This window comes from Hemiscyllium ocellatum, chromosome 10 (assembly GCF_020745735.1).
Source record: "Hemiscyllium ocellatum isolate sHemOce1 chromosome 10, sHemOce1.pat.X.cur, whole genome shotgun sequence".
NCBI classification, from domain to species: domain Eukaryota; kingdom Metazoa; phylum Chordata; class Chondrichthyes; order Orectolobiformes; family Hemiscylliidae; genus Hemiscyllium; species Hemiscyllium ocellatum.
The window spans coordinates 18,857,887-19,146,244 of NC_083410.1; the positions used below are offsets into that span (position 1 = coordinate 18,857,887).

Sequence of the window (288,358 nt, forward strand, 5' to 3'; positions counted from 1 at the left end):
CAAAAAGAGGAAGAAGAACATCTCTACAATGTATTCGCCAAGAATGGATACCCCCGCAATTTCATCAACAGATGCCTAAGGGAAAGACAACGGAATGAGGACATGCCATAACCCAAAGGACTAGTCACGTTACCATACATCAAGAACATTTCTGAACTGACAGCCAGACTACTGCGACCACTAGGACTCATAACAGCACACAAACCAACAGCCACTCTCCGATAACAACTCACCAGACAAAGGACCCGATACCCAGCATGAGCAAAACTAACATAGTGTACAAAATCCCATGCAAGGACTGCACATAACACTACATAGGACAAACAGGAAGACAGCTAGCGATCTGTATCCATGAACACCAACTAGCCACGAAACGACACGACCAGCTATCCTTAGTAGCCACACACGCAGATGACAATCAACATGAGTTTGGCTGGGACAACACTACTATTATAGGACAAGCCAAACAGAGAACAGCCAGGGAATTCCTAAAGGCATGGCACTCATCCACAGATTCTATCAACAAACACAGACTTGGACCCAATATACCGGCCACTGCAGTGGACAGCTGGAACTGACAACCGGAAGTGGCAGAGACAAACCACTATAAATGTTGGAGGAAAGATCACAGAAGCGCTTCACAGGAGGTTTTCCAAGCACTGTGGATGTCACCTAAACAAGGGACGAAACGTCTGCAACACAAATTCCCAGCTCGGCGAACAGAACCACAACAACGCGCACCCGAGCTACAAATCTTCTCACAAACTTTATTCCCAATACCTTCAGCAACCCCAGGTCAGGAACAGAAGAACAATGTCTAAGCTGCAGACTTCGTCACAGGAGGAGACCGTTTAGTCCAACATTTCCATGCTGGGACTATCTACAACAATTAGAATAATCTGCTCTTTTAATATTTTGCTTCTTAAAGTGTTTATCTGGTGACTTTTTAAGTACATGGGTTCAAAGTACACTTTTGAAATTGACTCCAATCTCTCATAATTTCTCATTTTCCCACCTTCCCTCTAAACTTCCTGCATATTATCAGCATTCAATAATATTGATGCCCCATCCTTACTGATTTATTGCTCAGGACAAATAAAATTTTGTTTGTCCTTTCACAATCTTGAACTCTTCATTTCTACCTTCCTTACCTTGGTGTACGGTCCTTCATTTTCAACTCCATCCTCATTAGGCAAAGTCACAATTGTCCCAGAGGGATGTCTTCTCATTAGAAAGAGATCCAACTAGTCATGGTTTACGTTGAGGGTCCCCACACCTCAGGCAAAGGGAGAGATTGAGAAAGTAAGTTCTTCATGGTAAGCTCAGCTCGTGCTGGAATTGAATCTATGCTATTTGCATCACTTTGCATTGTAAGCCAGCTTGCTAGCCAACTGAATTGATCATATCGGTGATGTTATAGGATAGGCCATGTTGGCTGTAGGGAACAAATTTCTTTATGCTGTTCTTCAAAGCACAGCCCTTGCATCATCAAATATATTAAAGTCAGATGGAAGCTTTTTACCTGATTTATGTGCTTTTAGCTGCTGAGATAGCTCAGCATGGATTTACTTTGTTGAAGGGTCACTCGAACCGAAATGTTAACTCTGATTTCTCTTCACAGATGCTGAGTTTTTCCAGCAATTTTATTTTAGCTTTATTGAATATTTTTTAAATTGATTTGATTTGATTTATTATTGTCACACGTACCTAGGTACAATAAAAAGTTTTGTTTGTGTGCGGTTTAGGCAGCTCATACCATACAAAGTGCAACAGGGTAATAGAACAGAGTGAAGAATACAATATTACAGCTGGAGAGAAAGTGCCCAGGGAGCCACAATAAATATTGAATGTAACATTTGAGAAGTCCATTCAGAAGTCTAATAATGGGGGGGAGGAAAACTGTTCTTGAATTTGTTGGTACATCTAGAAAATGGAATATAGAACAATATGGCGGAGAATAGGTCCTTCGGTCCTCGATGTTGCACCGACCTGTGAACTATTCTCAGCTTGTCCCCCTACACTATCCCAAAATCATCCATGTGCTTATCTAACGATTGTTAAAATCTCCCTAATGTGGCTGAGTTGACTACATTAGCAGGGAGGGCATTCCACACCCTTACCACTCTCTGCGTAAAGAACTTGCATCTGACATCTGTCCTAAATCTATCACCCCTCAATTTGTAGCTATGCCCCCTTGTACAAGCTGACGTCATCATCCTAGGAAAAAGTCTTTCACTGTCTACCCTGTCTAATCCTCTGATCATCTTGCATGTCTCTATCAAATCCCCCCTTTGCCTTCTTCCTTCCAATGAGAACAGACCCAAGTCTCTCAGCCTTTCCTCATAAGACCTTCCCTCCAGACTAGGCGACGTCCTGGTAAATCTCCTCTGCACCTTTTCCAATGCTTCCACATCCTTTCTGTAAGGGGACAACCAGAACTGTACACAATATTCCAAGTGTGGCCACACCAGCAGTTTGTATTGTTGCAGCACGATATTGCGGTTCTGGAACTCAATCCCTCTACAAATGAAAGCTAACACACTGTATGCCTTCTTAACAGTTCTATCCATCTGGGTGGCAACTTTCAGGGAAATATGCATATGGACTCCAAGATCCCTCTGCACATCCACACTACCAAGAATCTTTCCATTGACCTAGGACTCTGCCTTCCTGTTATTCTTCCCAAAGTGCATCACCTCACATTTAGTTCAAGGTTCTGTACCTCTATTCGATGGAAAAAGATGGGAGAGAATGTAACTGGATTCTAATGTTGTTTCACAAAATGAGTTTTGAGTTCACTGAAATTGCTGATCCTTCAACTTCAATCTTCCTTATTTCTTCTTTTTCTAATCTTTTGTTTAAATTTACATCTTTCCTTTTCCAGAAGCCATGCCCCCCACTGGGGAAGAACCTTTCCTTTAAATTTTGAAAATGCACCATCAAATTTTAAAAAATCAAACACAGACAACCAGGTGTGTAGAACCCAGCTCTTTTTTATATTGTCTAGTCAACCAGTTCAGTGATGTTCTTACAAACCTGTGTGGGACGTGAACTTGGGTTGCAGAGATGCAGAGACACTACCACCGCAGAAACAAGATCCCTCGAAATCTTCTGCATCTCTATCGTTTTAATCAACTAATTCAGTGATATTATTACACACCTCTGGAGCAGATGGGAGTTGAAGCTGAGGGTCCTGGTCCAGGAGTAGGGATATTACCACAGCCTTTTCCGTATTTCAGCACCATTAGTAAACACTTCAGCTGTCTTTTTTTTATTGAAAGCCTAGGTAATTTAAGTACTGAATCTGAGGAATGTGAGTTATGATGAGATTTGTGGCGGATTTGGATGAGATGTCTGATGCGGTCTATCTTGATGTCTGGAGCATCTTGCTGCATTGTTTGCTGCGTAGTGAAAACGTTTCTCATTCGGCTGCAGTGAGTTGCCAATGAAGGGGGAATTATTGCTTGTTAAGCACTCTATGAAGGCCAAACCTCACCTTAATAATACTCAGCTCATGTCACCAAACTGAATGAGCTACATGTTGAGAACTCTCAACATGGAAATCAGAGCGGGCACCTGGCAAGTTCAGATCATCACTTGGACACTGGGCACCATCATCTTAAGGTATTCTGAATGGATACCAATCACACAAACCCATGTGCATGAACATTGGCATCCAACTTGTGCTAGCCTCTAGGAACCCTTATGGCACATCTCCGATCCACTTGAATACTTTTTCTTATACTCCAATGCTGCACCTTGGGTGTAATGCTGTAGCAAGGACATTGTGTGATCAGGGACATGCACCTAACTCAGGGACTTCTTTATCATAGCACTCACTCACTCACTCAGTACCCACTTGGATAATCACCGCATCCCTGCCCTTCCTGATTGCACTCTGCCCCCTCCCCCAGAGATACTAGACTTGCAATTCTTCTGTCTCCCTGCTCAGACCAGTTGACATAGTCTAGTGTCATAGTCTCCTCTGATGGTCCTGAGATGGTGAATGTCCTGTGGCAACAACACCCCATCCAGTAAGTCTTCCAGGTTCCTACCCTCATAGTGGAACAATTTCCCTGTGTTTCCTCAGTCTGGTGCAAATATCAGAAACCCTGCAGGGCAGCTTTTAAAAATGGCTTTCGCAAAAGTGATATCAGTCTTGCGATGGATATCCAAAAAGTGGCAAGTTCTGGGAACAACTTATGGTAAGATGGGACAAGAATTGATAGGAGGGACTCCATACGAGTGAGGCAGGCAGTTAATGTAGTGAATTTGGTACCAGGACTCACAGTGAGAATCCTTGCAAAAAAAAGTAACACAATTTTCACTTTGCCAAAAACTGCAAGATTCAACTTAATGTCTCTAACATTGCAAAATACAAGAAGCAGCACATTGGGGAAAACGTGCTTATATGACGTTTCATCCTGTGAAATTGTTTGAAGGTGCTTCACAGATATTCATTCTTTTGTTGAAGTGCAGATAACTATTGAATGAGAGGAACGGTCATTTAATAGAGATGAGATTGTTAAATAATTTGGAAACCAGTGAGTTGGACAGAATGCCAGGCCACTCAGGTACTACATTACAATTAGGGCTTCATCACCCAGACTTGCAACATTGACCTGTACTGACTGCATGATGGGGTGCAAAGCTGTTAACACCTCAAGGCAATTGGCATCTGTTAGTTGTGGCCTCTGGCTGTAGACAAAGGAGAGGGTAGCTCAGGAAAATAAGGCTGGAACAATTACAGTAGTTTCACTAGTTCCTTGCTGTCACATTGATGGATCATAAACAGATGGTGGGAGATCCTATTCTTACCAGCGGAAAGAGGGTTAAAGGGAGGTTAATGCCAGGAACCATGATCCTAGGGCACGTTTTGTTCTTTGATGGGATGTGTGCATCATTGGCTCGGCCAGCATTTATTGGCAATCCCAAGTTGCCATGGTGGTGGTAAACTGCCTTCTAGAACTGCTGCACTTAATTTGGTGTAGGTAGACCCACAATGCCTTTGGGTAGGGAGTTTCTGAACTTTGATCCAGCAACATTGAAGGAACAGTGATCTATTTCCAATTCAGGATAGTGTGTGGCTTGGAGGGGAACTTTCAGATAGTGGTGTTCCAATGCAGCTGCTGCCCTTGTCCTTCTCGATGAGTGATTCATAGTCATAGAGATGTACAGCATGGACGCTGATCCTTTGGTCCAACTCCTCCATGCCAACCAGATATCCCAACCCTATCTAGTCCCACCTGCTAGCACCCTCCAAACCTTCCTATTCATATACACATCCAGATGCCTTTTAAATGTTGCAATTGTATTAGCCTCCATCACTTCCTCTGACAGCCCATTCCACACACACCACCCTCTGCATGAAAAAGTGGCCCCTTAGGTCTCTTTTAAATCTTTCCCCTCTCACCCTAAACCTATGCCCACTAGTTCTGGAGTCCTCCATCCCTGGTAAAAGACCTAGTCTATTTACCCTTTCCATGCCCCTCATGACTTCATAAACGTCTATAAGGTCACCCCTCAGCCTCTGACACTCCAGGGAAAACATCCCCAGCCTTGTCAACCTCTCCCTATAGCTCAAATCCTCCAACCCTGACATCCTTGTAAATCTTTTCTGAACCCTTTCAAGTTTCACAACATCCTTCTGATAGGAAGACCAGAATCACACGCAATATTCCAAAAGTGGCCTGACCAATGTCCTGTACAGCCGCAACATGACCTCCCAACTCCTGTACTCAATATTCTGACCAATAAAGGAATGCATAACAAACACCTTCTTCACTATGCTATCTACCTGCTACTCCACTTTCAAGGAGCTACGAATCTGCACTCCAAGGTCTCTTTGTTCAGCAACACTCCCTAGAACCTAACCATTAAATGTTTAAGTCCTGCTAAGATTTGCTTTCCCAAAATACAGCACCTTAATTTAAACACCATCTGCTACTCCTGTGGGTTTTGAAGGTGTTGTCAAAGAAGCCTTGGTGGGTTGCTGCTGGAAGTGACACTCTCTTCTGTTCTGCCCATAGCTTCAGCCAAACTCCATGTCACTTGCCTACACTCAATGCACACTTCATTTCTTTGCCTTCCAAATTCATACACCTTTGGATTTCTGGGCCACTAATGTGTTTCTGGTTGAGGTGGGATTGTTGGGCAAGCAATCTTGCTGGGTCTTCACTGCCTATTCAACAGGCAGGCTCGAGAAAGCAACATACTGCGGATGGATATCTGAAAGAAAAACTGAAAATCATGGAAATGTTCAGCAGATCTGTCAGCATCTGCAGGAAGAGAAACAGAGTTAGGAGATAGTGAGGACTGCAGATGCTAGAGAGTTAGAATTGATAAAGTGTGATGCTGGAAAAAGCACAGCAGGTCAGGAAGCATCTGAGGAGCAGGAGAGTTAAGGGTCCTACCTGTAACGTCGACTCTCCTGCTCCTCGGATGCTGCCTGACCTGCTGTGGATTTTCCAGCACCACACTTTATCGAGAGAAACAACGTTAATATTTTCGGTCTGCGACATTAACTGTTTGCTGTGTTTCTTGTAGGAATGTCTACCTTGAAGGGTTTGCACTTCTTTTCTCTGATGGGATTTCATTTGGTCTTTTGCACATTACTCCCTCTCTCTTGTGTCTGATCAGATTTCCACCAAAAACTCTTTCGCTGTCATGTTAGCAACTACCTCCAGCTCCAACATATTCTCTGTGCATTCTGACTGAGATTAGAAGCCTCATGTCTTGGATCCACCCAACATTACAGAACAGGGTTTTAACTGAAGGTCATGGATCTGACCTATTGACTGTTCCTGTCTCCACAGACGTTTGGTGCTTCCAGTAATTTTAATTCAGGCAGAACAGATGTCCAGTAATGAAGGAAAAAAGTAAAAGATATTTTGCTCAGCTCCACAATCCCTTAAAGTATTATTGTCTGTCTGGTCCAATGTCAGATGAGCCCAATGCTATTTGATAAGTGCAACCTTTTGCTCAATGACCTGCATGTGCCTTGGAGGTGACCACTTTTAAATTTAGGCTGGGTCAGGATCACAACTACAAACAGGAGGAGTGGGTTTAACGATGTTTATTGTGCTGTCAAGAGCGAATTTACAAGAAAATGCCTTACATTTAAAAAAAAGTAAACAAGCCAACTGCGGAACTGCAGTGCACTCCAAGTGCCACATACGCATCTATTTGAGAAATATTTTGCATTATCTTACATTAGCACAACAGTAACCAAAGTACAAGAGTGAAATGGATACAGTACGTAGTGGACAGCAATCTTTCTTCCCCTCATATTTTTTTTAAAAAAGCATCTTACCCCATATGTCCTGCATTCTGTTAGTTCTTTTTTATGTCACCTCCAAAATTCAACCACAATCACAAAAATAAGAACAAGTCGTGAAATAATACCTGTTTAAAAAAAAAACTCAACATAGTTCTTTTGGTTGGGAAAAAAATAAACAATTGGTCTTGATCATACAGGAAGAATTCTATTCCCATATACAAGTGGGGAGAGTTAGGGATGGGATGGCAGGGGAGACTAAGTTGGGGTGGGGTGTAGAGACAGCAAAGAAAACAAGTTTCAAGAGATAACCATCACTGTGTGGGAACAATGAAACAGTCACGTAGACAGGAAAAAATCTCGACCCTTAATTAAACCAGATCACCTTTCTTTTTCCTTCCGTACAAATAGCGCAAAAAAAAACTGTACATCTTGCGATGTTCTAACTTTTCATTAATCTTCAGATTAATAAATTAGGTCAAACAATAAATTAGATTTTTTTTCAGCTTCAAGTTCAGCGAGCTCCAACCCCAAGTATCTACAACAATACTTGAGAATTCCACTACGAAACACAAGTACAAATGTTTTCACATTAAAGCAAACTGGGAAATGGTTTTCTCATGAAAGCACTTTATAAAGGTATTACACAAAAAAGGGCTAATTAGTACAAAAAGTGCCAAGACCTGTCTTTTGTTTTTAATACATTTAGTAAGTTATAACCATGAATAGGCATACTACAAAAAAAAAGTCCAGCTTATCAATACAAACATTCCAGTAGTTCTTTTGTTAGTAACTTTTCAGTACCAGGAACCATGTCAATTATTTTGTCTCTCTCTCTCTCCCCCTCAACATATGTTTGTGATGCCTTTCAATGCCATCTGGAGCTCTTCACAATTACCCATAATACATACTTCAATAGAGGAAATAAATCATGTTCGCCCAAAATGGACAGCCTCCATTTGCATAGCACCTTTAAGTTGGGGGTAAAATGAAAGTATCCCCATGGTGCCTCATAGGAAAGCAGTGGAACAATAATTGAAAGGAAGGGATATTGGAATGAGTGACTAAAAGGTTTGGCCAAAGAGGTAGGTTTCAAGAAGTGTATTATGGGGAGAAGAGAGAGGTGGTGTGGGTAATGTAGCTGAAGGCTATTCTGGGAACAAAGGATGAGGTGGGGGGCGGGGGGGAGTAACCATAATAGCCAGAGTTGGAGATATCCAACTTCTGATGAGACACGTTGAGGTTTGGGCTCCCTGGACCTATTGTTAATGTTTTCTTTGCACAATGGCCCTTTAATTAGTGTGCGCGGGAAGGGAGGGTGGTCTTTTCACTACCCCCATCTCCAGGAATGAAACTCCGCTGCATTGACCAACATCTCTGTCCACTGGCAATGCCAAGCAGAAGTGCTGAGTACTCATGGGTGCTGCAGGAAAGGCAGGAGGTGACAGTCAGCGATGGATCTGAATATTCCAGTGGCTCTAAGATCACTCTTGGGCCAGCAGGCTGACAGATCCCAGCAATGGATGGTGGGTAGTGTGTCTGACTGGCTAGTGCAGAAGAAGGAGCACTCTGGTAGACACAGGGCACTTTGACACAGGCTCCTCAATTCTATCAGCCAGCAGTGTGTGGGGTTTATCTCCCAGGCTCTGTGTTGGGTGCAGATCTCTCCTGCCACTCATTACATCAAGTGCTGGTGAGGAAGGTAGGGGAGGGTGAGGCCTTTAATGTGGCATTAAATGCCCACTTAAGGCCTTCGATTGGTACAGTCATGGGCTACACACTCAATCCCACCTCCATTCCTGCTCTTCCCTATAATCTTGCTCGGAGCAGGGTTGGATAGACAGACAGCAGGAAAATGCTGGCTCACCTTCTCCTGGCTCCACCTGTCCTACTATTCCATTGGTGAGTGGCCTGTAGCATTCAGCGCCATGGAGCCGGGACGGGGTGTGTGGGGATGGGTAGTGGTAGATGGAGGGTGACAACACATTCTGGGACCTCTCAGAGAAAAGGTAAGTTTGAGACGGGGAGATAGCTATTAAGGACAGTAGGGTAGGGGGGTAGTTCAAAGGTGTTCATGCTTTTCAGGGAAGTGACGTCCGAGGATGAGAGAGGGAACCACTTCCAACACAGGCTGTTGTGCATGTTAGGTAGAGAAGCTGTTTCACAGGAACTGGATCGACACAGTATGTGCTAGCTCTCAGGGTCAAGGTGAGGTCAGATATGGCTGAACAAGAACCAAAGAACAAAAGTGAAAGACATGAGTTCAGGACAAGGGCAGTGTGAAGTGAAGGGTTAACTATACCTTTATTCTAAGAACAACTCCTGGGCATGTTACACGGTAGCAATCACAAGGAACTGGGAGTTGGGTGTGCAGGGTTCCACAAGATGACCTGTTTTATCATCCCTTGTGTATCGAGTTATGTCTAACACCCGAGTCAGACTTCATCATCCTTCAGGTGACAGCGTTGTGGGGGGAGGGGTTCCCTCAGCTTGGTGGACAAGGGAAGGAGGACCACGTAGCAGACATAACTCAACAAAAGAGCTCCACTATACTGACACAGCCCATGAGCTCTTTTGTGCTTGTTAGAGGTGGGTTTGGAGTGGCTTAAGAAGTCAGTGGTTCATGGAGAAAATAATCCAGAGTTCCCTTTGGAGGAAAATATTTGTTTTCACTCAATTGTGGAGCTGTGATCAGTTTTGACAAAGAACAGGGTCGATTACATTTTGTGTAGTTCAGTCGGATCCAGTGATTAACAGCTTAAACCGCAATGAGGGGTTAATAGGTAGAAGTCTGTGCCTCTTGAATTTGAGGGAGTGATGACAGACACCATCCCAGGGAGGGAAAAGAGGGAGGATTTTACTCAGAGGGGAGGAGATGATTTAATAAACAGCTGTGAACGGAGGCCCCAAGGCTGAACTGTTGGGGCTGCAGGTTTACTGAGGTGGATGTAAAATGACACAGAGGTAGGAGAGGAATGTGATCGGTGGCGGGGAGCAATAGTAGAGATGACGGGCGGTGCGAGGGGGTGAACATTGAAATCACTGGTGAGAAATCCAATCTCTCTTGTCTAGGGAAGGACTTCTGAACCACATACCGATCAGGCAGTGGCAAGTCTACCTTACAGTCAAGTTTACCCTACACTCAAGTCCCGGGTTTGGAAGGTTTAAGGGTGGAAGGGTTTGAATATACTACCTGCCCAATTAAATACTATCCCCACCTCTCTCCCACATTTGCCAACTACATGGGGAGAAGACCCTGTGTACTAAGCACAGGTTCCCTTGTCTCTAGGAACACATAAAACGACAACAGGAGGATGTGGAATAATGCCCTTCATTGGTCACCAACTGCAGCTTGGCTTGGCTTGGCTGTCTGATACCTGTTCCTGCTCGCTGTAACGTGGGAGACAGGTCGGAATGAATGGGCAGGCCAGCTGTCCATTTTACAATCTCCCCTACATCAGCCCCCTGGGCCCTGCCTTCAAATATGGTAGGGAGGGCTACGGGAGGGGGCGCGAGGGGAGGAGTACAATTCACCCTTTTGTTTCTCTCCACGAACACCAGCATCATCCTGCAAAGTTTGTCTGCCGTCTTCTGTTCTTAGTTCAGATTTCCAGCTGCATCTGTGGTGTTCTGGTCTCCGATGAGACTGAGCCCAATCCTGTTCTCGCCGGTAGGTGTGCCGTGAGGGAGCAGGGACACTGGCCGAATCATTCCCTCCTGAAGCTGGGAGGCGTGAGGCCATTCACTGGCTCCCTTACTGATGCCCTAGCTGACAGGGGTTGCTTTCAGCATGGCCTGGGAATTGCGACTGGGACCTCCTTGTCCTGTGAGTTAAGCTCTGCACCGGGCGTTGAGTTTTATTCACTCTGCGACTGGGGACACTTCTGTTATTGTATTTTACAAATAGAGAGCCTGGTGCATTCAGGGAAGAGAAAAAAAACTGCCTGTCAAAACTTCTGCAAGGGGGAGAAAAAAGACAAAACAAGTACAAAGCACACTGTTTATAATAAGAACCAAAAAAGAAATGCTGCCCAGTGCATAATATCCTTATGGTTAAATTGCAACAGGAATCAAACAACAGACCAACACAATAAGCTGTACAAGTTAATCAACGACATAGTAGCTGGATAAAAGAAAGGCTAACTTTTAAGTGGGGGAGAAAAAAATTCTAGATCGGCAAGCATTGGTACTGTATTATGGATAACTGTGAGACCCATTTTGCGATCTTTAAAGCCCTTCAGAGGCTGAAATCAGAAGTAGCGAGAGCAGTGCTGAAGCCGTCAGCAAAAAGGCACAAAATCTTAGGTAAAATGAGATGCTCTTTCCTTTTGGGAGTCCTGTGAGCCATCAAGCACTAAAATGGAATGACTGTTAAGCTAATTTTTTTTTTAAACTGGATAAAATCTCTCTAGGATATAAATACATTAAACAGGAAAACATAGAAAATTATATATATGTACAAATACTTTTGTTTTAGCATAATATATATTAACATAAATATTCCTATAATGCTAATGTTTCACAAAGCATAATCTCCTTTTTCTGAGCTTCAAAAAAGGTGCTTGAGTAATATATAATTACGAAGCTTCCTACCACGGAAGCAGTCTCTAGTCTGTATACCAGTAAGTACAAAACCCAGTCTCTTTTTCTCATTCAATATCGAGCAGGAACTTTGTCCAACAAAGTTTCTTCTATTGTCCACCTTCCGAAACTCTTAGGAAGCCACCAGAGAGGCTGGTGGTTTTCAGGGAAAAGCCTGATGTGGTTGTCCTCATCTCTGGTAGTATCTTTACATGATCCAGTGCTAATATCATACAAAACAAAAAAAAAGGAAGTTTAGGCCGCAGCCTCGCGCTATCCTTGCCAACCAACTGGCCATTAAAAAGCAGCACACATATACTTTAAGATGGCCTCAGTCAACCCACCCTTAACATCTGCCATGCTCTTAAAAACAACAGCAACAAAAACCAAAAACAAAAATCCATATTATCTTTTTGAGTTTCTATGTGTACAGAAATCATTGTCTCTATGGTAGGCCTGGGACCATGCTGACACTCTTATGTAGTTTGTACTTGTGGCACACTCTAGGACGTTCATGCCAAGGGCTCTTTCTCTCTAGTTTTCGGTGGGTTAGGCTTTGTCATTAATGGGTACAGAGAGCGAGAAAACTTAAGGAGTCTACAAACTTGGAAAGTTGCTGTTTGGTAGTCAACCTGAAAGGATTCTTCTTCCACATAATGTCCTTCACCTCTCTACAGCTATATATTACATGCAGATAAACCCATAGTAACTTTAACTTTGGTGCTAAAGTGTTCTAGAAAACACTTGGTCAAATATCACAAGGAAAAGCGGGAATGATTCTTTTTCTCTCTCTGGCACACTGTAGGAGTGAAACGGAGCCCATCCTGATAAAGTCTCAGAGCTGTACATGAATTCACAAACCCAATACAGTCCATTAAGCAAGTGCACAATTGTAGCTGGTTATTTTTTTGTGATTTTTTTTGTTTTTTTTTGTAGCGGGTAAAGAAAAAGTCTTTCTGCATAGAGAGGTGTCTCACACCGTTTGATAGAAGCTGTCCACTTGTAAATTGTTTTGCTTTGTGTTTGGCATGCTGTAGAAGCCGCTGTGTCTGGAATCTGGGTCTGCCATTCTCAGCATCCTCTGGGAGCTGTCCACCTGAACCATAGTTCCTTTCTTACAGTCCACGTACACCAACTGGTTGTTCAGACACGAGGGCTGTTAGAGGGAGAAACAAGTCTTAGTTGGAGTCATTCTCAATTTCTCAAACGTAACACCAGGTGCACCAACTTGTTTAAGTGCTGACAATTTTCCATTTCTCTCTGGTTGCTGCTCACAAGCACATTCATCCAGTGACAATTCCTTACCATGATCCTCTCCTGAGAATGCTGGGGAATGGCTCTGCACACACTGAAAAAATATCCACTCACTTCTGTTCCCAAGCAGTGATGGCTGACGCTTGGGGGATAGAGTGGGAGTGGTCAAAGTCTTGAAAATCATAATCCTGCTTCTTACCCTGCCCATTCCACCTTTAACCGGGAGCTGGGAACATTGATGAAGAGCCAGCCCATTCTAAGGCACGGATTGGGATTCTGGGTTGGCTCCTTAAGTATTTAAGTGGTTGTGAGTTTTTTAAATGGTGGAGGGCCAGCTATGTATAGCTGAGGGATTCTATCTTCATGAGCTAAGAATGCCTGCTTGGATCAGCCCTGCTATTGGACACCCCATACCGACTTCAGACCAGCTCCCTATTGAGGTTCTGGTCCCTATCCTTTCCCAGGATCAGTGCTTGGCCTTTGGACTGTGGAACCAGTTGGTACAGCCACACATACCTCGACCTCTGATCCTTTCACACATTACCCACAATGCCTCTCCTCTGAGTGGTCTGATGAGTTTAAATTCTGTCCCCATAATGCATTCTACTGCTGGGGAGCCAGAGCCAAATTCGATGCCTGACACACACACACACACGCGAAGGAAGTGAGCCAGACTTCAACTGGCAGGCTCCATCTAAAGAGAAAGAGGTGACACAGCAGAGGAAGTGGATTGGCGTTTCATTGTCACAATCACACTGCCCAATTCTGTGAAAGGACTTATTGGCAACTTTGGAGCTTAGTTTGAGAATGGATCTGAGCTCCCGAGCCAAGAAGCAAAGCTGAAGTAAATCTGGAGACACAATTTGGTCTGGACTGAAACAGGGTGCTATCAGATTGGCTGCCTCTTACACTCAGTTTCACTGCAGTCAATTACCACAAGCGAGTGACTCATTAAAATGTTACATTTCAGGCTTCAGATTAATGACTTGCAGTGTTTATCTTTTCCTCACAGACCAGTTTGTAGCTGTAACAAATGCAACTAATATGACGTTTTGAAATATGATGCCTACATTATGGCATTGATCTCTTACATACATTTTCACAGTTAAAAATCACACAACACCAGGTTATAGTCCAACAGGTTTAATTGGAAGCACACTAGCTTTCGGAGCGATGCTCCTTCATCAGGTGATAGTGGAGGGCTCAATCCTAACAGAATTTACAGCAAGAATTTACAGTGTGATGTAACTGAAATTATACATTGAAAAATTGATTGCCTGTCAAGCCTTTCATCTGTTAGAATACAGTGATAGTTTCACTTCTTTCATGTCTAAATCACAAAAAATTTTTTTTTAAAAAGTTGCATTCTCGGGTTAGCTGTGAACAATGGTGATAGCTAGACAATACGTTGAAGGTGTTAGCTCCCCTGTGTTGTCTGTCTATGCCATGATGATACACTTTCATCACTTCTATTATTCTTTAAGAACCAACTTGGTCATATCAAAACCGGATCTTTCTGTTTCTCACTCTTTTTAATGTATTACTATCTTTTTGACATGTGATCCACGTTTTAGCGCACACTGTAGTGGTTCAGTACCACCTTCTTAAGGCCAATTAGGGATGGAACAATAAATGCAATTTTCTTTCCACAAAACATCATCATATGGAATGAATGAGCTCTTTGATGCGGTGGATCTCCTATTTTCTCATTCTTTTCCTCTTGTTGACTCAGATTTCTTTAAGTTGCACAGTTCTGTGCAGGTAAGTATGAAGTAGGTTTTTGTAGTGTGGATAATTTAGCAAATGCTGTAATTTAGTTCAATCCCTTTTTTTTTAATTCACTCATGAGACGCAGGCATCACTGGCTAGGCCAGTATTTACTGCCTATCCCTAACTGTCCAGAGGGCAGTTAAGGTCATATTGCTATGTGGGTCTGGAGTCACAGTTCGGCCAGACTGAGTAAGAATGTCAGATTTCCTTCCCTGAAGGACATTAGTTAACCAGATGGATTTTTATGACAATTGACAGTGGTTACAATGATCATGATTAGACCAGCTTTAAAATTAATCTAAATTTCACCATCTGCCATGGTGGGACATGAATCCATGTCCTCAGAATATTAACCTGGGTTAGTGGGTAGCAAGTTCGGCAAATTACCACTACACCACCACCTCTTTTGACAAGGAACCAACTTTTATTATCAACAATGTGCATTTCAACAGGACCTTGATGCAGTAAAAAGAAAATAATGCTTCATAGGGACAGAAAGGATTCTATCAGCTGCTGAAGAATTGGGAGGTTTAAAAAGTGAACCCAAGAGTAGGGCAAAGGGGGGAGGACCAAAGAATATTGGCGAGAACAGCAAGTCAGGGGATATTGGCTGGGACAGGGCCATTGATGGGCCTAACGTCAAAGCGCTAAAGGAGATAAAAGAATCTGTCTTCAACTTTGCCTTAAAGTGTGGTGGAAGCAGATTCAATCGTGACTTTCAAGAGTGAACTGGATACGTAATTATAAAAAAAAATGCAGGGCTGTGTGGGAGAGTGAATGAGGAGTCAGACCAATTTATGTAACTCCTTCAAAAAGTCATGCGAAGCACAAAGGAATTGATCTCCTGTTCTGCCATTATGATTCTCCAACCGGCAAACAGGAAAGTGCAGAGAGAGATGGGGAGGTGGGATTTCTGTTCCAGTGTACAGGGTGGGGGAATAAAGGGAGGAAACAGGATATTTCCCATATGGATGGTGTGTCTAGCCTCTCCACTCTTCACAGTCCAGGCTCACGGCCAGCTCCTGGAACCTCGAGTGGGTCAGGAACAAGGCAGCCTGTTAACTCACCGAGTAAAAAGTGAGGTCTGCAGATGCTGGAGATCAGAGCTGAAAATGTGTTGCTGGTTAAAGCACAGCAGGTCAGGCAGCATCCAAGGAACAGGAAATTCGACGTTTCGGGCCAGAGCCCTTCATCAGGAATGAGCTCATTCCTGATGAAGGGCTCTGGCCCGAAACGTCGAATTTCCTGTTCCTTGGATGCTGCCTGACCTGCTGTGCTTTAACCAGCAACACATTTTCAGCCTGTTAACTCAATCTAAGGATTAATTAAAACAGGTGACCTGAAGGTGACTGAGTGTCCTATTGAGCCCCTCAGCTTCAAGAGCATTAACTGGAGGAAAACTGTCTCCTGAGCCACTCGCTGGCCAGTCCTGGGAAGGCTGCTGCTGAGTGATGTTCCTGATGGTGAGACTTGTGATTGATCCTGACACTGGGCTCCTGAGCCCAAACAGAAAATGCTGCCCCCAGTGCAAGAAACTTGGCATTCTCGTCAGGTACTCGTCCTGAGGTTGGTGAGGAGAGTGCTGGAGAAGTTGATTCTTGCCGTGATGGAAGAGTGGATAAGGAGCTCAACTGTAATGGAAGGTAAGTGCGCAGCAGAGACAGCCACGGCTGTGCTGATGTGAAAAAGCAGTTTTTGTACTGGATATAAGAGGGGGTTGAAGCTCATCCCAGGACTGAATAGGATGCTGGAGTCATGTGCTAACAGACTGAACCTAAATTGGGAACTGGGAGGGAGGATGGATGCCTCAAGTACAGAAGGCTTGGTGGGAAAGAATTTATCTCCTTAATGAGCCTTCTAATTACACAGCAAATTACTTTTACTTTCAGAAATGCTCACAGGTACCATTCACTACAATTCTTGTTCATTATTAAAAGATTAACTATTCCCTCATTAAAGTCTCAGATTTTCTTAGAGTATATTCCAGTGAGTCCTAGGCCACAGTGCTAATAAATAGCCAACTTGCAAGAAGCCACGTACGGCCTCGCTGCCTGAGAACAGCTGACTCAATCCAGTCCAGGGTCCTAACCTGACAAATTCTTACTGGTAGATTTCAGTGACGTGCACCACGCTTACCAATGATAAGGCAGCAATTCAGACCGTTCAGAACTGTAAGGATTATCGGGGAGCCTGAGCCAAGGTGTATCTAGAGCTGCTTCTAATGTTTGCGGTAAACCATTGGATTTAAGGGGAATAAGGACTTCCAGTTATACAGCACTCTTCACCACTATCAGACATCTTGAGGCGCTTTGCAGTCATCTGGGTAGTCCTGAAGTGTAGTCACTATCATAGTTAAATGTGTACTCTGCAAACTCCCATAAACAGCTATCTGGTGGTGAGCCAGCAGTCTGTGTTTTGATAAATATTGGCCAGGATTCTGGGCATAACACTTCAAAAAAGAACAATGGGACTGTTGACATCATCCCAACATGGGGCCTTGGTTTAACATTTCATGTCAAAGGCAGCAGCTCCAATGCACTGGAGTGTCAGCTGGGATTTGTTTCTGTTCTAAACTACAATTACCACATCAGGTTTGAGATCCAGCACCCGTCTCCTTTTGTAACTAAGAAGCTGCACACATCCTTCCTCTTCTCCCAGCTACTTATTATGAGCTTTCCTTAAATAGTGAATTGCCAAGTGCATTCGAGTAATTGCCACTGAAAAGCAATGGAGCTGAATTAACAATAGGAAAGATGCAGTAATTAACCGAGAGTAATTCAGCAACCCCTTGAGTTAATTCAGTTCTCTCTCTCAATGCTTGGCTCAATAACACTTCCCAGTCAATTATTCCAAAGTCATCTGTGTGTTCTGTTCGCAGTATAAATATTCCATTAATAAAAAAATTAACAAGTGGGATGTTAAAGGGGAGGGAAATAAATGCAGATCTAACAGATCTTTTCAAATGGATGACCCATTAAATGCTGGGAGCTACACACAAGAACTTGAGGTGGTTCAAAGGGCTTTATCTTGTTTCAAAATCTTGAATGAGTACGTTTATAACAAGTTTACAAATTATACCACAGTGTATTACTAATTTAGTCCATTTTATTAATCTACACTGGAAGAGCTACTTTCTGAATAACCTGCTGACGACTGGCCCAGTTGGCTCGAAGACTGAATTTGGAATATACTGTCAGATCAGAGGCACATTTATTGAGATATTTCTCATTTGACAATTAATCTGTACTGGCTTCCTCCTTTTTTGAAAATGCAGTTTCCCCATTGGGGAAGGATTCCAAGAGCACCAGTTAAAACTTGCCCATTATTCACTCTCTATTACAGCTTCCTCTCCGGTCCTGTAGGAGCACTGTAGCTGACCCTGATTCCATGCTTACCTTCTGTGAACACATGCATACAATTCCTTTTTGCTCTTCGGATGTGAACTTCCTTGGCAAAGCCATTTATTTTCTATCCTTAATTAAAGTCACAGAGCTGTACAGCATGGAAACAGATCCTTTAGTCCAACTCATCCCTGCCAACCAGATATCCTATATTAATCTAGTCCCATTTACCAGCATTTAGCCCATATCTATCTAAACCCTTCCTATTCATATACCAATCCAGATGCCTTTTAAATGTTGTAATTGTACCAGCCTCCACAACTTCCTCTGGCAGCTCATTCCATACATGCACCATCCTCAACATGAAAACATTGTCCCTGAGGTTCCTTCCAAATCTTTCCGCTCTCACCTTACCCTTATGTCCTTGAGCTTTGGACTTCCCTATACTGGGGAAAAGACCTTGGCTGTCACCTTATCCATGCCCTTCATGATTTTTTAAACTTCTGAAAGGTCACCCTCAACTTCTGACTCTCCAGGGAAAATAGCCCTAACTTTTACAGGGCGGCATGGTGGCTCAGTGGTTAGCACTGCTGCCTCACAGCACCCAGGGTCCCAGGTTCAATTGCAGCCTGAGGAGACTGTCTGTGTGGAGTTTACACATTCTCCGGGTGCTCTGGTTTCCTCCCATGGTCCAAAGATGTGCAGGTCAGGTGAATTGGCCAGGCTAAATTGCCCATAGTGTTAGGTGTATTGGTCAGAAAGAAATGCATCTGGGTGGGTTACTCTTCGGAGGGTTGGTGTGGACCGGTTGGGCCGAAGGGCCTGTTTCCACACAGTAGGGAATCAAATCTAATCTAATCAGCTCTGCCTTTGTGTGCAGTAGTTTGATACAACTTAGTGATAGATTATGTGGGTAGTTACGAATCAACATGTAGGCTGGGCTCACTAAGGTTTTCTGAATGGTAATAGGGAATCCGATGCATTTTTATGACAATGTGGACATTTCATGATCATCAAACCCAAACCCCACACACTTTCCTTAACCAGTTATACAGGAGTATACTCAGAAAGAAGGACAACATACCTTTGTAGGAGCTCTGTAACAGGGCACTGGGATCCACTGTTTCTTCTGGTTGACGAGCAGCAGAGCTATGACTAGAATAAGAGCAATCATGATGGGCAGTGCTACCCAAGCCACTGAGTGTATGGCAGAGTCTTCATTGTACCGAGGATAGTCTCCACCTATTGCGTTTACATGGAGATTCGCTGTTGGAGATGAAGAAAAAAGACAAAGTCTAATGTTAGCAGAGCGGGGGTTACACTGAGGCAATGACCATTCAACGTGGTAACCTTTTGGGTGGGTGGGGGCACACATTTTCAGTACCACCAAGATATTTATTCTTTTCATGACAGTACTCTTTGCCCATCTCCAAGTATCCTTGCTAAGCCATTTAGAAGTCAGGCGTTTTGCTGTGTGGGTGTGGAGTCACACACAGATCAGCAGATTTCTTTCCCGCGAGGGCAAAGTGAGCCAGATGGGTTTTTAAACAACAATTCGCAGTGATTATGTGATCGCCATTAGGTTAGCCTTTGAATCCAGACTTTTATTGAATTCAAGTGTCACCATCTGCCATGGTGGGACTTGAAGCTACAACTCCAGGACATTTGCCTCGGGTTCTGGATTACCGGATCAGTGATGGAGCATCACAAACTGGAGCACCACAAACCCGCCCACTGCTGCTGAGCTGTTTTGCTGAGATAGAGCATTCAAATTTGTACACAGAAACTGAGATGAGAAGACGCCTGTTCAGGTATGGTTTCAGGATTGCAAAAAGCTATAGGTGTGGAGTCACTGCGTCGGTTCAGAAAAAGATGTAGAAGGCTGATTACAGAACAGGAAAAGCTTGCACAGGTGACAGCTCTTTTCTCTAGGATAGACATGGCTAAGAGTTGACATGTTATAGGTCTTTAAGATGACAAAGGGGTTCTATTGGTGAGATGTGGGGAAACTATTTCCATTTGTGGGGAGACCAGAACTAGGGGTGATAAATACAAGATAATCGCCAATAAATCCAATTGGGAGTTCAGGAGATATTTCTCTATCAACAGACTGTAGAAGGTGTTACCTCACGAGGAAGAAGTAGAAATAAAATTAAGGTAAATTAATATTTTTAAACACTCTTTCCTGGGATGTGGGCTTTTACTGACAAAGCCAACTTTTGCTGTCCAACTCATTGCCCTTGAACTGACTGGATTGCTCGGTCATTTCACAGGGTCTGGAGTCACATGGGGGCCAGACCAGGGAACAGCTTTCCTTCCCCTACAGGATATGAGTCAACTGGTTTGGGTTTTTACAACAGCTGAAAATGGAAAGCTGCATGGTCAGTATTACCAAAACCAGCTTTTATTTTCACATTCTTATTCAACTTAATTTAAACAACAGCAGTTCCCACAGTGGGTTTTGATCCAGTGCATAACCCATAGTGACATAACCACTATATCGCATCCTCCATCATATGACCAGGAGCAGGATGTTGACCCTCTATAGCCCACACAATCATTCAAGTTGATTATGGCTGAGCTGACTTCGCCTCAAATTTACATTTCACATACTTACGTGCACGAGAAGAAGTAAATAAGATTTGCTGACCGGGTGAATGAGGTAATATGACACATTTGAAAGCAGTGGGAAATCAGACAGGGTGTATACAATCTGCCGTCACCTTTTACACATTCCAGCCCAAACTGAACAGTCTGGAAGGTGTCGAGGGAACAACAGATTTAAGAAATGAATAAATCTTTTATCTGTTGAGCAACAGGAACTATAAAAGGTGGAGTTGCCGACTATCACAAGAATGCCTGCATTAATCTCAGTAAAGGCTGCTGACTCACAATTTACAAAGTTCATAGCAATACAATGCTTTGTGTCTTCCACAGGCCTATCTCCTGGGAACTGCTGACGAACAATCCTTGAATGATAAAGGGCATTGAATGACTAGTTTACTGAGCAGGCCACGATTCTAGCAGCCTCTCTGACGCTGGTGGGTATTACAGGCTACCTCACAAGACAAATAAATGCAGCACTGCTTTACAAATAATTACCCACATTAACATTATCTCATTGAGAGCTGAAGCAGATGCTTTCGGATGGAATGATTTTTCAAAATCTTTGAGATCACAGCACCTCAATAAACATGTTTCATGCTCAATGATTAACCCTCTCCTGCGACTGATCAGGTGTACCTGAGAAATCTGTGGGAAGCTATAGAAGTGATTGCTGGGCCTCTTGCTGAAATATTTGTATCATCGATAGTCACAGGTGAGGTGCCGGAAGACTGGAGGTTGGCTAACGTGGTGCCACTGTTTAAGAAGGATGGTAAGGACAAGCCAGGGAACTATAGACTGGTGAGCCTGACCTCTGTGGTGGGCAAGTTGTTGGAGGGAATCCTGAGGAACAGGATGTACATGTATTTAGAAAGGCAAGGACTGATTCAGGACAGTCAACATGGCTTTGTGTGTGGGAAATCATGTCTCACAAACCTGATAAGAGTTTTTTTGAAGAAGTAACAAAGAAGATTGATAAGGGCAGAGCAGTAGATGTGATCTATATGGACTTCAGTAAGGTGTTCGACAAGGTTCCCCATGGGAGACTGATTAGCAAGGTTAGATCTCATGGAATACAGGGAGAACTAGCCATTTGGATACAGAACTGGCTCAAAGGTAGAAGACAGAGGGTAGTGGTGGAGGGTTGTTTTTCAGACTGGAGGCTTGTGACCAGTGGTGCTTTTTGTCATTTACATAAATGATTTGGATGCGAGCATAAGAGGTACAGTTAGTAAGTTTGCAGATGACACCAAAATTGGAGGTGTAGTGAACAGCGAAGAGGGTTACCTCAGATTACAACAGGATCTTGACCAGATGGGCCAATGGGCTGAGAAGTGGCAGATGGAGTTTAATTCAGATCAATGTGAGGTGCTGCATTTTGGGAAAGCAAATCTTAACAGGACTTATACACTTAATGGTAAGGTCCTAGAGAGTGTTGCTGAACAAAGAGACCTTGGAGTGCAGGTTCATAGCTCCTTGAAAGTGGAGTCACAGGTAGATAGGATAGTGAAGAAGGAGTTTGGTATGTTTTCCTTTATTGGTCAGAGTATTGAGTACAGGAGTTGGGAGGTCATGTTGTGGCTGTACAGGACATTGGTTAGGCCACTGTTGAAATATTGCCTGCAATTCTGGTCTCCTTCCTATCGGAAAGATGTTGTGAAACCTGAAAGGGTTCAGAAAAGATTTACAAGGATGTTGCCAGGGTTGGAAGATCTGAGCTACAAGGAGAGGCTGAAGAGACCGGGGCAGTTTTCCCTGGAGCGTCGTATGCTGAGGGGTGACCTTATAGAGGTTTACAAAATTATGAGGGGCATGGAAAGGATAAATAGACAAAGTATTTTCCCTGGGGTCAGGGAGTCCAGAACTAGAGGGCATAGGTTAAGGGTGAGAGGGGAAAGATATAAAAGAGATCTATGGGGCAACTTTTTCACGCAGAGGGTGGTACATGTATGGAATGAGCTGCCAGAGGAAGTGGTGGAGGCTGGCACAATTGCAACATTTAAGAGGCATTTGGATGGGTATATGAATAGGAAGGGTTTGGAGGGATATGGGCCGGTTGCTGGCGAGTGGGACTAGATTGAGTTGGGATATCTGGCCGGCATGGACGGGTTGGACCGAAGGGTCTGTTTCCGTGCTGTACACCTCCTTGACTCTATGACTGCTGGAATGTCGATTTCCCCCTTGCTTTGCCGTCTCCTCCCAAGACGATCACATTTCAAGCAGGAATCACCAGCTGTGCTGAGGGGTGGCTTTCAGATTCAGAGGAAGAGAACTGTTGCTGTTCCTATCCAGCAGCCACCCTTGGCAGTGCAAGTGTGTTGGCAGAATGGTACATGGCAGGAATGCCTCCTACAGTCAATCATTCTGTGGGCCAGGACTGCATGCGATGACAATCCACCAATTGGCAGCAGGAAGCCCATCGAGGCTCATCAGCAACCAATCAGCTGCAATTTTCCAACATGACTACCAGACTTACGGCCGTGATGGGGAGCTGTGCACTGTGCCAACAGCTCAGCGGGTTACAGGTAGAGAGCGAGTGGCTGGAGGGCAAAATATTCAACATGGACATCGGGTTGGGGGGCTTGACAGGACAGATGGCGAAAGGGTGTTTCCCGTTGTGGGAGAGACTAAAATTGCGGAATGGAGTATAACACAGTGATGAGGGGGAGGTTTTTTTTCTCATTATTGTGAGTCTTTGGAATGCCTTTCCCTTAAGAGGGAGGGTCACTGATTGTTTTTAAGGCTGCAGTAGATACATTCTTCCATGAAGTAAAGTTGTCATATTGTGGGGCCACTTCCTCATTAGGTGATGGTTTAATCTGAGGGTCGCCAACCTCAGGTAAAGGGAGATGCTAAAAAGGAGAGTCCTTCATGGTAACCTCAGCATGAGTGCAGGAATTGAACTCACATGGTTGGCATCACTCTACATTGCAAGCCAGCCATCCAGCTAATTGAACTAACCAACTAAAACAGGAGTTAAAGATTATTGACAGAAGCCAAGAAGGTGGGGTTCTGGCTACTAGAAATTGGTCTACTCTACTCCCACTCCTATTTTGTGGGCTGGCATGAATTGACTGGCCTTAGGTCTTTGACAGGCAAAAACTTCATAGTTTCCCTCCAATGTCCTGGTGGATGGAATAGTGAGGAACACACATTCACTTACCATCGTCCCGAAGATGTGCAGGAATTTCGTTCCCACTAGGAGTTGGCCAGAACGGGGCTTCCACTTCAATCTGTCCTCTTTGGTCAAACTTCTCAATGGGTATGTTGGTGGGTTCCGGAATGTACAGGTCTAATGGGAGACAGGGATCAAGCAAAACAACATGAACGGCATCTGTGAATGGCCTCAGTCCTCCTGTAAGCAAACACTTTTACAGTCTGGAGAAAGTGAGGACTGCAGATGCTGGAGTACCAGAGTTGAAAAATGTGGTGCTGGAAAAACACAGCAGGCCAGGCAGCATGCGAGGAGGAGGAGAATTCTGCTGTGTTTTTCCAGCACCACATTTCTCAACACGTGTACAGTTTGGACATACGTTGCTGTCCTTGCCAGGAATGAACCCAGAAATACTGCCTGGGATGAATAGATCTCGATGCTCCCACATTGTGAAGCAAACACTGATGGAATCTGGAACCAAAACAAAACTATACCCAAACAAAACCATACCCAAACCATGCAAAGATTACACATGTTTTCCTCACTGGGATAGTGTTGGGGGTTCAGAAAGTTCTTACAACTAGATTGAAAGTACAAGTGCTTGCATTTACGTTGTTCCTCTAACACAGTGAAGCATTCCAAGCTGCTTCATGGTTGCATTCTCAAATAAAACTGAACTACATAAGGATCAGTGACTCTTAAAAGAAGGGGAAAGGTTTCAGAAGGAAGTTTCAGAGCTCGGGGCCTGGGTAGCAGAAGGTACAGTTGCCAGTGATGAACAAAAAAAAGCACCATGAAACTTTAATTCTTGGCACTTTTAATATGAGCTGATTGTGACCATTGAGGCAAGGTGACAAGTCCAGGGGTCACAAAAGATCCTTTGGAATTTGTCCTACTCTGTCTCTAACTCAGTCAGACAACATGTCAGGCAGAAAGGCAGGGCACTGAGTCACAGAGTCCAGACCGTGCTGCAGCGAGACTGACAGAGAGAAAGCTTCAAGGGACAGCCACAGTTTGAGAAATCTCTGTGCCTGCCTGAAGGTGTTGATATAAAGGATAGGTTGATGAAGAGGGAATGAACCGTGGCCAGAACTCCAAGTCATAAACTGATTTTACCAGTAACAATATTTTTATTTTGCTTTCAAAATTTTAGCATCTAACGTGCTTCATTAATAAGGTGAAACGTGTGGAGCAGTGTTAGTGATGAATGGATGTATAGCTGTTCTACCAATGAAGGAGTCAATCAGTTTTAAATAAACAACAACATATCCTGTGAGCCAGAAGTTTCCTATGGATACATTTTGGATTTGTTACTGATTGTGATAGCACTGAAGTCAGTTTACCATCGTTATGTGTAGGTACGGAAGTGTGGGGTGGGTGCTATGGAGCGTATGTGAGAATGAGGGAGTGGAGAGGGGTGTAATTCTTATTCAGAGGCCTGGGTGGGACAGCTGGGAATGCACTGTTGTCAAACTGAGGTCCAGCTAAGGAAGAGGCTACTGCTTGATGGGAGGGTAGGTCAGGAGGGTGAGTTAAAGGGTGAAGAGGAGGGCAAGTAAGGGTCACTCCTGGATTGGGGGGGAAATTAGTCCAGGATCAGAGCATTAATCAATGGGATGAGTGAACAGTATGTGTGTGTGCAACGGAGAGAGTGTGAGTATTGAGGCAAGGGTTGATTGTGGGATAAGTGTGTGGAACATTTGAGGGTTAAGTGTGGGTACAGTGTGTATTGTTGCGGGACGGATGTTGATGGGGTACAGTTTGTCTTTGGGGAGACTGAGCACTGACGTGGGTGGGAGGTACAGTGTATTCGGAGGAGGGGGGGTTATTGAGGGGAGGAGGTAAGGTGTGTTGGGGAGGGGTGCGATAGAGAAGCTGAGGGGGTGGGGGAGAGTGGTGTACAATGCAGGAAAAATGAGCCGCTAACTGGAGTCAGAGATTCAAGGAAAGTACGTCTTGTGGTTTGCTTCTGAGAATAGGCAGGCTCTGTGAGAAACAGATACTCTTCATTAACCGTAAGTAAAAGTCAATAAGGGGTGGAAAGTAAACAATGTGTGCACTGGGAGGTGGTGGTGCCACCTCTGTCAGTTCTGGGATCGATAAAGCCGGGGAAGGCCTCTAATTACCTGGGCACACAGGACAGCAGCTTCCATCCACGTAGACAGGTTCCAGGCAGGGGAGGGGAGGGCAGCTGACCGTGGAGCAGAGTGTCTGCCCTTGCAGGCAGTAACAGTGTGTACAGCTGTCGATGTCCCATCGCTCCTCATCCGCGTAGGTTTTCTCATTGAAGTGACACACGACTTTGCTTGGGATGCTCTCCTCTGTCGAAGGCAGGCAAATGGAGAAAATAAAAACGGAGTCGAGTTAGACCGTGGTCATTCAGCCATCCCCTGCAGTGAGGAAATCTTACAACTCAGTCAGTTTGAAAGTGATTCCTGGGTAGAGAAGCAACTAATCTGCATCAGGCTGACAATCTGGGTATCGCAGCATGGTTTCTATCTCTCAATCAAATTGGTGGGCAGCAAGGTGGCACAGTGGCTAGCACCGCTGCCTCACACCAGAGACCCGGGTTCAGTTCCCGCCTCAGGCGGCTGACTGTGTGGAGTTTGCACATTCTCCCCGTATCTGTGTGGGTTTGCTCCGGTTTCCTCCCACAGTCCAAAAATGTGCAGGTTAGATGAATTGGCCATGCTAAATTGCCTGTAGTGTTAGGTGCAGGGGTAAATGTAGGGGAATGGGTCTGGGTGGGTGCGCTTCGGTGGGTCGGTGTGGACTTGTTGGGCCGAAGGGCCTGTTTCCACATTGTAAGTAATCTAATCTAAAAAAAATAGAACCCAGGAGCAGCTAAGGCCATTCTGCCCTTTGAACCTGCTCCACCATTCAACATCTTCATGATCCTCTGTGGTATTTCAGCTTTCTTTCTACACCCCTTAATGCCTTTAAAATTTATAAACGTACCAATCTCTTAGTGAAGTGCTACTTCAAATGCTGCTTGTTTATTAAACAAACAGCTTTGAAGGGATTGAGGGCATTTTAATAAACTAAAAATGCACACCAATTCCTCACCAGCTTTAAGAGTACTTTAAGAGTCACTTAGTTCTGTCTCTGCTGACTCGTTATATCATCCCTCAGCTCACCAGGAGCACACAGTTTCACTCATCACTGCACAAGTAGCCTTGACAATTGAATTTATTTGAGCAGACTGGCTTAATCTATCAACAATAGGTCAAGTCTGGGGATGTGTGCACCACAGGTAAGGCTTTGGTATTGAATGCTCAATCTTGAATGCTCTGCTATGATAGTGGTGGGGCTTCTATTGAACAGCTGGTGGTGGGTTCGCTACAACTGAATGGCTTCCAGTTGGCAGTCACGGGTTAATCACCTTGCTATACCGACCAGACTGAGTAAGGCTGTTAGGCTTCCTTCCCTTAATGAATCAGATCAATCTTTATGATAAAGAACAGCTTTCATCATAAACTGCAATTGATCCTGAACACTGGAGTCCTGAACACTGTCTATGAATGTAAGATATTGTGAGAAATGCATTCAGACCATCCGGGTGGTTTCTGGCACCGATAGCACTCTCAAAGGAAAGCAGGTCAGTAAAGCTCACAAGCGTATTGGGAGTGTTTCTGACTGAGGTCAACCAGAGATAGGGTAAAAAGGGATAAAAATAATTCCCTGCAAGGCGAATCTGAAATCTGAAAAATTACTGTTTACTGAAATGAGAAATGTGCTGCCATGGTTTTTTCATCTTGCACTCATCAGGATAAATGCAAGAACGCAAAATTTCTAATGATAAAGTGTGGTGCTGGCAAAAAACACAGCAGGTCAGGCAAGCAGCAGTGTCGGCATTTTGGGCTTAACTGTTTCAAATGATCACAACACACAAAATTTGGCTTTCTTGCATTTGTCCTGACGAGTGGAGTAAAAAAAATCTTCAGCAGCCTCTCACTTTCTTTTCTGGAATTTTCAAGTTTGGTGCTATCAAAGTGACTGTTTATAATTTTGGTCCTCATGGCTACTAGGTTGTACCTGGGCTGTCACTAGAGGGAGCAAGAGGTCCACAGTGTGATGAGAGCTGCAACATCAGTGGAGAGTGTAAGAAGCTTGGAAAGGATAGAATTGTGAGTGAGGGTTACAAAAGTGTGCAGTGTGTGAGGACGAATTGTCTGTGTCCCAGACACTGGTCTTATTAAACTGAACATACAAGAATGGACTCAGGACCATTGTCACCTTCACTGAAATACCATGAAAATGAAACCAGTAAGGGTTTTTGAGGGGGTGTGGGCATTAATTCATGCTCCAATATAGTTATTCCAATATATAAATCAAACAATCAGCTTAATTTTATCTGTTGGACGAGCTTGCCGGTGGGGGGGGGGGGGAGGAGGATGAAATTTTCTACGCAGCCTGGTGACAAGATACTAATTTCCCACTGCTTTGTTGGAGCTATTATTGATAATTATCCTAATACACACTGTTGTCACAACAGTAATAATCAGTTTGTACTGACAGAAGCTGGTTTCAGTCAGCTTGGCTCTGGTGTCCAGGGAAGATGGCAGGTCACAGCTGAGATCCTGTGGTTGGGGGGAACAGGAAGGAGGGAGTGATACTCTCCCCAGCCACTGGCCAGCAATGCCATGCTGCATTAGAAGAAATGATTAATGCTGCCTCTCTGCTGCTTTCACAGCTTCAGTTGTGTTGGCAGGTTTATCGTTCGGGGGGGGGGAGGGGGGCAGCTTAGCTCTGAGGACCCAGCTAAGGGTTAACACCACACTATAACAGAGGTAGACATATGGGTTTAGCTCCCCCTCTTGTTCTCCACTGAGGATGTGTTAATTAATAAAGGAAGACAATTCCCTTTGTCCATAGGGCAGACACAGCCGTTAGAGGCTCTTAGGACCTCTCTGATAATGTTATCATTATCTGCCCTCATTAACTGTGTTAGCAGAGGTGCCTTGAGAGATTCAGGAGAATAGAGAAGGAATGACTTTGCTCAAGCCTTTCCTTTGTCTTTTTTCACAGAGGGTTTACCCAGCGTGTTCTTTGACTGATCAGGAATTAGCTGCAAAGGAGGGAGACTGCAAGAGCAAGGTTCCTAGGCTCAGGGTGTCAAAGTATTGATAACGAATACGATTAGAATCACTGTGAACTCGAGATGTACCAATTTGCCTGAGACAACAGGGAAATAAAAGCAACAAAAGCAGATGGCCTAGCTCCTGGATGCACAGTGAGAGAATGGCACACTGATTCCTCAGCACCATTACTCACCAATACAGTAAGGGCAGCACTGCCCTTTCCGCAGGACAGGCCGGGCACAGGTCACAGCTGGGCACGACTCCGAGTAGCAGCTGATGACACCCTCCATGCAAATGCAGCTGCTGCATACATTTGGCTTCCAGGATTCAGCTGCCAGGAAGATATCACCTTCATCATTCTTACAGTAACCAGGCATACTTCTGTTGCTTGGCGACATAGGCTGAAGAGGTTCATCTGGTGAAAGGAGGAGAAGACACCAATTTTGCAACAGGAGAACGTGAAGTCAGCCTCCCCACTCCCCTCAACCAATATCATCCACAAGTCGATGTGTTGCATTTAGTTAAGAAAAAGCTGGATAATGCTTAAACCAGCCGAGTTCTTTATCTACTTGCTGTTCAAAACTCATCACCACAAGGAACAGCTGAGGCAAGTAATACAGCACAGATTTGGGTCCTGAGAGCCAGAAACAAAGAACTAGCCTTTATGTAGCACTTTTGCCTGGGTTAGGACAACCCCAATAGCCAGCATGTACACAGCACGATCCCACAAACTGCAAAGCAATGATTACCAGATTTTTCTTTTGCAAAGTGATGTTGCTAAGGGTTTTGTAAATAGTAAAAAGATGCAGAAATGGGAGAGGCCATTCAGCCCAATCAATACTATCCAGAGAGCTTGGGTGTCAGTCATTGCTTTTCTGACCTGCACCAAAACAGGGAACCGTAGCTCCATGGTTGGTCAGTTTACGTTTCAGTAAAATCGGTATGTGATGTGCTAAATGGCAGCTTACTTCCACAAGTTAATCATTTGTAAATGTAAAATAAATTATTCATTAAGTTCTAAGGAGGTCACTTTAGTCCAATTCTGATGCATTAAAAACAGCATTGCAATCAAATAACTTAGCTAAAAAACAGACTATAAGATGCAATGTCAGTGAGGTTCTGGACTGAACTCCCAGCTGACATATATCTTTGGTATATTTGACATATTTCTTACAGCAGACTCTTACTCAATAAAAGGGCAAAGACCATGCAGCACACAAGCAGGCCATTCTGCTGTAGTGTTTAACGCCCCACATAAGCCTCCCACTACCTATTGTCTTTGCATCAGTATACGTTTCTATTCTTTATCCCTCTCATATACTCTGCTGTGACCGTCCCCTTTATTTAAACTTTGAACCAGGGTGTCAGGAGATCTTGTTGCCTTCTATGTGCTATGTAAATGCAAGCTGGTGTTGCAGTTTGTGAGCATACCTGGGCACTGCGGGCAGCATGAGTCTGGTGTCCTGATGGGGTTCTGGCAGAGGATGGGTGGGCAGACCTCGGTGTCACAGAGCACACGCCCGGTGTGGCACGTGCACTGGGTGCAGGAGTCAATGTTCCAAGTTTCTCCTTCAACAAAGTATTCGCCCCCAGGAGCATGGCAGATCGAGGTATCACTCAGCTCAGGCTTCCAAAGGCCAGAGTCCTCTGAGAACAAAGTGAGTTAACAATCTGGTTAGCAAAATGGGGAATGCCTCAGCACAAGCACATCACTAATGTCAATTGAAAAGTGGAACTATTCAAAGGTGAAGAACATTAAAAGAAGGGCGGAGAAATGCAATTTGAATAGATAGCTCCAATTGAAAAGCCAGCACAGACACTGGTACAGGACTGAAAGGCTTACTTTTGTACTGTAATTTCTTTCAGTTTATGAATTAACGGTTGTAATACATCAGAGGAAGAAGTGAATTTCTTTACAACATGAAATGAAGCTGTACTTTCACATTAATTGGTTACTCCTTTCATAAGTCTGAGGTGCCATCGATAGTATCGAGGGCTATTGCAGGCTGCAGCGCGACATAGACAGGATGCAGAGCTGGGCTGAGAAATGGCAGATGGAATTCAACCTGGATAAATGCAAAGTGATGCATTTTGGAAGGTCGAACTCGAATGCTGAATACAGGATTAAAGACGGGATTCTTGGCAGTGTGGAGGAACAGAGGGATCTGGGTGTTCAAGTGCATAGGTCCCTCAAAGTTGCCACCAAATGGATAGGGTTGTTAAGAAAGTATATGGTGTTTTGGCTTTCATTAACAGGAGGATCAGGTTTAAGAGCCGTGAGGTTTTGCTACAGCCCTACAAGTCCCTGCTGAGACCACACTTGGAATATTGTGTCCAGTTCTGGTCGCCCTACTATAGGAAAGATGCGGAGGCTTTGGAGAGGGTGCAATGAAGGTTTACCAGGATGCTGCCTGGACTGGAGGGCTTGCCTTATGAAGAGAGATTGACTAAGCTCGGACTTTTCTCTTTGGAGAGAAGGAAGAAGAGAGGTGACCTGATCGAGGTATACAAGGTAATGAGAGGCATGGATAGAGTCAGTAGCCAGAGACTTTTCACCAGGGCAGGATTGATTGGTACGAGGGGTCATAGTTTTAAGATATTAGGAGAAAGGTATAGAGGGGACATCAGAGGAAGGTTCTTTACGCAGAGAGTTGTGAATGCATGGAATGCGTTGCCAGTAGTGGTGGTGGTGGAAACAGAGTCATGAGGGACATTTAAGCGGCTGGACATGTATGTGCACAGCAATGAATTGAGGGGGGCGTAGGTTAGGTTATTACTTTAGATTAGGAATAATCCTCGGCACAACATTGTGGGCTAGAGGGCCTGTTCTTTGTACTTTTGCATGTTCTATGTTCTATATGCTTATTAATACTGCAATTTATGATCTATTATATCAGTGCAATATAAAGAGACAAAGTACCATTTACTCTCAATGCATTTTGTTTCCGAGCTCATTCCTCGGAAAAGGTCCTACACCGGTCCAGTTAAAGGCAGTGAATTCGTGGCAGAAACTGATAACAAGAGAAGGCTCACTGCAGATGTCGATGTCCATTTGTGAACCACAGAGAAGGAGCTAGCCCTCTGGTTCACTCGTGCCAGTCTCTTTGGTAGATCAATCCAATAAAAAACACACGGATGTGGAAAGCTTCAGGCTCTATTTCTAGTCTGTGTTAACTTTATTGTTCTCAGCCTAAGGTCAACAGCTCTCCGGGTCCCAGAGTTCCGGATAAAATAGTAAAAATGGCTTTTCCCTTTGACACGGTTGGGCCGATGTATGTTAGAGACTGATGTATGATTTTGTTAAGGGACACCGATGTCAGAGTCAGATGGGGATCTCGACCCTGCACTTGAACGACCATCTGGCAGTGGTTTTCCTGAAGATGGCTCTCTTAGGTGACGAGAGGGGTGTGCTCAGCCGAATTAACGACAGTGAGTTTGTTCTGGAAGCTGGAGGTCCAGTCAAGGTCTCCCCTACACCCCAACCCCTCCCCCCTTACTTGGAGGGACAGAGAGCTCTGCTGTCTTCAGACACCTCCTTGGCAATTTTTAAAAATCAAGCGATTAAAAAAACCTCCATGAGGAGGCAGCCAAGGCCAGGACGGGGTTGGGGTGGAGGGCAGGAGGAGGTGAGGACAGCCTCAAAGTTGGCCTGGAGTTGCTGGTCGTCCTGCCCTGCTATTGTGAAGTCACTTCCAGACGACCGACCGGTTCCTGGGCCTGAAGTGGGCAGCAGACGTGGTAGGAAAACCCAATCAGCCTCTGGAAACTGCTCACCGCCTGACCTGAACTGGTTACTCACTGTGTGTGAGGCAGGAATCCTCTGTTCTCGATGCCAGCCCCCAGAAATGGGCAAACCTGCCAACGTCATGAATGTTCACACCTACTGGTTCCATTTCTGCCCCTTCGGTAGGGAGCTGGAGAGGGGTGGGAATGGTGGTGGTGGTGATAACGTTTGCTCTGACCTTCTTATCCTAGACATAGTCTACCTCACAGGGCCGAATGTTTGCTGCTGGGTTAAGGCAGCCAGGTTTAACAGTGACAATGCCTAAAGCTGGTCTCCTGGAACACAGTCTAAAACTGTGTTCGTCAATCTGCAGCTTAACTATCATCACAGTGTGATGCACTTACCCACTCATCAGTTGGTACAATGTTTCACTATCAATTAATGGCAAACTACAGCTAATGTTTATCGGAATGAGCTTCAAATCCCAATAACATAACTGGAGATCCTTCAGTGATATCAGCACAGCAAAGGATCCTTGAGTATTAATGCATGAGTTTGGCATATTGGATTAACATTTATGTACAGCCAGTGCTCAGTGACCCTGACATTTTAGATTTAGCACACTCCTCTAATGATGAGACTCCTATTAATAATATTTATTACTCTGAATAAATTTCTTCAAACCCAGAGACTGGTCTGTCACTGCAGCTAAATCTGTAGCTCTTTCAGACAGCTAACCAAAGTGCAATGGGATGAATACTCTCTTAACAGTCAGATTTTTTAATAGCATAGCAAAGGCCCTTCATCCTATTATGTCCAAGCCAGCCATGAAATGTCCAGCTATTCTATTCCCATTTTCCAACACTTGCCCCACAGCCTTGGCATTTCAAGAGCTCACCATGTCGTCTTTCTGTGCAGCAAAGTGAAGGCAAGTCCCTAACAAGGGGCCAAAATTTCCAAAGAATCTAACCCCAGCACCATCTCAACTGCATACTCAGTTCGGGGGGGGGGAAGCAAAGAGGGCTGATTTAGGTGCTTCTTACCTGGGCATGATGGGCAGCATTGCCCGGGCCGGATGGTAGGATTTCCACAGTTGGGCACGGAACAGGTGATGAGTGCACACATCTCGCGTCCGCTGTAGCAGTAGCATTCACGGCAACCGTCATGCCAACTCTCACCGCTCTCGTGACGCCGCCCATCCATGGACAAACACGAGCCAGTTTTGACCGGTGGGATGGCGGTTGTGGGCACCTCTGGATATCAAGAATTGGAAGAAAAGAAAAGCAAGAGTTAGTCACGGCACAGGGCTGTCTGTCCCTCTTAATCACAAGGCTTTTCCTTTCAGCTGCTCAAATCCAGCGTACTATTGTACACAGGAGGATGGGTAGCCCCATTTAGCATCGAGACCCTGCTCCATCTTTCAATTCGATTACGGCAGCTATGTTTCCAACTCAAGAGGAGGTCAGTATAACTATGGAACCTTAATCTTGGTTTAAAAAAAGGAATGTAAATTGATATAATGCACTCTACAACCTGAGGATGTCCTAAAGCACTTTAAAGCAACTTAAATACAGGGCAAGAGCAGTCACCATCATAATACAGAAACATGGCAACCAATTCACTTATGGCTCACTCCCACAATCGCCACTGAGACAGGTGACCAAATCTTTTGCTTTTAGTGATAAGATCAAAATAATGCCATAGGATCTTAGTTTAATGTGTTTTTTTTTAATTCATTCACAGGATGAGGGTGTCACTGGCTAGGCCAACATTTATTGCCCAGAAGGGAGTTAAGAGTCAACTACATTCCTGTGGGACTGGAGTCACATGTAGGCCAGACCAGGTAAGGATGGCAGTGTCCTTCCTAAAGGGCATTAGTGAACCAGATGGATTTTCCCCAATAATTGGCAATGGAATTACGGTCATCATTAGATTCTTAGTTCCAGATACTTATTGAATTCAAATTCCACCATCTGTCGTGACAGAATTTGAACCTGGGTCCCCAGAATGTTATCTGGGTCTCTGGATTAACTGTCCAGCATTAATACCACTAGGCCATCACCTCCACTGAGAAGGAGTCATCTCCAGTGACACTGGGGTGCCAGTCTGGATTACAAGCTGAAGTCTCTGGAGAGGGGTTTGAAGCCCCGATATTCTGAGCGAGCAACGAAAGGGTTAACAACAAAGCCAACAAACCATCTTTAGGTCCCTGCTCAACAATATGCCTCAGCCTTTAATGACAATTCTCAAGACAATATGACATTTCTTTCATTCCCAATGTCGAGGCCTCTGAGTGAGATTATAAACAGGATCAATTTTGTGCAGCCAGACCATGTCCATTTGGAATAGGATTGAGATTGTACAACCTCATTTCACAACTAAACAGTGGCTGGTGGGTCGATAATCAGGAAGTAGAGGTTTTGGCTGATTGGCAAAACAGCCACACTTGAGGAAAATCCCTTTAGGTGATGAATGGTTAAGGTGTGGAATGCACACTCTGATTGGATGATGGGTTCAGGTTCAATTGCAACCTCCGCTGGCAAATTAAATAAACATTTGAAAGAGAAACAAAATCACAGGGAGATGGGTAAAGAGTAAAAGGTGTGGACCTAACTGGATTACCAATTCAAAGAGGCAGGATAAATTACTGAACTGTGCTATGACCCTACAAAATTCTTACAGCCAGAGAAGACTGTCCTGTCACCCTGGGCTGGATTTAGATCACAGATTAAAAGGCAGTGCCCTCTTAGGTTCTCTTCCCAAGGTAATGTGGCTTCCCTCTGCTACTTCAAAGTGACCATTATATACGTTGCCATGGTGCTGAATATCAGCGGGCTATCAGACCATAGACAGCCCACATCTGATCCCTCTTCCTACCTGATATACACTCAACTTGCGATGGCTGTCCTACTGTGATCAGGAATGGAAACACTGCCTGAGTGCCTGCGGTCAAACCTCACACAAAATTGGGAGATCCACCTACTGCTACCTCGGTTTGAACTTGGCTAATTCAAGAGCAACGTTTGAAACTAGGACCCACTGTGAATACTTGCTGGAGACTGAGGGTAATTTTATTTTATCCCTTCCTGTGGGGAAAGGCTTCTGTTTGACTTCTCCATGGAGACATAACCAAGAATATAGAGTCTCCATGAACAGAAGGGCATTAACCCGGTGTTAAACTGGAGAATCGATGTATTTGATGCCTCCCAGTCAATCAAGATCAGTGACACCCACACACTTGAAAAAAAAGTGGACATTGGGGGCTGGTAGTGTGGTGAGGCTGTGAAATGAGGAATTGGGGACAGGGCGAGATAACAATCTGGGAATCTGGAAGTACAGGTTTCTCCCATCGCCATGGAGACTTAACTGTGTTTGAGATTCTCTGATACCCCATCTGACACCCAGCTTGAGGGATAGACTTGGCTGCCTCTCAGTGGGCAAAGTGTTGGGTTTAAGGAGCAGCTCAGGTTTTGGAGAAGGAGGGATGCCATGGGTGAGATCACTGAGGCCTGGGGGAAGCGTCAGTTGAAGGTGACAGATTGCAGCAGCAAATGACGTGTCTGTGGAGTGATCAGGAGTGTAGCTATTGTGTAGGGATTTTAAAGACTTAACCTATTGGCGTCTGGATTCCTGCTCCTTCTGGCCCATAGCTTGTGCAATGATGTCACTTTATCTTAGCCCCCTTCCTACCTTCTTTTACAAGGCCCACAACCTTCTTAACAAGGTTTTCAATGATCAATCCCACATCCAGAAAGTGGATTAGTCCCTTGCCCCCTGCTCCACTTCTAATACAAGTGTACTCAGAAGAAAATTCTTCATGTTTTTGTTTCTCATGGAATCCTTATTGGCTCATCAGGTCTGCAGTGGCCTGCAGAAGAACACCCCACCCAAACCCAGCCTCCCACTTCCCACAGCTTATCCACCTAGCCTGCACACTATGGGAAAGTTAGCATGGCCAATCCACCTCACCTGCACATCTTTGGACTATGGAGGAAACTGGACCATCCAGAGGAAACCCATGCAGACATGGAGAGAATGTGAAAATTCCACACAGTCCACCCGAGGGTGGAACTGAACTTGTGTCCCTGGCTCCGTAAGGCAGCAATGCTAACCACTGTGCCACCCTCTGATCTGACCCAGACTCAACCATGTACTGGGGATAAAGCTTTTACCTATAACTCTGCCACATAACCTTACAAGAATTTGGATGGTTTCTAACTTGGCAATTCACCAACCCTGACACTGCTGAATATGAGATTAACTGAACCAGGAAACTCCAGGTCAGTTCTCCCGATCATTGTCATGAATAATAAATTGCTCACTTTAACTGCTCACTTTAAAAACTCAATCAAAACACCAAAATATTTAACTCTCTCTCTGTCCCTCTCTCTATCTCAATGATATCTGAAAGGTATAATCCATCACTTAAGACAGTCCTCCTCCCAATTCAAAAATGAAAAACTACAAACACTTCTTTATTCTTTGAAGAACATACCAACGCCCGTTGTGTACATGGGAGAAAAAAGACAATTAAATCAACAATAATATTTAAAATTCCATTCTGCACAATGATTCCTCACCCCACCCTTTACTGCCAAGGGGGGCTTCCTCCTGAGGATCATTTCTCTGTCTGGTCAAATTAGGACTGAGGTGATAGATATTTCTTCACCCAGAAGTTTTTGATTAATTACAGTGTGGAAACAGGCCCTTTGGGGCAACAAGTCCTCACCGACCCTCCGAACCTTCACCCCTTCACCTAACACTACGGGCAATTTAGCATGGCCAATTCACCTGATCTGCACATTTTTGGACTGTGGGAGGAAACCGGAGCACCCGGAGGGGTGCTCAAGCAGACACGGGGAGAACGTGCAAACTCCACACAGACAGTTACTTGAGGTGGGAATTGAACCCGGGTCTCTGACGCTGTGAGGCAGCAGTGCTAACCACTGTGCCACGTGCTGCCCTGGTTGTGGATACTTGGAACCTCCTACCCCAGAAAGTTTTGGATTCTTGGAAAACCCTATCCCACAGAGTTGTGGATGCTGAATTTAGAACATATATTGAAGACTCAGATTGACTGTTTCTCGTGAAATTAAAGGAGTTAAAGAGATAAGGGGAGAAAGGTAGGTGGGTGGAGAAGGTTGTCTAATAAATCCGAATGGACTAGACAGCATAAACACAACATGGTTGTTCCTGGAAGTCGAGAACCAGGGATCACAGTCTGAGGATATGAGTGAGCAGTAGGACTGAGATGAGGAGAAATTTCTTCATCCAGGCAGAGGTGAGCCTGTGGAATTCTCTGCCACAGAAATGGTTAAGGCGAAAACATTTAATGTTTTCAAGAATGAACTAGATTTAGTTCTTAGGCTAAAGAGATCAGAGAGTATGGGGAGACAGTGACAGCAGGGTCCTGAAGTGGATGATCAGCCATGATCACATTGACTGACAGAGTAGGCTCAAAGGGCCCAATGGCCTACTCCCTCTCCACCTTTTGTAAATTCAGCTGCAATCGTACTAAATGACAATCAAGTGCAAAGGACCTTGTGCCCTCCTCCTATTTCTTATTCTCTCAGGTCACAGGTGCTTCTTCCCTTGCTACCTGATCGTGTTAGATCAAACAGTTAACACTGGCAAAATTATTGAGTCATTGGGATATCACAACCGAGCCTAATCCAGTCTCCTGCAGGCCTCACTTGGGAGCAAAATACCTTCTGGAGGCTAATAGGGCAATTCAGTTAGTAGGAAGTGAGGAATGCAGATGCTGGAGATCGGAGCTGAAAATGTGTTGCTGGAAAAGCGCAGCAGGTCAGGCAGCATCCAAGGAACAGGAGATTTGACGTTTCGGGCATGATTCCTGAAGAAGGGCTTATGCCCGAAACGTCAAATCTCCTGCTCCTTGGATGCTGCCTGACCTGCTGCGCTTTTCCAGCAACACATTTTCAGCAATTCAGTTAGTAGCCATCTTTTAAAAAAAAAGCACAATATGGAATACTGAGGGACACTGGATCCAAAACAAATTCGTTAAAAAGAAAAAGAATGGGTTGAATATGCAACTGCTTTTACAGAGTCACTGATCAAACTGATGACCTAAATAAATTGCTGTTCATGACAACTCCAATGGTTCCAAATGGTTTGAGGTAAAGTGATTAACGTAACTGTGCTACCAGGCTCCTTGGAGAGAATCAAATTAGGTCAGAGATGCGTAGCATACTGTGACGAGTTTTTTATTGATATTTTTGCATCTTTTTCTTCAGCTGCTCACTTATCTCGTACCAGCACTTATTCTCATGTAATGTGTGTTCCTCTGCAAATGCCCTCCAGCGCCTGTCCCAGTTAAGGTTGCCTTTTAACACAAGGCAATATTGGTGCGTTCTGATCCTGTCCTTACCCATGTCCCTTGCACTTACAGCAGAGGTCAGAAGGTATCCATGGGAATCTTTACACCATTGGACTTATTTAATCATTCCACCATACCTCCTCAGAATTTTTCCCAGTCGTAATCCCTGCTTACCAACCTGTTTACCAGTGAAAATACTTTCTAATTTAAGTTTTACAATTGTCATCCTTGTTCTCAAATCCATCCATTAATCTCTCTACTCCCTGTGGAAACTGCTGAGATTTCTAAAGACCTCCAATACCCATCTCTTGAACAACCCTGATTTTAATCACTTCACCACTGACAGCCTTAGCTACCTGGCCCCTGAGCTCTGGAATTCTCTCCCTCAAATTCTCTTGCTTTCAGATGCTTCTTAAAATCTGCCCATCGGCCAAAACTTTGGGCACAACTTTCATTATCTCCTTGAATGACTCAGTGTCAGATTTTGTATGCGAATGCTCCTTGTGAAACATCTGAGGCTGTTTTATATGTTAGAAGGTGTTACACAAATGTAATTATTGCTGTTCTTTCCTGGCCTCTCCTAGTCCAACCTTCCCCTTAGTATTTGCTTAAAAGCTGTTCACCTCCACCATCTTCCCAGTTGTGATGAAAGGACATTGGCCTGGAACAACACTGTTTGCTTGTGTCTCTGCACAGATGTTGGCAGATCTGTAGTGCATTATTTCCAACATTTTCTCTTCTTTGTGTCAGAATGGATGCTTGGATTTTGGGACAGCTAATTCAGTACAGGCAGATGAATCAAAGCTGAACTCAGAATGTTGGAATACTACAGCCTTAACTTGCAGTGGAAACTGTGCTTCATTTTTAATTCAAACCTTTAATTAAAAAATGCTTTCCTTAAAAGAAATGTATATATTGTCTCAAAGTCTTTCTGCTTTCTCTTTGTAGAGACAAGCTATATCAACCTTTTTGAAGCAGTATTAGCAGACCCTATTGCTCAAGGGAAAGTCAGCAGACGACAGAGTTACAGCGTGATGTATTGTTCTGCTACTTAAGCAGGCTGCCCCCTTAAGGCTGAAAAATGTAACAGCTGCAAATGGGTTCATCCTGAGAACAATTAGAGATCAATTAGGAATCATTCACATGCTGAGGTTAATTCATGAGGGGTCACTTGCCTTCCTTCCTAGCTTTTTATGAGGATGCTGCAGAAATCACAGGCACAGCTTTAATAGAAAATAGAAAGGTCAATTTGTGCAAGGTCCCCATTACTCCCAACTTCCTGGGAGTGTACAGCGTTGAATGTCATTAGGAAAGGGAGTTGCCATCCTTACCTGGTCTGATCTACATGTGACTCCAGATCCACAGAAACGTGGTTGATGCTTAAATGCCCTCTGGGCATTAGGGCTGGGTAATAAATGCTGGCCAGCCAGCGACACCTCATCCCGTGAGTGAATAAAGAAAAACCCATCATGTCTCTAGAAAGACAACTCCAACTGGGTCTACTTGCACCATTCTTTCAGGCAGCACATTCCAGACTGTAATAAAGAGTTGCGTCAAATAAAAGCATCCTCACGTGCTCCTAGGATATTTGCTAATCTTACATCTGGGATTTCTGGCTACCAACCTTCCCAACAATGGATAACACTTATCCCTCTCATTTTCTCCAAGTTATTCAAGGGTGGTTGGCTTCTGCTAAGCAAGCACATCCCCAATCTGCTTCAGCCACAACGGAGTCTCCCAATCTATTCAACTTTTTTTTAGATTCCCTACAGTGTGGAAACAGGCCCTTCAGCCCAACAAGTCCACATCGACCCTCTAAAGAGCAACCCACCCAGACCCATTCCCCTACATTTACCCCTGCACCTAGCACTATGGGTAATTTGACTTGGCCAATTCACATGCACATGGCCTGCACATCTTTGGATTGTGGGAGGAAACTGGAGCTCCCGGAAGGAACCCACACAGACACAGGGAGAATCTGCAAACTCCACACAGACAGTCACCCAAGGCTGGAATTGAACCCAGGCCCCTGGCACTGTGAGGCAGCAGTGCTAACCACTGAGCCACCCTGCTGCCCCAGCCCATTGTCAATTTGAATATCGCTCCCGAACATTTACATCCTGCTTTAAAGTAGAAAGAAATATAAGCCCATTCCTTTCAAGTCAAACTGGGGCTGGGAATGGAAAGAGTTGCTCCTGCTCTAAAGCCAACCAGTAAAATTAAATTCAATTTGGCACTCTGGACCTTACTGAGTGACTGCCTCCCATTCCTTCAGTACATGAAGTCCCAGCTAATAAGTAACAACATAATAGCAAAATTCCTTTACTTTTGCAGTAGCAAAGAAATGGAATGCACCTACGCAAAGTGCAGAGTCCAGACGTTTCAGCAAACAAGTTAGGGATGATGTTAGGAGAGTTGGTAATGTGGCTGCTCCATTTGGCTACCTGATTTGCGGACAATCAGTGGAGGTTGAAGAGACAAAAAAGTGGGACCAAGTTCAACTTTAGTGACTGTCTCACGTTGCTGTGTTAACTGGCAGAACAGGCTTGATGGCTGAACGAGGTAAAAACAAGGACTGCAGATGCTGGAAACCAGAGTCTAGATTAGAGTGGTGCTGGAAAAGCACAGCAGGTCAGGCAGCACCCGAGGAGCAGGAAAATCGATGCTACGGGCAAAAGCCTGATGAAGGGCTTTCGCCCGAAACATCGATTTTCCTGATCCTCGGGTGCTGCCTGACCTGCTGTGCTTTTCCAGCACCACTCTAATCTTGATGGCTGAACTGCATACTCCTGTTCCAATGCTACCACCATCCAATGCATCCAGCCCTGAATATTTCATAATTGCTGCTCTCACGAGTGCTGAGCCACATGAAGGCTGCCTTGGGTTGCGCTACTGTCACTGAGCAGGCCTCAGATGCAGCAGAAGGTGAATTAGGATTTGTCTGAAAAAGCCTGCTATTTACTCAGCAAGCCCACAAACTCAAAATAAAACCTTTGAATCAGCAAATAACCAGTCAACAGAATTCTTATCCCTTCCACTTACCTGCGTGCCAAAGCACCTCGTCAGAGACTGTCTGCGAAACATAAAGGATAACTTTCCTGTACGAGTGATTAGTCAATTTGCTCCTCTTTGCTTAAGGGAGTTGAATAGGATCAAAGCCCTTTCAGGAAAGGTGCCTTTGCTAAAGATGACTATCTTAATTAACAGGAGAGCAGACACTACAATTTTCCCTGGGCCTCAGCAAAATGAGATTCACATTTGCTTGTGATAATTATTATCGTCTTCTTTAAGCTCAGCGCACCATCAGCTCAACATGCCAGGTAAAACCAATTAGCTTCCTTACCCTTGCACTTGCAGATAAGACAGCCATAAATGTCTTGCTCGAATCCCATTGGACAATACTTGTCACACGGACGCTCAGGGCACTTCTTGCAGCGACAGATATCGCAGCTATGTTTGTTCTTCCTGTTTTTAAAGGAGAAGGTATTGAATAAAGTCATTCCCAACACGCAAGGCTGCCCATTGCTACGATTTAAGCAATACGCCCATCTTACAAATCAGTCTGGTGACTTGCATTTTGGACTTATATTTCAAACGTTTTGCTCAGCGAGAAGCTCAGATACAAAGCTGTTTGCATTCCAGCTGCTGTTACTGGGATCCTGGCCAAGTAAAAGGTGGAAGGGGAAGATGTGTCCACTGGGAATGTGCTGACCTCATTCTGCCTGGAGGAATCCCGGGACACAATGAGGCAACAGGCAGCTTCCTGACCATGTGGTTGGTTTGTTCAATCTCAGCTGCAAGAGTCAATGGAGAGGTGGTGAATGAAGCCCCGCAACTAACTAAAAACAAAAGAGGAGGAAACAGAGAGTGTGAAAGCCCAGCAGGCCATTCGGTCTATCAATCGTGTTCATGCAGACTCTTTGACACAGTTATTGAGTAGTTGCGCTCCCTGACCCTTTCCTTCAGGGTTGCAGGTGTTTCCTTTTCATTTTCAAGCTTGTGTCCAATCCCCTTTCAGTAGTTGCTACTGAATCTGCTTACAATGTACTTCCAGCCAGTGTGTTCCAGTGCAACCACTCACTGGACAGTAAAAACTTCCTCATCTCCCATTTGCTGATTGTCCTGGATCTCTATCGAATGGTTCCCGAGTTGCCAAGCCTCTCCACCTCGCTATTGTGTTTTCCTCCTTTAAGTCGCTCCTTAAAATCGACCTCTTTGACCCAAGCTTTCAGTCAGCTGTCTCAATCTCTCCTCAGGTAGCTCATATTTTGTTGTCTATTGACCCAGCAAAGCACCTTGTGATGTTTCATGAAGTAAAAGGCACTCTCCAAACTCCAAAGTTGTTGTTGGTATAAAGCCTCACACAAGTGGTTAAGAACCGGAAATTGTAAGTAGTGGAGGAAATTTCATTTATTTAAAAATGGGAAATAAACAAAATATTAATTAATTTGAAGAAACAAGAGAGGAAAGTTTTAAAGGGGACCTGAGGGACAACCTTTTCACACAGAGGGTGGTGTGTGTATGGAATGAGTACTAGTTCAGTTTAAGATACCTGGTCGGCATGGATGAGTTGGACTATAAGGTCCGTTTCCGTGCTGTATGACTCTGTGATTTGCAACATCAGTACCCCTTAAAGTGCTTTTATTTAATCTGAAAGAATAGGATTGATTTTGGCAAGATTTTCCTTCCAGGTTTAATAAGACCAGTTGGAGGAGTTACTGATTGTATCAGCATAAACAAAATGGATTAATGTCAATAAAAAAGTTATAATTGCATTAATAATGTGAAAATACTTAAATGATTGTGTCATTTCAACTAGGGGATTGGATAACTCAAGGGTATAGGCTAGCTCAATTGGATGTAAAATCACACCGAATAGCATGGGTGTGATTTCTTTCCTGGTTGAAGGTCATGCCTTCCCAACTGTGTCCCTTGCCTGTGGTGTAGTGAACATTAGGTTTAAGCCACCACCATTGTCTCACTGCTGACAGAGTAGCCCTATGGTCTTCTGAGACTATGGTGACCTTGCGTTTCAACTGCATTTGCTGATCTGACTCTCACAGTCAGACTCAGAAACTTTTCAGAGCAGATCCTCTCTACTTCAGTCTAAATGGAGAATTTGGCCAAGGGTCTCACTCACAATTGGTGTGGCATGAGAATCACAGGCTACTGCCAGGAGAAAGTGAGGATTGCAGATGCTGGAGATCAGAGTCAAAATGTGTAGCACTGGAAAAGCACAGCAGGTCAGGCAGCATCTGAGGGACATTTCGGGCATAAGCCCTTCATCAGGAATCAGCATTTTACTTCCCTTGGGCAGGTGGTGCTGAGCTGTCTTGGTGAACAATTGCAGTCCATGTGGTGATGGGAACATTCACAGTGCTACCTTTGTGCTTCTGTGTATAGAAGCTTGGCTTGCTTGGCCATTTCAGAGAGTGTTTAAGAGTCAACCTCACTGCTGCAGTTCTGGGGTTATATGTTGGCCACGGCTGAAAATGTGTTGCTGGAAAAGCGCAGGAGGTCAGACAGCAGCCTTCTTCAGGAAGGGCTTATGCCCGAAATGTCGATTCTCCTGCTCCTTGGATGCTGCCTGACCTGCTGCGCTTTTCCAGCAACACATTTTTAGCTCTGATCTCCAGCATCTGCAGTCCTCACTTTCTCCTTATATGTTGGCCACACTGGTACAGGAGGGCAGATTAAGGGAAACCAGCTAATTTTTGCTTGGTTCCATGAACATTATTGGTTAGAAAGCAATTTATTCCAGATTTTTGAGTTATTGCCTTTATGATATCCCAGAAGCCTTGGTGGGATTTGAACTTGTGACTGAGTATTTGTTGGCCCTCAGGATTATTAACCCAGTAAACATGACCAATATACTACTGTCCTTCTGATCACATTCCAGTGAGCCCATGCAAAAGCAGAAGTGTGTATGCTGATATAGGAGAGAGCATGATTAGGCTTGATTGCAATGGCATCAACAGATGTGCAGCATGCCAACATACCATTCTTGGAAATGACTGGATTGCTGTAAACAGCATGCTTTTCTCAGAGAAGGCTGTATCGCACAACTGTCCCCTGTCTCAGGCTTCTACTCCTGTATCTGTGAATCTTAACTTCTCCCTGAATCACAGATGTTCACTTCAACATTCAGATATTATCAAACCACGGCTTGCGATCGCAGTGTTGATAGCAGTAATGTCTGCTAAAATGTTTTGCTTTCTTTTGCAGATCCAATGGAATCCAAAATATTCAACAAAAAAAAATCTTTCCACCTCATTGAGAAAAGAGAAATGTTCTTGTGATGGTTCAGTGAGTAAATGTACAACATGGTGTGGCACGGATCTTTCCAGACCAGGCAAGTCCGACGTTTCATCCCTGCTGTATGCTCAGTGAGCTGATTATATCTGGGACACCAATAACACACGGATTTGAAGATATTACAGAGCAATAATGAAGAGCCAGGAGCTTGTTACAGGTCAGTAACACTTAGCTTGGGGCATGTCGAAGGCAATACTTGCTGCACCATAATAACAGTGGATCATGCAGTAAGTGAGACATTTGATTCATATGACACTTTGGGAGAGTGCCACATACAGTCATAGAGATATACAGCATGGAAACAGACCCTTCAGCCCAACCTGTCCATGCAGACCAGATATCCTAAACTGATCTAGTACCATTTACCAACGCTTGGCCCATATCCCTCTTAACCATTCCTATTTACATACCAAGATGCCTTTTGGATGTTGTAATTGTACCAGCCTCCATCACTTCCTCTGGCAGCTCATTCCATTTGCGTACCACCCTCTGTGTGAAAGGTTGCTCCTCAGATCCCTCTGAAATCTTTCCTCTCTCACCTAAAACCTGAGCCCTTGAGATTTGGACTCCCCTACCCTGGAAAAAAGAACTTGTCTATTCACTCTATTTGTCATCTCATGAATTTATGAACCGCTATGAGGTCATCCCTCAGCCTTCACCTTAAAGTTAATTATGGATCTCCCAGAGCATGGCTGACAGTAATAATAACAACAACAATGTGTATTTATTTATGTGGCGTCTTTTAATGATGGAATTAATGAGGCGCTTCACAAGAGTGTTCTGAAATAAAGTACGGCACTGAGTGACTCACTGAAATGTTAGGCCAGATGACCAAACACTTGGTTAATGGGGAGAACATTGAGATGGAGAGTCAGAAAGGTTTATAGAGGGAATTCCATGTCTTAAGGTCTAGTCAACTGAAAGCACAGATGGAATGGTTAAAATTTGGAATGTTCAAGAGGCCAGAAGCAGAGGAGATTAGATTAGATTAAAGACTTTAGTAGAGGTAGCAAAGTCTTTCATCTGCAGATGAGTTTAGGTGGGGGTCAAGGCTACGCAGATTTATGGAGGTGGGAATACTCGACAACATTTAATGCAGGCTGGCAGTGGTCTCGGCTGACATTGGACAGCCAGTGCTTTGCTACTTTTCAGGAAGGCTTGGCATAGTAGGTGCCAGGTGGGCACTTAACAAGGCAGCAATGGGCCTGATCCTCAGAGTGACAGCTCCCCCACTCCCAGAGGAGAGGTCTGCCTGGCAAACTTCTGGCAGTTCTTCACTGGGTAGCAGCTGGTAATATACTCTCCCAATGCCCAAAATCACTGAGGAACTGGAGCCACAGATGATGGCATGGGGGAGGGAAGTGGAGCAGCAATGGTGAAAGACCCCCCTTCCCCTTCCCCCACCTCTGTCGCACCATTTCCAATGTCATCTCCCTCGGTCACGCCCCCACTGGCTACCCCGCTGGACAAGCCGGACAGAACTTGTTTCTCAGGTGTCCAGCATGGCAAATCCCTGGCCTGTTGCTGGGGGAACAATGGCAGTGAAGAGTGAGGCCCTGAGGCAGGTTATAGATGTCCCCAGAACAGCCTGAATGAAGAGACTAGGGGTGGGAAGTTCCCAGCCAATGAAATGCTTCCCTGGGATGCAAGCCTGCCTCCGGGGAGGGGCATTAAATTCCTCTCTCTCAGATAGCACACACAGTTTTACTACCATTACACTCTGGATTGTACAATGTCTTTCCTGCCAGCTCAGATGGAATTGTGTTTTTGTCACATTCACAAACTCCAAATACTCTAAATACAGTAGCTTGAGACAAATAGCAGAAGCAGGTTTAGGAGATGGAAGAGGTCAGAAAGAAATGACTACTTTTTTTAAAAAAGACGTAACGCTTACTTTCAACATATACACTCAACTTTAACTACAGTTCCATCTTCCTACGTCCAATTCATTACCGATTAGTGAAAATAAGCCGATTAACTCTGGGTGTGATCTTCAATTCCATGTGTGAGCTGACTTACAGAGGGCACCCAGCACTTACAGGGCTCTGTGGATCAGTAGATATAAAACAGAGCTAGCTTTGGACACTGGGGAAAGCTGAAGAAGGGGGAATCGTTAAGATGTGGGAGATACAAAACGTAATTGAAAACCAATGCAAATTTGTTTAAGAGACTCCAAATGGATCTCAGTTTTAGAAACTGAAACAGGCAAGTGTTCACCCTAATTTGTGGACCATTACAAATTGGGAAATTGTGTAGCAATGTCTGAAGGACAGATTGTACAACATGTGGCCAGTCTGAAGACACTGATGTCAATTAATTAATTAATTAATGCCATTAATGCCCAAGCTCTGTAATGATCGGTGCAGACAGGTTAAACATCACTCAGAAAGTAGCTGCACTTACATGTATCCGAAAGGACAGTATTTGTCACAAACCACGGGCTTGCATTTCTTTGGCCGTGTGCGGCACTGGCAGATCTCACAGGCGTGTACGTCAGTCTGCAGGCCAAACGGACAGTCCAGGCCACAGCCCGATATGAGCCCTGTGCACAGCTCTTCTCCTGGGGAAAGAAAAAAGACCAAAGTCATCTTAGATTCTGCACTATCGAGATGCAGCTGAAAGAAAGAGCAGAAAACAAATTTGTACGGTGCCTTTCACCACCTCAGGACTCTTGCAGTAGGATCTGTAGCCACCAGTGGGGGCAGCCACCATTCCACTAGTGCCATATTGGCACCATTCCACCTCAGGGCCCTTTAACTATTGGTGGAATGGGGTGTGGGCAGCAGGGCTACTGTACCTAAGCAACAGGGATTCAATTAAAATCCATAAAGGTCTGCTGTCTGCAGCCAAATGCATCCTGCTGCTTGGTCAGTGTTGGAAAGCCTCCTATTGGCCGTTCAACTTTGGGTAGATGTCCACTATCCCTGAATTGGATGGCGAGCCCTCCCTCCAGCCACCAACTGGTCCATTTCAGGGACAATCTGTTGTTATTATGGAACAATGTGTTCTGTCATTTGGCAGCGTATCCTTAGGAAACTAGATCTGGTGGGCCACTAAAAGCTCCAACTGGTGTCCACTTGTATTTTGAAAAAGGAAATGGAGCTGTTCTCTTGGTTTGGAATCCCACCTGCCCACATGGTCACTTGAGTGGGGGAGGGGCTGGTGCCTAGTCTTGTGAAGTTGTAATTCCAGAAAGTTGTACATGTCCCATAGCAGTAAATGAACTACTTTCAAAGGTTTTCCATCTTGTGTTGGGAATGATGGCCAGACTCTTTGAATCAGCAAAGTCCCACAGATAGCAACTGTTAATCTGTGCTGCTGGCCTTGGTCTAGGGACTAATGTTGGCTAAACATGGGGAGAACTGACTGCCCCTTTACAAATTGGGTATTTTGAGCTGATGGGTCTGCAGATGTTTTAAAACTGAGCTGATGGGTCTCCCATTTCATTTCTATGGCTGACCTACACAATGATCTTTCCCCTGATCATCCCTGCAAGGTTTCTTGCCAACCCTTCACTGAACAAACTACACCATTAATGTTAAACACTCATGATGTGGGAACACAGCAGAGCAGCCGCACTGTGTTCCACCTTGTCAGATAGCTGATGTACTGATCCATCGTGGAATATAGACCTGTCACCCCTTTCACTGAGAAGGAGAAGGTCAGGCTGGTGAGCAGGTGCAGCCTCCAAATCACACATCCTTCTGACTCGGACTGATTATGCCATTAATTTATCAGTTTATGGTCAAAGTCCTGGATCTTGCTCTCCCATACACCAGAGTACCTATACCACACAGACGCCAGTGATTCAAGAAGTCAGCTCACAATCACCTTTTTAAGGGCATGTAGGAATGAGCAATAAATGCCACCTTGCCAGTGACACACACATCTCATGTATGAATGATACAGCAATATGTGAATGCAATGCTTTGCTTTTTAGATTCCCTACAGTGTGGAAACAGGCCCTTCAGCCCAACCAGTCCACACTGACCCTCTAAACAGTAACCCACCCAGACCCATTTCCTTCTGACTAATGCACCTAACACTATGAGCAATTTAGCATGGCCAATTCACCTGACCTGCACATCCTTGGACTGTGGGAGGAAACTGGAGCACCCAGAGGAAACCCATGCAGACACGGGGACAATGTGCAAACTCCACACAGACAGTCGCCCGAGGCTGGAATTGAACCCGGGTCCCTGGTGGTATGAGGCAGCAGTGCTAACCACTGAATCACTGTGCCGAACAGAATAAAGCTATTTCCTAATTTGGCTGACATTTTGTTTGTAGAATGATACCACTGTAGTGTACAGTGTAGAGGATGCACAGCACCAACAATTACACATCTTTTACCATGGAGAATGACACCAGGAGCAACCCTGATATCATCAACACCAACAGGTTCCTCTTCCTGTGATGCAGCCTAGAATTCCCCGTCTAACACGATCACAGAAACAGCATCCTCCTATGTTCTGCAGCAGATCAATGGGAAATCTCACCAACACCCGATCAGGACTTGAGATAGCCAACACAAAATCCGGGAGTAGACCTTTTAAATAAAAAGAGTTCGTCCTTTCTGAAGGAGGGTCACTGGATTCGAAACGTTAGCTCTGCTTTCTCTCCACAGATGCTGCTAGACCTATTGAGTTTCTTCAGGAATTTCTGCTTTTGTTTTGGATTTCCAGCATCCGAAGTTCTTTGGCTTGTGTTTGATCCATCCTTTCTCTACCTTGTCTCTTTCACCAAATGCTGACATCCTGACTTACCGCGCTCATCTTTTTGAATCACCATCATACAAAGAGATGTCAGGAATTGGCTGCTTACTTTCAACAGCTTATTCACTTTAAGGATTAGAAAAAAAGACTCCTTTTGACTGTACAGTCTCAATGGTTGGGCAAATATGTTAAACACACTAAAGGATTTTTTAAGAAAAAAAAACGCACCTTTGATCATTTAGTTATAGCCCCGACCCAAATGTTTATAATGATTCTGCTTTTAACGACCTGCCAACAGGCCAATTAGCAGAATACACAGTGGGAAGACACATTTTCCATAACAATGTGGCAAATGGAATTTTTATTGGCTCTTTGAAGCTGGCTCATCGTACAAAAACATTCCAGCTTTGGGTAATGTGCAACCTGAAAAGCAGTTATTATCCTCTCTTTGCAGGAAGGAGAGGCAGGACTAAACACGACAAGAAAAAGAAAGCCTGAGGTGGGGGTGGGTTTTCAGGAAAAGTGCTCCTTTCTCTATAAATTAACAGTGGAAGAAAAGCCAACAGCTTCTCTTTAGCAAGTTTGTGAAATATTTAATCAGCTTCCATGTGCTCCTGGAACTACTGGAGCAGTTCTTGTGTGTGTTTACATTGTGGAGGTGAATGTTTCCTCTATATTTTTTCACACTTCCTCTCGCCTTGCCAAAGCTCTATGCAGGCACATTGACCAGCTTCCAATATCTGTCCCTGTGATCATGCATGCTGTGTCAACAAGGTATTTGACCACAAGGGCAGTGCCCTAGTTCAACTCAATGGCTTTCTTATCCAGCTGTGCTCTGGGTTGGTTTATTACCTTAAGCAGCAGCAACTTGGCACAACGGTCTCCTCCCTTGCAGAGAGAGCTAGGAAGCAACTGCAGCACCACTACTGGGGTCAACCCAGGTGATGCATTTCAATCAGAAGAACACAGAAAGACAACACAAAAGTAATGGGTGGTGTTGGAGCAGACAGATCTGGGTGAATATATGCAGAGATCACTGAAGGTAGCAGGACAGGTGGAGAGAGCAGTTAAGGAAGCATGCAGTATCCTCAGCTTTATTAGCAGGGGCATAGAGTACCAGAGCAAAGAGATGATGTTGAACTTGAATAAGACATTTGTTAGATGTCAGCTGGCATATGGTTATACAAATCCAGGAGCCACCTTATAGTAAGGATGTGAATGCATTGGAAGGAGTGCAGAAGCAATTTACAAGATAGGTTCCAGGACTGAGAAACTTCAGCTAGGTGGATAATTCGAAGAAATTGTTATTAGATTAGATTACTTACAGTGTGGAAACAGGCCCTTCGGCCCAACAAGTCCACACCGACCCGCCGAAGCGCAACCCACCCATACCCCTACATATACCCCTTACCTAACACTAGGGGCAATTTAGCATGGCCCATTGACCTGACCCGCACATCTTTGGACTGTGGGAGGAAACCGGAGCACCCGGAGGAAACCCACGCAGACACGGGGAGAACGTGCAAACTCCACACAGTCAGTCGCCTGAGGCGGGAATTGAACCCAGGTCCCTGGCGCTGTGAGGCAGCAGTGCTAACCACTGTGCCACCGTGCCGCCCTAAAGAGTTATCCTTAGAGAGAAGAAGGCTGAGAGGAGAGATCTGATAAAGGTTTTAAAAATCCTGAGGGGGCTTGATGGGGGAGATTAGGAGATACAGCCACACACTTACAAAGATCAAGACCCAGAAGGCACAGATTTGAAGTAATTTGCAAAAGAAGCAATTGTGAGGTTAGAAAATACTTTTTTCACAGGGAGTTGTTAAGGTGTGGAATGCACTGCCTGGACGTAAGGTGGAGGCAGGTTCAAGTGAGACATTCAAGATCACATTGGATGATCATCTGGAGAGGAACAATGTGTAAGGCCGGATGTAAGTTTGCTCAGTGAGTTACAAATCTTCTCAAAACTCGCTAATGTATAAAGCTATTGGGGAAAAAAAGCATGATGGTGGGACTAGCTAATGATACTCATTGGAGTCTGTGCAGACAGAATGGGCTAATGGTCTCCTTCAATATTGCAATACTTCTGTGCTTCTGAGTTAATGTAAAACGGGGGGTTGAGCTTGCGAGTGCCATCGTTTCACAGTTACTCATTGGGTACATCACTGAATCATTTCAGAATCCTGCTTTGCTCTTTCTTCTCACAATTCTTTTTATGCTTTGCTTCTCCTTAATTGTTAAAAGGGACAAGTTGGACTCTCATTGTGCAGGCACTACTATAGATCTTCAATTCTCCTAACAGCACAGACACCCAGAGTAACCCCTCCTCCCTGATAAGTTGATGCTCTGACCTAATCAGGAGAGCTCCCTAGAGAGGCTCCATTGTACAGTAGAAAGCTATGAAAATATTGACTATACTAAAAAAAAGTACTTCATTGGCTTTGCAGAGTCTGGAGTTTGTGGTAAGGTAATTACTTATAATCAATGAAGAGCTATATGAATCTCCTTCTAATCAGGCAGAAACAATTGCTTATGTACAGCCTGAGGAACACCACTTGCCAAGTATGAGGCAAGAGGCTATATAAATGCATGATCCTTCTGACCTTGAGAGTCACCATAGCCTCCTAGTATCAGACACCAGGAATGCAAACACAGGCACTCAGGGGCACATGGGATATTTCCTGTTGGTGCTGTCACCTGTGCAGCAGGGCAGAGAGACTCAACATTTACTTTTCGCTTTCAAAGCATAAATACACGGAATGACGCACACGGAAGAGCTGCAGTTCCTTTCAATCAGATTACATGAAGGAACACCAATGGAAAATGAGAAAAAGGAAGCATTTTCCTGGCTCTGGGCCAGGCAATTGTGTTTTCTTAAAAAAAAGTGTATTTCCCCCCTAGCCTGAATCCAGACGGCAAAACTGTTATAAATTGAAAATGTCATGGACAACACTGCAGTATGATAAATACTTCCACTTGTGTGGCTGCCATAACCTACTTGTGAATCATTTGCATCAACCTCACTTCTGGAGATATTTATCATATCACACAGCAGGAAGTCCTATTTATAAAGCTTTTCAGTAGTTTCAGGTGGTAGTGCTGACTAATCCAGGCCTTGTTGCTATGTATGGCACACGCAGACACACATGCAGCTAAGTGACTCAAACAGCAGACAGATGTTAAGCAGAATGACAAAAGCAGTACTCACTGGTTTTGCACTGACATGTGTGGCATCCACTGTGGTCCAGCTTGAAGCCATAGATACAATCTCTTTCAGTCAGGGTGCAGTTGATCAGCAGCTCGCATGTCGGGGGCCCAATGGTGATGTATGTTGGCTCTGCAGCAATGAAGGAAAGGCAGATTAGAGAGAGAGAGAGAGAGAGAGAGAGAGAGAAAGAGAGATGGCAGAGAGTGGGGGAAGGAGTGTTGGAAAATCTCAGGTAGATCACTCTTCTTCATAGCCAGCTTGAGTCATTTGGTAGAGCTCAAACTCTAGGATCAGAAAGTTCCAGGTTCAAACAGATAATTTAGGCTTTGCAGCATTAAAGCAAAGCTACATTGCTTGAGGCAATTTTTGGGATGAGATGTTAAAGAGATGAGATGAAGTGTTACTTGCTTGCACCAGTGGTTCTTAATGATTTCGAAGAGAGCAGGGATGTTCCTCAATATCAACAATGCAACCTAAACCACCAACATCCATGAGATAACCCAGTCATCTCACTGCCTGCTTATGGGCTATTTCTGGAGCAGAATGCTTTTGTATCTACCTGCAACAATCACTGCTCTTTGAAACTAATTAACTGCATAAAGTACTTTGAGACATTTCAAAGTGATACAACTATCATTGAAAGTTTTTTGAAAGTTTAATTGCATTTATACTCACTTAAGATAACAAGCCAATTTTCTGTAAAGATGCATAATTTATTCAGAAGCACTTCCTTTCATACTGTGTCTGAGTTATTTATGTTGAACATTTAATACTTTTTTTTACTACTTCCATTTCTGGAGCCCTATTCTTTGCTCATTTCTACAGCTGACTATGTACAGATTGTATAATTGGGCTCCAAGTGAGGAAGAGCAAAGATCTCCATTCAAATATTTTTCTTTTGGAAGTTTCCCTTCACTGTTCATACGTTTCCGGTAACCATTTGATTATCCTCTTGTTACAGTGCCTTCTGGAACTGCTGAACCTAATTTCAGGTTTGTTCAAGATCACTGAGTCTGTCTGTTATTGCATGATTCCTGATGCAATTAGAGTCATGGAGATGTACAGCGTGGAAACAGACCCTTCGGTCCAACCCGTCCATACCGACCAGATATCCCAACCCAATCTAACCCATTTGCCAGCACCCGGCCCATATCCCTCAAATCCCTTCCTATTCATATACCCATCCAGATGCCTTTTCAATGCTGTATTTGTACCAGTCTCCACTACTTCCTCTGGCAGCTCATTCCATACACGTACCACCCTCTGCGTGAAGAAGTTGCCCCTTACGTCCCTTTTATATCTTTCCCTTCTCACCCTAAACCTATGCCCTCTAGTTCTGGACTCGCTGACCCCAGGGAAAAGACTTTGTCTATTTACCCTATCCATGCCTCCCATGATTTTATAAACCTCTATAAGGTCACCCCTCAGCCTTCGATGCTCCAGGGAAAACAGCCCCAACCTGTTCAGCCTCTCCCTATAGCTCAAATCCTCCAACCCTGGCAACATCCTTGTAAATCTTTTCTGAACCCTTTCAAGTTTCATAACATCCTTCTGATAGGAAGGAGACCAGAATTGCACGCAATATTCCAACAGTGGCCTAACTAATGTCCTGTACAGCCGCAACATGACCACCCAACTCCTGTACTCAGTACTCTGACCAATAAAGGAAAGCATACCAAACACCTTCTTCACAATCCTTTCTACCTGCGACTCCACTTTCAAGGAGCTATGAACCTGCACTCCAAGGTCTCTTTGTTCAGCAACACTCTCTAGGACCTTACCATTAAGTGTATAAGTTCTGCTAAGATTTGCTTTCCCAAAATGCAGCACCTCACATTTATCTAAATTAAACTCCATCTGCCACTCCTCAGCCCACGGGCCCATCTGACCAAGATTCTGTTGCAATCTAAGGTAATCTTCGCTGTCCACTACACCTCTAATTTTGGTGTCATCTGCAAACTTGCTTAACTATACATCTTATGCTCACATCCAAACTATTTATATAAATGATGAGAAGTAGAGGACCCAGCACCGATCCTTGTGGCGCTCCACTGGTCACAGGCCTCCAGTCTGAAAAACAACCCTCCACCACCACCCTCTGTCTTCTACCTTTGAGCCAGTTCTGTATCCAAATGGCTAGTTCTCCCTGTACTTCATGAGATCTAACCTTGCTATTCAGTCTCCCATGGGGAACCTTGTCGAACGCCTTACTGATGTCCATATAGATCACGTCCACTGCTCTGCCCTCATCAATCCTCTTTGGTACTTCTTCAAAAAACTCCATCAAGTTTGTGAGACATGATTTCCCACGCACAAAGCCATGTTGACTATCCCTAATCAGTCCTTATTTTTCCAAATTTGTGTAAATCCTGTCCCTCAGGATTCCCTCCAACAACTTGCCCAACACCAATGTCAGGCTCACCTATCTATTGTTCCCTGGTTTGTCCTTACCACCTTCCTTAAACAGTCGCATCATGTTAGCCAATCTCCAGTCTTCTGGCACCTCACCTGTGACTATCGATGATACAAATATCTCAGCAAGGGGCCCAGCAATCACTTCCCTAGCTTCCCAGAGAATTCTAGGGTACACCTGATCAGGTCCTGGGGATTTATCCACTCTTATGTATTTGTCTGCACTAATTTTACAGATTGGGTTAATTTGTAACATTTCTGGTAGGCAAATAGCTTACTGTAAGTGACAAATGAAGCACAGTCATGTTCAGACGTTAAGGAAATTAATAAAAGCATGCATTGCCTTGCCTCTTGTTTCCCTAGCTTTTTGTGGGATGCTGACCACATGGATTGACTGTCACATTTGACAACACTTACTGCACTCTATAAGGAATTCATCATGTTAAGTGCTTTGAGCTATTTTCACATGAAATGATATTTTACTAATACGAGCTGGAACAATAATATTCATTTGCCAAGGGTGCAGGCGATTTGTCAAACCAACAAACAATGGGCTGAATTAAACTTAAGTTAATTGAAAGGAACTACCTATACATATGAAATGAAGCAGAAATGGTTTGTTATAACTATTTTTGGCAGAAATACAAAAGAAATAGAGTTCAGAAGATATTTTTACATAAACATTATTGGTTACATTGATGAAGCTAAAACAGATCAGCCATGATCTAACTGAATATTTAGATTACTAACAGTGTGGAAACAAGCCCTTCGGCCCAACAAGTCCACACTGGCCCGCCGAAGCGCAACCCACCCATACCCCTACATTTACCCCTTACCTAACACTACAGGCAATTTAGCATGGCCAATTCACCTGACCCGCACATCTTTGGACTGTGGGAGGAAACCGGAGCACCCGGAGGAAACCCACGCAGACTCGGGGAGAATGTGCAAACATTCCCGCCTGTTCATGGCTGAAATGTTCCACAATTCCATTCTCCTGCCTTCCACCCATAACTTTTGATTCCCTTACAAATGAAGAATCTATCTATCTCTGTCTTGAAGATACTCAATGACGTGACCTCCATAGCCTTCTGCAGCAATGTGTTCTGCAGATTCACCACCCTGCAACTGAAGAAATAATTCTTCTTCTTCATTCCCAGTCAGTTGCCTGAGGCGGGAATTGAACCCAGGTCTCTGGCGCTGTGAGGCAGCAGTGCTAACCACTGTGCCACCGTGCCGCCCTGTTAATGTTATACATTAACGATCTGGAACAAAGGAATTGAGGGCTTTGTTGCTAAGTTTGCAGATGACACAAAGATAGGTGGAGGGACATGTATTGTTGAGGGAGGCTGCAGAAAGATTTCGACAGGCGAGGAGAATTGGACAAAGTAGTGGTCAGATGAGTGAGTGTGTGAGATTACGCACTTCGGTCGGAAGAACAGAGGTGTCATCTATTTTCTAAATGCGGAAAGCCTATGAAAATCTGAAACACCAATGGATTTATAAATCCTAGTTCCTCTTAAGGTTATCATGCACGTTTAGTTGGCAGTTTGGAAGGCAAATCTAATTTTAGCAAAATTTCGAGAAGGCTAGAATACAAGAGTAGGGATGTACTGCTGAGGCTGCCTAAGGCTCTGGTCAGACTGCATTTGGAACACTGTGAACAGGTTTGGCCCTGTACCTAAGGAAGGATGTCTGGCTGTGAAGAGGATCCAGAGGGGGTTTATGAGAATGATCCCAGAGATGAAGAGCTTGTCATATGAGGAGCAGTTGAGGAATATTGTCTGTGCAAGATGGAGTTTAGAAGGATGGGGACGATCTAATTGAAACTCACAGAACACTGAGATGCCTGGATTGAGAGACTAGGACCTGAAGGCACAGTCACAGAGTGAAGGGACAACGGTTTAGAACTGAGATGAAGAAGAATTTCTTCAGTTGCAGGGTGGTGAATCTGCAGAACACATTGCTGCAGAAGGCTATGGAGGTCACGTCATTGAGTATCTTCAAGACAGAGATAGATAGATTCTTCATTTGTAAGGGAATCAAAAGTTATGGGTGGAAGGCAGGAGAATGGAATTGTGGAACATTTCAGCCATGATCAAGTGGTGTAGTGGACTTGATGGGTCGAATGGCCAAATTCTGTTTATATATCTTATTATCTTACAAATGTGGAACAGGGTCAAGGTGCTGTTGAACAGCCTCCCCTCTTGTCCCATCAGTGTATAGTGTCTGTGCTGCTTTCACCTCATGAACTGGTGTTAATAATGGCTCAGTTGATATCATCTTAACTTCTGGATATGCTCCATGTACTAATCCAAGACTTGACGCTGTTGTTCCCAAAGAAGCGCAGCACTGCTGAAGGTGTTGTCTTTTAGATTAAATATTAAAGCAAGACTCCATCTGCACACTAAGGTTCACGCAAGAAAATCCCATGGCACTATTCTGAAAAAGACATTTATGGTAAATCCCGATAACATGGCAAATATTTATCTCTTAATCAACATCACAAAATTGATGACTGTCTGTCATATTCACATTGATATTTGTGGAAGTTTGCTGCACTCCCAACAGTGCAACATTTCAAATTCTATTAGATCCTTTGGGATCTGTTGAGGTTATGATAGCTGCTATATAAATGTAGGTCTTTGCTTCTGAACTGTGCATTCCTTCTGCACTCAGAGACCTCGCTGATGAGAACTAAACTTCTCACTTGATGAGAAATTCATGAGTTTTGCTCAATTCCCAGAGGGATTATGAACATACAAACAAGCGTAGACTATTTGGGCCTTCAAATTTGTTCCATCTTTCATGAAAATCACGGATTGTAATCTCAACTGTACATTTCTGTGTATCCTGATAACCTCTCAGGCCCTTGGTGACCAAGAATCAATCCATCGCTGCCTTGAAAATATTTAACGATCCTGCATCCGCTGTCTTTTAAGGAAGGGAATTCCAAAGATTCAAAGGAAAAAAAATGTTTCCTCATCTCCGTTTTAAATGGGCAGCTCCTCATTTTTTAACTATGACCATTCACTCTAGATTCTTCCACAAGAGAAAACATCTTTCAAGATCCACCCAGTCAAGTGCCCCCATTGAAACATATAACATATGTAACATATGTTTCAATTAGGTCTTTTCTGAACTCCAGAGGATACAAGCCTTGCCTGTCTTGCCTTTCCTCATAAGGCAATCTGCTCATTCCAGGCACTGGTCTAGTAAAGCTTCTCTGAACCACTTTCAATGCATTAACATCCCTCTGTAAGTACAGTGAGCAGTACTATATAGAGTTCTCCAGTATGGCCTGTATAAATGAAGCATAACCTCAATACTCTTGAATTCAATTCCCCTCACAATAAAATCTGAATTCTGTTAGCTTTCCTGATTTCTTGCTGTACTTGCATACTAACCTTTTCGTTCAAGTATTCAACGCTACCCCATGTGAGGACGTCTTGTGGCGCAGTGTTGTGACACTGCTTCTGAGCGCAAAGCTTCGGGTGTGCATCTTATCCTAGAACTTAAACACATGCACCAACATGTTCAAGAATAGCTTCTTCCCTGCTGTTATTAGACTTCTGAATGGACCTCTCAAATTGTAAATCTAATGTTGATCTTGCTTTTCGGGTACTGTCTTTGCAGCCGTAACTTTGTATTCCTCGCTCTGTTCAATCAGCCTATGATCTTTGCAGGTTATAATCTGCCTGTATTGCTCGTAAAACAAAACCTTTCACTGTACTTAGGTACATGTTAAAATGATAAATCAAGGAAGGTGCATTCGTAATGTGGCCAAAAAGATTGCGTGTCAATCTCTCAAACCTTTCAAGGATGCCATGACGAAAGTGGAAGAGATTCTTGGTCAGTCACACGATGGAAAGAACATCATAGAGTCTCTAACATTGATACCTATAACTCCAAATTAGAACAGGCACATGAGAACAGCATGTTGCTACAGCAACTCAAACCTCCTGGGACAGTGAACAGTCAAACACCAGCAGCTACACCAGACTACCCCATGGCACTGCAGTGGTGTGAAGTTTAATAAAAGTACACTCAGAATATGCAGATGGGGCTGGGCTGCTGTGCAAATAAACAAAGGAAAAGAGAGGGAGTGGGGGAATGAAAAAAACCCACAAGTGGCTGAGACATTATGAGTCTTTTGGAATCGTGTCAAGCCCTGTGAGAGTGATGCGAATTCAAGTCAAATCTGATTTAAAAATTAACTGGACTTTATTCCACTTAGCCAAACAAATTGATTGAATTGTCCCGATCCTTTCTTTTTTATGACTGCACTGTGGGTAAACCTGCCAAAACCTCAGCGCAAAGAGCATATTTCACATTTCAAGCTGAACTGAATGGCCATTTACTGTGGAAGGAATGTCTCCTGGACAGAAACTCATGGGGGCCAAAGTGTCAAAGGTGACAGGCGCAGCCCATTCATCACTAACCAACTACGGTTAGGCAGGAGCATTGCGGTTTCAGCATGAGATTAACAAAGAATTTGACAAAACAAAGTGACTGCTGGTGCACCTGGTTACAGTCAAAAAATGCCATTTAGTTAGTCTGCAGCGGGTCAATGATGGATTGTTTGAAAATGCTGACTTTTATTCACACGCAAGGCTTCCATCGTGGTTGAAGATGGTAATTGACTGGTTTCAGTCACTATCCAGCAGACTCATCATTGTGAGAGAATGATACTGGGTTAAACTCTGAATCCCAAAGCTGCATTGGTTTTAAACAGACCCACCCTTGAGGTAAATTCCATTGTTATACTGAATGGGGCACTTGGCAGTTTTATGTAGGTGAGGTCTAATGAGGTTTCAGTCAGAGAATGTTACTTGTGATGCTGTTCAGCAGAGATTCATGAGACACAATGAAAGAACTGATTAATCCACCCACTTGGAATCACACAGAGGAGCAGGTGAGAGGAAGACAGAAGCTTCACATCAGAAACTACCACCGCTAATGTAATATGGGGAAAAGCAACAGTTAGTTTCTGTGCAGCAATGGAATAACCTGCTCTATTGATGTTTATTGAGGGATCAATTGTGGTCATGGTACTGGGAAGTATAAATAGAAGCAAATTACTGCAGACTGGAGTTTGGAAATTAAAAAAACAGCAAGTGCTGGAGAAACTCAGAAGGTATGGCAGCATCTGTGCAGAGAGAAACAGAGTTAATGTTTTGAGTCCAGTTATGACTGAGGAATTCCGATGAAGAGTCATAGCAGACACAAACCGTTAACTCTGTTTCTCTCTCCTTCCACAGACGCTGCCAGACCTGCTGCTGAATTCGAGGAGAAAGTGAGGTCTGCAGATGCTGGAGATCAGAGCTGAAAAATGTGTTGCTGGAAAAGTGCAGCAGGTCAAACCTGCTGCGCTTTCCAGCAACACATTTTCAGCTGCTGCTGAATTCCTCCGGTATTTTCTGTTTTAATCACTGGGAGAACTCCCTGGGTCATCTTTGAAAGGTGCCATTTAATATTTCCTCTCCACCTAAGAGGCTAAATACAACCTTGGTTTTAATATCTCACTCAAAAGACTGGATCCTGCCCAACTGAAAAAATAATCATTTTGTTTAAAGTTCATCAACATGATACATTAGTTCTGTTTCTCTCTGCACAGAAGCTGCCTGATCAGCTGAGAATGTCCAGTTTTTACTGCAGCATTTCAACATGTGCAGTACTGTGCTTTTGTGCTTGGGTGGGGCAGAACCGACGATGCAACAAGTGATGCACTGGCGTTTGCAGTGAATTGTCTGGTAGGATGGAACAGATGCTACTCACTTCCTGGCTCCTGCTGTTTCTATTTCTTAAAAATGGGTCAATGGGAGCAGTATGTACACTCCACTGTTATAAAAGTGAAATCTGATCAGTCAGCCACTGGGAAAGAGGCTATTCTGTAGGTCTTTGGGTGAATCCAGTCTCCCAATAGGTGGCACTGTTTCACACTTAGCACTAACCTCTTCACTCTCTGATAGGCCCAATTTTAACTTATAGACAGTTAAAATTAGACCCATGTTTAAATCCACTTTGAGTGGGGGCCAATTGATCCTGTTGTCAACTGACTTTTGAGGACTTTGCACGCGACCTTCAGAATTCTAAATAAAGGATTCTCTGGGTTCAATTAGGAATGTCCTTCAGAAGTCCTTATTATCTAAAATGGGCATTGTTGATAATGAATTAACTTAGCTTTTATTGTGACTGCAACCAGAGCTAAGATCACATTGAGCATGAGATCCTTCATTGGGGCTGTTAACTGGGGCCTATCAGGGAGCGCTGGCTGACAGATACAGACAGAAGATTCAGAAGGTCTCCTCAGTCTAGGGACCAGATCTGAGCTGCCTGGTCAGAGACCATGTAAATAAAGGGTGACTTGGTGACAGGATACCAAGTGCAGTTATTTCAGTTATACAGACCATTCTGCAAAAGCAGAAATGTCACTCAGACATGTGGCTTATTTACAATTTGATAATTCGTTTCCTCCCTTGGGCTAAGGCCAATAGCCAAGTTACTAATAATTGCTTTTACTGGGGGAGGAATGTCCGTGCTCCTACACACACATCAACTGGGCAGTATGTTTACGAAAAAATAAAAGGCATTAGAAATTTTACATTGACAACTTAAGAACAGCATTGAAAGAGACCAGAGAACTGAGTCTTAATAAGTCTCTTGGCTGTAGAATAGTGTAGAGCTTGTTCAGAGAAAGGGAGGGTTGTAAAATATAAATAAAACTGCAGGCAGGAGAGTGGAAAGAAACGCCATCTGAAACTCTTGCACAACTTTCCATTTCATCCCTGGAAAACATTCCATCAGCTTTCCTGCCTCTCATGTGTAACATTCTTTCCATTTCTTCAGATATCGGAGTATTTACCACACCACTCTAATCGGGCTGCAGTATCCCAGGTATCTGAAATTCTTTGGCAAGAGATTCTCTCATTGTGCAAAGGCCTCTCTCGGCCTTGATTGTTTTCAGTCAGCGGATGGTTCCAGTTCAAGGTCAAAGGCAGTCTGGGCTGCTCGCAGTTGCCATGGAAACTTAAAGCAGGTGTTGAGCTTGAAGCTTATACTGGGGTGAGGGGGGAGAGTGGGGTTTGATGTTGAGGCTAGAAAATGGAGAAGCAGTTGCTACCGACCAGCACCCCCACCCATCTAAAAAAAGCCATTGTTCTGCACTGTCCAAATAACTCCAGGCCAGAGCCTGGGTTTCACAGTGTCGAATAATCCTCTGCAGTGTATCTGCAACAGCTGTGAGTTGCGACGGGGACTCAGTCAGGGTTCTGCTTATTTCAGCCATTAATCATCCACCAGACACAGTCTATCGTAGCCAGAGGTGACACTGGGCATGTTTTATATCACTGAACTTTGAAAATGAGAAGTAATATGAGATACAGACCCTTGAAGCGTCAAGTTGGTAGGTGCAGCATGGGCGGGGGAAGAAACTGTGTGCCAAAGAGAGATTGAGTGGTTAAAAAGAGCAATAGTCAATATGTATTCACGCCGATATTCTTGAAGGGTTAATTCCTCATGTATTAATTTGACTCCTGTTCTTTGAGTTTTAAAAATGGCCCACCAGTCTATGTCCAGCTTGTGTGTTATCAACCGATAGCATCACACTTGATCAACCGCACACAATATAAGTCATTGGTTCCCCCCCAGCTCCCCTCTGAAATCACTGCACAGCGGCTAGTATCCAGTCACCAAGTCACCCTTTATTTATATGTGCACAGTTACTTGGTCTCTGACTAGCCAATTCAGAGCTAGTCCCTAGAATGAAGAGACTCTCTGAATCTCCTCTTTACATCTATCAGCCAGGGCTCCCTGATTGGCCTAGGTTAACCACCCTAACCAGGGATCTCATAGTCAATAAGGTCCACCTGGTTCCAATCGCCACACGCTCCATCCTGGATTAAAACTGATAAATCAGAAACTGCAATGTATGCAAACAGTCAGTCAAGAGAAATGAGGGAACAAATGGGAGAGAATCCAATCAGCAGCTACAACAAACCTAGTCTCCCACTGAGCTTCCATTTCACCCATGTTTCATCTGTGCTATGGCAAGACGGGAGGAGGACAGGAAAACTGTGACAGAGGGTGTGGAAAGGGAAAGAGGGATATTCAAAAAGTGCCCTAACAATTTGAATACCCTCAAGGGTTAACAAACAATACACTCAGATAAACAACAACCTTCACTCATTTTCATGCCACTGAAGGTATAAAGCCTTTAAATGGTGGCTCTCTTGCTACCATACTAGTGAGGAAAGTTGGTGCCCTGGAATGCGTCGATGTGAATATGGAGGCCAAATGACCCTGCCCATATGCACATGCGTGGTGCCTGCCTGTTCAATGATCTGCTTCACCACGTGTCCCAATCTCCAATGCTGCACTCTTTTTGCCACCCGCCACACCTCCCTCACCTCGGTTCCTTGTTCCCAGGGATAGTAAACAGTTAAGCAGCAACGTAAGGCACCCTCTGAGATACATATTAAGAGCAAATGCATAAATAAACATATGAACTAGGATAAATGAAGCTGGTGAACTATAACCACCAGTAGCATCATTGCATAATAGTGAAGATAACAGGGACACAGTGAATGTAAGGGAGCAAATGGGAACATAATAGCCCTGGCTATAATACATCAAGAAAGATAGACAGAGCGGTATATCAGTATTGATCTGAGATACTGTTGCAGTACTAGAAAAGAATGGTACACATAATTTCGTTAGAGCTGAGAAATGATACAGCAACTACTATGCCGTAAGTATATAACACAAACCACCAAATAATGGGAAGGAGCAAATTTCCAGAAAAATTTTGAAAAGATGCAAAAATTTAAGAGTTGCATGATAAAGGTAGACTTCAAATATCCTGGATGGACAGCAGTTCAAATGAACCGGGAGGAACTCCTATAATATTTAGAAGGAAACATTCCCAATCAATATGTTTCTTGCCCAGCGAGGAAGGAAGAATGCTGGGAATAGTTTTGGGGAATTAAGAGGGGTAAGTGAAGATTAAAGATTCTGGGTAATCCAAGATGGAGGATGGGAAAAATTTCTGGTTGTAACAGCTGCTCCTTTTTTTTTGAGGTATTTTAGGTGCTGGAGGTGATTTCCTTGAATTCCAGGAGCAGTAATTACTGTTTAATATGCTGTTGCATTGTTTTGGAACTTTCAGGAAAAAAAGTCAGAACAACAGCAGTTTTAAAAGTGAGAAGCACAGACAAAGGAAGCACATGGTGAAGTCCGTGCAGGAGAGAAAGAGACTGACACTGAAGTGAACCTGCACAGTTACTGCCTTTGCTGTTTGAATTCATGTATCGCTGGATATCGGAGTGTGCCTGAGAAAATTAACAAACAGTGAAATTCACAACTGAACTTGAAGGAACTGTTTGGGTGAAGTTCACAGCACAGAAGCAGATGAGTGTATTGTTGTTTTAAGTGTGACCTACAGAAAGTCTGCAGTAGTGAGTAGAGTGGGTCTTTCTTGATGATATGTTTTTGGAGATATGTCTCTTGATTAAACTTAAAATATAAGCCATAACTATTAATTTAACCTGGGGCAGTTATTAAAGAGAAATAAGATGGTGTTATTTTGTGGGTCTGTAGATTGTGAAGAAGCAAAATTAGCTTTTAGTAGAGTGAAATGTGCTTCTTGTCAGATGTGGGAATTTAAAGAGATTTTAAGGATTACTTTGGATTACATCTGCCGTAAATGCTGTTGGTCCTGAATCTTATCAGATCGAATGGATCGGTTGGAGAGACAGTTAGAAGCAATGAGGAATTTGCAACAGCAACTGTATGTGATGGATGGCAGTTATCGGAAGGGTGGGAAAGGTCTCAGATACAGTTGCATTGATGGGTTAACTCCAGGAAAGGCAAGAGAGATAGGAAGGTAGTGCAGGAGCCTTCTGTGGCTATACCCATTTCCAACAAGTATGTTCTTTTGGAAAATGTGTGGTTGGGGGTGGGGGGCGGGGGAGAATGGATTCTTAGGGGAACGTAGCACGAACAGCCAAGTTTCTGGTATTGAGACTGGCTCTAATGCAATGAGGAGTACATCAGCTTCCAGGAGATCAATTGTGTTAGGGGACTCTCTAGTCCGAGGTACAGACAGACGTTTCTGTGTCCAGCAGTGAAAAATCAGAATGGTGTGTTGCTTCCCTGGTGCCAGGATCAAGATGTCTCAGAAAGGGTGCAGAATGTTCTCAAGGAGGAGAGGGGCCACAAGATGTCATTGTCTACGTTGGAACCAATGACATAGGAAGGGAAAAGGATGAGACTGTAAGGGAGATTACAGAGTTAGGCAGGAATTTAAAAAGGAAGTCCTCGAGAGTAGTAATATCTGGATTACTCCCAGTGCTATGAGCTAGTGAGGGCAGGAATAGGAGGATAGAGCAGATGAATGCATGGCTGAGGAGTTGGTGTACGGGAGAAGGATTCACATTTTTGGATCACTGAAATCTCTTTCAGGGTAGAAGTGACCTGTGTAAGAAGGACAGATTGCACTTAATTTGGAAGTGGACTAACATACTGGCAGGGAAATTTGCTAGAGCTGCTCAGGAGGATTTAAAGTAGGAAGGTGGAGGGTGGGACCCAAGGAGATAGTGAGGAAAGAGGTCAATCTGAGACTGATACAGTTGAGAACAGAAGCGAGTCAAACAGTCAGGGCAGGAAGGGATAAGGTTGGACTAATAAATTAAACTGCATTTATTTCAATGCAAGGGGCCTAACAGGGAAGGCAGATGAACTCAGGGCATGGTTAGGAACATCGGACTGGGATATCACAGCAATTACAGAAATATGGCTCAGGGATGGGCAGGACTGGCAGCTTAATGTTCCAGGATACAAATGCTACAGGAAGGATAGAAAGGGAGGTAAGAGAGGAGGGGGAGTGGCATTTTTGATAAGGGATAGCATTTCAGCTGTGCTGAGGGAGGATATTCCTGGATACATCCAGGGAAGTTATTTGGGTGGAACTGAAAAATAAGAAAGAGATGATCACCTTATTGGGATTGCATTATAGACCCCCTAATAGTCAGAGGGTAATTGAGAAATAAATTTGTAAGGGGATTTTAGTTATCTGTAAGAATAATAGGGTGGTTGTGGTAGGGGATGTTAACTTGCCAAATATAGACTGGGACTGCCATAGTGTTAAGGGTTTAGATGGAGAGGAATTTGTTAAGTGTCTACAAGAAAATTTTCTAAGTCAGTATGGGAATGTACCTACCAGAGAAGGTGCAAAACTTGACCTACTCCTGGGAAATAAGGCAGGTGACTGAGGTGTCAGTGGGGGAGCACTTTGGGGCCAGCGACCATAATTCTATTAGATTTAAAATAGTGATGGAAAAGGATAGACCAGATCTAAAAATTGAAGTTCTAAATTGGAGAAAGGCAAATTGTGACGGTATTAGGCAAGAACTTTCAAAAGCTGATTGGGGGCAGATTTTCGCAGGTAAAGGTACGGCTGAAAATGGGGAAGCCTTCAAAAATTAGATAACGAGAATCCAGAGAAACTATATTCCTGTTAGGGTGAAAGGGAAGGCTGGTAGGTATAGGGAATCCTGGATGACTAAAGAAATTGAGGGTTTGGTTAAGAAAAAGAAGGAAGCATATGTCAGGTATAGACAGGATAGATCGAGTGAATCCTTAGAAGAGTATGAAGAAAGTAGGAGTATACTGAAGAGGGAAATCAGGAGGGCAAAATGGGGACATGAGATAGCTTTGGCAAATAGAATTAAGGAGAATCCAAAGGGTTTTTACAAATTTGTTAAGGACAAAGGGTAATTAGGGAGAAAATAGGGCCCCTCAAAGATAAGCAAGGCAGCCTTTGTGTGGAGTCGCAGAAAATGGGGGTGATACTAAACAAGTATTTTGCATCAATATTTACTGTGGAAAAGGATATGGAAGACATAGACTGTAGGGAAATAGATGGTGACATCTTGCAAAATGTCCAAATTACAGAGGAGGAAGTGCTGGATGTCTTGAAACTGTTAAAGGTGGATAAATCCCCAGGACCTGATCAGGTGTACCCGAGAACTCTGTGGGAAGCTCGAGAAGTGATTGCTGGGCCTCTTGCTGAGATATGTGTATCATCGATACTCACAGGTGAGGTGCTGGAAGACTGGAGGTTGGCAAATGAGATGCCACTGTTTAAGAAGGGTGGTAAAGACAAGCCAGGGAACTATAGATCAGTGAGCCTGATGTCGGTGGTGGCCAAGTTGTTGGAGGGAATCCTGAGGGACAGGATGTACGTGTATTTGGAAAGGCAAGGACTGATTAGGGATAGTCAACATGGCTTTGTGAGTGGGAAATCATGTCTCACAAACTTGATTTGAGTTTTTTGAGGAAGTAACAAAGAAGATTGATGAGGGCAGAGCAGTAGATGTGATCTATATGGACTTCAACAAAACATTCGACAAGGTTCCGCATGGGAGACTGATTAGCAAGTTTAGATCTCACGGAATACAGGGAGAACTAGCCATGTGGATACAGAACTGGCTTAAAGGTAGAAGACAGAGGGTGGTGGAGGAGGGTTGTTTTTCAGACTGGAGGCCTGTGACCAGTGGAGTGCCACATGGAATGGTGCTGGGTCCTCTACTTTTTGTCATTTACATAAATGATTTGGATGTGAGCATTAGAAGTACAGTTAGTAAGTTTGCAGATGACACCAAAATTGGAGGTGTAGTGGACAGCAAAAAAGGTTATCTCAGATTACAACAAGATCTTGACCAGATGGGCCAATGGGCAGAGAAGTGGCAGATGGAGTTTAATTCAGATAAATGCGAGGTGCTGCATTTTGGGAAAGCAAATCTTAGTAGGACATATACACTTAATGGTAAGGTCCTCGGGATTGTTGCTGAACAAAGAGAGCTTGGAGTGCAGGTTCATACCTCCTTGAAAGTGGATTTGCAGGTAGATAGGATAATGAAGAAGGCATTTAGTATGCTTTTGTTTATCAGAGTGTTGAGTACAGGAGTTGGGAGGTCATGTTGCAGCTGTACAGAACATTGGTTAGGCCACTGTTGGAATATTGTGTGCAATTCTAGTTTCATTCCTATTGGAAAGATGATGTGAAACTTGAAAGGGTTCAGAAAAGATTTACAAGGATGTTGCCAGGGTTGGAAGATTTGAGTTATAGGGAGAAGCTGGGGCTGTTTTCCCTGGAGTGTCAGAGGCTGAGGGGGTGACCTTACAGAGGTTTACAAAATCATGGGAGGCATGGATAGGGTAAATAGACAAAGTCTTTTCCCTGGGGTCAGGGAGACCAGAACTAGAGGGCATAGGTTTAGGGTGAGAGGGTAAAGGTATAAAAGAGACCTAAGGGGCAACTTTTTCACACAGAGGGTGGTACGTGTATGAAATGAACTGCCAGAGGATGTGGTGGAAGCTGGTACAATTACAACATTTAAGAGGCATTTGGATGGGTATATGAATAGGAAGGGTTTGGAGGGATATGGGCTGGGTGCTGGCAGGTGAGACTAGATTAGGTTGGGATATCTGGTCGGCATGGATGAATTGGACCGAAGGATCTGTTTCCATGCTGTACATCTCTATGACTCTAAGTGAAGATGTTTCAGTGGGAACCTTTGAGAAGCAGTGACCATACTATCCATTGGTTTACAGTAATTACGGAAAAGGATGAAGAAAGATTAAATGTGAAAATACTCAAATGGAGGAAAGCTGACCTCAGCGAGTTGCAAAGGGGAAAATGAAATGTTAACGGTGGTGCAGGGACAGAATGGTACTTGTCTTTGAAGCTGGTGGAACATGCTGGGAAGGCTGTGGTTAAACAAAAGTTGGTGGTCCCTCAGGCTTTATAAACTGAGGCAGAGAATGAGATTTTAACTCTGACCAAACTCATTTACTGGCACGAGCTAAACCTGGCCTAAAGACCACAAAACCAAGACAATTTTGTTAAAAAAAATGTACTGAAAGAACTTAGCTGCTCTGGCAGTAAGTGCTGAGAGAGAAACAGAATTAATGTTTTAAATCCAGTATGACTCGTCTTCTTTCTCCTGCACTTTTTCCTTCAGATTGCCAGCATCCCCAGTATAGCATTTTGTTCTTGTTTTAGCAGTTTTCCTGAACTTCAGTTAATCACTGGTTAGGTAGAATTTGTGTCCATTTCTGGATATCTCAGTTAATCAAAGATGTTAAGGTCTCATAAGATCCATGGTGAATTTATTTGAATGGCACCAGAATGAATGCCTTTGATTAAGCAAGTGGGCAAAGAACCTGGCAGATGGAAAATAATGTGGAAAAATATTAAGTTCAGCACTTTGGCAGAAAGAATAGAGGAGGTGAATATTATTGAGATGGGAAAGGACTGCAGAAGGTGGAGCACAGAGGGCTTTGGGTCATAAATCACAAAATTCTAGCATTCAAGGTCAGCAGGAATCAGGGAAGACTATTGGAATGTTGGCCATTATTTCAAAACAAATAGTGTTTAAAAATAGGCAAGCCTTTCCTAAAGTACTAGCTGCACCACATGGAGAATATTGTGAACAGTTTTGGGTTGCTTCTGTAAGGAGGAGCTTATTAGCATTGGAGGCAGTCCAGAGAAGGTTTGCTCAGTTTATCCTGGGTATGGAGGGATGTCCTTATGAGGAAAGGTTGAGGAAGTTGAGCCTGTACTCATGTAATCTAGAAGAAGGAAAGATGATCTTATTGAAGCATACAGGATTCTTAGGGAGTTTTATAAGATAGGTGTGGAAATGTTGTTTCCCCTTGAGAGACAGTCCAGGGCCAGAGCGAAAATCTCAGAATTAGGGGTCGCAAATTTAAAACGGTGATAAGGAGGAATATCTTCTCTCAGAGGGTAATGAACCTTTGAAACTCTTTTATTGCAGAGGGTTGTCGAGGCTGGGTTATTAAGTATATTCAAGGCTGAGATAAACAGATTAGGGAGGGAATCAAGGCTTATGAGGAAAAGGCAGGAAGGTGGAGTTGACGATTATCAGGTCAGCCATGATCTCATTGAGTGATGGAGCAGAGTTTTAGGCTCCTATTTATTGTGGAATTATGTACTTCAACTCCAGGGAGAGACTGGGAAGCTGCAGCAGTTCTCCTGGGAGTAGGGAAGATTAACTGGAAATCTGAGAAAGATGTTACACAGAAACATGGATGACAGGATCAGGAGTAGGCGATTTGACCCCACAAGCCTGCCCTGCCATACAACAGGATCAGCCATGAGCTCATCAACCTAATCCTGTGGCTATGATTTTTAAAATTCATTTGTGAGACAGACCAGCATTTATTGCTCATCCCTACTGTCCTTGATCCCTTTAGTCACAAGAGCTTTACCTACTTCCTTCTGAGAAACACATAATGTTTTGGCTTCAACAACATTTCGTGGGAGTAAATTCTGGGTAAAGAAATTTCTCCTCCTCTCAGTCCTATAAAGGCTTACCCAATATCCTTAAACCTTGACCCCTGCATCTGGACTCCCCCTATTATTGGGAACATCTTTTCAACATCTAATGTGCCAAGGCCTGTTGGAGTTTATAGGTTTCTATGAGATGCCCCTAACATTCTTCTAAATTCCAGTGAATACAATCCTTACTGACCCAAACTCTCCTCATTTGTCAGCCCTGCTATCTGAGGAATCAATTCAGTAAATCTTCCCTGCGCTCCCTCCAAAGCAAGAACATCCTTCCTAAGATAAGGAGACCAAAAGTGCACACAATACTCCAGATGGGGCATTTGTAACCATTAAAGGTTATGATACATTAAATAAGGAGAAATTGATTTTCATGACAAAAGGGCTGGTAGGCAGAGCATACAGATTTCAGCTAAATGCTAAAAGAAGATGAATGAATTGAGGTGAAAATGGAAAGAAATTGTTACAGTGAGTTGTTATGATCTGGTATACACCTCCTGCGAAGGCTGTGGAAGCAGATTAAATAGTGACATTCAGAAAGGAATAGGATAAATATTTGGAAGTGGAAAAAATTGCCCAGCTCTAAGGCAAGAGCTGGTGAGTGGAACTAACTGGATGGCTCATCCAGATGGTCACAGCGCAGCCTTGCTAAGATGATTACTGATCCTAAGATCTTCTCACAGTATAAGTACAATGAGGAGAGGATGGTGCGCAGAGCTGTGGCTAAAATCTCATGCTGCTGCTGCTGAACATAATTATTCTGCCACCTTGCACCTCCACTAAGTACATTCAGTTACATGATTCTATAAAGAGAGGGCATTACGTCCTGTTTTGGTGCTTCGGGACATGAGTTAGACAAGGCTCAAACATCAATTATGAACGGGAGCCCAGTCTTAAGTAGACAAACCCAGTAATGCTGCAAAGACGCAAGAAGTGCAAAGCAGAGTCTTTTGCAGTTATATAATATCTTGACAAACTAAGGACATCCCAAAGCACTTTGTAACATTACTGGAGGGTAGTCACAGTTCAAATGCAGGAAATGTGGCAACACAACAGCAAACTCCCACAAACAAAAATGACAGAAAAAACAGAATTTATTTGAGTTACATCGACCAGCTTAAGTATTAGACAATTCCCCTGCTTTTCCACTTTCTAAAGATCTTCTATCTTTTAGGCTCAGATACCATCTCAGATAGTGCAGCACTCCCTCAGTACTGCACTTTATTGTCAGCCCAGACTATGATCTCAAGTCTCTGAAGTGGATTTGAAGTGACAATCTTCTCACTCAGAAGCCATGGTTGGCACTGCAGTGAATAGAATACCTGTCTGCTGGCTGTGGATAGGCTTCAGTGGCTTTTATTGTATCAAGGTACAAATTCAAACACTGTTCATTTTTTTTGGATATGCATGCCTGTGATTAAATGAGCTGAGAACAGAGGACAATGGAAATAAGTTCGCACAAAAAAAATGCAGACTGAGAAAGAAAAACATCTGCCCTTTTCACTTCACCACACAAGACTCAACAAATAAAGGCAGAATCATTGCGAGACTTCCACACACTGGAATAGACAAACAATAGCTAAGCTTGCGGGAAGAAACAAACCCTGCACAGGCAATACAATCTAATCTTCTTTGACTGCTGTACTGTGGTCATGTATTAAACCAATGCACTGGGGAGATGGGAAAATAGCAACAGATATCTGTGCGGTTTGAAGTGCAGAGACACATCCCATTGATTGTTGGGGTGGGGGTGGAGTGGAGGCGGACATGTGTCAATATGATCCAGCTTAGTTCACCCTCCCACTGTTCTCCACCCTCAATACCCCCCTTCCACGTCCCAACAGCTCCAAACATGACTTCTCTCACTCAAGGATTCTCCTATATTGCAGGGGTCCAGGCATACACAGAGACCAGGCCCTCTGGAATGTGAACTATGCAGGTTTCTCAATAGCTGATTGGAAGTGGTGTCCATGTCAGTTGCCTTGTAAAGTTGAGTGCATTGCTCTGCATTTGTGAAGCTATGGAGACCTGTGCGTGCGTGTATGTATGTGTGTGCGTGTGCACATGCATGCTTGTGCATGCCTGCATGTCTGCCTGCATGCATGTGTGTGTGCATACTTGTATTTGCATATTTGTGTGTGTGCACACACTTGTGCTGAAAGAGTTTCACAGGGAAGAGACATAGTGAATTATTTTGGAGAATGAGGCTTTCTTTTGTGATATGTAGGATTTCTTCAGCAATGTGTATGTGTGTAATTTATACAGTGAACGCAGTCTTACGCAATGAACAACACATCTTATCACACATTCAAGCAGCAGGGAATTTATTTTGCATAGAGAGGGGAGATAATATCTGGCCTGGAATCATCACCTACGAGGTAAAAGCAATTTAGAAGTTCTTTTGGTCCCCATTTGTCTGCTTGCTGTCACTATGGCAACCATCTCACCTTGGACTCTCCCTCAGTATTTAGTAGCTCCCTACCATGCATTGGCCTTGTGGAAGTAAAAGCAAAAATAACTACACAATTCCAAGGGCTAGCTTTGCGTCAATTTATTGTGGTTTCTTTGCGAGCTGATACTGAGCCTATATTACAATTGCAAGTTTTCCAGCAGTATCAGATGTTTTATTCATATCATTATCACCTCCTGATCATATTGTGTCAATATTCTGCTGGTTGAAGTTCTACTCTTCACCCTCATAAAATATGCCTCATAGTGTATGACCCTCCACCAAGGTTATCAGTACAATTCCCACTGAGTTACATCGCAAACACAGATTCTTATAGTAACTGCTAAAAGAAAAAGTCTAAGATCCAGCTTGTCCTTAGCCATCCTGGTGGTCTCAAGACATACAAAGATATATTCATTCTCATATTTAAATCCCTCCAAGACTTCAACCTCCTTATCTCAATAAACTTCCCCACTTCTACATCCTGGAGCTGTAGTTTCCTCTGATTCCAGTCTCTTGCTCACCCACCTCCTTTGGTCCATCATTTGTTGCCAAGCCTCAAGTTTCCCTGGAATTCTCTTCCCAAATGGACTTCACCATCTCTCCTCTCTTTTCAGGCCCTTCTTTGAAACTCACTATGTAGACTCTGCATTCCGTGCTCAGAGACGACAATAGGGTGCTCCCTCCACAGGCTTCTGGGAATGACATTCTCTTTGGGAATGACAACTGTACTGGGAAAGTGCGAGTGAGGCAAGTAATCAATTACCTGGTCTGTGCTAAATGGTGACTTATCGGCTGGAGTTCCATGCAGAACAGCTGGACATTCCACCCCACCCTGACTCCAACCCCCTTTGCCCTCTGCAAGAAGAGGGTCAAATTTTACTTAACTCTGAGGCAGGAAGTGGGGTGGGGGGAGGGTTTAGTGTTGGTAGAGATATTATTTGATCAAGTGGAGTTAGCTAAGGAGCTTTCGCCTTCCCTCCTCCACACCTACCACAAAGTCAACATACCAGCAGTGACAGTACAAAGTCCTGATATAGCTAATTAATTGACCACTTAGAGGCAGGGCACCACTGATAAAATACCACAGGAGATGGGAAAGTGACAGAAGGATATCTGTCCATCTAATTTTACAAACTCCACCAAGCAGGGGATGAGAGTGTGGGGGAGGGACTGGATGGCAGGATGAAAAATTCCAATGGTGTCGAAGGAACTGGAGACATTCGTCCTGTTTGATTGTCCAGTGACACAATGCTCTCAGAATGCCAACACTGATACCATTCTGCCATTGAGACACAGGGAGGCTTGACCAAGGGGTTGGGCATTTTCCGTCAAGCTGAGTCCTTCTACACAATGTACCCTTTCATGACTGCAACTCCAACCCACTTACCCCCTCGACCAAGATTATACTACATAAAATCATAGAATTCCATGGTATAGAACAAAGCTATTTGGCCAATCGTGTGTCTGTACTGACTCCCAAAAGAGCTACCCAGCTAGTCCCATTCTCCAGCCCTATCTCTGTAGCTCCTTTAACTTCATCCCTATCTCCTTAGCTCTCTAACTTCATCACTTTCAAATATATGGCCAGCTGTCTTCTGAAACCTCATATACCTGCACTCCTCTACCTAGACAGTACATCCTAACAACTCTCTCAGTTAAGAAGTTTCTCCTCATCTCACTCCTACTTCTCTTGTCAATAATTTTGAAATTGTGACACCTAGTTAATAACATAACAACTAGTAGAAACAGAATATCCTTCTTTACTCTGTCAAAATTGTTCTGAATTTTAAACACCTTAATAAGGTCACCCCTTAATATTCTCTATTCCAAGGAGAATAAGGCCAATTTCTCTAATCTTTCCTTATACATATGCTTCCTAATTCCTGGTATCACTCTGGTAAATCTACATATGCCTAATTCCCAAGTGAATTAAGCAACACACCATCCTTTCATCTTCCTAATTTAACCCTGAGTTACTGACAATTCCCTCTCTCTGATCCCGAGTTTCGCACGGATATCTGATCATTAAAGAGAAACTTTTAAACTGACATAGTTTTGCTTTGATTAGCAGAAATGATGTCCTGACCTACTGGCCAGGAACAGGAATCTCTTTCAGCAAGTCCTTGACTAAGCTATTAAGAGCTAGTATTTCAGCTAAAATATTCAAAAAGCCTTGAAGAAATTAAGAAGATCTGAACAGTAGAAAGGGAAATTTTCAGAAAGTCAGCTAGAAAAATAGGAGTTCGTTGACCCAGTTACCTTCCACAATGGACAGCAAAGTGTTTTGCTAAAATATTTTAACAATAATTAAATATGAATATGGAAACTTGGAGATGGAATCCTTCTACTAATGCAAATTCTAACTCAAAATCCTGAAGCCATCTTTTCCACTGTGTCACTTTGGCCGCCTTAATGATTACTGTACTTCAGTGACCTCCGTACAAGCTCTGAAATACCCTCCCTACACCTCTCCCACCTCACTTTCCTCCTTGATCATGGGCCTTTAAACTTACCTTCTTGACCAAACCTCTGGTCACCTGACCTAATACAGCCTTGTGTGGCTCAATGTCATGCTTTGTCTTTCCAAGTTTGTTCTGCAATGGGTTTGCTGCAGTGTTCCACCGTGGCTCAGCACAAGTTGGAAGAACAGCTTCTCATTTTCTGCTTGGGACCACCTGTTTAATCCTTTAAAGATAACTGGATCTTTACTTTCAGTTTTAAAGAAGAGGCAAGTGGGATTCAAAATGCTAACTCTGTTCCTTTTTCCACAGATATAATCATGCCTTCTTAGTTTCTCCAGGATGTTCTATTTATCTTACATTGAGCAGCCTGTGCATTGTTCAGATGAATGACAGTACTTTTCCAATAGAAAAAAAGCATCACAAAACGCCCTGTCGGCCATCTTTTCTCCTGACTGTGATTTAAATGGATTTGACCCATGGGAAAAAAAGACACCTGCTCCGTTGTACTTGGATGACAGTACGGATGCAGGGGCGAGCTGTTTAGGAGGCTCTGCCTTGGTTCTCTGACACACCACCCTAGCTCCCAACTGATAAATCTGTTGTTGGCCATTATACCAGGGAGACCAGCCCAGTCTTTCCTCAGGTAGACTCCACCTGTGAAGGAGAATGGGCCCTGATCCAAAAGACTCTTTGACAGTCCGGTGCACCTTCACAGCATTAAGAATCCAGAGCAAGACTTGGCTGAGAATGGGATAAAGGAAGGTGGACGGTGACGCTGCAGTGTAGGAGGGCATAGGGTCAGGGCTGTTTGGGGCAAAAGCCGAGGAAGCATTCATTTTCTTGGAGGTGAACAAGGGTTGGAACTCAGTGTGGCTGAAGTTCGAAGATTAGATTACTTACAGTTTGGAAACAGGCCCTTCAGCACAACAGGTCCACACCGACCCGCCGATGCGTAACCCACCCAGACCCATTCCCCTACATTTAACACTACGGGCAATTTAGCACGGCCAATTCACCTGACCTGCACATATTTGGACTGTGGGAGGAAACCGGAGCACCCGGAGGAAATCCATGCAGACACAGGGAGAATATGCAAACTCCACACAGAGAGTCACCTGAGGCGGGAATTGAACCCAGGTCTCTGACGCTGTGAGGCAGCAGTGCTAACCACTGTGCCACCGTGCCGCCCAGAGCTGTAGCTATTTCAGAGACAGCTGGATGCTGTAGTGGGGAAGACATTTGGGTTGGTATCCTGGCAGGAGGAGATCAAAAGGATTCCACTGAGATCAAACGGGCTGATGGAACTCTTCCTGCAAACGTTTCTCAGCATTTACCATCGGCACAGTCAGGAAGAACAATAGATAGTTACCTTCATTTGTCTCCAGGCACCTGCCAGCAATGAACTGTAATGAAATTACTGTACGATATACAGGAGCATATCTTACTCCAGACATCAGAGGGTAAATATACCACCCAGCAGATATCAGGGAGAACAAGTCAAGCTCTGTGCATTAGGTTCCTTCATGACTTGCTACCTCAAAGCAGCCACCTGCCAGGTGTGAATTTGAAAATGTTCTGCTTATGTTGGTGTAAGATCCCAGTGAAAACATATGAACCATTCCAAAAATAACTTTTCATTTACCACTTGCATTCCTCACATTCCCAATTTCCCGTGTAAAACGAGGGAATGGCCTTCACTGAATTGAACCAGCTCTGTGTCAGGCTTTGGTATTTTACAAGATGAGGCAACCTTCCCAAAACCCTTAGAGGGCTGATAATGACACCTCTTCCAATCCTACAGCTCCCTATTATGAAATGAGAGTTGGTGAGGGCAGGGTGAGGAAGATGGGTGAGGTTGTTGGGATGCTGAGGTAGGAGGTGATTATTAAAATAGAGGAAACATCTTCTCCCCAGCCTGGAACCCCTCAGTCTGGTGATGTCGTTAGTCCCAGGTATCAGACGGTGTCAGCCCTTGTGACGGGAATGTCAGGGCACTATGAATGAGAGCTTAAGGAGCAGAACATAACTGCGATCCATTACCGTTTTGATACAGTCACATGTTTGCTGCTGTCCCCACCAGGCGCCCACCATCAGAAAGAAGAAATAGTATGTTATTTTAATCTTCAGAAGAGTTCCCCGTGACGCATCAGGAGAGAGATCACCCCCTTACCCTTACCGGCTCTGGCCCCATCCCAACCAGATTGTCTGACCACCAGGGGGCATTACCCACTGGTCACCTCCTGCCATGCTCTACATTGTTCCTGACGGGTTTCAGTCAGGAATGGGACACGGGGAGTATATAAACCGACAGTTCGAACTTTGTGGTGCAGGGCCATGGGGTGAAAATGAGGTTTGAAGATGCAGAGGGGCATTTTTTTTCATATCACGGCTGGCAGTAAAGGGTCACCATAGGCCTTCGGTGTCAGAGCGGGTCACCCCGTATCCCCTTGGAATAGCAGGCACTGCACGGAAGCAACAACTCAAAAAGCAGCGTGGAGATTGGGTTACAGAACAAGAATAATCTCCGAGAGCTGACAGCCTGGCTTTCCCTTGTTGTCACACCTCTAGGTTCTGAGGGATGGGCCAGTATATTGAGGAATTCAGAGTCTCCTGCACACTCTCTGTTTCAGTCTCTCTCTCACCTGCACAGCCAAGGAAACATGGGGCCTGGAACCTACAGTCCATGCCTCTTGTACTGATAGAGCCTGTTGGCGCTAGGAACTCATCATCATCATAAAAGGCCATGAAGTCTGACTCAAAACATACGTAGCTGATGAAAAGCAGTTTGATTTCCAGGAGTAATTATCATTAACTCCACTGGAGGAGTGGAATATTAATTCTACACAATTCTATCAATTAGCATATTATCCATCTGTGTCCTTCACTAAATTGCTGCCACTGAACATGTGTGACTACAATGTGTTTTTTTATGTAAGCTTGTTTTGATGCTTGCTCTGAATGAACATAATTATATTCTCAATTTTAAAGGCTTCCTTACCTTCACACACAGGGCAGCACTCTCCCGGAATCTTCACTGGGTTCAAGCAGCTCTGACCGCAGGCTGTGGCCATACAGTGGGGCTCTCCATTAATACACTGGCAGAAGGTGCAATCGTCCTCACGCCACCTGTCTCCATGGGCACGGATCTGCCCATTAGCATAACACCCAGCGGGGTTGTGGATGGGGTACACTGGGTCTGTCAGTGGAAAACACAATATGCACGATGGGTGAGAGGCATGGTGAATGTCTTCAGAGAGGACACAGATAAGCAGACATAAACCAAAGGGAGCGAAGGGCACAGCAGGCTGGGAAAGTGCCACAAGAGAGATCAACACAAGCCACTGATGGATGGGCACACAGATAAACCTGACTGGTAAAGCAAACACACACAGGAGGGCTCTCATGAAAAACATAAAACCTATCTGTGAGACACACATGTCCACAAACACATGCGAGCTGAATACAATATTTGATATTCCAGTTACATTATCGTCTGTTGCATGTCAACTTGTTTGTGGTACAACGCTGACTATAGCCGCTGATATATCAGTACCTTGCATGATGAATTCCTTTTTATTGTGTGTAAGTGCCAGCACAGTAAACACTGAAGCATTCAGGGGACAGCAATTCCAAAGGGTTACTGCATTCGTCTGTTGGATTATTAAATTTAACTCTTCCCAGCAATAGAGGTGCAGCCTGTGCAGCAAGTTTTACAACAGGTCATTCAAAGCAGTTCGGGTGCCACAGTTATTTGAAGTTAGAAGACAGAGAGAGAGAGCAAGAGGTCCTTACAAAAAGTAATTTTTAATCTGTGCTGTACAACTGAGCACCACTGGCTTTGTACAGTCAGAAATTAAGAAGTTGTTCTGGGAGTCAAGGGATGTATAATTAACAATGTGGCTCAGTGTGAAGTCAAGAGTAAGTGGACAGCTTGAATTCAGCAGGAGGTTCTAAGCATCAATAAGTACAGCTAAGTGTTGAAATTAGAACTTTGGAGAAGTCCTTTGGGCTGTGGTGATTTGGAAGAAATTGTACGACTAAATGTTCAGTGCAGCTGTGAGCAAAGGTGAAGGAAATCCACAAGCAGTAATATGCTAACTGATAGATTATTGCCTCATGTTAATTTTGGGATATCAGAAGACAACTTAGATCTAACTCTGTATAATATAAATCTAACTTTGTCAATAATCTTTACACGTTTGTGAAAGTTATCTTTGTCATAATCTAGTTATTCTTTGTGACCAAAGAAACCAGGCTGAATTGCTTCTCTTAGTAAACCTGGATAATTAACCAAATCCCCACGTGAGTTAAAGTTTGTTATGACCATTGGAAGCGAGGGACTAGAAAGGAATCAGTGCACCCCTCCAACTTCAGTTGTAGCACTTCATATAACAGCACAGTATCCACAGAGACTGGGCCATGAGGGCTTTTATTTATAGTACAGCTATGTCCACAGAGACAGGTTCATCACCACATTAATGCATGGCTGTTTCTGGGGAATAGGCTGAAATGTAAGAGAAACTGACTTGTTGGTCAGAGAAATATTGCACAGTGGAGTTACTTGTGTGCTTGATTTAGTTGTTCATCCTTTGTAATGAATATGACAGTGTTCAGTGTCTGGGGTTTGTGGTAGACTTCTAGAGGGTGGCTGATCCCAGGAACTAAAGTGACGTTTTCAGGGTGTCCTTATAGCAGGTCATTTGGCTGCTGGGAGAGGGAGGCCAGACTTGAGCTCCCCGCTGAAGATTTGTATCTCTCTAATCCAGCACTCTACGGGCTGGCACACTCAGTCCGTCTGGTTTTCTGAAGAACTCACTGTGCTTCCAGAATTTCACAATGCAGCAAGGAAGACTTCCAGACATTGAAATACTGTCAAGGCAGTGTGAGGAACAGCAGGCCGAGATTTGGCTACTGCAAAGAGAGGCAGGAGTGGTGGAAGGGATGGCTGAAAGACTCATACCGACCTCTGATAACCACTTGTGAGGTCCAGTGAACTGTCTGAACTGCAGAGATCATGCCCTGTCCTGAGGCTGCTGGAATAGGGAGGAACAACCTGAAGAGACACTCCTGGCTACATGACCAGCCCAACTCAGTCACACCTGTCTCAATATAGTGTGAATGCTTGGCATGCCAGCACGGGTGAGCACTTCATGCTCTGGGTCATTTCACTGGCATCTGAGGCTAGCAATGGGATTTTTCCATTAGGACAGGATCAGTGATGGGAAGCACACAATCCCGAATAAATGCACACCAGGTTCCAGTGGATGTTGCCATCTTGATAAAGATTGTATTTCGATAGTATCGAGAAAACACCAGACAGAGGGGGTTAGTCAAAACCAGAAACTGCTGGAAAAACTCAGCATCTGTGGCGACACATTAGAGTTAACGTTTCAGGTCCAGTGACCCTTCTTCAGAAATATTAGTAGCTAGGAAAAGGTAGTATGTATGCTGAAGATGGGGACATGCAGAGCAGGTCTCTAGTTTTGTTCCTCTTGCCCTGGATAAATTCGATACAATGGACAGGTTGGACCGAAGGGTCTGTTTCCGTGCTGTACATTTTTATGACTCTCTGACTATGTCACTAAGCTCTTGAAAGACAAATTCCAATCACTTGGCATCATTTTTGTCATGCATCTTTTAATGCAGGCAATGTTTTTGCAAAATCCAGCTGCTAATACTGAATCCTATATGTCATTCCATCTCTGCAGTCAAGCCAGAGATTTGAAGGTAGGTGTTTTGCCAGTCATGACAATGCCATGCAGTGCTACTGTTGGATATACTGTTTGTAGCCCTCTGCTTTCAGCTCTAAATGACACCTGTCACATTTGCTGGGTGAGACAACATGAGTGTGGCATAATGGCTCAGTGGTTCGCACAAAGTCCTCACAGTGCCACGGACCTGTGCCCAATTCCAGCCTCAGGTGATTGTGTGTGGATGTGATGGGCCAAATGGCCTGCTTCCATACTGTGGGGATTCGATGTAATCAGGGAGTATTTTAACCCCTAAACCATGCCCTGTGTAGCTACACAGTCAACCTAAGGCTATAGCGTGCCCAAGAAATTGGCAAAAATCAAGAAATCTGCGTGGCAAGAAAACAGAGGAGTTATGGAAAGAGTTAGATGACCTCAAGGTTGAACTGTCTCAGCTCTGTATGCCAAACTAACTGATGGAGCTGTATCCAAAAATTTGAGTTGGGCAGAAGTCCATTGCAAGAGCTCTACATCAGACACAAAAAGAGAACTTGAGTAAATTCTAGAAGAGTCAATTTGGATTTGTGACCCAAGAAGACCCGTTCCATGTGTCGCTGACTAAACAAATATCTGGAGAGGCTTGAAGACCAAGAAACAGTGAGGGAAAGAGTGTCTTTAACCAATGTGTAAATTTGTTGTAAAGGCATAAATGTTCTACTACGCAAGATATTAAACTTAAGAAAAAAGAACAGCTTGACACACTGTTGAATCTGGCAGCAGCAAAAAACGCTGGTCAAAGGAACAATTTCACATTATACAGGGGATGCCTTCAGGATCACTGAGTATGGCGAATCCCACATCGGTATAACACACCAGGTCTGCTCTCCCCAGGGACAAGGCTTCAGCCTGAGATCTGCGGTGGGGTGAATCTGACCAGAGTCTGCAAAAGAACTCGACCCTTCCAAAGCAGTAAATACCTTCTTCATGTAAACAGAAAGTTTCCCTCGAAAGGCAAAATCAGATGGTGAGGGAGGCCAGTGCAGACTCCTAGTCTCGAGGTGAAGGCCAGAGTGGGCTCCCTGCTTTTGAAAGACTGTCATGCTGAACTTTTATCTTTACTTCTTTATAAATTTCTAATTTATACTTCAGGTATCTTGTAATGCTGATCTTTTGCCTTTACTTTTTCATTTTTCTTATTCACATTTATGATTTGTACCTAGATGTCTTTGTATTTAAGTATCGGCAACTTTGTACACTTTTCACTGTACTCATGTACCCCTGTGCTTGAGTACACGTGATGATAAATCCAATTCTATTTCTAACGAGCTGGGAATTAGGGGCTGATATCATGGCTCACAGCGTTAAACAGAAGCAAGCTAGAAACTGCAGCTTCCCTTTAAATAAATGAAGTGCATTAGAGCAGAGAGCAAAATGTTGTAACTGCCATGTAATAGGACTGCTCCAATGCAGCCTAATGGGCCAGTCTAACGATCTCCTGTGCCTGAGTACAAACCTGCTAATGGTTGAAAGATGGGTTAATATCATTAGTTATAAGGCATTCGGAGCACACAACTGTGCCAGATCTGAGTTAATATATGGCGTTTTCCGCTCCTAATTTTCCCAGGTCAGATGTTGGTGTATAGCTTTACCATTGACCTCTGAAGTATTTTATTCAGGAGACCTTGCTCTGCTGGGTAGTGGCAACAGGTTATTTGAGCAGAGGATACCTTCACAGAATGACTGAACATTTTCTAAACCTAGAATTAACTAGATCTCTTGGGGCATCGTGTAGTGTCCCTGCCTCTAGGCTAGAACATCTCACCTAGCCTGGAGGGGCTGACTCAACATGTCTAACAGATTGATTAAAAAATGATTGGAAGTAACAAAAACTGTCAGGATTTATGCACTATATGAGCCTCTTCTCTATAAACAGGAAATGCTGGAGAAACCCAGCAGGTCTGGCCTTATCTGTGCAGAGAGAAGCAGAGTTTACATTTCAAGTCCAACATGACACTCCCATTCTTCTGAAGGTTGAAGCAGCTATGTAAATGCAACTGAACTCTATTATTTTGCAACTAGTTGTCTTCACCACCTGAGCTGATATTTGGCACTGACACCTTTCTGTTTGATTGCGATCTCAACCAATTTTCATTCCACGGATTTTAACGGAAAGGTAACTGGACTAATTTCAGTAGCTGGTAGATGATCGGTCAGATGTGGAAGATGAAAATGCCCCCTTCCCTAAGCACCCCCTTCAGGTACAGAAAGGATATTAAATCCAGAACACCTACCTTCACAGACTGGGCAGCACTCTCCCTCAGGTACGTAGTACCTGTCACAGTGCAGCTCTCCGCATTGTGCTGAGAAACAAATCGAGACACCACCTTGACATCGACAGAAACGGCACGCATCCATCCGGAACATATTTCCATCGTAATATTCCACACCATTGAATATGCACGTGGGCTTTGTCTCTGCAACGACAGAGTAGAAAACAAAAACTCCCATTAGATCCTATTACCTACTGTGCATTTAAGGGCAAGCTAGAGAAATAAATAAGAAGAATAATTGGAAGGATATGCACAGCATTAACATAACTTGGACATAGAATCCCTACAGTGTGGAAAGAGGCCCTTAGGCCCCATAAGTCCACACTGACCCTCTGAAGAGTAACCCACCCAGATCCATTCCTCTACCATATATTTACCCCTGACTAATGCACCTAACCTACACATCCGTTGTGGGAGGAAACCAGAGCACCCGGAGGAAATCCATGCTGACACAAGGAGAATGTGCAAACTCCACACAGACGCCCAAGGCTGGAATTGAACTGGGTCCCTGGCGCTGTGAGGCAGTAGTGCCGACAACTGAGCCACTGTGCTGCCTCTGCATGCCATGCCAAATGGCCTGCTTTTAGCTGTAAATATGTTAGAAAGTTTGTTATTCTTTCATGGGATGTCAGTATCATTGGTAAGGGCAGCATTCCTTGCCCATCACTTGTTGCTTGCATAGCAATTCCTAAGGGCAGTTATGTGTTAACCACATGTCTCCGGGTCACAGGTAGGCCAGACCCAGTAACATGGCAGAACTTTTTCCCATTAATGAACCAGGAGGGGTTTTATTACAAACCATGATACTTTCCATGGTGGTTGACAGTGCCCTCAGCTATGACTAACCCATCTCTGCACTTCTGCATTCACCCCTTCTCTTCCCACCCACTATAGTGATAAAGTCCCCTGGTCCTCATTTATCATCCCATCCACATCCACAATCCAGAGAGTCATTAGGTGCCATTTCTGCCACTTCCAGTGGGAAGCCACACGTTCCACTCTCCTCCATTTGTCAGCCTTCCGCAGGGACCATTCCACTCACAACACCCTGGTCCAGTCCTCTTCCATTCCCAGCACCTACCCACACCTCATACAGTCATAGAGTCACAGAGATGTACAGCATGGAAACAGACCCTTCGGTCCAACCCATCCATGCCGATCAGATATCCCAACCCAATCTAGTCCCACTTGCCAGCACCTGGCCCATATCCCTCCAAACCCTTCCTATTCATATACCCAGCCAAATGCCTTTTAAATGTTGCAATTGTACCAGCCTTCACCACTTCCTCTGGCAGCTCATTCCTTACATGTACCACCCTCTGCGTGGAAAAGTTGCCCCTTTGGTCTCTTTTATATCTTTCCCCTCTCACCCTAAACCTATGCCCTCTAGTTCTGGACTCCCTCCCACTTCCTGGGCACCTTCCCTTGCAATAGCCGAAGGTGTAATACCTGCCCGTTTACTTCTTCCCTCCTCACTATCCAAGGCCCAGGACACACCTTCCAGGTAAAGCAACAATTTACCTGCACTTCACTTAATCTAATAAACAGTATTTGCTCCTCCCAATGTAGTCTCCTTTACACTGGGGAGACGAAATGCAGACTGGATGACTGCTTTGCTGAACATACACCTTCAGTCCAGAAAAATAACCCTAAGCTTCCAGTTACCTGTCACTTCAACACACCATCCTGTTCCCTGGCCAACATCTCTGCCCTCAGGCTTGGTGGAGTGCTCCTTCAAAGCTCAACACAAGCTGGAAGAGAACAACACCTTATTTTCCGCTTGGGAACCCTGCAGTTTTCAGGACTCAGTATCAAGTTCAACAATGTTAGGGCCAAAGCACCTTTTCCCATGTCCTTATCCTAACCTCCACATACCAGGCCCTGTCATCACGTGGATTGCTATCACAACTGAACCATTGTCAGATGTCAATGGTTCCCATTTGCAGCTACTGATTCTTCCAGGCTGACCTTCATCCTTTCCTTTGTCTGCTCAACTTTATTTTCTCTCTCTCTGGGCCACCTCCACTTATCATTTACTCCCGCACCCTCCCCCACCACATATTCAGCATATTTACTCATCTTTTCCTAGATACAATGAATTCTGATAAGTGGTTACTGGACTCCAGTTAACTCTGATTTCTCTCCACACCTGCTGAGATTTCCAGAAATTTCTATTTTTGCTTCCCCCTCTGCTGCTCTTTTGTTCATTTTTTGTTGAGTTTTCAGTCTAGTTTACAGCAGAGTGTAAACTCACAGAAGTTGTCTATCGACCAGAATGAGTTTCCAGGAAGAGTTGATTAAAAAAATAGCACCTCTTTGCCCTTCAATTGCCTCAGCTCATGGAGCCACTGATCGCTGGGTGAGACCAGATGAAGATAAATTTGTAGCTGCAAACTAGCTTCACACAAACTGCATTCCCCTTCTGGTAAACCACACTTTGTACATCAGTCTCCCACTTTTACATTCAGAACACAGAGAGGGGGAGGCGGGTTCTGAAAAACTCTCTTAGCCATGTCTTCCTCCCGAGGACACTTAACACTAGGGGTGTCTCACCTTGCTCTGACTAAAACTGACTCCCTTATCCTCCAGCATAATGTTAGCATCGTCTTTATGCAGGTTCCACTGGGGATAAAGCAGCAGAGCCCAGAGTAGCAATGGGCTGTGGACCAGTGTGTCTACGGTAAAAACAATGACTGCAGATGCTGGAAACCAGATTCTGGGTTAGTGGTGCTGGAAGAGCACAGCAGTTCAGGCAGCATCCGAGGAGCAGTAAGTGTGTCTATATCTGCTGCTTTCAAATCTGCAGACACTGGAAATGTCTCTAGTGTGAATGCCACCCATCCAAAAATAAAGAAAACACAAGCGCACACACACACACACACACACACACACACACACACACACACACACACACACACACACACACACACACACACCCGCACGCACACACGCACACACGTACGTAGGCACAGCCCAATAAACACACGTGCAAATGCACAATTCTAAAAAATATTTTAAATGACAACAGTGTGCAGTTGGACTGGCTATTGATTGGTGGATCTCACTGTCTGTCAGTTGGACTGGCACCTCAGAAAGCTGTAGGAGTGCAAATTGCACTGAAACTCTGAGAGCTCCCTGGAAACTGAGCAGAGAAATGTGTGGTTCCTGTGTGTGGTTGCAAACCGTTTGCATGTTTGAAGAGTGAGAGCACATGCGATTCACAAATCCAGCAGCTACGCGAGTGCAGTTCGTGACCCCTTGTGTTGTTGGGAGAAAAGCAATGGTCATGAAACCCCATGGAGCTTAGCCATCTCATTGTCATCATCAATGGAGTAATCGGTGAATTCATTCGCATGATGGAAGAGGGTATTGTTCATCCTCTTCATGCAGCTATGAATGGCAGCCTGTTAAATACTGTCTGTGCGGCCCAGAAATGAATAAACAGTGAAAGAACCTAGAGGTTGCAATCGTTTTGGGCTTTGCTGCTAACCTAGGTGGCTGCAGGTCTTGCTATAAACTCCCACCTATTTCAGTACACTACCCAGGAAAGCCTCAGTTGTCTTTGGGTTTGCACCTGCAGGTACTGGTCCTTGCCCAGAGAACATGGTCACCTGCCTTCCATTTACCATGCCTTTCCTAGATGGCTGTAGCCTAACCAGCTGAAATTGGCTGCTGCATCAAACTAAAAACTTGACTATCTGAATGATACACTGCCCACAACACTCTACCTTTAATATGGGCAGTCCAGCAGCAGTGGCTGGCCATTTCGAAGACCAACATGACCCAGAAGCGGGCACTACACTTGGTACCACAACCTCACACAAGGTGTCACCCACATCTCACCACTGCCACCTCCTGCTGTGCTGCCGGCGTGGCAGAACCAGGTCACCCTAACACCCTGGGCTCAATATCTGGGATGAGTGGACTGCCTATGGGCGGCACGGTGGCACAGTGGTTAGCACTGCTGCCTCACAGCGCTAGAGACCCGGGTTCAATTCCCGACTCAGGCGACTGACTGTGTGGAGTTTGCACATTCTCCCCGTGTCTGCGTGGGTTTCCTCCCACAATCACAAAGATGTGCAGGTCAGGTGGATTGGCCACGCTAAATTGTCCATAGTGTTAGGTAAAGGGGTAAATGTAGGGAATGGGTGGGTTGCGCTTCGACAGGTCGGTGTAGACTTGTTGGGCTGAAGGGCCTGTTTCCACACTGTAAGTAATCTAATCTAATCTAAGGAGGAAAGGCTGGGTAGGCTAGGCTGTTATCCTCTGGAGTTTACAAGAGTCAGAGGTGACTTAACTGAAGCATCTAAGAGAGGAGTTGACCAGGGAGATATGTTAAGTAGGTCTCTTCATGTGCAGGAGAAACTAGAACAAGTGGTCATAGTTGAAAAATAAGGGGTCATCCATTTAAAATTAAGATGAGAAAACATTTTTCATCCTAAGATTGAGAGTTTTTGGAATTCCCTTCGTCAAAAGACAGAAGTGTAGAATCTTTACATTTTATTTAAGGCAGAGGGAGATAGATTCTCGAGCTCCAAAGGGTTAAAAGGTTATTGAGGACATACAGGACCGTAGAGAGGTTAAAATCAGTTCGTACTCATTGAATAGCAGTGTACGCTCAAAGGGCCAAAGGATCTGTTCTTGTTCATATGTTTATACCTCCATGGACATCACATTCTGAGGTGGAACTTGAACACTCTGGTCCAGAGGTAAGGACATTGCCACTGTGCCACATGACCCTCAATCGACGACCTTTTTATGAATGCTACGTGCATTTTGACAGAGTGCCTTTGATGGTGCTTTTTTTTCAACGTGTTATTCTCTATTTCGCTCCCATCTGATGCTTGCCTTTGCTTCATCTGTTTTCCATTTTCGGTTTCTACTTTTCTACTTCCTTTTAGCAGTTTTACTTCCCTTGAGTCTGAGCTCCCTCTCAGATTCATGGGAGAGAGAGTGTGTGTTTACTTCAGTAATTTGTGCTTCTCTTATCTGAGTTCAGCTGAAATTTCTTGTCCCTAGGCAGTTAGCTACTGCAGAACTGAGTCAACAATGATCGCTCCTGTTGAAAATGCTTTAATTCACTCTGTTACTACAGAGACAAAAACAAATCAGAAGTCAATAGTCCAACAACACTTCCCCAAAAAGCCATTATTCAGTGTCTCATGCTCAAAACTTCAATGTTTGCTCCAAATGAAATCTTTTCAACGTTCTGCAGGAACCACTGCTTTACCTCTGGCAATGGGTAACATCTTACTAATGCTGACTAAGAGGAGGTCTACGCTGATTGCCAGTATTTCCCATTGGATGTGGGTGAATGTTTCCTAAGCACCTTCAGTATTTGGCAATTATTTTATTCTAAGTGATAACACTATAATGCAACAAGTTTTAAAGAAGAATACTATACAAGATGACCCCGAAGACTTTTAAGCTGCACAACAACTGACAGCTCATTAATTATGAACATAGGTAAGAAACATGCCTTGAAATAAAAATTGCAGTTGATGCTCAGAAAATGAACGAACTGGAGGAGGCAGGGTAATTGTTATCTTATGAGAAAAGACTAAATGGTTGAGACTCTACTCACTGAAGTTTAGAAGATTGAGAGGTGACTCATTGATTCTTAAGGGGCTTGACAAGGTAAATGCTGAGAAGACCTTTCCTCTTGTGGGAGAGTCTAGGAGCAGAGTACACAGTCACAGAGATGAGGAAAATTTCTTTTCTCAGAGGGTTGCAACTCTTTGGAACTCCTTGCCACATAGAGCTGGGGGGGGAGGGGTCGAGTCCTTGTGTATATTTAAGGCTGAGATAGATTCTTGAAGCACTTTAGGGAACAACTCCGGGACACTCGCACCAATCAACCCAACCGCCCCGTGGCCCAACATTTCAACTCCCTCTCCCACTCTGCCAAGGACATGCAGGTCCTGGGCCTCCTCTACCGCCGCTCCCTCACCACCCGACGCCTGGAGGAAGAACGCCTCATTTTCTGCAGGTCAGGCAGCATCCAAGGAACAGGAGATTTGACGTTTCGGGCATAAGCCCTTCTTCCTGCTACGCTTTTCCAGCAACACATTTTCAGCATTAGTCAGAGGGAAATGGGTCTGGGTGGGTTACTCTCGGAGTGTCGGGTTGGGCTGAAGGGCCTGTTTCCACACTGTAGGGAATCTAATCTAATCATGACTGTCCTCCTCAGTTTTCTGCTTCTTGCAAACATATTAAAAAAGAAAAAAAAATCTTGCATTTGGACAGTGCCTTTCAGCTCTTTACAGACAATGAGATACTTCTGAAGTGTGGTCGTCATTTTATTGTAACACCCAGTTTGAACAGCGCAAGCTCCAATAAAAAGCAGGATGATAGTGACCAGTTTGAGTGCATTTTGCAATGTTGGCTGATAACATTTTATACAATGAAGCTGTAGCACTCCCTTAAAACCTCACTGGGCCATTAAATCTTGACTTTGTCCTCAAGCCTTGGGAATGACACTCAAACCCAGAACCTGGCCTTTCCCTGCCTTAAGAATAATGAAAGTCAACTCCCGAGAGGGTATGTATGTCAAGTCCTTGGCTTATTACCTGCTGATACTTCTTTCTGAGCTGATTTCTTAGCTGTTTTTAGTCAGTAATGGTATTGCCTTCTGCTGACTCCCAGGACAGTGCAAGGAGACAAACCCCAAGTCTACCTCAGCCAGAATGGGAATGCTGCGCTTTTCCAGTAACACATTTTCAGCTCTGATCTCCAGCATCTGCAGACCTCACTTTCTCCTCTGACTAATGTGCCTAACACTGTGGGCAAGTTAGCATGGCAAATTCACCTAACCTGCACATTTTTGGAGGAAACCCACACAGACACAGGGAGAATGTGCAAACTCCACACAGTCAGGCACCCAATGTTGGGATTGAACCTGGGACCCTGGTGCTGCGAGGCAGCAGTGCTAACCACTGAGCCGCCGTGCTGCCCTATCAGAATACAGACAAAGAACAATCGCATGTCATCTGTCCATTGCTCTGATCATGGTTTGCCGCGCTGTATGATGGGCACTAGAGAAAGCAAAATACATGAAGGGATTTTAAAAACAATGACGTGACAGTAAGGGAATGTACATCTGCAAACACTACCAGCAGTACATGTGCCTTCTGAGGCATGTTTTAATAGAATTAACCACGAATTAGTCTGCTCTCAGCACGCATCAAGAAAAACCATGCCATGGCAACAGTTCTGACATGGCAACATGGACTGCTGATTTCTAAATTGAGAATCTGGAATGTTCTGGTACAGAGCCAGTGCTGTGCTATCTATTCTTGCTTTATGGGGTACCATTAGTGGCAACTTTCACTGAGATGCAGCCACACACTTTGGACCAGCTCCAAGTATCACATGTGAAAGGCGACTATGAGTGGGAGAAATGTATGTGCTGCAAATATAGCTTTCAGTCTGGCTGACTGAGGCGTTCAGCAAAGCTTTGAAGTTCAACAACGCATCCAGGCACCCCAGAAAAGACACTTGTTCTTGGAAGTGCTGAGTGGTTTTGAGCACCATTTTGCACATCGGTATAATTATAGCCCGACTGATGACAGGTGTCTCGACAGTCTGCTGGCACAGCAGCAACTCTGGTCTCAAAAATCTGAGCCTGACCTCAGGGCCTGGTGCACTTAGGGTCTCTGACGGGACAAATCTCCTCAGCCTGCTCCTGATCGTCTGGTTCAGAAATCGAAAGCCCACTTGGCTGGTCTGCTTCAGGACTCCAAAACAGAGAAGTCATTGGCAACACCAAAAAGAAAGTTGGGCAAGGGGAACAGAGTAAAAGGCAGGAAAAGGATAGGATCGTGGCTTAATATGAGGCAATTAATCAATTCTTCCCTTCCCCCATATTCTGTTCATTCAATACTGGCTTCAAATAGTGTGCAGCAGAGAGGGGAGCTAATTTGCACTCATCCTGTGTCACACGGCTGCTCCTATCCAGCTGCACTTAACAGTATGATCCTACTCTCTGGGAGGCACCTGACTTCATGTGGAGGAGCTGGTGTTGGACTGGGGTGGTCAAAATTAGAAATCACACAGAGCAGGTTATAGTCCAACAGGTTTAGTTGGACGCACTGTAACCTGGTGTTGTGTGATTTCTAACCTCATCTGGAAACCTCACTCCAGCTGTGATTGACAGCTCAGCAGAAGGGAAGAGTGGGATGTGGAATGAGACAGTGAAAGAGACAGAGAGACAGAGACACCAAAGTCCCAACTTTCTGTGTTCTCACACCAACGTGCTGTGTCGGATGTTGGCAGATTTTCTGTAATATGCACATGAACTAAGAGCAATGGTTTACTTATACTGCAGAACTATAAAGCAGAGAAGAAAACCATTCAGCCTGCCTTGTCTATGCTAGCACTGTGAAAGAACTTGCTAATTATTCCTGCTCTTCCCCGCGACCTTTCAATTTTTTTGTTTCCTTTTAAGAATCTGTCCAATTCCCATTTGAAAGTTACAATTCAATCTGCGTCCACAATGCTTTCCGACATAAGTTGCTATGTAAAGCAGATTTCTGTTTATCTCTCCTCTGGATATTTTACCTATTATTTCCAACCTGAAACCTCTGGTTATTGACCATCCTATCTGATGAAATGTTTTCTCCAAACCTGTTTCATTAAATAACCTGGGATAGTTTTGAATACTTTGCTTAAAGCTCCCTTCAAACTGTATGCTCTCAGGAAAACAGAACGTATTTAAGAGAGTGCAAAATCCAAATGTTTGGCAGGATGGGGTGGGGCTGGAAGTGGTTGTGGATGAGTGGGGTAATTGGGAGCAGAGTTGAAAGGACAGCACAGGGGATAACCGATATGATTTTCAACATGGACAGCTTTAAGCCAGGGCTTCCCAAACTTTATCCCAAGGCGACCTCATTTTAATTAGACTTCCAGTGGCCAGAGTGAAAATTGAAGGAGAGTGATTTAAAACTGTTGAGTCTCCCCTGTGGAAAAACAAAGACTCACTTTTTTAACAGGCTGCCATTTTAACAGCAATCCGAGAACTGACAATTAAGCCACACTCACTGACAGCCTGAAACCAGAGCATTTAAAGGCGGTGTTCAGTACCAACTCCATGATTTCTGCCTCCGAGTGCATGACCCCAAAATCTCCACCCATGCCCTGTGGGGGATTGCGACTGGGAAAAAAATGAAGTAAGATTTGGGAAGAATCCAGAGAGTGATACCAGACTGATGATGGCCCTGGTACTTCCAACGGAGTGTCCTGATGAAGGTGGTGGTTGGTGAACAGTGAGAGAGTTAATTATTCAGAAACAGTTATGATGTTGAACCAGAGGTGGCCATTGAGGTTCTGTCAATGCAAGGAAATAACAGGATGCTCCAAGCAAACTTCATGAAAACTGCATTGAGGACAAGATCAAAGGAATGGAGGAGCAAGACCCTCGGGCGCATTAGCTCGACAGATCGGATAGCTGCCCTGCGTGTCAATAGCGTGGGTTTATTCCTCTACCAGCTGAGCTCACCGTGATGATCCCACCCTCTCAACCTTACCCTTGTCCGGAGGCATGTGACCCTCGGGTTAAACACACCATCAGCTGTGTCTCTAGCTCTCTATCTCATGAGGGAGTAGGTTATGACAACTTCTACTTATACCAAGCCTGTTAAGTTATTCAGTGAGAGTTAAGGTGATTCATACCTTTGGCTCCATATGCTTCAATATCCTGGTCTATCAAAAATGTATTGATCCCAATTTTTAAATTATGCATTGCATCAGTAATCACTACCTTTGCAGTGCAGCATTCTCCAATTCTTCCATTCTATAAGTGAGAACCACTTGCTAATCTATCTTCTGAAGAGGTTGGCTCTGATATTAAGAACTCCATCAGTGCAATAAGCACTCTCACTCCTTCTCTGCTAATCCAATCAACCTAAACCTCTTGTATTCCCAATAATACACAACTAAATTCTGTGCTCTCTCAGAAACTAATCCCTACAGCAATGGCAACATTCTGATGAACCTGGCCACCTTCCAAACTCAATACTGTATATCCTTTCGAAGGTGCAGTGCTCAGAACTATGCACACTTCACAAATCTATTATCCTCAAACAATTCCCACCATTACTTCTAATTTGTGCTCAGAAAAATGCTCCAGGGATCGTTCTCCTTGACACTCCTATCGATATGGAACCTTTACAAAGGGACTATCCCTTTGCCTTAACATAGAGCCCCACTAATCACTGGTCTGTGTCACGATCTTATCAGACACTTTTCACCCTTTTGGATTCACTTGCTGTGGTGTGTTTGCATTTTTACGCAGAACGTTATTAATCACCCTTCCCTTTTATGCCTCATAATATTCAGGTTACGTGGAAATGCTCTTTTGTTCCATGAATTATGGGCATTCTCTGACTATTGATCACCCCATTAAATTAGCCTTTGTGCTGCTACATGGCAGATTTATCAAATCACACTTTGCGCTTCATCACTTTCTGCATCCTTGCCAGTGTTTGATGCTTTTATATATGCCAGTTTTAGGTTCTCCGTACATTCATTTTTCTCCTGATGTTTTGCAACAACGTTTCATATATTCCCAGTGTTGTCAAGGCAGCCTTCAGTGCAAAGCTCTGTGTAAAGGAGCTCAATGTTGGAAAGCCAGATAGAGGCAAGCTCTGGTTTTGTTTTGTGTGCTATTTCCTGAAAATTCCAGACTCGTGAATATTTCTTCCTGAGTGTTGACACCAGAAGTTCAGAAAGCCTGCACAACACCAGAGAACAAAACGCCTACCCCTCTGTAGCCCCTGAGTAGTGGCTACTGTTCAATTAAGAATGATCATGTTCTAGAATAAACACATTCTTTTTCTCCACCTGCCTTTCAATGGAAGCCGTAACTAAACTTCTTTTGAGAGCTGAAAGCTACTGCATATCAATGATGTGGAAGCAATGGTGCTCTCATACAGTCAATTTGCAGCATAAATCATTGTAGGTGGAGATGGGAAATGACATCAATTGCAATACTGTCCTTTGTTGTTGCCATGCAATAGATAATCTTCTCTTTCACAAGGGGGTAAATTAAAAAGGCTCTGCTTAGGATGATCATTGAAATCTTCAGTGCAAGTTCTTCTTCAGCTGGGTTCCAGGAACACAGTATTAAAGCTCTGAAGAAGGATCACTGGACCTGAAACGTTATGTCTGCTTTCTCTCTGTGAATGCTGCCAAACCTGTTGAGCTTTTCTGAAAATTTCCATTTTTGTTTCTGATCTCCAGCATCTGCAGTTCTTTGTTTTTGTTTTAGTAAAGTATTGAAGATTAGAGGAGGTTGAGTTCTTGCAGCTTTCCTGCGGTGGTTCTGAATGAAGACTTCCCGAATACCCTCCACATCGACTCCCTGAAAACATGGTGGAAATTCACCCCCCTCATCCTTTGGTAAAAATTTTGCAGTGGAACACTGCATCGTTCCCAAGGTCATGCAAAGGTTAGGGAAAGAGAATATGGGACAGTCAATAAAGAGAAACCAACTCACGTGAACAAAAGGTAAGAAAGTGAGAAACTGCTGTTGTCACTTATAGAGCGCACAATCTCAGGATGAACCACCAAAGAAGTATTTTTAAAATATGGTTGCTGTAGTAATGTAGAAAACATGGCAAACAATTTGCACACACCAAGGTCTCAAAAACAATAATGAAGTAATCCCAAGATAATGTATTTTCTTTTTGGGACAGATATATATTGGCTAATACACTGGGGATAATCCTCTGATCTTTAGAATCTCTTACACCCACAACAGAAGGTAGAAAGGGCATTGGATTAACCAACTTATCAAAAGGTGGCATCTGTGACTGTGTGGCACATCCTTGGCACTGCAATGGAATATCAGCCTAGACTTTGTGCTTCAACATCACGGTGGTTCAGTGGTGAGTACTGCAGCCTCATAGCACTAGGGTCCCAGGTTCGATTCCAGGCTCGGGCGACTGTCTGCGTGGAGTTTGCACATTCTCCCCCTGGCCTGCGTGGGTTCCTTTCGGGTGCTCCGGTTTCCTCCTACCGTCTGAAGATGAGCAGGTCAGGTGAATTGGCTATGCTAACTTGCCCATAATGCGAGGTGCATTAATCAGAAGGAAATGGTCTGGGTGGGTTACTCTTTGGACCAGTTGGGCCGAAGGGCCTGTTTCCATACTGTAGGGAATCAAATCTAATCAGTACATGGCTTGGACCCATGGCCTTCTGAGGAAAGTGCTACCCACTGAATCGCAGCTGGCAACCAGTACTGGGATGGGTTTCCAGCATCTTAGTGCCCCCCTTTGCCACCATCATTCAATTGCCAAGGATGTTGGTGAGCCCCTGCTGGGTGAACAGTTGAACACCCAGGCTGTAAGAAAGGCTGAGTGGCAAGGAGATGGCTTCCCAAAAGAAAGAAGATAAATGGAAAGCCCTGTAGAGGATTGAGAGAGCAATTGTGTTTCCATGGCTCTGATTGCAGACTGTTAGAGTTGGTAACCTGAAAACCAACCCAAAACTAGAGAGACTGTGGGAAAACAGGGTGGGATCAATTTGATGTAACCGAAATTAATTGAAAAGAATTAACAACCTCAGTGATAATGAATGCCTTATGTAATACAGGATTGTTAAATCAAGTGCTTTGTTTCAAAACTAGATTCCTTAAACCCATTCTCAGACAGGCTGTTTAAAAGCGTTATTGTTCAGACGGAAACTGGATGGGTTAGAATCTGAGATTTGAAAACTGGTAGTGTTTTATTTTCTCATTTTCTTTGAACATGTTTGTCTGTTAACCAAAGGGGAGCCAAGACCAGATGACTGACAGTTGAGAATGATCCCAATGCGCACCCAGTCTGTTTGTTCTTGATTGGTTAGGGAGAGCAGGATGCCAGGAAGGTGGGATGTATTGGGTGACCAATCACGGGAATGAGGGGAGGGCCTGTCAGGAACTGTGATAAGAGCTCCCTGTCACCCAGACAGGAGTCACTTGTATATAAACATACAGAAAACAGAGACAGCTAAACATGTAGGGTTACAGAGCTGGGAGCAGAGAAATGGAGCCGATTGGATTTTTCAACAGAAAGCTGGAGTGGACTTGACGGGCTGAATGGCCTGTTGCTGTGCCACAATGACTCCAGGAAGCGCATACCAGCCAGGAGAAGATTAGCTGGTTCATCAAGCTTGCAACATGGTCATGATGGTCTTCTGGTGACATGTGACAGTCTCTTGGCATTGCATGGCCTCAGCATGGTCTCCTAGCCTTGAGGAGATTCCAAAACGATTTCCTGGCCTTGTGAACCTCAAAGTGAAGCCTGGCGCAGACTGGAGGCTAGGTACCAGTGTGGTTTGGGTTGGAAGACCATTGTCCTGAACTTCGTATTTCTGCAACGCTGGACTTTTTATTTCTTTATTTTCTAAGATCTTGTCACTGAAGAAGCTGTACCTCAGCACCTTTGTACCTAAGATGTCACTGCAAGTGACGACATATAAACTTTTCACAGTACTTATTTGAGTACATTTATGGTAAGGTCCTAGGGAGTATTGCTTTCCTTTATTGGTCAGAGTATTGAGTACAGGAATTGGGAGGTCATGTTGTAGCTGTACAGGACATTGGTTAGGCCACTGTTGGAATATTGCGTGCAATTCTGGTCTCCTTCCTATCGGAAACATGTTGTGAAACATGAAAGGGTTCAGAAAAGATTTACAAGGATGTTGCCAGGGTTGGAGGATTTGAGCTATGGGGAGAGGCTGAACAGGCTGGGGCTGTTTTTCTTGGAGCATCGGAGGCTGAGGGGTGACCTTATAGAGGTTTACAAAATTATGAGGGGCATTGATAGGATAAATAGGCAAAGTCTTTTCCCTAGGGTTAGGGAGTCCAGAACTAGAGGGCATAGGTTTAGGGTGAGAGGGGAAAGATATAAAAGAGACCTAAAGGGCAACATTTTCACTCAGAGGGTGGTACGTGTATGGAATGTACAGCCAGAGGAAGTGGTGGAGGCTGGTACAATTGCAACTTTTAAGAGGCATTTGGATGGATATATGAATAGGAAGGGTTTGGAGGGATATGGGTAGGGTGCAGGCAGGTGGGACTAGATTAGGTTGGGATATCTGGTCAGCATGGATGGGTTGGACCGAAGGGTCTGTTTCCATGCTGTACATCTCTGACTCTATGACTCTACATGTAACAATAAAGCTAAGTGAATTCAATTCTGCACGCTTCCTCATTGCTATTGGGAGAGCTTGGTACATGGACAGCAAGATTAACAGGACGGTTTAATATGGGAGACTGAAGAGGGAAAAGTAATGGAAACAATAAATGATACTAAAAATGGTACTGCAGAACAATGTTCACTTCTAAATAGTGGAAGCGAAACTGCAATACTAGAAGGTCCTATAGGGTTTGAAGTTACTGGAGTCAGAGTTAAAGGGTTAAATCTGTGCAGAAGCACGAGTAAGGTTTTGATAATGAAATGAATCCTTCAGACGAAGGTAAGATATCTTGACACGCAAGAGCATTAAGAATTTCCTTCCCTTTTCTGGGGACAATCATGGAACCAGTTCAAAGTAATCATCCCACAAACATTTGGGAAGCATTACAAGTATATGCAAACTTTAAGCCAATTTTTTTTTGTAGACGAAATTGCAAAATTCTACCAAAAAAAAGTTTAATTCACTGGCGCAGAGCCACACTGCTTCAATGTGTGGCCTCCAGATGTCTGTGAGCACTTCCTAACAGAAGCTGAGACTATGATATTGAGTGGAAGAGCAGTTCAAACCCTGCCAACAACACTTGCACTCTTTCAATTGTGGAGCCCCAGCCCTGATATGGAAATGAGTTCAGGTTGGTAAAACCACAAGAATCTGGGAATGTCTGTCATCTCAAGGTTTGTCTGTCTACTCCTGCATGCTGCCCTTGATTGTCTATGTTGTGAATTCCTGAGCAGTGACAAAGGAGGCTGTAGCATAAATAAAGTTATAGCTTCAGATGTGATTTTCAATCACTGCAACCACCTCATCCTCTTCCGCTCCATCAAGGAACTGCCTTATGCTACAATGAATCTCCTCTGCTTGCACCTCCCCATGCAATCGCAGGAGGTGTGACACTTGTCCCCTTTACCTTCGCCTTCCTCATTATCCAAAGCCCCAAGCTCACCTTTCTGAAGCAGCGTTTTCCACCACCTTCTCTGAATCTATGGCTCACAATGTTGTCTCCTCTACATTGCGGAGACCATGTACAAGCTGGGTGATCGCTTAATTTGGGGAACACTTCCAACTCATCTGAAAGGAATGACTCTGACCTTCAGCTGTTCCAACACACTGCCTTGTCCTCATGCTCACATTTCTGTTCAAGGTTCACTGCAGTGTTCCATGGACGCCCAATGCAAGTTGGAAGAATGGAACCTTATTTTCTGCTTAGGTATTTAAAGTTTTATGTTAACATTGAGGTCTAACGACATCACAGCATTTCCTCCATTTTGCTATTCCTTCCCGTCCTGCAATGTCCCTGTGTTGGTTTCAGTCAGAGCTGACCTTTATTTCGCTATTAACATCTACTCCAGACCAATGGCTGCTTATCTGCAACCATTACTACACCCTCTGCTTTTTGTTAAACAGAAGAATTCTACAGAAGAGTCAGATTGGTCTTGAAACATTTTCCCTTTTTCTCTCTTCACAGATGCTGAGTTTCTTCATCACCTTATTTTGTTTCTGATCTCCATCTTCTGCCATGTTTATTTTTAATATTCCCTTCCACTTTTTTCTGAATCCCTCCAGTGCATCAGCCGTGTGCATGGAAAAGCAAATGGCACACACAAAGTGCTGTGAGGCGTTCCTGACAGCTGTGATCGACGGCAAATCTTTAAAAAGGTTTTCACTATTTGCTGACATGAAAAGTAGCTTTTCTGTCAGGCTCATACTTCTTGTAGGGTGCATTGTCCACTGATAGCATGCAATTTCCAAACTCAGCATCATCTTCTGATCATTACTGAGCAGAACATCCCACTGGCGAAGGTCCGCTGTAAGAACATGGAGTTGGGATAATGACCCAGAATGGCATGAAACCTTCTGAGCACTTGAATCCAGGCTCATGCATGTGAACATTGGCTAAGAATCACTATATTCTTTTGAAAACAAGCTGAATTAATCTAAATTAAAGCTAATGCAACCCAAATAAGGACCGGCAGCCCTTTAGAGTAACACTGTAACAAAAACCAAGTATTTAAATTGCACTTTTGAAACTCAAATCAACATGTGATTATGCTGAGGGGTGTGTGACAATGCCCTCCAGCTGCTGCAGTGCCCACTGGCGATGGATGCACATAGGTGAAAGTGAGGACTGCAGATGCTGGAGATCAGTGTCAAAATCAGAGTGGTGCTGAAAGGGCTTTTGCCCGATTTTCCTGCTCCTCGGATGCTGCCTGACCTGCTGTGCTTTTCCAGCACCACTCTAATCTGGATGGATGTACACATCTGAATTCTTTGGTGAAAACAAATTTAAATGATAACCAAATTAAACCGAGCCAAAAATCAACAGCCCCTTAAAAGAGGCACAGTTACAAAAATCAAAATGTTCAAACAAAACTAAAATTTTAAATTAAAAATGTAATTCCAGCTAGACAAAATGTATTCCAGCCCCTGCAGGGCCACTAGCCTCACTTGGATACACTTATATATGTACGTATGTCATTTCCACGTGTATGGGTTGTTTTACAGTCATCTCTAGTTGTCCTAGTGAGTCACCTTCTTGACAACATAGTGACCCTTTCAGAAAGCAGTCACAGTCAACCATATCGCTGTGGGTTCCGAATCAAAAATCGGCCAGATTGGGTAAGGACAGCAGATTTTCTATCCCAAAAACAAATCAGTGAGCCAGCTGATTTTTTTTTAATGACAATCTGGTAGCTACATGGTCAGTGTTACAGATACCAGCTTTTTATTCCAGATTTATTTAATTAACTGTATTTAAATGCCCCAGCTGCTATAGTGAGATTTGAATTCATATCTTTGGGCCATCAATTCAAGCTGACTGGATTACAAGCCCAGTAATATAACCATGATGCTACTATTCTCCATTTATTAGATTTACACAAGAGAATGTACACCTGTTCTAAACTAAACTAATTTTTAAAAGAAGTTGTGCTGGTAGAATGTGTTCCATTACGAACTGTAGACAAATATAGATATAAGTTATACTTGGGCTGGCCACAAACCAAAATATAAGCTTCTGGTTGTTCATGGTCACTGCTCACATCAACCTTTCTTCAACTAGATTTTATTTATTTTAAGACAGATTGCTTTCTCTTCGAGTCAGATATTAAAATGACCAGACATGTTTGCTTGGTACAAAATACTGACAGGTACTTGGCTCCCATTCTGCAGCACATAGGTAGGCACGGGGATTTTAACTTCAGCAGGTTCCCTTCCTTAGACAAACCCCACCCATTAAAAGATCAATGCAGCAAATATTTTGAGTGGAGCTAATCTCTTGTGAATAGACTGCGAATGCATGAATCCCTCTCCGCCCCCACTCCTGCCGGGAATAACACAGAGCAAACCTTAACCCTTGAGTGACTGGTTACCTTTACACTGCATCCAAACCATTCCACAAACCACCATGCAAAATCCCTCAGTTTACAATGGTCTGCTCAAATAATATAGGCGCTGAAAATGTATTGCTGGAAAAGCGCAGCAGGTCAGGCAGCATCCAAGGAGCAGGAGAATCGACATTTCGGGCATTAGCCCTTCTTCAGCTATTCCTGATGCCCGAAACGTCGATTCTCCTGCTCCTTGGATGCTGCCTGACCTGCTGCTCTTTTCCAGCAACACATTTTCAGCTCTGATCTCCAGCATCTGCAGTCCTCATTTTCTCCTCAAATAATATAAGCCAAGAGATTATTTTTGACAATATACGTTGTGGAATGCTTAGCAAACATGCACAATACTTTTCTGCCTTACGTTTAACAGATATTTTAAATCATTCGAAACATGTGAAGCATGTCAAATAAGCAAGCGTCAGATAGATCTACTAATCACAACTCTCCCAACTCCAACACTGCATTCTCCTCCTCTTTCATTTATCTTTACTTTTGTACCTTTGAGTCTGCAGGTTATGTCCACAATCTCTAATCAGAGAAGCAGGTGACAATCTTCCCTCAACTATATGGACGTTGAATAGTCAGAGAAAGATGTTGCTGAAGGAGCCTCGGATGAGCCTCTGTTACAATGCTCTTTGCTCCCTTTATGGAATAAATGCTGCAATAATTTGAGCCCTTGACTTGGATGGGACTCTTATATAGGTGAAAGAGAAAGACTCCTTTGATAGTAATATTGTTTGAGGGAAAAATATTGGCCAGAACAGCAGATATAACCTCCTTGCTCTTTGAAAATCTGATGTGGGATCAGAGAAGGCATTAAATGCCTGAGTTTCACTTCTCCCCCAATGGACAGTCCCCCTGTTGCACCCACTCAGCTCTGCACTGTCAGCCCAGATGTTCACTCAAATGGGGCCTGCACCCACAACCCAGTGACTCAGAATCAAGAGTGTCTGACATGAGAAATGGAAATATTCCTGGTGGCTGCACCTGACCAATATCCAATGACGGCTGCTGGGACATGCCAGTACATGAGGCCACAAAGTGGCAAGCTTGGGCTTAATGGCGAGGTGAACATTCACTGTTGGGCTAATACATTTGGACAGTTCTTGCAGACTGCTGCTGACTGCAGAACCACACCACAGCAAGAAAGGATGGAGGCAACAAATTAAAACCAGGACTGTAAAACAAATTGATATAGTTGTGAGGAACCGATAGAGAGAGAGCACTGAGGTAGATTTCCTGGATGAAGCAAAGAATGGAATGGATGGAAAATTGAGGACAATGCATACATAATTTTTTAAGTGTCTTTGGTGTGTCTTGGAATCTCAAAAGCTTTAACTCACAACCTACTGACAAGTAGGAATGGTGCAAGTTGATTGTCACGTTCAGAAAGCTAAAGAAGGTTGCCTCACAAGCTCTGTCTGCATCTTCCCTGATACCCACAGTGGAACTGCCTTTGCATGCATCAGTCTAGGGGGATTTGACACTTATTGTCTTGGGAGGAACACGACTAAAGAGCTTCTTTGAACCATTGAGCACTGTTTGCATTGTGTGATGCAAGCCAGGGAGGTGTCTAATAAACCATTTATCATCCAATATTTTCCACTTGCAACAGAAATCAAAATGTATTGGCACAGCATGTTATAATCTGATTGAAGCTGCCCTGAACTCATTTCATTTCAGGATCTATAGTCAGCCAGAGAGAAAGAAAGAGAGAGAGAGTGAGACAGAGAGAGAGAGAGAGAGAGAGAGATATCAGTGTTTAGGGATCCTAGAACTGGACAGAATGAGCAACCTTCAAAAGTATCTCCATGAACCATGCTGAAGCCTTCCATCCAAATCGTTTGGGATGAAACAATTCAATTGGCAAAATGGATAGAAACAGATTGGAGCCAAAGTCTGGGTTTACAAAGCTCTCTGTGACAGCTTCTTGAAAATGGGAAATCACTTCATTGCACGTGGAGGGAAGGAAGAGCAAATAGCTCACTGTTTGTGACCTGAATAAAAACATTAAATTTTTTTGGGGGGAGGGGGGTCAACGGAGATGCTTCAACATATTTCAGCAATACCTTCTTCCAGTGTTGACTACATAATTTAATTACGTTGTTGCTGTCAAGTGGACCCGTTTATCCTTTGAGACATTGTTGTCACGGTGCCAAGTGTTTCAGCAAGATACAGCCCTGCATTCTCTATATTTAGTTTCCATCAAAGTCGAAACATTGTGCTATATTTAAGGAGCTGGATCCTGCTGATGCACAGTGCTGCTATGTTGACTATTTGTGAATAAATCAGCAGGAATAAATGTTATGGTTGGAGGCGTCCTTCATACTTTGCAAAACACATTCTTTCCATTTGGATTCGCACTTTTTCTGCATCCTCCACAAATAATTCAATATCAGCCTTATCACTCAGTTGCAACAACATTGCCTTGAACTTGGATAGTCTCTGGGATACACAATACACTGGTTAAACTTGTGGTGAGGAGCTCAGATGGAAGGTACGGGTCTGCGTGGGTGCAGAGGGTGTGGGTTCTGCCAATGATCTGGGGTGACTGACACCTTGAGCATTCTGACATAAAGTCTGCACTGGGGTGATCAATGATAAAGCGCAGGGAGATGGACAGAAAACTGACGGAGTGAATAAAGCCTCCTTTCCAATAAGCATTACATGTGTGCTGACACCAGCTGGATTGCCCTAGTTTGAGAAGGTGGTTTTGCACTGTCCTTTCACAGGTGATTAGAGATGGCCAACAAATACTGGCCATGTGGAGCAATGTTCGCAATCCCATGGGTTTCCAGCCAGGAGAGTTTATGGGACATGGTCATGTTCCAATATCAACAACACCACAAAGGTCATGGCAACAAAGACTAAAATTCTTCAACCTTTCTGCTGCAGTGCAGTAACGTCATAGCCACAACGCCTCAAGGTGAGTCCAACTGAGCACCATAATGAATTACTGACAGCAACTTGGGAAATGGAGATAGCCATAAAACAGAGGGGGTGGAAACCCCCTCAAAGTAAACTGGGTGGAAAAAGTGCAGGAAAACCTGCCTTGACCTCCCAGACAGTGGGTGGCTGAGGCTTGGCTCCCTCTACACCTGGGAACAACGGCACAAATAATAGTGCCATTGCCTCTCAAATCACACCATCATGGCACTGAAATTTTATCACCCCTGTGCCATGGTTATTGGGTCAATGCCCCACAATTCTCAGTGCCTCTGAGGGAACACCATGACCACCAGGATAGCAGTGACTCAAGCAAGAGGCCTATCAGCACATTCTTGGGGTGGGTGACCTTATCAGGGTGACCCACATCCCGGCTGCCACTAAAACAAGACAAGGCACTCCCTGCCTTCTTAGCTGCACACTGTGCATGATTTAAGGAAATCTGAAGGAAGAATGGAAGAAAGCATGATTCATAACTTCAGAGAGTATAGCCGGTGTTAGATATATCCTAATAACAGCTCTTTTATATCATTGGGCTTTTCAAACATACATAAAAACTGTAATCAAGTTATGCAGAAGAGCGTGAAAGGAGCTATAAAGTGTAGCTTCAAAGCTGCATTGTGCGCTTTTAACCAAAGGTAGTAAAAATCACTGAAGGCATTTCGAAATCCTTAAATGTGGACAATGTTTAGACTTCTTTTTTAATTAGTCTAAACTGGTATCAATCGAGGCTGACAACACAGCACCTCTGAATCCTCCCCCACAGCTTGTGCAGGACATCTTTCTCAGTCTGGCTTTCCTGTGCACGCCATACACAGACACACAGGTACAGATAAACACACACACACACACACACACACACACAGTTATACACAGATACACGGACACAAACACACATACACACCCAGGCACCGATACACACAGGCACAATTACACACAGGCACACAATTTTACACACATAGAAACACAGACATCTCCCCATTTTCACTTCTTACAAACATTCCCACAGCAGCTTTAAACTTTATTTTGAACTATATTTGCACGTACCGTTGATGCACTCGAACAGATCGCAGCATCTTCCTGGCAGGCCATCCCCAGGGGAAATGATACGTGGCACAGTGCCAGCCTCACACTTAGGGACACGACAGATTCCCAGCAGACATTCGCACCTACAACCCAAACAAGACACAACAAAATGAATCTTCTGACAGTGAGAACTGCAAGTGCGCCCAAGAGGAGGACAAAGCCACAAGTGCTGGGTCCATTCAGTCATTATATTGTAACTGAGCAAGCAACTCTGGCCTGAAGCTGCCTTACCACCCAGGGGTGTGTGTGTGTGTGTGTGTGTGTGTGCGCGTGCGTGTGTGTGTGTGCGCGTGCGCGCATTGGCTTTACGTTCTGCCATTTGGATTTGATCCAGCACAGAATGATTGGAAAGGAGACAACCTGCCCCTCTGCTGTTTTATGGCTGTAAAGATTCTGGTAAAGGTTCTATGTGAAATAGCTATAAGCCAATCCAGTCCAGCTCTGAAAGGACATGGAAAAATAGCTCCTCACTTCACAATCATGGGCAATTACAAGCAGAGGAATGGGTTATGAGGGATAACAGGAAATTATCAGAAACAGTGGAGCAGGAGGTGTGATTGTTATTGAATCCTTTCGCGAGCAATGATGAGTGGTACTGCTGACAGAGTAAACAGCTGGATCTAAGACCTGAACGTATCTGAGACAGACAATGGTCAAATGTGCTGGCAGGACCTGCTGAGGCTATGTGTGAATCCAATATTATCAGCCCGGCTGAGAGTCAGGGATTCATCAAATTACACTGGGTCCACAAAACAGAAACTAGTCTGCCATCTAGTTCATGTCAGTATTTATTCTCAGAACAGATTCCTCCCACCCTTCTTCAACTACAAAGGCATGTAGGTCTATCTACAGCATGGGTGGAGCTGGAGAGAGCAAAGCAGGTCAAGCAGCATCAGAGGAGCAGGACAGTGAATAGTTCCGATCGGGACCTCTCATCAGGACTCAGTGAAAGGGCCCAACCTGAAACATCGACTCTCCAGCTCCTCTGATGTTGCATGACCTGCTATGCTTTTTCCAGCTCCACACTTTATCGACTCGGACTTACCAGCAGCTGCAGCCCTCACTATCTCCAACCTACCTACAGCATGTGGAATGCAGCAGTTCAAAATAAAACAACTCACCACCACCTTCTCAAGGGCAACTAGAGATTAGCAATAAATACTGGTCCAGAAAGCAGCATTCACATCCCACAGGTGAATAAAACAACTCAGCCTATCATTGTTAATGTTTCAAGTCCAGTGACCCTGCTCTGAAGAAGGTTAACTGGACTTGAAATGGTAAATCTTCTTTCGCTCCACAGGTGCTGCCAGATCTGCTGAGTTTCTTCAGCAATTTCCGTTTTAGCTTCAGATCATCTGCACCTGAAATTCTTTGTTTCATGTTAGCATTTAGTTAATGTCCCTTTCTATTACATTTCTGTCTCAGGAGTTTATTTCGCTTTCAATTAAATGATCTAATCTTAACCATTCCTTGTGGTAAGGCATTCTACATTCTAACCACTCCTGGAGTGAAGAGGTCTTCCTGAATTCCTTTTTGGATTTATGAGTTGTTTTCTTAAATTTACAGCCCCTAGTATTGGACTTACCCACAAGTGGAAGTATCATCTCCCCATCTACCCTATCCAAATTTTTAATTAATTAGTTAAGAATCACACAACATCAGGTCATAGTCCAACAGGTTTGATTGGAAGCACACTAACTTTCTGAGCGGCGCTCCTTCATCAGGTGATCACCTGATGAAGGGGCGTCGGTCCGAAAGCTAGTGTGCTTCCGATGAAACCTGTTGGACTATAACCTGGTGTTGTGTGATTTTTAACTTTGTACACCCCAGTCCAACACCGGCATCTCCAAATCTTAAATTAATCAAGTAACTACATTCCTACCAGAAATAGGGTTGCCTTCTCATTGGAGAGAGAGAGATGACTGGTGGTGGTTTAACCTTGGGGTCACCACACCTCAGATGAGGGGACAGGCTGAGAAGGACCTTGATCAGGTCATCCCTCTTTTCTTGATATCAGTGATTCCATCTAGGACTAGCTCCTGTCCAATGCGCTTCTGTAAAATCACCATTTAACTTGTAGTTACGAGAGCTAAATTCTCCACACATGGAGTGACTGAACGTGCCGTTGTTGACTTGCCGCATCCCTGGGGGTGATGGATACCCCTCATCACCATCGTCAGGACCAGCGAGGAGACTCACCGTGTCGGGAGAGTGCAGCAACCATCAGCAGTTAGCCGGGTCGGGGTCTCATAGCTGTCGGGTGGGCAGACGACAGGCTGAATGGCTGGGCAGTCCACTGTGCTGCAGTCCACGTTATACACTGCAAGAGGCAAAATGAAATTGTCAGTATCGAGTACTCTCTGGCCGCAGTTGGAGAGATGAGCAGGAGGAATGAACCCGTGCAGATGGCGGATACACTGAGTCAGCGCGTGTTGTCAGAGTTCACTGTAACCTCTAGGTATTACCACCTTCTCCAACAGAGTCTTCTGAGAACAGGGTGAAAATTGAGCAGCATACAGTGACTGCTAGATGCTCCCACATTCACAGTGTAATCTGCCAAACTCCCATAGCCCATGGGAATCCAGGGTATTCGAAATCGGGAGGGATTTGAGCTGAGTAAATAAGGGGAAAGGATTCTTGTTGGTGGAATATTTCAGAGGGTATTAATTTAAGGTGATTTGTAACAGACGTAATGGTAACAGGAAGAAAATCTTTTTTATGCAGCAAGTGCTCAGGATCTGGGACGCACTGCCTGAGAGTGGGGTGCACACAGATTCAACTGAGGCTTTTAAAAGGCAGTTGGATGATGATTGAGGAGAAAATGTTACAGAGCCACAAGGGAGTTTGACTCAACAGTCAGTACAGGGATGGTGGGCTTTCTCTGTTGTGAAATCATTGTATTCTTCCAGGAACAGGCACTACGGTTATAAAACTTGGACAAAGTTCTCCACTGACACCACGACAGTGAATTAGTTCTTTAGGTTGTTTTCTGGTGCCCTCCCCTCTCATTTCCTATGAAGTGAGCTCTGAATGGGGAGCCTTTTTGCTTTACATTGAGTTGAAAGATTAGAGAAATCTAAAATTGAGAAAATCTCTTGTTCAAGTAATGCGTGTGTGTGTGTGTGTGTGTGTGTGTATGAGAAAGAGAGCGAGCGACACAGGAGAGGACAGTGCTACTGCATGTATGTGCGTGAATGAGTGTTTGTGAGAGAGTGTGTGTGACTCAGAGAGAGTGATACTGAGTCTGTGAGAGTGATATGTGATGAAAGATGAAGATAATTTGAGTGTGTGTGTGTTTGAGTGTGTGAGTGCAAATGTGAGACAGAACATATGTGTGTATGTGGATGTGTGAGAGAGAGAGAGAGAGAGAGAGAGAGATACCGAAGGTGTGAGTGAGTGCATGCATGTGAAAGACAGAGAAATAACATGGGACTGTGTATTTGCGTGTGAGTAACAAAGGGAGCAATATTGAGCACATGTGTGAGAGAGAGATACCGAGTGTGTGTGACTGAGTATATTTATGTGTGAGAGAGAGTGTGTGTGTGTTTGTGAAGACAGAATCAGGGAAAGTAACTGTCAGCTGATAAGGCTCATTTCTCTGTGAATACATAAAGGGTTGCAATCATGTGACGCGATATTAGTAACAAATGTTGCTCATGGTTTCACTTAAAATTCCTCTGTCTGCTTTTTTAAAAGACAATCTAACCTGTGGATTTCACATGAACACGCTAACAGTTTTATTACTAACATTGCAAAATAGCATTTCAGTCCAAGTTTCATATAACAACAGCAGGCATGGCATCTTCAAAAATGAGAAACATCCCCAGCTTTTTGCCTGAGATGGATAATCTGCATGACATTAACACAAATTAAGGGTGAAAATAGGCCATTCAGCCCATCAAGCCTGTTCCACCATTCAATAAGTTTGCAGCTGATTGGTTTGTGTTCCAAATTCCACATTTCCATCTCTCCCCTGATCCTCTTTAATGGAGGAGTTATGATGAGAGGGAGGGTCATGGGCTGGTAAAGAAGAGGGCAGAGAGGGAAGGAATAGGGAGGGAATTCCAGAGTGCAGAGCTCAGACATCAGAAGGCGTGGTTGCTAAAGGAACAAGCAAAGCATGAGGAGACACCGTTGGAAAATATTGAGTTCTCAGAGGGTTGTAGGGCAGGAGAAGTTTAGAAGGAGGCTTGAGATCATAAGTGGATCTTAAATAGGGGAACAGGCAGCCAAAGGAGGTCAGGGATTGGTGTCAACAAAGAGCATACAGCTTTGGTTGAGCTGAACTTTGGATGGAAGATGAAAGTCTGTCCAGGTGAACACTGGAATCACTCAGAGGGGACAACCATCTGGATAAGGGCTGCAGCAGCAGCAATTGGCCTCAAGGCAGGATGGGGAGGGACAGTCAGTTGGGGGGTTGGTAAATAGACAGTTTTTCATGGTGGACATCACATGGAATTGGAAGCTCAGTTTAGATCAAAAAGGAATCAGAGTTTGCAAACACTCTGCTTTCTCCCGAGATGGCAGTCTAGGTGTAGAATGGAGATCGTTTGCTCAGGAATGACTCAGTCTGGCTAGTGTTTAACAAGCCTCCTCCAGGGTTGGATAGTACATGAGCTGCAACAGCTGATAGAGAGGCAGAACTACCTTGTTAAAGGTGACCCAGTGTGTTTGGTGATGTCCTTAAGAGGCAGCATGTAGATGAGGAAGAGGAGGGAGGTCAAGAATGCCTTCAAGGCAATCCTGTTCACTCTTGTATAGTGCTTCATAAAAAAGATGTAAGGTTTGTCACAAGACCAATCTGAAGACTTTGTGACAGCATGATGTGATGCTTTGGAGCTCAGTACAGACGAAAGTAGTAGCTGACGTGCGATAGCATGACAAAGTAAGCCATATCCAGTTAAGCTCTAAGGAAATTAAGCCCTTAGGTCGGTCTGATATCCAATATCCTGTTGTGTGGGAAAACATTCTTCATGAAAATCCTGTCACATGACAACCTGCGTTAAACAGGAGTAAAAGCGTAGGCTGTTTCCCTCCACCATGCTGAAAACCATCAGCAATGGCGACAGCACAGGTTCCCCTGGACAATATGGTGTGACAGCAGATAGTGACTAGATCACTGGTGGAGGATTTTGCAGGGATTGATTCATTTGTTAGTAAACGGCCTAGATTTTGTCAACAAATTATAAAGAGAAAATCAGTAAACTTCAGGTTTCCTTGGGGTTGCAAATCTGGGTCATCAGTTGCCTGTCATTTTTATTCTCTACCTCAATTCCCACCCTGACCTCCTCTGATCCTGGTCTCCTGCATTATTCCAATACCAATCTCACGCAAGCCCAGGGAACAACACCTCACTTTTCAATTCGGCACAATTCCACACTGAGTTCAACAATTTCAGGCTGTGGAGTCTGCCCCCCCCCCCCAGTACTGTTTTAGATTAGATTAGATTCCCTACAGTGTGGAAACAGGCCCTTCAGCCCAACAAGTCCACACCGACCCTCCGAAGAGTAACCCACCCAGACCCATTTCCCTCTGACTAATGTATGTAACACTATGGGCAATTTAGCATGGCAGTTCACGTAACCCGCACATCTTTGGACTGTGGGAGGAAACCGGAGCACCCGGAGGAAACCCACGCAGACACGGGGAGAACGTGCAAACTCCACACAGTCAGTCACCCGAGGCTGGAATCGAACCTGGGACCCTAGTGCTGTGAGGCAGCAGTGCTAACCACTGAGCCACTGTGCCGCCCATCTTGGTTTTAATTTGTTATTTTCTTGTTTTTTTCTCTCTTTCAGATAGTTGCTGTGCACCATTCTGCCACTCACACCTCCTTGACAGCTCCATTTTGTTTCCTGATATTTATCACGACCATTCCTGTTTGCCATGCAGCAACCGCTGATTCTTTTGTTATTTAGCCTCTCCCTTCACAGACTCTCACTCTTTCTTTCTTTTTCCCACCTCCCATTTTCATAAGTTTAAAACTGGCCAAATTTTCAAATTCTGATAAGAGGTTATTGGCCTGAAATGCAAAATCTGTCTCTTCCTCTCTCCCAGAATTACTTGCCATGTATTTTCATCATCTTAGACCATTGGACATTGGAACACAACAAGGTCATTTGGCCCATTGGGTCTGCTCCACCAGTCAATGAGATCTTGGCTGATCTGATAATCCTCAATTCCACTTTCCTGCCATTTCCCAATAACTCTCACTGATTGAAAATCTGGCTGTCTCAACCTTGAATACCCTCAACAACCTAACCTCAACAGCCCTTTGCAATAATGAATTCCACCGATGCACTAACCTGTGTGAAAGGAAATTCTTCCTTATCTCTGCTTTAAATGGAGGACCCCTTATTCTAAGATTACAACCACTGGTCCTGGACTCTCCCACAAGGAGGAACAATCTGTCCGCAACTACCTTGTCAAGTCCCTGAAGAATGGTGGATGTTTCAATAAGATCACCTCTCATTCTTTTGAACACTGACGAGTACAGGCTCACTCTACACTCTCACCCTCCCCCCCCCCTTACCTCAGTTCCAACCTTCCAGCTCAGCACCATCCTCATGACCTGTCCCACCTGTCAATCTTCCTACCCACCTATCCGCTCCACCCTCCTCTCCGACCTATCACCGTTACCCCCACCTCCATCCACCTATTGCACTCTCAGCTACCTTCTTCCCAGCCCCACCCGCCTGCCATTTATCTCTCCATCCCAGAGGGTCCCAGCTTCATTCCTGATGAAGGGCTCCGACCCGAGACATTGATTTTCCTGCTCCTCGGATGCTGCCTGACCTGCTGTGTTTTTCCAGCAACACACTCTCAACTCATAAGACAGTCCCTCCATAGCAGATACTTACTCAGTGAACCTTTTCTGGATTGGCTTCAATATTAGTGCACCTTTCCTTAGTTTATTTCAGATTTCCAACCTCTGCAGTATTTCATGCTCACTTGTCTGTTTTCTGTTCTTTCAGCAGAGACCAGATGCTCATATTAACAAACAACTGACAAACTTGGGGAAACCTATTGCTAAGTAGGCTACTTGTTTTGTGTTTCCTCAGGTGTAGGGGAGTTCCAAGACTGGCTGGCATCTGAAGAATTGTGAACAAAAGTACAGCAGCACCTGTACATACTGTGGATCGAGCATCTCTCTTTTCCCAGATCACTGATGACAGCTGAAACAAGTTGACAACGAAAACACTACTGACTTTCACAACGTCTGGTTCTTATCTCACTAGACAGGAGGCTGGATTCAATCAGAACTTAAAAGGGTTGTTGGGTTTGTTTGGGCCAACTGATACTAAAAATACTTATGTTCTCATGGCAAATTAGTGCTATTTTTAATGGGGACCGGGCCGTGGTGACGAAACCCAAGCAGTGAATGCTTGAGGTTGGTGAGAAGGGTTTTAAAGCAGGAGAGAGAGAAAGAGAGAAAGAGACCGAGAGATAAAGAGAGAGAGTGAGAGAATGAGAATGAGAGAGAAAGACAGTGAGAGAACGAGAGAGAGAGAGAAAATGAGAGAGAGTGAGACAGAGTGAGATAATGAGAATGAGTGAGAGAGAGAGAGAGAGATAGAGAGAGAGAAAGAGACCAAGAGAGAGTGATGGGCAGGAAGAGAAAAAGAGAGAAATAAACCAGTAATCACAGAATATAAAACAGGATAAAATAAGAGACTTACATAAAAACGAACCAGCAGCGATTAGGTAAATATGGCACACTGGGCTTCTGCTGTGATTTTGATTTACAGAGATATCCCACACTTCAAGTTATTAATTAATTTGGAGTCTCAAAAATAACGATGATGAGGTCCTCCAAGGCTACCATTAACTTAAATATTGACTTTGCCTATTTGGGCCAATCCCAGTCGGGGAAGTAAAGCTGTGATTCTACTAAGTATCTTCCCGCAACACCACAGCTGGTGCTGGGATCCCAGAAACGCAAAAAGAAAGCAAAATTTGCGTTCACTGGGTTTTCTCTCTTTTTTTCCTCTAGCCCCAGCCAACACCCCTCTCTCCCTTGGCTCTCATTGCCCTCTTCAGCTTCAGCCATTCTTTGCTCGCGGCCTGTCGTCACAATTTGAGTTTGAATTAGCACTGATGTGAGGTGGAAATATTAAGTTTGATAGACTAAGTAGAGAGATACAATTCAGAGAGTCCAGAATAAAGGATGCATAACATTAAAAACAGGCCACTCAGGAATGATGCTAGGAAGCATTTCAGTAAGGGCATGTCTGGAACCCTTTCCTCCAAAACTGTTTGAGGCAGGAGACTCAACTGAAAATTTCAAAATTTTCTTTTCAGGGAACGGCATTAAGGGATAATAATCAAAGCAAGTTGAGATACCAAGCAACCACAAGCAGGCTTAATGGAGTGAATGGTCAACTCCTGCATTTCATGGGACTGAACACTGGTAAATCACCAGAAAAGGGTTTTTTTTCCTCATGATGTATTTATGGATCTCATAAGGCAGAAAATCCTTAATTACTTTGAGCATCATGCCACACACCATGCTAACACCCGACAATTTTTGCTGGGTTCCCCTAGGTGCCCCACCTTTGGTGGCAAAATTCTTCATGCGACATTAAGGTGACAGTGTGATGTAAGGTGACTTTGTCCCCTTCAGGGCTGGAAACCACAATATACTTGAGGTCAATCAGAGGAGAATAGCAATTGGTGAGGGAGTTTTGTTGACCAGAATTGACATGTGAACATCAGGTTCCAAGAGAGAGTGAAATAAAAAATATTAAATGGCTGTTATTCTCACTTTTCTTTTCCCATTCTTCTGGAATTTTGAAATATATATGTAAAGGGTAAGATGCTTAGAGACAGGAATTCTGCATAATCATGACCTTGGACAATTGTGTAAATTGAGGCAATACCGCATTGGATGTGTTTTATACCTCCATTTTCATTTCAATTGAATCCATTCAGATGTTAGTCCAGCAAGGAATGATTTGGTGAAAGGGAGATAGTGAATAGAAGATAATTACACTATAGTGTGCAGATATAACTAAATCCCCAATATGATATACAATCTATTTATATTCTCACAGAACACTCTGATCCAAGTCACATCAATTTTGGAAGCCAAGAAATAGAATTGGTTCTAACCAATGTTGAGCTGCTATAGCGCCATCACTGGTAGAAGGGTACATTATAGGTTTACAGAAGCAGTCTTCACTATAATAGTGGAACAGTATGAATTTACAAATTGACGTAGGAGGTGAGTCCGTAAGATTTTTAACACATTCTGTACTTAAATATTATAAATATTTAGAAAGACTCTGTTTCCTTTCCACAAAGCTAAACAATAAGTCTTAATTGTATAATAAAGCCAGCATTTTATTTCATCTTTAATGTAATATTTCTTGAAACCAAAGTAAGTAATTATTTTCCCAAACCTTTCTTGCATTCATACAGGTCACAGCATTCTCCTGGTTTTCCCGATGCTTTGGAAACAAGGATGCTCTGGTATCCGGGCTGACAGACCTTCCGGAGGCAGCCAGCTGGATTACATACACAGCGGCTTGGGAGGGGACAACACTCGCCAGGAGGGGCATAGCCTTCAATCAGGATGGAGTCTTCTGGGCAACGGGGAGAAAACTGCACCTCACACCTGGCTTTGGAGCAATCTGGCTTCTCTTCTGAAAAATAAAGAGGGAGGATAGATGTGAGAAACAACTCTGGCCAACACACACACACACACACACACACACACACACACACACACACACGCTTCACTGTTCCACCATGAGCTGCCACCCTCAGGTATCTGGGCTAAATCTGGCATTAAGAATCTAATGATGACCACGAATCCATTGCCAATTGTTGGAAAACCTCATCTGGCTCACTAATGTCTTTCAGGGATGGAAACTGCCAACCTGACCGGGTCTGGCCTATGTATGACACCAGACCCACAGCAATCTGGTTAACTTTAACTATGAGCAATTAGGGATGGGCAATAACTGTTGGCCTAGCCAGTGACACCCTCATCCTGTGAATGAATGAGAAACAAACCTTACCCGGTCATCAATGCCAACTGACAGCACATTTGTGGATGAATGGGGAAGGCATCATTGCCAATCACCAATCTCCTCATCTGATCTCTACTAATTAACTACTCATATAGAAATACCTTCCTTCCTTCTCTCCTGCTGTTCTTCCTCTCTCCCTCTTTACATTTCTCCTTGTTCTAAGAATTATGCTGGATAGTCAGAAGAAACAGATATCCTGGTTGATTATTTACTTCCTGCGCTAAAAGGACATTGGGACTAACTACAAACCTTGCATTACTGTCTCACCAGAGGCCAGCTAACTAGTGAAGACGGGAGAAACATATTCTGCACAATTTTCACTGTCAGTCTAACTGGGCCACTTGTGCACTTACAGTCTGGGACATCAGAGATCACATCTTGAATTTTTCTTGGTAGTTTTTCTTTACTGCATTTCGTTTTTCCTAATTCAAAATAATTCTGACACAGAGGTTGTCTGAACATAATTGTATGGAATAGAGAGAGGGAGTGTGGAAAGGCAGTGATGTAGAGGGACAGAATAGTCACAGACTCATAGAGAAGTACAGCACAAAAACAGACCCTTCGGTCCAACTCATGCATGCTGACCAGTTTTTCTAACCTAGTCCAGTCCCATTTGCCAGCACTTAGTGCATATTCCTCTAAACCCTTCCTATTCATAAACCCATCCAGATGCCTTTTGAATGTTGCAATTGTACCAGCCTCCACCACTTCCCCGGCAGCTCATTCAATACACGCACCGCGCTCTGTATGAAAAAATTGCCCCTTAGGTCCCTTTTAGATCTTTCGCCTCTCACCCTAAACCTACACCCTCTAGTTCTGTACTCTCCCAACCAAGGGAAAAGACTTTGTCTATTTACGCTATCCATGCCCCTCATTTTATAAAACACTGTAAGGTCAGTTCTCAGCCTCCGACACTCCAGGGAAAACAGCCCCAGCCTGTTCAGACTCTCCCTGTAGCTCAGATCCTCCAACCTTGGCAACATCCTTGTAAATCTTTTCTGAACCCTTTCAAGTTTCACAACATCTTTCCGATTGGAAGGAGACCAGAATTGCACGCAATATTCCAACAGTGGCCTAACCAATGTCCTGTACAGCTGCAACATGACCTCCCAATTCCTACGCTCAATGCTCTGACCAATAAAGGAAAGCATACCAAACTCCTTCTTCACTATCCTATCTACCTCCGACTCCACTTTCAAGGAATTATGAAACTGCAGTTCAAGGTCTCTTTGTTGAGCAACACTCTCTAAGACCTTACCATTAAATATATAAGTCCTGTCTTGATTTGCCTTTCCAAAATGCAGCACTTCACATTTATCTGAATTAAACTCCAGCTGCCATTCCTCAGCACACTGGCCCATCTGATTAAGATCCCGTTGTACTCTGTGGTAACCTTCTTCACTGTCCACTATACCTCCAATTTTGGTGTCATCTGCAAATTTACTAATTATACCTCCTACATTCACATCCAAATCATTTATATAAATGACAAAAAGTAGTGGACCCCAGCATTGAGCCTTGTGGCACACCACTGATCACAGGCCTCCAGTCTGGATGGGGTGAATGTTCATGGTGGAGGGAGTGAAGGATGAAGGTGGTGAATGTTCATGGTGGAGGGAGTGAAGGATGAAGGTGGTGGATGGGGTGAATGTTCATAGTGGAGGGAGTGAAGGATGAAGGTAGTGGATGGGGGGAAATGTACATGGTGGATGAACGCTGTTGAAGCTTCACTCATCCAGGCAAGTGGAAAATATTCCACCACCCGTGTAGATGGTGGACAGTGCTGGAGAGACAGGAAGGGAGTTACATGCCACTGAATTCCCAGCCTTGGACCTGCTTTATCCAAAGAATAGCTGGCACATTATAAATGTCTGGTCAATGATAACCCCTGAAGATGTGCAAGGTGAAGGATCAGCAATGGCAAAGTCTTTAAACATCAAAGAGAAATAGTCAGATTCTCTCTTGCTGGGGATGATCATTTTTGGCACTTTTGTGGTGGGAATGTTCTTTTCTTCTGGCTGTGGTCCATCAGTCGAATTGGGGTGAAGGAGGGGAAATACCACTTGTCTCATGCTTGTGATGACCTCTGATGAATTATGCACGTGTAGGAACTTTGGATGAAAACTGCATCAGGTTTGGGTGTCATTTCCAGTCTAATCGCCTCAGGATTCACGCATGACAAATTACCAGCTGTATGAGACACCATAAGCCTGCATATAGTAAAAAGTCTGTATTCCATGAAAAGGAGAAAGGCTGGATGAAAACAAAGAAAAAGGAACTGGAAGGGAAAGAACATAAATAACAGCTGCATCTCTCCAAATGTGTGGCTTAGTAACTCAACAGCTACTTCCTGCAATGATTAGTAACTGCGGCATAAACAAAACACTTGTCAAGCACGTTAAGACAGCCTTAATTCTGAGCAACTGTTTTACTTTACTGATCCTGACACATGTTAACCAAGCCTGAGGTCTATTTAGGTTTCACTGAGCCTCCTGTGTGAACACAGACCTTCATGCTTCAACAATGATAAAACCGCAGCAATTTATATCGATCGAATCCCCTCAACAAAGGAGAACTTGCCCAGAACTGTACACAAATAGAAAGAAAAATTAGTTGATGGGGACTTCTGAAGCATGTTGGGAGAGCAAGGAGGAGGAGGATGATCAAATGCAGGGCTCAAACAGATTTATATCAGGTCTAAGGGGAAGGGAGGGGAATAGCAGAAAAACACGTGGAGGGAGGGGGTTAGAGGGCATGACCATGCGGAAGGTTGATGTTCGCTGACCAAAATACAAGGAAAGCAGCTGGAATTCAACCAGCATGTGCCAGATAAAGTAAAATTTGAAAATGACATTCACAAGCACCTGGGGTTAACGATTTATTAATTGGGTCTTTAATTATAGTCAGGCAGTGGATATTTAATGGCAACGTATCCCTGTGATTAAATGTATGGGAGCAGGAATAAATCTGAAATGACTATAAGAAAGAGGAACAGGAGTCAGCTGTTCACCCCCTTGAGCCTGCTCTGCATTCAATTGGATCATGGCTCACATCCACTTTCCCTGTAACCCTGGGGGTCATTGACCCTAACAACTATCATTGGTTTTAAGAAAAAACACTTCTGGGTCATCAGGAAGGTCTGGAGTTTGCTCCCACCAGTCCCAGTGGTGTGTCATAACAGGATAATTTAGAAGAAATAATACATGTGGGAGCAGGCTGGAAGTGTGCAATAAATAATTTCCATTTCTGTATGTATAAGTGTATAAAGATTTGACTAGGTAAAAACAATGACTGCAGATGCTGGAAACCAGAGTTTAGATTTTCTCCCCACCCTCCTCTCATTTATCTTTCCACCCTTCAGGCACTCTGCCTGTATTCCTGATGAAGGGCTTTTGCCCGAAACGTCGATTTTACTGCTCCTCAGATGCTGCCTGAACTGCTGTGCTTTTCCAGCACTACTCTAATTTAAACTCTATAAAGATTTGACTCCAGTTCTGTTCATCAATACCTGGCTATTTGCATTGGAATAGCCAGAGCTTTAGTGGGAAATATGCTACAGGGATAAAATTGTCTACCTTGACAACTGCAGTCAGTGATAGTAATGTAACACTGTGAATCTGATGTCAATAAAATGGTAAATAGTAAAACAAAAAGATTTTAATTATTTCACTCATTTAAAATTGAAACAGAATTAATTCCACAGTGGTGACCCAGCGGTGGCGTCAAGGCCACTAATCTACACCTTGATGTTTATCACTGACTGGTCTTCAGAGCATGTGTGGATCAGAGCCAAGGGAAACTCATATTGCACAGGATGGAAGGAGAGCAGGATGGACTGGATTAATAGGATTTGTCTCTTAATACTAATCATCGGAAAAAGACCCAGGCCTCTCCAATAATTCACAGAACAAACAGACTTCACAATTGGAAGCTCATGGATTAGGAAGCTTTGTTCTATTCTTTCATGGGACATGACAAGGCCAGCATTGGTAGCCCATCCCCAATTGCCCTTAAACTGAACAGGGCCTTTTCAGAGAGCAGCTAAGAGTCCAAACAAGTTACTGCGGGTCAGGAGTCACGTGTGGGTCAGGCTGGCAGATCTCCTACCATTTGATGTTGATTTCTCGATCACCCAGCCGAGACTAGCTTTCAATTCCAGGCGTTATGTATTGAAATTAAATAGCACCAGCTGCAGTTTTCCCCCATTTGCGGGATTGATTGCTGGTATGTGATGTGTTTTATTCCTGATGAAGGGCTTTTTCCCGAAATGTCGATGTTACTGCTCCTCGGATGCTGCCTGAACTGCTGTGCTCTTCCAGCACCACTAATCCAGAATCTGATTTCCAGCTCCGAAGAGCAATCCACCCAGACCTATTTCCCTCTGACTAATGCACCCAACACTACGGGTAATTTAGCATGGCCAATTCACCTAATCTGTACATCTTTTGGAATGTGGGAGGAAACCGGAGCACCCGGAAGAAACCCACGCAGACAAGGGAGAATGTGCAAACTCCACACAGACAGTCACCTGGGGCCGGAATCGAACGTTGTGAGGCAGCAGTGCTAATCACTGAGCCACCATGCATCTGAAGTAGTACAACACAGGTTGGAAAATGGCGAATGAAACCAAGTGTGTGGGAAGGGGTTCAATTGTGAGCACCACAATATTATCCTGCACCCCATCAGCTGGTTTTAAATATTATTCCCTTTTGCGGCTGATGGGCGAGACAGGATGACTGCAGTCCTCTTCCACAACACTGAGGAGAACATCGATTGGTTGTCCGAGCCTGGCACATTCAGAGTGCTTTTTATGTCAAGTAGCTTTAATAGGACCTCTGACAAAGTCTAATTTCCCATTTCATTTTTCTCACTTTTGTATTGATCAGAGAGATGGCATTTGAAACGATTGAGGGTTCAGTGAGTAAATTTGGGGCAATTAACCTTTGGTATATTGTCAATCATTTTCTATTTAAAAAGCAGGCAATTGGAAAATGAAGCCAGCCAGCAGAGCATGATAATTGGCTTCAGTTGAAGGTTTTGTCATAAAGGAAAGGAATTGATTAGTCTATTTTGAGGGTTTTAAAATTATAAATCCATAGCTTGAATTTACCTCCACATATTAAACAAGGATACCTAATTAAACATAGTCTTTTTGGGGATGGGAAGTTCAGTTGCTTGCCAATCTAAATTGTTGAGAAACATTCTACCCTGACAGAAAATGACTATTTTTGACTCGTGCGTCCTCAGAGTTTTTAGTGCCACTTGATCTGCTTGCTCCTTTCACTTAGCAATTTATTGGCAGTAAATGCCAATGGAGACCATCCTGGTGACCTTAACTCTCTTTGCCCTTGGCTGAAAGCTTAGAAAGGATGGAGTCTTAGTTGGAACTGGGCAACGGTTACGTCTAAAGGAGTCCAGCTCCCTGTAGTCACGAGAGAAAAACATGGTCTTGAAGGAATTCATTTTTAACAGTCGTTTTTGAATTGGGGTAAGCATTTCTGGTATCAATCCATTATTTGGGAAGTTTAATTCGATCCTGTTGACAAAGACTTGGCCCAGTACGTGCAGCAGATAAAAAGCAGCAAGTAAGTCTCCTGACAGCTTGTGGACCTGCAGCCTTTTCGGTTATTCGGAGCCTATCTTTCCCTGAGGCGCCAGGTACTAAAACATTTCAAGAGTTGACGGATTTAGTTGAGGAAAATTACAACCCAAAGCCCCCTCTAATTCTGAGATTTACTTGGCAACTCGAGAAGATGGAAATCCTTATCGGGATATTTGACTGGTTTAAGATGATCGGCAGAGGCATGTGACTTTGGATTAACTTTTATTGAGATGCTAAGAGACTGTTTGCTATGTGGATGTAACTATGCGAAAGCACCTATGAGCTGAAGCCCAACTGGACTTCAAACAGGCATGATGAATGGCCATTGGAAAATACAGCAAATGGAGCACTTGCGTTGCAGGGTATTCTGTTGGAAGTGTACACCCTAGCCAGTCTGCCTGAGCTTGAGGAATACCCCTTAAGTGAAGACATTTGTAGACTCACTCAAGACATATCCTGAACAGAGGGACTCTGGGTCAGCCCACAGCAAAACCCCAAAACAAAGTCAAGCCTTGGCCAAAAGAATAAAATGTACTTCTGGATCTGGGCTGACAAGTCATTATAGTTTGCAAATTCTAGACAGCAAAACAGTCCTACTAGACCTAAAAGGAAAACTTGAAAGAACTCAGACATAGTCGTTAGACGTTTCTCCCAGATGGACGTACACCTTAGAAGGGAAAAATGTGTGTTCCAGGCACCCCAAATGGCTTACTTATACTATGGAATAAACATGACCGGATTACACCCGTTGGAAGATAAAAGTGAGGGTGATCAAAGGTGCCCCTGCTCCCATGTCTGTACCAGAGCTTAGATCTTTCCTTGGGCTACTGACCTCTTACAGTAAGTTCATACATAACATGGCCTCCACCCTGGCACCTCTGGAATGACCCTTCAATAAAGATCCACCTTGGAAATGGTCACATAGTCAAACCATAGCTTTCAGGTTAATGAAATAAAAAACTGCTGTTTATCTCTGAGGTGTCGGCACACTCTGATCCCAAGCGAGATCTAGTACTGACATGTGCTGCCTCCCTGTATTGCATCGGGCTAATATTAGCCCATAGGTGGCCCAGTGGAGAGGAATACCCAATAGTATATGCATTCAAGGCTTTGGCTAATGCAGAGTGTAAATACATCCTGATCAAGAAGGATGGTTTAATGATCAAATTTGGAGTCAGAAAGTTCCACCAATACTGTTATGGACGTAAATTTGTAATAGTAACAGAGCATAACTCCCTTCTAGATCTACTTAATGAGGATGAGGCAGTGTCACCCATAGCTTCGGGCTAAATTCAGCAGTGGGCTCTAATACGAAGTGCATATAATTACAAGCTGGAACCCCGTGTGGGAGGCCGTGGCAAATGTGAATGCATTGAGCAGCCTCCCACTGCCAGATACCCTACTGGTGGTACCACCACTGGAACAGTCTGTAATGGTTTTAAATTTTCTGGACATGCTTCCAGTCACAGCTGACAATATTACATTTTGGATGCAGGGAGATCCAGTCTTGGAAGAACTGAAACAGCTGGTGGGGATGGGGGAAACAGAAGTGCAAGTACAACCAGAATTGAACCCCTTCTGGACCCAGAGAGATCAGATCATAGTAGAGAATGGCATGTCGTTATGGGGAGCAAGAGCGATTGTCCCGAGGAAAGGTCGCCTTTGGATTTTAGCTGAACTTCACCAGAGTTAGTCTGGTGGCCAGAATTGGATGCAGAGATGGCTGCGTTGTTGAGGCAGTGCCCAGAGTGCCACCAAAAACTACTGTCAGCATTTCCCCCACATTCATGGGAGTGGCCAGGTAAATTCTCGACTAGGTTACACGTTGACTATGCAGGTCCTTTCCTGGACTCAACATTTTTAGTCATTGTAGATGCCCACTTAAAATGGATGTACATAGAGTTCATCTGTCAAACATGGGGATGATGACAGAAAAACTGCATGCATTCTTTGCAATGCATGCTCTCCCAGAAGTATTAGTCATAGAGAGTGGGCCACTGTTTGTCAGCAGGGAATTTGAGTATTTCCTGAAGTTGAATAGTATTCATCATATGAAGACAGCTCCATACCATCCATCATCCAAAGGTCTGGCAGAAAGAGCAGTCCAAACAAGCACGCGGACAATATGAAAGCTGCAAACTTGCAAACGGTGCAGGTATAATACATGACTGGCTCTTTGATTGCCTTTCTGACTGTTCCGAAACCCATGGGTTTTCCCTCTCCACCTAGCACTGAAGATAACTTGGAATATGAGATGGACACGGTGGACATCGCCATCTTGTTGCCTTTGCCACCTGAAGAGGAAAATGAATTTGTTCCGAGATGCTCCGGGCGCATGAGGCATGCTACAGTGTATTACACGCGGCCTGTATCAGAGACAGAGTTAGAGAATCCTGACCCGGTGCTAAACGCCTCAGGAGGAGCTAGAGAAAAAAAGAACTGGGCTGTGTCCTTGGACTCACTGGGGGAAGGCTGCAGTGATTGTCATGAGTTCAACCAGGTGGGCCTCTTTGAATATGAGTTCTCTGACTGGGGCTGTTAACCTGGTCCAATCAAGGAGCCCTGGCTGACAGATATAAACAGAAGTGTCGGGGGACACTATTTGATTCACTGACTCAGTCACACTGACTGGGATGGGGACACAGTGTTTGATTCACTGACTCAGCCATGCTGACTGGGACTGGGACTGGGACTGGGACTGGGAAATGGACATGTATTTGATTCACTGACTCAGTCACACTGACTGGGATGGGGACACAGTGTTTCATACACTGACTCAGTCACACTGACTGGGACAAAAAAAAATAAACAGAAGTGTCGTTCAGGGAGAGGTGGGCGCTGCAGGGAGTGGAGTGCGTCATTTCCCCCTCCAACTCTATTTTGATTTAATCCCTGCCCTCCCCTTCACTGTTTGATCACACAGCATTGCCCTTTGATGTGAAGGGCATTGCCTGTCACAGGCCACCCGGGTATTTTCCTATCTTCCTGGTGGTGGAAATTGGATAAAGATTTGTGCACTGTGTCTCTCACTGCGTCTCACACCTGCACACACACACTATGGGTGCTGGGGAAAAATAAGCATTACTGCAGTTAGGTGGTAATGCGGGGAAAAAAAAAGAAAAAAAAAGGGAAGATTAAAAAAAATTAACAGAAGATTCCCCCTTCACTGTTTAAAAAAAATAAAAAAATAAACAGAAGTGTCAGAGGTTCTGTTCACTCAGAGAGCTAGCTCTGTAAATAAAGGGGGACTGGGTGACAGGATCCTGGCATCTGTGGGTTTAGTTCACTCCCATTGCATTGCTCCTATAAATCAGTCAGCTGTGGATGTTAAGAATTACAGAGGACTACTAGCCCTGTGCAGTGGGTCTGTAAAATGGTAAATCCAACAGCAGCTCAAACATAATGGGGACAGCCATTGTATGCAACTGGTCTCAACGTGGCTTTTGTGAATGTCCGAGGCTCACTGGCCACACTGAAAACTCATGGGATGGATCCTGACTTTGTATGATAGCAATAAAACATGTGATCGTGAGGCAGCAATTCCTGATTTCCACCTCGACTGAAGCCAATGAAACTAAAACTTGGATCAATCACATCAGAGCCAACAGTCCATCATTTTTCGCACTGCTCCAATTGCAACTGCATGTTCAACAACAACATCAAACTCTAGGATACTTAGATTTGTTGATTAAGCAGATTGCTCCTCCCCTGGCTCACATTTGACTTCTCCAGTGTGTGGATATTGCTTAGGAAAGCAGTGGTTTCCCAATCTGTGTTGCAAGTGTCTTTGTAATTAACAGCAGCCATTGTCCAACAACAAATAAATTCAATCCTTAATCAGTCAACTGACTGTCTGTGATTGGTTCCCTGTTTTTTTCAGACCGAAAGGGTGGTTAATTTCATTGGTAAAACAATTTGCTTCGAGCAGTGCATCACATTACAGGGTTTAAGTTGGTACTGACTGGCTTTAGTAGGTTGTACAGCATTACATGAATATGTTTTATGCCCTTTTGGGCATAGGGTTAATAGGAAAAGCTTTCCTTCAACTGATATTATTAACAGCATCATGAAAAGTGAATGCATTGCATTTCCCCCCAAAAAAATCTATTTTACTCAAATCCTTATCATGAATAATAAATCGATGCTCCGAGGAGGGAATTGTAAAAATAGGAATATCTGTCACTGTTTATCATTTGGTGACAAAGAGAAAGGCACAGTTGCCTTATTTATTGAAGCAATTATTCGGAGCTGAATATGCTGGCCTGAACGATGAATTCTTTGCTCTTCAGATACAGGTAATGCATTGAATGTTCAGTCCTGTGTTTGGCAGTATCTCCAACAGAAACAAACAAGCAGGTTTACAAAGCCAGCAGGAACACCAACCTTGGATCTCATTTGGCACATTTAATAACATGACAATTGAACGAATGGAGATGGGGAAGTGGCAGCTTACAGGGGTTCCCAAACTAGATGAGTCCATGGACTTTGATCTGTCCGTTTCTCATTCCACAGATTCTTAGGAGTCTACATTGTGTGACTTCAGTGAAAGACCACTCCTGAGTCATTAGCTCCATGTGCTCGGACTTCTGCCTGAATCTTCATGCTTTAGGAAACAACAAACACAGCCTCTGTGCTGCATGCCTCTGACTGCAGCACACTCACTGAACAGCTCCCAGGAGGGTAGACAAGGTCGAAAGGCAGCCTCGAAAAGAGATTTAGCTCTGAACTCAATGGCAATAATTTAAACAGCGTGCATTTGGAATACACTGACATCTTATTCTAGCAACATTTCCAAAGAGCCCAGTGCATGCAGTTTAATTATTGTATCCCGCCTTGTCTTCGCCAGGAGTGAATATTGAATGTTCTCATGTGACTGCAGCTCATAGTATGAAATATTGAGTCAATGAACAGAATCTCAAGGCTGGCACAGAGGGGAAAAAGCATTGTACTTACAAAGCCAAAATGTGAAAGCAGCTATTTGCACACACACAGGAGAAGATGGTGCGTCTTTATTTAGGCTACTTGTGCTACAGTTAGTTTCAGAATGTCTCCTACTCCTAGCAGGTCCAAGATCTAGTTGCTGTAGTAGATACACAGATGTAAAATTGACATTCAGTCTATTTCAATAAGAGGTGCAGGTGAATACTACAGACACTATAGTACTAGTCAGAAGCATTCTCCACTTATTCCTCTTTTGTATCCAATCACAGAACGTAGGCATCACTGTCTTGGCCAACATTTAATGTCTATAGTGAAGTTGAAAGTCAACCACATTTCTGTACGCTTGGAGTCACACAGAGGCCAGACTGGGTAAGGATGCAGATTTCCCTGAAGTTAGTGAACCAACTGGCTTTTTCTAACAATCAGCAATGGTTTTCATGTTCATCATTCGATTCTTAATTACACCATCTACCAAAGTAGGTTTGGAACCCAGGTCCCTGGTCCATTACTTGGGTCACTGGAATAATAATCTAGCAATAACACGAGTCCATCACCTCCCCAACCATACAGATGTTCTAGTATTTGTGTCTTGCCACAGTTATTGCCTAGAGAGCGACAGTCGCTGTGCTCTCAATCACCACCTCTAATACACCTGAGATTGTTGCTTGTGTCAAAACGGTATGCTATGGAAGTGTTTTTATTATTATCATTGTTAATGAATAAAACAGTCCAGGATATTGGCCAAACAGGTGCAGCACGCAAGCAACAGTGAATAGATTCCAGGCTAGAGTCCTGACTGTTGGGAAGAAGAGGTGGATGTACTGCCAACCCACCTCTGATACCTTTCAGCTCGCCCCTCAGCAGCAGGAAGCACTGAGCAAAGAAACAGGCTCAGGCTGGCTCCAGCTCCTAACTCCAGAACAAGACCATTCATCAGCCAAGTTGTACAGAGGGTTTAGGAGTGGAAGGGATGGGGATAGGCAGTGAAAAAGTAACTTATCAACAGTCTCGAGAGCAGGAGTAGAATAATGGGTGCCGCACCATGGTGAAATCTGAGAGACAGGCATATTAATTATCTGTGACAGAATGCGAATGGCACACATTTTTTCTAGTTTAGCCCACTACATAGAGAAAGTTGAAACCATAGATGAGGAACAATTTTAGTGATATATTTCTAATATACAATTTCTTAGCAGTCTCGGCTGCTTTGTTGCACAAGCAGGGAAATGCAATTGAAACTCTGCTGATGGTTTATCCTCAGAAGCATCTATTATTTATGTTGCTGTCAGGATTAGGTCATCATTTTTGTTCAGAAACTTTTTCTGTTTTCACAAGGTCAGTCAACCATATCTTACTGCTGGTATTTTCTTAGTTTACTTGGGGTTAGTTGGCTAGGAAATAAGTGAAAAAAACATATAAAGATATATTACTTCCGAAATGCCCGAGCTTTCTATCTTCCCATCACATCCATCTCCTAAAGCCATTCTCTAATGTTCTCCCCCACCTACTAAGATCCCCTTCTCCCAACAAGTTGTTCTTTCTTCAAAAAAAAACAAACTGCTTGACTGTGTTATGACACATCACCATAACATTTTGAACCTGGACCTTCTGAAGGATTGGGAGGCACACTGTCATTGCAACACAAGAGCCGTTTTGTTCAGTGCAGTTACAATTAAATCATCCTGCTTCGGATGTCACACGCCTCTGTAACAGGTGGGACTTGAACCTGAGTCTCCTGGCTCAGAGGATGGTCGCTATCAATCAGTTGCTAGGTGTATACTAACTCAGTGCCAACAAGAATAAATATGAGGGATTTAGTAGAGAGGGCTGGAAAAACTGCTTTTTCAGTTGCTAGGTGTATACTAACTCAGTGCCAAACTGCATTCAGGTGCAGGTGGTAACCTATGTGCAGGAGCAGATGTTGGGCTTGGAGATGCACATAAATGATGCTGCTGCTGGAAATAAATAAGTGTAAAGATGGGGCTTCATTTCTAGCCTTCATCACCTGGCAACCTAAAGTAGAATCTTGGTGTCTCTTATTCATACACAAGCCTCAATAGTCTATTACTCAGTCAGTTCTGTCCTCAACTGGGGACCAAGCCAACAGTTTCTATAGAAATTCACTGCATTATATTCCAGGGAGCGAACCTAGGCAGGGTGCCTTCTCAAACTGAACAGCACCTCAACTTCACTTGAGATCCTGTAACTTGCTATAGAATAGAACTGAGCCAACACCCTGCGCATCTCTTGGTTCAAGTACTCTCTAACTCAACCAAGGAAGCTTGGTAGGACCAAAATTATCATGTGTTTAAATACAATAAACAGAAATAAAGAAGTGCAATACTTCATGCCACACCTCAGCAGGTTGAATGTGTGGGTGTAATTGGCAGCATCCAAATAAAGAGTATCCATATTCACAAGTAAATAGTGAGTGTTGATGGGCTGTGGGACTGTGATGAGGAGACCAGGGTGATCAGTTTAACTTCAATGCTGTTCTGATCCATTGTAGGAGGGAATTTCTGCAGATACTGGAATGTGTACAGAAAACAAAAAATGCTGGAAATCACATCCGGTCAGGCAGCATCATGGAGAGAGAGCAAGCTAAAGTTTGAAAATGTTAGCTTGCTCTCTCTACATGGATGCTACCTGACCCACTGCGATTTCCAGCATTTTCTGTTTCCTGTTTGATACATGCACAGAAGCTGGAACATGGAACTATTCCACTCCTCTCTAACAATTCATGCAGACATTCAACATCCTTGGGTGGAAACAGTTCTCCTCACATTTACCCTACTCAACACCAATATATCTTCATTCCTGCTTTTCTTTCATCGATCTGTCCAATTTGCCTTTTGACGAAATTTTTGCCTCAACCATTAACCCAGGAGCAGTCCAACTTTGTGGGTAAAGCAGTTTTTCCAGCCCTCTCTACTAAATCCCTCACATTTAATCTTGTAACTATAGTCCCTTAATTATAGGAGGGAATTTGTTTCCCTGGGCTCTGTTCCACCCTTTCAATATTTTAAACAGATCCATCCATTGTACCCTGAAGGTGGCAATGCAGGTCAGTAGCGCGGTCAAGAAGGCATACGGCATGCTTTCCTTCATCAGATAGCATATTGAGTACAAGAGTTGGCAGGTCATGATACAGTTATATAAGACTTTGGTTCAGCCAATTTTGGAATACTATGTACAGTTCTGGTCACCACATTACCAAAAGGATGTGGACACTTTGGAGAGGATGCAGAGGAGGTTCACCAGAATGTTGCCTGGTGTGGAGGGTGCTAGTTGTTGTGAAGAGAGGTTGAATAGATTAGAATTATTTTCATTGGAAAGGTGAAGGCTGAGGGGAGACCTGATTGAGGTATACAAAATCATGAGAGGTATAAACAGGGTGGACATCAAGAAGCTTTTTCCCAAGAGTAGAGGACTCAAATACTAGTGGTCACGAGTTCAAGGTGAGAAGGGAAAAGTTTAAAGGAGATATGCATGGAAAGTTCTTTACGCAGAGGGTGGTGGGTGCATGGAATGCATTGTCAGTTGAGGCAGGCACATTAGTATCATTTAAGATGTATCTAGACAGATACATGAATAGGCAGGGAACAGACGGGTACAGACCCTTAGAAAATAGGCGACAGGTTTGGATAGAGGATCTGGATCGGCGCAGGCTTGGAGGGCTGAAGGGCCTGTTCCTGTGCTGTAATTTTCTTTGTTCTCCATCATATTGTCCCATAATCCAATCTATTAAAGATCTATTTTGCAAGTATTCCTTCATATTTGTACTTTTCGTACCAGATAGGCAGCCCACTCAATCTCTTTTGTACCATGTTTCATGATTAATACCTTTCCTTTGGTATGGAGTCAGTGCTTCAGCCAGTATTTTAACAGTGTCTCAAGGTTTTATATAGGCTCATCTTTAACTACTGGGTTTTATGCTTATAAAATGTGAAATTCCATTAGTGTTTTTTACAGCCCTATCAAACAGAGGTGCTGCTTTTAATGTCCCACAAACCTGAACTCCAAGTTCTCCCTCTATTCCACAGCATTAAGCCTTTCTTCATTGAGAACATTTGTCATTACTGCTATGCGTTGAACCAAATACTTGTCAGATGCTGAATTCCAGACTGTCACATTTAGCCCATTCCCCCATGATATTCCCCAGTGCAGACTTTCTTTGGTTTTCTACAGAATGAACCAAACCCTCTTTTTTAAAATTTGCACTTGACTGGATGTTAAATGCTTTCAGACCAACACTGGGCATTCCTAGCTGGAGCTTAATTTCAGCCAACCACACACCTTTTTATCAAACTCTGCTAACCTCTGGAGCTCCTTCTCCTTTATATGCATTTGAATACTCTCTTGAAAGAGCAAAAATCGATGTTGAACCAGATTAAAAGGCACTTAACTAGCTGTGTAAGGAGATGCAAGTACAGATGAGTTAGGAGTGCCCTGAAGGATAGAGGCAGAGAGGAGGAAATTTCAGAGTCTAGGGCTGGAGGTACAACAGAAGGTACAAGTACCAATGGCAGAGTGGAAACAGTGAACAAAGTCTACGGAGACAGCAGATTCTGTTTAAACAACAAACTACAGCAAACAGACCACACAGTTTATTTAAAATGTGTCTTCCAGGACCACGGCACATGGATGTCATGCATGAGAAAACTAAAGAAGCATATCCTGATAAAAGCAGGGGATTTTGTCAGTAAAATGCAGACGGTGGATGGTAGTAATGTGAGTAACCTCAATCGCAGTCACTTAGAGCAGTGTGATTCCCTGCTATGATTTAAACTTAATCATCCCCATTCCATGATCTCTGATGCTCAGGCCCTGGGGTCAGCTACAAGTTCAATTTACAGGTGAGAATGGAGTCCCCCTGCAATTTAAATTTGTAATAAGACCTCACACTCCCTTCATTTTAAACCCTGAATGTTTTCTGCCCTTGACATGAACAGATTTAAAATTCTGGGCAGGAGATGCAGGAGGGATTGTGAGGAAGAACTTTGTTATGTAATGAGTAAGTTATGCAGCTTGCAGCTTATGAGGGTTGTTGCAGCTTGCAGCTTATGAGGGTGGTTGACGTAGAGATGATCATTGATTTAAAAAGTGGATGGGTACCTGGGGAAAATAAATTTGAGGACAGAGTGATAGAATAGGACTGACCAGAATTCCTCCTTACTGTCTTTTGCTTTGGTTATGATAACATCCTCAGATGATGAAGTGTTCTGCACATGGATACAGTCTCAACTACAAATATAAATGCTTTGATTTCTCAAGTGGTTCATGACATCTGAAGCTCTAAATAAACACTGAGGCAGTCTGCCTCACTTTAGTGTGACCTTCCTACTGCACAGTTTCTATCTCTGACCCGCTATCAGACAACAGGCAGCTAAGAAAATTAAAGCCATAGTTTGGAATGACTCATGTTTCCAGGCTAGGTGTGTGAGGGGAAAAAATTGGCAAAATAAAATTCTATTTTAGTTCTGTAAAGAATAGGCTTAGCATAAAAAACAATCGGGAAACAAAATCATTTAAAAGTTGGTTACTCCCCCTGAGTAGAACAAAAGATTTTGTTCTCACTGTGTTCTGTTTTTGGTGCTATGACAGCACGTCATTAATTACCAGGGAATTCCCAATGTATTGAAATACAAGCCATTAACCTTGGAATCATCCCACCTACTGACCAGCTGGTGAGGCATGCAAACTGGCTGTGGATATGCCTGAACGACGGCAAGAAGTCCTTGTACGGGAAGCTGTGGGTTCGTTTAGTCGGAAGGGAAATGCAAGGTGTTTTTTTAAAAGAGAAAATCAAATTCATTGTAGAAGTCTGAAACTGAAGCAGAAATTGCTGCAAGAACTCAGCAGCCATGATAGCATTTTTTGGGAGAAAGCAGAGTTAACATTTTGGGTCCAGTGACCTATTTTCAGAACTGCTGAGTTTCCCCAGCAATTTTAGTTTATGCTTCAGATTTCCAGCATCTGCAGTTCTCTGTTCTTTTTTCCCATTGTAGAGAGTTCATTTGCCTCATTACTTTGAAGGGGCAAACAGGCTGCATGAACATCTCTCACTGCATACCTCAACGGATGAAAGAAAACGTCTACTCGACTGAAAGATGAGCCCAGCTCAATGTAAGTGTCTGTGTATGAGTACATAAAGTCAGCTTGTGGTAATGAGGAGCCAGTCAGAGTTATCATCTTATAGCTGCATCCCCCAACATATACCACCACCTAGCTAGGTTCCAAAAGTAAAAATGACTTTGCCCTTATTTATCTATTGAATTACGTCCTGATTTCATAAGGGCAAGTTAAAATAAATGATATTACATAAGAAGATAAATTAAAAGTTAACTCAACCAAACTATCAAAACGTCATTGCTTCCTTCTAAAGCCAGCTGAAAAAGAATGTCTTTTCGATACTGGACGTATTGCTAGAGATATTGCTGGGAATATACTTGAAGGTCTTCTCAGGAATGAGAAACGTCAGTTACAAGGACAGACTGAAGAAGGTGGGACTGTCTTCACTGGGGGAGAAGAAGGCTGAGAGGAGATAAGACAGAGGTTTTCAAAATCATGAGTGGACTGGATATAGTAGATAGGGAGAAGCTGTTCCCTCTACTTGGAAACATTGAGACAGGTTCAACTGAGACATTCAAGAGGGTATTGGATGACTGCTGGGATAGCAATGGTGTGTTTGGAAAAGGCAGGAAATTGGCATTGGGTAACAGAGCTGGTGCAGGTATGCTGAGCTGAATCGCACTGCAACGATTGTGTGATTCTGTGATTTAGGAGTGAAAGTTCAAGTGGAGGTCTTGTAGCACAAGAGGTGTGTTCCTGCCTCTGAGCCAGGAGCTCTAGGCTTGAGTTCCCACTACCCCATGGACTTGACAGTAAAGAAAAATGCATTCATAATGTGGCCAAACAGGAGAGTAAGTGCAGGAGATAATCCTGGTCAGCCATGGAATGGAAGTCATGTTGGAGCCATCGCTATCTAAAACACACATTTCAAAGTGCATCCAGCCACAGCAACATGAACTCTCTTGAGCAAAATGTAACACATCATTACCAGACCTGATCTAACTGGGAGATTTGAGATGGTCAAAGTCATAGAGCACGGAAACAGACCCTTTGGTCCAAACAGTCCATGTTGACCATAATCCCAAACTAAATTAGACCCACTTGTTGTGCTTGGCCCATATCTCTCCAAACATTTCTTATCCTTATAATTATCAAAACGTCTTTCACACTATTGTAACTGTACCTGCATCCATCACCGGGATCTAATGCAAAAACACTCTCAGTAGAAGGAGCAATTAACATAAATAAGGTTTATATTAGTTTGAAGTACACTTGGCTTCAGATCTGCCATTGCTGATGCAAGCAATTTGAGTTTTTAGAAGGAAGAACTGCAGATACAACATTTTGATAGTTTAATTGGGTTAACTTTTAATTTATCCTCTTCTGTAATTTCTTTTGTTTTGGAAGTCCATTCCACACATGAACCATGATCTGTGTAAAAACATTTGCCCTCATGTATTTTTAAACTCTTTCTCTGCTTACCTTAAAAAATGCCCCTAATCTTGAAATTCCCCACACGATGGAAAGGACACCTGCCATTCACTTTACCTATATCCTTCATTACTTTATAAACCATGATAAGGTCACCTCTCAACCTCCCATACTCCAATGAGAAAAGGTCTCATCCTATCCAGCTTTTTCCCATAACTCAAGCCCTCCATTCCCGGCAACATCCTGGTAAATCTCTTCTGAACCCTCCCCAACTTAATAATATCCTTCCTATAACAGGGTGACCAAAACTGAATTAGAGCGAGAGATGCTCCTTCCTCTGGCCAGGACTTCCAGAACACAGGGTCGCTAAGCCATTCAAGAATGAAGTAACGAAGCAAATTTTCACACAAAGGACAGTGGAAAATCTGAAATTCTCTACCCAAAATGCTTTGGATGCTGGGTACATTAGCATATTCGTGACAGAGACAGTATGTGGATCAAAGGTGGGTAAATGGATCTGAGGCACAGATTATGTAAGAGCAAATATGAAGGGCTAAATGCCCTACCCTGTTCCACAGCAAATATATGACTGAACATTAACCATAGAGAAACTGCTGCTGTTAGACAGCCCAAGGTTTCACCTGGTGCCACTAACTTTGATAAATATAACCAGCGTCCAATCATGGGATCTAAGGACATGTAACTCAATTCCCTCAGGTATTTGCCATTGCTGGGTCTGTCCTCCAATAAGTAGACTTGACAGTAAACAAGGCCGGGATCTAAAGCAACAACACTCTCAGTACAAGGAGCAATTAACATAAATAGGGTTTTATATTAGTTTGAAGTACACTTGGCTTCAGATCTGCCATTGCTGGTGCAAGCAATCTGAGTTGATGAATCGAGAATGTCACAAATAAACACACAGCACCAGACTGAGGGGGACTGCCTGAAGTGTGAACTCTCCTCCAGTATTCTGGAACAAACACACCTATTAGCAATGCAGGATAAGTGGGTCACTCACTTGCCTTTGCAGCGATGTACTCATGTCAGGAAAACAATGTAGGTGTAAGCTTAGAGCTGACTATCTAACACGACCTCATAAACATAAAACACGGAGAACAGTTGTAAGCGATTACTCGACGTGGCTGCAAAACGGAAAAAAATGGTTGGGAACAAATCACTGCCGCTGCTGGAATCTGTACTGAAAACAAAAAATGCTGGAAATCACAGCGGGTCAGGCAGCATCCATGCTCTGATGTAGAGTCATCTCGACTTGAAACATTAGTTTGTTCTCTCTCCATGGATGCTGCCTGTCCCGCTGTGATCTCCAGCATTTTTGTTTTTAGTCTGGAAAAAATGATTATTTGGAACGTATCTGCTCCAAATCCAAAATTTCCCTTTTTGTTCAGCAGGTTTCGAAACACTCACTGGAGACATCAGTCTTCGTTAAAAAAAAATCAAAACTTTATTCTTTCTACTCTCCTGACTCACCCTCCCCTGTTTTGGACAACAGTAAGATGGCATTAAGATGCATTCTTGATTCTGGAGCAAAGCCAGGATCATTTTAATGGAACGATGCCCTGCCTTTGAAAAGAAGATAGTGCCGGGCACAGTCGAGGTACATCCCCACGAGGGGGCAAGTTAGAGAAACCAAAGTATCTACAAAACAGAACAGAAAGAGGGCAGGTGAACCTGAAAAATGTGGGAAATGATAGATATGATAGACGAGAACTAGGCTGCTTATGCCCGAAACATCGAATCTCCTGTTCCTTGGATGCTGCCTGACCAGCTGCGCTTTTCCAGCAACACATTTTCAGCTCTGATCTCCAGCATCTGCAGACCTCACTTTCTCCTCGAGAACTAGGCTGCTTAAAGAAAATTCAGAGGGAAACTGAAAAGGGAAACAAGAAAGATAAAGAGAGAACATAGGAAGAGACTAGCAATTAACATAAAAAGTAATCCAAAAATCTTCAACAAGCGCATAAATAATAAGATGTTAGTAAGAGGAGGATCAGAAACTGGATTTACTTATTGAAGCAGAGCATTGCTGAAGTATGAAAAGACTGATTTTCATCTGTCTTGAACAGGAAGAAGGCTTTGACAAAGTCATGGTAAAACAGGAAGTAGCTGACTTACTGGACAGGCAAAATATTGATAAAGAGGAGATTTAGAGAGATTGGCTGTACATACAGTTGAAAGTCACCAGAGCCAGATGGGATGGATCGAAGGATACTGAGGGAAATGAGGGCAGAAACAGTAGAGGAATTGGGTGTAATCTTCCAATCCTCCCGAGACACATACGTGGTGCCAGACCTTGGTCTAAAACAGGTACCCAGGATTACCCCAACAATTACAGGCTGTTGAGTTTAATTGGGTGACAGGAAAGCTTTTGGAAACGATAATGTCAGAGAAAATTGATAATCGCTTGGGCAAGGCTGGATTAATTAGGGAACTCTAGTATGGATTTAAGGCAAATCAAGTTTAACTAACCTGAGGATACTGATGAGTGTAATGAGATTGACATGATGTGCATGCAATTGCAAACATTGTTCCATAAAGTGCCACATTACAGGTGTGCCAGCCAAGACAAAGGCTAGGGACCATAGCCATGATGTAGAAACACCAGTGTTGGACTGGGGTGGACAAAGTCAGAAGTCACCCTACACCAGATTATAGTCAACAGGCTTATTTGAAATCACAAGCTTTTGGTGTGCTACTCCTTCGTCAGATGAAGGATCACTTATCAAAGGGGCATTGCTCCAAAGCTTGTGATTTCAAATAAACCTGTTTCACTATAACCTGGTGTCATGTGACTTCTGACTGAGTGATCGGAGACAAACTAGTAAAGAATGGTTGTTTTTCAGTCTGGTGAATGGTAAGCAGTGCAGTTCCCCAGGGGCAGTTACTGGGAACACTACTTCTCTTGGAATATATTAATGACATAAATTCAAGCAATTCTAAGATGATACAGACCTAGCTGAGGTATTGTGAACTGTGAAGATAGCAGTTAAATAGTTCAGAAACACTGGACTTTGGAATGGTAAATATGTAGCATGGAATGTAATGCAGGGGTGTATGTACAGTTTGGTTTTAGTAAGAAGGATAAGGAAGGAAATCATAAAATGGTGGCCTCAACTCTGAAGGGGATGCTTTGAGAATGAGCTGAGGGAGGCTTAATCATGAGTAGTAGCAGGGCTACAGGTCAGGCAGGTTGAGAAAATAGCTTTTTCAACAAAAGCACTTGGAATTCTGGGTTTTATTAATGGAGACACTGAGTGAAAATGAGGGTTATGATGAATCAAACCAACAAATGACAAGGTGATAGTGCAGGAAGATTTGCAAGGATGGTTCCAGGTATGAAGAACTCAGTGATGGGAGAAGCTGAGGAAGGGGAATGATCGTGGCGGTGGGAGAGGAGGAAATAAAACTGCACCATAAAGAGGAAAATGAAAATTAGTGAACAACAAAATAAACAGAATCAGTGAGGTGACTAAGTGAAAAAGTGTGAGACAGGCAGAGAGACAATTACAGAAAGAATGGAAATGAATAAATTGGCTTCTATTTTTGTCTGTGAGCAACGCCATGGGAGATGAGCCAGTACACTGAGAAATGAGACGTCAAAATGAGAAGCTGCAATTTATTTTCCCTCAAATATCTTGTACATGGCATGTCAAACCACAACATTACCAAGGTCAGTCTTGTTAGAAATAGAAAACTCTATGTGATGACATTTCTTGTAATTAAAGATAGAAGGTTTTGCGGTTTTTCTGTTTATTGTATGAGATCTATCTTTGGTTGATGCTGTGGAGGACTGTCAACACAGACATCCCAAACTGACAAGGTGCGGCAGGGAGAGAAAGGGAATGGCAGCACGTGTGTGTGTGTGTGAGTGAAAGAGAGAGAATGGGAATATCAGCACTGCTTTGTGTGCGTGTGTTTGTGGGAGAGAGAATGGGAATGGTAGCACTGTTTTGTGTGTGTGTGTGAGAGAGAGAGAATGGGAATGGCTACACTGTTTTGTGTGTGTTTGTGTGTGTGAGAGAGAATGGGAATGGCAGCAGTGTTGTGTGTGTGTGTGTGTGTGTGTGTTTGTGTGTGTGGGAGAGAGAGAATGGGAATGGCAGCACTGTTTTGTGTGCGTGTGTGTGAGAGAGACAGAATGGGAATGGCTACACTGTTGTGTGTGTGTGTGTGTGTGTGTGTGTGTGTGTGTGTGTGTGTGTGTGTGTGTGAGAGAGAGAGAGAGAGAGAGAGAGAGAGAGAGAGAGAGAGAATGAATGGGAATGGCAGCAGTGTTTTTTTGTGTGTGTGAGAGAGAGAGAGAACGAGAGAGAGAGAGAGAGAGAGAATGGCAGCACTGTTTTAGAACATAGAAAAATACAGTGCAGTACAGGCCCTTTGGCCCTCGATGTTGCACCGACCCAAGTCCACCTAACCGACACTAGCCCACTATCCTCCATATGCCTATCCAATGCCCGTTTAAATGCCCATAAAGAGGGAGAGTCCACCACTGCTACTGGCAGGGCATTCCATGAACTCACGACTCACTGAATAAACAATCTACCCCTAACATCTGTCCTATACCTACCACCCCTTAATTTAAAGCTATGCCCCCTCGTAATAGCTGACTCCATATGCGGAAAACGGTTCTCATGGTCAACCCTATCGAAACCCCTCATCATCTTGTACACCTCTATCAAGTCACTGCTAAACCTTCTTTTCTCCAATGAAAACAGCCCCAAGTGCCTCAGCCTTTCCTCATACGATCTTCCTACCATACCAGGCAACATCCTGGTAAACCTACTCTGCACCCGTTCCAGTGCCTCCACATCCTTCCTATAGTATGGCAACCAAAACTGCACACAATACTCCAGATGCAGCCACACCAGTGTCTTATACAACTGCAACATGACCTCAGGACTCCGGAACTCAATTCCTCTACCAATAAAAACCAGTACGCCATATGCCTTCTTCATAGCACTATTTACCTGGGTGGCAACTTTCAGAGATTTGTGTACATGGACATCAAGGTCCCTCTGCTCATCCACACTACCAAGTATCCGACCATTAGCCCAGTACTCCATCTTCTTGTTACTCTTACCAAAGTGAATCACTTCACACTTACCTAGATTGAACTCCATTTGCCACCTTTCTGCCCAGCTCTGCAGCTTATCTATATCCCGCTGTAACCTGCCACATCCTTCCTCACTGTCAACAACTCCACCGATTTTCGTATCATCTGCAAACTTGCACAGCCAACCTCTAGCCCCTCCTCCACGTCATTTATAAAAATGACAAACGCAATGGTGCCAAAACAGATCCTTGCGGAAGACCACTAGTAACTGCACTCCAAGATGAACCTTTACCATCAACTACTACCCTGTCTTCTTCCAGCCAGCCAATTCCTAATCCAAACCTCTAACACACCCTCAATGCCATACCTCCATATTTTTTGCAGTAGCCTACCATGGGGAACCTTATCAAATGCCTTACTAAAATCCATATACACCACATCTACCACTTTACCCTCGTTCACCTCCTTAGTCACCTTCTCAAAGAATTCAATAAGGTTTGTGAGGCATGACCGGCCCTTCAAAAAACCATGCTGACTATCCTTGATCACATTATTCCTATCCAGATGTTCATAAATCCTATCCCTTACAATTCTCTCTAAGACTTTGCCCACAACAGAAGTGAGACTCACCGGCCTATAGTTACTAAGGTTATCCCTACTCCCCTTCTTGAACAAGGGAACCACATTTGCTATCCTCCAGTCTTCTGGCACTATTCCTGTAGACAACGAGGACATAAAAATCAAGGCGAATGGCTCTGCAATCTCCTCCCTTGCTTCCCAGAGAATCCTAGGATAAATGCCATCAGGCCCTGGGGACTTATCTATTTTCACCCTTTCCAGAATTTCCAACACCTCTTCCCTACATACCTCAAAGCCATCCATTCTAATAAATTGTGACTCAATATTCACATCGGCAACAATGTCCTGTTCCTGAGTGAATACTGACGAAAAATATTCATTCAGTGTTTCTCCAATCTCTTCAGCCTCCATGCACAACGCCCCATACTATCCTTGACTGGACCTATTCCTACCCTAAGGGTAAAAAAATGAGGTCTGCAGATGCTGGAGATCACAGTTGAAAATGTGTTGCTGGTTAAAGCACAGCAGGTCAGGCAGCATCCAAGGAATAGGAAATTCGACGTTTCGGGCATAAGCCCTTCATCAGGAATGAGGAGAGGGTGTCAGGCAGGCTGAGATAAAAGGTAGGGAGGAGGGACTTGGGGGAGGGGCAATGGAGATGTGATAGATGGAAGGAGGTCAAGGTGAGGGTGATAGGCCGGAGTGGGGTGGGGGCGGAGAGGTTAGGAAGAAGATTGCAGGTTAGGAGGGCGGTGCTGAGTTGAGGGAACCGACTGAGACAAGGTGGGGGGAGGGGAAATTAGGAAACTGGAGAAATCTGAGTTCATCCCTTGTGGTTGGAGGGTTCCCAGGCGGAAGATGAGGCGCTCCTCCTCCAGCCGTCGTGTTGTTATGTTTTGCCGGTGGAGGAGTCCAAGGACCTGCATGGCCTCGGTGGAGTGGGAGGGAGAGCTAAAGTGTTGAGCCACGCGGTGGTTGGGTTGGTTGGTCCGGGCGTCCCTGAGGTGTTCTCTGAAGCGTTCCGCAAGTAGGCGGCCCGTCTCCCCAATGTAGAGGCGGCCACATCGGGTGCAGCGGATGCAATAGATGATGTGTGGGGAGGTACAGGTGAACTTGTGGCGGATATGGAAGGATCCCTTTTAGAACATACTTTCGTGAACTTAGGATGAGATTGCCACTCACAGAGGACCCGTGTAAGCGCTCTCTCTGTCATTAACCACGATCACCGCAGCTGCTGTTTTCCCGTGTTCCGGAGCGACAGATTGCTTTGCAGCCAAAATAAAAAACAATGGAAAGCAAGGCACGCCTTTTAAAACCTGAGGAAGAGTGAGACTAAACCCTCCCAGCTGTCAATTCCCCACCTGCCTGGGAGAGATATGGTCTGTCACAGGCACCAGCTTCCTGTTACCACTCAACACTGACTGTCAGTGGGGTTTCTTATTTCTGTCTGCCTGTCACCGAGAATTAGCAAGGTAACCAGGCTAAGATGGATGTCACAGCGTGAAGTGTTAAACAGGTGTGCTGTGCTTATCACTCAGACCAACATACCCGATGTGACCTCCTCTACATTGGGGAGACGGGCCGCCTACTTGCGGAACGCTTCAGAGAACACCTCAGGGACGCCCGGACCAACCAACCCAACCACCGCGTGGCTCAACACTTTAACTCTCCCTCCCACTCCACCGAGGACATGCAGGTCCTTGGACTCCTCCACCGGCAAAACATAACAACACGACGGTTGGAGGAAGAGCGCCTCATCTTCCGCCTGGGAACCCTCCAACCACAAGGGATGAACTCAGATTTCTCCAGTTTCCTCACTTCCCCTCCACCCACCTTGTCTCAGTCCCAACCCTCGAACTCAGCACCACCCTCCTAACCTGCAATCTTCTTCCTAACCTCTCCGCCCCCACCCCACTCCGGCCTATCACCCTCACCTTGACCTCCTTCCACCTATCACATCTCCATCGCCCCTCCCCCAAGTCCCTCCTCCCTACCTTTTATCTTAGCCTGCCTGGCACCCTCTCCTCATTCCTGATGAAGGGCTTATGCCCGAAACGTCGAATTTCCTATTCCTTGGATGCTGCCTGACCTGCTGTGCTTTAACCAGCAACACATTTTCAACTATTCCTACCCTAGTCATTCTTTTATTCTTGACATACCTATAGAAAGCCTTTGGGTTTTCCCTAATCCTACCAACCAGGGACTTTTCATGTCCCCTCCTTGCTGCTCTTAGATCTCTCTTTAGATCCTTCCTGGCTACCTTATAACTCTCAATCGCCCCAATTGAACCTTCACGCCTCATCTTTACATATGCCACCCTCTTCCCTTTAACAAGGGATTCAAATTCCCTATTAAACCATGGCTCCCTCACATGACCCTTTCCTCCCTGCCTGACAGATACATACTTATCAAGGACACTCAATAGTTGCTCCTTGAACAAGCTCCACATATTGATTGTGCCCTTCCCTTGAAGTCTACTTTTCCAAGCCACGCATCCTACGTCATGCCTCGCCACATCATAATTTCCCTGCCCCCAGCTATAACTCTTGCCCTGCAGTGCACACTTATCCCTCTCCATCACTAGAGTAAAAGTCACCGAATTGTGGTCACTGTCCCCAAAGTGCTCACCTACCTCCAATTCTAACACCTGGCCTGGTTCGTTACCCAGAACCAAATCCAGTATGGCCTCACCTCTTGTTGGCCTTTCTACATATTGTATCAGGAAACCCTCCTGCACACATTGGACAAACACCGACCCATCTAACGTACTCAAGCTATAGCTTTCCCAGTCAATATCTGGAAAGTTAAAGTCCCCCACAACAACCACCCTATTACTTTCACTCTTCTCCTGAATCATCCTTGCAATCCTTTCTTCTACGTCTCTAGGACTATTAGGAGGCCTGTAGAAAACTCCTAACAGGGTGACCTCACCTTTCCTATTTCTAAGCTCAGCCCACACCACCTCAGATGGCGAGTCTTCATCCATCGTCCTTTCCACCACTGTAATACTATCCTTGACAAGCAATGCCACACCTCCTCCACTTTTACCCCCACCTCTGACCCTACTAAAACATTTAAACCCTGGAACCTGCAACAGCCATTCCTGTCCCTGTTCTACCCATGTCTCCGTAATAGCCACAACATCGAAATCCCACGCTGCAAGTTCACCTACCTTATTTCGTATACTTCTCGCATTGAAGTATACACACTTCAAGCCACCTTCCTGTTTAAAGGCACCCTCCTTCGAGATTGAGGCCATGTTCCTAACCTCCCTACACTCAAGGTCCTGCACCCTAAAGCTATAGTCCAGGTTCCAATGCCCCTGCAGAGTTAGTTTAAACCCCCCCAAAGAGCACGAGCAAACCTCCCCCCAAGGATACTGGTGCCCCTCTGGTTCAGGTGGACACCATCCTGTTTATAGAGGTCCCACCTTCCCCAGAAAGAACCCCAATTATCCAGATACCGGAATCCCTCCCTCCTGCACCATCCCTGTAGCCACGCATTTAACTGCTCTCTCTCCCTATTCCTCGACTCTCTATCACGTGGCACGGGTAACAAACCAGAGATAACAACTCTGTTTGTTCTAGCTCTGAGCTTCCAACCTAGCTCCCTGAAAGCCTGCCTAACATCCTCATCCCTCTTTCTACCTATGTCGTTGGTGCCAATGTGGACCACGACTTCGGGCTGCTTCCCCTCCCTCTTAAGGACCCGGAAAACACGATCAGAGACATCACGTACCCTTGCACCTGGGAGGCAACATACCAATCGTGAGTCTCTCTCGCCCTGCAAAACCGCCTATCTGTGCCCCGAACTATCGAGTTCCCAATAACTATTGCTCTGCTCTTCTCCACTCTTCCCTTCTGAGCAACGGGAACAGGCTCCGTGCAAGAGGCCTGAACCCCATTGCTTACCCCTGGTAAGTCGTCTCCCCCCACAAGTATCCAAAACGGTATACTTGTTCTTGAGGGGAATGACCGCAGGGGGTCCCTGCACTGGCTGCTACCTCCCAGTCCCCCTCACTGTCACCCATCTGTCTGCAATCTTTGGAGTTACTACTTCCCTACAGCTCCGGTCTATGACCCCTCTGCCTCCCGAATGATCCTAAGTTCATCCAACTCCAGCTCCAGTTCCCTAACATGGTCTTGGAGGAGCTGGAGATGGGTGCACTTCCTGCAAGTGTAAACAGCAGGGCATCCCTCACCTCAAACATGTTGCAAGAGGAACATTGCACTGCCTTCACTGCCATCTCTCTAAAAGTAACCTTTAAGAAAACTAGGTCTAAAGAATAAAACAAGCAAAATGCAGCACTTACCTGTTTACCACAACGTGTGTGTGTGTGTGTGTGTGTGTGTGGGGTTGGGGTGGGGGAGGCACAGGGGATAGAGAGAATGGGAATGGCAAAACCGTTTTGTGTGCGTGAGAGAATGGAAATGGCAGCACTGTTTTATGTGTGTGTGTGTGTGTGTGTGTGTGTGTGTGTGTGTGCGTGTGTGTGTGCGTGCGCGTGTGTGTGCGTGCGCGTGTGTGTGCGCGCGTGTGAGAGAGAGAGAATGGGAACGGCAGCACTGTTTTGTGTGTGTGTGTGTGACAGAATGGGAATGACAGCACTGTTTTGTGTGTGTGTGTGTGTGTGTGTGTGTGTGTGAGAGAGAGAGAGAGAGAGAGAGAGAGAGAGAGAAAGAAAGAAAGAAAGAGAGGAGAGAGAGAGAGAATGGGAATGGCAGCACTGTTTTGTGTGTGTGTGTGTGTGAGTGAGAGAGAGAGAGGGAGAGAAAGAGAGGAGAGAGAGAGAGAGAGAATGGGAATGGCAGCACTGTTGTGTGTGTGTGTGTGTGTGTGTGTGTGTGTGTGTGTCTGCGTGCGCGTGTGCGAGAGAGAGAGAGAGAGAGAGAATGGGAATGACAGCACTGTTTTGTGTGTGTGTGTGAGAGAGAGTGGGAATGGCTGTACTGTTTTGTGTGTGTGTGTGAGAGAGAGTGGGAATGGCTGTACTGTTTTGTGTGTGTGTGGGTGGGGGATGGAGGAAGGAGGGGGAAGGGAGGGGTGTGTGACGTTCTTAATTGGCTGCAGACTCTTGTCTGGGGTGATGGGGCAGCTTCACTTAAAACAATAGAGCTTCAGTCTCCTGCTCAATTGTCGAAATGCTAGATAGACAGTTTGGAGCAGGGGAGTGTCAGGAAAGTGGGTGAGTGTTGGGCTAGAGTAGTATGTGACTGTCAGCAATCTGAGCTGGAGATGGAGGAAGGTTTTGTGAATAGAGTTGGCGGGGGAGTGGAATGGGGGATTTGGTAGAGACTGGGGACAGGGGTGGATGACTGGGTATATGTCTGTAATCAGTTGGAGAGGATGGCATTGGGGGTGGGGAGGTGTAATTTTTACCCTGATTGTAGGGTGGCAAAGCAAGGCCATTGGATTCCAAGCTTTTAATGCAAGGGGCTCAGTGAACACCTCTTCAAACTGTAGCATTTATTTCTTTCAATGTGGAAACAAAAGGCCCCGAATAGGCCACCTTTCATCCCTGTAAAGTGTCAGCGTCACGCTGCTTCAAGGTGAAACAGTTACAAAAATACCACCAGGTTTATCATCATTTTCTCTCGCTTATCATTGACCTTCTGCTTCCTCTCACAGAAATAGGAGAAGGCCGTTCAGCCCCTTGAACCCATTCACCATTCAATTAAGTCAGGGCTATTCAGTACTATCTTTCCTGAGGGTGTCCCTCGAATCAAAAACATATTTAATTCTGTATGGAGCTTAATGGTGAAGTGCCACCGCAATATGATCAACCACAGGGTGCATCAAAACTGTGCTCAATTCTGTCATAGCCCGGCAATCCTTCTTCTGTCAAAGGTTGCTAGGCAGCGGTAATGGCAGCCGTATTGGTTGAAGTTGTTCTCTCAAACTCCGGGGTGCCAATCCCTTGGAGGGTTCTTGGTTATGAATGATGAGTTCCGAAATCCGTTATGGATTTGTGAATGAGCTACCCAGCTTTCATTTCTCTTATCAGAAGCTGGAAGTCTACTCAACAGTCAAGCACGTGCCACGTGAACTGTGAGCCTTTACTGAGCCTGTAGGCTGACACTGGAGAAACAGGAGAACTGGACGGATAAATCTGATGCAGAACAATGAGCAAGTCATCCGCCTTAAAATACCCCCCAAGGACAATGAGTCGAAGGCCAGGGCTTTATTAGCCCCTCGGTGTATTGGGAGGCTGGGGGAAGGATTCAGGGCCAGGAATATGATAAGGGTCCATGGAGAGATGATGATCACTCCCAGGATGCAGGTACCCGATGAGCATGATGGCCTAACTCATGGGTCCTCTGGCAGGAAGACATTCTGGCGATTTTCCTTCACTGCTTCTTAAAAATCTGCCTCTTCAAACTCCTGAGGTGTCCTTCTTGCCTCAGCCACCTCCTCTGGTGGCGTTGCTGAGCTGTGGAACTTCTGGGCCTCTGGGAGATGGCAGAAGCAGATTCCTGCTTAAATTTGACGGTGGGTCCACGAGGAGTCAACTAAGAGGCAGCTTTTGGTAAAACTGGTCTTGCTCCAAATCTGCTGCTCGCTGTTTTAGCTCTGGGTGCACGGAACATTGAATGATCAGGATGCCCCCGACGTGCTCGGGGGCTAGCGAGGTATCTTTTTGAACCGAAGGGACTGCCAATGGACGGCAGCGGAACCGCAGACAGCAATGAGGAAATGATCCGAATACCATGCAGGTGACTGTCATAGAGTCAAGCAGCATGGAAACAGGCCCTTCGGCCCACCACACCTATGCCAACCAGCAGACACCTGACTACACCAAATGTGAAGTGGGGATTTCCCCTAGGAGTGGGGGGTGGTGAGTTGGAAGGTGGGTGTGTTGCATCTTGGACGCCCTGGGAACTCCTGATTGCGGGCTTTTGACCAATCCCAGCTACAACAGGGTGTTAAAACAAAAGGAGGCAAGTGCCCCAAGCCAACAAAATATAAATCTTAATGAAAGGAGTCAGGGATGTATGTTGGTCTGAGTGATAAGCACAGCACACCTGTTTAACACTTCACGCTGTGACATCCATCTTAGCCTGGTTACCTTGCTAATTCTCGGTGACAGGCAGACAGAAATAAGAAACCCCACTGACAGTCAGTGTTGAGTGGTAACAGGAAGCTGGTGCCTGTGACAGACCATATCTCTCCCAGGCAGGTGGGGAATTGACAGCTGGGAGGGTTTAGTCTCACTCTTCCTCAGGTTTTAAAAGGCGTGCCTTGCTTTCCATTGTTTTTTATTTTGGCTGCAAAGCAATCTGTCACTCCGGAACACGGGAAAACAGCAGCTGCGGTGATCGTGGTTAATGACAGAGAGAGCGCTTACACGGGTCCTCTGTGAGTGGCAATCTCATCCTAAGTTCACGAAAGTATGTTCTAAAAACCTCACTTGAATTTAACCGGACTGAAATCTGACAAATGTGGAAATGATAACCCCTAATTAATTCTGTTACCACATGAAGGGCTGTTTGGCAGATTAACAAATCAGTTTTATGGCAATATGAGTTCATATAACTATTATTCAGACATCCTTATTGTTAAGTATTCCCTATTCAGAGAGGGAGGGAAAAAAATAGAATTACCAGGAATATCTAACATCCATAAAAGTCCCAATACGGAAAGAGCAGCTGCTGAATAGTTTAATCGTCTCCAAGGAAACATTAGGACCCCAGTTTCCACGCTTTACATTTGACCTTTCATCTCTATGGTAACATTTTGTTCGGGTTGCCATGGAAGCGAGCATCTGTTGCCGCTAGAGTGTCTGGCAAGGTGACAAGACCTAGGGTCCGAGCTAACATCAGGAACGCCTCATCACACCAGCCAGGTACACAGCCAAACGGAAGAGGGGAGAGAAAGGCCTTCTGCACACTAGGAATAATTCAGGCCAACCATAGGCTTGGGTTTTACTCCAGCTGAAAAATCTTCAGCTACCATGTGCTCAAAAGGCTAAGTGGAGTGTGTGCCCAATTGAGATCATTTCTTTCAGTGGAGCAGAACACTTTTTTACAGATTAAAGCTGGGGGCATGGAATTTGAAGGAAATACAGACAGAAAAGAAAAGGCCTGCTAGGTCTTTTTCACTGAGTGACAGGACTATCCTTGATTCAAGAAGAAATAATAGAAGATTACACCTGCGATGCTGCCGATTGAGATCTATTCATTGTAATGCTATGGGTTTCAAGAAGGAATTGGATATTGTTCTTTGGGCTAAAGAGATCAAAGGGTACGGGGAGAAAGCAGGAACAGAGCTGGATGATCAGATATGATCATAGGAAATGGTAGCTGATCCTGATCCTAATTTTCTATGTCCTCCCTGATTATTTGTTTTTATCATGTGCCTATCCAATTCCCTTTTAAAACTGATTTAACTTTAACACCCATTTGGTGTAATGCACTCAATATTCTAGCAACTAGTCTACCTGGTGGGAATCATTCTAATCTTTACAATGTGCACTGATTTTATTGTTTTTAATTCATCAAATCAATGGAAGTGAGCTCTCACTATTTACTCCTCAAGCTCCTCCAAGACTTCAAACACTCCAATTAGATTCCAGCCTCCTTAATCCTTTTTCTTCTTCAAGTTACAGTATGAATGATTGTGGATTGGCTGGTGATCCATTGTGGGTGGGAGAGTGGGGTGGGCACTGTGACTAGGAGGAAATGACTTGGAGGCAGTGGGTCCACATGGTTTCTTTGTATTTGAAAAGCTGCTTCCAAAGATAATGTGTTCAAAGTACTTATGTGATATGTTGGTTTCCACCAAACTGTCAAAATGCCAATGGATTGAACTACAGACATCATGTGTTTAAAGACTGCAGATATGGCCAATAGCCAAGTTTGGATAACATCACCGGATTTTCCAACTCCATTTTGATTTAACCTCCTCCCTCACTTTTGATGGTTCAGATTGTCCTTAACAAGATTTGCATGTAACTATCTAATTGGCTACACGGGTAATTTACTGGCAATGACTGATAGTTAAATTAAAAACTGGATTTATCTCCCCTTACAAATCCATTTTGATTTAGCCACCTCCCTTTCTCCCTACTTCTCCCCCTTTTTAGATGGCTTGCATTTCTCTTAATAGACTTTGCTTGTGAATTAATCAATTGAATAACCTGCTGGTGGTTAATAGATGAAAAAAAACTTACAGGTGATTAGAAAAACAAAATCTTTCAGTTGGACCAGCCGCCCGCTTCTATTCTGTCCCAGATCACATTGTTCTTGGAGGTGTTAGGGTATGAGTTGGGTATCCATTGATGCAAAGCAAGAACTCAACTGAGCTGCTTAAAAACTGATGAAGTTCTGATAATCAAGGGTGGCTGGTGGGTGGCAGGGGTTAGGTTGGTGGTGGTAGTGGTGTGGCTCGCGGGGTCTGCCTTCCATTTTTACCACTCCACCATCGCCAGTCTTTCGCTTCTCACTTCTGAAGTGTGCAAGGCAGACAACGCACATGCTTAATGTCTGTTCCTACTGCTAGATAATCTTGAAACATGTTGCTAGCCTGTTATCACAGGATGCTACTTGAAGGGGTCACCACACTGCATCGAACACTGCATTGTTGACCAAAAGGCTCTCCCACTGTTAGCACTATGCACAGGCACAATGGAAAGGTTTAGGTATTGATAATAAACATGTTTGGCGACATTACGATTGTGCCTTCAGCAGTTAAGTTCTGGACTGGGACTTGAAAGTGCGTCTTCTGGCAGTAACACTCACTGTACAACAAGACCTCTCCTAAGTTCCTCCAGACAACTTTTAAAAGCACTACCTCTCTTTATGCAAGATCACTACGCAATGTGCAAAAGAAACTGTGTCTGTACCTGGTATGATCTCAGGACCACATGCCGAAAACTAATAGCATCTCTTCTGCCAGTGGTTTCTAACACCAATAAAATATCAAACCTTCACAGCAACAGTCAGTGCTGACAGGACTTCATCAATAATGCAGCAAGACTTGGACAATATCCAGGCTTGCATTGAAAAGTGGCAAGTAACATTCACACCATCCAAATGCTAAGCAATGACAAGCTCCAACGAGAAGCAGTCCCTTGACATTCAAAGCATTACCATCACTGAATCCTCCAGCATCAACAGCCTGGGGGCAACTGTTGACCAGAAACTGAACTGGACTCACATATACATACAGAGGCAATAACAGCAGGTCAGAGGCTAGGAAACCTATAGGGAATAATTCTCTTGAGTCTTCAAAGCCTGTCCACAAGTTAGGAGTGTGATAGAATATTTCCCCCTTGCCTGGATGAATGCAGCTCCAATAACACCCATGAAGCTCGATACCATCCGGGATAAGCAGCCCGCTTCATTGTCTGTGGATGTGGTGCCATGCCGTCTCTCCACCACTGACGCTCAGTAGCAGCAGAGTGTACCATTTACAAGATACATTGCAGAAATTCGCCAAGGCTCCTTAGACAGCACCTTCCAAACTCACATTCACTTCCATGTAGAAGGACAATGACAGTAGGTGCATAGGAACATTAATGTCTGCCAAGTTCCCTTCCAAGCTACTCACCTTCCCGTCTTGAAAATATATCACCAGTTCTTTGGTGTTGCTGGACGAATCATGAACCTCCCCCACTAACACCTTGCGGGTCTATCTACAGAATATGGACTTCAGCAGTTCAAGAAGACAGCTCACCACCAGTTTCTCAACGGGCCGTAGGGATTGACAATAAATGCTGGCCAAAAGTGAGGGCTGCAGATGGTGGATATTAGAGTCGAGAGTGTGGTGTTGGAAAGCACAGCAGGTCAATCAGCATCCGAGGAGCAGGAGAATCGACATTTCGGGCAAAAGCCCTTCATCAGGAATAAATGCTGGCCAGCCAGCGATGTTCACATCCCATGAGTGAATAAAAACAATGATCACTTAAATCAGGTAAGGTTGCCAGCTATGTGTTAGCAATGTTCTAACTTCACTACAGTGCCAAAACTTTTATCAAGCAGGTAACCACTGTACCTCCAAAAAACAACCAGAGTGTTTCTTTAAAGATAAAATAATCTGTTTCAACATATCATGACACGTATCTAGGCTAGGTAAGATGTGAACACTGATCTTTGCCCAATGTTAGGAACTCCACCACAACAGGCCCTACCAAAGTGAATGGAATATGAAGGGATCTTGTGGTCACCTCAGTTAGCTAAACTGATAATAGTTCACCATAACTGATTTCATTCTAAGGGTTTTCCCCAACATGAAAAAGGAGAATAACTTCACTCAATGGATTTCCACTTGTAGGTGATTTAATTCTGTGTAGTTTGTACTGTACAAGCAAATTGTCCTGAGTTGTCTGACACTGGAAGCTGATTACACAGGCTTCTTAATTTCAACATGGAATGATAGGATCACTAAAAACTTATAAAGGAGAACATTTGGCCCACTGAGCCTGTTCCGGCTTTTTTGCATGAGTAATTTAGGTAACCACATTTCACTGCCTTTTCATCTGACCTTGAAAAGCTTTCTGTTTGTGTGCTTATCCAATTCAACTTTGAATACTACAACTGAATATGCCTTCATGACTCTCACATGGTACATTCCAGATCCTAATCACTCGCTGTATGAAAAGGGTTTTCCCTCACGGTGATTTTGGTCCTTTAACCATTCCAGTGCCCCATGGTTCTCCATCCTTCTGCCAGTAGGACCTCAGTTACTGCCTCCCCATGATGACCAGATTTCTTACGTTTCTAAGCATATCTCCTCTCGAGGAAACAATCCCACCTTTTCCAATCTATCTACATATTTGCACACACTATAAGTGAACATGTTTGTACGTATGAAATTTCTGTGTACATTTGTGAATATGTGCAGCATACAAGCATGTTTGCGTTCATGATTCTGGATTTACTGCAGTCTCATCACCCTCCCACACTGGCTAAAATGTGGGGAGCAGCCCAGCCATAATCCCAATTCTTTCTTGGGGAATAATGCAATGTTGGAAGCAGGGTTAATTCCTTTAAGGTGAGACTTTCATTCATTTCTTGAGGGGTCCTGGTGACAGTGCTTTCCCCTGCAGCGCCAGCCAGGCGTGGTGGCTGTTGCTGGAACTTCAAGAACGCCCAAGACATTGTGGAGCCCGGAGAAGTCTGCGGTCTGGAGGGGGAACTTGTGGAGGGAGGGGGCATTTCCTTGATAGGCCCAGGATTTGCGCAAAGGAAGCCTTTCCCCTCGTCCTACATCAGCCTAGGCATCCTCCCCCAAGGCAGGGTGAGACCATTTGGTCATCATTAATTGGTCACTTATAGGCCTCATTAGGCTTAAGGCCATGACGGTCACCCAGCACCTCCTTTGCATCTTGTAAACTTTCAGGCAGCGTGGGTGTGCATCAAAAGGAAAGGCCACCCATTAAGTTTTGCAAGTCCCAGGCTTTCCAGCCCACCAGTGACAGAGCAGGAAATCCAGCCATTGTGTAAACTTTGAAGGTGCTTTTGAACAAACGCATTGTGTGCTTCTGTAGTGCTGACTATAAGCTTACATATAACATCTGTGTGTGCTTTATATGTGTCTGTGCTATGTCACTGTGTGTTTTTACATTGTGTGTACATGTGCTCACTGTGCGCGTTTTTGCCTGGAAGATGTATTTAGTTACAAAAGCAAAATGTGGCTTGGTTTTGGTATGCTTTTGGCCTTTAGGGTGAAGTAGTCATTTATTGGACCTGCCACCTAGTTGTTCAGATGCCTCTCATACCTACATCTGCTGAAGCACTATATAAATTAAATATATAAACATTATTAGACAAACCACAGAAAGCAGCTTCTCTCAAGCGTCTCATTATAATAGTGCGTTGAGTTAGTAAAAGGCCTATTGTCTATAAAAATCCAAAAATGTATCATTCACAATGTTGGCCACAAGTTTGGTTAAACAAGAAGCTAGTTCCAGTCTAAACTCTGTCTTGTATATGCCTGTAGGTTTTCCATTGGACTTCACAAGGAATTCACTGGCACATCAGCCAATGTTCCCTTCAAAGAAATATTCCATGAAGTGAATGATGTAGTGGATTAGGACACTGTCTTTTCAATTCTAGAAGGAGAAAGTGAGGACTGCAGATACTGGAGATCAGAGCTGAAAATGTGTTGCTGGAAAAGCGCAGCAGGTCAGACAGCATCCAAGGAGCAGGGGAATTGACGTTTTGGGCATGAGCCCTTCTTCAGGAATGAGGAAAGTGTGCCAAGCAGGCTAAGATAAAAGGTAGGGAGGAGGGACTTGGGGGAGGGGTGTTGGAAATGTGATAGGTGGAAGGAGGTTAAGGTGAGGGTGATAGGCCGGAGTGGGAGTGGGGACGGAGAGGTCAGGAAGAAGATTGCAGGTTAGGACGGCCGTGCTGAGTTCGAGGGTTGGGACTGAGACAAGGTGGGTGGAGGGGAAGTGAGGAAACTGGAGAAATCTGAGTTCATCCCTTGTTGTTGGAGGGTTCCTACGCAGAAGATGAGGCATTCTTTCTCCAGCCATCGCGTTGCTATGGTCTGGCGATGGAGGAGTCCAAGGACCTGCATGTCCTTGGTGGAGTGGGAGGGGGAGTTGAAGTGTTGAGCCACGGGGTGGTTGGGTTGGTTGGTCCGGGTGTCCCAGAGGTGTTCTCTGAAACGTTCCGCAAGTAGGCGGCCTGTCTCCCCAATATAGAGGAGGCCACATCGGGTGCAGTGGATGCAGTAAATGATGTGTGTGGAGGTGCAGGTGAATTTGTGGCGGATATGGAAGGATCCCTTAGGGCCTTGGAGGGAAGTAAGGGAGGAGGTGTGGGCGCAAGTTTTGCATTTCTTGCGGTTGCAGGGGAAGGAGCTGGGAGTGGAGGTTGGGTTGGTGGGGGGTATGGACCTGACGAGGGAGTCACGGAGGGAGTGGTCTTTTCGGAACGCTGATAGGGGAGGGGAGGGAAATATAGCCCTGGTGGTGGGATCCGTTTGGAGGTGGCGGAAATGACAACGGATGATACGATGTATATGGAGAATGGTGGGATGGTAGGTGAGGACCAGTGGGCTTCTGTCCTGGTGGCGATTGGAGGGGTGGAGCTCAAGGGCGGAGGAGCGGGAAGTGGAGGAGATGCGGTGAAGAGCATCGTCGACCACATCTGGGGGGAAATTGCGCTCTTTGAAGGAGGCCATCTGGGTTGTACAGTATTGGAACTGGTCCACCAGGGAGCAGATACAGCGGAGACGAAGGAATTGGGAATATGGGATGGCGCTTTTACAGGGGGCAGGGTGGGAGGAGGTGTAGTCTAGGTAGCTGTGGGAGTCGGTCGGTTTATAGTAAGTGTCCTTGTTTCAATTCTAGAACCAATGTTTGAAGTAAAGATAACTAGTGGTTGTGAGGTCTCTTTACTGCCTCCAAGGGACATGAAGTGGTCTCAAAATATCATCCTACGGACAAAAGTGCTTCTGAGTTCAAATGACAAAAAACAGAGACTTTTAAAAAGGCTTTTTTTAGTGGGGATTTCCCTGTACATAGCCACACATTGCCAAGAACCATCTGTACTACTGAAAGACAGAGCTAGCTACCCGAAAGAATGCAGCAACTATACTACAGAATTGCCTTTGATTGGTATAAATCATCAGAAACACACATTAGTGACTTGAACAAACATAGCATGATTCAGAAATACTGCAATGAATCGATGACCTCGTTCATATCCTGGGAAATCTCCTCAGATGTGCACAGACCAGGTTTCCCAGTTTGAAATCTGTGCTGAAAACAGTGAGAGGATGTAAGGCTGGCTGGTATGGGAAATGCATTAACTCTAATGTAAGTTCCAGGAGACATTCCTCTTGAGACTGAAGTTGCAGTACACTGTTGACAAGAATGGAGTAGTGCTTTGGTAGTGGGGCAGCACAGTGGCTCAGTGGCTAGCACTGCTGCCTCACAGAGCCAGGGACACATGTTCAATTCTAGCCTTGGGTGGAGTTTGCAAATTCTTCCCGTGTCTGTGTGTGTGTCCTCCCACAGTCGAAAGATGTGCAGGTTAGGTAAACTGCCTATAGTGTTCAGGGATGTGTAGGCTAGTTACATTAGACAGGGGTAAATGTAGAGTAGGGAAATGGGTCTGGGTGGGTTTCTCTTCGGAGGGTTGGTGTGAACTTGTTGGGCTGAAGGGCCTGTTTCTACACTGCAGGGATTCTATGATTTAGTCTGCTTTGGCCTGGGAGTGATTTATATTAAAACCGGATGACATAAGAATTCCCTTCTGTAACATATACTAGTGTCTCAGTGAAGTAATTGGCCCTGATGTGTACAGTACTTTTCTTCAGTCAGAGCTCCTTACACTGATTGACAGAAATACATTTATCATGGGGTGAATGTTGCAATATTCTTTGTTGGTTGCTATGGTTAGCCTGTTCCACTGTAGAGCCTATCAGATCATTTATTCCCTTGATAGATGACAGCAACTCCACATAACAGCTATCGACCATCGTTTCAAACTGTTTGGCGTTAGTATCCAAACATAGGTATCAAATTCAACCTGATGATCTTGTTATCTGTGTACTGGTCACACCTCCAGTCTACTGATTAACTTTACCTCCATATCCAAAATCACCCACTGCTTATCCACCATCTCCCCCACATCCAACCAGCAGATTTCCCACTTTCCTTGGCACAAAAGTGGCAGGAAAAGGAGAATCCAACCAGTCGCCCTTGACATTCAGTGGCGTTACCATCACTGAATTCCTCAGTGTCAACAGGCTAGGAATCCTGCAGCAGGTGACTCACCTCCTGACTCCCCAAAGCCTCTCCGTTATCTACAAGGTGCAGTTTAGGAGTGTGACAGAATATGCCCCCTCCAGCCTGGACGAATACCACTCCAACAACACTCAAAAGGCCTGACACCCTCCACGACAAACCAATCCCTTAACTGGCACCACATCGACAAATAATCACTCCCTCGAACCACTGATGCTCAATAGCAGCCACACGTACCATCGACAAAATACAATACAGAAATTTACCAAGGCTCTTAGATAGCACCTTCCAAACCAATGGCCATTTCTATATCAAAGGACAAGGACAGTAGATACCTGTGAACACCACACCTGCACAACCTCTCCGAGACACTCAGCATCCAGATTTGGAAATATATCACCATTCCTGTGACTGGTTACAAATCCTGGAATTCCCTCCCTCACATCCTGGGTGTACTTGCAGCACATGGACTGCAGTGGTTCAAGAAAGCAGCTCACCATTACCTTCTCAAGGGCAACCATGGGATGGGTAATAAATGCTGGCCAAGCAGCCACTGCCACTGTTACAAATCAATAAGAAGAATTTCCTTAGTCATGGGGGCTCTGACCCCAGTTCTCTGTGTAATAGATGATCAATGGGTAATTAGGCCATGAGCAGATGTGCTGGATCAGGCTTGTCAGAATTTCCCTTCCATCTATGTGAAGATGTACTTGGTGCCTAGGCAACCCAAAGTAGGCCATTCAGCCCATCAAATCTGCTCTGTCATGCAATGAGATCACAGTTGATTTGACAATCCTCACTTCCACTTTTCTGCCTTTTGTCTACAACCCTTGATTAACTTACTGATTAAAAATCTGTCCATTCCAGCTTAAATGTATTCATTTGATTAGTTAATTAAGATTGAGAACCCCATTCTTAAGAAACCTAAGTGCTGGAGTATTACAGCTCCTCTTCTGTACAGTAAGACCTCACTTCTATAGAAATGATGCACATGTGGAAAATAAATAATGAAGTAGATGAAACTAATCCCACACCAGGCCACAAGTAACTTTAGGAGCAATGCCTAATGGGAAGTGTAATGTAAGAGCAGTTCACTAAACCAGCTAAATGGTCAGGTCAAGATAAAATTTAATTGGTGACTAGTTTTTCAAATCCTCGATGTCTGAGGAGATGAGGCTCATGCTCAGCTGAATGATCACAATATCAGTTTATTTGGATCGCAGATGTTTCTGTGTGCTGCTCTTACAGAATAAACCTCTTGGCAGGCATACACACAAACAGGTCAAATGTCTGTAAAGTCTTTTCATGTATTCTCTGCATTAGGCAGTGAGTCATAACCAAACTGAGGTCATGGTCCATGCAATAATGCAATGTCAGGCTGCTTCCATATGACTGCCCTCAGATCAATGCAATGTACAGAAGTTTGAAATTTCCCACCTGAAGGGTTATTTGAAAGTTGAACATGTGACATGTGACCCAGAGATATTGGTGCACCTTGGTGTTTCCTACCCGTTCCTCAGGTAACTAGAACCAGTGTCATGATGCTCGTTCAAATGGTATTTTTAAAAATGGTGCCAGATAGTTCTTCCTCAATAATGAAGAATTTCACTGGGATTCTGTAACCTCATCATGGTCTATGTGATATAAATTCATTTTCTTTTATATACAAAGTCCACCCAGCTGAACATGATAAACAACGTCAGGTATCTTTAGGCAGTGAAACAACTAATTGTTTCTCTCTGCAATGGTCCAACCAATAATACAATTGTTGGAACCAAGAATTGGCACAGGAGTGAATAAATACTTTGCATCGGCATTCATGGTAGAGGAAACTTCTATAGCGTTCTAAAATTGCTAAATATTCAAGTCACCAAAGAGGGAGAGGAATCAAATGCAATAACCATCACTAGAGAAAATGTACTAGAGAAACTCATGAGGCTAAAGGTTGGCAAATCTCCTTAACTGTTGGGTTGCAGCCTAGGATATTAAGTTAAGTGGCTACCAAAATAGTGGATGCAGTGATAGTAATCTTCTAAGAATCCCTAGATTCTGGAAAAGTCCCAGAAAATGAGAAAATTATCAACATAACATCCTTATTCAAGAGGGAGGGAAGGGGACAAAGGGAAAAAAAAGTTAGCTGTAGGCCGGTTAGTTTAACATCTATTATTAGGAAAATGTTAAAGCGTGATAGAGCTGTACAGCATGGAAGCATATCCTTGAGTCCAACTCGACCACGCTGACCAGATATTCTAACTTAAGCTAGTCTCATTTGTCAGTATTTGGCCCATGTTCCTCTAAACCCTTTCTATTCATGTACCTATCCGGATGCCTTTTAAATATTGTAAAGTCAATTATACGTCTAAATGCATCATATGATCAAGCAAAGTTAGCATGACTTCATGAAGGGCAAATCATGTCTGACAAATTTATTCCTAGAGGGGGAGAATAAACAAGATAGATAAAGGGGAACTGGTAGATACAACATATTGTGAATTCCAAAAGGCATTTGATAAAGTACCACACTTCTAGCTACTTAATACGATAAAAGCCCATGGTGTTGGAGGTAGTACTGTATATTAGAATGGATAGAGGTTTGGCTACCTAATAGAAAACAGGCAGTTGGGATAAGGTGGGCATTTTCAGGCTAGCAACCAGGAACCAGTGGAGTGCCACACGGCCATTATTATTCACAATATATATTAATGACTTGGATGCAGTAAGTGAATGGACTTATAGCCAAATTTGCAGATGATACAAAGCAAGTGTTAAGGCAAATGGTGAGACTGACAAAGAATTTGCAAAGGGATATTGATAGGTTAAATAAGTAGGCAAGAACTTTGCAGTTAGATATATTATAGAAAAATGTGAGGTCCTGCACTTTGACAGGAAGAATGGTGAAGCTGAATATTATTTAAATAGCAAGAGAGCCTGCAAAAAGCTACAGCACAGAGGAATTTGGATGTCTTTGTGTAGGAATCATAAAAAAAGCAGCATACAAATTCTGCAGTTAATATAGAAGGCAAATGAAAAGTTAGCCTTTATTTTAAAGGGAATGAAGTTCAAAAGTAGGGAAATCTTACTAAAACCATACAGGATACTAGTCAGACTACATCTACAATACTATGGTCCCCTTACCAAGGGAAAGATAAACTGGCATTGGAGGCAGTCCAGAGAAAATTCACTAGGTTGATACCAGGTATGGAGAGATTGTCTTATGAGAGGTAAGTTTGGTCTGTACTAACTGCAGTTTAGGATAAGAAGAGACTTTGTTGAAACAGGAGGCTTAAGGGACTTGGCAGGATCGATGCAGAGAGGTTTTTTCCCTTTGTGGTAGAGGCTAGAACTAGAGGACATAAGCTCAGATTAAAGACACAGATGAACGGGAATTTCTTCTTTCAGGGATAGTGGATCTGTTAAATTCTTCACTGCGGAGGGATGTGGAAGTTGGGCTGTTAATTATATTCAAGGCTGATTCAGGCAGATTTTTTAATCATGAAGGGAAATAAGTGTTATGGGGAAAAGGCAGGAAAGTGGAGTTCAGAATTATCACATCGGTCATGACCCCATTGAATGGCAGAGCAAACGCCTTACTCTGCTTCTGCTTCTTACAGTCAAAGATTTGCATGAAGACACTGCAGATTGAGAAGCTTTCTCCCATACAGCATGCTGGTTCTGTAGGGTTTCCCTGGTACCGTGACCTCTATGGTACTTCTCCCACACACTAGGCCAGGTTAAGTCTTGCTTAAATCATGCTTTACATGGAAGGCTCTGTGCACTGGGTTTTGTGACAGACTGACTGTGCCTAGGGATCTTACTCACTCTGGAAACAGCAAGGCAGCACAATCTAATTTTACAGAAGTTTCACTTCTGACTTCCTCAAATTTCAACACCGACCCAATTATTGGGTTTTATTCGCGACAAAACAGGATACTGGCAGAGGAGAAAGACAGCAAACCAAATACTGTGCACCTGCTGCTGCCAACCTCAGGCATTATGCAAAGACCAGCGGTCTCAGACTGCATCAACAAGAGTTTAGTCTGACGTTTTGGTCCTGGGGAAGAGTGTATGAAGGCTCAAGCTAAAGGAACAAGACATAGACACAGCCAGCTGGGCATTCCAAAGCCACTTCGGAGGCGTATATCCCTTCATGCTTTCACAAACCCTCAACTTCTTTTGCTCCATTAAAAATAGATACCAACAAATGATCTTCATGTGCTAAGAATACAGGGATGTTTTAAGGACTCTTGTGTCATCATGGTAATGTCCTTATCTCTGAGCCAAAAGGCCAGTGTTCAAATCCCACCTGCTACAGATCTGTAATACATCTCTGAACAGGTTGATTAGAAAATATCTGCATTGACGCTTTCCATCAATGCAGATGCTGCACTGAGGCTGCGAGGAGTTTGCACATTCTCTCCGTGTCAGCGTGGGTTTCGTCCGGGTGCTCCGGTTTCCTCCCACAGTCCAAAGATGTGCAGGTCAGGTGAATTGGCCATGCTAAATTGCGCATAGTGATAGGTGCATTAGTAGGGAGTAGGGGAATAGGTCTGGGTGGGTTACTCTTCAGACGATTGGTGTGGACTTGTTGGGCTGAAGGGCCTGTTTCCGCACTGTAGGGAATCTAATCTAAAATACAGATGATGGCTAAACAGGATTGTAAAATACTACATAAATTGATTGGGCAGAATGGCCCATTTCCTAAGCTGTAGATTCCAAACCATTCAATCTAGCTGTTCAGGAATGAGGCTGTTAGCGTCAAAACAATGGCAAGTTGGAAGTCTTGTAAAAACATTTAAAGAACTGCAAAACAATAATGAAGTTAGAAAAATAGATGGAAGTGGAATAGTTAGCCCTGTGCCATACCTACTGTATTACACAATGAGTTGTTTTTGTGAAAATACATTTGAAATATAGCTCTCTTTCAAAACAGCTCATATTAATAGATAAAGCACCAATATTTAGTATGAAACCAAAAATTCCAGTCTGAGAACGCACACAGTTTTCAAGTGTTACCATGGAAAGGTAAATGTGACCTGTAGCACTTTTTCTTCACAGTCAACTCCCAATTAAAAAAAAGTCAGCGAAAAATAATTTGGATTGACTGCAGTTCCTATTCTTCAACATAAGGAAGAAACTAATTAATTTTTACATTGAAGTTCGAGCATGTCAAAGCAAGTGAGATGTTTTCATGCCCTGTAAAATAAAGAGTGGCAGGTTTATGGCTGTTGGGTGAGTTCTGTGGAAAGCTATCTACATACCCAGAGATCTGCCAACTACCAGTTGATGCCTAGCAACAGCTGAGACTGGTGCAATGTTAGGAGGGCGTCATCTTTTAGAGCGACATACCAAGAGCAGACTGTGTAAACAACAACAGTGTAGCTAGGAATAAGCGTTTGACCTGCATTCACATTCATACCAAATATCACAACAACTTGTGGCTCCTGCAGCTATTATTAAAGCATTCCCGTCTAGCCACACTACGACTCTTTGCGTCAAGTATTTAGTGAATTTTAATGGAGACTGCTTTTGCATAAAACAGCTAAAATTCATATTTGATTCTTTAATTAATTTTTCACAGGCTCTAGTTCCCAATTGAGCAGGATAAATAAATAATTGTCATTGGTCATTTTGTGCCTGATGGATACTACTGCTCATGTTGCTTTGGCTGCTGGATGCTGAGGAATCACGTTGTTAGCTGTTCTGTCATGGCTACTATCAATTTTGCATCTGAGCCTGAAGTGTACGGGCTGTTGCTGCAGTCCGAGACTAGAGCTGCCAATGTGGTCTGAGCAAGTAGAGTAGCAATTCTTAGTTGAGGTGTGACTGTATTACCAGCTCGCCACTGTTTCATGATTCAGGTGTATGTGAAGAGATCCTAGGCATATTTCCAGTGTCTGGATCAAGGCCGCCTTCAATCAACACCGGAATAACAGAATACTTGTTGTATTGCTGTTTGTGGGTTTTGACTTGGTGTCATTAAGTCAATGTGCACCAGAACCAAAATGTTGAATATGAAGTGCTGTGAGATGCATCTTCATGCCTTTTGGACATTGCTGGAAAGATGGGCTGGAACCTTATCCCGTTCCTCACCCATCCTGTGGTGAGTTTGGTGATGGAGGCATTTAACCAAGCAGGAGGATGACATCACCCTCTTGAGGCCATTTAATGATGTGCAATAAATGTTGCCCTTGGAACACCCAGATACTATATATGCATGTAGTTGCAAAATGGCTAAGTCCCATGAACTAATACCTAATCAAAAGGAATCGCTCAAGTGTGGAGAAGGATTATTTGGGGTAGATGATTGAGTGGCATATTAATGCAATAAAATGTTCAACTTAGTCCCTATTGCAAATAAATGTAGCAGTATACTAACATCCGAGCCTAAGAAATGGCAAATAACATTCATATCATATTAAGTGCCGGGCAATGACCATGTCCAACAAGAGAGAAGCTAATTGTTTCTCACTAACATTCAATAGGACTATCATTGCTGAATCTTCCCACTGTCAACATCCTGGGGTTTACTACTGACCAGAAAGTGAACTTGCTTATCATATAGTAACTCAGGTTACAGGCATGGGTCAGAGGCTGGGAATTCTGTGGACTGCAACTCACATCCTGAGTCAACTCCAAGGCTCAAGACAGTATCAGATAGAATGCTTTTTCCTACTTGTAGGAAAAAGTAGGAAAGTAGGAAAAAGCAGCCCCTTGAATGACACCTTATTCAAAACCTTTTGCATTCATTTCATCCTCCACCAGTGCATAGTGGCAGTGGTTTGCTCCATTTCCAAGATGCTCATTGATAGCCTTTGCCAATCTATGGCTTTTACCAACGAGAAGGGTAGCAGATTCACGTAGTCACCATCACCTGCAAGTTCCCCTCCAAGCCCCACATCATCCTGACTTGGAAATATATCGCCGCTCCTTCAGTGTTGCTGGTACAAAATCCTAACAGTGCAGTGGGTATAGCCACACCAGAGGAACTACATCAGGTGAAGAAGGAAGTTCACGATCACATTCTTGTCACATTCTTGCCATTTTGGGTAATAAATGCTGGTGAGGCCCATACCCCATGAACAAACAAAACCTATTCCTACAGCTGCAAGGCGCACATTTGTAGGATTCAAGGAAACTGGAGCTCTTGTCACACGTGTGTGTCTGTGTGTGTGTCAGTGTGAGAAATGGCAGAAAATGTGGATTTATTCTTGTCCACAGCTAAGGTGCAGGCATTATCACTTCAGATTGTGTGACTGCCCTACAGTCCAATGAATCAGGTGATCAGATGCAACAGGGTGGGATTAGCATAATTTGCTAAAATGGAAGGGGCAGGCAACTCATTTCAAATACTTGGTCAATAAACAGAACGTGGCAGGGTTCAGAATTTCAAAGCTTCAGGCCTCGGCAGTTGAAGACGTGGGAGCCAGCGATAAAATCACGGGTGCACAGATGATCAAAATGGAGCAGTGCAGGGCAAGGTGGAGAAAACTACAGAAATAGGTAACACTCTGAAGACAAACCTTAGTATAGTCTCTCTCTCTCTCTCTCTCACTCTCTCTCTCTCTCTCTTTCTGCCAGGACCTGGGACAGCTGAGCTAAACTGTCCCTCTCTCAAAGAGCAAGCGTCTCCATTTCATGCAGCATCTTCCTATGATGGTACAGTTAAATTAGGATTCAGCACTGGGCAGGGCATTGGGGATCAAACCAATGTCTCATTACCCAATGGCACAAAGACAAATGCCAGCAGTTCATTGGTAGTCATCACAGAATGCTGAGCCTTGCTGGTAGAAATAAAATTTCAACACAGTAAATATCCTCAGCCTGTTACTGATGCTGAGCAGCACAATATGGCAATTGACAGCCTCAGCTGCCTGCTCAGTGAACACTGACGATTATCATTACCCCAGGCCACTATGGAACAACGCTTAATTCTCTTATTGAAGTGTGATTCAATAAGAGGCAGATTACAACACAACAAAACCGGTGATTAGAAATATAATAGCAGGAAAGAACATTGCAGGATTAAATGAAACCCACAAGCGCATACAATACCTAAAAAACAAAACAGCACATGGGAGAAAAGGCAACTGACCATACAGGAAACGGAGAGGGAACAATGTAGGCACACACACACACACACACACACACACACACAGACACATACACACACACACACACACACACACACACACAGACACACACACACACACACACACACACACACACACAGACACACAGACACACACACACACACACACACAGACACACACACACACACACACACACACACACACACAGACACACACACAGACACACACACACACACACAGACATACACACACACACACAGACACACACACAGACACACACACAGACATACACACACACACACAGACACACACACAGACACACACACACACACACAGACACACACACACACAGACACACACACACACACACAGACACACACACACACACACACACACACACAGACACACACAGACACACACACACACACACACAGACATACACACACACACACACACACACAGAGACACACACACACACACACACACAGACACACACACACACACAGACACACACACACACACACAGACACAGAGACACACACACACACACACACACACACACACACACAGACACAGACACAGAGACACACACACAGACACACATACTTGTCATCACTTATGCTGCATTAAAACTATTGTCACTGGCTAGTATTTGTCCCTCAGCCAGAATCAGGTTGTGGAATCTCACTGTTCAGTTTTGTGTCCACATTTTCTACATTACAACAGTGCCTTCAAAAAATACTTTAATGGGTGTGAAGATTGTGGAACTCATTCCCACACAAGCAATAGTTGAAGTGAATGGGCTGGATGTTTTTAGTCTTTGCTTAAAGCCGCATGATGGGACTGTCAACAGAGATCTATCAATTTAGGATGTGAAGAAGGGTAGTGCAGCCAATGGGGATGCATGACACTGAGAAAGTGACGCAGAAACAGTACTCCTCAGTTTGTAGGAGTCACCTTCCTCCCACCCACACCCTGAACACCCCCACCCCGCCAAACAAGCTACAGCTGAGGAACAAATCTAGCATTCTGTGCACTTTCATTGTCCAATCACACAGAACCAGTGCTGAGGCCTGCAATACAGGTCAACTAGAAGTGCCCTCAGAAATGACTGATGTTAACTGGTGTCTGGCAACAACTACACACACCTCCTTGTGGACTTTGCCTGCCCTGGATTGTAATTAGATTTTAAGAAGTCTGAGCATGCTTCGATAAGCAGATGTCAGATGGTGTAAGTTTTACTCAGCATGGTCTGAAAAAATAAATCAACCATCCCATCTTGGAAGATGTTCAGAGCAAGAGGAGCCACAGGTTTTAAAGGATGCAAGGCCCTTTAGGCCTGCTGTTAAATTTTACCTCAGTTGATGTAGGGTACCTCACGTGGACAATGATAGTTTCAAAATCACCTTTTCCAATCAAGAAGGCAAGCCACGATAGTCCCTTACTGCTTTTGTGGTTAGTGTGGGACAGAGACTAGGGAGGGGTGCTGGGTTAAATGGGGGTGCTGTGCAATGGCCTGAGTGACTGCTGGACAAACTGGACCTAACAGCAATGCCTGACCAGTCGTGGACGGGCAATGTGTGACAAGCTATACTTGCAAATCATCATGTTGAGAGAATTTCTGAGCTGTACAACATAGGCACAGACCATTCAGCCCAATGAGACCGTGGCAATGCTTACATTCCACAAGAGCCACCTCCCACTTTTCTTTATCTACTCCATTGATGCATCTACTCACTCTAAGCAAAGAATTTTGTCCTAAATCATCTGATGGAATTTTTTTCCATCATCTCGGATTTATGGCCTACAATTTAAGACTCTCACACAAGTGGAAACATCTTGTGCTGCAATGCTGGTGGGGGAGCTGGTGCCATGGGAATGTCATTGACGAGTAATCCAGAGCTGAAAATGTGTTGCTGGAAAAGCGCAGCAGGTCAGGCAGCATCCAAGGAACAGGAAATTCGACGTTTCGGGCATAAGCCCTTCATCAGGAAGGGCTTATGCCCGATATGTCGGATTTCCTGTTCCTTGGATGCTACCTGACCAGCTGCACTTTTCCAGCAACACATTTTCAGCTCTGATTTCCAGCATCTGCAAACCTCACTTTCTCCTCGAGTAATCCAGAGGCCTACACTCAAGTCTAGGCAATGTCCATTCACATCGTAGCAGGGCAACTGGTTGAACTGAGTTCAATAAATAATATCTGGAATATAAAACTTGTCTCAGCAATGCTGACCATAACACTATCATTAATTATTGTAAAAACTCATCTGGTGCATCAATGGTCCTTCAGTGAAGGAAATCTGCTGTTGTTACCTGGTCTGGCCGACATGTGACTCTCGACCCACAGTAGTGAGGTTGATTTTTAACCTCCCTCTGAAATGGCTGAGCGAGCCACTCAGCTCCATAGCAAATAGCCAAAGGCATCAAGTGCTAGCCTTGCCAGTAACGCTCACCCATGGAAAAATATAACACAAGAACTCCTCACCCATTGGTGATGACGTGCAAGTGTGACAGGAGAGGGGAGGGTCAGCACACTGGCCTTGCATGAAAAATTGCTCGTGAAGTCACGCCCACACTGGATACCATACAGACTTTCTCATGTCTAGAGCTGACCAGAGCTCCCCAGGACAGAGGCTGGGTGTGACTGCACCTACTCTATCTGGTTGAACCTAACATGGCTGTCTGCCAAGGGAGTGCTTCAGGCTGCACTAGACTGTCAGTTCTGGAAAATCTCAGTATCTATGGAGGAAGAATCAGAGATGGTAGGCTGTTCTTTCATACTCCTGTGCTAGTGGGTTTGAAGATGAGGAGTTTGTAAATTCCAGTGGACGGCCTAACTGGCACCTACCCACCATTAGAAAAAAATGAACAGGCCTGGCTAGCACTGTCAGCGTAGGCCGGATCAGATGGGAGGTAGATGGGGGAATTCAGCTGTCAATACATAAAGGGCAAAAAGGAACTCAATCCTAACAGCTTCCCAACAAAGATCACAGAATAGAGACAAGTGAGATAGGCCAAGGCACACACTTTGTATCAATGGTACATCGTGCCTGCCCTGGTTCCATTTCCTAGCGCCAATCTCCCACTTTCCCCCATATCTCTGCACAGCATCTCTATTCAAATAATCATGCAAAGCCCTCTTCAAGCTAAGACCTTTTGGATTGTGGTTTAAAGTGGCAAAAAAAAGGAGGAAAAGAGTTTTGCTGCACCCACTGACTGGCAATGATTCAGGTTAACCAGCAGAGGCTCTGCTCCTGCTTATACCAAGACCCTGCAACAGAGTAGAAATCAAAAGGGAAGGTTAACATAAATAAGTAAATCAATGATGTTTTTGCTTGGGTGTCTTGCCTTATTCCTCATTCCAACTCAGTCAAAGCATCGGAGATTACAACTTAATGAGAAACAGTTTTCCTCCCTCCTTCGTTTTCCCATAGGGTGGGGATTGGGTGATGCAATTCCCAGGAGAAAATTGCTTTCTGAAAATAATATGGGCCCAAAGCACTGAAGACATGCTGTCTGGGCATTACAAACCAAATCATTTCTGACTGAACAGGGAGTGCAATCAAAGGAAATTCTTTCGCACAACAACATTAGCCCCAATGACATCCCCATGTGCTTCATCATAAAATCTTTAATACAGCCTTGCATGCTTTTACGAAGTGAAAAATGCTTTTGAAATATGTTTTTTTTCAGATGAAGACAAGCATCAGTTCTAGGCACTAAGTAGCTAAAATTGCTTTCAGATACATGGGAAAGGAAACAAGAGTACAATGCAAGGGACACAATTCAAAGCAAATATTATAACACAAGAGACATGAACACAATATAAAATAACAAGACCAATCTAAGAAATATGCAACACAGTTCAAAAGAAAGAACAACAAGAGTCACAGAATACAACCCAAAGCAAATATCACAACATAAGGATGGAGAACACGAGAAAGAAACAGCAGAATCCGAAAGATACAAAACACAACACAAAAACTACATGCAAAGGGACAGAACACAACCAATGAAAACAGTACTATCCGAAACATGAAAACTGGAACCAGTAATGATGTAAAAAATATACAGTAGGTTTTTTTTACTCACTCATGCGATGAGGACAGCACTGGCTAGGCCAGCATTTATTGTCCATCTCTAATTGCCCAGAGGGCTGTTAAGAGTCAACAACATTGCTATAGGTTTGAGGTCACATGTCGTTCAGACCAGGAACAGATGGTAGGTTTCCTTGCATGGAAATACAGGGAAGAGAAAGGGCACAAAGGACATTACATATAGTCCCTGATCAACCTGTTCAGAAATGTTTTCGTACAGCTCTGGAGAAGGTGGGATTTGAACCCAGGCCTCCTGTCCAGAAGCGCAGATGCTACCATTGCACCATAACACACAAAAAATGCCTGTCTATACACAGCCAATCACACAGGATCAGAAACTCCCAACCATGGAACTGAACCTTGTCTTTCGTATCTCTGATAGTCCTAGTGGTTGCTATTAATTGGGGGCAGCACAGAGGCTCAGTGGTTAGCACAGCTGCCTCAGAGCACCAGGGACCCAAGTTCGATTCCAGCCTTGGGCGACTGTGTGGAATTTGCACATTCTCCCCGTGTCTGCATGGGTTTCCTCCGGATGCTCCGGTTTCCTCCCACAAACCAAAAATATGCAATTCAGGTGAGTTGGCCATGTTAAATTGCCCAGAGTGTTAGGTTCATTAGTCAGGGGTAAATGTAGGGAATGGGTCTGGGTGAGTTACTCTTCGGAGGGTCGGTGTGGACTTGTTGGGCCGAAGGTCTGTTGCCGTACTCTAGGGAATCTAATCTAATTGATTGAGAACAGATCTTTATTATACAAACAGGGAGCACCACAGACACTGGGTAAGGAATTAGAGAGGTGAGACTGAGGATGTCCATAAACTCTCTTTACAAAACAAAAGTTATGACTGCTTGATTTCAAGGATCTGGATCAGTGGTGCTGGAAGAGCACAGCAGTTCAGGCAGCATCCAATGAGCAGCGAAATCGACGTTTCGGGCAAAAGCCCTTCATCTCACCAATTGGTTTGGAATCTATTAATAGCACACAAAGTGAAGAGGATACAAAACATCAACGTGGGAAAGATATCATTACCAGAGCAGGAAGTACGCAGACAGAAAGAAAAAAATTGAAGGATTACTGAGTAAAGGCAGTTTGTGGTACTAGGTGAATCGTTTCTAAGGAGAAGCGAGACCAACACATTAAGCTGAATGGCCTCCTTCTGTGCTGTTATCGTTCTATAATCCTGTGATAGAATAACAGTGGGATAGTGCACAGTAACACAGTGGGAAGTACACATTAATAGTGGGAAAGATAGAGTAACACAGTGGGAAGGACCATTAAACACTGGGCAAAGTCCGAACTGGAAAATTACACAGTCAAGCCAAAATGTCTCTGTGCTTCAGTGAGGAGATGGTGATTTTATCACAAAGCCACAACATGCTCCACAACTTGGACACAACGTAAGACAGAGACTCCACAGGACACATTACACTCAGACTGCCCAGTATTATACAACAAGCAGGAGGTTACTGCTGATATTGTCATCCTGGCATATCAAATAAATCAGGAACAGTGTATTCTTTTCCATGCTTTGGCACAGATGTACTCAGCACGTCTTCACACATTAACCGCAACTATTGCCTACATGACTGCCACGTGTTTTTCTCTATTTCAACAAGAGCAACTCAAATCACTTCCTGTTCACACTATTAAATAAACTAAACACAGTGTACAAAGCATAAACCAAAATACAACTGATTTTGTTTGCAATCTTCCTAACTGACTTTCTTCCTTCACCCCATTGAGCTTAGTGGTTTTAATGAATGTAAGAAACTGGAGCAGAACAAGGCCATTCAGTCCTTTGAGCATGCTTTCCCATTCAATAACATCATGGCCATTCTGCTTATGGCCTTAACTCGAATTTCCTGCCTGCTCTCCCCCAGTAACCCTTGATTTTCAAATGTGCCTAACTCAGCCTTGTACACATAGTGACACAGCCTCCACTGCTCTCTGTGGGACAGAATTCCAATGAGTAATTGAGAAAGAAAGTTCTTTTCATTTGCATCTTAGTTGGGAGTCCTCTTAATTTTAAACCATTTCCACTGGTTCTCGAATTCCCCCAGCAATGGAAACATCCTCTTAGCATCTATCCTATTGAGCTTCCTCAGAATCTTACGTTTCAATAAGATCAGCCCTCATTCTTCGAAATTCCAGTGGGCGCTGGCCCAACCTGATTAACTCACTCCTTGTAAGAAAAGGAAGTCAATCCTGTCCTTTCCTTAATCCACACACATGCACAACTGTACCCCAGAGGAGTGACTGTGGATGAATAAACAGGTTATCTAACACAAGACTGATCTTAGTACCAGGCTGATCTTTGGATGTTTAATAGTTCCTTTGCCCTCGAAAGCTACAAAATCTGCTTCCTGTTACCTTGCACATAAGAACTCTGCTGCTCCTCACCTCCACAGACCCTTCTTCCTCTACATAGAACCGAACTTCCCTCCTGCAAATTGTTTAGAAACAGTCAATGTTTAAGTTCTTGTTTGCAATGTTCAGGTCACAAACCTATTCCCGAAGCAGCAAAATTCATTACTTGGTGCAAATAGTGTACGTTCTCAGAAGTGCAAGAGGATTTGCGTTTGGCTTATGATTCTAGTATGCTGCAGACACTCGGCTTTTTCCAAGTAAAGGGCAGGAATATTGTTTTTTTAAAAATAACATGGGAAGTGGTTGCTAGACCACAATTTCTGATCAGGATGTGTGTCAAAATGGTCACAGGAATGTCCATCCACATTGTGATCGGAGGCATCAAGCTGTCATCTTTATTGGTCATTGACAATACTGACGGAACATGGAATTGTTGTGGATGTTTCTGCTCCCACTCCTTCAGTGCCATGACTGTAGCAGTTTGACATAGCCCGACCAAAATGGACCAGGTGAGTCTCTATATCCTGGGCTGTGATTGTTAGTCAGGGGGGCAACTGCAGCCCTCTTTAGAACAATAGCACATAAGAACCAGAAACAGGAGTAGACCCTTCGGCTCCTCCGGTCTGCACCACAGTTCAATATGACCACAGATGATCCTCTACCTCAAACCATTCATGTTAAGGACCAAACCAGAGAACCTTAATGCTTCCTGGTTATATGGAGACCAAAACTAAACATAGTATTCCAATTGTGACTTTACTATAGCCCTGTACAACTGCAGCAAGACTTCTTTATTTGTGCACTCTGACCCCCTTACAATAAAGACAATGTGCCAGTTGCCTTTCTAATTACTTGTTGCATCTTAATGCTGGTTTTATTGGTTCCTTGTTGGAGAACTTTTTAAAAATGTCCTGCTTCTTGATTCTGACTATCAAAGTGAATAATCTTACAGCTTGCTACATAACATTCCATCTGCCGTACAAACAGCAAACGTTGGAGAAGCTTGGTATCCGTGGAGAAAGATTTGGAGGAGCCAGTTTTGGACTTGGGGGCAAGGTTAAAAATCACACAACACAAGGTTAGAATCCAACAGGTTTATTTGGAGGCACGAGCTTTCTAAGTGCAGCTACTTCATCAGGTGATGAATCATCTGATGAAGGAGCAGCACTCTGAAAGCTAGTGCCTCCAAATAAACCTTTTGGATTCTAACCTGGTGTTGTGAGATTTTTTTTAACCACAGAGAAAGAATCAGAGCTGGCTGGCTGTTCTTTCAGACTCCCATGCTAGTGGGTTTGAAGATGAGGGATTTGTAAATTCCAGCGGATGGCCTACCTGGCACCATTAGAAAGAATGGACCTAGCTGGCACAGTCAACTTAGACCCATTCATCAACTTGCCCTTTCAAATGAGAGCATGTTGGCAAGACAAATCAGTCTTGGCTGTATTGGATGGGAGATGGATGGGGGAGATCAGCTGTCAATGCATTAAGTGCAAACAGCAGCTCAATCCCACCAACTGCCCAACAAAGATCGCTGAATAGGAGGGATATTCCAAAAGTGGCCTAACCAATGCCGTAACATGACCTTCCAACTCCTATACTCAATCCTCTGACGATAAAGGAAAGCATACTAAACGCGTACTTCACTATCCTGTCTACCTGAGACTCCAATTTCAAGTAACTATGAACCTGCACTCCAAGGTCTCTGTTCAGCAACACTTGCCAGGACCTTACCATTAATTGTGTAAGTCCAGACCCTGGGCTTTTAGCAACCAAAAGCAGTTGTAAATATTTTATATCAGTTTCACCCCGCATCACCTAATCCTGTAATTGTGACAGTTTATACAGGACAGAAACTGGCCATTCAGCTAAAAGATCCAGTTGTGGGTGGATTGAACTATTTGGCATTATGTGGCTCTATGAAGGCCAATGGATGTCACGGCATTAGTTACACCTGTGAAACTGACTGCATTGTCTTATTGGGGGGGACAGCGGGTGAATCTCATGGACTGGTAAGCCCATGGTATCTGCCCCCTTGGCTTTGGTGATGTTTCCATTCATGTAGCCAAATCCAACCCCATTCATCTCCAACCTGAAGGTGATGGAGAGGCACCAGCCTCTGACTGGTAAGCAGCTCTGTGAAGAAACAGAAATTCCCGTCTCTGATGATGGGATGGGGAGTGAACGAGAGCATCTTAAACGTTTTATTACCTGACAAAGCAGCAACACAGTAGTGGCCACCCACTCGTACTGAAGCCTCACACAACAGCGATTGGTTTGCATTCAAGGCTAATATTCATGCAGTCAAGGATCCTCTGTTACCCACTCATGGGCATAATTACATCAGATTTAACTTCAAAAATCACTGTAATAATCAATTAACAGTGTTAAACAGCCCACTCCTTCTAAATAAAGTACTTCTTCTAAAATTGAAATATCTACAAATGTCCTTTCAATATAATGAGCATGACTTCTTCAACTCTGGGATAAACGAAGGGCTTCACTAATACCTCATCATCTTTTCTCATGGGTCACTCCTTAAGGCAACCCTCTTCTTTTCAGAAGAAAGGAGCTTACAGTCCTCCTGACCGTTCACAATTCCACTCTTGTTTGCACTTGGTCCTCAGTCGTTTTTTATTACTGGAAATCCTGCCAACTTTGACAGCCTCTGAATAAGGTGTTCTTTCTTACGTAATTACAGAAACTGAACTGGAATAGCCTGGTATTCTGGCTTCAGCGTCTGTATGACAACAGCAGCATGCTGGCAAAATGGAAAACTTCAAGCCTTGTGAAAGAGAGACATTTGTAGATTATCTATTGAATTGTGGCTCTACAACATGAGACTGATAAGAAGGATGGGGAGAGAGAGAGAGAGAGAGAGAGACAGAGAGAGAGAGCAAGACAGACAGTGAGAGACAGACAGCAATAGAAGAACAGACTGAGAGATGTCACAGAGAGGGAGAGAGATAGAGACAGATAGACAAATAGAGGGAGACACAGAGAGACAGAGAGAGAGAGCAAGGGTAACACAGTGAAATAGGCAGACACGGACGGTGAGACAATGCGAGAGAGAAAAATAGACACATGCATTTGCATAAAATAGGCACACAAGAGGGGAAGAGACAAACAGATGTACAGAGACACAGCAAGGTGGTTAGGTGGGCATGCAGAGATAGAAAGGCAGAAATATTTATGTAAAAGAGATAGAGAGCAAGACAGATGCTCAAAAAGAGACAAGATATAAATAGATAGCAAGCACCACAGGGAGAAGAGGGGGAGCAAAGACACAGGCAAGGGAGTGAGAGAGACAGCTAATCTCAACATTTTCGGATTTGTTCATTTTTTTTAAATAAAGGATTTAATGTCAGCTGCTGCTCAGAGCTGAACAAGTCTACAGCGCATGTAATTAATTCCCCAAGTTGAAATGATGCCATCCACAACACAGAGTACAAAATGAATCTGTCTGTAATCAGCTAACGTAGGAATGCACTACTGAGGATGTACATTTAAGATTCAATTGAAAAGTTGCTTTAATTTACACTCCTGTGGAACATCAGTAAGGACTACTCATTGAGATGTCACTGCTTCAAACTTTTCACACTGATTTTGAGTCCAGTTTTTAAATGATGGTTAACAAGGCTTCGGTTCTCTCCCTTTGACACTTTCTGCTGGTAACACAGTTCATGATTGATGCCTGGAAACATTTTTTCTGCTGTGCCTACCAGAATCCAGGAATGCTGAAAAAAATAACCAGCCCAAACCGGGCGGACAGTCTTTAGGAATTGGGTCTGGAACTGCCAGTCTGTAGCTGGGCCACGGGTCACACTGTGGCAGTCATATGGTTCCACCGTCTTGTCAGCAGTGCCGACCAGTCTGTGATCAAAGAAGGGAGCCACACCAGGTCCGGTCCTGCTGCTTGGCGGCACCACGCCGTCGGGAGCTCGCGTCAGACGGAGGGCTCCGATGTACTCTCCAGCCACGGGAAACGAAGCCGGTGATGCAGGCGTTCGTTCCCAAATTGGCTGGGTTTACGTCGAGGCTGTCTAGTCACGCTCCCTTCAACCCCACGGGGTACCTATTCTCTTCAGCACGTCACTCGCACATTCCCGTCAGGCCCTCTGTGCGTCTGCGGGCTGTTGGCGGCGGTTTAAAGACTCCCAGCAAGCAATGTGACATAGACAAGGTAAAACTGGCACCTCCAGAGACATCAATGAGCTTTCCCTGGGGTTCTCCAGAGAGCAGACAATGCTCACCTGGTAGTGCCTATCACTACTCTCTTCCAGCAATGGATGGCTAGCATCTTGAGATCCCTGTGGCTTTACCCACTGCTGCCCACCATAGACATACCTCTGAAGGTCTAAAGACAGTAACACATGGTGACACATGTAACATTAAGATGTCTGCACCACCGTTGCCCTGACCTCCCCCGTAAGTGTCTCCGTGTACATACCGGTATTACAATCCTGACCTACAGCATAAGTGGATGAATTGAAAGACATCAGGCTTCCACTGTAGAAATACACCGGAGTTAAGAAGGGGATTTTTAAAATTCATCTATGGGACATTGGAGCCGCTGGCTAGGTCAGCATTTATTGCCCGTCTCTAACTGCTCCTGAAGAGGGTGCTGGTGAGCTGTCTTCTCTCTATTTGCAGCAGGTAGACCCACATTGTTGTTAAGGAAGGAATTCCAACTTGCCTGTATTTTCTTAAGTATGGGAGCCAATGCAAGGAGAGGAAATATTCTCTCCAATATAACACAGTGAGCCAGTTTGTGTTGCTTCATTGGGCAGGGAATGAGTCATGAATCCAGATATGAGGGGGAATTATTTTGAAGCCATCCGCATTGGAGCTCCTCCTGATTTTAAACCCTCTAATCTGCTGGCACATAAACCCTCAGGCACCAGAGCACCCTCCAGCCATGATCACTCTGTATGAAGGCCTACACCATGAATCAATAGGTTACCAAGTTGGGGAGAAGGGACAGAGGCTGCGTGAGCCATCACAGTGGAGTGCAGTGATGTAAAGGTGCTGCCAGATAAATCACTGGACATTGCAGCAAGACTAAACTCAACCCTGTCCTCACATGACAGTGAAGAAATACATCTTTATAGTGCCTTTCACAACCTAAAGGACTTGACAACCAATGAGGTTTTTTTTAAAAAGTGCAGTCACTTCTGCAGTATAAGGTCAGTTCATAAACATCAATGAGAGAATAACTAGATGATTAGATTGAGGAGTTATATTAATTAAGGAAAACACTGTGCAGGAACTTGTGGAGGAATATTCTCTCTTCTAGATCTTTTAGTTCTTTCTGCAATAGCAGATGGAGTGTAATTCTCATCCACAAGCTGTACATCTGATAGTATCACACTCCTTCAGGTAACTCAGTGAGGACTTAACAGTCAAGCCCTAAGAACTTACTAAACTACTGCTCAGAGGTACTTGCATTAGCAGTACAGTGCTTTGGGACATTGAAGGTGTGAAAACAATTCTACAAATGCAAATCTCTCTTTCCTAATGAGTGTGAGAATCAACAGCAGTTACTTGAGAGGGAACAGCAGACTTCTGCATACATCAATTGTTTTGTTTTAAATTAGAAATTTTCCCCAACCACAAACCCTGTAACTTACAAGAATCACACATACACATCTGTTTCCAGCTATGACTTGTTAAGAAGGCAGGCCTGTCAAATTCAGGCAGTCTTCACAGGACAAAAGTTTCTTTTTAAAAAATGTTTCTGTAGCTGAACGCATTTCCACGCGCACATATAACGTAATTATTTCAAAGAGCAGCCACATTATGCTTATCCCCAATTCCTCAGGTTACCCTCCACTCTTTCACTGCCATTCATCTCTCCAGCTCTTAATGCCGACAGCACCATAGGCTTTTCCATTTGAGGAGCCCTCTGTCAACACTGCACACACAAAAGAGAAACTTAATCTGTGGATTAAAGTGTACATTAATATACACGTTACAATATCTGAAATCCTTTCTACAACATCTGACACAGTCATGTAAAATAATATGTTTCTGAAGGAGGCAGAATTGCTCATATAAAATGATAGAAGTAACAAGAGTCTTTAGTTCCTTTTAGAAGCATTACTCTCCGTGCCATTAGTTTGACGTCAGATTTTAAAGTGCGGATTTGCCTCCAAGTGCTCTTTATTGCAGATTTGCTTGGGGGGGATGTATGATGGTTGATATGGGCAGAGGGTGGACTCTGTTCATAGAGCCTGCTAGGAGAACACAGCACTGTGTGTATTCTAACCTTGAGCAGGGATCAAACTCTTGAGATAAAAACAAAAACTACAAATGTAGCAATTTAGAAAATGCTCAGCGGGAGCTCTGACATCCGAGAAGAGCGAAGGCAGGCTGACAAACCCACTGCTGAAAGCTGCTTTTATGCTGTGAAGGGTTTGAATTCTCTGAGACCCCAGCACCTATACTGTTCAAGCTGTCCAGCTCATCGTGCCGATGATGAACTGAGTGATGCTGACAGCATGCCATGAGGCAACCTGTTCGGTTTTTATTATAAACCAGTCGGCCTCATGGTTACTGGCTGACACCACCCCAGACTGACTTGATTCAATTTCACAGATCACTTTCTTGGGATCTGAACTTGAGTTCCCAGTCCCATACATCAATCAGCATCCACGACCCTTGACAGTACAGCAACCGCTAAAGAGAAAGGGAGCATAGTTGCAGAGTAAGGAGTCACACATCTGACAGGAGAGGAGAAATTTCTTCAAAGGGTAAAATTCTTTACTGCAGAGGGCTGTTGAGGCTGAGTCATTAAGTATATTCAAGGCTGAGATTGTCAGAGTTTTAATCAGTAAAGGAACAAAAGGGGAGCTGAGGATTATCAGATCAGCCACAATCTCAATGAATGTCAGAACAGACCCGATGAGCTGAGTGGGCCAATCCTGTTCCTCCCTCGCCTGAAATCTGGAAAGCTAGACTGGGAAACAATCAACATTGAATTGATCTCCTGCGATACATCTCTCTCAATTTGCATTTCTACAGAAAACAGGAAATCCAAGAACAGGATGCCAATGGATATGTCCCTAGTTCCTCTTTTCATAAATTGGCTTTTATATAAGCTGAACCTTTCTTGGCAAGTCTATCAGCCACTAATGTGATTTAGCACACTCTTATTCATTTTTACATCTTTAGAGGGCTTAACACCTTGTGGGGAAGATTTCCACTCCAGTCTGTGCGGAATGGGAAACTTCAGCGGTTATTAGGAAAATTATTTTTCAGCTAAATGTACTGAGGCTGCAGCGCTGGAATTTGCATGTTCAATCATGCGTACTCGGTGCAATCAGAATAATTTCAGGTGATAAAGACATCACATTAATTTGTGGTAAATAAGACAAATTCCTGGCTTAAATTATATTAATTAAAACATACGAACAGAAGGACATTATTCAAGTTCATTCCATCATTCAATTAGATCATGGCTAATGTGTATCTTAATTCCAACCACCTACCCTTGTTCTTTAATCCTTTGACGAACAAAAACATTTCTTGGTTTGCTTGGCCAGTTTCACCACTACCAATCTCTTTGGATTTTAAAACTGAATTCAAATTCTCAGACTGACCTGGACTCACTGTGGATTATTAAATCCATAAAGTCAAAGGCTAATATGTTTGGGGAAAAGGGCATTTTCATCAGACTGGCAATAGCTACTGCACTTACTGCTATTTTCCTTTCTCAAGTTGCTTCAGATACCAGAGAATTATAGCCAAACCATGGAGGATGTGTTTTTTGGTACAGTTTCCTTAGTTCTTTCGTGTACGTTTTTGCAAAGTTTAAGATTTCAGCTCCTTCCAAAAATAAAAGGAAAGGAATCCCGAAGCCAAAACAAAACACCACTGTTGAGGAACCCCTTCGTAAACATGAAGTGGCTCTCCAACAAATTTCTACCCCTGCCCCAGAATCCAACCCCCATTCCACCAGCAAGATAAATTACATCAGGAAATCGACATGGGTCAACAGAACAACAGTCCTTCACAAAGTAAATGCTATTACAACAAAACAGCCACACAGTAAGTTACTCACTGTGCAGATACACAAAAATGATTATATTTTCAATACTTGAGGAACTAACCACAAGAGGCTAAACCACTAAAGGTTAACTCTGTACGGAGCACTCTGGGCAGAGTCACCACAAGTGCACTGCATGTGGAAGACCACAAACATCAGCTGTGGTTCAACAACAAAACCTAGGTAGGTAGGAAGCTGTGTTGTTACCCAGAGAGACAACTCAATCAATGTGCAGTTGGATAACTGCTTTGTCTGAATTGAGATAGCTCAATTGTCACACGTTTTCAGGTGAGTACACTGAAAGGTTTACAGTCGCCACATTACGGCATCATCTTAGGTATAAAGGTATCCTTGCACAGATACTAAGATCAAACTCTTAGGAAACAAAACAAAATTAGAGAAGTAAAGAAATAAATAGCCCAGCAATATAGCTCATAGAAATCATCTAGAAAAATAATGTATGAAGTTCAGGATATCAGGCTTTCTGACGCTGTCCATGCTAGCACTTAATCTGAAGGAAGACCTCCACTGCCTCACTGTTAGTTGCACTGGACCCACCAACGTAGAGGTCGCCCCACTTTAGGCGCCATCTCTTTGCCGCTGGGCCCATTTCGCTGATGTCACTGAACCCCACACTTGCCCCACCCCTTAGAGTTCCTGCCTCTGCTGATAGACCAAGCCAGGCCAAGAGTCCCACTTCAGCTGCAGGTGCTGTCTTGTTTAACACCTTTGCAGTAGAAAACTATCTGCAGAGCACTTCCTAAAGGTGCAATCAGACCTAAATGGAACTGAGCCAGAGGAGGAAGAATGAGCAAAGAGATTGGTCAGGAACGATGGTATTAAGGAAAGGCTTGATGGAACAGAAGGAGCAGAATTGGAGTGTGAGGGACGTCTAGTGAGAAAGGGACATACACAAAAAGGTTGGAGTCAAAGAAATGTAGATATTTTTAATCAACCTGTGTGGATGTGTTACTACACACATCTGTACAGGCAGGTCTTGAAGACAGGATTCCTAGCTCAGAGATAGGGACACAACTGCATCTTCACAAAGAGTCCACAATGAAAAGAAGATTTGATGATAGGTTCATTGGGCTGGAGCAGGTTGAAGTGATAGAGGGGGCAGTAAAGACATGAAAAAATTTAAACAGGAAGCTGAGCATTTTACACTACATACCAGGATCCAATCAATAAATGAGGACAAAAGGGTGGTTGGTGATAGAACACAGAAAGTGGGTAGAGTTTGAGTCCCAGCTGCTTGAGAATTATGTAACAAGATATTTGAGCAGCTGGATTTAAAAATATCCAGAGCATAGGAAACTATTTGTAAATAATGAATGGTTAGCCGAAGACAGCGAATGAATTCAATTCTCCTCAACTGACCACTGCAGCAATGGGAGGTTTACAGGTATCAAAGCCTCAAAAAAAAGTACAGCATTTAACCCACTGCCAGGTATGTTCGTCACATTACTGCACTGTTTAAAAATGCTGGCTTCTTATATACTTCAATTTGCTTTACGGTTCTTTTCTGATTGGACAATGAAGGTGAATACAAGAATATTTTTCTCCTTTAAAACAAAATTGAAACAAAATGCTTCCTGACAGCCAGAGGTTTCTGAGCTGTCAGATCCCTCTGGACCGAGAAGAGGCCCGCTTTGATTCCTTATTTGCTAAATGTTAATCACCTCATCTGTAGCATGTCAATGACAGTGGGGAGAAACTAGAATTACTATCAGTTCATCACAGCACATGAAACAGAAGAGTCAGCCAGGATCGCTACTCCCTATCTTCACCCAGTGACTGTGCAAGTCTGGATTTTGGAAGAGGGTTAAGGGTTGGATTCCTTCCGGTGCTTTCTCTCCCCTCCAGGTTCAGGGTTCAGGACAAGACTCATTACTTCACCTCACGAATGAAGACTGGCTACTCGCATAAGGTGCCCAAGACTCCCCGTCTCACAGATCACTCCAAGAAGGGGGTTGGTTAATTCACTCGGTTGGATGGCTGGTTTCTGATGAGTGCGATGCCAACATCGTGGAGACCAGAAACATCTACCATAAAGACCCCACCTTCTCAACTTCACTTGAGGTATGGTGATCTTCACGTTAAACTCATTCATCCCTGTCCCTCTTTAATGAGAAAGCAGTCTGCGGTGCTCTAACTATGGCGACTGGAATTCATTTCAGCCAATTGGCTCAGAGGGGGCACTCTCCACCATTCAATCAAAAGACTGCAAGTTCAATTCCAGAAATGTGAGAGCAAAATCTCAACCAAGCCTCCAGCGCATTGCTAAAGAGAGTTGGAGGTACTACCTTTTGGATGAGATGTGTAATCTTTTGCAGGTGGACTAGAAACACCCCATGGTAAAATTTAAAAATGAACAGGAGACTTCATGCCAGGGCTCTAGCCCCTCTCTCTCTCTATAATATTTGATAGGGTTCTCCATGGTAGGCTCATTCATAAAGTCAGGAAGTATGGGATACAGGGAGATTTGGCTATCTGGATTCAGAATTGGCTGGCTGACAGAAGGCAGAGAGTGGTTGGGGATGGGAAGAATTCTGCCTGGAGGTCAGTGTTGAGTGGGGTCCCACAGGGCTCTGTACTTGGGCCTCTGCTCTTTGTAGTTTTTATAAATGACTTGGATGAGGAGGTTGAGGGGTGGTTTAGTAAATTTGCAGATGACACAAAGGTTGGAGGTGTTGTCAATAGTATAGAGGGCTACTGCAGGCTGCAGCGTGACATAGACAGGATGCAGAGCTGGGCTGAGAAATGGCAGTTGGAGTTCAACCTGGATAAATGCGAAGTGATGCATTTTGGAAGGTTGCACTCAAATGCTGAATATAGGATTAAAGACAGGATTCTTGGCAGTGTGGAGGAACAGAGGGATCTGGGTGTGCAAGTACATAGATCCCTCAAAGTTGCCACTCAAGTGGATAGGGTTGTTAAGAAAGCATGTAGTGTTTTGGCTTTCATCAACAGGGGCACCGAGTTTAAGAGCCACGAGGTTTTGCTTCAGCTCTACAAGCCCCTGGTGAGACCACACTTGGAATATTGTGTCCAGTTCTGGTCGCCCTACTATAGGAAAGATACAGAGGCTTTGGAGAGGGTGCAAAGAAGGTTTACCAGGATGCTGCCTGGACTGGAGGGCTTGCCATATGAAGAAAGGTTGAATAAGCTCAGACTTTTCTCTCTGGAGAGAAGGAGGAAGAGAGGAGACCTGATCGAGGTGTTCAAAATAATGAGAGGAATAGACAGTCAATAGCCAGAGACTTTTACCCGGGCCAGGATTGACTGGTACGAGAAGTCATAGTTTGAAGATATTAGGAGGAAGGTACAAAGGAGACGTCAGAGGAAGGTTCTTTATGTAGAAGGTTGTGAATGCATGGAATGCATTACCAGTGGTGGTGATGGAAGCAGAGTCATTGGGGACATTTAAGCAACTGCTGGACATGCACATGGATAGCAGTGAGTTGAGGGATGCATAGGTTGTTATTATATTTTACATTAGGATTAAATCTCGGCACAACATCATGGGCCAAAGGGCCTGTTTGGTGCTGTACTTTTCTATGTTCTATATACACATTTATATACACACACACACACACATACATATATCCTTCAGCTGACAAAACAGAGTATACTGATCCTTATTGCATAGCAAATGCAGGACTTGCTGTTTTCAAACTGTCTGCTGTGTTTCCTGCACCACAACAGTTGGCCACAATTGACCAGCTGCAGAGAACTCTGGAATGTTCAGAGGTTGTGAAAGACGCTGATGGAGGTGTAACTGGCACTGACAATCAGCAGTTGAGTTTCCACCACACCAGTTTTCATGCTCCGCTGACTTGGAAAATACTACCAACATTTTTAATTTCAATCCAAGTAATAACGACACCAAGGGGCATTTCCTAAAAGGGTTTGAAGTGTAATTAAGTGACCTTCGAGGACAAGGTGATTGGATTGCAGTGAGAAATTGGCTGAGGTCTCAGTGTGAGCCCATTCCACACCTGCTCATGACCATCGATTCCTTTAAAGATAAGCTCTTGGTTCCCTTGCTCTTCAACCACAAAGACAGTCTTCAAGAAGGAGGGAGACAAAAAGCAGTAGCTGAGCAGACAGCAGCCCATGGTTATGACTCTGGACAGAGCACAGCAGGAGGAAACAATGCCAGGGAGAAGTTAAGTAAGCTCTCAGTTCTGACTTCTTGCTTCCTGGGTGCAATGAATTACAGGTTGATATGTTATGTGTGTACATATATAATTTCAATACAAGCTGTGACCAGGCTTGCACGGGCTTAGACAGCCTGGGGCATCCTTGGCACATGGTAATCCTGTATAAAGACTCCAAGGTTTATATAGCAATAGCTTATATTCATGTGACCACCAGGTAGATCCAAAAAACGTACAGACTTTAATATACACATAACACATATTTCATTTCCTGCCGATGGGGCTGCAAAATGAAACTCCGCCATTGTGATGTGCACACTTCTACCACAACACATTAGTTGCCAATGTCAGGACAAGCTGGATACTGTATACATGTTACCTGGGATGTTTGTGGAATATCGCCTTTGGGGTAATACAAAAAGGTGCTGATATATATATCGCTTTACCTTGTCGGGTGGAACCTGAATCTGTCTGGGGTCAGGAAAGATAGAGGCCGATAGCTGGGAAAGGATCAGTATGGCCTTACTGGCAATCTCTTTGTCTGACAACTGTGGATCCGATTACACCAGAAACACAGTGACCTTTTCTGGCAAGCTAAAGGGGACACGCACAGCTTTTAAAAACCATTTGGCTTCTCAAAGGTATGTCTCAAATCTGCCTCAAATGCTGAGACAGAGAGCCACTGTCTGACTGCGGAGGGGGACTGTGTCCACAGTAGATTTAAAAATCACACACGCCAGGTTATAGTCCAACAGGTTTGGAAGCACTACCTTTCAAAGTGTTGCCTCTTAATTGTTTCATCCACCTCTCAGACACCCGTGTTATATACAGATTGGGTTGGAGTTGAGTGCAATCCAGGATGCACTGCAGGAACTCGCCAATCCTTCTTGGTCAGAATCTCCCAAACCTGTGACCTCCACCACCTGGAAAGGCAGGAGCAGCAGACTGGATAGGGAACTCATCTCATCAAGTTGCTCTCCATCCTGATCTGACCCTTTATTGCTGCTCCTTCAGTGTCACTGCAGTGAACTTTATTTTACAGCATTGTGACACCACTTTCAGATATGGGCTTTGGACACTCAAGAAGATGGGTCACTATGAGCTTCTCAACACCATTTACAAATAGTCAATAAGTTTTGCACAAGTTGTTAGTGATGCCCATGTCTAGAGAAAGGATTGGGAACCAAGGCCTCGTGACAGAGTCGGTGTTAGTGTTATGGATTTATCTTCCTTCTGAGTAAAACTGGGTACAGTAGCAGCACAGTATTGGTGCTGGAAGAGCAGAACAAACTTCAGTTTGCAATTATGTCGTAAATTGTATTTACGAGCTATCTAATTTTAAGTTTTTTTTAATCTCTTAACACATTTCAGACTCCTTGATCCTAAGACCTAGGAACAGAAGTGGGCCATTCAGCCCATCGAGTCCACTCCACCATTCAATGCGATCATGGCTGATCTGATAATCCTCAGCTCCACTTTCCTGCCTTTTCCCATAACTCCCCTGATTCCCTTAGTGATTAAAGATCTCCATCTTAAGATATCCAGGACCAATAGGGTTCTAATGCTGTTGGTCACTGAAAGCCTCCAGGAACAAACCAGGAACAACCAGAAAATTGGCTGCAACTTTCTTTCTTTAGTCTTCACCTGTTTTTGCCTCACACTAGTCTGGAAAAACACATTTTTCATAACTACAAACCATACCAGCATCATCAAGGCTAGATAGGGAAGGAAAACCTATAGAGAGGAGCTGCTCAGAAGGATGGAGGGAGAATATAGATAAGACTCATTCAGAGGGAGACACAGAGAGTTCAGAGGATGGGTGGAATGGAAAGATATTTGACAGGGTAACAAAATTCAAGGAGAGGAAATGATAATTTGGAAGAAGAAAAGAGAATTCTGAGGGAGAAAAGGAGAATTTGGCAAGATGGAGAACCCAAGAGAAAAGAATGGAGAACTCCGGTGGATGGAAAGAAAATTGAAGTAGTGGACTGGAAAATTCAGAGAATGGGAGTATGAATTGACAGGAAGGAGGAATGGAGTTGGCATTATTCTTGGGCAGTTCCGTTTCAGCAGATTAGAAGTGACATTAGCCACAAATGGGAACAGATCCTTTGCTGCGGCTAACAGACAGCAAACGACCTGCGGAGCTGGCAATTAGAAATAGGCAGTAATATCACAAGGCCTTTGCAATATCGAAAGCAGAGCTACAAAAGTCGATAGAGGTTAGACATAAGTAGCTCCTTATATCCTCAGAGCAAATTTGTTGCTTCTACAGTGAATATTATTTAAATGGAGAAAGACTGTTGGAAACTACAAACCAGGGGATTTGGGAGTCACAGAAAAATACAACATGGGAACAGACCCCTCGGTCCAACTTGTCCATGCTGGCCAGATATCCCAAACTAATCTAGTCCCATTTGCCAGCACTTGGCCCATATCCCCCTAAATCATTCCTATTCATATACCAATCCAGATGTCTTTGAAATGATGTAATTGTACCAGCCTCCACCACTTCCTCTGGCAGCTCATTCCATACTTGAACCACCCTCTGTGTGTTAAAATTGCCCCTTAGGCTCCTTTTACATCTTTCCCCTATCATATTAAAACTATGCCCTCTAGTTCTTGACGCCCCCATCCCAGAGAAAATACTTTGGGTTATTTATCCTATCCATATCCCTCACGATTTTATAAACCTCTATGTGGTCACCCTTCAGCCTCTGTTTTCCAGGGAAAACAGCCCCAGCTTATTCAACCTCTTCCTGTAGCTCAAGTCCTCCAACCTTGACAACATACTTGTAAATCTTTTCTGAACCCTTTCAAGTTTCACAACATCCTTCCATGAATTACAAAAAGCTAGCATCCATGTTCAGCAGATAATAGGGAAGGCAAATGGAATGTTGGCCTTTATTTCAAAGGAAATGAAATATAAAAGTAGAAAGATTTTGCTAAAACTATACCAGCAGCAAGTCAGATCACACCTGGAAATCTGTGAGCAGTTTTTGGCCCCTTATCTAAGGCAAGATATACTGGCATTGGAAGTAGTCCAGAGAAGGTTGATCCCAGGTTTGAAAGGATTGTCTTGAGAGAAGAGGTTGAATAATTTAGGCTTGTATTCATTAGAATTTGAAAGAATGAGTGGCAGCTTTATTGGAACAAACAAGATACTTAGATACTTTGCCAGGATAAATGCTGAAAAGTTGTTTCCCCTTGTGGGAGAGTCTAGGATGAAAGGGCATAAGCACATTTAAAGATAGAGATAAGGAGAAATTTCTTCTCACAGATGGTAGTGAATCTATGGAACTCTTTATCACAGAGGGCTGTCAGGCTGGGCCATTCAGTATATTCAAGGCTGAGACAGAGAGATTTCTAATCAATAAAGGAATCAAGGGTTAGGGGAGAAAGGTAGGAAAGTGGAGTTGAGGAGTGTCAGATCAGCCTTGATCTCTCATTGTATGATGGAGTAAACTATTTGTGCTCCTATGTCTTACAGCATTATAAGTTACTACTGTAAGATAAAGACTTTGCTATAAATTCTGTGTCCTATGATTCCTCCCCACTAGTTACCCGATGAAGGAGCGGTGCTCTGAAAGCTAGTGCTTCCAAATAAACCTGTTGAACTATAACCTGGTGTTGGGTGATTTTTAACTTAGTCCACCCAGTCCGACACTGGCACCTCCACATTATCGTAAGGTAGACATTGCAAGATCCTATAAATTTCACATGAGTTAAGTGACCAGATCATGTTTTCTGGTGGCACTGGATAAGGAAGGAATGTCATGTAGGACACCAGCGAAGAATTCCCTTCTTCAATTAAAAAAAAAGGCCACAGGATCTTTGCTTACGTGAACTGGCAGATGAAGTCATCTGAAAGTTGTCACTTCCAGGCAATGCAGTACTGAAGTGTCAGCTTCAGAAAAGAGCTTAAGTCCTTCGTGACTCAGGAACGCAGCTGTTACCTCATGAGACTTACAGTTATTCAAGAAAATACAGTTGATGGTGCAAGGGAATTCTTTAATTCCTGCAGATTAACTATTTAAAAATAAATCAGAACAGGACAACCCTGATTATCCGAACACTGATTATCTGAATTTTGGATTATCCGAACAAGATCTCAAGGTCCCAATGCTTGGGTAAACTGTGTTATCCTAACATTCGATTATCCAAACATTTGATTATTCTAACAAAATACTCCCCACCTGTATTGTTTGGATAATCAAGGTTGCCCTGTATTGTATATTCAAAACTGCATCCTGCTGTGCTGGACATAGTATTAAGAACTTGGGCTTTAAGCAGCTGTATTATCTACCATGTAATCTACTAGCAGGTCAGCTACTGAGCTTATTCAGTATACAGTTAGATGCCATAAGTGGAGAGCTGAGTCTAATGGGACAAACTTCTATCATTCAAATGTCACCATGAAAACCCCAACAACAAAACCACTACAGATCATTCCTCAGCAGTAATGAATGATGGTGGGATGCAATAATCCTCTGCACTGAGTGTTACCAGACACACAAAGCAGGTAGTCTGTGTCTGTACCCACTATACACTACAACAAGCTTGAAACTCTCCCCAATTAAAATTAGCACAGCTTTCAGTAGCAAACACGTAGAACAGTGTGGATTCACCTCCTGGCTAAATTCTAATCTGTGGCATGTGAGGGAAGGGATGGAGAATGAGCTGACTGACTGCCTCTTTTGAATCCCTTGATTAGATTAGTGTTTTATAATCCACCTTTCATGATGCTAAACATTATTCTTGAATTAAACTGATATGATTAGGAGTCTAACCCATCTCCAGACATATACATAAGTGACCTGAGGTTCTGATGCTGATAAAAGAGCTGTGCTCTCTTGGAAACAAAGTCATTCAGCTGTTTTCGGTAAACCCTTTGGAATGTCCTTCCTGAAGATCTTCACCTTCTCACTTTTTTCCCTGATATTACGGATCTCACCAGTCAATGTCTTTTCAGACTGCTCTTTCCTTCAGCTCCTCTGCTTCTATTAGAGGCACTCTTGAAGTGCCTTTGAATATTATTCCACATTAAAGATACATCATTGGTGCAGGTCACTGAATTTATAGCATCGACAATCATTTTTTCCTTATATTGTCTTACACCTTCACAAAAACTTCTATTTAAAATGTAAAAAAGAGCATCCCTGTCCAAGTTGGCAGCTGTGCAAAACTGAGGCTGTGGTAATGGGGAAACTGAGGCAATCTTACTCAGTTCCACCATAAAATCCAATTCTTGACTCCCATCTTCTCCCTCAACCAGATTCAATGAAGTTATGGCATTTTAAAAATATTATTCATTCATGGGATGTGGGCACCACTGGCTGGGCTGGCATTAGCTGTTGTTGAACTGCGTGGCTTGCGGGGCCATGTCAGAGGGCAATTAAGAGTCAACCACATTGCGGTGGACCAGATCATGTAAAGCAGATCCGGTCAAGAGCGGCTCAGTGAACCAGCTGAGATTTTACAAAAATGGTTACACAGGTATGGAATGAGCTGCCAAAGGAAGTGGTGGCAGGTAGTACAACTGCAACATTTAAAAGGCATCTGGATGGGTATAAGACTAGGAAGTGTTTGGAGGGACATGGGCCGGGTGCTGGCAGGTGGGACTAGATTGGGTTGGGATAACTGGTCGGCATGGACAAGTTGGACCGAAAGGTCTGTTTCCGTGCTGTACATCTCTATGACTACGACTCTACGAGGCATCATTAAGCTTTTAATTCCCGATTTTTAACTGGATGCAAAGTCCACCATCATGGGATTCAAACCCAGGTGCCCAGAACATAATATAGATCTCTGGATTACAGGGTCACCACCCTCCCACTGTTAGGATTGTGGGAATAGAAAGAATGTGGGAGAGATGAAGTGGATATATCATGGTAACATTTGCTTTACCCAGGCAAAAGAGTTAAAAGGCAGTGTTCCCAATTTGACACGGCCAGCAAAGTATGGAATAGAATGGAATCACAACATGATCCAGACCTTTCCCATGCCAGGGATTATATAATATCGAAGAAGGAACATAGTGGAGTCTACTTTATGTGCTCTCCCATTATGTTCCTTTCTTCAAAAGGGATTGCTTTATAACACTTCTGTGGTAGGTGGGACTTGAACCCAGAGTCAGGGAACACAATCACTGTGCCACAGGAGCCCCTTGGCAAAATTTGTTGTTGCATCGCCCACTAATATTTAACCAATCACACAGCACTGAAAAGGAATACATTCAAATTATGTAATTTGCATTGGATTGGTCTTTCTTTTCCCATCCAGATAAATGGTTGCATTTTATCTATTCTCAAACTGGATAATGCATCAAGCCCCATGATCCACTGGAGGAAGAACGGCTGAGGGAAGCCTTCAACCATTGTGATGGATGTTCTGCTGTTGTCTGCCCTGACTATAGACAAGAGGTGGCCTCAAAGCGTGACGTGGGAACAGTAAACTGATCCTGAACCGGCTTTTGAAAGCCCAGGGAACTGACCCCAATCCTTCACTTGCCAGTTCACTCAACTTGAACTTTGTGGCCCTGGGGATTTTTTTGGATTGAGGATGGCATGAGCAATATTGCCTTCTCAGTCAGAATCAATCTTAAATGAAAATACCCTGCAGTATCTAATAACACACTGTCAATGTCAGATCCATGCAAGCCAGTCAGAATCTGGGTTTCAACGTTACCGGGCCTGGGCTACATTGTTTAGCTTACATTAAACATGTAGCCCATGAAAGCAAAGAGCTTTGACTTGCACAAGGAGCAGTGGTGTTGGGAGTAGGTGGGGAGGAAGAGAGAGAGAGAGAGATAGAGAGAATGTGATGTTGGGAGTTCATGGACACAGGATCAGCATCTGCACAAGTCTTAGTGGAAGTGCTGTTCTGTCCAGTGAATGTCCGAAAGTAGACCTTGTGCTGACATTCTGCTGCCATACAAATCTACACTCTCACAGGGATAATGCACAGTGCTGTGCTAAACTGCATTTGCCAGAGACTGGGGTTAACCCCATCTCAACAGATGTTGCTGAACAGCAAATGGCTATGTTACTCATGTTACATGGGTGGGGCAATGGGAAAAATGTAGGAAGGTGGGACACATTCATACACATCTCAGCACGCACAAGTTCAGAACAAATCATGTTGCAGTTTTAAATTCAGCAGTGAAGATGAGATGACTTACTCACTTGTCACATACTGCTATAAACAGAAGAAAGTCAAAGGAACAGGAACAGGCCTTTCAGCCTCTTCAACCGGTTCTGAAGCCAAGGCCAACATGACTGTGTTTTAACATCCTCCACTTACCTTGGCTCCAAATCCATAAATGCCCATTCCTTAAACACAGACCCTTAAGCATCCCTCTTACATTACAACTTACATTCCAAGGTCCAGGACTACATGCTGACAGATACACTAAAGCTTGGGGCAGCTGCCATAGACCACTATCTGAGGTCTTTCTGCTAAAGTTAATTGGGGGTTCATTCAGTTACCGGACCCTCCTAGTGTCTCACATGCACGTACTTATCCTATTGTACATGAAAAATAGATCTTTGGTTTGTCTGGATAGAGTCAAAATGTAATGTTTGATTCCTTTATGCGCTACTGCCACACAACCCAACTGCAGTTGTGATAATGTATATATAAATAAATGTACTTTTTTTTGAAATATAAAAAATATTACAACAGCAACTACACTTCAAAAGTACTAGGTGAGTAGAAAGGATCCTGTGGTCATGCAAGGTACTACATAATTGCAAGACATTTGCTTTTACACAAAAACACTTCTTGTCCTAAGAAGCAGAATAAAATTAGCTGCAGTTTTCTGATACTTTATTCCTGATCTATTGTCCAATTGCTTTTGATGGTATAAAACTTGAATAGTGTAAAGCCTGAAGGAGAGATGAGTTTGCTGGTGCTCTTCATCGCGCACTCATCAGGACGAACAAACATGAACAATGAATGCAATTCCTCAAGATTGTCACATGGCTTTACACTTGCTAGAAGTGACACATTTACATGCATTAGTTGGAGATGCCGGTGTTGGACTGGGGTGGACAAAGTTAAAAAGTGAACCATGTGATAAAGGAGTGGTGCTCTGAAAGCTAATGCTTCCAAATAAACTTGTTGGATTATAACTTGATGTTGTGTTATTTTTAACCTTTTTAACTCAGAGATGCATTCTCTGCAAACAACAGGAATATCCACAAGGTTTTTTTCTGAATCCGCTCAGACATGGCGAGTCTATGGTTCCTTGTTGCTTTTTCCATGGCAATCCCTCAGTCAATCAGAGTCGACTTGCCAATCAATCAGAACCCTTTTCTCTTGATATACTAATTGATGCTAATGTTTGAAATTTTGCTTTCTTGCATTCTGTCCTGATGAGTGCAAGACAAAAAGCTTCAGCAAGGTGGCTCTCCTTCCAGCCATTCTCAAGTATTTCTGCAACCGAGGAGTCTCTCGTTTCTCTGGCTCTGATGTTCTGCCTCTGACTTGCCCATTCCACTTCTGTCGAGGAATTCTCTTTGGATGCCTGTGGAGCAGGTGCACATGCCTGGGGTTTGTGTGTTATTGGGCTGGTAGTACAAGCAAAGATCCAAAGGTAGATGGCACTGATTTCACCCAGTGTTTGGAGAGGGGATACTGCAGCTCCCTGGTGCTTAGTTGGGAACTAGAGCTATTGTCCAGGAAAATACCATCCTCCTCCCAACCTTACATTCTTGTGTTGCATCCCAACCCACCATATATGCTGCTGTGATTGTCATTACAAAAACACTGCTGCTGGTGTTTGTGGAAGATGATTAAGTCACCTACAGACAAAACACAGCCGGAACACATTATTACAAACTCGACAGAACTGAAGCAATGGGTTATTATAAGGTTTGACTTCTCTTACGGGCTATAATGAAGTTGCAACTGCAACCACGGAAACACTTGTCATAATGACAGATGTGTAATAACAGCTTGTTACTTTGGTTTACTGGACCCAGGAGTCGGGGAGGAGGGGTGGTTACAATATCTGTGCCTCACTTCTGTGCCAGAATATCAATGCAAACTCATCTGACTGAAATAGCCTCCCAAAGGGTGTCCGAAATAACCCATATATTCACTAAAGAATTGGCAAATAATGTTCAGCACAGGCACACTTTGTTATAAAGAAAAGGGAAGTCTCCTATTATTTGGAAGGTGAACAGAGGAACATATGAATCTCAGAGTACACTCGCACTAAACACTCTATGTTGAACCATGGGTTAGCAAGGTCTTGAAGGAAGTAAACTAAGCGCCACGCTTAATTTCCAGACAAACAGAACTAACAAAAGGAGAGACACTAACTCTGCACTGAAGTATGGTTAGATCCCATATACAGTTGCCATTTACAGATAGGACATAACAACATGGGAGAGTTAGACATTTACAATAATGCATCCTTATATATTTCAGAAAAGGATCTGCAGGCTGGGTTACATTTTTGTTGAAAGAAATGGCCAAGGGGTGATCACATGGAGGCCTTTAACATTAGAAAAGGTTTTAATACAGCAGATATAAAGGGATTCTTTACTTTTGTGAGGAAGAGTAGCAAAGATAAGGGTTATCCTTATGAAATATATGTTAGCACCCTTGTGACCCAGGTTACTCTACCTTGTGGAGCACGAAGAGGCACGTCTGGAACTCAAGAATAAAGTGAAATTGACCTTTCAGGATCCAGGTCAACAGCTCTCCAAATGAGAAGGCACCAATCAAATTCCTACAAGCATCAATTGCAACATTTAAGTGGCATTCGGATGGATATATGAATAGGAAGGGTTTGGAAGGATATGGGCCAGGTGCTGGCAGGTGTAACTAGATTGGGTTGGGATATCTGGTCGGCATGGATGGGTTGGACCAAAGGGTCTGTTTTTCATGCTGTACATCTCTATGACTCTATTTAGGGCAGGTAATGGTCTAGTGGTATTTCATTGGACTGTTAATCTCGAGACCCAGGTAGTGTTCTGGGGACAATAATTTGAATCCTGCCATGGCACGTGGTGGAATTTGAATTCAATAATAATCTGGAATTAAGAGTCTAATGATGACTACAAATCCATTGCTGATTGTCAGGAGAACCCATCTGGTTCACTAATGTCCTTTAGAAAAGGAAACTGGTCTGGCCAAAATGTGAGTCCAGACTGACAACAATGTGGTTAATTCTTAACTGTGCTTTGGGCAGTTAGGGATAGGCAGTAAATGTTGGTCTAGCTAGCAATGCCCTCATCCCATGAATGAATTAAAAAAAAACAGAAAAACTATCTACCTTCCTGACATTACTCCACAGAGGCAGGTATCCCATCACCAAGTCACCCTTTCTTTACATGTGGAGAGGCCTTGACACTGATTCAGTTCCCTCAGAGCCAGCTCTCAGAGTGAACTGAACCTCTGACACTCCTGTTTTTTAAAATATATTTTATTAACCAGTACAAATTGCAAACAAAGTTAACATTAACAGCTGTACACAAGAAACAGCAATTTACAGGGGAAAGGGGCAGCAAAGCCAGACCCCAAACCCCACCGTACAACCCGTTCACTCCTGTTTATATCTGTCAGCCAGGGCTCCCTGATTGGACCGGGTTAACAGCCCCAATGAGGGAACTCATATTCTATGAGGTCCACCCGGCTGCCCTCATTACTGTCACTACAGTTCCGACTGTCCTGGGAAGTTGGCAGTGCCTGGTCATTGTCAGAGATGGGGGTTGGGTGGGGTCCTGAGAGGGACCTTATCCCTACAGCTATTTCTTAAGACCCCAGTGTCCACTTTCTGTCCATGTGAAAACCTCCCCCGCACAACAGCAGCTCATAGTGTCGATGGAGAGGGGTCCGGTCTCCCAAAATAAGGTCATCTGTATTAAACACTGCCATCAATAGCCAAAACTGTGGACACTGACACTTGATGACACGTTCAGTGTAGAACTGTCTTCTGTTTTAAATGAATCCTGCAGACTGTCAGATCCAATAATTCTTTCTCAGACAGGTTCTCAAATGGTGCTGGCAGTTGATTAAAAATACGCTCACATGTGCCAAAAACAATCAGAAGAAATAGATGGAACTTAAAAATAGGTATTAATGTTCTTTTTTTTAAACGTAAAGATGATTCCTTCAAACTAAGATTCCGAACACTGACATTCACTCTTTGGGAGGAATTAATCCAGTGCTTAAACTCTTTCAGTATCATCAGCTGATGTCCCATCTCAAGAAAGGCACCCCTCTGTTGGTGTATCCTTCACCCATATTCCAGATGTGCAGTCTCTCATTGCTGCTGTGCATATATGACCTTAATAATGATACAGCTTTTGACTAACACTGCATTCTAAGGGCAGACTGAAATACACCAGCCCACGTATTAAAATTAACTCCAAAGGCTCCCTGTGCCATGACGTGGATATTACTGCAGTGTGTCTCTTGTAGCCTATAGAAACAGTACAGAAAAGGCAGCATTTTACCAAATACAGAGGAACCTCGATTATTCGGCATTCAATTATCCAAATATCGGATTATCCAGCAAGATCGTAAGGTCCCAATGCTCGGCTGAACTATGTTATCCAAAATTCGATTATTCGGAATCGATTCACCGAAGAAAATATCCTCACTCGTGTCCTTGGGATAATCGAGGTTTTTCTGTACTATCTCAGGCTTAAAGCTTTGACCACCACTGTAGTGAGAAATAGTGTGGACCATCGGGCAGTGATTCAAATGTTCAGATGGAATAAATTCAACCATCCACCCATCGACTCCCAGTCACTGCTTTTCCCCTATGCCATTGCCCACGTGTGCCACAGGCTTTGGTGACGTTTGCACAGAAATGTACATGTGAGGTGAAAAATGCCAGTCAGCGGGGTGCTGTGTGTTTGCACATGCACTGACACCCATCCAAGTCATCGGCAAAACGGGCGGAGGGCAGGATGTACTCAAGAAGTGTCTGCACTGTCTTGGAGTGAGTCCAGGATTTTGGCTATTCTGCCTGGCTGGGTTTGATCACTCATTTGAATGCACTGTTGAGCTGCTGGCAGCTCTGGAAAGCAAGCAACTGTTTTAGATGACAAAGTTTGCAATTTCACAGGAATCAATGATTCTAATGGCTTTGGCCTGTTGAATATTCTATCGTTAGGCTCCCTGCTACTCTTTGTCGCACTGTGAAAGCTGCTGGCTAATGCTGCCTCTCTGCTGTGCACGCAGTCTTCTTGCTATCTTTGCTCCCGGCCCCTCCATTCCATCCACCTCACCCCCATCCTCTGCTGGCTCCAGTACCTCTGGCTGCCAAAGATGTGCATAGCAGGGAGAGGGGTTAACTTCAGAATGGGGGCGACCAAATTGTGCATTAACTTTAATGTATACAGGAAGGGAACCGATCTGATGTCAGGGGCTGATCTAGTATCTTGGCAGCTCATTTACATGAGATGGAGTGTCTTACCATAAAGAGGGAGAGCGACTATCAGCAAATTTTTAAAAATCACAAATGGAACAACCTGCGGCTTTAACATCTCACTGCTTCCCTCCTTTCTCATCTATTCTTGTCACTTGGGTGAATAATTGGATGAATCCAGGGTAAGTGTTGAGGAGAACTGGCTGGGAGGAGTTGCAGAGTCTGACAGTGTGATGAAGCTGAATTAGCATCAGCAGTGAAACAGTCATTAATCCAGACTGCCTCCACAATCATGTTCTTGTGACTGTGCATGTTAAACCATCTGCCCTAGCCTTTGTGATGTCATTAGCACTCCCCCTTTAAATAAAACAATAAAAATGGTTTCAATGCAACTCCTTGCCGTCAAATTTTAAATTAGTCCTGATTGTGTTAGGCATTCTCCTTTCTGCAGTTTAAATTCTCCCAAACAGCATTTGATCTTCTGATCTAGAAGGGAAACTGCAGTTAGCCGGAGGTATTCATGCTTGGATGATGGTGTGGTGGGATTCCACTATGGACAAACCCAGTCCGGAAAGTTTCCAAACTCTGCCCCGCTCTCAGTGGGAGGAGGGCACAGCTCCTTGATGGGTAGCAGGGAAAGAAAATACACTCAACAACAACTTGCCTTTATATAGCACCTTTAGCACAGTTTATTTTTTTAAAAAAAGCCCATGCGCTGACAAGCAGAATTTGACACCATGCCACTGTTCTGACAAATATTCACATCGGACTCCAAAACGTTAATGCAGTCTCTCTCTCTGCATGCGTGCTGCTAGACCTGCAGAGTTTTTCCAGCATCCTTTGCTCTTGTTTCAGATTTTCAGCATTTGAAATAATTTCCTTTTAAAGAGCTGGCAAGCAGTGGAAAGGTTTGCTGAAGGCACAGATCTTAAAGGAGGAAAAGTGAAGTGGACAGCAGACAGGTTTAGAGAATGAATTCCAGAAAGTACAGCCAAAAGGCCAGTGGTAGAATGAATAATGTTGGGGATGCACCAGATCTACTCTCAAAATGGCTACGTTCATCCTCCAAACTAAAGAGAGAGTGACATGGGGCAAGGGCAGAGGGCAGGCGAATAAGAAAATCATGTGAAATGTGGAGTGTCTTAGCAGGAATGAGGCAAGCAGACTGCAGTGTTGTGCAGACGACAGGCACAATCAGTAGGCCTGTGGAAACACTGACCTTCTCTGATGGCTGCACTACTGTTCAGAAGACCCTGGAGAACAAGGAGTGGTTTCTAACCACAGCTGGAATTGACAAGGTGTTGTTTCCGTCTTACAACTTCCTTAAAGAACAACAAATTATTCAACAGCACCAGGCTCAGTGCAGAGAGCAGCAACATGTTGGTCTTGGCACTCACTCCTGTTCTCTGTCCAGGCAAAGAAGCCTACAAATAGCATGGCTAGCCGCATTGGTACAAATATTCATTGCTGTTATCCTGCCAAAGATTATAAAGACACAAAAGCAGAGCAGTGGAATGCAAAACATTTCCTCTGTAATGTCCTCTAGATGAGAAGGTCAAAAGACCCGAGGAGAACAGCTCCAAATTACCAACTCCTCCTCACATACTTTTCTGGTCTTGCCGAGGCCCACACAGAGACCATTAAAATAACATTTGTCTTTTACAGCACACGCATTTAGCACTCGCTCTGCCTGTTGTAACTCATTCATTACAAATGTTTAAAACTGTGTCCAAGCTTGGAGGATTTCCTTAAACTAAATGTTAAATAGTATTCATTTGGAAGAACAGTCACCCAACAAACAGGTCCAAATAACGAAATGTATCACCAACACGAGAATTTGCTGATCATTGGGAATGCATTAGGGGTTACTATACAATCGCAATGCTTAGTATACTGTATTAACTACTCAACACTTATACACACAATCTGAAAGGATTATCTGGAATTCTCTTTTGTAGTATGAGTTTGCACATTCTCCCTGTGTCTGTGTGGATTTTCTCCGGGTGCTCTGGCTTCTTCTCACAGTCCGAAGGTGTGCAAGTTAGGTGGATTGGTCATGCTAAATTGCCCATAGTGTCCAAGGAAGTGCAGGTGAGGTGGATTAGCCATGGGAAATGCTGGGTTACAGCGAAAGGGTAGGGGGTGGATCTGGGTGGGATGCTCTTCGGACGTTTGGTGTGGACTTGATGGGCTGAATGGCCTGCTTTAACACTGTAGGGATTCTGTGAATTCATGAGACACGCTTGTATAATTACATCATAATGCCCCAGCGCCCAGTCCTGTCACCGGATCCTAGCACATCACCTCGACATTTAACTCTTCTGCCTGCAGTTCCTCTGATAAAATATTCTAGCTTTCTCCCTTGCAGTTGATGAGAAGGAACGCGCGATCGCATTAACATCATGAATTAATTTTCAGGGTATGTCAGCTCTTGGGACCTCATTTCATTGAGTTGGCACAGATGCCAATCGTCCTGATTTTCAATCTTTGGTCTAATTAGCTGTGCAGATACCTCAGGACGTGGCTAATGGGGGTGACATGGTGCTGTTTCACCTCTGCCTCTGATTTGAAAATAAAAACAGTGATGAGATTTTTTTGTTGCTGCCCTGTCCAGGTTGGCAATACAATAAATGTTGCTTTCAGAATCCACACTTAGCTTCCCAAGCGCACTCTCATGGCTTTGATATTTTGAGCCTTGCACCCCTGCCAGAATGAAAGTGAAGGTGGACAATAAAAGAAAAAGTGAGCCCTGAATGACCACCTAATGCTTTTCCATCTCACGCCGATCCCAGCTTCTCGCCCAACAAGATCTAGGACCATTTCCAGTTGACTACACCAAAGTATCCACTGGTTTAAGAAAAGGTTGTGTGGTGGAGAGAGGGTAAAATGGCTAATCTCTCTTACTTTCGGTAAACACTTGTGGGTGAACACTTACATCTGACTTCTGAAGAAGGGTCACTGGACCTGAAACATTAACTCTGTTTTCTCTCTACAGATGCTGCCAGACTTGCTAAGCTTTCCCATTAATTTTTGTTTTTGTTTCCTACATCGGATGGATGTGCAAGTGACTTTGTAAACTCCAGAAAGGATTTTAATTCATTCAGGTGATTGTAGCTGGTAGATCATGCAAGTTAAATAATTTGTACTGAGAAATGACTGTCCTCACAGGCACTATCTAAATAAACAATTCTACTCCTGCAGGTATGAATCTGCCAACTATGTGGCCCCACATATCCCATTTCCCCTCTAATCTGCCTGCATTTAGAACTCATGGAAATCGGGTCATCCATAGTGACTCAAGAGAGTTCAATGATCCAACTAATAAAACAAACCCTAGCCTTATTTTTGTTGTATTGTCTGCTGCATTCCATAGATATGTGACTAAATCAAAGGGAAAATATTTACACCCAGACTTAAGTAATAAAGCTACCAATGCAGTGTCCCAATGTGCCAATATCATTAAGCCTAACCAAAGGTGGCACGCGTGGAAAAGTGGATTCTGGGTTCAACCACATATTAAAGGGGCAGCTTCAATATTGAATAGAAAGATTCTTATCAAATGAAAAGTTGTTGCGTGCAGTCCAAAGTTAACAAAGTGTTTGCTGGCACCAATGATTAGTAACAATTGCTGACCACTCACGACAATATTATGTTGACTGTAAAATATTTACATTAATATCTTGATTTGTTTTATTGTACTGAACTCATTTTTTGTTCTGATTATTAGGTGTTTGTTTATCTTGTCAAAAATATTTTTAGGAAAAATGTTTGGTGCCTGGCACAGATCTGACAGGTGTCTTTGTGTGGTCTAAAAGCAGATTCATCTACAGTGGGGAGCACTGTATCCCTGTTCGATACTGCTCTCACCAAACATCCACATCAACCCTTTTCAGCAGCTAAACAAAGTACTGACCAGACAGACACATCCCATCCTTTCCACTGGGTCTGAGGGTGGGGGAATACAATTAGGACAGGTAATCACCCTCTGATCTGTCTTTAGCTAACGCAACACCTTGTGTGCCAAAATATAATCATTCCCCAACCTCAAAAACATACAGTCAGCTGGGAGACAGAAAAGTCAAAAATCCAGGCCAAACCAGGAGGAAAAAATCCAGGCAGCCAATCTCTGCTTCCTCATTCAGCCAAGCAGTTGGAGGAGACCATCCCTCGGCCCAGCTTCCAATCAAAGGGCCGCATCTGTTTTCGAGTGTAGGGTATTTGACAGAACGCAGTTAAAACTGCAATTACCAAGCATTCTCCAGTCATGTTGCCTTCAGTTGTTTCACACAGATGTCTCGTTGACTTCCAACCAGCCCTTCAGAGAATTAGATTACTTGTCTGCTTGCATCCATGACTTTGCCACGGTTATTACACTATCGCCTGCAAGTATTTAATTCTGCTCTACACCCATCAGCAATGTGTTTTACCATCAGCAGCAATAAACCGGTGAAGGCTCATGCTGGATATCCTCAGCAGACAAATACACACTAACTTGTAAATGTGAATGGCTCTGCACAATGGGGCGTCTCTGGTATTTACGAATCATAATTAATTAAAGACCTCGACAGTTGAGATGCCTGCAGCCAAAAAGCCCCTCATAACAGGGAACTGTGTCCTTCGCTGCCATTTCAAACACATCTATCTCTTGGACTGATTCACATTGCACTGTGCCAAGTTTGTCTTGCAGAAGACTGTTCTGCCAAGTAACAAAAATGCAATCCAACACAAGCTTTCAAACTATTTAACAGAGAACACTATTTGCTGGGCTTGATTTGTTCAACTGTTGGGAGAAGTCTGGAACTGATACAGAAAGTGTGAAAGAGGAAACTGGGTGGTGCAGCGTATTTCTGAGTGCACTATTCTTTCATCTAGGAACCCGGGCTTAAATCCAGGCCATAGGCTGCAGCATGCACAATTCCGTTTCTCTCCCAGCTGCAGTAAGGTCTGACAGTAAAATGAGCCTTGGAAAGTCTGGACTGGGTTGTCAGAAGCACAATGCAGACCGACACTCTGGTGTGAGGCTGCCTGTATAGCTAAACTAATTCAAACTCCTGCCCACAGGAACTGATCCAAATATCAGGGGAATAACCAATGTGAAAAATGGGGGCAGTATACCAGAGTTTATGTGCATTGCAAGCAATGTTTTGGAGGGACAGTAGTGTGAGCGTCCTTTTAACTGTATGACAATTACTGCTTCTCATTCAGGGCATTCAAACCTGACATTGCACTCTCAACATGGAACCATAAACACATACATTCCTCACCTTGCTCAGTAAGGAATTCAGTCCAAAGATGATAATATTGCTTACTGTATGTGCGGGAGGTTGGTGGGTGGGAGGTGCGGGTGGTGAAGGGATAAATCAATAAGAAACCAAAAAAAGCCATCTAACTTGCTGCAAATTCCTCAGGTTGCCCTCTCTCCCAATTTGTTTTTTTGGCACAGACAGGAGGAGCCTTTTCAAACATTGCTTTATCGCTGGTGAAATAATGAGAGTGCTATGTAGCTATCTGCCAGCACCTGCACACAGTCAGGAGAACAAACCCAAACAAAAAGTTGCCAAATATTTGTTTTCAGCAGACCAAGACCAAAACAACAGGTCCCTCTGTGCAGTGACTGTATAAGGAGGCTGGCTGAGGTTTACCAGCTTTCGTACCTGCCTCAGAAACGGTCGCAATTAATCTGCACCCAGGTAATCAACAAGCATTTCCCATTTGACTCAGAGAGAGGGGAAAAACAACAACAAACACACACACACGCAGACACCTCCACATAGACACACACACACACACACACGCCTCCACACAGACACAGACGCCTCCACACTAACACAGATACCTCCACACAGACACACAGCTCCACGCTAACACAGACGCCTCCACACAGACACAGCTCCACACTAACACAAACACACAGCTCTGCACTGACACAGACACACCAACACACACACACACACTAACACACACGCAAGGCATCTCCATACACATACATACACACACCAACACACTAGCACACACACTAACATACACTCACACTAACCGAGGCACCTCCACTTTAACACAGACAACCACATACCCACAAGACCATCCAGGAGAGGAATAGGAGTAGGGGGTTCAGCCCCTTGAGTCAGCTCTGCTATTCAATAGGATCATGGCTGATCCAACATTCCTCACATTCACTTTCCTCCCCTTTCCCATAACCCTTGATTCCCCGACTGATCAAGGATCTGTCTAGCTCTGCCTTAAATATACACAAAGACTCTGTCTCCACAGCTCACGGTGAGAAGGAGCTCCAAAGGTTCCTAACCTTGTGACAAAAGATCCCCTCATCTCAGTCTTAGATTGGCCCTCCTTTATTCTGAGGTTATGCCCTCTAGTCTTAGGTTCTCTCATGAGGGGAAACAACCTCTCAGCATTTACCCTGTCAAACCCCTTTAAAACCCCATATGTTTCAATGAGATCATCTTTCATTATTCTAAACTCCAGTAAAGTCCCAACCTGTTTAGCCTTTGCTAATAAGACAATCTTTCCATATCGGGGGTCATCCTAGTTAAACATCTCTGAACAGCCTCCACTGAAATGATATCTCTCCGTAAATAAGAGGACCACAGATATGGTTTTACCAGCTCCTAGTTCAGTTGCAGTCAGACTTTCCTACTTTTATAGTCCAACTCTCTTGAAATAAAGGCCAACATTCCATTAGCCTTCCTTTATTTTAGCTTTCTGTGTTTCGTGCACAAGTACTCCTAAGTCCCTTTGTATTTCTACTTTCTGTAGTTGTTCCTTGTCATTTAAATAATAGTTTGTTTGCTCTCCCTTCCATAATTCACATTTTCTTACACCATACTCCATTTAACAACTTTCTGCCTATTTACTTAACCTACCAATATCTCTGTTTGTATCCCTCTCGCAAACTGCCTCTCCACATATTTTTGTGTTGCCTGAAAATTTGCCTACAGTATATTCACTTCTTTCCTCCAAGTCATTAACGTTTATTGTAAACAGTTGCAGTGCCATCACGGATTCCTATGGAATCCCATTGGTCATGGGTTGCCAACCTGAAAAAAAGCCCCCTTTGGTTTCTTGCCCATTTACCAATTTTCTATCCATGCCAATATACTACCTCCAATACCATGGGCTTTTAACCTTTCGTGAAGGACCTTGTAGAGCACCTTCTGGAAGTCCAAATACAACATGTCTACCGGTTCCCCTCGATCCACTCTGGTTGAGACTTCCTCTAATAAATTAGTCAGACATGATTTTCCTTTCTTGAAGCTGTTCTGACTCTGCCTGGTTAGATTCTGTTTTGCACAATGCACAGCTCTTTCTTCCTTAGAAATTGATAACATTTTTTCCAACAACAGATGTTAGGCTAATAGGCCTATAGTTACTCGCTTTTTATCTCTCTTCCTTTTTATATATGCAGTTTTGCAAACCTCTGGTGCTTCCCCAAGAATCCAAGGGTTTTTGGAAAATTACAACCAATGCATCCACTCTCTCTGCAGCTCCGTGTATTAGGATCCTGGGATGCAAGTCATCAAGGCCAGGGGACAAATCTGCCTTCAGCCACAGTAGTTTGTCTAATGCCACTTCTCTAGTAATGGTAATGCTACTCCATTCCTCCCCCAATATTCCTTAGTACTATGGGATGTTTGAAGTATTTTCCACCATAAAGACTGATGCAAAATATCTATTTGGCTTCTCTGCCATTTCTTTATTCCCATAACTGTCCCAAGACACATTTTCTAGGGTCTATTTTCACTTTGGCTTCTCTCCTCCCTTTAAGATATTAAGAGAAATATTTATTGTCAGTTTTTATATTGCTGGTTAGTTTGCCCTCAAAAGTTTATTTTCTTCCTCTATATCGTCTTTTTAAAGTACTCCTTTGCTGAATTTTGAATTTATCCCAGTCTTGAGGACTATCACTGACTTTTACCTCCTTACATGCTTTTTCTTTCAACTTTCCTTAGCTTCATTGGTTTGCCATGGTTGTATTCATCCCTCTCAGAACCTTTCCTTCTTACTAAGATATATTTTTACTGAGTCATGAATTACCTCCTAAAAGTGTCAGCCATTGCTTGTTTACTCGCTTTCTTCCAATCTGCCCGGTCCATGTTAGATAACTGTGCCTCATTTCATCACAATTTCCTTTATTTAAGCTAAACAGAGCTGCTTCCAAAGCGAGTTTCTCACTCTCAAGCTGAATATTAAAATTTCATTATGTTACTATCACTAATTCCTTGGGGATCTTTCACTCTGAGGTCATTTATTAAACCTGCCTCACTACCCCTGACCAGATCTAGGATAGCCTATTCCCTGGTTGGCTCCACGACATACTGCTCTGGGAAACTATCCCTAATTTGTTGTTGTAGCTACCCATTCAACTTGATTAACCCAATCAACATGAAGGTTAAAGTTATCCATAACAATTGATTAGATTAGATTCCCTACAGTATGGAAACAGGCCCTTCGGCCCAACAAGTCCACACCGACCCTCTGAAGAGTAATCCACCCAAACCCATTTCCCTCTGACTAATGCACCTAACAGTATGGGCAATTTAACACGGCCAATCCACCTGACCTGCACATCTTTGGACTGTGGGAGGAAGCCAGAGCACCTGGAGGAAATCCATGCAGACACGGGGAGAATGTGCAAATTCCACACAGACAGTCACCCGAGGCTGGAATTGAACCTGGGTCCCAGGCCCTGTGAGGCAGCAGTGCTAACCGCTTAGCCACCATGCATTTTACATGCTGTTATTATATGCTGCTTTATAGCCTTTCCCACAGCGTAGCTATTATTTGGGGGCCTATACACTACTCCTACCAATTTCTTCTTTCTCTTGCTCATTTCTTACCTCAACCAAAATTGATGCTACATCAGCCAAGCCTAGATCATCTCTCAATTGTCCTCATTTCATCTCTTACTAACAATGCTGCCCCGCCACTTGTTCCTTCCCTCCTGTCTTTCTGAAAGGTCAACTATCCCGGACTGTTATGTTCCCTGTACTCCGTGCAATCATGCCTCTGTAACAGCCTTGAGATCACATCCATTTATCCCAATTTGCACTGTCAGTCTGTCTCCCCTATTTCCGAACGCTTCATGCACTGAGACACAAAGCCCTTTAAACTGACCTTTTTGACAGTTTTAATCATCCTGACTTTTCTCTGTACTGTGGAAATCTCACCCTTGTCTATTTACTTTGGACTTTACTGTTCTCTCGTCCATTACTATGCTTGTTTCTCTTTCCTTTGTCACCCTGCTTAGGTTCCCATTCCCTGGCATTTAGTTCAAACCCGTCCAACCTCAGTTGCATGGACCTGCCCCATGACATCCATCCTGGTCCTGCCCAGGATAAGCTGTCTTGCTTGTACTAATCAGGAATACTGATTCCCCTAGAATCAGTCCCAGGAATCTGAAAACTTTTCCATGCACCATCTTTCTAGTCACAAATTCAACTGATATGTCCTACTATTTCTACTCTGCCTAGCACATGGCATTCATAGTAATCCCAAAATCACTATCTTTGAGGTCCTTTTCAACTTACTGCCTAACTCCTATCTTCAGCTTTTAGGGCCTCATCCCTTTTTTCAAACCAGTGATGTTTGCAGCAATGTATACTACAACCACTGGAATAAGCCCCTCCTTCTAGAATGTTCTGTTAGGTGATCTGAGGCACCCTTGACCTTAGCAACAGGAAGGCAGCATACCATCCTGGAACCTTTTTTGTGGCCACAGAAACACTTATCTATTCCCCTTACAACTGAATCCCTGAAGATTAGTGCATTCTCACACTTTCTCCTCCTGTCCCGTGCAGTGGAGCCAGTGTCTCAACTGTATCCAAAGTGGTCTATCTGTTTTTCAGGGGAATAGCCTGCACTGCCTGCCTTGTCCACTTGCATTGTCGGGTGGTCACCCATTCCCTTCCTATCTGTGGAGTCTTAACCTGAGGAGTGACCAGCCCACCATACTCAGCTTCATGATTCTCCACAGTGTCCCTAAAAACTGCTCCCACTCCAAAACCCAGATTTCCAGGTGTTGCAGCTGGAGACACTTCCTGCGAACGGTTTTCCAGCTAAACTCAAGTGTAAACTCCAAGTTTCGAGTTATCAGAGAATTGAGATCATCACTGGATCGTGATTGGACATTGGAGGATGATCAGTTGGTGAACCTTCTCACAATGGTTTCGGCCTAACACCAATTCAGGATAAAGCCAACCAAAAGCTATGACCTTAGCAAGCACCTGCACCCAGGCCAGGTGGTGTCCAGAACACGGACAGGGTGACTGTGAAGAAGGTGGAAGAAGGCATGCGGCTGTTTGGACCTTTTCCCAGAAGAGGCTGATGTATCATTGCTGAACAGCTGCCTATACATGCTCCAGGCACGCTGAGACAAACAGTACCTGTGCCTGGAGGACCATCAACTCGTTAAAAGACACACTTCAGTCTGTCCGAAACCTGTTGGTCCTCCAGAGCAAAGAGGTGACTGCGATCCAGTGTTGAAGACTGACACGTTCCAAGGTCCAAGACTATGTGCTGAAGGATGCACTAAAGTTTGTGACAGCTGCTGCCAAGGTGCAGTGGGGGAAAGACCACCGTCTAAGGTCTTTTGGCCAAAGTACAAAGGGGGTCTGTTCAGTTACTGGACCTTCCCGGTGCCTCAAATATATGTAAGTAGTATTTTGCATAAGTTAGAAATGCCTTGGGTTTGTTTGTTCAAACTCCAATGTTTGTTTATTCTCCATATGCAAAGGCTGTTCAAAACCAAACTGCTTTCATGACTGTGTATGTATACAAAGATTTTTTATGAATAAAGTACATTTTTGAAGTGTGTATTCATGGTGCTGGGTGGGGCTGTTTCAACAGAGCCATTTAAATTATGAAAGGAGCAGAGATGAACTTGTGAAAGGCTAATTCCATAGTTCAGAACAAGGCAATAACGTTAATACAAAGTCAAGATAAGGGAGAGCTGGGTCCATAAATCTCTCCCTGCCTTTGTTACCTCCTCCAATCCTCCCATGGGGGTGTTGGGGGAGAGAGATTCTGCAGGTCAGGAAGAAAACTAGACAGCAGTGGATCAGCTATTGATTGCAATAGCAAGAAAAACTAGAAGAGGAGTGAGCAGCTGATGTGCTCTCCTTATTTTTGCAGCCCCCCTCCCCCATTAACCGTCCCTTATAGTCATCGCTCTGTTCCCCCATCTTCTGGTTCTGACTAGCTTCATGTGGTCCTGTTCGTCCACTTTACCATCATGTATAGAACCTTCCAGTCTCTTGTCCTACCACTCCAACTGCCTCTCTAAGCCCCTCTTTCTTTGCTACCTAACTTCTCGCCTTCAAAAGCCCCCTGAAAACCCTCCTTGTCAACTACATGTTGAACCATTTCCCCCCAGCTGTCTCTCCCAATTCTGATTGGCTCTGACATTCTGCAACTTTTGAGGAATTGCTTTCAAAAAGTAGTTTTTTGGGAGAATGGTGAGACCTTGAGAGGGCAGTATTTAGAAAAATACTATACAATGCAGGGAAAAAAAGCAGGGAAATGGGATTTCAACTAACTCTAACGGTGTTCCGTGGTTTCTGTAAAGCCAACTCAACAAATCTACAGAAATAATCGGCAGGTGACAATGAAAATTTAAGAACGACACCTTGTGCTTCATATCACACAGAATTCTGTAATTTTACAGAGGCTCTCAAATAGAAGATAGGTATAAATGACAAGAATGAATTAGAAAGAGAGAGGGGGGAGAGATCTGGCCTTGAGTGGGTGGAGACCAAAGGCAGATCTGAGTCTAAATATCTCTGTAAGATGACCTCACCAATTCTCTATCTATCCACACCCACTGAGCTGTCAGTTACATTTGTGGCCACTGCCGAACATAAAAGACAATGCCAAATTTACAAATTCCAATCTGGAGTGCCTTTTTGACATTCACTGTGCACTTACCTTCAATCTGCTTTATTGCCAAAAGGCAGTTTTCCCGACTGGGAAATACAAATGGATTGTTACAGGTCCGAATAGTGTCGCACTCGCACTTCCCATTGACGATGTTGCAGCCTGTTGCTAGGTTTTCATTGCAGGGCTCGATTCCAAGAAGTTGGTCGTCTTCCCAGCTCTCATCTGAAAGGCAAGTATTTTCAGAACACGGTCAGGATCAAAATAAGCCCACAATTTGCATGTTACTGCAAACCGTGCTTGAGTATCAAACAAGTCACAATCTTGGCAACAGCATAGTCACCAATTAATTGGGAATTGTTCCCAAATGTTTGTTTATATATGACATATGTGGGGGTTCTCTGATTCTCAATAGCCGAGTACTTTCCATGTCATGTGGCTTCCAAAGTTTGTTTCTTAAATCTTCTTTCCTCAAGATTTTTCAAATTTAGTCAACGCTTTAAAAGGGCAATATCAGAGTGGAACTGACTCAGTAAATAAAGATACATAAAGACACCATGTGTGCCCTACAACATTTAAGTTCTGAAAGGCACAATGTCTGTAGAAGTAATTAGCAAATTAAAGGGTCCCATAGCCACCACCCCCCCTCAATAATGATACCAGAAGCTATCATTTTAAATGTGTGACACAGACGTGTCAGAGTCATGAGTATCAAGTCATTCACACTTATGCCTGGAGTTTAACTTTCAGTTTACTCATTCTTCAGTGCACAAAGAGCATAACAAGTCATGGCAGGTACAGATTCAGAAATTTGACCTGGAACCTTTTTACAGGCTACTAAAAGATATGGTAGAAATATTTAATTAAACAATGGGCCAGATTTTCCAAGGAATTTTATGAAAGAAGAAGGCTACCCATTTCTGACAGCAGATTCCAATCAGGGTTGCTTCAGTGTAAAACTACACATCCATTCTGAAGGTGATACTGGGCTTGAAGGGAGGAAAACTTGGTTTGCAAGAACGATATCTGGAGTTCAAGGGTTGGGTTATAGTGAGAGATTACAAAAATTAGGCCTATTTTCTCTAGACTTTCTCAGGTTGAGGAATGATCTGATCGAAGTCTTCAATATATTACCAGGAATAGGCAAAAGTTGATCATCCACTTCCAGTGGTTGACGATTCAAGAACAAGGGGACATGGTCTATTAATGAGGCCAGATCATTCAGGAGAGATGTTAGGAAGCACTTCTATGCACAAACGGTAGTAGATGTTTGGAACTCCCTTACACAAATGGCAGTTGATGCTAGATGAGTTGTTAGTTTTAAAACTGAGATTAACATTTTTCTTTAACAAAAAATGATCAAGGATTATGGGCCCACAGTAAATATATGGAGTTAGGCCACAGATCAGCCAGCATCCCACTGAATGGCTTGTTGGGGGGGCTGAATGGCCTACTCCTGTTCCAATGACAACTCTTTCACTGTATAGAACTGTTGGGGGAAGTCAAACTATGGCATCCCTCCCTCTTCACACCTGTCCACTGCTCCATTCTAACACTGACAGCCACTGTCAATTACTAAGTACACAAAGTATTAGGGTTCTGGGAGGGGAAGGTGACAGATAGACACAGGGTTAGTATATCAAGTCAGTAGGGTTGGAGCTAGGGAGGGAACAGGGTGCAAGGGTAAGATGCAGGTGAGTATGAGGTAGGATGCTGGGTTAGTGATGCAGGGTGGGTAGGATGCTAGATGGGAAGGGCTGGGTTCCAGGTAAAGTTAGGTGCCAGCTGGGGGAGGGTGTCCATCAGGGATTATGCGCCAGGTATGTAGGGATCAAGTTGAATGGTGTGGGGTTCCAGCTGGGCAGGATGCCAAGTCAGAAGTGATTAGGGTGCCAGGGTACCAGGTATGGGATGTACTGTTTAGGGTAGGTCATTGGGGTGGAAGAAATCGGGTCTGGTGGAGTAGGCTGGGTGTGTTAGAATACAGCAGCAGGGGATTCCAATCAGGTCCCATGAGGCTGATTGGTCAGGCTCCATGATGTAGGGGTTCTGAGGAAGGTGTAGCTGGAGGGCAAGAGTCTGAAGTATATACGGGGTCAGTTTAACAGCTATTGAGGAGTTACGACTCGGATTTAACCGCCTAATGTTTCCTGAGCAAGTATTTTACTTAACCTCACTAGAACCCTCCAAAGTCTCTGCTGAAATGGAATCTTCAGGGTTCCAGATGTAACACAATTGCTCAGCAGATGATTCAATTTCCCAATCAATTCCTTGGGATTGTGCTAGGATGAGGATTCCGCAGGGTTCCCATGACCAACTCCCATCTATGTCTGGCCATTGGAAAAATCCAGGCAAATGTTAAAATTTACACCATATTTTGCATTTGTTTACATATTTAACGTAAACTCTATTTATTCTCCTCCAATAACTGCTGACTCAAGTTGCTCTTCCTGGAGCAGTTTTACAGTACTGCCGCCAAGTGTCCATTTTACATCAGTGCTGACAGGTTTTTGCTCCAAATTATGCCTACATTTGACAAAACCCTCTAGCTCACTGCCCATTGACAGTGTTTTACTATCCATCTGAAGGGCTGTGAAGCTTCTTTACCTAATCTGAAGGGACAACTGACACAGCCTCACTGCTCCTCTGGCTGAGGTCTCGGAGAATACAAGATGACAAATTTCTATGGTTCAGCATCTCATCGCCCCCTGGATTAACCCACTAAGGCCACCAGTGGAGTCTTCTCACTACTGTTCAGCATAACTTGGTAAACCATGGCCTTCCTTACCAATTAAAAAGCATGTATTTCATGGAGATAACACGAGTGGAATCTATGACACCACAAGAATTAAAAGACAACATTTACAGGGAAAATAAAGCATAACATGATTTTGTGTTGCAAGAATGGAAATAGCACCAAAGAATCAAGTAATTATATTAGCAGAGGACATTTGAACCAGACCTCTTTGAGCAGAGCTACCTGCTTTAAACTCATTTCCCAGCCTTTTGTGACCCATCCGGTGATGTCCTTCCTTTGCAAACATATAACTGATTCTCTTTAAAGTATTCCTGTGTGGAATGGCTTCCTCCAGCTTCCCCTCCATTCTAGTGACATGAGCATACAGGTGTTCCCCAGGTCTCAGGAGAGACCAGACAGAATGTTAGCTCTTGTACTCAGCACGTTTCCTTCCCTTAGTGGCCCTGTCAGTATCTGAGCATAGAGCAAGTCACCAACAGGGAGATAACACTGCCTGTCTTTCAGTTGATATTCTGGCAGTTCACACAATCTACTACAATAAATAGACTTACATCTTTATCAATGAAGGATGTTGAGGTACTAAAGTGGTGAATAGATATTATAAACACATGTAGCTGTGAAATTTACCTATATTACAATACTTTGATTTTCTTCTCAATTTAAAGTGGAGCCTAAGATTAGGTCACAGTAATAAATCTATCCGCGATCACACCATCCTTTTGGCACAATGGTCCATATCTCAATGATCACATCTTTTTCACAGCATACCAGGCTTGTGAAATGTACAAAACAAGTTCCCTCTTCCCATGACGACATTCTCTTCTCCTGAACAGGATTAAAGGGTTGCATTCAAACTTGCATCTCACCTCACCTGCCAACATACCCTCGGGAGGTATAACAAACAGTACGTTAACTGTGTTTGGGCTCCACGGATATTGCCTGATCAGCGAAGTACTTTCAGCATCCTCTGCTTTCATTCTACATTTATGGACCAAAGCGCTTCCAGACTTTCAAGGTTTTGTTTTGCTGCAGTAACTGTATGCGCTAGCAGGTTTCCCGTTATGTGGCACAGTGCCAAGGCTTTCCCCTCAGACAAGCACCGAATCTGTCTGGGCCCAGGAAGCTCATCCACAGAGTCAGTATCCTATGTCGACTTTGCCTGACTGGAGGTAGCATCCTGGTTAAGCTGAATTCTGCCCCCACACTATGGGGCTTCCAGGTGAAATCTCTGGATAGGTAAGCAGTCCCTAATTTGGCCTTCACTAACCTGAAATTGGTGACACCAATCACAGTAATCTTAATCCCTCACCAGGTGAGATCAGCTCACTGTGATGCTACAACTGGGGCCTGAGCAGTGGTGCTCAGTTCCTGATGAGTTAAAGATTCTGAGGCATCGAGGAGCCTGAAGTAACACCTCGAACTAACATTCCCCTTGCCAACTTCTCCTTCAGAATTTGGTGCCAAATCTAAACAGCTAAAACACAAACATGAACCTTGTTTTGTTCAGAAGCTAGGAAGTACAGGTCATGGGTTGGTTAGTGCTGGGTCTGCACTCTGGTAAGCTCTTGTTTTGATGTATCATGTGCTCCAAGGTTGGAGCTGAGCCCTGGAAAGGTCCCAGCAGGCGAAGGGAAGGAAATCCTTGGGATCTGAAGGAGAAAGGGTGGAGGGCTCTCGAAACTTTCAGGATAAGAAAGTGGTGGAGGAAGGCTGACATTCCTGCTGCTTAGGAATTTAAAAGAAAAACAGCAGCTCCCAAAGCCAAATGTAGTTAGTTACCTTTAGTTTCCAACATCCCCTGCACCCTGAACCCCATCTTCTCCCCACCCCTCTGTCACGGTCTGGAACAACCTTAGATAATTGGTAACAAGCAAAACAAAAACCGATCGACTTAAGTTCCTGGAGAAGAGATTTCGAGCTCAATTACTGTTTTGTTTTCCCCCCAATCGTGAGAATTTCTGATTTTTCTCCAAAGCTCACTACTGCCGCCTGTCATTCGAGAGGGATTGCTCAGAAAGCAAGTTTCTGCATTTGAAAATTAATAAGGGAGAACGGGGGTGTGGGGGAGGATGGAAAAGTACTCGCCAAGCATTTCTGTTTTGGGGGGGGGGGGGGTGTAAGAAAACTTCTGAGCAGAGATTTGTTCCTACTTTTTAGAAAATACAAAATCCTGCTGCCTAAAGGAATTAAATGCCCGGGTCAAAGTGAAATCGAGTTTAGACAAAGCAAAATATATTTTAGGCAAGTAAGTAAATCGGATGGCCTTTTTCATTCTCTCGCCAGTTTGATTCTATGAAGTCTCCTCAGAAGAGAGAGAAAAAATAAAGAGGCCGCATTTCAAGTTACCCCGATCCCATTTGGAAAGCCGGGTCCAGACTCTGATATAAATCGTGACGGCAGAATTTCCAGTATCCCGCTGCACTCAGTTAGAAAAGGGTGTTTTCTTTTAAATTCCTTACTCACTGTCTTCAGCTTGTATTTATTAAACTAATGAAAAAGCCACAAGTGGCCGGCGTGTGGTCCCCACCTGTAACCACATAATTCCCCCCTCCCCCCACACAAATACACACTTTACAAATGACAGCACCGACCTACACTGATGTAAATTGCTGAAAGTTAGGCTGTAAAGTTGGTGGTGTGCGCTTTGTCGTGTGCTGTCGGTTCTCAAAACACTGTAAGGAGGGCTCTCATCGACCGGGCGCTCACGGCGTGCTTCCCTGAGGCATAACAGTGTGGCTTCCAAACCTTAGGGGCCGGTCCGCAATCAGACATAGCAAACATTCCTGTCAAAAAAAAACCCCTCAACAGCCCACAGTCAAACCCCGAGCTCGCAGCATCGAATCCCAAAACAGCAAGGAATCTATTAGCAGCAACAAAAAAATCCCCTTTACACACTACCAGATCACAGCCTCAACTCAGCCACAAATGTGCGATTGTAAAGATTATAAAAAGCTATTATATGTTGTGTAGGTACTACATATATACATTTAAAAGGACATGAATAAATCCAATTGTGTGCAGGTCATCACACCCAATGCAAAAAAACTATGCAATTTTGCAGATTCCAGCCCTAATCAAATCCGCAAAAAGGTGCATTGCAATTTTAAATATATATTTATATGCTAAATATACAAAGCGGGTTCAAAATTTTGCTTCCACTGGCTACGTTGTGCAAAAGTATACACTGCAATTTAAAAAAATAACTTAGCTTCCCCCCCCACTCCGTCAGTGAAATGTGAAAATAGCAACTAGAGTGAACTTCACTCGGTTCTAAGTTACAGCATGCCACCCCGCCATGTTAAAAGAGAGAGAGAGAAAGTCCGCGCTGATTTCCGAGCTACCTTCGCAGAGGCCGACTTGGTAGCCGGTGATGGAATCGCCATTGAACGGGGGTCGGATCACACACCGGAGGCCGCGGTCGCAAGTCCCGTACAGACCGTACACGCCGCCGCAGCTCTCGTTCTTCTGCCGGGCGCAGGCGGAGCAGCAGCCGCAGAAGTCCATCACGATACTCCCGGGGCAGTTCCTGGGCTCCTCGCATTTAGATTCCTCGCACGGTAAGCACACCAAAGCCCGGCCGCTCTGAGCGAACAACTGCAGAAGGTGTACGGCTGCTAGCAACTTGGCAGCCAGGTATATCCCAGACGGAACCATTTTTGTTTCGCACCGCTTTTCTTTCTTGCAAAACAGCACAACAACAACAAAAAAAACTTTTATGTACTCAAAACACACACACAAAAAAAGCCCACAAAAATCACAGCGAAAGTTTCAGGGAAGAACTCTTCTCGCACACATGAATACTTCACCGATGCCACAAGGCAAGCGGGTAGCGTGCAGGGCGAATTTAACAATTCGGAAAATAAAGAAACAAGCTTTTTCGCTGCACCCTCTTCTTCTCCCTTCAGAAATCCAGACTGAAAGTTGCTTTCGGCTGCAGAGAAAGTTGTGCCCGGCTTCTTATTTTCTTTCTTCAGCAGCAACTCCCCTCCTCCTCCTCTTCAAATCAGGATCGGAATAGGTCCGTTTCAACACTGAGAGTTCTTCCACATTTTTTGTTTTCCCCTCTCAAGGAATTAACAAAAAAAATGAGAGAAAATAAAACACACGGTTCTTTTTTTCTCCTCAGAAGCGATGAGTGGTGGGAGAGAAATTCCTCGAATCTGGAGCAGAGAGGCGGACGGGCGGTCTCAGCGAACGCCTTGTCGGACTGTCAGAGAGGAGCGTCTTTTTTTTATATATACGGTGGGGGTTTTAATGGCACAGCACAGATTGGAGTAGAGTATGTGTGTGAGCCACTGAGCAGCGCAGCGCTCTGGGTCCGCACTCAGGCGCACACATTCGTATATATACACACATTGATACACACTGCTTGCTATTCGCTCACATTAATACACATATTGACATACACATACAGACACTCATTGATATATACATATATTGATAAACACACTGCTATTCACACATTATTACGCATATTGACATGCACACACTGACATTCATATTCATGTACACATATATTGATAAACACACCGCTATTCACACACATTAATACATGCATTGACACACGCAGATACACACATTAAAGTATACATTGACACACACATACATACACACCCATTAAAATATACACTGATACACTTACACCCATTAAAATATACATTGACACTGTTATACTCATGGACACACTGTTGCACATTAAAATACAGATACACACATAATACACACAGATATACATACATTCAGGTACATATATTCAGATATACACATTAATACATACAGAAGCACTCATTGATACATGCATACAGGTACACATGAATGTGCTCACACTTGTACATACAGTGCATACTAATACACATACACACATTAGTACACACAGATGCACACATACAGATACACACATATTTCCACAAGCTGATGCACATATAGACACATACAAGTACAGACATTAATACACATATATAGGTACATACATTGATATACACAGACACACACATACACGAATTAATAGACACAGATATACACATACAGATACACACACTGATACACACAGGCACACAGATACACACATTGATACACCAAGCAGCCAACCAGCTGCGTCCCCTTCCTCCCCCCTTCCCCAACCAAACTGCACACGTCAATCAAACACCGCCGTTATTGTGACGTACACGCCCCACTCCATTCCCCACCTACTCATTGGATAACCCCGGCAGAATATTCAAATAAGACCACGCCTCGCCCATCCGCAACTGGGAGCGCATGCGCGCATTCCACACATTGCTGCAAGCGACAGTAAAGCAACATGAAAATCCACTGCAATTTATCTCATTCGTACCCTCCACCAACACCCTCCTTTTATTGTTTCAGTGATGAGTGTCCCCCAACCTGACGGATGTGTAAATGTTTAACATATAGAGTACATCCGTACATGTATAAAGGAATGATATGCTGAATAATATATGAAAGGTAGTCATTGCCATTTTAAAAGCGATCACAGATAACCAATAAAGGCGACAAAACGAAGGAATATCAATTCTACAGACCTTTAAAATTAACACGTGAGCACAAAAAAAATCAATCGAATTTCCTCCTCCCCCATCTCTGTCCATGAAACACCTCCTATTCCAGAATCACGCATTTATATTTTAGTTGATCCTTCCACTTTTAAAACATTTTAAGCATATCGCTTTTACCTCCTGCCAGAGCTGGCTCCTATTTGACATTTACGTAAAAATCAGAGTTTGAGATGACTGCAAGATTCAGTCACACTGTTTGCACTGTATTTCTTTGGAAGAGGGGTCGACTCCCGGACCAGAGCTAAACTGAAATTAGAGATGTAAGCGCGCTGTGTGAAACGTCCTATAATGATATGTCCTTTATGTACAAAACAAAACTCCACTAAAGTTTTAAATATTTGAAAATCCGGCAAACGACCCCCCCACCACACTCCTTCCTCCCGTTCCCAATAAACACCCCCCCACAAATAGCCGCAGTGATGCTGTGAGTAAATGAGGAATTTTCTGACAACATTCCAGCAGTATTACTCAAATAGTTTTCCCACGTGGGGTTTCAGTTAATCAGTTGATGCAGGACGGGAACAGAGAGAGAAAAAAATATAACCAACCACCTTCGCCCTGCGTTGAGAAGCGAGTAGTCGGTTAAATGATGGAGACAAAGGGCAGACCATTTGACAGCATTTTGCTTGGAAACATGCAGGAAAATGAGGCCGGCAACTGTGCAGAGAGTTTGTTGTTCAGTTGTCAGTGCAGAGTGAACGAATCTGCCAGTGTGATGCCAATTTGTGCTTGTCCCAATTAAATGCCCTGGCACTGCCAGTCTCCAGGGATAATGAAAAGGGTTCCAATCTCTACCAGATTATTTTAACTGAAACGGAATAAAGCCATAGTTAAACTGAATTGGACCGAATAGAGAACCAGATGAAAAGTCAACTTCAGTAAATATTAGATCCTGCCCATGGCCCTTACTTGACCCATATGTGGACCTGGCAAGTTGCATTCAACAGAGGTGATATTCATTCATTTCATTCATTTGAACTAAAATGTAAATTAATGTGATATATGCTATTCTTTAAAATAAACACAGTTCCATATGTGTAAACTGATTTGCCATCTGGCTCACTCTCTGTGATTATAAATCTCATTCCTCCAGGGTTCCATCTCAATGCTGCAAACCACACATCAGAGCAGCAGCAAGCCAATCTGGTGACCCAAAGGTGACCTAAGCGTGAACATTTTGGGACAGAAGGCACAGGAGTCTTATCAGGAAGACAAATAAAAGAAAATAAACCCTGCATTTATATAGCACTTTTCAGGATCAATTGATTTTCAAAGTGCTTTACAGACAATTAATTACTTTTGAAGTGTATTTGATTTGATTTATTAATGTCACGTGTACCTAGGTACATTGAAAAGTTTTGTTTTGTGTGCAATACAGGCAGATTATACCACACAAAGTGCATAAGTATATTCATTGATGTAGTGTGAGAAATAAGAGATTCCAATGCTGCATGTAGGAGACTAGGTCTGTCTTTGAATGTTGCCAAAACAAGCCACATACCAACTCAGATCCAGTGAACCGAATATTTCGCCTCCCATATACATTAAATAAGAGACTCTGAATATGTTGAGCACATCCTACACATTGGCAACCTCCTGTCTCAAAATGCTACCATTGATGATGGCAACAACACCCGACCAACTGTGTGAGCTCAGTCTTCTATAAACTAAAACAGTGTTTGACAAGGCATTGGCAATAATTACAGCAGTAATACAGAGCAGTTGTTGTTGCCACACTCCTGTATTACAGTGACTGTTATCAATGACACATAAAGAGGGCTAGGGAAACTTTGCCCAACAATGCCTCCACCATATCCTCTGCTGTCATTAAATAAACAGAATTAATATCTTTCCACTTCTACAAATATTCAGGCAAAATCCCTGCAGAAGGAACTTTGATGGACAGGCATCGTGTCTGGATTTTGAATACTGTCTCCATCCCAGGTCAGGTTTTCCCAACTCGCAAATGATCAAAGTTCCAGAAGTGGATAAATTACAGCAAGATTGATTTCAAAGATTGCTACCAGTATTTCAAAATGGTGTCAAAGTGTCTCCCAGGCTGCATCAAGCAACACATTCCAAAAGCATAATGTTGAGGCACAGTGCCAGCAGAGCAGGGGGAAAAAAAATGAGTAAAGCTGCAGAAAGTTGCAACGCAAAGGGACTTGGGACTATTTGTGCAAGAAACACAGAAATCGAGCACACAGGCACAGCAGGTAATCTGAAAGGTTAAGAGTATGTTGGTCTTTATTTCAAGGGGTAAGTAAGAGTGTGATGCTGGAAAAGCACAGCAGGTTAGGCAGTATCCAAGAAGCAGGAGAATCGATGTTTCGGGCAGAAACCCTTCATCAGGAACCAGGCGGATGCCCAAAACGTTGATTCTCCTGCTCCTCGAATGCTGCCTGACCTGCTGTGCTTTTCCAGCACCACAGTCTCAACTCTGATCTCCAGCACCTGCAGTCGTCACTTTCTCCTTATTTCAAGGGGTTTGGAGTATAACAGTGGGGAAGTCTTACTGCAGCAGTACAGGTACTGGTGAGCCCACCTCTGGACTACTGTGAGCAGTTTAGTCCCCTTTCTTTAAAGAAATATATTATTTCATTGGAAGCTGTTCAGTGAAGCTTCAATAGGATGATCCCTGGTATAGAGGGATTGACTGGTTAGAAAAGACTAAACAGATTGGGACTCTACACACTGGAGTTTAGAAGGATGCAAGTTGATCACATTGAAACATATAGGATTCTTAAGGGGCTTGACAGGGTAAATACTGAGGGAATGTTTCCTCTCCTGGGAGAGGCTAGGATCAGGGAACATAGTCACAAAGATGTACCAATTTAAGGAAGAATTTCTTCTCTCACAGAGCTGAATTAGAACTCCATGTCAAAGGCTGCTGAGGCAGAGCCCTTTTGTCTTTTTTAAGCCTGAGATGGACAGATTCTTGAATAGTAGAGGAATCAAGAATTTGGGGGAAAGGGCAGGAAAGTGGACTTAAGGAATGTCGGATCAGTCATGATCCCATTGAATTGTGATGCAGGCTCATGGGGCTGAATGGCTTTCTCCTGTTCCCATTTCTTATGGACGTCTAATGGTCTAAAAGGAAGCAAATCCTGGTCTGCTGACCCCACTATCATATGGGTCATCCTGCCACATATGAAAGAACTGCAGGCCAATATTTGGCCTGTTCAGTGTCATGAAGACTCACAGCAGACCTTGAGACCCTGAAAAGATGTCATCCTCAATTCAAAGGTCAGCTCATTGATACCTACCCATATAGGAAATCAAGGGTTCCAACTCTGTGAAGCAACTGGAGAAGGCTGGGAACAGGGAAGGTCGAGCAGACCTAATGCAAGTATTAAATAGGAGGCTTCAATGAAGTAAGTTGAAAGTACTTCTTCTTGTGAGTTGGTAGCCAGAAATTGCATATTTAAAATAATTGGAAAAAAGATCGAACGAGAAAATGAAGACTTTTTGTTACAGATCTAGAATATACTATTGAAATGGGTGATAGAATCAGATTCCATATGGACCTTCAACAGATACTGGTCAATAGAACTATTTTTCAGGGTTTTGAGGAAGAAGCTTGGATGTGGGATTAATTTCAAGAACTCTTTCAAAGAGCCATCATGGGTGCGATGGCCTGAATGGCTCACTTCTATGTTGTAGGATACCATAGGTGGAATTATCATTTTGGAGTAGAGAAGTAGGATCAGGTATGGCATGAGAAATCAAAAGATAAAGACCTGGTGCTTATATGAATTTTTGGTGGAGCAGCGCAAGGGCTGAGGACAGAGAGGTCAGTGTGAAAGTAAGATGGAGAATTAAAATTACACCCGCCTGGAAGTTCAAGGTCATAGTTTGGCCTGAAGCTTGATGTTCTGCAAAGTGGTTGTTGAATCCGTGTTTGGTCTCCACAAGATTAAGCACATTGTGAGCAGTGCTGTCTAAATGACTTAGGAGTGGCTGGGCCATTCATTATTGCCATCCAACAGTGCCTTTGGAAAACTGAACTGCGACGATATATTTGATGGTGTTTTTGGCAGAATGGCAGTGGAGGCTGGTGGGGTGGGAGAGGAGGACAAGAGAAACCCCACAGATTTAGAGAGGGAGGAATTGGACCGCATATTTCAAAATGACACTTTGCAACCTTCTGGACTCAACTCTGAATCCACCAGTTTTGTGTCCCACCATCTCCCTTTATCTTGTTTATATTACTTTGCAAGTTATTGCTTTACTCGCATTTTTCATTTTTGTTTTTGGGCTACAGCTATTCTTTTTCTGCCATTTGCCTCTCTCCTTGACACACCTTCTCCATTTGTACCATTCCTTTGGGCTCGAACCATCAGCTTTTTTGCCATTTAGTCCTTCCTGCCAGTCTATCCCATAACAGACTTTTCTTTTTGTCATTTCCCCTCCCTTTCCCTTTTACTTACTTAAAATATATTGCATTTCTAATTTATATCAGCTCGAATGAAAGGTAATTGGCCTGAAAAGATGGCCAGGATTTTATGCCAGACCAAGATCCCTACACCTCCACACTATAGGTGTCAAGAGAGAGCCCATAAAGGTGTTATCCAGCCCATTGCCTACTATCAGCCCAAACAGTGAAAGGCCCTATGTCTCACATGTGGAGCCAGCCTTTGTCTGTCATGGGTCACATCCCAATGGACAGTTAACGCTATTAACTGACCAACAAATAGATGGATCTCCCCATGCCTTCTTGGCTGGGCATGCAATAATGACAGGGTAGAAACAGGCAAGTAGATACTGGGAATGGCGCCAATGGCATTGTGTCCAAATTAACACCCCACGTCATCTGACAATATATCCTCAGGACGTGTAGACTACAATGCATCAACTTGTACCTGCCCCCATGGATGCTACCTAACCAATGAAATACCTGCAAGATTTTCTATTTTCTGTCTAAACATTTGGACCATAGTATTTCAAGATCTTGAGACTTTTATTGCAGTAACAGGATGCACTAACAGGTTTCGTGCTATTTAGCTCAGTGCCAGGTGGGCTGCGACAACTTAGTTCCACGTATCTGGAAGAATGGTCTTTTTCAAAGACTTAGTTACTGGGAGCTTTTGCCACTTTTGTTAGACAACTCATGTTGGCATTGGTGGATATACATTATCAACGCTGCTGGACTTTGAGGAGCACTAAATGATGCAGGCAGATGGTTGATAGTAATCTGAGTCCCTAGATTCCTTGTGCAATTTCAATGGGACAGTACACACTTTGTCCGAGCATGGCACACGTGCTGGGCAAAAACCACAAGGCAACACAGGTTTGTAACCTCATAGAGATTGTGCTTGTAAACTTCCATGATTGTGTTACAGGGTTAACAATGATTTGTTCAACAGTCATTATAAGCAAGAACCTTTCTGAGGCCCATTAAGGTTTCGTCACAGTTTTGGTGAGTAGTAGTCAGGATTGAAGTGAATATAAGAAGACTAGTGTAAACTGTGTGAAAGTTGAATGCATGATTCTGTTTGTGGGTGATTGCTGATTGAAGCAAGTCACCAATTGTCAGAGGAATGGTCTTTGACCACATCCCATTGAATCTAAATGCCATGCTGTTTAGGTTCAGGGAAATATCATTACTTAATGTCCAACTTTGATGAGATGGAACATTGATCCTCCTGCTCATCAGATGCTGCCTGACCTGCTGTGCTTTTCCAGCACCACACTCGACTCTGATCTCCAGCATCTGCAGTCCTCACTCTCTACTAACTTTGATGAGAGGCATAAATAAATCTAGTTTACACAGGGGCTACGAAGACATCAAAGACTGAGGTGGTATGGTGGCTCAGTGGTTAGCACAGCTGCCTCTCAGTGCTGTAGAGCTGGGTTTGATTCCACCCTTGGGCAATTGTCTGTGTGGAGTTTGTACATTCTCCCTGCATTGTATGGGTTTCCTCTAGGTGCTCCAGTTTCCTCCCACAGTCCAAAGACGTGTAGGTTAGGTAGACTGGTCATGCCAATAGCGTCCAGGGATGTGTAGGCAAGGTGGGTTAGCATGGGGGTTACAGAGCGATGATAGGTGAGTCAGGGTGGAATGCTGTTTGGAGGGGTGGTGTAGGCTTGATGGGCCAAATGGCCTGCTTCCACACTGTAGGGTATCTATGATCTCTGAGTGAGAGGGGAGGAGGTTGTTTCTTCAGGTTTCACTTGGTGCCACAGAAACATCTGGCATTTTGAAAAAAATCATTGTGTATAACATTTCACTGGTCACTTGATAAGGTGCAAGCTGTGTCTATTATAACTCATTCATGCTCTGCATTTTACTTCCTTAGCCGTGAAGCACCCCAAACATCTTAGGGTTGTGAGTGGTGCTATACAAATGCAAGTTCTTTCTATTTTGTTTGGGATTTTTAAATCATGAAGAGAGTAAACTGCAGTCAATTTACTACAGATTACAAAATTAGTATAAAATTTGGAGGTAAAATATTCGATTATTTTGGAAATATGTGTTTTCGTAAACGGTCAACATCCTCTGGAACTGATTGCTGTAGCATGTGTATAATGACTATGGATTTGATGCAGTCTTCCAAACAGGAGCTGGTTAGCTCTTCACAGAATGAGCTTTCAAGATATAGATGATAAATTATGCAATAGCTGAGATGACTAAGATTCATGACTTACTGTAGTCTAGTCGAGCTTACCGGTTTGCCATGGGGCACTGGAAGAAAAGGTCCTTCAGTTTTTCCCAATTACCTTCAGTCATTTCTCTACCTCTCACACAAAATTTTGAGACAAAGGAGGAATAACAATGGTCTGTGTCATTTCACCCTGAGTGACTGAGCCACAGTTTGTTTATACATCTGCTTATTTTATCCATTGAGACACAAGATCAGAAAGCAAGCTTTGGAAATGGTGGGTCACTCACTAGCCAGCTATTTTGGGGATTTTCAGCAAAAACGGTCCTTAATTTCCATTAAAGCTGATTAAAAACAGAAGTGGAAGTCCAATGGTATTAACTCTGGCTTATTAAACCAGAGACCTAGATGTTCTGGGGACCCAGGCTTGAATCACTGTAACAGATAGTGGAATTCAAATTCAGTTAAAATCTATAATTAAAAGTCTAATGATGACCATGAGACAGCTACTGATTGTCAGGGGAAAAGCCCATCTGTTTCACTAATGTCCTTGAGGCAAGGAAGCTGCCATGTTTATTTGGTCCAGTCTATATATGACTGCAGGTCCATAGCAATGTGGTTGCCTCTTAACTGCTCTGCAGGCAATTAGGGATGTGCTGGCCTAGCCAATGTGCTGGCCTGTACCTTGAATCATTAAAAAAAGTCTGTTTTGGATAATGTTTATCAGCACCAAGTACTCCTTGGTCAAGAGGTTTAATTAGATACAACATGCCCTTTGCCTGTACCCTCACTCCAGGAAGCATTCTGCACCATATCAATGCAATCTTTCTCCCTCAATTCTTCAGGCAGCAGGAGGCTTTGTGCACATTCCATGCTGCACGAGCAGTTAATATTTTTCTCTCCTGATGCAGATCTGTGCCTGCTTAGAATTGGTTGAAACTGTCAAAAGTCGCTTTGATTAGAATCTTTGAGAGCCAACAAAGTGAGAGGGAGAGAGAGAAAGGGGAAGGAAATGCAGCCCAAGCTGGATTCAGATCTGCATCACAGAGATGAAAAAGTCAGTGTGCCAATCCAATGCACTAACTCACTGTGTAACACAGGCCCCTAAGGAGCTACCATTTATATTGTTTAAGAATGCATTAAGAGGCTAGCCCTTAACAATTGTGGGCACCATTGAATTCTTTGTGAAACAGCGGTTGAATATATAATGTGTATATCTTGTCTCATCATTTAAAGTAGCGTTATTTGGATCCCTGACAGTTTGTTAGGGAGATGTTTTAGTGATCTAGTGACAGTTTAACCTGATTTTGCAAAGGCCTCAAATTTGGAGTATTCGGGACACAGGAGTGGGTATTGCATCCTTGAAGGTTTTTAAAATATAAATATGACTGTGTTTCGACCTTAATGTAATGAATATTTTAAAACGCTGATTGCAAGTAGCATCTGCATGAAAAATATCACTTTAAAATTAAAATTTTCACTTTTAATACATAAAAATTAAATGGAAATTTTCTGTAATTATTTAGTATTTATTAATGCATTAGAACTTAATGTATTACTGTTAGAATTTATTACAGTATTTATTTAGAATTAAAGTCATGGTCTAGAACTAGGAGCCAAGTGCTTCAAAATAAGAAGTCATCCATGTAAGACAGAATGGCAGACAGAATTGATGGGCTGAATGGCCTTCTTCTGTTAGATTAGACTTACAGTGTGGAAACAGGCCCTTCGGCCCAACAAGTCCACACTGACCCGCCGAAGCGCAACCCACACATACCCCTACATTTACCCCTTTCCTAACACTACGGGCAATTTAGCATGGCCAATTCACCTGACCCGCACATTTTTGGACTGTGGGAGGAAACCGGAGCACCCGGAGGAAACCCACGCAGACACGGGGAGAACGTGCAAACTCCACACAGACAGTCACCTGAGTCGGGAACTGAACCCGGGTCTCAGGCGCTGTGAGGCAGCAGTGCTAACCACTGTACCACTGTGCCGCCCACCTTGTGCTTGTGCTTTTTTTTCTCACGGAGGGTCGTGAGCCTTTGGAACTCCCTTCCTCAAAAGGTGGCAGAAGCAGAGTCTGGAAATATTTCTAAGGCAGAGGTTGATAGATTCATGATAAGCATGAGGGTGAATGGTTATCGGGGAGTAAGTGTGAATATAGAGTGATTAGATCAGTCATTTTGTTATTGAATGACAGAGCAGGCTCAAAGCACTGAGTGGACTGTGCCTGCTCCTGATTTGAATATTTGTAATTATTACCAATGATCTGAATGGTACCATTATGAAGCAGACTGCACCAACCTGTACTCAGCAGCTATCTATGGACAGTGGCAGTCACCTGTTCGGCAAACTGACAGTAAATTGCAACAATGGTAAACTGTACAGTTTCGAAACTGGAGAGCCTTTGATCAAAACAGCACACCAATGCTTATATCTCACATTTTTCCCTCTTGTACGACAAAGAATGGCTAGGTTTCCATGCAGTCTTGAATTTGGCATGACAATTAATTATCTTAACAAGCATTCAGAAACAAATGAGGGAAGCTTTACATTAATTTGTCATTGCAACAGATTAGAGCAACAGATTAGGTCTATCCTGGAACTGGAATTTACAATTGCCTTGAGAAATGTTCTTTTTTGTCCAAATTTTATTTTTTTATTGACAGCAAGCTCACTGAGGCACCTTACTGCCTGCTGGGAGTAATTCTGTTTTTTTTATAATGTTGTGCTGAGTGACTCCTCCCAGCCAATTTTCTCCAGTAACAATGTGGGCATCAAATGTTACAAAAAAAATCCAAAGAACAGATAGAGCAAAATGTTGTGCAAGGTAACCATAATTCTACATCTCTTTTTGATATTTAAAGAGGTGACTGTCGGTGAGATTTCTTCTATAATAAAGCCAGATTATATGAGAGAGCCCCAGAGGGAATGGAAAACTATATAATTGACAATGGGTAAAGGATTGATGCTGATACATAGGACAGCTGCAGGTATGGAAGGAATCAGAAAAGGAGGTCATAACTTTTAGCCTCTATCATATATAGTAACATTTTTATGAAAGTTGAGTTGCAGGTCAATAGGAGAGTGAAGAAGGCACTTGGTATGCTTGCCTTGTTTGGTCAGTACATTGGGTATAGGATTTGGGAGATCATGTTATAGAGTCATAGAGATGTACAGTGTGGAAACAGACCCTTCAGTCCAACTCGTCCATGCCAACCAGATAATCTAACCTAATCTAATCCCACCTGCCAGCACCCGGCCCATATCCCTCCAAACCCTTCCTATTCATATACCCATCCAGATGCTTTTTAAATGCTGCAATTGTACCAACCTCCACCACTTCCTCTGGCAGCTCATTCCATACCCGTACCACCCTCTGTGTGAAAAAGTTGCCATTTAGGTCCCTTTTATATCTTTCCCCCCTCACCCTAAACCTATGCCCTCTAGTTCTGGAGACCTCCACACCAAGGAAAAGACCTTGTCTATTTACCCTCACGATTTTATAAACCTTGATAAGGTCACCCCTCAGCTTCTGATGCTCCAGGGAAAACAGCCCCAGCCTATTCAGTCTCTCCCTGTAGCTCAAACCCTACAATCATGGCAACATCCTTGTAAATCTTTCTGAACCCTTTCAAGTTTCACAACATCTTTCTGATAGGAAGGAGACCAGAATTGCATGCAATATTCCAACAGTGGCCTAACCAATGTCCTGTACAGCCACAACATGACCTCCCAACTCCTGTACTCAATACTCTGACCAATAAAGGAAAGCATACCAAAAGCCGTCTGCACTATCCTATCTACCTGTGATTCCACTTTCAAGGAGCTGTGAACCTGAACTCCAAGATCTCTTCATTCATCGACACTCCCTAGGACCTTACTATTAAGTGTATAAGAACTGCTCTGATTTGCCTTTCCAAAATGCAACATCTCACATTTATCTAAATTAAACTGCATCTGCACTCCCCAGCCCATTGGCCCATCTGATCGACATCCCATTGTACTCTAAGGTAACCTTCTTCGCTATCCATTACACCTCCAATTTTGGTGTCATCTGCAAACTTACTAGCTATACTTCCTATGTTCACATCCAAATCATTTATATAAATGACAAAACGTAGTGGACCTAGCATTGATCCTTGTGACACTCCACTGGTCACAGGCCTCCAGTCTGAAAAACAACCCTCCACCACTACCCTCTGTCTTCTATCTTTGAGCCAGTTCTGCATCCAAATGGCTAGTTCTCCCTGTATTCCATGAGATTTATCCTTGCTAATCAATCTCCCATGGGGAACCTTGTCGAACGCCTTACTGAAGTCCATATAGATCACATCTACTGCTCTGCCCTCATCAATCTTTGTACTTCTTCAAAAAACTCAGTCAAGTTTGTGAGATATGATTTCCCACGCACAAAGCCATGTTGACTATCCCTAATCAGTCCTTGCCTTTCCAAATACATGTACATCCTGTCCCTCAGGATTCCCTCCAACAACGTGTCCACCATTGATGCCAGGCTCATCGGTCCGTAGTTCTGGCTTTTCTTTAGCGCTTTTCTTAAATAGTGACACCACGTTAGCCAACCTCCAGTCTTCTGGCACCTCACCTGTGACCATCGATAATACAAATATCTCAGCAAGAGGATCAGCAATCACTTCCCTGGCATCCCACAGAGTTCTAGGGTACACCTGATCAGGTCCTGGGATTTATCCACTTTTATGCGTTTCAAGACATCCAGCACTTCCTCCCCTGTAATGTGGACATTTTTCATGATGCCATCATGTATTTCCTCACATTCTATATCTTCCATGTCCTTTTCCAAAGTAAACATTGATGCAAAATACTCGTTTTGTATCACCCCCATCTCCAGCAGCTCTACACATAGGCTGTCTTGCTCATATTTGAGGGTCACTTTCTCTCCCTAGTAAACCCTTTGTCCTTAATGTAGTTATAAAAATCCTTTGGATTATCCTTAATACTATTTGCCAAAGCTACCTCATGTCCCCTTTTTGCCCTCCTGATTTCCCTCTTAAATATACTCCTGCTGCCTTTATACTCTTCTAAAGATTCTCTCAGTCTCTTCTGTCTGTACCTGACATATGCTTCCTTCTTTTTCTTGTCCAAAACCTCAATTTCTCTCATCATCCTGCATTCCCTACACTTCCCAGCTTTCCTTTCACCCTAATAGGAACATTGTGGCTGTACAAAACATTGGTTAGGCCATTTTTGGAATATTGTGTACAATTCCATTCTCCTTCATATCGGAAGGATGTTGTGAAATTTAAAAGAGTTCAGAAAAGATTTACAAGGATGTTGCCAGGATTGGAGGGTTTGAGCTATCGGGAGATGCTGAATAGGCTGGAGCTGTTTTCCCTGTAGTGTTGAAGGCTAAGGGGTGATCTTATAGAGGTTTATACAATCATGAGAATTATGGATAGGATAAATAGACAAAGTCTTTTCCCTGGGTTGAGGGAATCCAAAACTGGAGGGCATAGGTTTGAGGTGAGAGTGAAAAGATTTAAAAGCGACCTAAGGGGCAATGTTTCATTACAGATGGTTGTGTGTGTATGGAATGAGCTGCCAGAGGAAGTGGTGGAAGCTGGTACAATTACAAGATTTAAAAGACATCTGGATGGATATATAAATAGGAAGGATTTAGAGGGATATGGGCCAAGTGCTGGCAAATGGGATTAGATTAGGTTAGGATATCTGGTGAGCATGGACGAATTGGACTGAGGGGTTTGTTTCCATGCTGTACATCTCTGTGACTCGATGGCACTAATATCTGAATCTTGGTAAAGAGAGCATTGCATTTATATCACGTCTTTCACAACCTCAGGATATTGCCAAACTTCTTTGTAACCAACCAATGCTTCTGACATGAAGTCACTGCTGGACTGTACAAAACAGAAATGCAACTGTTGGTATAGCAAACTGTTCATGCAATGCCCAGATAATTTGTTTGGGTGCTGATGGTTGAGGAATAAGTATTGACCAGGTCACCACAGAAAACTCCCTTGCTCGTCTTTGCAATAATGCCAGTGGATCTTTCTCTAAGAGCAAGGACAGGAACTTCAACAGTGTGTTTTGATTACTGCATGTATGTCAACCCAGACAATATGCCCCAGTCTGTGAAAAGGACTCAAACTCACACCATTTGACTCAGGGGAGAGTCTATTGCCAATAGAGCAGTACTGATTGTAACAAGATCAGTCAGCCAGACCTCATTGAATATGAGTTGCTTGATTAGGGATGTTAGTCTGTTCCAATCAGGGAGCACTGACTATCAGATGAAAAAGCGAGATGCAGCCGGAAGGGGCATGGAGGCAGGCTGCCTTAGAGTGGCCGGAAGGTGGGAGGGATGGGTGACATGCTGGGTCTCTATTGTCTGCACTTTTGTATGTAACAGTATTGTCTCATGTACAAATGTCATTGTCACTGTCTTTTATATGTGCAACTGGGATTTGTGGTTTGTCCTCATTTCCCTGTAAACTGGTTGAACGGTAGGGTTGGGGCCTGGATCTGCTGCTCCTCTCCCTTGTAAAATTGCTGTTGTATACAGCTGGAAATGTTAAGTTTTCCTTTTTGTAAACAGTTTTGTAATTTTGTAATAAAATAAAAATAGTGAAATGCAGCCGGATGGAGCATGGGGGCAGGCTGTCTTAGAGTGGCCGGAAGGTGGGAGGGATGGGTGACATACTGGGTTGCTGGGGGTCTGTATTTTATGATCTTTTTTATGTAATTGGACTGCCTTATATGTGCTTGTCACTGTTACCATTTTGTGATTTGAGGTTTGTCCTCATTTCTCTGAAAACTGGTTGAACGTTAGGGTTTGGCCTGGTTTTGCTGCTCCTCTCCCTTGTAAGTTGCCGTTTCGCTGTTTACAGCTGTTAATGGTAATTGTTTTGTCAACTGTATTGGTTAACAAAATTAAAAAAAACCAGAATGTCAGAGGTTCTGACCCTCTGGGTGATGAGGCTGTGCCAGAGTCAAGGATGTTTGGCAACTTTTTCACACAGAGGGTGGTACGTGTTGCCAGAGGAAGAGGTGGAGGCTGGTACAATTGCAACATTTAAGAGGCATTTGGATGGGTATATGAATAGGAAGGGTTTGGAGGGATATGTGCCGGGTGCTGGCAGGTGGGACTAGATTGGGTTGGGATATCTGGTTAGCATGGATGAGTTGTACCGGAGGGTGTGTTTCCATGCTGTATATCTCTATGACTCTATGTTCCATGTGTAAATAAAGGGTGACTTGGTGACAGCCTCTTTGGAGCTATTTCAAGAACCATAGCAGATTAGGAATCGGACTGATTGCCACAGAATGTTTACGTGGTCATTTTCACTGTCAATTCCCAAGCAACAAAAGATTTTCCACCAATAGAGCCAAAAAGCGCCATGTAGAATTAATTCTAATGTATCCTATTACAAAATAAACCTGTCAGATACGATGGTGTCTGCATTTTGTGGTCACCAGCCACAGCACAGACTAACCTGTATTAACCTCTGTAGAACCTATATCAGCCACTGGGGGAAATGATCAGCCCTCAAGGAAACAATTATCATCCAAGACTTTCTGAAGTTTTTAAAGTGGGATCAGCTGTAATGGAACATTCCCCACAAAATAAAAAGGAATCTCAGGCAACACAATGGGAGCAGCAGAAAATGAAATATCACATCAGGAAGCAACCCTACAACCTTAAGTTGTACATATATAGCTCCTTTAATGCAATAAAGTCATCATATGAAATTTGATGCCGAGTCACGGAAAAAATTAAGAAAGGTGACTAAAATCTTGGTAGAGACATTTTGAGGAGCACCTTAAAGACAAAGTGGGATGTAAAGAGGCAGAGGCATTTAGGGCGGGAATTCCAGAAGGCATTGGCTGCTGAAAGCATGCCTGCCGATAATGGAACATTAAAATTGAGGTCAGGTAAGAAACCAGAATTAGGAGTGTTCAGATATCTCAGAGGTTTGTAGAAAGTAAAATATAATGTGCAACATTTGCTCTTAATTACAAGACAATGAAGTTTGCATATCCAACTGAAGCAGCTGTATAAAAGCAAATTACTGTGGATGCTGGAATCTGAAACCAAAAGAGAAAATGCTGGAAAATCTCAGCAGGTCTGGCAGCATCTGTAAGGAAAGAAAAGAGCTGATGTTTCGAGTCAGTTAGACTCGAAACGTCAGCTCTTTTCTCTCCTTATAGATGCTGCCAGATCTCTTGAGATTTTCCAGCATTTTCTCTTTTGAAGCAGCTGTATGCTTGGTTGCAGAGCTCTTACTGATCATCACAGGCTAACACTGCTGCCTCACAGTGCCAGGTTTGATTCCAGCCTCAGGTGATTGTCTGTGTGGAAGTTTGATCATTCTCCCTGTGTCTGCATGGGTTTCCTCCCACAATTCAAAAATATGCAGGTTAGGTGATTTGGTCATGCTAAATTGCCTGTAGGGTTAGGTGCATTAGTCAGGGGTAAATATGGAGGATGGGTCTGGGTGGATTACTCTTCAGAGGGTCAGTGTGGACTTGTTGGTCTGAAGGGCCTGTTTCAATACTGTAGGGAATCTAACCATAATTTTATTGCAAGATTTCCTTTAATTGACACTCCCCAGTTGCTCTTCTTAATTCCATTTTTACCTGTGGTTTCCTTCTGACATTCCGTTGGATTTTGAGTGTGGAGAAGTCCCTACCACACACTGGAATGCATCCATTAGCCAGATGGCACCAGACAAAAATTGCGTTCTTGCTTTCACTCCAGTTTGAGGTGTTTTGAGATGGCTCGACAGTCCATTGCACAATCTGCTTCATGTAGGATAGGTGTTCCTTGGAGGGGTGGGTAGATGAGGTGTTGGGAGGTTTTTCTGAACCCTCAAACTTGCCTTGGTGTGTTCCCAACCATGTGTTCAATATGCTCCTGAATAAACATTCTCCATTTTGGACAGACACAATCCAGAGATTCCAATGAATTGTCAAGAATGGTGGACCACTTCAGGGGTGCTTTAAGTGCATCCCTGTTGCATCTTGTATTCCTATTGGGTGCCTTCTGTCATGAGCACATTCTGAAATGAGCTTTGGGAGGCTGGTGTCAGGCATATGACGACAAGCCTTGCTGAGTGGAACTGATTTTCAGAGACTAACTCCTCAATGATGGGCATGACAGCTAGGAAGAGGATGACTGCTGTTGGTTCACCTTCCTTGTCACTGGAATTTGAGGATCTTACTGAAGCACCCAGTGGTGGTACATCTCCAGTGTTTTCAGGAACCTGAAGTAGATTTATGAGGCCTCCAGAGTCTGTGGAAGTTTGGGATTTACCGCTGTCTAGTAAACCATGACCTTAGTATTGTATTTGACCTCCTGGAAAGGTTGTACTGTGAGAGATGGTTGATACAGGATTTGCTGGGTGTTTAGCATAAGGCTCATTTTCAGATTTGGTTTGGAGAAGGAGTCAATAATGACTCAGGTCTCAATTTCTGAATGATTTCATTAAAAAAAAACTATCATTTGCCTGATGGAGCTCAAGAGCTAGTGTTGGAATGGTTTTGTTTCTGGATTGAAGGTAGCATGGATTGGCATTTCTCACCTGTTCTGTAGATTATTTCAATTTGGCAGAAATGAGGCAGGGTAATGCAGCAAGAAAGATGAAGAGGATTGGTGCCACGACACAATATTGTTTGACTCTAGCATTCACCGATGTAGACTCTGTGGGTATTCCATGGGTGAGGACCATGGCTAACATTTCATTGTGGAGTAGGCAGAAGATGGCAACACATTTCTGAGGATGGTCCAATTTGAGGGGTATTCTTCATGAACCTTCAGGTTGACGGGGTCAAAGGAATTTTTTTTTATTTGGAAAAATACAGACATTGGTGCTAAACAAATGTGATGGAAATTGGACAAACGGTACAAGGTTAATATAGGTTATGCACAGCTTTCACCACTATAGACAACACACATAAGAGAATATTTTTCAGTTACTAGAAAGAAAGAAGTTTTGATTTTGGGATAGTTCACTACATCTATTTCATATTAATAGATTCTGGCATTGAGACACCAAATCAAAAAGCACTAGAATATTCAATTACATTCACAGTCACTTTTTTTGGAATGAGAATTCCTTAATCCTTTGAAATATCACATCATGAATTCTAAAGAGAAAATGGAGAATGACTTATTAGAACACTTAACCAGGAGATATAAGTTAAACACACAGAAATCCTGAATAACTTCAATGCATAGACAAGGCGTTGAGCTAAACTGAGGATTGCATTACACAAGTGGGGAAGAATGGACTTTAAACTTTAATTCTTGGATCTAAGTCCAATACAAATTGCTGGGATAAAATGTTTGTTTTTCTGGGTGTACCGGATAATTAGTCTTTGTTATCTCAGTTATGGTGGGCAAAAGGCCTCAGCAAAATATTAACTATCTGGACAGTAAATTGATAACATTGTTCAGAAACAGGTCACTGACAACTGTGTTGAAGTGTGCCACTTCCCTGAGACTGTACATCATTGTGCAATCATCTCTAGTCAGTGTGTCTTGTTGGTAGCAAGTGTCATACCCTGGGGTGGTAAAGGAAGAGTTTGGGGATATTGGCTGAGAATGCTCGACATGTGGCAATGGTTTGATTCATCAGTAGAACAGCTCTCCCAATTTCATAATCTGGATCCAGCTGATTGTGGGTGTGCTCTTGGCCTATCTGGGACCTCAGTCAATACAGAGTCAAAAGATGTGGCTCTGGAACAGCATAGCAGGTCAGGCAGCATCCAAGGAGCAGGAGAGTCGATATTTCGGGCATAAGCCCTTCATCAGGAATGTTCCCACATTCCTGATGAAGGGCTTATGCCTGAAACGTTGACTCTTCTGCTTCTCAGATGCTGCCTAATCTGCTGTGCTTTTCCAGTGTCACACTTTTTGACTCTGATCTCCAGCATCTACAGTCCTCACTTTCTCTCAGTCAATGCAAGTCAATCCATCATGCCTTGTTCTTATTTTCTAATGTTTTCGTCCAATTTTGTGGCTTGCTGTGCCATAATGTGGTGGGTCTTGAGCCACATAAGGCTAGGAGTGCAGATTTCCTTTCCTGCAGACCAGTAGTGAACTAGATATGTTTTTACGCCAATTCAATAGTTTCATGGTGAGCTATACCAATGTTAGTTTTTTAAATTCTAATTTACCTACTTTACCAAATGTAAATTCCCCAGCCATTGTTGTGGTGTTGAAATTATATCTTCTGATTATTGTCCAGACCTCTAGATTACTAGTCCAATGATATAATCACCATGTTATTAAATTCGTATATCCATAGCAATGCAGAAATCAAAGTTTAGAAGCTCTCATTGCATTTTCCTGACTAGGCAATCTGAAGCAGTGATATTACTGCTAATTTCTGAGGAAAGGTTGTAATTATTTTAACATCTGTCAAATCACATTTCTTCCTTTTTTTCTCTTGAGGATGATGATTCGTAAAGAGCACAATTCTCCAGTCAGCATGCACTCTTGGATATCACACCTGAATCATGGTGCTGTTCTGAAACGTTAACTCTGTCTTTTTCTCCACAGATGCTGCTGCGTTTTTCCAGCAACTTCTGTTTTAGTTTCTGACTTCCAGATCCGCAGATTTTTTTGTCTTTTTTGTGTATCATGGGGCTTTTCACAAATGGGGCTCACCAGACAATGAATCCCCGTGGAATCGTTACAACTGAATTGAGTCCAGTTCTCACCCAAAGTTTACTTTCCAGTCAGCTTCCTGGACTCTGGCAGATTTCACTATCCATGAGACTAAGATTCCAATCAGAGCACCAACGCCAAAGGAAAGGAAGGGATTTGTTTTCATATACTGTCTCCCACAATCACAGGATGTCCTAAAGTACTTCACCATCAATGAAATATTTCTGTGATGTTGCAGTCTGTTTGAATGCAGCAAAGCTGCACAAACCACAATGAGATAAACTAATCCTCTTTAAGTGAAATTAATTGAGAGATAAAATTTGTCCCAGACATCAGGATATAGAATCATTGAATCCCTACAGTGTGGAAGCAAGACATTTGGCCCATCAAGTCCACACTGACCTTCTGAAGAGCATCCCACCTGGACATTTTGAAACCAATATAACTTAGTCAGAAAACAAAGGAGCTGGAACAAAGATAGTTTTTATACTGTTGAAAAAGTGGGAGGAGAAGGAAGAGTAATGCATGGTGAGTGTGTCCAAGAAAAAAAGGCAAACAGTGTGCTGATGGCAGTAGAGGAAAAGTATATAAACAAAGAATAGGTGTTAATAGCAGAAAGTAGTTCTGCTGAGAACAAACCCATGCAAACAAAACTCTCATGTGCCAGGAGATGTAGGAGGGAGTGTTCAAAATAGAGGACAGAGTTCATGGCATGACCTTGAGCTCAGTGTTGCGTTTTGAAGACTGTAAAGTGCAGAATATTAGCTGCTGCTCCTCCAGCTTGTGCTGGGCTTTTCTGGAACACGACAATAGGCTTAGGACAGAATGTAACTTTGAGAGCAAGATGAGGTGTTGTAATTGCAAGCAACTGGAAGGTTGCCGTCATTTTTTGAGGACAAAGTAGAGGTGTTCCCACAGGTCTCTCCAGATTTTCTTCAAACAGTGTGAAGGTGACCTTTACCATCCATCTCAGAGGACAGACTGACATCCTTGGTTTAATTCCTGAAGAAGGACTCTGGCTCGAAACGTCGCTTTACCTGCTCCTCAGATGCTGCCTGACCTGCTGCGTTTTTCAAGCACGCACTCTCAATCCTTGTTTAATGTATTATCTACAAAAAATATTATCACTGATTGTGCAGCTCTTCCTCAGCACTGCATTGAAGTGTCAGCCTGGATTACATACAGTGGTCTCTAGAGTGGGGCTTTCTGATCCACAACTGAGCATGCTCCAACCAGGCCATGTCTAACAGCTTGTACCCACCTACATCAGTTAGGAAACGGCTGACATACACTGTTCCAATTTTGTAGTAGTATATGATTTGGGAGCAGAATTAGATTATTCTTTCCCTCAAACCAGCTTTGCTAGTCAATAAGATTATGTCTGATCTATTTATGTTTTGAATTCCATATTACCCCGACGAATATTTGATTCCTCCAACTCACAGGAATCTATTTCCACTTTAATTTAATGAGCTTGAAAGGCAGAGAGCATATAAGTCACACGATCCTATAAGAAAAAAAGAAGATGACATCAGAGTACAACAGGACCTTGATCAGATGGGCCAATGGGCTGAGGAGTGGCAGATGGAGTTTAATTTAGGTAGATGTGAGGTGCTGCATTTTGGAAAGGCAAATCAGAGCAGGACACGTACACTTAATGGTAAGGTCCTGGGGAGTGTTGAACACAGACAACTTGGAGTGCAGGTTCATAGCTCTTTGAAAGTTGAGTCGCAGGTCGATAGGATAGTGAAGAAGGTGTTTGGTATGCTTTCCTTTATTGGTCAGAGTATTGAGTATCAGAATTAAAGGGTTAAGTTGCAGCTCTACGGGACATTGATTAGGCCACTTTTTGAATATTGTGTGCAATTCTGGTCTCCTTCCTATCAGAAAGATATTATGAAACTTGAAAGGTCTCAGAAAAGATTTACAAGGATGTTGCCAGGATTGGAGGGATTTAAGCTATAGGGACAGGCTGAACAGGCTGGGGCTATTTCCCCTGGAGCGTCGGAGGTTGAGGGGTGACCTTATAGAGGTTTATAAAATCATAAGGGGCATGGATAGGGCAAATAGACAAGGTCCTTTCCCCTGGGGTGAAGCAGTCCAGAACTGGAGGGCATAGGTTTAGGGTGAGAAGGGGAAGATATAAAAGGGACCTAAGGGGCAATGTTTTCACGCAGAGGGTGGTGCGTGTATGGAATGAGCTGCCAGAGGAGGTGGTGGAGGTTAGTACAATTACAGGATTTAAAAGGCATCTGGATGAGTATATGAACAGGAAGATGTTAGAGGGATATGGGGCAAGTGCTGGCAAATGGGACTAGATTAGATTAGGATATCTGGTCAGCATGGACGAGTTGGACTGAAGGGTCTGTTTCCATGCTGTACATCTCTATGACTCTATGATCATGAGTCTTTGTCCTGAAAGGGCAACCTCTAATTGTAAACAGTGAACCTTATTTCCGGACTAATCCACAAGAGGACCCACATTATTTCCATGTCCATGTTGTGAAGACGACCAAGGGACTTACATAATTCAATCAAATCACCCCTCACTCTTCGAAATGCTGATATAGGCAAGTCCAGCCTGTCCAACCTATCCCCATAAGACAGACAGGTGAAAATCAAGTCAACTTCCCTTGAACCACCTCATATGTTTTTATTCATTTATTCACAGGATGAGGACATCGCTGGCTCAGCCAGTATTTTTTGCCCATCCCTACTTACTCAGAGGTCAAATGTAAGCCAGATCAGGTAAGGATGACAGATTTCCTTCTCTGAAAGACGTTAGTGAACCAATTGAGTTTTCAAGGTCATCTGTTTGAATGATTGACTTTATTGTCACATATACTTGGGAAAATACAGTGAAAAGAGTTTCAGGATCATCATTCGACTCTTAATTCCAGATTTTTAAGTGAAACCAAATTTCACCATCCACCATGGTAGGATTCAAACACAGGGTCCCCAGATCATTATGGGAACATCTAGGTTAATAGTCTAGTGACAATACCATGGGCCAACACCTCCCCTTAAATAAGGAATGCAAAACTGCACGCTGTCTTTGAGATGCCGTTCTACCAATGTTCCATAAAATCAAAGCGTAACATCATTATTTTTATGTTCAATCCCTCTTGTAATAAAGGATAGCATCCTATTAGCCTTCTTAATTCCTTGTTGTACCAACATATTAACTAGTTATCATTAGAATACCTAGATTCCTCTTTAACTTTTCTCTTTAAGGAATACTTTATTTTTTCTTTATTCCTCCTGAAGAACTTCACATTTTCCCCCATTTTACTCCATGTGCCAGACTATCTTCCCCTCACTCAACTTATCTATATCTGCCTGCATCCTCCTCATGGTCTCTTGCCCACCTATATTTGTGATCATGACTTCCCTCCCCTCATCTAAGTCATGCATAATTTCAAAACAGTTTCACAAAATTTTGTTAAATTTTTTTTTTACAGTTTTTAAACTGCAAAAAACTGAGGCACCAGCACTTGCGAGACTTTCTTTGTCACACCCTGCCAATCAGAAAAAGACCTATCGATGCATACGCTCTTTTGTGCAAGTCAGCCAATCTTCTTTCCATGTTAATACGTTATCCCCATACCGTGAGCTTTTACTCTGCAATGTGGCATCCTGTCAAATGTCTTCTGAAATCCAAATACAAAATGTGTACTGGCTCCCTTTTATTCACATTGCATATTACTCTTTCAACAAACTGCAAAAAAAAGGATTAAATAGTTTCCATTTCTTCATGTCTTGAGTTTTTAAATGTGCAGTTATAACTCTCTGAATAATTGATTCCAACACTTTTCCCCTCATCAAGTTAGCTGGCCTATGTTTCCTGTTTTCTCCCCATTCCCTTCTTGAACAGTGAAGGCTACTTTCCAGTCCATAGGAATCTCTCCTAAATTCAGAAAATCTTATTAACTGTAATGATTAGAATGAGGTCAGCCAGGATGATCTCATAGAATATGAGTTCCCTCATTGGGCTGTTAATCCAGTCCAATAAGGGAGCCCCAGCTGACAGATATAAGCAGGAGTGAGGTGGGCGCCACAGGGAGTGGAGTGCATCATTTCCCCCTCCAACTCTATTTTGATTTAGTCCCTGCCCTCCCCTTCACTGTTTGATCACACAGCATTGCCTTTTGTGAAGGGCACTGCTTGTCACTGGCCACTCGGGTGTTTTCCTTTCTTCTTGGTGGTGGAAATTGAATAAAAATTCATACACTTTGTGTCTCTCACTGTGTCTCTTACCTGCGTACACACACAATGTGGGTGTTGGGGGTGGGGGGGAAGCAGGAGTGAACAGGTTGTACGGTGGGGTTTGGGGTCTGGTTTTGCTGCTCCTTTTCCCTGTAAATTGTTATTTCTTGTATACAGCTGTTAATGTTAACTTTGTTTGTTTGTAATTTGTACTGGTTAATAAAATTTATATATAAAATAAGCAGGAGTGTCAGGGATTCTGTTCACTCTGAGAGCTGGCTCTGAGGGAGCTGGATCAGCATCAAGTAACATGGAAATAGAGAGTGACTTAGTGATGGGATTCCAGCCTCTGTGGAGTTATTCCCTTTACCAGTTTATACAGTTCAGTGTAACACAATGTTATATTTACCCATCAAGTCGCAGAAGACTCATAAAACTACAGTAGAATCCCCATATCCACAGATTTGGTTTCTGCGATTTCAGTTAACTGTGGTTAACTGCAGCCCAAAAATATTACATAGAACATTCCAGAAATAATTCCAGGGAGTGTGCCGGGGAGGTAAATTTCCCATTTAAATGATAGGATTTGTGTTATCTGAGATTTCGAGCATCCGCGGTAAGTCTTGGAATGTATCACCTGCAGATACAGGGAACACCTGTATTTCTAAATCTGTTACTGTAGCTGCAAAACATGTTCACACCATTCAGTATTAGTTTGGTTTTGAGAAACTACTTATTTAACACAATATTTCAGTTCAGATCCATTTTTGTACAAATGTCCTAGATCAATTAATTATTTGCAAGCTTCTTAAGTGGGGTATGATGAATAACTGTGATTAAAAAATGATTACAGCGCTCAGCTCAGGTTCTGAGTTGCCTGCTGAATTCTTTTTGTCTCAATGTCACGTTTAGTTTGTTATATCAATTTTGATTTTTTTCATTTTTTGTGACAGTCAAAATTGCCTTAATATCGGAAAATGAAAGCTAATTAAATTCTAAATGGTGAGACCTTGATTTAAATTAATATACTGGGAAGAGAAATTACTCTAATTGAGAATTGTAATAACATTTCACCTGCAAGGAGACGGCCTTACTTGAGATGAGAAAAGGTCTTGGGTTATAATAATTATAGCCTTGCTCTTTCTAACTTCCATGTGTAGAAGATTTGTATAATAGATCTGTATTAACATAGGCTTAAATTGGAGTTCATACAGGGATATTCTTCCACTGTTTTGTGGTAAATTATTCAGAACCTCCCACAAGCATTAATCACTGGGTGAAAGAATCTGTATGTTCAACTGCTCATACCAAGCTTTGGGGTCAATTTTCAATCCTTGCTCAAATGGGTGGTAACAGCCTCAAAACACGCTCGAGTAATTTTACCATTCTGCTATCCCACAACAGGCATCATTTCACAAGGAGTTCCTACCTTGGCATGTCGGAAGTGTCTGTTGCGCGATTCAGATGATGGGTTCTTTCTCATGTGGAAATCAGGGTCTTTGACATAAATTGGACCCGACTGCTAAAGGTAATTGTTGTGAAGTTATTGGAGCCTCTGCCTTATGTGATTGCCCCCAACCCATCCCCATATGACTCCATTTTGTTTTCCTTCCCTGGATCACAAGAGACAACCCATCTCTGGGGTCCTGTACCTCACCTCATGAACGTAAGTGAAGCTGAAGCCTCTCACTGTCAGAACGGGCAGTCAGCCACCCAGCAATTCAAAACTGATGCCAGAGACTGTCAAAGTAAAGAATCTTTATTCTTCTTTACTTTAATCTATCATGGTAATATCAACAGAACTTGACTGGGTGGGAAGCTCAGAAAAGCTTGCTTCTGTTAATTTTGGAAAGAAACTATGTTTTTCATATGAGTCATAGCTCTTCCCTTTCCTCTTATCTCCAGTTGCTGCATCCTTCATCTTGTATTCATACTTCAGATTTATGTATCTCTCCTGAAGCATCCAAAATGGTTGCCAAGAACGTTGGTTTCCTCCTTTGTGTCCGTTCTTTTCCCCCATTTGTAAAACCCCATGTTCCTCCTCTGTCAAAATAATAAATATTGCTCCTGCATCGCAAGCGGCTCTTCAAATACCTTGCTCATATGTTAGGAGAAGGGAGAAGAAATGTTTGCATACTTCTTTAATCTCCAAAATCCATCTCTACAAACTGTCCTGTATCAATCCTATAGACTACTGTGGCTTTAATTGCTTCTTTAACTTTTTTCATTTCTTGGTCCTCCTACAGTATTTAACTTGCATTTAAAATATTGTTTTAATGCAGGAAATGCCCTCAGCTGGTTTGCAGTAGGCATGATGAAAATGAGTTTTGTGACTGGAAGGCGAACAATTAGTTGATGCGATTGGAAAATTGGTGAAGGGTATTGACTTTAAGGAACTTGCTAAAAATGGTGAAAGAATCAGGGAGTTTTAGAGAGTTATGTCTGACCAGCAATGGGTGGACCATGTGGAGACAGGATACAACTAGCAAGAATAAAAAGAATGCATTGGACAGACCGGGGAAGGACTATAGGTATTCTCACATGCATACGGTTCCATCCCCCTGCATCCTCACCAATACATTTCAAAAAGTGGACCTAATAATTTGTAGTTGATGTGAGAAGGCTTGGTATAACTGTACCATATTCCTGTATCTGTTGTTTCTCTACAAGAGTTAACCTAAACGTAATGGATACATAAACATAGTGCATGCAGGAATATAGTTCAATATGCATTAAGGACTCCCATAAGAACTTCACTAAATGAGAGGTTTACCACCCCCCTCGCCCCCAAGAGCCACTGAACTGTCTCAACTCTAACACAAAAAGAACTCTAGGATCTCCAGTTGAACACAACAGATGCTGGAGATCGCAGCAAGTCACATGGAGAGAGAGCAAGCTCACGTTTCAAGTCTAGATGACCTTTCAGACTCGAAACGTTAGTTTGCTCTCTCTCCACGGATGCTGTCTGACCCGTTGTAATCTCCAGCATTTCTTGTTTTGAGTAAAGATTCCAGCATCTGCAGTAATTTGCTCCAATCTCTTGGATCTCCGACCAGAGAGACAAAAAGTAGAGGACCCAGCACCGATCCTTGTGTCACTTCACTGATCACAGGCCTCCAGTCTTAAAAACATCCCTCCACCACCACCCTCTTTCTACTACCTTTGAGCCAGTTCTGTATCCAAAATGGCTATTTCTCCCTGTTATTCCGTGAGATCTAACCTTGCTAATCAGTCTCCCGTGGGGAACCTTGTCAAACCTTACTGAAGTCCATATAGATCACATCTACTGCTCTGCTCTCATCAATCTTCTTTGTTACTTCTTCAAAAAACTCAATCAAGTTTGTGAGACATGATTTCCCGTGCACAAATCTTCTTTGTTACTTCTTCAAAAAACTCAATTAAGTTTGTGAGACATGATTTCCCACGCACAAAGACTATCCCTAATCAGTCCGTGCCTTTCCAAATACATGTAAATCCTGTCCCTCAGGATTCCCTCCAACAACTTGCCCACCACCGAGGTCAGGCTCACTGGTCTATAGTTCCCTGGCTTGTCTTTACTGCCCTTCTTAAACAGTGGGACCACGTTAGCCAACCTCCAGTCTTCCGGCACCTCACCTGTGACTATCGATGATACAAATATCTCAGCAAGAGGCCCAGCAATCACTTCTCTAGCTTCCCACAGAGTTCTTGGGTACATCTGATCAGGTCCTGGGGATTGAACACCTCTGGGCCGCCCGAACCAACCAACCCAATCACCCCGTGGCTCAACACTTTAACTCCCCCTCCCACTCCACCGAGGACATGCAGGTCCTTGGACTCCTCCACCGGCAGAACACAACTACACGACGGCTGGAGGAGGAGCGCCTCATCTTCCGCCTGGGAACCCTCCAACCACAAGGTATGAATTCAGATTTCTCCAGCTTCCTCATTTCCCCTCCCCCCACCTTGTCTCAGTCGGTTCCCTCAACTCAGCACCGCCCTCCTAACCTGCAATCCTCTTCCTGACCTCTCCGCCCCCACCCCACTCCGGCCTATCACCCTCACCTTGACCTCCTTCCACCTATCCCACCTCCATCGCCCCTCCCCCTAGTCCCTCCTCCCTACCTTTTATCTCAGCCGGCTTGGCTCTCTCTCTCTTATTCCTGATGAAGGGCTTATGCTCGAAACGTCGAATTCTCTATTCCTGAGATGCTGCCTAACCTGCTGTGCTTTGACCAGCAACACATTTGCAGCTGTGATCTCCAGCATCTGCAGACCTCATTTTTTACCTGGGGATTTATCCACCTTCAACCGTTTCAAGACATCCAGCACTTCCTCCTCTGTAATCTGGACATTTTGCAAGATATCACCATCTATTTCCCTACAGTCTATATCTTCCATATCCTTTTCCACACTAAATACTGATGCAAAATATTCATTTAGTATCTCTACCATTTTCCATGGCTCCACACAAAGCCCACCTTGCTGATCTTTGAGGGGCCCTTTTCTCTCCCTAGTTACTCTTTTGTCCTTAATATATTTGTAAAACCCCTTTGGATTCTCCTTAATTCTATTTGCCAAAGCTATCTCATGTTCCCATTTTGCCCTCCTGATTTCCCTCTTAAGTATACTCCTACTTTCTTTATACTCTTCTAAGGATTCACTCGATCTATCCTGTACGTACCTGACATATGCTTCCTTCTTTTTCTTAACCAAACCTTCAATTTCTTTAGTCATCCAGCATTCCTTATACCTACCAGCCTTCCCTTTCACCTTGACAGGAATACACTTTCTCTGGATTCTTGTTATCTCATTTCTGAAGGCTTCCCATTTTCCAGCCATGCCTTTACCTGCGAACATCTGCCTCCAATCAGCTTTTGAAAGTTCTTGCCTAATACTGTCAAAATTGGCCTTTCACCAACTTAGAACTTCAACTTTTAGATCTGGTCTATCCTTTTCCATCACTATTTTGAATCTAATAGAATTATGGTCACTGGCCCCAAAATGGTCCCCCACTGACACCTCAGTCACCTGCCCTGCTTTATTTCCCAAGAGTAGGTCAAGTTTTGCACCTTCTCTAGCAGGTACATCCACATACTGAATCAGAAAATTGTCTTGTACACATTTAAGAAATTCCTCTCCATCTAAACCTTTAACACTATGGCAGTCCCAGTCGATGTTTGGAAAGTTAAAATCCCCTACCATAACTACCCTATTATTCTTAAAGATAAGTGAGATCTCCTTACAAGCTTGTTTCTCAATTTCCCTCTGACTATTGGGATGTCTATAATACTATCCCAATAAGGTGATCATCCCTTTCTTATTTCTCAGTACCACACAAATAACTTTCCTAGATGTACTTCCGGGAAAATCCTCCCTCAGCACAGGGAGGATGCTATCCCTTATCAAAAATGCTACCCTCCCCTCCTCTTTTGCCTACCTTTCTATCCTTCCTGTAGCATTTGTATCCTGGAACATTCAGCTGCCAGTCCTGCCCATCCCTGAGCCATGTTTCTGTAATTGCTATGATATCCCAGTCCCATGTTCCTAACCATGCCCTGAATTCATCTGCCTTCCCTGTTAGGCCCCTTGCATTGAAATAAATGCAGTTTAATTTATTAGTCCTACCTTGTCCCTGCCTGTCCTGACAGTTTGACTCACTTCTGTTCTCAGCTGTACCCATCTCAGATCGATCTCTTTCCTCACTATCTCCCTGGGTCCTACCCCCCTCCCACCTTATTAGTTTAAATCCTCCCAAGCAGCTCTAGCAAATTTCCCTGCCAGTATATTAGTCCCCTTCCAATTTAGGTGCAATCCGTCCTTCTTGTACAGGTCACTTCTACTCCAAAAGAGATTCCAATGATCCAAAAATGTGAATCCTTCTCCCATACACTAGCTCCTCAGCCATGCATTCATCTGCTCTATCCTCCTATTCCTGCCCTCACTAGCTTGTAGCACTGGGAGTAATCCAGATATTATATCCTTGAGGACCTCCTTTTTAAATTTGTGCCTAACTCTCTGTAATCTCCCTTCAGAATCTCAACCTTTTCCCTTCCTATGTTGTTGGTTCCAATGTGGACAATGACCTCCTGCTGGCCCCTCTCCCCTGTGAGAACATTCTGCACCCTCTCTGAGACATCCTTGATTCTGGCACCAGGGAAACAACACACCATTCTGCTTTTTCTCCGCTGGCCACAGAAACGTCTGTCTGTACCTCTGACTACAGAATCCCCTAACACAATTGATGTCTTGGAAGCCGACATACCCCTCGTTGCATTAGAGCCAGTCTCAATACCAGAAACGTGGCTGTTCGTGCTACATTCTCCTGAGAATCCATCACCCCCTACATTTTCCAAAACAGCATACCTGTTTGAAATGGGTATATCCACAAAAGACTCCTACTCTAGTTGCCTACCTCTCTTACCCTTCCTGGAGTTAACCCATCTATGTGACTGTATCTGAGACTTTCCCCCCTTCCTATAACTGCCATCCATCACATACTGTTGCTGTTGAAAATTCCTCATCGCTTCTATCTATCTCTCCAACCGATCCACTCGATCTGATAAGACTCGCATCCAACAGCATTTGTGGCAGATATAATCCGCAATAACCCTTACACTCTCTTTAAATTCCCACATCTGACAAGAAGTACATATCACTGCAAAGGCCATTTTTGCTCCTTCACAATCTACAGACCCAGAAAATAACCCCGTCTTATTCCTCTACAAACACTGCCCCAGGTTAAATTAATAGCTATGGCTTATATTTTAAGTTTAATCAAGAGACTTATCTCCAAAAACATATAATCACGAAAGAATCCACTGTATCCACTACTGCAGCCTTTCTCTTGGACAGACTTGAAACAACAATTAACTTATCTGATTCTGTGCTGTGAACTTGACCCAACAGTTCCTCCAAGATTAGTTGTGAATTTCACTGTTTGTTAATTTTCCCAGATGCACTCCGATGTCCAGCGATACACGAATGCAAACAGCAAAGGCGGTAACTGTGCACGTTTTCTCTCTCTCTCCCCATTTGTTGTTTTCAACTAGAGATCCTAGCACTCTTTTTGTGAAAGAGTTGAGTCAGTTCAGTGCCTCATCATCTAGAGGGAGAAAGTGAGGACTGCAGATGGTGGAGATCAGAGCCGAAAAGTGTGGTGCTGGAAAAGCACAGCCTGTCAGGTAGCATCTGAGGAGCGTGAAAGTCGACGTTATGAGCATAAGCTCTTCGTCAGGAATGAAGAGCATATGCTCGATCTATTGATTCTCCTGCTCCTTGATGCTGCCTGACCAGCTATGCTTTACCAGCACCACACATTTTGCCTTATCATTTCGTGTCAATTCTCAGATATTTAAACTGGCAGTCATTGCTTCAACCCATGGCACCAATTGTCAGCATAAGGAATCAAACCTCATTCATTCCAAGTGGCGGAGGGAGCATCAGTATTTTGCGTATGTGCTGCACCTAAGACTTGATGACACATTTAATGTTTAATTTAATTATAGTTTATGAAACGAGTGTGGCAACGAGGTAGGAAGTTAGCCTCAGTGCTAAAAGAAGCCAACGTTGCAGATTTATATTTGGATTGGATGGAGGTAAATAGTGGTGGCTTTCGAGAGCTTGGCTTCAGATTCATTGCTCTTCTCAATAAATATGAATGTGCTGACAAATGTGGAGGAAATGCGAAAAACATTTTCACATGATACAGGAACTTAGCAGTATGGGCAGACCCTAAAATGTAAGATTTCCAGCCCACTTACAGGAATGACATCTACTTCTGCACTCAATTGAATATCCAAGGCAATTTTCCCAAATTTGTAACCTGAACTAAATGGATAGTTCTAATAGCTCTAATAACATGATGAACCTACTTTCCAAATTCTCAAGAAAGTTTGCTGGATCATTCACCAATCAGCTCACTGGCATGTTTATGTGAGCTTCTCAGAGAATCGCAGGCTGGAACACTGGTGTTCCATTATGCCAGAGCATCTGATTCCTCTAGGCTGTTCATAGAATCCCTACACTGCAGGAAGACGCCATTCAGTCCATTGAATCTGCAATTACTCTCCGAAGAGCTTCCCACCCAGACTTAGCCTTAACCCTATCCCTGTAACCCACATTAACTATGGCTAATTGACCTAGTCTGCACATCCCTGGACTCCACAGGACAATCCACCTAACCTGTATCTCTCTCAATTGTGGGAGGAAACCGGAATACCAGGTGGAAACCTATTTAGGTAACATGCAAACTCCACACAGTCAGCCAAGTCTGGAATTGAACCCAGGTCCCTGGTGCTCTGAAGAGCAGTGCTAACCACTGAACCACTGTGTTGGTCAAATCTACTCATAAGAGGATCCCATAGTGAAAATGTATGTTTTTTTCTAGTGCTTCACATAGAAGAGTGTCATGGGCGATCATAGCACGTAGAACATTACAGCGCAGTACAAGCCCTTTGGCCCTCGATGTTGCGCCAACCTGTCATACCAATCTGAAGCCCATCTAACGTACATTGTTCCAAGTACGTCCATATGCTTGTCCAATGATGACTTAAATGTACTTAAAGTTGGCGAATCTACTACCGTTGTAGGCAAAGCATTCCATACCCTTACTACTCTCTGAGTAAAGAAACTACCTCTGACATCTGTCCTATATCTATCACCCCTCAATTTAAAGCTATGCCTCCTCGTGCTCGCCATCACCATTCTTGGAAAAAGGCTCTCTCTGTCCACCCTATCTAACCCTCTGATTATCTTATATGTCTCTACTGAGTCACTTCTCAACCTTCCTCTCTCTAACGAAAACAGCCTCAAGTCCCGCAGCCTTTCCTCGTAAACCCTTCGCTCCATACCAGGCAATATCCTAGTAAATCCCCTCTGCACCCTTTCCAAAACTTCCACATCCTTCTTATAATGCGATGACCAGAAGTGTACACAATACTCCAAGTGCGGCCGCACCAGAGTTTTGTACAGCTGCAGCATAACCTCATGGTTCCGGAACTTGAACCCTCTATTAATAAAAGCTAAAACACTGCATGCCTTTTTAACAATCCTGTCAAACTGGGTGGCAACTTTCAAGGATCTGTGTGCATGGGCACCAAGATCTCTCTGCTCATCTACACTACCAAGAATCTTACTATTAGCCCAGTACTTTGCATTCCGGTTACTCCGACCAAAGTGAATCACCTCACACTTGGCCGCATTAAACTCCATTTGCCACTTCTCAGCCCAGCTTTGCAGCTTGTCTATGTCTCTCTGTCAACCTACAACATCCTTCGTCACTATCCACAACTCCACCGACCTCAGTGTCGTCTGCAAATTTACTAACCCACCCTTCTACCCCCTCATCCAGGTCGTTTATAAAAATGATGAACTTCAGTGGACCCAACACCGACCCTTGCAGTACGCCACTAGTAACTGGACTCCAGGATGAACATTTCCCATCAACCACCACCCTCTGTCTTCTTTCAGCAAGCCAATTACTGATCCAAACTGCCATATCTCTCGCAATCCTATTCCTCCACATTTTGTACAATAGCCTGCTGTGGGGAACCTTATCGAATGCCTTGCTGAAATCCATATACACCACATCAACCGGTTTACTCTCATCTACCTGTTTGGTCACTTTCTCAATGAACTCAATAAGGTTTGTGAGGCATGACCTACCCTTCACAAAACCGTGCTGATTATCCCTAATCAAATTATTCTTTTCTAGATGATTATAAATCCTATCTCTTATAACCTTTTCCAACACTTTACCAACAACTGAAGTAAGGCTCACTGGTCTATAATTACCAGGGTTGTCTCTACTCCCCTTCTTGAACAGGGGAACCACATTTGCTATCCTCCAGTTTTCTGGCACTATTCCTATAGACAATGATAATTTAAAGATCAATGCCAAAGGCTCAGCAATCTCCTCCCTGACTTCCCAGAGGATCCGAGGATAAATCCCATCCGGCCAAGGGGGCATATCTATTTTCACACTCTGCAGGATTTCTAATACCTCTTCCTTGTGAACCTCAATCCCACCTAGTCTTGTGGTAGAGAAGGTGAATATCAGATTATTGAGACATTGGAGAAATAGTTGCGTGGGGGGGGGCATAGCTTTCAGAATCTACCACTTTCCTCACTGATCTGTACCTCTGATGGCTTCCAGATTGAGGACAATGTAGGACACTGGCAAGAGTGTGTTGCTGGAAAAGCACAGCACGTCAGGCAGCATCCGAGGAGCAGGAGAATCGAGGTTTCGGGCAGTAGGCTGCTTTGGTTACTCAGTTCCGAGATCCTCCCTGTCAGGAAAACAGGTAATGGATGAGGTGGCAGGTTGTAGTCCTCTGTAGCTGTTAATTGACCACTTATGGGCCTTTGTGGCTGGTGGGTTGAGAAAGTCCCAGATGGACCTTCTCACCCAGAACACGGGTGATGAGATGATGAGAAAGGGCTAGCTTTCCCAATTAGTTTGTCTTCTTGCCAACTCTGGGTGGGTTGAGAATTGTGCATAATGATTCTAACCAATGAAATCAATGTCGGGGATAAAGGTGAAGCTTGTAGGTCCAAGATTATCAATCAGAGAAAGCAGGGACAGGTTTTTAGAACATCACGTGATTTGGAGAGGAGCCTGTTAGAATAAATGAAGTCATAGGATGGCCCAGCACAGTGCGAGGACATTCAGCCATTTGTGTTCATACTAGCAGTTTAGTAAAACTATTGAGTTACACCCATTTCTCTGCTCTTTCTGAATGGCTGCACGTCTTTCTCACCTCAAGCATTTATTTCATTCAAAGTTGCCATTGAATCTGCTTCCACCTTTCAAGAAAGAAAAGTTCAATCCTGTTGCCATTGATCACCTGGAACATGTATGCACTGGTTAATGACACTTCTGCCACTGAAAATAGTTGCTGTTCACACACATGATCAAAACCATTCAAGATTTTGAACACCCACATTACCTTTCGACCATCTCCTCTCTGAGGAGAGCAACCTCCCCATTGCCAGGATTTTCCAATTGTAAATTTGCTGACTCAGGGGCAGCAATGTTTAAAACAAGCCGACGGTTTCTGAGATTCTCAGTCTCAGGCAAATCCCTGGACATCCACCACGTGGAAGTACCGGAATTCTGTCTACTTTCACCTTCCATTCTGTCAAAAAGAGGATGGATGGGGGCTATCAGTCTGGACAAAGGTGCTGGAACCAAAAAAAGATCAATGCCTGCAAATTTTCCCTTGTTGCTTTACTATTTCTTCAGTAGCAATCAAAGAGTTTGATGGCTGCTAGCAATGACACCTGTGAATGCCAACATGCTTTAGATGCTGCCTGACCTGCTGTGCTTTTCCAGCAACACATTTTCAGCTCTGATCTCCAGCATCTGTAGACCTCACTTTCTCCTCAATGCCAACATGCAGGCATACTCAAAATTAGCTGTAAGCTGGGAAGAAAGTCAAGCAGCATCTGAGGAGCAGGAGAATCAACCTTCATCTTGCCTGAAACGTCGCTTCTCCTGCTCCTCGGATGCTGCCTGACCTGCTGTGCTTTTTCAGCAACACATTCTTGACTCTGATCTCCAGCATCTGCAGACCTCACTTTCTCCTATAAGTCGGGTAGAATGAGTTCTGCCCTAAATTCCATAGAAAGTTTAATTTAAAAAGAGGTAAATAACTGCATTCAAGAAGTTTTCTTGCTTGAAGAAGTCATGCTTGAAAACGAGACAGCCTGAGGCATACCACACTCTGAAAACAGTTGCAAGAGTAGCAGTGTCACTGTAGGAGCAGACAAACGTTCACCGTTGAGTCTAAAATTGAGAGGGATTGTATTTATGGTTATCAGGTGATCCTAATGAATATCAATACCTGTGGTTGAGATTACTACTGATACACTCTCATCATTTTTTAAGCTCATCAGACTCAAATTAATATTGCAACTGATGATTTAAGTCCCTTGATGGATTAATTAATTGATCATTGTCCAGCCAGATTTTCACAATCATTAAGATCTAGGCCCATGGCCAAACTTTATTGAGATAATATTGACTAAGTCCATTCAGTAATCTGAAGATAATGTTGAAGAAGCATTCCCATGACCCATTATAGTCTAATCTCACATTGTTGAACTGTTTCATACCTTTCAGTCTCTCACGCTTTAAATATTATCAATTTGTAAATGAAAATAAAGGTAAGATTCGAGAAATGGCTCAAGGTATTAGATACTGCAAAGCATGTTGGCTCTGGTAACACTCCAGCAACAGGACTGAAGATATGTGCTCCAGAACTAACCATGTCCCTAGTCAAGCTCAGGCAGTACAGTTGAAACACTGCATCTCCCTGACAATGCAGAAACTTGCCCGAGTGCATCCTGCCGACAAAAAGCAAGAAAAGTTCAAACCAGATAATTACTGCCCCATCAGTCTATTCTTAGTCATCAACAAAATAATGGAAGGTATCATTAACAGTGCTATCAAGAGGTGTCAGTTAGCTCAGTTGGCTGAACAGCTGGTTTGCAGTGCAGAGCAATGAGTGTGGATTTACTTCCTGCACTGGTTGAGGTATCTACAAAGGACTCTCCCTCTCGATTTCTCCCCCTGCTTGATGTGCAGTGACCGTGAGGTTAAACAAATCATCTTTCTCTAATGAGGGAGAAGCCATATGATCTGCTCAGACAATGGTGACTTTGCCTTACATAGGCATTAATAATGTACTCTGCTGGCTAGGCCAAGATTTATTGCATATCCTTTCTTTCCCCTGAGAAGGTGGTAGTGAGATGTCTTCATCAACCACTGGGTGTCTTTGGGGTGTAGGCTCACTCACAGTGCTGTGAGGAATGGATTATAACCCCAAAACAGTGAAGGAACAGCAATATAATTCTATGTCAGGATGTTGTGTTACTTGGAGACGATCTCTGGAGATGGTAGTGGTCCCTTGTGTCTGCTCCCTTTAAATGGTAGAATTGGCTGCAAAATGCTTTAGGGCATCGGGAGTTTGCGAAAGGTACTGTATAAAGATAATTCCCTCTGAGGTGTTTTTGGGCAATCTGCTGGCAGTTTAAAAGGGGCTGCAAATGTAACAGACTGATGTTCCTCTGGAGATTCTTGCGTTTGTTTAACAGGTTTGAGATTCTTGCTCCCTGTGTGGATGAGAATGCGGCTGTAGGGAGGTTGAGCAAACTGTGTCGCACCGTGTTACAGGGACTTTTCACAATGTCAAGTTTTGTCAAGCTAACAGCACGTAGCTAGCTGCTTCCAAAATGCCTTTCAGAACAGAATTCCCAGATGGAAGGTGGGTCAACAAATTTGGGTGAGGACTAAGTATTGGCTGGGATGTCAGAAAGTTACTCAATATCTTTTGGAAGATTGCCACAGAAACTTTCTTTCACTTGGGAAATGTGTATCATGGACAAGGCCACCACTTGTAGGCTGCTGTAACTGCCCAGGAATGAATGCCTTGCTGGCTGGATAACCTACTTCAGCGCTCCAATGTGATATCCAAAAGTTAAGATAAACGAATAAAACTTAAAAAAACCTTCCTCCAGTTCTTAGCCCTCACACCCCCTTCACCTTTCTCACCTCGCACACTCCTCCTGCCCTATCCATGTGGACCCAAGTCATCTGATGCACTCTACTCATCCTCCCAATGGCCTCTTGTACTCCCACGACACACTATGCCCTCTAGCCAAACCCCCTCTCCCACCATTTCTCCTCATTATGTGAAATTAGAGCTGACTCCTACCAGCACTGATTCCATCCATCACCCTTTCCTCCTCACCCAGTATCCACTGGTATCTGTGCACATAGCAGGTAAAAAAAACATATTCCTTAAAGTTCCATATTGCAGATTACACCCTATTGAGAAAAAAAAACACTCATTCATAAAAATGGACTTGACGTCTTAACAGGTGCAACAGTTCCAGACAGCTTCAACACTCCTTTTACAGCTTGATATTTCCAAAGAGTTTGTGCATCGTTTAAACACAAACTTCTCCACTGTCAACAAACACAATTAATACCTGAACACCCCTCTTCACTGCGGGTAACTGACACGCCCTTGAGCCTATCTGGCATTTCAAAAGTTGATTCAGGACATGCTGCTAACTGTAACCTATTTCTCCAAAGGGCTTATCCTTGCTTTCCAAATGAATCCGCAGAATTCAGCATGTCGGATATGCTCACTCCTGGTTTCATACCATAGCCAAGCCAAAACCCCACTTCTCTGGAGACTGATGACTCAAATGGTCAGCTGCCTCTATAAATGTGCATGTGCAAAACCTAGTCTGATGTCACTCCTGCCCATGACACCTCCCACCCCCCCACCCCTGGATGAACATGGGAAGGGTCATGTTCCTGGCCTCTGCCATCACTTCTGCCACGGTACAGTACCACTTCATCACGGTGAAAATTTGGATCGATGTCTCCCAACTGGTTTGCCACATATCAGCGTAATCGGAAAAGAGCTTCAGCAACAGAAAATGATTTATTTTCCTGAATGCCAGTTTCAAGTGATGTTCACCACCTCATCACTCACATTAACATGTTTTCCAGGAAAAAGCCATGGTTTATTTGTTCTTAGGCCATCCAGAATGCCTGTAGTGCTCAACAAAAGCTCACATTCAGTGTGACTGAATAGGCTGTTTTGCCATTCAGTCAGACTAAGCCTTGAATGGTCCATTCCTGCTCCTATGAAAGCGACTGAGGGCGAAGGCTGTAAATAGGATACATAAAGCTATTCCAAGGAAGGGTCACCAGACCAGAAACATTAACTCTGATTTCTCTGAACAGATGCTGCCAGACCTTCTGAGCCTTTCCAGCAACTTCTGTTTTTGCTCAGGAAGCTTTGACCATTTGCTGGATCATTGTGGAATAGATCAAGGGAATCCTTGCACTGTTCCCGTGTCCGGATGGGTCAGTCAGCAATCCAGCAGTAAAAGATTCACAGGGATTTTGTGCTGTCCCTAAAATATTAAATGATTGGTCTTTCTGAGTGGTGAAAATGAAGAGATGGAATAAAAGCAATAATAATGCACATGTTGGAAACCTGAAACTGATACAAAAAGTGCTGGAGGAACTCTGCATCTGTGAGATTTGACCCTGAATCAGAGTCAAACGGCTTGGAAAATGGTGTTTTCTAAAATATGTTTGATAGAGTAGAGTGTGGGATTGGGGGCAGGGGAACAGATGCTGTTGAGGACCCATACAAAAGGTGAAGGTGTTCCTAACTGGGATGAAAAGGAATGGGAGATGTAAAATGGCTTGTGGAAGGGTGATTGGGAAGTAAATAAGACACAAACAAGATGAGGGAGTTGATGGACACAAAATCCCTGCTCACAATGGAGTTGGAGTGTTGTGTACAGTCCTAAACACTTCATTCCAGATAGGTTGCAAAAAAGATTTATGAGGATGCTGCCAAACATAGAGAAGTTTAGCAATGAATAAATGTTGAATAAATTGTGATTCCTTTCTTTGGAACAGTGGAAAGTCAGGTGAGAATCATTTGAGATGTAACAATCCAAAAAAGTGTTCAAATACAGCAGGCAAGAGGGATCCTGATTCCTTTACAGTTGGATTGATCGTCAGATTTAAAGACGTTGGCATGAAAATTAGAGGGGTGATAAATAATTGAGAATCATGGACAGCACGATAATGTTTGACTACAGGCAAATGTTTGTCCTGTCCAGACACTTGGGAATAATGCAAAGATTCCAAGGTCTGCTCCAGAATGTTCTGGAACAAGCTGCTCCAAGGCGTTAGAGGCAGAAACCCTCCCTACATTTAAAAAGCATCTGGATAAGCCATTTGAAACACTGCGACCTGCAAGGTTACTCATCAAAAACTAGAAAGTGGGTTGGGGCTGAACATCTCTTTAATGATCTGCAAGGACATGATGGGCTGAATGTCCTCTTCCTGTGTTGTAAGTTTTCAATGCCTCAATATTACAAGTGAGGACGTGGGCCAGGATTCTGTTCCAGGAAGAACTTGCCATCGGGGTCATCATTGGCTTTTATAAAGAAAGTGCCTTCCATCCATGTGATACAACAAAACCCTCAAAATCCCTTGCCTGCCTCGCAGACAACCATTCACCATATCAGTTGAACCTCTGATATACTCCTTGAGCAATGGCATTTACAACCAATAATCAAGGGATAACCATTTCATTGGGGAAAAGAAACAGATCAAATTGCCAGAAATGCATACGTTTACTGCCATCCTTCTGCATGACAACTCCTGGTAATTTGTCAGATCATCACCACCCTTTGTGCCTAAAACCTAGTACCTGGATTTTGCTGTATGTTTTTGATGATGTATTAAATTCACATTTTTTGTTAAACAGCCTCAGTTGTCCTGTAAAGCAACTATTAAATATTTATTGATTGGCAAGTTTCTCCACAATCAGAAAAAAACTATCCATTTTAGTTCCTCTTTATTTTAGCTTTGACCTTCTTCCAATGAATATCATTTATTTAATTATCTGAGCATTAAAATTAAAAATAAAGGAAGTTGAGTGTATTTACCTTCTGTTTTGCTTTGTCTCAATACTTCAACATAATTATTTCTTTACCTGTTTGCTGAGGTGACTGCTGCAATACACCAAGACATCTCCTTGACTTGGCTCCTCATTTAAAGTCATGTTAGGGATGGGAGGTCCATGTTTCAAAGGTCACCTGGTGGTAAATGTTCTTCGAGGTTAATGGTGAGCACCTTTGCTTCATCATCTGCTGCCAAATCTGAGATGTTATTTTAAACTAACTGTCCTTTCTTACAACTGTGTGGTGCTAAGCTAGTGTCAGATGTTTGTGAGTTTTGTGGCAGATGAACCCTTGAAGTTGGATTTAGCAGTTACTTCATCATACGAATGTCCTGACAATGTTTGCTTGTGATAATTTCCAGAAACTTGGATGTAGGCTGTTGAAACTAGGGGCGAAACGACAGTGCGATACAAATAGGGAGTGAACAAACGGCCAGTACTGGAGAAGGGGGAAGATCTTACAGTGTTGCAAGTAAAGTGCAGGTCAGATGAAGGGTATTCTTCTTTCCATTCTCCTTATTCTAAATGATTTTTATTGCAGTTTTCTTATCCTTCATTTACGGCTCATTCCTTAAGAACTGGCACCATCTTGTTATTGTGGTCATTTGGTGATAGTCAGAGCCAGGACAAAGTACATAGAGGAAGAGGCAAAATAATTGGGGAACGATGATAACAAGCATACCAAGAAGATAGGTGAAATACTCTCCTTTGAATCTATAAGACAATTATAAATATCCTTGCGATTGTTTTACAGGTTACAATGTACAATTGAAAGATATTACTCCTTTAACTTACAATCTGCTGTAAATCCTCTGAGCTCTGAAAACCAAAATCATCAGTTTGAGATGGTTCTGGGACCTCATAGGTTTCAATTGCATTCTTTCTATATAATTTTTGTGAGGGTTAGATATAAACACTTCAGGATTTAACTTACTGAATGTAGCAAAGTGTTAGGACACGAAATATCTTGCTGCCATTACTTCACACTCAAATTTCTTTTTCTGGAAATATTCAAATAGCATACAATTTGCATAGTGTGTACCATAATTGGGACCGGATAAGCGTAGAAACAAAGCTCACACAGCTTTCCCAGATGTGACTTAATTAACTTGTAAGAGGACAAACCTAAAAATACATATCTCACCCACAGGGTGGTTCATAGTTTATCAAACGGTTCCACTTTACTTACACCACAGTTGCTGTTCTCAGGTGAAAAAGACTAAAACATGGTCACAACAATTCTTCACATTAACAAAAACAAATTGTGGGAAGGTCCATAGTAGCTACTCCTATTCAGGCACTTGAAAGACCTGGAGTGGGCCTTCTTTCAGTACCAAGGACGCTGAGGTGGAAGTCTCATTTGTCAAGAGCTGAATGCAGAAGATTAAGGTCCATGGGATCCATAGTGACTTAGCCATATGGATTCAGAATCAGCTTGCTTACAAAAGGCAGAAGGAAGTGGTGGAGGAGGTGTTTTTCAGGCTGGAGGTTTGTGACTAGTGCTGTCCTGCAGGGATCTGTATTAGGACATCTACTGTTTGTGACATATATAAATGAGTTGGATGAACATGTAGGTAGGTAGGTGGGTAAGTTTGCAGATGATATAAAGATCAGTGGAGTTGTGGTTAGTGTAGAAGGTTGCCAAAGAATACAGTGGGATAGAGATCAGCTGCAGATATGTGCGGAGAAATGGCGGATGGAGTTTAATCCAGGTAAGTGTGAGGTGCTGCACTTTGGGAAATCAACTGTTAAGGAAAAGTATACAGTTAATGGCAAGACCCTGAACAGCATTGATCTTTGGGTTCAATTCAATAGCTCTCTCAAAGTGGCCATGTAAGTAGACAGGTGGTAAAGAAGGTGTATGACATGCTTGTCTTTATTGTTTTAGGAATTGAGTACAAGAGTCAGGATGTCATGTTGCAGTTGTGTAAGACTTTGGTTCGGCCATACTTTCAGAGTTGCATTCAATTCTGGTCACCACATTACAGGAAGGATGTAAGGCTTTAGAAAGGGCGCAGAAGAGGTTTACCAGGATGCTGCCTGGATTAGATGATCTGAGCTACAAGGAGAGGCTAGAAAAGACATGGATTGCTTTTTTCTGGAGTGGTGGAGGCTGAGGGGAGACTTGATAGAAGTCTATAAAATTATGAGATACTTAGATAGGGTTGACAGTCAGAATCTTTTTCCCCAAGTTGAAATGTCTGAAATAAGAGGACATGCGTTTAAGGTAAGAGGGGGGAATTCAAAGGAGATGTGAGGAGCAAGTGTTTTATATAGAGAGGGGTAGGAGTCTGGAATGCACTGCCAGATGTGATGGTGGAGGCAGGTACGATAGGGGCAATTAAGGGACTTTTAGATAAGTACATGAATATGCAAGAATTGGAGGGATGTAGACTATGGGCAGTCAGAAGGGAACCGTTTAATTTGGCTTCATGTTCAGCACAACACTGTGGGCCAAAGTGATTGTTCCTGTGTTGTACAGTTCCATACTCTATGTTCTAACAGCAGCTGGCCAATCAGAATGAACAACAGTGCTACCAAGGAAATGGTGTCCACTGCTGGCATGACCCCCCTAACCTGGGCTCAGGGCTGTCACTGGATCCCAGGCCAGAGGTGAGTAATGGTGGGAATGGGATCGGGGTATGAAGGTGAGGTCTGAAGCAAAGAGAACAGAGCAATACTTCCCCAATGTCATGCTCCTCGATTGGACATTGAGAACCTTTGAATCAGAGTCAGCCTCTGAGCTCCTGCATTGTAAATGCCCTCACTTTATGGAGTTAATACCATTGGATGGAGCTTGAGGTCTTTAGTATGCTAGTGACCTACTTAATTCAGAGTCTCAACTGGCGGTGAGGCTAGGAGGCCTGAATGCAAGATATCTCATTTTGGACTTAATCAGAATGGAGTTGAGAAGATGGGGTCACCTTCTGACTGATTAATAGCCTCCCCTGCCATCCAACTCACCATGAAGGGAAGTGTAAGGTTCTGCTGAGTATCCCCAAATAGTACAGACCATCTTGGAATCCTAGATGTCGTACTCAAGTCTTCAGGACAGTCTTGAAGCCATCATCTCCCATGTGACTCAGTAAGAGGTGTACTACACACCATGCTGCAGCTACATCTGTACACAAAACATATATACAGTTACATATGACAGATCTGCATCTTTGTAAATAGCATAAAGTAGGTATATATAGACAAAGTTCATACATAGAGCAAAACTGTATATATGCATAGAATCAAATATATTTATACACAGACAAAAACATGAAAAATTATTCCCTTTCTCATTAGCAAATTGTCGTCTAATGCATTTAATATATACCACGAGAAACAATTTCAATTTAACATGTATTATGAAAGTATTAACATTAGTGTTTGAAAAAACATTGATTATGCAGTAAAACTATTTAATTAATGAATTCAAAATTACCATAAAAATGAAACTTTGAATGCTTAGAGCTGACAGGTTTCTGTAATCACACCGGGAGGCAGAAAATATAATTTATTGATCATAGACCGTGACAGCAAATACATTTACAAAACGAAGCCACAAAATGCTTGTGAGAAATCAGGCAGGATATTAAATCATTCTGAGAAATAGGGATTAAAGGAATATTTTACAAATGGAGAAACATTAATTAAATTTAACAAATTGAGAAGAGTATGTATTAGTTCCCAGACATTGGGTAGCAAACATATTACAAGATAAAGAATATGTTTCACTGAAATAAAACCCAAAGTTTAATCTGAACTTTAAATTGCCTTTTTATTTGTAAGGATAATGTTTTGGTAGAAATTTTCGCTTCGTGTGAAAATACAAGTCGTGTTTGTTCAAGCGAAAAACAACATTGACACTTTAGACGGACATTTATCACTCAGTGAAAAGGAAACCATTGGAAGCTCCTGGATCATCAGTTTACAATCATCGATGTCTGCTATCAGAGAACTTCCTAATGAATTTAATTGGCATGAAACAGTAAAGTGTTTTGGGTTCATATACATGAAATATTATGTATATAAATATGAATATATAACATCATAGAACATGTACCAAGACACTAATACATCTTGGGTATGAGGCGACATTGATAAATTACTTAAGCTTCACTGTTGTCATCTAAGAAATCATCATAGCCCCTCGATATTTTGCTGTCATGTAGCACAATCTTGTTTATCTGTCATCTTAAATTACTCATTACTACAGGCAGCATGTCTTATCACATCATTAACATTTATTTCTTTTCCCTGCACACTAGCTTTGATTAGCCGGCTGTTGCAATTTTCTGGAATCAATTTTATGTGTGTTGCCGGTACAGCAGAGATTGTATCAAGAGGTGCACAGGCTAACGAAAGGCTGACCTCTCCTCAATAAGCACTTCATCACATTGCCAGCACATTGGAACATAGACAATAGGAGCAAGAGTAGGCCATTCAGCCCTTCAAGTCTGTCCCACCATTCATTGGGATTATGGCTGATTTTTCCTGCACTGTAGCCCTGCCCCTTCTCTTCCCTCCCGCAGCAGTGATAGGGTCCTCATGATCCTCACTGATCATCCCACCATCATCGACATCCACAAGATCATTAGCTGCCACTTCAGCCTCCTTCAGTGAGGTGCTGCCCTCACACACATATCCCCATCTCATCCCCTGTCAGCCTTCTGCAGGGATCATTCTGTCCGGGACACTCTGGTCCACCCCTCCTCCACTGTTTGCACCTCCCCATAGTCCTACGGCACCTTCTCATGCAATTGCAGGAGGTGTAACAACTTCCTATTGACTTTCTCCCTCCTCTCTATCCATATGAAGCAATGAATTACCAATGCTTCACTCAATCTACTCTACTGCATTTGCTGCTCACAGTGTAGTGTCCTCTACCCTGGGGAGAAGAATTGCAGACTGGGTGACTGCTGAGTGGAACACGTATGTTTTGTCTGCAGAAGCTTCCTGTTGACTGCATTTTTAACACATCACCATGATCCCTGGGTAATATCTCTGCATTGGGCTTGCTGCATGTCTCCAGTGAAGCTCAGCATAAGCTGAAAGAACAGCATCTCATTTTTCACTTGGGGACCCTGTAGACTCAATAATCATAAGGACTGAGCACCTTCTCCCAAGCCCTTATTGCATCCCCACACACCAAGCCTTGCCATCACATGGGTTGCAATCATAAACAACCCATTGTCAATCACTAATGGTCCCCATTAGCAGCTATTGATTCTCCCAGGCTGACCTTTATCTGCCCAACTGTTGTTTTCTCCCTGTTTAGGCTCCATCTCCATCTACCATTTACTCCTCTCTACTTGCATCCCCCCACCCCCCCCCATCATCTTCAGCATAAACTAACCTTTTCCTAGCTACAACCAGTTCTGAAGAAGGCTCACTGGACACAAAACATTAACTCTGCCTTCTCTTCACAGATGCTGCCAGACCTGCTGAGTTTTTCCACCAGCATCCACAGTTCTTTGGTTTGTGGTTTATGGCTGATTCTCTATTTCAATGTCATGTTCCTGTTTTCTCCACATTTCTGTTGATGCCTTCAAAATCTAAAAAATTAGCTTCCTTTTGCTTGAATATATTTAGTGGCTTGGTCTCCACAATCTTCTGCCATGGAGAATTCCAAAGGTTTAGTTCGTTTGAGTGAAGAAATTTCTCTCATCTCAGTACTAAATAGTTGACCCTATATCCTGAGACTATGTCACCTGGTTCACGACTCCCCAACTCAGGGAAATATCCACCCTGCATCTAGTCTTTCCAGCTCAATTGAAATTTTACACATTTAAATCAGGTCCCCTCTCATCCTCTAAGCTCTCCTGAATACAGGCCCAGCTGAACCAATTTGTCCTCATGTGACAATCCTGTCATTCCGGCATCAGTCTAGTGAATCTCAGCTACACTCCCTATATGGCAAATATACCCTTCCTGTATGCAATACTCCAGGTGTAGCCTCATCAAGGTGCTGTGTAACTGCAACTTCTGAACTCAAATCCTCTTGCAATAAGAACAATTTGCTTTCCTGATTGCTTGCTGCACCTGTCCCTATACCTTTACTCACTGATGTACAAGGACACCCAGGTCCCTTTGTACATCCACATTTCCCAAAATGCTACTATTTAAATAATACTTCTTCCTGCTACTTTTCAAATTAAGTGCATAACTTAACATTTAGCCACATTGCACTGCATTTGCCATGTCTACTGTGTACATCATGTATATGCAGGTAAGTGAATGTTAACAAAGTTCATTAATTGTAATTGTGTAGTTTTTACAAGAGCTGCAGTCCTGGAGTGAGGGAGCATGTTCTCTCAATCAAATCAGTAACTGTGTAAGTGACTGGACTTTGGGCAGAATCTGAAACTCCTGCCTGGGTAAAAGGGATACTGCGAAAGGACATCTTAGAGTCATAGAGTCATACAGCATGGATACATACCCTTCGGTCCAACCCGTCCGTGCCGACAGACACGCTAATCCAAGTGATCTGAGGTCACTAACACGTGATTCTTTATTCGGTAGCTATTCTTAGAGTAAAGTCATAATTTTACCTTTACACTACCCAAAGAAGAGCAGAGGAATCCACCTTTAAGTGCTGGGCAATATTTATCCCTCAGCCAAGGATGTTGAATCGGATTCCTGGGTTACGAACACATTGCTGTTTGTGGGCCCATGATGTTTGCAAATTGTCTGCTGAACTCCCTACTTGGCAGCAGTGGTTTCACTTCAGAAGAACTTAATTGCCTGCAAAGTGTTTGGGAAAATTCTGAGCGCCTGAGAGGGATTATATTAATGCAAGTCCTGTGCTTGCTTTAGGTCTTCTGCGCAGCAATAATGTTCGAAACACAGAAAGGATGGCTCCCTGACCCCGATTCTGTTCTCAGGGTTAGGAGGGCATTTAAATTATTTTAATAATTTTAGCTAGGTCACTTGCTTTGACTGAGCAGCTCACCTGGGAGCTGCTGGAGAAGGGAACTGAAAGATTACTACAGCATAGCATGCTTGGCCTGATTTTCATTTTAAACTGTTGGCATTCTGTTGTACAGGGAGTTAGTTCAATTGCTGTGTGACTATTCAACTATTTATGTACACAAGGCCCCACCGCCAAAAGCAATGCTAAATGCCAAAAATGTACACATATCCCTTGTGGTTGCATCACAATCCCACAAATGTATCATCCATTTGTCTTGGACTGTGGCAATCCTGCCCATACTTAGTTGGAGACAAAACAAAAACTGCAGATGCTGGAATCCAAAATACACAGGCAGGCAGCTGGAAGAACTCAGCAAGCCAGGCAGCTTCAGGAGGGACAGAAGCCGATGTTTCATGTGTAATCCTTCTTCAGGACTGGGGGGTGGGTGTGGGGAGAGCTGCAAATAAAGGGGGTGTAGGGGGCTGAGTGGGCATCAGTGAAGACGGGTAGAGGGTACGACAATGGGAGGAATGAATCCGTTTGGTGGCAGGGAAGGGTGTCGAGGGATAGGTAGGGAGGCTATTTGAAATTGGAAAACTCAAAGTTGAGTCCCATGGGCTGTAGGCTGCCCTGACATGTTATTCCTCCAATTTACGGTGTGGTTTGTTGTGGCAATGGAGGAGGCCAAGGATGGTCATGTCGGAAAGGGAGTGGGAAGGGGAATTAAAATGGCGGTGACTGGGAGGTCCGGTTGGTTCATGCGGATGCTTCTGCAAACCGTCCCCCAAGTTTACGTTCGGTCTCCCCGATGCAGAGAAGACCACATCAGGTACACCTGGTGCAGTAAAGTAGGTTGGAAGGGAGATAGGTGAACCTCTGTCTTGGACCCACTGAATCTGAAAGTGGTAAGATTGGAGGCAGGAAGGTCATTTCATTAGTTGGGCTGGTAACGCACACAAAAACTGCTGCCTTCACACCTCCATCAGAAGGAAGTTCTGTCCAGGAAGGCCCAGGGGTGACTTTCCCACCATGCTGCCATTGAGGGCATTGCGGTTCAGATAAGCCTGTCACCATGTGATTAGCTGCTACTCCATGGGCAGCTCACGGGAGTGAACAAGGAACAGAGTCCCTCGATCAAATCAGTGACTGATTGAGGGACTGGACATTGGGCAGGACCTGCCATCAGCCTCTGACCTTGTTTCTGACCCCCCAGCAACTCCTACCCCCTCCCCTAACCTCCCTGGCCTGAATACTCCATGATCCTGGACTCCAGGCTTGCTCTACCTCCAGCAATCAGGAGTACTTCTGCCATGGTGACAGAAACTGTCCATCACCTTTGGCCAGCAGACCCCATTAGATGGGACGTCCACCCGTGGCAGCCTTGATTCCATTTGGCAGGTCATTTGGTTAGGTTTTCCTGGAAGGATACACTATTGGACTTTTGCCAGCTCTCTAGCCAGCTGATGAGACCTCACTGCCTCAACAATATTCTGCCTCTGATTACAGCACCCACTCTGATACTGGTAGTGCTTTTCCAGGGATAAGTGCGGGATGTCACAGTCCTTCCTGGCTTTAGGATATCTAAAACATATTCCTCTTCAGGTCGCCTTTGCAAGCTATTCCAGGAAACAAACAAGACCTCAGTGAAACATCATTAATCGTCTCCACTCCACTAAGATCCAATAAAGAGGTGACCATGGGAGTTTGAGGTTCTTGGACTGTATGGGGACGAGGGCTTGATGAACAAGGGAGTTGTACTTCATGATTGAGTCTAGCTATAGATTCATTGCTCCCTGACATGTTCTTCCACATTTCAAAGACATTTCTATTTCTGTAAGGCTGTTCTACAAGGCCCCAAGGTCTCAGACGACAACTTACAACCTAAATTCATGCTTTGACAAAGGGCATTATGTAACTGGCTCCTGAGAGGTATGTATAAACATCCTGAGGAATTTGTCCATTAATTTATTCCCTTCTTGGCTGATGTTTCAACCCTAACCAGGATTAAAGGTAATTAGAATTAGCTAATCAAAGTATTTCAGTCACATCGCCATACTGACCTGAGGCAATACACATTTTACACAATCCACTAAATATGCTGTTTTTTAATGTAAAACAAATTGCATCTTTGATATTTGGGAATATTGTTAATTAACAGAAAATTGATTGTGTGGTACGGTTGAAAGACTTTGCTTGCAATGTGAAATTGACACGTACTGATCAGGAAGCTGTACCGTCTTGCTGAATTACTTGATCTGAGCCAGGGTCATGGTGCTACAATTGGCCTTAGTATTTCCAGACTGGGATATAGAAATTAATCAGTCAAAGCTTCCACTTGTGATTACTGTTCAGCTGGAGAGTGCACATGGACAGAGGTTGACTAGGACACGCTTGGATTCAGGCTCAGGCTCAGACCCTAAGTCAAATAATAGACAATAGACAATAGACAATAGGTGCAGGAGTAAGCCCTTCTGCCCTTTGAGCCTGCACCACCATTCAATATGATCATGGCTGATCATCCTTAATCAGTATCCTGTTCCTGCCTTATCTCCATAACCCTTGATTCCACAATCCTTGAGAGCCCTATCCAACTCTTTCTTAAATGAATCCAGAGACTGGGCCTCCACTGCCCTCTGGGGCAGAGCATTCCACACAGCCACCACTCTCTGGGTGAAGAATTTTCTCCTCATCTCTGTCCTAAATGGTCTACCCCGTATTTTTAAGCTGTGTCCTCTGGTTCGGCACTCACCCATCAGCGGAAACATGTTTCCTGCCTCCAGAGTGTCCAATCCTTTAATAATCTTATATGTCTCAATCAGATCCCCTCTCAGTCTTCTAAACTCAAGGGTACACAAGCCCAGTTGCTCTAGTCTTTTAGTGTAAGGTAATCCCGCATTCCAGGAATTGACCTCGTGAACCTACGCTGCACTCCCTCAATAGCCAGAATGTATTTCCTGAAATTTGGAGACCAGAACTGCACACAGTACTCCAGGTGTGGTCTCACCAGGGCCCTGTACAGCTGCAGAAGAACCTCTTTGCTTCTATACTCAATCCCTCTTATTATGTAGGCCAGCATGCTATTAGCTTTCTTCACTACCTGCTGTACCTGCATGCTTACCTTCATTGACTGGTGTACAAGAACACCTAGATCTCTCTGTACTGCCCCTTTACCTAAATTGATTCCATTTAGGTAGTCATCTGCCTTCCTGTTCTTGCCACCAAAATGGATAACCATACATTTATCCACATTAAACTGCACCTGCCATGCATCTGACCACTCACCTAACTTGTCCAGGTCATCCTGTAATCTCCTAACATCCTCATCACATTTCACCCTGCCACCCAGCTTTGTATCGTCAGCAAATTTGCTAATGTTATTACTAATACCATCTTATATATCATTAACCATATATTGTAAAAAGCTGCAGTCCCAGTACTGATCCCTGCCGTACCCCACTGCCTCCATTCCGAAATGGAGCCGTTTATCACTACTCTTTGTTTCCTATCAGCCAACCAACTTTCAATCCAAGTTAGTACTTTGCCCCCAATACCATGCACCCTAATTTTGCTCACTAACCTCCTATGTGGGACTTTATCAAAAGCTTTCTGAACGTCCAGGTACACTACATTTACTGGATCTCCCTCGTTCATCTTCAGAGTTACATCCTCAAAAAAATTCCAGAAGATTAGTCAAGCGTGATTTCCCCTTCATAAATCCATGTTGACTCTGACCTATCCTGTTACTACTATCCAGATGTGTCGTAATTTCATCCTTTATCATTGACTCCAGCATCCTTCCCACCACTGAGATCAGACTAACTGGTCTATAATTTCCTGCTTCATCTCTCCCACCTTTCTTAAAAAGTGGTATAACATTAGCCACCCTCCAATCTGCAGGAACTGATCCCGAATCTATCGAACTCTGGAAAATAATCACCAACGCATCCACGATTTCTTGAGCCACCGCCTTCAGTACCCTGGGATGTAGATCATCAGGCCCCGGGGACTTATCAACCTTCAGACCTAACAGTCTCTCCAATACCAATTCCTGGCAAATATAAATTCCCTTCAGTTCAGGTCCTTCAGCCACTGTTACCTCAGGGAGATTGCTTGTGTCTTCCCCAGTGAACACAGATCTGAAGTACCAATTCAATTCTTCTGCCATTTCTTTGTTCCCTGTAATATATTCCCCTGTTTCTGTCTTCAAGGGCCCAATTTTAGTCTTAACCATTTTTTTGCCTTTCACATGCCTAAAAAAACTTTTGCAATCCTCCTTTATATAAGTGGCCAGTTTACCTTCGTACCTCATTTTTTCTCTGCGTATTTCCTTCTTAGTAATCCTCTGTTGTTCGTTAAAAGCTTCCCAGTCCTCCGTTTTCCCACTTATCTTTGCTATGTTATACTTTTTTTCTTTTAACTTTATATGTTTCTTAACTTCCCTCGTCAGCCACGGCCACCCATGCCTCCTCCTAGGATCTTTCTTCCTTTTTGGAATGAACTAATCCTGCAACTTCTGCATTATACATAAAAATATCCGCCATTGTTCCTCCATGATCATCCCTGCTAAGGTATTGCACCACTGAACTTTGGCCAGCTCCTCCCTCATAGCTCCATAGTTCCCTTTATTCAACAGAAATATTGTCACTTCCGATTGTACCCTCTCCCTCTCAAATTGCAGATTGAACCTTATTGTATTATGGTCACTACTTCCCAATGGCTCCTTCACTTCGAGGTCCCTGACCAATTCTGGTTCGTTGCATAATACCAGATCCAGAATTGCCTTCTCCCAGGTAGGCTCCAGCACCGGCTGTTCTAAGAATCCATCTCTGAGGCACTTCACAAAGTCTCTTTCTTGAGGTCCAGTACCATCCTGATTCTCCCAGTCTACCTGCATGTTGAAATCCCCCATAACAACTGTAGTAACATCTTTGCGACAGGCCAATTTCAGCTCCTGATTTAACTTACATTCCATCATCCAGTCTTTTGTTTGGGGGCCTGTTGATAACTTCCAAGAGGGTCTTTTTACCCTTGGTATTTCTCAGCTCGATCCACACTGACTCTACCATCTCCTGATTCTAGGTCCTGCCACGCAAGGGACTGAATATCATCCCTTACTAACATGACCACCCCACCCATCTGCCCGTCAGTCTGTCCTTACGGTAGCACATGTAGCCTTGAATATTAATTTCCCAGGCCGTGTCCACTTGAAGCCACGTCTCAGTTATCCCCACAATATTGTATCTGCCAATTTCCAAAAGAGCCTCATGCTCATCCATCTTATTTCTCATGCTTTGTGCATTCGTGTATAGTATTTTAAATTTGTTACTGCCCTCACCCTTGCCATCAACTCCTATTTCACTCAACCTTACAGCATAATCTGCTCACATTAACTGCCTCAGGCATTAAGAAGGGGCACTTAAACAAACTACTGGAAAACGGCCTAATCCTGCATAGTTCAAAAATGCATGACTGCTTCCAGTAGGAGTGGAGATAACTTTGAATTAAGAAAAAAAATTGCCTTGACATAGTACCACATCTCCCATCATGTGACCTTTAATTCATGAAAGTTTGATAAAGAGATGTGGTCCTGAAGTCAGAATTTAGGGACTGATGCAGAAAATTAACAAGCAGGATCTCACATGTGGGGCAAGTTTGTTTTTCAGACTGGAGGCCTGTGATCAATGATGTTCCACAAGGATCGGTATTGGATTCACTTTCATTTATCATTTATATAAACGATTTGGATGAGAATTTAGGAGGCACGGTTAGTAAATTTGTAGATAACACCTAAATTTGTGCGATAGTGGACAGTGAAGAAGATTATCTAAGATTTAAAAGGGATCTTGATCAATTGTGCCAATGGGCTGCATAGTGGTAGATGGAGTTTAATTTGGACAAATGTGAGGTATTGCATTTTGCTAAAACCAACAAAGGCAAGGTTTATAGAATTAAGATTCCCTACAGTATGGAAGCAGGCCCTTCAGTTCAACAAATCCACACTGACCCTCCAAAGAGTAACCCACCTAGACCCATTCCCTTACCCGATATTTACTAAAGCACCTAACCCTATGGGCAATTTAACATGGCCAATTCAGCGGGCCTGCACATCTTTGGATTGTGGGAGGAAACCAGTTCATCCAGAGGAAACCCACACAGACACGGGAAGAATGTGCAAACTTCACACAGACAGTCACCCAAGGTGGGAATTGAACCCAGGTCCCTGCTAACCACTGAGCCACTGTGCCACCCATTAATGGTTGGGCCCTGGGTAATGTTGTCAAACAGATAGACCTGATGGTTCAGGTTTTTGAAAGTTGAATCACAGGTAGACTGGATGATTAAAAAGGCTTCTGGCATGCTTGTCTTATTTGCTTAGAGCACTGAGTATAGGAGTTGGAACATCATGTTGAGATTGTACAGGACATTAATGAGGTCACTTATGGAGTACTGTGGACAGTTCTGGCTGCCCTGCTATAGGAAAGATATTATTAAATTGGAGAGGGTTTAGAAAAGATTTACCGGGATGGTGCTAAGAATGGGGAGTTTGAGTTATAAGGATAGGTTGGATAGGCTGGGACATTTTTCACTGGAGCGTAGAAGGCTGAGGTTGACCTTACAGAGGTTTATAAAATCATGAGGGGCACAGATAAGATGACTAGCCAAGGTCTTTTGGAGTTTTAGAGGTCAAAACCAGAGGCCATACTTTTAAAGTGTGTGGCAAAAGATTTAAAAGGGATCTGAGCGGCAACTTTTTCACACAGTGAGTGGCTCTAATGTGGAATGAACTGTCAGAGGAACTGGTAGATGCAAGTACAGTATAACATTTAAAAGACACTTGGACAGGTAGATGAATGGGAAAAGTTTAAAGGGATATGAGCAGGCAAGTGGAACTAGTTTTAGGTTGGGAGGCTTGGTCAGCATGGACGAGTTGGACTGAAGGTTCTGTTTCCATGCTGTATGATTCTATGCCAATGGATTAGTTCCAATGCTGTGCTTAAAAGAGTATAGAGATAGGGGGGATAAGACAGATTAAGGTCTGGCTGGAACATTATGCAGGAGGCAGGAGTTTAGATTTTCGGGACTATGGGACTGGCTCTGATTTCTCTCCATATATTGCCAGGCCTGCTGAGCTTTTCCAGCACATTCTGTTTTTGTTTCTCATTCGGAAACCAGATACTTCAAGCTGCTTTAACCAGTGCAGCCATGATGTTAGCTCAGGAGTGTGGTGCTGGAAAAGCACAGTAGGTCAGGCAGCATCCATTAACAGGAGAATCAACGTTTCAGGCAAGAGCCCTTTATCAGGAATAAGGCCTGTGAGCCAAGGGGGTGGAGAGATAAGTGGGAGTGGGGTGGGGCTGGGGGGGAAGATAACTGAGAGTATGGATAGGTAAATGAAGATGGGGTAATGGTGATAGGTCAGAGAGGTGGGAGGATCAGATAGGTGGGAAGGAAAATGGACAGGTAGGACAGGTCATGAGGGCAGTGCTCATTTGGAAGTTTGGATCTGGGATAAAATGGGGGGGAAGGGAAATGAGGAAACTGGTGAACTCCACATTGATGCTGTGGGATTGGAGGATCCTAAGGCAGAAGATGAGATGCTCTTCCTCCAGGTGTATGTTGGTTAGGGAGTGGCGATGGAGGAGGCCTAGGACCTGCATGTCCTTGGTGGAGTTGAGGGGGGAGTTGAAGTGTTTGGCCATGGGGCAATGGGTTGGTTGGTGCAGGTGTCCCGGAGATGTTCTGTGAAGCGCTCTGTGAGTAGGCATCCTGTTTCGCAGTGTAGGGGAGACCACATCGGGAGCAATGGATAGAGTAAATGACATGTGTAGAAGTGCAGGTAAAACTCTGAATGATGTGGAAGGTTTCTTTGGGGCCTTGGACAGAGGCGAGGGGGATGTGTGGGCCCAGGTTTTGCAATTCCTGTGGTGTCAGGGGAAGGTGCCAGGAGGAGAGGGTGGGTTGGTGGTGGTGGGGGGGGGGGGGGGGGGGGGGGGGTGCGTGGACCTGACAAGAGAGTGGCGGATGTTAGCTCCATAGCTTGCAGTTTAGAAGTAACCTTCTCCAAGGATACAAGGACAAACTGGTACAAATTGATGACGCGTTCACACACAATAAAAACACTGGGGCAACACAAAGTAACAGAAATGTTTTAAACTTATATGGACATAACACTCAGTAATTACACTACTAGAAAATCAAGGTTAGCCATTTGTGTCTTGTGCACTGTATGCCTGATGCTAAATATGACACTCCTCCATTTCACAATCCCCAGGGCACAATTCAACTCAGCCTATTATTAATGAATATAACCATTCAAATCTGCGGGTGAAGATACATTATCACCGACATTAGCAACATCTGTCATTGATACTTTCCTAATCCCACTGGCAGGGTCAAAGTAGAATGTGACAGGACCAAAAAGCGCCACAAAATATTCACACTGGAAATTAATTTGTGAATTTTTATAGCTGGGTCTTTCAAACATTGAAGGGTGGACTGTGATCAGGTATAAATGTTTGTCAGGATCAGATCTCTATGACTTGTTTGAAGGTCAGGACCATTCTCAGATGTTATTTTGTATCCATCATGACAAGTAATAGTTGTTTTTTCTTTACAGAAAACAGAAGTTCAACTTGCGTCTAGAAACTAGGAGCAGCACAGAGAAGGTGATGCTGAGTTTCGGACAATTTGAAGAAATATTCAACCAGTATGAGGGGACAAATGAATGCAATGATGAAAACACACTCCAGTTTTCCGAGCTCCAGTTTCTCCCTTTAATTCTGTGCTTTGCTTCTTTACACTGCATTGTCCATTCATATATTTTCACTCCCTCTCTATTTTTCCAAAAAACACTTTCCCTTCAGTGCTGCTTCCCTTTATCTGTCAGCTGTTGTTTCTTTTTCTTCTCTACCTCCTGCCAACCTATTCTTTTTCCCTCTGCCTCCTGCTCACTTTAATGCATGTCATCTGGATTTTCAACTATTCCTTGCACGTGTGTGACAAGGTGGTGGCTGAGACTCTCAGAATCCAATGATCATTGATCAAACAACCTCAGGATTTTCATTGTTAGCATTTCACGTGTGTGTGTGTGTGTGTGTGTGTGTGTCTAAGTGTGTATTGGCAGGTACTTGTGTGTAGATGTGCATATGACAGAATTATTACCGTGAAGAAGGAGGTTATTTGGCCCATAGACCTGCATTGGTTCTTGAAATAATTCCACAGAGGCTGGTACCCCATCACCAAAACACCCTTTATTTACATGTGGAGAGTCTTTGACGCTGATCCAGCTCCTTCAGAGTCAGCTGTCAGAGTGAACAGAACCTCTGACACTCCTGTCAGCCAGGGCTCCCTAAATACCCTAGGTTAACAGCCCCAATCAGAGAATACATAGTCAATGAGGTCCATTGGCTGACCTCGTTGGAGTTCTGTTGCTCAGTGTTAATCTCTTGCCTTTTGCCTATATCCCTGCCCACCATGTCTATCCAAATAATCATCCAACTCTCTCTTGAATGCCTCAATTGAACGTGCCTCCTCTACACTTCCAGCAGTTCATTCCATATCCTAATTACTCACTATGTGAGAGTGTGGATGTGAGAGTCTGTCTAAACTGACAGGCTCAGTGTGGGCATCCAACAGGCATATCTATAAATTATGACTGGGTGTGGGTGGTTGAGCATGTTTATGCACCATGTGGGTATGTATGCATTTGTGGGTGTGAGTGGATGAGTCTTTGTCTGTATGTGTGAGGAAGGGTAGATGAGTGTAGATAGCTGGGTGTTTATTGGGCAGAGGGCTAAGTGCACAGATACCTATGTGGGTGTGTGTACTCTTGTGCATTTATGTGTGGATGTGGATGTGCCTATGTATATATGCAGGTGTTAGTTTGTGTGGATGTGTGTGCTCTGTAAAGATGTGTTTTGGACAGCCCCCACTGTCAATGCTTTGTTGTTACATTTACTTGTCAAAGCAGCATTGGTTTCTACATTCTGGTTCCAGGATGCAATTACACATTTACACGATGGCTGAAACATACCGTGCCAAAAATCTCTCTATATATTATGTGTGTGCATGATCATAACGATTGACAGACAATGTTAATTATGTGCCGCAACTGTTAAAATAGGCCTCTTTTATTTCACCAAGGATGGGGAAAGAATCTGTAGAGCTGTTTTGTTTTCATATGTTCAGGGATGTGGGCATTGCTATCTGCTTCAGCATTTATTGCCCATCCTTAGTTAGAACATAGAACAGTACAGCACAGTACAGGCCCTTCAGCCCTCGCTGTTGTGCTGGCCATTGATCCTGTTCTAAGATCAGACTGAACTACATACTCTTCATTGTACTATCTTGCATATACCTATCCAAGAGTCGTTGTCCCTAACATATCTGACTCTGTCACCACTGCCAGAAGTGCGTTCCACACACCCATCACTCTCTGTGGAAAGAACCTACCTCTGACATCTCCCCTAAACCTTCCTGCAATTCCTGCAAAATTATGCCCCCTCATGGTAGACATTTCCGCCATGGGAATAAAGTCTCTGGCTATCCACACTCTCTATGCCTCTCAACATCTTGTACACCTCCATCAAATCATCTCTCATCCTTCTTCACTCCAATGAGAAAAGCCTGAGGGCTCTCAACCTTTTTCCATAAGACATGTCCTCCAGTCCAGGTAGTATGCCGGTAAATCTCCTTTATACCCTCTCCACATCTTTCTTACCTTAAGGCGACCAAAACTGAACATAATATTCCAAGTCTAACTGGGACTCTATAGAGCTGCAGCATAACCTCGCGGCTCTTAGACTTAAACACCCTACTCATGAAAGCTAACACACCATATGCCTTCTTAACAACCCTATCAACTTGGGTGACAACTTTGAGGGATCTATGGACATGGACACCAAGATCCCTCTGTTCTTTCACACTGCTAAGAATCCTGCCTTTATTCTGCATTCACGTTTGACCTTCCAAAGTGAATCACTTCACACTTTTCCAGGTTGAACTCCAGCTGCCATTTATCAGCCCAGCTCTGCATCCAGTCAATGTCCCATTGCAACCTACAACAGTCCTCCACACCATCCACAACTCTGCCGATCTTCATGTCATTGGTAAATTTATGAACTCACCCTTCCACTCCCTCATCCAAGTCATTTATAAAAATCACCAACAACATTACGGTGGCTCAGTGGTTAGCATTGCGGCCTCACAACGCCAGCAACCTGGGATTGATCCCAGCTTTGGGCAACTGTCTGTGTGGAGTTTGCACATTCTTCCGTGTTGGCGTGGGTTTCCTCCGTGTGCTCCAGTTTCTTCCCATAATCCAAAAATGTGCAGGTTAGGTGGATTGGCCATGCTAAATTGCCCATAGTGTTAGGTGAATTCGTCAAGAGAAACGTAGAGAAATAAGGGAATGGATCTGGATGGGTTACTCTTAAGAGGGTCGTTGTGGACTTGCTGGGCTGAAGGGCCTGTTTCCATTCTGTAGGAATTCTAAGTTCTCAGCAGAGTTCCCAGAACTGAGCCCTACAGGACAGCCCTGGTCACCAAGCTCCAGGCTGAATACTTTTCATCTATCACCACCCTCTGTCTTCAATGGGCCAGCTAATTCTGTATGCAGAATTTCCCTTTATCCCATATCTCCTTACTTTCTGAATGAGCCTACCATGGGGAACCTTATCAAACTCCATGCTAAAATCCATGTACACCACATCCACTGCTCTACCTTCATCAACATGTTTTGTCACATCCTCAAAGAATTCAATGAGGTTTATGTGGCATGATTTGCCCATCACAAAGCCATGCTGACTATCTCTACTCAAGCTATGGTTTTCGAAGTAATCATAAGTTCTGTCTATCAGAATCCTCTCCAATACTTTGCCCACCACAGATGTGAGATTGACTGGTCTGTAATTCCCAGGATTATCCCTATTCCCTTTCTTGAACAAGAGAATAACATTTGCCACCCTCCAATCATTGGGGACTACTCCATTAGACAGTGAGGATGAAAAAAATCATTGCCAAAGGTGCAACAATCTCTTCCCTCACTTCCTGTAGTAACCTTGGGTACATCCTATCTGGCCCAGTGGATTTATCTATCCTTATGATTTTCAAAACTTTCAGCACATCCTCCTTCTTATTGTCAAAATTTTCAGCATATCCAAACCTGTTCAAGTATATTAGTCTGTTTCACGCTGTCCTCAGAAATGTTGAGGCCCCACTCACCAGTGAATACTGAAGGAAAGTATTCATTAAGGACCACCCCCAACCTCCTCTCACTCCAGGCACAATTTCCCTCCTTTATCCTTGATTGGCCCTACCCTCACTCTGGTCATCCTCTTGTTCCTCACATAAGTGTAGAATTCTTAGGGTTTTCCTTAATCCTACTCGATAAAGCGTTTTCATGCCCCCTTCTAGCTCTCCTAAGTTCATTCTTCAATTCCTTCCTGGCTACCTTGTAACCCTCTAAAGCCCTGTCTGATCCTTGCCTCCTCAACCTTAAGTAAGCTTCCTTCTTCCTCTTGACTAGATGTTCCACATCCCTTGTCTTCCAAGATTCTTTCACCCTACCACACCTCCCTTCCCTCAGCGGGGACAATCCTGTCCAGCACTATCAGCAGGTGCTTCCTAAACAACCTCCGCATTTCCCTGAGAACATCTGTTCCCAATTTAAGCACCCCAGTTCCTGTCTAATAGCATTGTGTAATTCCCCCTCCCCCAAGTAAATACTTTCCCATAACATCTGCTCCTATCCCTCTCCATGTGTATGGTAAAGGTCAGGGAGTTGTGATCACGATTACCAAAATGCTCTCCCACTGCCCTAGAGAATGTGGTGGTGTGCTGCCTTCTTGAACCACAGAAATTCATTTGGTATAAGTACACCCACAATATTGTTAAGGAGGGAATTCTAGGATTTTGACCCATTGAGACTGAAGGAATGGTGATACTTTTCCAAGTCAGGATAGGAGTGGCTTGGAGGGGGATTTGTAGGTGGTGGTGGTGGTGGTGTTCCCATGTCTCATATCTGTTGATAAGAACCTCAGTATAATGTAAGCCACATTGAATTTTCAGTCTTGGCTGAAAGAAATTGTGAATGTTAGTGTTCAAGTGGAAGGGGAATGCATTATGACAAATTTTTCATGGCTTCTTAAGGTGTTTTGAAGAAGTTACAAATTTATCATACATCCTCCTCTGTGGAAATTTGGTAGCAGAGTGCATGTAATTAGGCAGCAAATTACCCTGAATAAGTCTATGTGAGAAGGCTTGTGGACAGCCTCCACACCCTGCCCCCAGCTGAGGTAATAACACATTTTCAACAAAAAAAAACACAAACCGGTCATTTTTATGGTTTATGTTGGAGAGGGAGACAATTGGTGCGGTCAGTATATCATTCAACTTACTTCACTAAGACTTTAAAAAGAAGACTTTTGAGGAAGACCATAATCTCAGAAGAAATTATGATAGGAGCTATGAGGTCCCACTCGAAGGACAGAATGTTTCTAAAAAAAAAAGGAAGTTGCAGTTTTACCTTATGGTTATGATGACTCACATTGACACAAATCTCCATTTCAATTAGCTACATAGCATCCAGACTTGCAAGGAGCAGAGGAAAGATGCCAAACTTTAAAGACTGAATGGTCAAAGCTTATTCAACACCCAGAGGGTGGGGAAGGGGAATTGAACTTCGAGAAAAGTTTGCAATTTGAAAAGGAGCTAATAAATCACCAGGTTTCAGTCCCTTTGAATTACTGTATGCACAGGAAGGAAGAAGACCAATTAACTTTATCAAGCAAACATTTATGGATCAAGAGGAGGAAATTAATCTGATAGTTCATGTATTAACATTCTAAGACAGTGTATCAAAAATATAAACAATTACTCAAAAACATATTAAAGTTTCTCAACAGGCAATGAAATAATAAATAGAAAGGAAAGCTGTAAAATCCATTTAAAAACATGGGGTTGATTTTCTGAGGCGTAGCACTGACAGTGATTCTGCTCTGCCTTTTTCTCCATTAAAGAGCTGTACCTTCCTGGTGGAACTGAACGAATTTCTTCAGAAGTATGGTGTGACCCTGAAGTCTAATGGCTTCCTTGTAGCACAGTAAAGTCAGGGAAAGTCAAGCCATGCCAGGATGTCAGTTAAGTAATGTGATAGGGTGCCAGATGAAAAGGAAACAAGGTGGTTAAGGTTCCAGGTAAGTTATAGAGTATTGGGTCAAGGGACAGAGCAAGGCGGTGATATCAAGCCCAACAATGTGGGGGCCATGTTGAGTGAGCAGGCAGAGTGGTGTCAGGTCTAGCAGCAGAAGGTTTGGGTGTTGGGTCTGGTGGGGGTGTGTGGATATCGTGTTCGGCGGTGGATGTGGGTGTTGGGTCTGGTGGGGGCATGTTGGAATTGGATCTGATTGTGAAAGTGTAAAATCTGGCATTGGGACTGCGAGATGTTGAACATTGAATTTTGATTGGACTATGGGGAGGACATTATTGTTGTATTATTCTTTATAATATTAAAAAGTTTCATATTTTAAGCTATTATGAAAAATAAGCAAGGCTTTTTCGTTTTGAGAGCTGACATTTGGATGATAGCTCTGGATCTTGTGTTGGGGCAGTGGTCCCTTTAAGAATCAGGTTTCTCACAGATGATTTCTGGCAAAGCATCTGACTTGTAGTTATTTATCATCGGACCAGGTTGCCATAGAAATTCATAATAGAGAAATAAATCTCAATATAATTTAATTGTAGGGATGCAATTCTATATTCAAGCAGTTAGGTTTTAACTATGAGAATAAGTGAACTGCAGAAAACATCTATTTCAGAGTTCAGCTAAAACTTTAGGTGCTGGCTAATAAAAGTTAATCATCTTGCTAACTGAAGGATCCTATTAGAGAATTAGATTTCTAGTACTTTCATGCTGTGAAGAAGAGACAGTTTCACATATTAAATCCCAGAGTTAAGAAATATTAGAGTCAGGAGAGCTCTGACTCTGCTGGTCAAAGCACAGCAGGTTAGGCAGCATCTCAGGAATAGAGAATTCGACGTTTCGAGCATAAGCCCATTCCTGATGAAGGGCTTATGCTCGAAACGTCGAATTCTCTATTCCTGAGATGCTGCCTAACCTGCTGTGCTTTGACCAGCAACACATTTGCAGCTGTGATCTCCAGCATCTGCAGACCTCATTTTTTACTCAGAGCTCTGACTCTGACCCAATGCTGGAAATGCCTGTGCTAACTTGCAGTCGTTGGATAACTGGAGATTAGAAAGGAAAACCTCGCTGAAGTAAACAGAAAATGTATGAAATCTCAACCAATTTTACAAATCTGCAAAACAGTACCACGACCAAATTGCTAATCTTTCAAATTTTGACTCATTTATAGGTGGCCGTAGTCCTAATGGGTGTAGGAGCAAGTGGAATTTAAAAACGTTTGGTTTAGATTATAAATAACTGAGCTAATTGTTCTTTCATTATCTCTAATGCAATCAATTACTTAAGATAGGGTGTATATACCGATTTTTCATGATTTTGGTTTGTGCACAACAGAATCTTTTGATTAAAACTGTGAGCCTTGAGGCTTTTTTTTGGTAAATTCTGAGTTTTCAGATTCTACATATGTGCAACATACAGATTTCTACCAAAAAAGGCTTACAAATTGTTAATCAGTTTTAATAAATGACATTAAATAGGAAAAGAAGTCAAATAAGGCAGATTGATAAATTGCAACTTTTAATTTACAACATGCTGAGTGACATCAGAAGTAATACATTTAATTTTGAGTGGATTTTTGAAAAGGAAATCAGACACAAACAAGGTATTTATTACAAGTATCCCAAAGTATTTGCAGCTCAGAATCAGGCCATTCGATCCAACAGATATATGACTCATCTAATCATAGGCGCAGCTGATGAAGCAGCAAAGTATGAAGGAAATTTTGAGATGAGGCAAGAGCTGTAACTTTTGTTTGTATGCCAGAGTGAACAGCTGGGTATCCTTCCCTTAGAAAAAGAAAGACTGAAGGGTGGTGACCTGATAGTGATCATAAAGATTATGAAAGGGGTTGATACAATAGATAAGATTCCATTTGTAGGCAGGACCAGAACTCGGGAGAATAAATCACAGATAGTCACTAATAAGTACAGTGATGAATTAAGGAGACACTTCTTTACCTAGAGAGTGGAACTTACTATCAGATGGAATTGTTGGGCTGACCAGTAATTCAGATGTATTTAAGGGAACTCTGAATGAGCATGATTTGGAGATGCCAGTGTTGGACTGGGGTGTACAAAGTTAAAAATCACACAACGCCAGGTTATGGTCCAACAGGTTTAATTGGAAGCACACTAGCTTTTGGAGCGCCACCCCTTCAATCACCTGATGAAGGAGCGTCGCTCTGAAAGCTAGTGTGCTTCCAATTAAACCTGTTGGACTATAACCTGGTGTTGTGTGATTTTTAACTGAATGAGCATGTATGTGATAAAAGAATGGATAGATATGTTGAAAGGGTTAGAGAAAGACGTGTGGGAGGGGGTCTTTGCACAGCCTAAGCACCAGTGTAGGCCATTTGGAATGAATGGCCGGTCTCTGTGCTGCATATAATTTGTCATAAAATCCAAATAGCAGCTTGCACAAATAAATAGTCACCAATCACAAATAGGCTTCTAGGAGCAAAAAGCCTGCTGACAGGTTTTCATGATATAATGATTAGACCTGTCACTCAGCATCTTTCACACATCAAAAGACAGCTGCACTTCGTCTGGGTGGATCAACACTGTCATTTCAGAAGGCTCACATGGGACAATCGTAAAAGGCACGGTGAGACATAACCAGACATCAGTGGCCTGCTGATCAATATTAATGACCTCCGTTACAACTGAGTGATCTTTACCTTGAACAGTTACACATTAAGCAGTCCACTCGAGATTTTAATAAAAGGAGATTCATTGGCTTCTGGAGTGCTTCGACACAGGAGACAGAAAGGAACAGCTGCAGTGCGAGAAAATGGTGAAGTGTACGCATTTGACACCATCACTTGTCATTGCCACAATCTTCCCTGAACCTTATACTATGACAGTCCAAGTCTGGTAAAATGCTGTGTGGGGCTACCATTTCAGGACAGAGCTCAGCCAGTGTCAGGTGCCATAGTACAGCCAGAGATGGATCCAATAGTCAGGGTTTGTGTCTGTTTTTGAGATGTCTCCGAGTATTGGGATTCAATATTCATGTGGCACTGAGGCTCAGTGGTTAGCACTGTTGCCTCACAGTATCAGGGACCCAGCGATTCCAGTGTGGAGTTTGCACGTTCTCCCCATGTTTGCTTAGGTTTCCTCCAGGTGCTCTGGTTTCCTTCCACAGTCAAAAGATGTGCAGATTAGGTATATTGGCCTTGCTAAGCTGTCCTGTAGTGCCCAGGGATATGCAGGCTAGGTGGATTAATGCAGGGGTACGGGTATAGGGTAAGGAGTGTGGGTATGGGCGGGATGCTCTTTGAAGGGTTGGTGTGGACTGCTTCGACACTGTAGGGATTCAATATTCAGAACTGAGCAAAACCAGCTACTGCTCCAGTTTTGCCATTCCCAGCCCTCTCTGCCTCTATTTACCCCTTTCCTTTTGGACCTCCAAGCCCAGAGAGCACCCAGAGGCAGCCAGTGGCAACCTGACCGCAGCCTACTTGGGACTGAATGGGAGGAATGTATCCTGTCATCTGTAGCTAACATATATGGAGGTACTCCCATCTGGATGAGACATTAAGGTCAGGCTGCTCTTGCACATTAAATATCCCATGGACCCATTTCTGTATAAGTACTGCAGGACTCTTTTTGATGTGCTGACCAAAAATAATCCCCTGTAAAGCAACACAAAAAGCATTCTCTGCTCCCAATTCATGTTAGTATCTATAGCACCGTCGTCTCTGCAAATTGACTGCTGTAATTCGTCCGCTACATCAGTGACCATGCATCAAGTGGGCTTCACTGGTTGTAAAGCAGCCTGGAACAGTGGAAACCCATCTGGATGAGACATTAAGGTAAGGCATCTTACTATCTAACTGCATGTCTTTCTTTGCTTAGTTGCCGGCAGACAATCATCAGAGTAACATAAGTTGACCAGCCAACACCATCACGTGAAGGGATGTTGAAGATGGAGTGATTTTTGTAGGGTATTTCTGGAGGGAGCAAGGAGGGGGTCAGGCCAAAAATCAGGGAAGAGTTTGCAACTGCTTAATAACAATGGCATGTGCATTCCCTGTTCAGCTGGACTTGGTTCTGGGGTGTATAAGCATGAAACAAGTTAGAACTTCATATCCAAATGAGGATTAATTTATCATATCATATTAACCACAATGACACCTCTATTAAAAAGGGTACCCATGGATGCGAGCTCCAAGCATTTAAAGCAGAACAAAACAGAATGTTTTCTTTTGTTCGTAAGCTGCTAATTACAATGACAGGAAGAAGAAAAGCAGGATGCAAAACCTGGATTTGTCCATGGCTTTGGAGAATGTTGTTGCATAAATAACTCCTGCTGTTCATCTTCCATTAGATGCATGGATGCCAAAGAGCTTTAACTTGAAAGAAATAGGAACAGAAATTAAAATTTGTCAAGTATTTTGCTTTTGTATTTGTTCATGGGACATGGGTGTTGCTGGCTAGGTCAGCATGTTTTCAACTGCTCAGTTAAGAGGTAATTTCCATCACAGTCAGTCTGGAGTGAAATGTGGACCAGACCAGGTAAGGATGACAGGTTTCCTTCCCTAAAGAACATTGGTGAAAGAGATGGTTTTTATGATAATTGACAATGGTAACATGGCCACCATGACTTTAATTCTAAGATGTTTTATTATTGAGCTCAAATTTCATGATGAGATTCAAACCCATGGCCCCAGTACATTAGGATGGAGCTCTCATTACTTGTCTAGTGACCAAGCCACCACCTCTCCAATTTAACACTTACAGCCAGGAACAGGCCATTGAACCCATCAGGTCAATGATGTTATTGACACTCCACACTATATTCCTCCCTCATTAATTAGATTAGATTAGATTCCCTACAGTGTGTAAATAGGCCCTTTGCCCAACCAGTCCACACCGACCCTCCAAAGAGTAACCCACCCAGACCCATTTACCCCTGACTAATGCACCTAACACTATGGACAATTTAGCATGGCCAATTCACCTAGCCTGCACACCTTTGGACTGTGGGAGGAAACTGGAACACCCAGAGAAAACCCACACAGACATGGGAAGAATGTGTAAACTTCACACTGACAGCCACATGAGGCTGGAATCGAATCTGGGACCCTGGTGCTGTGAGGCAGCAGTGCTAACTGCTGACCCACCATGCCGCCCCAACTTACCTAACTCTATCCTTTGTGTCCAACACCAATATCCAGCCTCCCCTTAAACCTAGCCGCACTATTAATTTCAACTTGTGGGGGCAAATTCTACATTTTGATTACTCTGTGAGTACAAAGTTCCCTCTGAATTTTTAATTAATATGTATCTGCTTCCCAGTTTTGGCCCTTACACACGTTAAAAGCATACAGCTGGATTTGACACTCCAGTGGGTTTAAAGTTGGAGAGGGAGAGTTTATAAAATCCTGTAGGAGATCTTCATGCCTGGCCCCAACCTGTGAGAAATCTTTGGAGGGATGATGTTTTCATTGGAGGTCTGTTCACCCTTGCACCTATTGAAGCCTTTAAACAGTCAATCAATGGTGGTGGGGGTGCATGGCACTCCATAACATCCAGCTCATCAATTCAATTCTGTTTTTCAGTATCAAACTGCTGGATCAATGTTGAACACTTAGCGAGATTTCATCAAAGTTAAAATACGTCAAAACATTGCATGAAAAATTTGATGTGCCCCATTAATAAGCTGTTATGCATAGTGAGGGATAATGAAATTGCTGCTTGTTGTTGTTATTAAATTATGAATTATAGATGGCTGCAGATTTATGACTTTTCTGGTTGAAGTACATGATGAGAATCACATCCCAGAAATGCTGGTGGAATCACCTCGTGACTTTATCATTACCTTGAGGTAAAAATAGACTCACAAAAATAAATGTGGCCACAAAGTCTCATAAATTAAAGCACAATGATCACTTTCTTTCCTCTATCCCTCTGATGTATTTTCTTTATTTGAAATACAGGAAATAATCTGTTTATCACAAGAATGTGTACCTACTCATTGTAGATGCATACCACATTCCAAAGCAATGAGTCCTTCTTATCCAAATTGGCTGTGTTGTATCTTAATCTTACAGTTCTGAGACATTTCCAATAAAGTGGAAAATTAACATTTTGGGGGAAAACCAACCTACCCTAGTGGCCGAAACTGGATCAGACCATCTGTTCTCCTTCAGCAGAGAGAACAAGCCATTTCTACTCTTTAGTTCTAATCCTGTGAACCATCTGACATGCTGCTTCTTAGCCCAAAAAGAAGGCATAAAATACATTGTAAGATTTCAAGACCATGAGTGAGGATGCAATTTTTTCTCTCTCTTCCTAAAGGATCATGCAAATGGATTCAATCACACAGCTGTCAGATGCACATGCCCTCTAGTGACAAAAATGGAACAAAGAGAGGATGTGTTGTTGATTAGTGACATGAAACTGCTAAATAACCAAGAAAACCACCAGGACTAATAAAAGACTTAAGACTCACTGGAATTTAACAAGTTGACGCCACAGTGAAGTTTTTAATCTTGGCGGGTGTCTGAAACCGGCAGGAAAGTAATACATTAGCAGTGCGAATAAACTGACATTCGGAGCTTCGCCGTCTACAAAGCAGGCAAGGCTGCATATTTCAATATGTTCAGCTGAATGTGAATTGTGTCTGGGCAGACACATTATAAGATGGGTACTGCATGAGAATGGAAGCCTAATAGCTTCTTGTATTACTAAGGGCAGAGGTGACTGCAATACACTTCTGAAGATGCACTGGAATTAAGCCTGGCTGATAAACACCTTCATTATTTTATTCTTCACTGCTTCACACATTATACTATCACTGAATTCCCTAGCAATGATATTCTGTATGTTGAGTGTTGGGTAATGGAACAAGAGTTGATTGCCTTTTTAAAAGAAAGCTCTTTAAATTGCTTTGGTTTTTAGCATAAAAATAAGTAAATACACCATGCCTTACTATTACTTCTTCCCTTCTGTTCATGAGTTGTTTCTGAAACTTTTAATAACTTTGACCCAAGCAAAACTTGCACTTTTCTGATCGCTGCTCTGGGAATTAGTGCGCAAAGTGGTCATGTCCACTAAAATCATCTTACAATGATTTGGATAGATTCACTGTCAACAATCTTCATTGGCATTAGTCAAAATTACTGATACCAAATGGGGAAGGATATCCATCTTTGACGGAAGACAGGCTCAGTATTGTTGACCAGGATAAGTTTATTACATAATACTTATAGCTAATTTTATTACATCTGAGTTACATGATAGTCTCTTATGAAACCTCAGGCTAGCCAAAATATCCCTGTTACGAACACAAAAGTTAGTAGTTTGAAACTAGAACTATAAAGGTACAATGAGATTTACAAAATTTAATAGAGATGCCTAATATTGATGAGATGGATATAAATTGTGGCTCTTAATGCTGACAAACATTGATGTCTTGTTGGAGGAACTAAATATCTGAAAGGTAGCTAAAATTATTCAGACAGTATACCATCCTCATAGTTAATTCACTCTCCTCTAATAAAGAAACTCAAGAGGGACTGTACCCAAGAGGATAACTTCTGTTCATTTGTGATTTATGAGAAAATTTGTAGCTCAGGTTGAGATTCAGGTTGTAATATTGCTCACTGAGCTGATAGGTTTGTTCTCAGACATTTTGTCACCATGCTCATCAGTGAGCCTCCGGTGAAGTGCTTGTGTTCTGTTCTACTTTCCATTTATGTGTCTTGGTCTGTTAAGGTGGGTGATATCATTTCCAGTTCTTTCTCTCAGAGGTTGGTAAATGGGGTCTAAATTGATGTGTTTATTGATGAAGTTCCAGTTTGAATGCCAGGCCTATAGGAATTCCCATGAGTGTGTCTGTTTTGCCTTTGCTAGGATAGATGTGTTGTCCCAGTCGAACTGGTGTCCTTCTTCGTCTGTGTGTAAGGATACTAGTGATAGCTAGTCATATCTTTTGGTGGCTAGTTGGTTTTCATGCATCCTGGTGGCTAGTTTTCAGCCTGTGTGTCTGATGTAGTGATCGCTGTCCAATCACTGAGAACAAACCTATCAGCTCAGTGAGCAAACTTACAACCTGAACTTCTATTTATGTTTTGGTTGTATTTCAATATCCAACTTTAATGGAAAGCAATGTAAGCTTTGCCATAAAATGACTAACTTCATTAAGTCCACACACCCAGTTCCAAGTGACCCATAATGCACAGAGCAGACAGCTTTGACAATTTTACCACAGTATGGCAATGACATGACACCCTGTGAATAAGTTGTAAATCTGAAGAATGATAGGAAAGCAGGGTTTTATGAGGTGGTTATGTTTTAAACATTTCTTTTCAATTCAAGGTAAAATGGAGAATGATACCTCCTACTAGCTTTGCATAGCCAATCACAGAATCATAGAACACCTACAGTGTAGAAACAGGCTATTTGTCCCAAGGGATAGCATTACAGCTGTGCTGAGGGAAGGTATTCCTGGAAATACATCCAGGGAAGTTATTTGGGTGGAACTGAGAAATAAGAAAGGGAAGATCACCTTATTGGGATTGTATTATAGACCACCTAATAGTCAGAGGGAAATTGAGAAACAAACTTGTAAGGAGATCTCAGCTATCTGTAAGAATAATAGAGTAGTTATGGTAGGGTATTTTAACTTTCCAAACATAGACTAGGAATGCCATAGTGTTAAGGATTTAGATGGAGAGGAATTTGTTAAGTGTGTACAAGAAAATTTTCTGATTCATTATGTGGATGTACCTACCAGAGAAGATGCAAAACTTGACCTACTCTTGGGAAATAAAGCAGGGCAGGTGACTGAGGTGTCAGTGGGAGAACACTTTGGGGCCAGCGACCATAATTCTATTAGATTTAAAATAGTGATGGAAAAGGATAGACTAGATCTAAAAGTTGAAGTTCTAAATTGGAGAAAGGCCAATTTTGACAGTATTAGGCAAGAACTTTTGAAAGCTGATTGGAGGCAGATGTTCGCAGGTAAGGGGAAAATAAGAAGCCTTCAGAAATGAGATAGCGAGAATCCAGAGAAAGTATATTCCTGTTAGGATGAAAGGAAAGGCTGGTAGGTATAGGGAATGCTGGATGACTAAAGAACTTAAGTGTTTGGTTAAGAAAAAGAAGGAAGCATATGTAACATATAGACAGGATAGATCGAGTGAATCCTTAGAAGTGTATAAAAAAAGTAGGAGTATACTTAAGAGGGAAATCAGGAGGGCAAAAAGGGGATGAGATAGCTTTGGCAAATAGAATTAAGGAGAATCCAAAGGATTTTTACACATACATTAAGGACAAAAGGGAAACTAGGGAGAGAATAGGGCCCCTCAAAGATCAGCAAGGTGTCCTTTGTGTGGAGCTGCAGAAAATGGGGGAGATACTAAACGAGTATTTTGCAAAAGTATTTACTGTGGAAAAGGATATGGAAGATATAGACTATGGGGAAATAGATGGTCACACTTTGCAAAATGTCCATATTACAGAGGAGTAAATGCTGGATGTCTTGAAACGGTTGAAGGTGGATAAATCCCCAGGACCTGATCAGGTGTACCCTAGAACTCTGTGGGAAACTAGAGAAGTGATTGCTGGGCCTCTTGCTGAGATATTTGTATCATCGAAAGTCACAGGTGAGGTGCTGGACGACTGGAGGTTGGCTAATGTGGTGCCACTATTTGAGAAAGGTGGTAAGGACAAGCCAGGGAACTATAGACCAGTGAGCCTGATGTCGGTGGTGGTCAAGTTGTTGGATGGAATCCTGAGGGACAGGATGTACATGTATTTGCAAAGGACTGATTAAGGATAGTCAACATGGCTTTGTACGTGGGAAGTCATGTCTCACGAACTTGACTGAGTTTTTTGAGGAAGTAACAAAGAGGATTGATGAGGGCAGAATGGTAGATGTGATCTATATGGACTTCAGTAAGGCGTTCGACAACGTCCCCCATGGGAAACTGATTAGCAAGGTTAGATCTCACGGAATACAGGGATAACTAGCCATTTGGATACAGAACTGGCTCAAAGGTAGAAAACAGAGGGTGGTGTTGAAGGATTGTTTTTCAGACTGGAGGCCTGTGACCAGTAGAGTGCCACAAGGATCGGTGCTGGGTCCTCTACTTTTTGTCATTTACATAAATGATTTGGATGCAAGCATAAGAGGTACAGTTAGTAAGTTTGCAGATGATACCAAAATTGGAGGTGTAGTAGACAGCGAAGTGTGTTACATCGGATTACAACAGGATCTTGACCAGATGGGCCAATGGGCTGAGTAGTGGCAGATGGAGTTTAATTTAGATAAATGCGAGGTGCTGCATTTTGTGAAAGCAAATCTTAGCAGAACTTATACACTTAATGGTAAGGTCCTAGAGAGTGTTGCTGAACAAAGAGATCTTGGAATGCAGGTTCATAGCTCCTTGAAAGTGGAGTCGCAAATAGACAGGATAGTGAAGAAGGTGTTTGGTATGCTTTCCTTTATGGGTCAGACTATTGAGTACAGGAGTTGGGAGGTCATGTTGCGGCTGTACAGGACATTGGTTAGGCCACTGTTAGAATATTGTGTGCAATTCTGGTCTCCTTCCTATCGGAAAGATGTTGTGAAACTTGAAAGGGTTCAGAAAAGACTTACAAGGATGTTGCCAGGGTTGGAGGATTTGAGCTATAGGGAGAGGCTGAGTAGGCTGGGGCTGTTTTCCCTGGAGCGTTGGAGGCTGAGGGGTGACCTTATAGAGGTTTACAAAATTATGAGGGGCATGGATAGGGTAAAGAGACAAAGTCTTTTCCCTGGGGTCAGGGAGTCCAGAACTAGAGGACATAGGTTTAGGGTGAGAGGGGAAGGATATAAAAGAGACCTAAAGGGCAACTTTTTCACACAGAGGGTGGTACGGATATGGAATGACCTACCAGAGGATCATTTCATACACGTGGAGGCTGGTACAATTGCACCATTTAAGAGGCATTTGGATGGGTATATGAATAGGAAGGGTTTGGAGGGATATGGCCCGGGTGCTGGCAGGTGGGACTAGATTGGGTTAGGATATCTGGTTGGTGTGGACGGGTTGGGCTGAAGGATCTGTTTCCATGCTGTATATCTTTATGACTCTATGAACCAGTCTACACTGACCCTCCAAAGAGTAACACACCCAGACCCATTTCCCTACTCTGTTACTCTACATTTACCCCTGAACTGGTTACCCTGCAGACCAGGGCAATAGGTCAAAACTTACTGAAACTCAAATATCGGGTTTAAGATCTGAACACAAAGGGAGAGCCAGCTGTCCTTGATATTGCAGATATATTAGCTTAGATTCATTGGGCAGAAAGACAGGAACAACAAAGATTCCAAACAGCAAATGAAAAGACTATGTTCTACTATCAACCAGGCAGAATTCAGATGGGAACATACTCTCTGATTAAAGAGATGGAACCCGTTGAAGTTTAGGGACACTGGAAGGTTCACCCCCATGTGACTGGGAGAAGGTGTTTTCGGAGTAAGTCTTGCAGCTGGAAATCAGTTTGGGGATTCTCAGAAGTCTGAGGGAAACAACTTTCGAGGGACTCTTGAGGTATAACTCAGCCAAGTGGGAAGTTGTGAACCTGTTGGAAACTGGGAGCAGTACTGAAATGGTTTCCATAGGGACTACAGTTCTCTGGAGAACAATTTATAAAACGTGGCTTTGAGGTTTCTGGTCACGTTAAGTAGCTAAGGGGAAATAAATAATCTACATATTAGTTGCTGCCTAATTAATGTTAAGTCGATGTTGCTTTGGTTTGATTGGCATAAGACAGGAAATCTTGATGCGTGGTCCTTTGAATAGACCACTGGGTGTTCAAATCTTTTTCTGAAAGTCAGCAGTGTATATAGGGTTGTAACAATATGTAGTATGGGGCTTGAACTTTGAGACAGACGCCAGATTGTCTCCCTTACCTGAAAAACTACTTGGCACTATGACCTCTAAGAATATTCTTCATGAAAAAGAAAGTGAAAGTTCAGATTAAACTGGAAGAAAGGAAAATCACTCTGATGTGTTGGGTATCACGGCCCAAGATGTCCAAAGCATTATTACCATAAGTCTACTCAAACTAAATGTATAAGAAAGACTTGGTTATAGAGGGTAGGTTTCAAAAATGTTCTTAAATGAAGCAAGGTAGGAAGGGGAAAAAATGGCTGAAAATGTGTTGCTGGTCAAAGCACAGCAGGCCAGGCAGCATCTCAGGAATAGGGAATTCGACGTTTCGAGCATAAGCCCTTCATCAGGAATGAGAGAGAGTAGCCAAGCAGGCTAAGATAAAAGGTAGGGAGGAGGGACTTGGGGGAGGGGCGATGGAGGTGGGATAGGTGGAAGGAGGTCAAGGTGAGGGTGATAGGCCGGAGTGGGGTGGGGGCGGAGAGGTCAGGAAGGAGATTGCAGGTTAGGAAGGCGGTGCTGAGTTGAGGGAACCGACTGAGACAAGGTGGGGGGAGTGGAAATGAGGAAACTGGAGAAATCTGAATTCATACCTTGTGGTTGGAGGGTTCCCAGGTGGAAGATGAGGCGCTCCTCCTCCAGCCGTCGTGTTGTTATGTTTTGCCGGTGGAGGAGTCCAAGGAACTGCATGTCCTCGGTGGAGTGGGAGGGAGAGTTAAAGTGTTGAGCCACGGGTTGGTTGAGTTGGTTGGTCCGGGCGGCCCAGAGGTGTTCTCTGAAGCGTTCCGCAAGTAAGCGGCCTGTCTCCCCAATATAGAGGAGGCCACATCAGGTGCAGCGGATGCAATAGATGATGTGTGTGGAGGTACAGGTGAACTTGTGGCGGATATGGAAGGATCCCTTGGGGCCTTGGAGGGAAGTGAGTGTGGAGGTGTGGGCGCAAGTTTTACATTTCCTGCGGTCGCAGGGGAAAGTGCCGGGGGTGGAGGTTGGGTTGGTGGGGGGTGTGGATCTGACGAGGGAGTCACGAAGGGAGTGGTCCTTGCGGAACGCTGATAGGGGAGGGGAGGGAAATATATCCTTGGTGGTGGGGTCCGTTTGGAGGTGGCGGAAATGACGGCGGATGATACGTTGTATGCGGAGGTTGGTGGGGTGGTAGGTGAGAACCAGTGGGGTTCTGTCTTGGTGGCGGTTGGAGGAGCGGGGCTCAAGGGCGGAGGAGCGGGAAGTGGAGGAGATGCGGTGGAGGGCATCGTCGATCACGTCTGGGGGGAGTCTGCGGTCCTTGAAGAAGGAGGCCATCTGGGCTGTGCGGTGTTGGAACTGGTCCTCCTGGGAGCAGATGCGGCGGAGACGAAGGAATTGGGAATATGGGATGGAGTTTTTGCAGGGGGCAGGGTGGGAGGAGGTGTAGTCCAGGTAGCTGTGGGAGTCAGTCGGTTTATAGTAGATGTCTGTGTTGAGTCGGTCGCCCGAGATAGAGATGGAAAGGTCTAGGAAGGGGAGGGAGGAGTCTGAGACAGTCCAGGTGAATTTAAGGTCGGGATGGAAGGTGTTAGTAAAGTTGATGAACTGTTCAACTTCCTCGTGGGAGCACGAGGCAGCGCCGATACAGTCATCGATGTAGCGGAAGAAAAGGTGGGGGGTGGTGCCAGTGTAGTTGTGGAAGATGGACTGTTCCACATATCCTACGAAGAGGCAGGCATAGCTGGGGCCCATGCGGGTGCCCATGGCAACTCCTTTAGTTTGGAGGAAGTGGGAGGATTGAAAAGAGAAGTTATTCAGGGTGAGGACCAGTTCAGTCAGTCGAAGGAGGGTGTCAGTGGAAGGGTACTGGTTGGTGCGGCGGGAAAGGAAGAAGCGGAGGGCTTTGAGTCCTTCGTGATGGGGGATGGAGGTGTACAGGGACTGGATGTCCAT

The 288,358-nt window shown here is 43.6% G+C and overlaps 1 protein-coding gene across 1 annotated transcript; it reads right to left on the bottom strand.

Moving 5' to 3' along the window:
* Positions 1–7,060: 7,060 nt before the first annotated feature.
* Positions 7,061–213,258, bottom strand: crim1 (cysteine rich transmembrane BMP regulator 1 (chordin-like)). Its single transcript, XM_060831315.1, has 18 exons — positions 212,241–213,258; positions 206,193–206,366; positions 115,068–115,310; positions 107,866–107,986; positions 105,628–105,749; positions 84,035–84,217; positions 79,052–79,249; positions 53,358–53,486; positions 47,841–47,997; positions 42,466–42,587; positions 33,829–34,038; positions 30,493–30,708; positions 29,255–29,476; positions 26,107–26,301; positions 23,990–24,118; positions 19,307–19,488; positions 12,837–13,013; positions 7,061–12,080 (listed from the first exon to the last, which is right to left on the bottom strand). Exons 1-18 carry the CDS (start codon positions 212,551–212,553, stop codon positions 12,066–12,068), a joined length of 3,108 nt encoding a protein of 1,035 aa, XP_060687298.1. The 5' UTR covers positions 212,554–213,258; the 3' UTR covers positions 7,061–12,065.
* Positions 213,259–288,358: the final 75,100 nt, after the last annotated feature.

Coding starts and splice junctions, on each gene's coding strand:
- crim1 (XM_060831315.1), bottom strand. CDS start 212,553: ATGGTTCCGTCTGGGATATACCTGGCTGCCAAGTTGCTAGCAGCCGTA. Junction 107,987..115,067: donor CCTGTATGAATGCAAGAAAG/GTTTGGGAAAAT, acceptor TGCCTCTTGCAG/TGTATAACGTGGACTGCAGC. Junction 79,250..84,034: donor GTGCTGCCCAGTCTGTGAAG/GTAGGTGTTCTG, acceptor TTCCACTGACAG/ACCCAGTGTACCCCATCCAC.